At 36.7% G+C, this 243,571-nt stretch overlaps 18 protein-coding genes and 3 long non-coding RNA genes across 25 annotated transcripts in view; 11 read left to right on the top strand and 10 right to left on the bottom strand.

The window, feature by feature from the left end:
* Positions 1 to 1,168, top strand: part of LOC119084612 (E3 ubiquitin-protein ligase NRDP1-like) — a 1,410-nt gene extending 242 nt beyond the window's left edge. The window contains exons 1-2 of the mRNA XM_037194678.1: positions 1 to 33; positions 101 to 1,168. The exon at positions 1 to 33 is cut by the window's left edge and continues 242 nt beyond it. Coding sequence (XP_037050573.1) covers positions 1 to 33; positions 101 to 840 — 773 coding nt within the window. The 3' untranslated portion in view covers positions 841 to 1,168. The remainder of the gene's footprint in view (positions 34 to 100) is intronic.
* Positions 1,169 to 4,073: 2,905 nt separating this feature from the next.
* On the top strand, positions 4,074 to 4,607 carry LOC119084614. The gene is made up of 2 exons (XM_037194681.1): positions 4,074 to 4,401; positions 4,465 to 4,607. Exons 1-2 carry the CDS (start codon positions 4,113 to 4,115, stop codon positions 4,599 to 4,601), a joined length of 426 nt encoding a protein of 141 aa, XP_037050576.1. The 5' UTR covers positions 4,074 to 4,112; the 3' UTR covers positions 4,602 to 4,607.
* A 3,965-nt stretch (positions 4,608 to 8,572) lies between these two features.
* On the bottom strand, positions 8,573 to 11,678 carry LOC119084613 (zinc finger protein OZF-like). Of its 2 annotated transcripts, none has more exons than XM_037194680.1 (10): positions 11,431 to 11,678; positions 11,147 to 11,224; positions 10,831 to 10,926; positions 10,692 to 10,774; positions 9,629 to 9,860; positions 9,465 to 9,548; positions 9,300 to 9,383; positions 9,133 to 9,216; positions 8,904 to 8,993; positions 8,573 to 8,803 (listed from the first exon to the last, which is right to left on the bottom strand). In XM_037194680.1, the coding sequence occupies exons 1-10, from the start codon at positions 11,450 to 11,452 to the stop codon at positions 8,739 to 8,741; spliced, it is 918 nt and encodes a 305-aa protein (XP_037050575.1). In that variant the 5' UTR covers positions 11,453 to 11,678; the 3' UTR covers positions 8,573 to 8,738. The 2 variants fall into 2 exon arrangements, with proteins under 2 accessions (XP_037050575.1, XP_037050574.1); XM_037194679.1 differs by having other exon boundaries at positions 8,574 to 8,803; positions 11,147 to 11,240; positions 11,429 to 11,675.
* Positions 11,679 to 16,174: 4,496 nt separating this feature from the next.
* Positions 16,175 to 30,827, top strand: LOC119084620 (serine protease inhibitor 28Dc). Of its 2 annotated transcripts, none has more exons than XM_037194685.1 (7): positions 16,175 to 16,483; positions 28,433 to 28,543; positions 28,613 to 28,923; positions 28,999 to 29,095; positions 29,172 to 29,396; positions 29,456 to 29,593; positions 29,664 to 30,827. In XM_037194685.1, exons 2-7 carry the CDS (start codon positions 28,443 to 28,445, stop codon positions 30,778 to 30,780), a joined length of 1,989 nt encoding a protein of 662 aa, XP_037050580.1. In that variant the 5' UTR covers positions 16,175 to 16,483; positions 28,433 to 28,442; the 3' UTR covers positions 30,781 to 30,827. The 2 variants fall into 2 exon arrangements, with proteins under 2 accessions (XP_037050580.1, XP_037050581.1); XM_037194686.1 differs by lacking the exon at positions 16,175 to 16,483 and adding an exon at positions 21,062 to 21,198.
* A 73-nt stretch (positions 30,828 to 30,900) lies between these two features.
* On the bottom strand, positions 30,901 to 32,074 carry LOC119084621 (derlin-1). The gene is made up of 4 exons (XM_037194687.1): positions 31,823 to 32,074; positions 31,558 to 31,761; positions 31,235 to 31,491; positions 30,901 to 31,172 (listed from the first exon to the last, which is right to left on the bottom strand). Exons 1-4 carry the CDS (start codon positions 31,973 to 31,975, stop codon positions 31,025 to 31,027), a joined length of 762 nt encoding a protein of 253 aa, XP_037050582.1. The 5' UTR covers positions 31,976 to 32,074; the 3' UTR covers positions 30,901 to 31,024.
* Positions 32,075 to 35,539: 3,465 nt separating this feature from the next.
* LOC119084622 (Fanconi anemia group I protein) lies at positions 35,540 to 40,841 on the top strand. 2 transcript variants are annotated; one of them, XM_037194688.1, is made up of 16 exons: positions 35,540 to 35,723; positions 35,819 to 35,932; positions 35,991 to 36,129; positions 36,188 to 36,389; positions 36,451 to 36,689; positions 36,762 to 36,877; positions 36,936 to 37,392; positions 37,452 to 37,540; positions 37,602 to 37,714; positions 37,768 to 38,338; positions 38,403 to 38,486; positions 38,548 to 38,628; positions 38,690 to 38,835; positions 38,898 to 39,232; positions 39,286 to 39,467; positions 39,686 to 40,841. In XM_037194688.1, exons 1-16 carry the CDS (start codon positions 35,634 to 35,636, stop codon positions 40,796 to 40,798), a joined length of 4,071 nt encoding a protein of 1,356 aa, XP_037050583.1. In that variant the 5' UTR covers positions 35,540 to 35,633; the 3' UTR covers positions 40,799 to 40,841. The 2 variants fall into 2 exon arrangements, with proteins under 2 accessions (XP_037050583.1, XP_037050585.1); XM_037194690.1 differs by having other exon boundaries at positions 38,898 to 39,229.
* A 7,454-nt stretch (positions 40,842 to 48,295) lies between these two features.
* On the bottom strand, positions 48,296 to 53,246 carry LOC119084623 (heparin sulfate O-sulfotransferase). Its single transcript, XM_037194691.1, has 6 exons — positions 52,914 to 53,246; positions 52,553 to 52,847; positions 52,346 to 52,484; positions 52,180 to 52,277; positions 48,875 to 48,997; positions 48,296 to 48,818 (listed from the first exon to the last, which is right to left on the bottom strand). Exons 1-6 carry the CDS (start codon positions 53,029 to 53,031, stop codon positions 48,566 to 48,568), a joined length of 1,026 nt encoding a protein of 341 aa, XP_037050586.1. The 5' UTR covers positions 53,032 to 53,246; the 3' UTR covers positions 48,296 to 48,565.
* A 3,419-nt stretch (positions 53,247 to 56,665) lies between these two features.
* LOC119084624 (neutral alpha-glucosidase C-like) lies at positions 56,666 to 59,601 on the bottom strand. The gene is given in 2 exon segments (XM_037194692.1): positions 56,666 to 59,176; positions 59,242 to 59,601. Coding segments are annotated over 2 exon segments (2,784 nt in total). The 5' UTR covers positions 59,538 to 59,601; the 3' UTR covers positions 56,666 to 56,688.
* Positions 59,602 to 63,671: 4,070 nt separating this feature from the next.
* On the top strand, positions 63,672 to 65,568 carry LOC119084625 (lysosomal acid glucosylceramidase-like). Its single transcript, XM_037194693.1, has 3 exons — positions 63,672 to 64,305; positions 64,368 to 64,540; positions 64,601 to 65,568. The coding sequence occupies exons 1-3, from the start codon at positions 63,760 to 63,762 to the stop codon at positions 65,535 to 65,537; spliced, it is 1,656 nt and encodes a 551-aa protein (XP_037050588.1). The 5' UTR covers positions 63,672 to 63,759; the 3' UTR covers positions 65,538 to 65,568.
* A 5,392-nt stretch (positions 65,569 to 70,960) lies between these two features.
* On the top strand, positions 70,961 to 73,351 carry LOC119084626 (pescadillo homolog). The gene is made up of 5 exons (XM_037194694.1): positions 70,961 to 71,150; positions 71,284 to 71,517; positions 71,600 to 72,701; positions 72,766 to 72,965; positions 73,029 to 73,351. Exons 1-5 carry the CDS (start codon positions 71,133 to 71,135, stop codon positions 73,293 to 73,295), a joined length of 1,821 nt encoding a protein of 606 aa, XP_037050589.1. The 5' UTR covers positions 70,961 to 71,132; the 3' UTR covers positions 73,296 to 73,351.
* A 2,213-nt stretch (positions 73,352 to 75,564) lies between these two features.
* LOC119084627 (protein pelota) lies at positions 75,565 to 88,395 on the bottom strand. The gene is made up of 6 exons (XM_037194695.1): positions 88,160 to 88,395; positions 87,851 to 88,094; positions 87,374 to 87,781; positions 87,051 to 87,313; positions 76,524 to 76,630; positions 75,565 to 75,891 (listed from the first exon to the last, which is right to left on the bottom strand). Exons 1-6 carry the CDS (start codon positions 88,198 to 88,200, stop codon positions 75,794 to 75,796), a joined length of 1,161 nt encoding a protein of 386 aa, XP_037050590.1. The 5' UTR covers positions 88,201 to 88,395; the 3' UTR covers positions 75,565 to 75,793.
* LOC119084628 lies at positions 79,556 to 83,705 on the top strand. Its single transcript, XR_005089101.1, has 2 exons — positions 79,556 to 80,312; positions 83,128 to 83,705. It is a non-coding gene; the product is annotated as an uncharacterized LOC119084628 (long non-coding RNA).
* Positions 88,396 to 90,309: 1,914 nt separating the features above from the next.
* LOC119084629 (probable RNA polymerase II nuclear localization protein SLC7A6OS) lies at positions 90,310 to 94,004 on the top strand. Its single transcript, XM_037194697.1, has 5 exons — positions 90,310 to 90,467; positions 90,541 to 90,718; positions 90,833 to 91,242; positions 93,475 to 93,674; positions 93,731 to 94,004. Exons 2-5 carry the CDS (start codon positions 90,545 to 90,547, stop codon positions 93,910 to 93,912), a joined length of 966 nt encoding a protein of 321 aa, XP_037050592.1. The 5' UTR covers positions 90,310 to 90,467; positions 90,541 to 90,544; the 3' UTR covers positions 93,913 to 94,004.
* A 2,738-nt stretch (positions 94,005 to 96,742) lies between these two features.
* On the bottom strand, positions 96,743 to 113,016 carry LOC119084630 (peroxisomal acyl-coenzyme A oxidase 3). Its single transcript, XM_037194698.1, has 10 exons — positions 112,118 to 113,016; positions 104,349 to 104,487; positions 104,148 to 104,285; positions 103,756 to 104,071; positions 103,517 to 103,691; positions 102,941 to 103,461; positions 102,651 to 102,884; positions 102,441 to 102,595; positions 97,416 to 97,547; positions 96,743 to 97,284 (listed from the first exon to the last, which is right to left on the bottom strand). The coding sequence occupies exons 1-10, from the start codon at positions 112,138 to 112,140 to the stop codon at positions 97,018 to 97,020; spliced, it is 2,100 nt and encodes a 699-aa protein (XP_037050593.1). The 5' UTR covers positions 112,141 to 113,016; the 3' UTR covers positions 96,743 to 97,017.
* Positions 113,017 to 122,321: 9,305 nt separating this feature from the next.
* LOC119084631 (lachesin-like) lies at positions 122,322 to 172,334 on the bottom strand. The gene is made up of 10 exons (XM_037194699.1): positions 171,640 to 172,334; positions 143,786 to 143,851; positions 142,891 to 143,015; positions 142,557 to 142,620; positions 140,652 to 140,704; positions 140,448 to 140,495; positions 140,332 to 140,377; positions 132,225 to 132,352; positions 123,245 to 123,413; positions 122,322 to 122,470 (listed from the first exon to the last, which is right to left on the bottom strand). Exons 1-10 carry the CDS (start codon positions 171,662 to 171,664, stop codon positions 122,370 to 122,372), a joined length of 825 nt encoding a protein of 274 aa, XP_037050594.1. The 5' UTR covers positions 171,665 to 172,334; the 3' UTR covers positions 122,322 to 122,369.
* Positions 135,753 to 136,612, top strand: LOC119084633. The gene is made up of 2 exons (XM_037194702.1): positions 135,753 to 136,241; positions 136,319 to 136,612. Exons 1-2 carry the CDS (start codon positions 135,834 to 135,836, stop codon positions 136,532 to 136,534), a joined length of 624 nt encoding a protein of 207 aa, XP_037050597.1. The 5' UTR covers positions 135,753 to 135,833; the 3' UTR covers positions 136,535 to 136,612.
* Positions 172,335 to 173,026: 692 nt separating the features above from the next.
* LOC119084632 (phospholipid phosphatase 3-like) lies at positions 173,027 to 174,282 on the bottom strand. 2 transcript variants are annotated; one of them, XM_037194700.1, is made up of 4 exons: positions 174,063 to 174,282; positions 173,857 to 174,005; positions 173,275 to 173,796; positions 173,027 to 173,220 (listed from the first exon to the last, which is right to left on the bottom strand). In XM_037194700.1, exons 1-4 carry the CDS (start codon positions 174,115 to 174,117, stop codon positions 173,152 to 173,154), a joined length of 795 nt encoding a protein of 264 aa, XP_037050595.1. In that variant the 5' UTR covers positions 174,118 to 174,282; the 3' UTR covers positions 173,027 to 173,151. The 2 variants fall into 2 exon arrangements, with proteins under 2 accessions (XP_037050595.1, XP_037050596.1); XM_037194701.1 differs by having other exon boundaries at positions 174,067 to 174,281.
* A 14,840-nt stretch (positions 174,283 to 189,122) lies between these two features.
* LOC119084634 (protein croquemort-like) lies at positions 189,123 to 191,335 on the bottom strand. Its single transcript, XM_037194703.1, has 5 exons — positions 191,211 to 191,335; positions 190,956 to 191,001; positions 190,251 to 190,486; positions 189,384 to 190,195; positions 189,123 to 189,330 (listed from the first exon to the last, which is right to left on the bottom strand). The coding sequence occupies exons 2-5, from the start codon at positions 190,957 to 190,959 to the stop codon at positions 189,267 to 189,269; spliced, it is 1,116 nt and encodes a 371-aa protein (XP_037050598.1). The 5' UTR covers positions 190,960 to 191,001; positions 191,211 to 191,335; the 3' UTR covers positions 189,123 to 189,266.
* A 1,680-nt stretch (positions 191,336 to 193,015) lies between these two features.
* LOC119084635 lies at positions 193,016 to 194,594 on the bottom strand. Its single transcript, XM_037194705.1, has 4 exons — positions 194,533 to 194,594; positions 194,313 to 194,379; positions 193,848 to 194,194; positions 193,016 to 193,754 (listed from the first exon to the last, which is right to left on the bottom strand). Exons 1-4 carry the CDS (start codon positions 194,569 to 194,571, stop codon positions 193,605 to 193,607), a joined length of 603 nt encoding a protein of 200 aa, XP_037050600.1. The 5' UTR covers positions 194,572 to 194,594; the 3' UTR covers positions 193,016 to 193,604.
* Positions 194,595 to 196,306: 1,712 nt separating this feature from the next.
* LOC119084636 lies at positions 196,307 to 212,214 on the top strand. Its single transcript, XR_005089102.1, has 3 exons — positions 196,307 to 196,317; positions 211,804 to 211,927; positions 212,201 to 212,214. It is a non-coding gene; the product is annotated as an uncharacterized LOC119084636 (long non-coding RNA).
* A 15,932-nt stretch (positions 212,215 to 228,146) lies between these two features.
* Positions 228,147 to 241,113, top strand: LOC119084637. The gene is made up of 3 exons (XR_005089103.1): positions 228,147 to 228,157; positions 229,580 to 229,583; positions 241,078 to 241,113. It is a non-coding gene; the product is annotated as an uncharacterized LOC119084637 (long non-coding RNA).
* Positions 241,114 to 243,571: the final 2,458 nt, after the last annotated feature.

Consider the following 243,571-nt stretch of genomic DNA (forward strand, 5'->3'; position numbering starts at 1 on the left):
TGCTAAATAAACTGGAGATTAAATGTGATTTCGGTAAGGAGAGCAAATCAAAACCATTTTCACAGCAGTAAAATTTTCTTTCTTTCTTTCTATCGCACAGAATCGAGAGGATGTCAAAGTGTTCTACAATTGGAAAATTTGAAGGATCACGTCAGTAATCAGTGCGCGTACAATCCAAATACAGAAATTATCTGTGACAAGGGATGTAATATTGCAATTAGTCGACATGAATATGAAGCGAACAATTGCTTTTCACATTTATCGAATGCATTAAAAAAACTCCAAGAGAAGCTAGACGATCAGACGAAAATCGTAAACACACTCCGTTGGCAGATATGCTACAACATGAATATTTCCATAAGTGAACCAAATATTTTAGAGTATGGACAATACGTCGAAGGAGAATTAGCACTTGTTCAATCTATTCGTCCTTTGACACCAGACAATACATCGTTCAAAATTGAAATCTTGCATGTTGGTGAAAACAATAATATTGCAATTGGACTCGCTCCTAAGGGTTATTTAATTAATCAGCAACCTGGATGTCGTCTTGGATCTATTGGGTATCACGGAGATAATGGAAAATTTTTTAATGGCAATGGCATTGGCGAAGTATTCGGACCGATATGGAAAAGTGGTGACATCATCGAATGTGCGGTACAGCTTGAAGTGTACACCAGCATTTTATTTCGTGGTAGTAGTAGCGTGACAGTAGAAGTGAGTTTTTCCATAAATGAGCAATTAATTGGGAAAAAAACGGTGAAAATGCCAGAATTAGGATTTTTTCCTACAGTTAGTATTCGAAGTAAAGGCGGCAAGGTTAGATATTTCGACGGTTAAAAATATGGTTGAATGTGTGTCAATAAATTATCAAAGGAAAATAAAATTATTCGAATTGAATTTATGGCGGAAAGCTTTGGGAAAACCCTGAAACACGTCTTGGGTGAAATCGAAAACTCTATAACTTTGCCTTTGAACCGAACTTTCTAGTAATCAATGAACGACTGAATTAAAAAAAAAACAATTTCAACGCACTTTGATATGAGAATATCGCAAATTATCCTTTCACAACGCTGCGTTTGGTTAGGACCTGACACTTTTAATTTTGAATTTTTGGCTCTGTTTGTTTGAAAACCATTCAATATTGCGCAATAGCGCTTATTTTTAAAAGGCAAAAAATGGACTAATAAATGTTTCTTTTTATCTTATTCATTTTCTTAATTTTTTCACTAAATTATTTCTAGTTCTTGCTGTAATGTCCAAACGACACGTATGCTTACCTTACCTTACCTTTTGTGGCCTTTGCTTGAGCGTTATTCCGCACGAAATGTGAAGAGAATTTGAGAATTTGAAACACTATAGAGATGTTGCTCGTATGAATGTTCCGTTTATTCTGACTATTTTGTAGGAAAAACATTGTATTTATACCCCTATTCAAGGGTTACTAAATCTATTTTAATTCAATTGCATCCTTTGATTTACTTTAGTTTGTAGAGTGAAAAACACTTGTCCGAGATTCAACATACTCCCACTATTTTTATAAAAATACACTTATCTCGAACTGTAACTCTTCCACAATTCTGGTAATGCCAATGACTATAGTCGAGGGGTCACGCACTTCCTCAAATTTAATCCATTTAATCCATTTAATCCAAGAAATACATGGGATTAAATGGATTTAAATCCATTTAATCCCGAGTGCGTCACCCCTCGACTATAGTTCGATTCTGAGGCCAATGACTAATGCTTGATGTCCATTACTAATTTTATTGTAGTGAGCCATTTTCGCTCCTTCTCCAAATTTTGATTGATATCGAAGACCACTTAATTTTTTCGCCACAGACCTATTGATGTCGATGACGAATTTTGAGTGTGAATTTCAACTACCAATTCGTGATGACGACTTTGATATGAATGCCAGCGACCAATTTTCTCCGACATTGCCGACTAATTTGGAATGAATGTCAAGAACCAATTTATTTCTGATGTCGATGACCAGTTTATTCATATGCCAACGACCAATTCTTGATGCAGATAACGAATTTGATTATCTTGAGGTGATTAACCCTCCCACAATTTTCATGAGGGTAATGATTGACCAACGAATTCTTGATTTGTGTAGTAATGTCTTGAGTTACGCTTGATCAACGATTGTTTGATTCGCGTTTGACCAACGACTTCTTTAATTACGATTGACCAACGACTGCTTGAGTTACGCTTGACCAACGATTTCTTGAGCTGCGTTTTAGCTACTATTTCTTGAGTTACGTTTGACCAACGACTGCTTGAGTTATGCTTGACCAACGACTTCTTGAGTTACGCTTGACCAACGACTGCTTGAGTTACAATCGATTCTTGAGTCGATTCGGAACTGGCGTAACAAGTTCTTGATCAGCAGAGATACTGGAAAGTGATTTTACGTCGTATTGCATCTGCTATTCGATTTTTGGCTGGTCTGGTTTGCCTTCTAGAGGAAAAAATGAACGCGTGGGAGACCCTGGTCATGATATGGCAACAAAGGACGGAGAAGCACTTCATCAACTATTTGTGGTTTCAAACATTTGGGCAAATATTTGTCAAATCTTTGAAACAAATTTATTTCAAATTTGAGACAAATATTTTTCAAAACGCAAATTTGCCAGTTTTTAAGTAACTTATCGAAACATGATTCCACATAATAGAACATATGGACTAAAAATTGCTTAGTTTTGCAGAAAACTTAAAAGTAATGATGAAATTAGTACGTGAATTTGTTAAATAAACCAGCCAAATTTACCACCACATAAAATTTTATTTCTTCACTCTATAGTACGATTAAAAACTTACATTCAATAATGTATCCGATTTGTGGAAGCATATTTCCCAAGTTTCTTAAATAGGCAGAAACTGCCTTCCGAAAATTATTTGAAAAACAAATTTGGAAATTTGGCCGTAAATATTTGATAAGCCTTTGAAACAAAGTTTCAAGTTTCAAAGGTAACTAGTTGCCAATTTAAATATTCAATTGGCGTTTTGACTACTCAATGTAGTACATATAGCCAACTTGTTAATTTAGTGATGATAGAGGTAACGTAGATTAGCCGCAAATAATTTGATTTTTTTATGTTGAAATGAAAACATTTGAAATTGTTTTTCCAGTTATGTCATTTTCCGCAATTCCATGGCGTTTTATTTACAAAGAGCATCGAAGACAATTTGCAATTGAAATAAGTCGACTTTTAATTCTTAGTCGAGGTTCCAATAATTCTATTATTTATTTCGTTAATTGATTATTTTCAAACTTCATGCGAGTTCCATTTCACAAAAATGCAAAGAAAAGGTGATGATGAACGCGATTTTTTTTGTTCTAAACAGGGTTAGCGAACTATGTGGCTTAAATTTAGAATAAACAAAAAAAAAATAGAATACAAAAAACGATGCAGAATTTAAAAATAGAAAGAAAAAATTGCATAAATTAACATATTTAGTAAAAAACTAAGAAGCAATTTGATGTTTTGGTGCCGTTTTCAGAGAGAGCAGCCGAATAATTGATTGAGTCAAAGCGCGATCGATATCCACACAGACCTAAGACATAATCGATAAACGATAGTCTCAATTATGGGTGAATCAGTGGATGGAACAAATTAATTTAAAAAATAAATTTCAACGCACTTTGATATCAGAGGATCGTCAATTTAACCATACACAGCGCTGCGTTTTGTTTGGCTTTGGCATTTTTCATTTTGAATTTCTAGCGGACTTGCGTCGTCAATTCAAAAAAGCTTTCAAAGCTTTTGCAGTCTCTGAAATTCTACTGCTAAATTACCTTTTCGCATTCGCTCATAACATCACCGAACAAGTCACTAAGGTTAATTTTAACTCAATTTAAAATCACTTTTTTGGCTCGTTAAGCAAACACTGGCCCTTGCACACCAAATTTTTGCGGCTGTGAGGTTGTGCAAATTATAATGCAAAAAATATAAAATGGCAAAACGGTATATTCTTCACTAATTTTAGCACGCTTTCAGTTTTGTTGAAATCGTATAAATACAATCGACACTGCGGTTATTCCATCAGGTATTTGAAGTGATCTCTACGGAAAGAACGCAAAAAGTGTTTTCAAAGCAACCAAAATGAAGTTTTTCGTCACCACATTGTCAATTGTTTTACTGTCGGTTGTATGGACGGTGGTGGCTGATGTTTCCGTGATCAATGTTCCGGCCAAAGTTCTTGAAGATGAAACTGTTTCGTCCAAAGTTCCCACTGAAGTAAGTGCCGACCAACTACCAACTGAAGTTTCTTCCGAAAATCCTGACACGGTTTCCAGTAAATTACCTGAAGTTTCTTCCGAAACTGTTGAGACAGATTCTACTGAATTACCATCTGAAATTTCGGACGAAAACGCTATATTATGCGGAGCAGGTGAGACATTTTATTTACATTGATTTTTGTCATTTTATCTTCTTCTTTTTTCGTTCAAAATAGCTGGTTCTTGTCAAGGAATAGGTGGAGGTGCATTGTGCCACGATCGATGCAGACAATGTTCAGGACCTAGTGGTCCTTACACACGAGGTGCATGCTGCGGTACGCTATGGTTAACGTGCTGCTGTTATTACAACTAAACGATCTGTCCGTTACTATCATTTGTACCGTTAATTTATTTCATTTGGAAATGTATAAAAGAAACGAATCGTTGAAATGAATTTCTTTTTATTTTTCACACGTCCATACAACCCAGCGTCTATTGTTAATGGTTTATTGTGCATAAAATCGGATCTGGTTGAGTGAACTCTTAATCTTTTCACGATTCAATCATCAGAACAACTTCTCTTGTTTCCGAAAGACTCGCCCTCTGCTGATGGAATGGGTGGCATGTGTGGCATAAAATATTAAGGAAAACTTTGAATCCACCCTAACGATGTCCATTCGCGGCTTGTTTTTAATTACAACATTTTGTTTACGAATATAATTTCTTCTTGGCGTTTGATGAATTACAACAATGTGGCGCCTTTTTTTATAACAAGCGTTTTTCGTTGATTTTATTGTTGTCAACCAATCCGCTTTATACAAAAATCTTACTTCTAATTAATAGAATTAGAATTTGAATAAAAAGGAAACCGAAAATTCGCGATACAAAGCCGGACTGGTCGATCGTTCGATGTGCATTATAATACAGAAAGTAAGCTCCGCCCTCGTTTTCATTTAAAATTAAATTTCTCTATTTGGCGAATAACGTAACCACAGGAAATGCCAATATTAAGTAAAATGTCGTTCCCATAGACCTGTTTACAAGGTCTGCTGAGAGAGAACCAAAAAGGTATGGTTTCCCATAGCTTTTGGCGCGTGATATTCAGTGTTTTCATGATGAGGCGAGTGTAAATATTTTAGCACACGCTCTCCTATTAGCACTTGAGGTGTAAGCTGGCAACACCATTGAGTAAAGATCACGCTACGTCAAAAATATATAGAAAAATGAGAGACATGACAGGTCGTGATCTTTGCTCATGCTCTTTTGATACATAGAAAAATCACGTTCTCTTCAGTACCGACAATATATGCATAGCATAATACCAAAAAATAATAGCATTGTTAGACGTTTTTAGTCCATCTGAACATAAAAACTTTTTTGTTCTAGTTTTTGGTAGCGAAATGGTTTCCTTTTGAATGTTTGGATATGGGAAGACTAGTTCAAATGGACTTCGGCGGCGTCGTCTTGCTTATAGCTCACCCTTTCATTACAGTTGAAAAAATTAATATTTGCTCAATACTATCGTTAACATCGTCCACTTTATTCCACAAAGTGGACTCTCTATAACGACAGTTTTGGGCAAATATTAATTTTTTGGCTGTAACGTTTACGTAAAAAAATCCGATTCTGAAAAGTGGAAACAGAAGTGCGTTCGTCCAGGTATTATGTTAAAATAAGTTTGAAATTAATTTTCTGATTTTTTTTTATTCATAAAATGAAAGCAAAATAAAATGATCGAGTCTGGTTTTTGACAATTGAATTTCATTTGTCAAAAACCAGACTCGATCATTTTATTTTGCTTTTACCTTAAATCATGAACCGAAGCGGTAGCGGAGGTTCGTGACGCTAGTCGACTCCCTAAGAAAAGAAAACAACCAACTAAGGAACCTATATATAGGCGAACATTTTAACTTTTCCATACTGAACCAAATCAAAAAAAAAAATATGTTCAAACGAAAGTGCTCGTCAATACGAGTTCAAGGAGCTATAGATCATTAAAAACGGTGGTCCACATCCGGAGAAAACACCACTTGAAAACCACTTGAAATGAAGCATCTTCACACATTTTCAGCACATTCTCCATATTCGAGTTAATAGAAATGTTTCATGTGGGTTTGATATACGTATCGAACCACTACATCTGTTTGCGAAAACTGCGCTCGCACTTTTGCTAAAACTTATATTAATTCAATCTTAGCACTTTTTCATCGGCAAATCAATAAATTTTATTGAAGTTCTTTACTTAATTTCTGTAAATTTAATTAAAACATTTTCATGCACATTTCCAAAAAACACACTTAAAACACACTTATATGAAAGCCATTATTTCATTCATATGACAAAAATATGACAGCTACATTTCTATTATAATGATTGTGTAGTAGATCAGTGTTGCCGTGCTTCATATGAAATGTGAGCGAAATTATGAATTTGAAAAATTTGTTTGTTCGCAAATTTTTTTAGATCATTTTGGAATTTCAGGTTTCAGGTTTCAATGTGGAATTTGTTTTAGGGTTAGAATGTCCAACAAAATGGTGGAAAGCAGCCATCTTGGAAATTCTTTGAATTTTTTGTATTTATTGTATTTAGGCCTATATGGCACATACATAGTTGCAGTAAATTGGTAATCATAGAGTTTCGTTGACGGATAACTTTTTCCGGCATTTCGAGAAAATAGCGGCCATCTTGAAATTTCGTATTTTTTAGATATTTTCGGCTATAGAGAGTTGGGAAAAGTATCGCTTGTACAGTTTCGTTGACGGAAGAATTTTTTCGATATTTCAAGATCATTTCAAGAAAATGACGGCCATTTTGAAATTTCGTATTTTTGAGATATTTTCGGCTATAGGTTTGTTCCAAGTAACTGTAAACACGAACTTTGACAACCCGAAAAACGACAATTTCATCCATAGCAACGTCGCTTACGTGATATTTCATACAAATCGACCAACGTCGCCTACGCGATTTACACAGAGGTATTATTGAGGTTATGGTTATATGGATGAAATTTGACAATTCATATGGCCTTGGAACAAACCTATATGGCATGTAGATAGTTGGGACAAAGTGTCACTTGTACAGTTTCGATTGCGAAACTTTTTTTTCTAGATTTCAAGAAAATGGCGGCCATTTTGAAATTTCGTATTTTTTAGATATTTTCGGCTGTACGGCATGTAGAGAGTTGGGATAAAGTATCGTTTGTACAGTTTCGATTGCGAAAAACTTTTTTTTTTCTAGATTTAAAGAAAATTGCGGCCATCTTGTGAAATTTCGTATTTCTGAGATATTTTCGGCTATACGGCATGTAAAGAGTTGGGATAAAGTGTCGCTTGTACAGTTTCGTTGGTGAAAAACTTTTATCGATATTTCAAGAAAATGGCGGCCATCTTGAAATTTCGTATTTTCGAGATATTTTCAGCTATACGGCATGTAGAGAGTTGGTATAAAGTGTCGTTTGTACAGTTTCGTTGGTGGAAAACTTCTATCGATATTTCCAGAAAATGGCGGCCATCTTGAAATTTAATATTTTTGAAATATTTTTGGCGATACTGCATGTTCAACTTAAGAAAACACAATTTTTGATCATTTATCAGAGTTTTAATGTCCATCGACGCACCCAGTGCATTAAGTGATTTTCAGTGTTTGATAACTTGGCGCAAAATATCATAAGTGGAAACAACTTAATTGACTGGGAACATCGATGACTGTTAAAATTCGAAAATGTCTCAAAATGTTCCGAGCCAAAAAAAACCCACTGCAATTGTACGGTATGTAGACTTGGGATAAATTGTCACTTGTAGAGCTTGCTTAACTCTATGTATTACCCAAAACTTCCAAAACAACTGATATCCCACAAAAACCTCAAAGAGGAAAAGGTGACGCTAGTGTAGTAAAAATTAAACTTCCAAAACGTTTGATATCGGTTTTGGTGACGCATTCTGCGCCTCAACGTAATCAATTTTTACCAAGAAAATTTTAACAAGAAAATATGTCAACGAGAAGTTTACCGATGAGATTTTACAACGAAAGTTTAAAAAAAAAATGCGTCACAAGTGGCAGATGCTGAGGAAACCCCTCATACGACAATAATCATCTGCCACTTTGTGACGCATTTTTTTTTTGTAAAACTTTCGTTGTAAAATCTCATTGGCGCTTTTTTTTGGAACGATTTATGGCGCCTTTCGGAACGACTTTTAGCGCCTTTTCTTTATTTCAAACTATTTCTTCTTCATTTAACAAGAGCGCCTTTCAGTACCCAGTCCGGTATTGCTCAGACGAAATTCGATTAATTTTCGATGTATCATTGACGCGTAAATCAGACTCCGAAAGATTTTCTACTTCAAAAATTTAATTGAAAACAGAAATCCAATCATCGTTCTTACAGACGTCGTTAAAACATTAGAAATAAAAATTTAAAAACCTAAAACCGAACACTCAATCATAAATGAATAATCTCGAAATAGTCGCGAAGTCCCTCCGACGTCTTGATCAATTTTCTTCTTCATGGTCTTTACGATGCTCGGACAGAATGTGTCGTTGGTGGAACACTTTTTTGCACTTGTAATTTTTTTTTACCTAGGGAAATAAAAGAAATTTGACGTTTGAAACATCGAAACATTTTAGCGACCCTTTCAGAGCATGTCAGAGTATCAGTGCCACGACTCAACTAACTCACCGTTGGGAATGTGAACATTCATGTGTTGACGTATGTGCACCTTTTGTCGAAATGTTTTTTTGCAAATGTCGCATGCAAATGGTTTTTCACCTGAAATGGAAATTCTCTTGGTTTGTGCTCGGAAATTGTTACGAGTAAAATGTGTCCAGGCTTTAGTGTGGATCAGTAAATGGTCACCGAAAGTAATCTTTCGCGCGAATTAAAAATCAATTTCACTTTTTTCTCTTACCAGTATGAATCTTGAGATGGCGAGTCAAATCGCCCCGTTGGCTGAAAGCTTTGTCACAAACCCCGCACACGAACGGCTTTTCACCTGAAAACATTCCGAAATTTCAAATTTCGTGCATAAATTCCTCTCTGAGGAGCAGAACAAAATTTTCCCGTTTTTTCTCTTACTATTATGCATCCCAAGATGGCGGGTCAAAGTGCTGGATTGACTGAAAGCTTTCATACAATGTTTGCACTCGTACGGCTTTTCACCTGAAAACATTTCGAAATTTCAAATTTTGAGCAGAATTCCTTTCTTAGCAGTAGAACAAAGTTTTCTCTGTTTTCTCTTACCAGTATGAATCCGAAGATGGCGAGTCAAATCGTTACGACGACTGAATGTTTTTTTACAAACTCCGCACTCGAACGGCTTTTTACCTGAAAATATTCCGAAATTGTTAATTTTGGGCAGAATTCCTCTGTAAGAAGCGGAACAAATTTTCACTTTTTAATCTTACCAGTATGAATTGTACGATGGTTGGTCAAACCGCTAGAGTACCTGAAAATCTTCTTACAAACCCCGCACTCATACGGCTTCATTTGGATCCTTAATTGCTTGGTCAAATTGCTCTTGTCCCTGAATTCTGTGTAATACTCCGAACAGGAGCTCTTTGATGAAGCGGTGCTGCTTTTTACGAGATGAGTACAATCCTTTCCGTCATCTTGCTTATCCCGCTTTGAATCGCCCACCTGCATTGTGAAATCGAGGGATAATCAAACAATGAGCTAAATTGAGCATCTTCATCGTTGCGAATTTTGATTTCAGAAATTGGTAAGATTCATACAACTGAAACGGGCACAGACACAACAGATGGATAAATTTTGGGATGAGAGATGATTCCTCTGGCACTTCCTAACTTCCATCGGATTTTTCGATGGATCTGGGCTGTTTTTCATATAAGTGAGGTGTTACGAAGTTGGTTCCTAAATTTTGGGATGAGAGACGATTCCTCTGGCACTTCATAGCTTCCATCGAATTTTTCGTTATATTTGGGTTGTTTTCGATATAAGTGAGGTGTTCCGAGGTTGGTTCCTAAATTTTGGGATGAGAGACGATTCCTCTGGCACTTTCTAACTTCCATGAGTTTTTTCGATGGATCTGGGCTGTTTTCCATATAAGTGAGGTGTTACGAGGTTGGTTCCTAAATTTTGGGATGAGAGACGATTCCTCTGGCACTTCATAGCTTCCATCGAATTTTTCGTTATATTTGGGTTGTTTTCGATATAAGTGAGGTGTTCCGAGGTTGGTTCCTAAATTTTGGGATGAGAGACGATTCCTCTGGCACTTCCTAACTTCCATGAGTTTTTTCGATGGATCTAGGCTGTTTTCCATAAAAGTGAGGTGTTCCGATGTTGGTTCCTAAATTTTGGGATGAGAGATGATTCCTCTGGCACTTGCGTCACACTTTCACCCTTTAGGGTTTTTGGCGGTTCATACAACTGAAACAGGCACAGACACAACAGTTGGATCTGTCGGGACTTAACGAATCAACATAATTTTACGACGAACCACCACGTAACCTTTTTCGTTCGCGCTGTACTTCCAGACTCCTCTGCGTTCGGTTTTTTCCGATGTGGTGATATTTCATGCACAGGTGAAACATCTGAAAATCACAATTTGTGAACATGATGGCGGCTCCAGTCCTCGAAATGAACAAACCTCTGTTGCAACGAGTATTCATGTGCTTGTGCCTGAATAGATCGCGTTTCAGCCAAAATGATTGCTTGCAAATGTAACACCTGTATTGCTGTTCATCTGCAAATACAAATCGAAAATGTCTTGAAATTTTTACGGTTTCTGCTGAGAGTGAGAAAAGCATCGGGTAACAGTTATGAATGTTCATCTGAGCGATCAAAAAGTACTTTTGAACGCTTGCCACACACTGGACAGACGTAAGGTCTCGACTCTTAACGAGTAAAGCATTTAGATCAATTTCATCAACATTTCGATCAAATTGTTCGGAATTAAAGCTTACCCGGTGGAAGATTCTCCACGTATGTTGTTATGCCATCATCACCACTATTTTTCTCCTCATCATCAACATGCTCATTCCGATTGGATGAGTGAATCTGAATTAAGAGACTTGAGTTAATCAAATGTTCCGAGACCGTGATCTTATCGTAAAAATCGAAATGTTTTCGGTCCCATGTTTGAGCACAAACTCTTTTGCTAGCGCATCCACATTTGCAAAGGTCATGGAATCGAACTTTTCATTTTTAAGCAAGCAAAACAGAATGTGTCCACCATGCAACCTTACTCCTTTTTCTATATCCAAAACCATTTTAGCACGGCCGGTCGTCAAAACACATAAAATAAAACGATTTTTTATATTGCAGGCCAAATGCACCTGCAGCTTCTCACAAAAAAACGATTTTGTACTGTTAATGCATGTGTCAAATAGTTATTGGTCGGTCATGTCATCAAATGGCGTATATTGCGTTCGTACCAGATTTCTAACCCATCGCAGTGCGATAAATCGAAAAACTTTGGAGACTCAAAGCTTGTACAGAAACTGGTCAGACGTTTCAATTCCAAAAGAATGTCGATTTGTGAGAGACGACGCAGAACTGCTGTCTGATTCAACTACTAAAAAGGTCTAACTCGCCTAGTAAAAGGATTGATCAAGGCAGCTCTCAAGCTCTCTAGCTACAATGTTGCTGACAGGGCAACATTATTGGTAATTATATTTCCTGACATTACTGAAAAATTGTCGAAACTCATAAACATTTTCGGTAAATTTTTGGTGAATTCAGTAAACATGCCCTGGTTCTGGTTCCTGATATGTAGTGATGGTGATAGAAAGAACGTAAGACTGCAAGTCAAGTGTGCGAACGAATCGATACAATAAGCACTGCGAATGAGTAGAGCGTCCTTATGTTTTACTGAAAACTTCAAATTTTCTGCGTCATCGACATTTTTAAAAAGCGTCAACTTAATTCGTAGCGCAAAATTAAATCCACGCCATTAGTCGTATAAATTTATACGTCAGAGAGAGCTTTTTTTCCTTTGTTATGATCTGTCAGTTTTTCTATTTCGCGATTTAGTATGGAAATGAGAACTAAAATTGAGATATCTCTGCTGTTTTAAGTGGTTTTCCATTTTTTTTGGACCAAAATTTTTTAAAATGTGTTTAGAATCGATTGGCATTAACAGATTGTGTGAAAATATTTTTTTCTATTTTGTTATTTTGTTAATGCTAATCGATTCCAAGCACATTTTAAAACATTTTGGACCAAAAAAATATGAAGAACCGCTTAAAACAGCAAAGGTATCTCAATTTTAGTTTTCATTTCCATACAAAATCACCAAATGAAAAAACTGAGAGATCATACAAAGGAGAAAAAAGCTCTCTCTGACGTATAAATTTATACGACTATGTAATGGTGTGGATTAGCGGTTAGTCATTACAGTACAGAGTAAAGTTAACCAGGCAGGAGCGCTACTTTGACTAACTACCTGAATAATCTAGTAGCCCTACATTTCTTGCGAATAGGTCCCTTATTTGACGTTTCGAAAATGAACCGCTACTGCCTTCATACAGTGTATCAGTGGAGCCGACTTAAATTTTGGAAGGGAGGTGCCCAAAAAAATATAAGAATAAGAAAATATTGTTGAAAAAGGATTTTAGACAAGATCTACACATACACAATACAAGTTTACTGTATTTTGATGAACGTACATAAGGTTCCCAGAGGAAAATTTAAAAAAGAGGAAATTTGACAGGGAAAAAGAGGATAAAAAGAGCAAGTCATAGCTGATGGCTCTGGCGTATTATTACTTAGCAGTACTTCTCAGGTATTTTTTTTTCACAATTTTTAGCGTGCGTTTTGACGTCTGGATAGTTTCTAAAAATACATTTTAAGAAAGCACTAGAGCTGAACCTTGAAAATTTCCAAGAAAGTATACAATTTCGTGTGAAGTGGATGCTGATGATTCACTTGAATCATTTTATTATTTCATAAAAGTATCGACAAACATATGGCCTCGCAGCGATTTTTTTTTTTAATTATACCGAACGTGTAAAGATTGTACCGAATGTGACGAATGTGTTCCTTATTTGACATTTCGAAAATGAACCCCGCTACTGCCTGGTTTATTTTACTCTGCCGTGATTCTATGTGCTGAAATTTGCAGCTCAAATTGGCGATTCAAAATGAAATTGTAAGTTCGGCCATCAGCACTACACGTGTAGTGTTGTCTGAATTCCAGCAAATGTTGATTTTAAAAGAGCAGTTGGTTTTCATATCTATTCAATCTATTACAATGGCTTTCATGGCTGCACCTTTGCAATATATGTTTTGTGGTTACACAGAAAAAATAGTTTGCTTTATTTTGACGAGCTTATTGTGTTGAGGATATTAATAGTGTTAAAATTCTAATAAATGATGAAAAAGCATGACTCAGATTGTGTATTACGTACTTTCGTTTAATACACGTATGTGCATACGTGATATTTAGATATGCTAAGTGTATGTATACTTACGTACCATACATAACGAGTGACATTACGTGCAATTTACATATGAATAATTATTTTTTACCTTTCCAACATAACTTAGGAAATACCCGAAACAAAAATGGAACGAATTAAAATCACAAAAATTATCCAAGAATCTAAGAGAGGAAGGTCAGACAAACAAAATCATTTTTGATAAATAATTTTAGTTCGAAGAACATTAGTCACTGTGTGTGACGCTTTCAGATTTTCGGTAAAATTGACAGGATGTGAGTTATATGGTATTAACTTTGTAACGTACGTTCAAAGGTAAAATTTCTATTTGTCGCTATGTTTTAAATTACCATCTGTAGGAATCACAGTGTATAAGAAGGATGACAAATTGGAATGTAGCAATTACAGAGGAATTAATCTATTGAACACAGCGTACAAAATATTTGTGGATATTTTACGGCAGCGTCTCATGGCGTATTCGGAACCAACAACTGGTGAATATCAGGGTGGATTCCGCAACGATCGCTCAACCACGGACCAGTTGTTTAGCATTAGGCAGATCATGGAGAAATGCAGAGAGTTCAATGTTGCTCTACACCATTTGTTTGTTGATTTTGAAACGGCATATGACAGGGTTTTTCAGAGGAAACTATGGAATGCGATGGTGGAACTTGATTACCCCAAAAAACTTATTCATTTGGCTCTGAATGACTCTGTCACACGTGAGAGACAAGGTCAGAATTCGAAACAATCTATCTGATACCTTTGAAGCCTTGGAAGGACTTAGACTAGGCGTTGGACTGGCAGCTCCTTTCTTCAATATTGTTCTTGAGAAGGTGATAAGAGAGAGCGACGTGGAAACCAGCGGTACAATCTTCAGAAAGTTGAGTCAGTTGTTAGGATATGCTGGATGACCTAGACTTAATTGGACGGAACATTGACATCGTTAAAGAGAATTTCACGAAAATTGAATATAGGGGTGCTGAGTTCGGTCTCAAGGTCAGTGAGAGAAAAACCAACTACATGACACCTTTATTTACCTTGGGTCGCTGGTCAATAGTGATAATAGCAACGGAGAGGAAATACGTAGAAGGGTAACGCTTGGTAACAGGAGTTACTACAGTCTTCAAAAACTCATCCGGTCAAAAACACTCAACCGCAACCTTAAGTGCGAATGGTTGATTCGACCAGTTGTAGCATATGGATCGGAAGCTTGGTGCATGACACAAAGTGACGAACAGACACTTTTGGTTTTTGAAAGGAGAATTCTTCGATCAATTTTTGGAGGTGTCATTGTGAACGGCAGCTGGAGAAGAAGACACAACCATGAAAAATCAAAAATCAATCAATCAATCAAAATCAATGAAAATCGATTAAGATGGCTCGGTCATGTACAAAGAATGAACGAGGAACGTGTACCAGTGAAACTGCTAAATACAAATCCCGATGGAAGCCGCAGACCAGGAAGACCGAGATTGAGATGGAAAGATGCAATCTAAAAGTACTAAGAGTGAGCGACTGGAGAACGTTGGCGCGGAATAGGTCCGATTGGAGAATATTGCTGGAAGAGGCCAAAACCAATAGTAGGTTGTAGTGCCCGCCTAAGTAAGTAAGTTTGTATCTGTAGACACCACATATATAATATTTTGTGTTCACTACTATGATGTATGGATAACTTCTTACTGGAAACTTGAAAACTTCCCTGAAGAAGGAAACGAGGCGACAAGGTATTGGAAACAAAGGATCTGGGTTTCCTGCTTCTCTTTAGAAACCTCCTATAACTCTAATCTAATCCATACAAGTTTAAGTTTCCTAGATGGCATCATTTCGAATATTAGAACGTATTGAGGACAATAATCACGCATTTGATGGTGCTTGTACATACATTGTAATTTGTCAGTCGTTGATATTTATCTTTCGAATATTCCAACCGTCTAGCGTGTTCAGACTATGTATATGATTACTTACCAAAGTACATATTTCATAAGCTGTCCCACAACGCATAAAAATCGTAGCGCAAAAGAGGTTCAAGATTTTGTGAGAGATTTTCATTTACTCCCCCATTATCTTACGTCTCTTGTACACTAAGTTTTTTATTCGTTGTTGATAGTCATTCGTTGATTTGGCTCAATTTGCATTCAATGTTAGCATAAAAGAACAGAAATAATGAAGTAATAGACTTTATAGCAAACAATAGAAAAGATGTAGTACAACTAACAGAAGTAGTAGATTTAACATTTTTGCCGTGAAACGCCTCCTACTTCTAATTGGATTGGATTTGAGTCAATTAACTAAAAAGCAAACCAGGAAATGTGTCCAAATTAGGTACAGCCGTTATGCTTTTGAATTTTTCCACCGTATCACAATAGGTCATTATTTCACCTCTATCAATGAGCGAACTTCACCAAATGACCAAATCATTTCATGTATGAAAAATTGTGAGAAACCAATATTAACTGAAATTTCGTTCTCATCAAATTACACACATTAATACCCATTTGCTTATACAAACATTCACAGCTTTTTCGCACACGCCGATTCAATCATTATAAATCGCGCAAACATCCAACAACAACACACAGCCTATAAGTTAACATTTTGGTTTGGCCTTTTTTTTTCATTGAAATATAAAATTGTTGGGTTTTTCTGCTGAGAATATCAGTTTGAACGAAGTTTCTGAACCATTAAGATGTGGAAATAGTTTTGGTTTTTTTTTTGCTTGTTGAATTTTGGTTCGATCTTTTTATATTTAGTTGAACTTCGATAAGTGATTCTAGTGACGATATAGTTTAGTGAATTCAGTGTGTAAAAGACCAGATTTCAATTGCTCTGAAATCAATTGTTTATTGTGATAATTTAAAGGTACGACAGTGATCTCTCTTGTTGTTAATTTAAAACGTTGAGTGGATGACCTTTGCCTTGTATTTCACGCAAAATCTCACGAATTAGAATACGATGAATGCTAATAAGTTGACTGTGTGTTCATTTCATCAATTTAATTGTGGATAAACAAAAAAAAAAGTCAGAGAAAAAAACTGACTTGGAAATTTCGATGATTTTATCCAAATCCTGGATGAGATACTGTATATAGAAATGATTAGATCGCCACTTAATAGATAGGTGGTATAGTCTACGAAAAAAAATTCTTTGCTTTTTCGATACTTATATTTAGTCTGACATTCTATGTTATATGGCTATCTCTTAAAGGTCGTCATAACATAAATTTCTTGGTAAATAAAAAAAAAAATTGTTAGAAACGGCGAGAGACGTAAATAAGTTGATTTTGAGAAAAATATTGTTTGGGAAAGACGAATGTTGTTGGTTATTTTGCGAAATATTTACATCAAAATACTTATTCCGTCTTGGATTTTATGAAGATGCGAAGTAGCGTACCAAGCATATCTCAAGTCCACTTGCATAGAAAAGGAGTGATGCTAATGCAACTGTTTATCGAGGGGAAAACAATTCTCAATCTTTCAACTGATGAGGCACCTTGATTTTGTCGTCAATTTGTATTTTCTACGATGTGTGGTTGCCGATAAATATACACTCGGGTCACTCAAAATAAACTTCTAGCCAATGAAAAAGCAAAACAGGTATGGTCTATTGTCCGCCCGGAGGACAAAAAATTTGATTTTCGTACTTAAACGCACTCATTTTCATATTATTTTGACATAAAATGTGAGTGCGTTTAAGACGAATTCGCCGATCGACCATACCTGTTCTAGACTTTCATTGCTTCTAGCGCTAGATAACAAAAGTCGTAAAAACAAATGTTTTTCGTATATCGGGTAATGTAACAATTTGGCATAGATTTCAAACACGGCACAGTAAAGTAAACCAGGCAGGAGCAGAGGACACAAAGGCATTTAAAAAAGGGACCTAAATCCCGTTAGAATCGTTTACGTATTCGATTCATGCATTTGTGTTATTAGTAAGCTCTTTGCACCGAAATTTAAGGCCGACTATGGATTTAGGTCTCTCGTCAAATCGACTGTTCTAGCCTGGTTAACTTTACACTGCCGTGGTTTTAAACCGTCACCTTATGATGGACTCAAAGTGCCGTGGATAACTGGTGTATTGTGTTAAAGTAAGGGCTGTTCTACTTCGACTTGACAATAACCAGCGAGCGATAGTCGCTATGCTTCCTAGGCCGACCAGGTAATTGGTAAGGACAAACACACAAAGAACTAAATCTCGGCTGTCACACAGTCTCATTAAGTATGATATGCATACATGGTCAAACTACACATTCAAAAGATCTACGTATGGGAGACTCACCATTTTTGGTTCATATGCCTTATCCGATCTCCTGAGAGATTCGCCTGCTATGTATTCGTTCACCTGCTATTAACTACCCATTAATAAGATCACTTTGTGAGATTCTCTTTCCATGGAATGTATGGGTTAGATGGAAGTTGACATCAGGGCTATCACACTCGCAAACAGCTGCGAGACTTTAGAATACATCGATCAGAGAAACTTAGAAATTCAAAAATTTTCTACACGAACAATTTTGCGTTGATGGAATCGACAATTATACTGCATCGTTCATTGTAATCCTATATTTGCCACTGGCAAGACCAAGACAATGGAAAACGCAGCATAAATGTCGATTCCATCAACGCAAAATTATTCGCTTGTTTTCGGCCTTGAGATCTTCACGATATTTGTCATTGTACTCCGCTTAGTTTTAGCTGACAAACAGTCGACATGAATTTTTTTGGAATGTAGTTAGCATTACATTGGGTACCTATACATACCCCTATAATACATCATTCGGATGACAAGACGACAATACTTCCTATGCTCTACTTTCGATTTTAACAAACAGTAGTGCTGAAGCTGAATCGTTCGAGTTTTCGCATAATAAACATGGTGGTGACGAATACCTACTGCAAATATTTGCCTTTTCCCACATTATCATCGAAACAAAAGCATGAGCAACAGAAAAATTGATATACCGGTCTACCCTTGAACTGCGAACAAATCGCAATGTTAGGCCGAGTACTGCGTTTCGCATATCACTTATTCTGCCACACAACAAAGAAATTAGCATTTCATCAAAATAGTCATCACATACAATACATGACGGTAGCTGTAATCTATTTCAATGGAAAATACGTGTTTTAAGGTCTTTGCGAACGCTGATGGATATAATGTATAATTGAGTCATGGTCTATGAGCGTGCCTCCAACACTGGAACAAAATTCAATGAATTTTTGGTTTCAATTAAAAAAATAATTTTTTAAAATTACAGTAAAATGTTGAGCATAAAATACGGTGTGGCTGAGTGTTCTAGACCAAGTATTACACAGACAAATTCATCTGGTGTTAGCCAACATGTCTTAAGTGGTAGGGCAACGCACTTCAAGCAAAAGTGCTTCTAATGACAGCTGTCAAATAGAGTAAACACTTTGTATAAAACGAGCCATCAGAACAGTCGGAGCGTTTGCTGCGACTGAGCCCCGTACAAACCCGTATATCTATTGCGTACGTGACCCTAGTGCGTCTGTCACCCTACTTTGACCGTAAGCCTATGCGCCGGTTAAAGTAGTTAAAGTAAAATTATTATGGAATGTGTACATCTTAGAAATTGCGCATAGCGCAATTACGAAGCCCCGTACGACGTTCCTTTCAAATAAAACAAAAATTTCAAATAGCCCTAAAATTTTAATTTATTGAGTATAAATACACATAGGGCCTAGTATCGGCCTCAGTCCGAGGATCCAAATTTATTTATTTTTTTTCAACTACATTCCATTCGGCCTTTGATTACCTTCCAATTGAAACAAAAAATACGGAAAACGGATGAAATTTACTCGAGTTGTATGTAAAATACGCATAGGGCCCTAGTAGCGGCCTTAGTCCGAGGACCCAAATTTAATTTTTTTCAACAACATTCTATTCGGCCTTTGATTACCTTCCAAATGAAACAAAAATTACGGAAAACGGATGAAATTTACTCGAGTTGTATGTAAAATACGCATAGGGCCCTAGTAGCGGCCTTAGTCCGAGGACCCAAATTTTTTTTTTTTCAACAACATTCTATTCGGCCTTTGATTACCTTCCAAATGACACAAAAATTACGAAAAACGAATGAAATTTACTCGAGTTCAATGTAAAATACACATAGGGCCCTAGTAGTGGCCTTAGTCCAAGGACCCAAATTTAATTTTTTTTTCAACAACATTCTATTCGGCCTTTGATTACCTTCCAAATGAAACAAAAATTACGAAAAACGGATGAAATTTGCTCGAGTTATATGTAAAATACACATAGGGCCCTAGTAGTGGCCTAAGTCCAAGGACCCAAATTTAATTTTTTTTCAACAACATTCTATTCGGCCTTTGATTACCTTCCAAATGAAACAAAAATTACGAAAAACGGATGAAATTTGCTCGAGTTATATGTAAAATACACATAGGGCCCTAGTAGTGGCCTAAGTCCAAGGACCCAAATTTAATTTTTTTTCAACAACATTCTATTCGGCCTTTGATTACCTTCCAAATGAAACAAAAATTACGAAAAACGGATGAAATTTGCTCGAGTTATATGTAAAATACACATAGGGCCCTAGTAGCTTTTCACTTCTAAGGCCCTAACTCACGGTCCACTCACCCGATTTTACTCATTTACATTTCCATCGTTTATTTTGCCATAAATATCACCAAAAGACCTTAAATCACTTAGGTGGCCCTAACTCACGAAGGGCCGACCCGAATATGCCCATCTTCGAACTTAGCCTCACTATTTTGACTATCTTTCAGGGAAAAAAAAAATTTTGAAATCGGATTTGATTTACTCAAGATATCGACGTGACAGACAGACGGACAGACGGACCAAATTTTTATTGCGGATTCGTCATCTATGAACATAGGCAAACACTTTGCCCTTACCGTCTGCTTCGAATTCCATCAATTACACACGGCATCGTAATCCTATAAGCCCCTTCGTACTTCGTACGGGGCTAAAAAGTGACCAAATTTTTTAAGAGTGCCAAAATTTGTTCAGTTTTAGTACCCTATTTAGAGTTCCACTCATGCTTGAAGCGTGTTGGTTAGGGTATATTTTGATTGATTTTTGTCGAACAATGCTAGCATATGGCTAGGACTCAAATCTAATGTTCGGATTCAGAATCAAGTGTTCTGATGCCGGTTAATATAGCAGATTTTTACAGAGGAAATAATGTTCCGACGTGTAGGCAATATTTTTTTTTAATGTCTTTCCGGCATTCCGATCAACAATAAACATTTGTTTTGATAGTGCTATTCCAATGCAAGACTTTTGCAACAGTCAACACGATACCCACATTTTAGCTCGATCGGGTATTTATACGATTTATTGATGAATGTCGCTGCAAGCGAATTGTGGCGGGGAGACTTTGTGAATTATATTTTTGCAAAATAAAGTTATTGAATGTTAAATTGAATTCAGTTACGCGCTAGTATTTAATGTATATCATCCGTGTTGCTCTCGTCGTAACCGCATTCATCAAACAATACTTTATATATCGCGTGTACTCATTGATAAATGTTAAATCATAATTTTTCAATTATATAAGTAAAAGAAAACAGGTTTGTACGACCGACGTCTCTGAACTCTCACTTATGGCGAAAACTATAATTTGTTTGTTTTACCTTAATTGATCAAAATATGTTATTTCGTGTAAGTGCGTTGAAGAACACTCGACTCGACAATGCCAATTTCTTACCAGTCAATTTTTTTTGCTTAAGACACTCGGAGAAATTCAACGGAAATATTTACCTTTCATCAATGTGAATTTAATTGACATTGATTCGTGAATTCGATAAGAAAAAATTATTTACCAGAAAACGGTCTGATATGGAAGACAAAATTCCATACACACATGTATCGAAGGTAATGGTGCAGACCTTCGCTGATTACAAAAATTTGACCTGAAAATGTTGAGAATTTATCAATTTATATTTCACTTGTTTGTCGTCAGAGTTGGTTGTATGGTAAATCTGTAACACAGAGCAAATATTTCGATAGTTTTGCTTTTTAATCGAAAAGTCGGCATATGCAGTATCGAAGACCAATTAATCTAACTTGAATACGACAACAACAAAAAATGGAGATTGTATCTGACCTAAATAATTACTTTCTTAGTGCCGGACATTTCACTGACTTTGACTTGACTTGAGTAACCAAAACGTGCTCCTGTGAGCGATCCCATGAGAACATTGGACGTGAGGATTTTGGTTTGATTTGATTGTAAGTCAGACCCTAATCCTCCCTTTTCGTTCTCCTTGATTACATTCAAAGCACACATTAAAACGTCTTCACTCTCCCTGCTCAACTTCCACCTTTCGAGCCTTATGTGTGTTCTGATTGATATCAGTGTAGGGCACACCATTCTGGTCTACTATTTTCTTATATACCACAGAGTACTTTCTGTGGTAACTAACTCAACCACCGTCGCACGATCTATGTGGTCGGACTAACTACACGGCAGTGGGGGAGATGAACCAACCACCTGAGCTCTTTCATTGCTCGGAAATATTTTTGTATAGAATTGGTATCGTGAAGAAAATTACCTGTAGCAGGAGACTTACCAAACCACACGTCATACAAACCATTCATTCAGATTCATCGATATTTCATCGTAAGGCCATTATCAAGCGTTGGTGCGTAATCATTCAAAAAAGCGTTCTCCAATAAGCCATTAGCGCGTGAAACGAGAGAGATAACATTAAGATCAGATATCTGTAGCAGAAGATAACACAGCCAAATTATTACATAAAACCGTTTACACTATCGCTAGTCAAAGAAACGAGAATGCTCCCATCAACAAACGTCCGAGAAAAACTGGAAGCAAATGAAATACTCGCTGTTCCGACAGACCGCGCAAGGGGAATGCTCTTCTCAACGATTCGTAAAACGCTCCACATGTGTTGGCCACACCACGTAAACAACGACACCTACATGTAGAGGATACGCTCCTCTTAGGAAACGAGCAAGAAACGCTCAAACTCAGAGGCTGCTAAGCCCTTAAACATTACGGAAAGAACAGTTCCTCCAAGCAAGGCAAACGTTCCCTTCAAGCAACGCTAAAGAAAAACTGAAGGTTAACGAATCACAACTTTGAATTGACAGACGTCGACAGCAATTAAAACCAACAACAGACCGAAACTCGAAGCGCTCAACATCACGGAAAGTCTAGAGCAACAACGAACAATTGCAAACCCATTGTACTTGTGTACGTACGAAGAGCGAAAACAAGAATAAGGCTTCTAATCGTACAGGACCATCCGTTAAGCATCTGTTTGCCAAAACTGGTATAACGGCACATCGAAATCAAAAGTGTAAATGCACAAAGAAAAACCGTGAGATACGACACATTCAGAGAATGGTAACTGGAAAGCATCAACCATTCATTCTTCAAGTTACATCGCACGTACCGAAAACCGTTAACATATACAAACCGTATCTGCGTCAACTGGAGTCAGAGTTTTCTCCAAACCGCGCTGCACTGTGTCCTGAGCGAATCAGTTCAGTATCATTTACGCGGTACAAACCGTATTTGCAACACGTTGACACCAGGACCAGAGCCTTCGTTCATCATCGAGTTTCACTGCTTCACCTGGATACAGCTCCGTTCGATATCCCTCCTGTTAGTTTCCGCATTGGTATTCGGCTTCTATTTCTCGGCATTTCCTTCAAATTCATGAGTTCCATGAATTCCATTGAACAACGTGTCGAGCAAAAATGTTGGTAACTGTCCCGTTTCACCGCCTAAGTCTCCGTCCGTCGAAATTTCATTCGGGAAAAACAACAATCGCTCGCGAAAACAGTCGTACACAATTGTAAACAACTTTAACATCAACCAAACCACAAAAACCAAGAAATAACTTGAAAAACTAAGACAAATTCGACGAGCAAAATTTTTTACGCCCAGCCATTTTCACACCGCCTACTATCTACCATCTACTATCTACTATCTTAGTGCCAGACATTTCAGCTGAGAAATAAATTGTTGAAGCGGTGAAGCGATGACAAAAAAAGAGAAAACTTTGGCTAGTGCGATCTGAATGGTTATTTGTTTGCAAAGGGGCGAAAATAGTAAATTCCAACAAGAGACAACGTTTTCACCCTCGCTTCGCTCTGGTCATGAATTGTCATGCGAGTTGGAATTTCCTATTTCCCTCTATTGATGTTCTTATTTCCTACTTCCACTATTGATCAAGGTGAACACATGATTATTCATCCGTTTATGGTGTGAATACTCGTGCTTTTCCACGAAACAAACACATCAATTTGTTTCACCCCATGGGAGAAACAAGAAACTGAACTGTCATCAGAGAGAACGGCAACAAAACGCCTTCTTCTCACTGCATTCGAGTAAAGAAAATAAGGTTATTCACACCGCACGGATGAAAAAAATGTTCGTAATCTAGGCCCTCAACATGAAAAGTTGTATACGCATCTGTCGTGGACGGTTTATTTTAGGCACTTTCGATTGTCGCCCTCACTTCGTTCGGGCTACAACCCGCATAAATTGCCTAAGAGGGATTCCTTTGAAAAACAGCCTACCGAAATCGGACGCATTTTCCAGTGGACTTTTTTATATGTGCCTAGAAAGGTATTCGACCCTAGAAGCCAAAACCACGTTCAAAAAAATTCTTCGAAGTTTGTGTGGCTGGTGAAAGGTGATCGAAAACCGAAAACTTGCACTTTTCTTACAAAAATTTCTCCAGTTACACGAGCCGTACACGGTCGAGTGGGGTGTCATTAGAAAGGTAATCACACGTACTATTGAGCCGAATAGGGACTTATTGGGTTTAAAATTCACCGACACTGAAATATGTGCGGATGAAGTTTTCAACCTAAGACTTCCACTGATCTTACTAAAATTTCTCGAGGTACACAAAACGTACATGGTCGTGTAGGGTATCATTTGAAAGGTAATTTAATGTGCTTTCGGACCAAATAGGGTCCTATGACGTTTGGATGCATCTATGATGAAATATGTACACCTAAACAATTCAACTTCTATTTCATCATAGATCCAAACCACATAAGACCCTATTTGACCCAAAAGCACATTAAATTACTTGTCAAATGACACCCTACACGACCATGTACGTTTTGTGTACCTCGAGAAATTTCTCGTAAGAACAGTGTAAGTCTTGGGTTGAAAACTTCAACTGCACGTATTTCAGTGTGGATGAGTTTTAAAACCAATAGGTCTCTATTTGGCTCAATAGTACGTGTGACTACCTTTCTAATGACACCCCACACGACCCTGTACGGCTCGTGTAACTGTAGAAATTTTTGTAAGAAAAGTGCAAGTTTTCGGTTTTCGATCACCTTTCACCAGCCACACAAACTTCGAAGAATTTTTTTTTGAAAAAGGGTTTTGGATTCTAGGGTCGAAGTCCTTTCTAGGTACATATAAAAAATTCCAATAGAAAATGCGTTCGATTTCGGTAGACTGATTTTCAAATGAATCCCTCTAAAACATACCGTCCACAACAGATGCGTAAATAACTATATGTTAAAACAATTGAAGTAAAAGATTTTCCTTAAAACAGTTTTAAAGGCTTAAAACAGTGGAAGTAACAGAGTCGCTAATTAGACTCGCACGATACGAAGTAAATCGTGAGAGTCTTTATGTTTTGCCCACCATCGTGTAAGTAAGTGAAATAATCGAAAACGGCCTATATCGTAGTGGGCAATTATTATCAGTATGATATTATAAGACGATTGAGCCATGTCCGTCCGTCCGTCCGTCCGTCCGTCCGTCCGTCCGTCCGTCTGTCTGTCTGTGTGTCGTAACTTTAGAAAAATATGAAAGGACGGTTGAAGCGACACGCTCAAACTATCCAAACTTTTGATCCCGATCTTTTTGACTCTGCCCATCTACAATTATCACTTGAGTCTGGTATATTGATGAAGGGTGAGCCTTTTCGATCAGACCTCAAAAATTTATAGGTCACAGCGTCTCGCGCAACGACACACATCACTCCATTAAGATTTTTAGTCCCAATCGAATTCACTCTGCCCAACTACCATTCTCACGTATGTCTGATATGTGATAGAGGGTGAGCCTTTTCGATGAGAACTCAAATATTAGTATCTGAAAGTGGCCAGCAGTATGCTTCAACGAAGATGTTCACCAGACGAGGGCTGCGTAAATTGCTGTAAATTTCTGTAATAAATTCAATTACGCAATGTGTGGAAATATTGCGAAATCATGCGAAATATTGCGAAATTGGTGTGATAGTTAACTTTCAATAGTTGACCATGAAATGTCGAACAATCTAGTAGCTAGCGGATCATACATTTTAATCAGTCAATTCATGACGCTCGTCCAGTTAACATCTCCGCTAAAACATTCTCCCTCAAATTGATAGTCAACTATCAATAGTTGATAGTTGAGAGAGAATGATTTAACGGTGATGTTAACTAGACAAGAGTCACGACTTGACTGATTAAAATGTGTGATCCGCTCGTCCAGTTAACATCTCCACTAAAACATTCTCCCTCAACTATTGATAGTCAACTATCAATAGTTGATAGTTGAGAGAGAATGTTTTAGCGGAGATGTTAACTAGACGAGCGTCACGACTTGACTGATTAAAATGTATGATCCGCTAACCCTACATTGTTCGACATTTGACAGTTGACTATTATGTGATTTCACAATTTTACCATAAATTTCGTAATTGAATTTATGTAATAAGGACTACTGCGATTGTGGCAATTGTAATAGCAATTACACTCAACTAAGAAATGAGTGGAAATATTGCGAAAAATGTAGTTTAGGAACGTGCGAGTCTATTGCTAACGCGCCTGCCGCGTAAATCTCCTCTTGTTTTGTTTGTGACATATAAGCCAGCTGTTCATTAAATCAATCAATAAAAAAAGCGAATGACACCGCACAATCATCTCTTTAACAAAAAGGTCTATAAACCAAAATCGCTGCGCGTGTAACTAATTTGTCAGGCTGATAAGATCAGTCGATTTTTTTTACATTTTTTTTTTTTTTTGCAAAAGTCTGTAAACACCGGTCAAATTAAATGTTTTTAGACCCCCGTACGAAGTACTGGGGTCTTATAGGTCTACGCATACGTTTGTAACACGTCGAATTGGACTCCCTGAGTAAGGGGAAACCTATTGTGGTTGTATAGAGATGCCAAATCCGCGAGAAAAAAAAAATGTCCGTCCGTCTGTCCGTCCGTCTGTCCGTCTGTCTGTGGGTTCTCTAACTTGAGTAAAACGCATCCGATTTTAAAAATTCTTTTTTTCCTCGTTTGGTAATGTCAAAAGACAGGCTAAGTTCGAAGATGGGTGATTTCGGATCGACCTCTCCGGAGCTGGGGCCCAATAAGTGCCTAAGTGTTTTTCGACGATATCTCCAGACATTTAAGCACTACACTTGTCAGTGATACGTCAAATAAAAGGTACTTACAATACCGATCGACAAAAAAAAAGTTTATGGAAATCGGATGACCGACTCGTGAGTTAGACCCCTTGGTGTGGAACAGGCACAGGGCGGCAAGCAGTTTTTGCTTGTAGGTCGGCCACATTTCAACATATTTCGTCTGTTTTAGCTTTATTAGATAGGTATTGATCGTACCAATCAGGGAAAAAAAATTTATGAAATTATGTTCTCCGGAGCGTGAGCTAGGTCTCTTGGAGTGAGCTCTTATCTGGCTACTCGGAAGTACAGTGAACGTGGTGTATTTTGACAATATCTCGAGTAAATTTTGACCGAATTTCATGAATTTTTTTTTGTTTGAAAGGTATTAACGAATGTAAAGCATCGGTACTATTTCCGGTCTCCTAACAAAATGGCTGCCGGCGGCCATATTGGATTTTATTAAAAGTGATATATCTTGGGGAAAAATGGTACTTAGAGAGTTTCTGTTAACATGTAAATAATTTGTTATGTGTGTGGGGTGTTTCAGGCATTCCATATATGGACATCTATATATACCTATATACAGCTATATTGAGCTATATACAGGCATATAGAGCTATATAATAGCATATTCTTCTGTGAAATGTTTATTTATAGGAAAATATAGTTAAATATAGCGGTATATAGCTGTTTAAATAGGAATTTATGAAAGTTGACTTCGTACAGGGCTGTCTATATTGCCTCCGGCAATTTATTTGTATATGCTAACAAGGCAAAGAGTGGATAATGTAAGTGATTTTAAAGGCTTTTGACACGAATAGGTGTTTCGTACGGGTCGGCGTTAGCTATGTTTTTTTTGGAAGAGTGTAAGAGGTACCATTTAATCAGATGACAATTGTTACAGGTTTCACAATAGGTTATTTATGCCACTGAGTGATATAATAAATGGCACTAGATGTATAGATTGTCACTCAAGGCCGAGTGTGACAACTAGACATAAAGTTCCCAAATTAGATATTTATGTCACGGAGTGATATATGCTGTTTTAGGTACTAGATGTGTAAATTGTCACTCGAAGCCTGCGTTGTATGCAATTCGGTGATAATTGCTTTTATAGGCATGCGATGCACATTTTGTCAAACCGGCCTACGGCCTCGAGTAACAATATAGTGCCTAAAAAAGGGCTTATCACTCGGTGTCATAAATAACTTTTTTAGGCACACAAGTCACTTAACACTCGTTGCACCGCGGTGGTAGAAATAACTGTTGTGTGTCCGTAATGATGTTTTTGGCGTGAGGTTTATTCGCTAATTTTTCCAATTTTGATTAAAGATTTCTCTGAAAGCTTTTGTGAAATGTTTGACAATGGTTAACCAAACTCTGCGCAGACACTCAAATTTATCAATTTTGTTAACTTTCAGATAAGACAAGATGAATGTACCACAAAGAAACCCGATTGTGCTAGTTCTATGCTTAGCTGTCCAATTCCATTATTCTGCCGGTCAAGGACTGTCATTGCAGGAAATGTTGGAGTAAGTAAACCATCGCATTCCTAACAGCTCTAAAGTACTAAATTTGAGACTCTCTTCTCGCCGCACCAGCCAATATAAAATCGATAATCCCACGTTCGATCATATCGCTCAACCAACACAAAGTATTGGTGTACAGGCACCAGCCTATCCATACGCTCCCGCTTCGAGTGATCCGAGATTCGATCCCCAAATATCGAATTTACTGGCAACGAATGTATTACAAATGGCCCATGACGTTGGCGAAACATTACTGAATACCAGGAGCGAAAGAACCGAGGTGTTTTCGCCAATTAGCATTTATGGCGCGCTGAGTTTACTTCTACTTGGATCCAGTGGTAATACGTACCATGAACTGTTGAGCATAATGGGATTGAGTAAAGGTGAAGAGCTTCATTGCTTCCGCGCACACGAAGCAGGAATGTTTGTAATCGAAAAATTTCTATTCTTCTCACCAGATCAGTACCTAATCAACAACTCCTGGAAAATCCATGAGGAATTCGGACTACTCATCGATGATATCGCACAGAATATTCGGAATGATGCTCATCCCAGGTAAGTAATCCACTCTCCACCTTTCGTCATATTTGCCAGATCGATTAAATGAACCCCGAAAATTCGTAATAACAAGACCACAACCGAACTGGAAGGTGTATGGTGGCCAACGATCAAATAGACTGAGAAATACAAACGATGGTGATGAGTACAAAGTATCGGTCGCTAACGGAGTCTTCGTACAGCAAGGTTTCTCCATTCGTCCGGACTACCAAAGTGCCGTGCTCAATGTCTACAAAAGCAATATGAAAAGTCTGGACTTTACTAGGGACAGCCTCTATGCAACGAAATACATCAACGAGTGAGTTACCCTTCGTCTTGGTGAAACTCTGACAATAATCTCCGCTCTCTATTCGCCAGTTGGGTTAACGAGAAAACAAACGGAAGAATTCCAGAAATCGTTAACTTCTTCCAACCGGATACTAAAGTGGTTCTTGCTAGTGCACTGTACTTTAAAGCTATGTGGGAGACAACGTTCATTGAAGGAGCTACTGGACTGTAAGTCGTTTTATATTCTATTCCACACGTTTCCATTCGACCAACTCACCGAATCACTTAATGATTACAGCAAAGACTTTTACCCAGATGGTCTCGGCACCACACCGATCAAAGTACAGATGATGGCTCACGGCGGCACTTTTCCATTCTACGACGCTGTCGAATACGACTGTCGAATCTTAGCGTTGCCATATCGCCGAAATCTGTCCACAATGTACATTATCTTGCCAAACAATTCCAGCCGGAGTCGATTGCGTCAATTGCAGTCCTATCTAACCGCTGACAAGATTGAAGACATGATCTCAAAAATGGAATGGAAAACGTCGATCATTCTGTTCCCGAAGATGCACATCAGTAACAAGGTTGACTTGAAGAAAACGTTCGAGAAAATGGGGCTGCATTCGCTGTTCGACGAACGACGCAGTGATCTATCGCTGATATCGAATGGGCAGGACTATGGGAATGGTAACTACTACAACGAACAGAAGCCTATTCAACCGGTATTCGCACCAGTGGCACCAGTGGCCCCACTATCGTCTGGCTTTACAACGGCAGGTAATGGCTTTTCAGGGCATGACTACACGGCAAGTCTATTCGAGCACAATAAATTCGCTGCTGGCGGTTATTCGCCGGTTCGAGACGATGACGATGAACCATTCTTATTTTCGCGACATGGTGAAGACGAAGAAGCTGATAACGCCACGTCCACCGAGCCACCGAAAAGTGATGCCGTAACGAAAGCCGATGAGGAGAAAAAATCAGAACGACGAAAACGGAACGTCGTCAGCTACAAAGTTCCAAGCGGACTGAAGAATGAGCCCACGTTAACATTCAAAGACTACATTCTCTCCAAGCGCATCGTAAAGGGAAATGCGGATAAGAAACGTTTGCGACAGCGTCGTCAAATCGATCCGTCCGCGAGCCTGAAGAATTTGGACCGATTGCGGACGGAATTGTCACAAGCACCTGGTCAGAATCCGGGTCTATTTGCTACCGAAATATTGCATAAAGTCGATCTGACAGTAAATGAGAAAGGAACGGAAGGCGGAGCGGCGACCATCACCACTTTATACCGTACTGGTACGGATGTGATATTCCGTGTCGAAACACCATTCATATTCATCGTGCGTCACGATGACACTAAGTTACCATTGTTCTATGGAACCGTTGTGGAACCAACCAATTGAAATTGAAATTAAAAATAAATTTTTCTCTCGAATGGGAATGTTCGGGCTGCCGTTGTGTTTCGATTAGTTATATCATCCTGTTGGCGGTCTCGATCGGAAGATTCAATAAAAATTTTGAAATTTCGTTTTTCTATTGTCCTTGTTTAGTGACATGATAGTAGAACATGTAAATTACAATAGTTTAGAGACAACCTTCTCTCAGCCAGGAGACGTTGTGTTTGTATAGCCACAACATTTAATCAAATCAACGACCAAGCACATGCCCTCGACCCCAGCCCTGAGCTCCGAAATATCGATTTCCCATTTCGTTGTTCTCTTGCACATTCCGTTGATTCTCCGGCGCTACACCGAATCCATGGACACCACCGCGAACATCCGGAAAATATTGTTTTCTGAAAGGAATGTCACAGAATGAGCGATCGGATGGTCAAAAGCGTCACAACGAGCAACTTACAGTATTCCCGGCGTTTCCAAATACGATGCTCCGCCCAACTCTTGTGGATACTTAAACTTCAAGAAGAAGTACAGATGGCCGACAACGATTCCGACCAATGAGAACATGGCTCCGCTTAGAATGAAATTGAAGGCCAGCAACACCCACGGCAGATACATCGCTTTGAAACGTGTCCCGAACCAGAAGTTCACAATCACATCTTTGTTCAGTTGACACCAAACGTACAAAACTGACAGGATCATCGGATCCATTAGGAGCTGTGAGGGGAGGTGATTGATGAGTATTCAAACAGTCAATCGAACGACAATCGAATTGTCTCTTACCGGGAATGATGCAATTACACCAACAATTACACAACAAAGCCAATTAAATACCAGCATGAACAGGTAGTCGGCCGGACTACCCTTGAAATGTTCCTGTTCCAAGCGTAGTGAGTAATTGTACAGGAAAAAGCAATTCAGCATGAAATGAAAGCCCGTATTGGGATTCAGCGGGTAATAGAATACCGCTGTGATGGGTCGCCATATCTTTGAAAATAAATTTGTCAAAAATTGAATTCTACCGATAAAACGAACAGCTGGAGCTTACATGCAATTTCCTCCAAACGAAATCCCAAAACAAGACGAGGTAGTAATCGGGCAGAATTCCTATTTTGGCCAACAGACTGATACCGACAGTCAGCGACAGCCAATATTTGGTGAATCTTGGTAGCTGTTTGTACCAATCGGCTATGTCAGTCATTTTTTATGTGTGAGATTGTCTCCGTACTTTACGATGTTAAATGCAACAACTTCTAGAATGACTTGTTTTGATGGCCTGACATTTCACTCTGACGATGCATCTGACAATTGAAACGTTTTGGTATGACGTGTCCCTACTTTATCGACAGTTCAAAATCAGTGATCGCACTGCTCTTAACCCACATTGAAACAAGGTTCTGAAAGAACAGGTTAAGACACTTACGAAGGCGGACGAAACACTAATTTTGACAATATACACATTTTGTTAAGAGTCCGTACAAAAATTCTATTTTTTTCGTCGCTCAGTGAACGCGCTCCAAAACTAATTGACATCTTTATTGACACTTGTCACTGACGAGTTTATTCTTCACGATCAAAATCGGCCGTGAAGAATAGGTCTGTTCCGAGGCCATACAAATTGTCAAATTACTGTCAAATTTCATCCAGAGACATAACCTCATCAAAATTTATGTGAAAACCGATATCTGTGGATGAAATAGTGTTCGCTCGGCCAGCAAAATTCGTGTTTACTGTTACTTGGAACAAACCTGTACTTATTAGAAATTGTATGAAAGGTAAACTTGAAGAAAATTAACATTTTTATCAAGTTGACATTTCACACAATCTGCAATCAGAGAAATGTTAAGTTGGTACGCCTGTGGCGCGATAGAAGAAACATGTGAATGACAGTTGGCTCCAATGGCTATGGGATAGAATGTGACAGAATTGCATACAAATTCTCTCCCATAGAGTGTTATGATGAAAGAGAAGAAGATATTTTGACAAGTACCCAAGGCAAGTTAAAATAATCTAGTCTTCGGTTTTCGCGCTCTGATCATAACAGTCTATAGGAGCCAACTGTCATTCATATGTTCCTTCTATCTCGTCACAGATATACCAACTTATCATTTCTCTGTCTGCAATGAGTTTGTTTAACAAAATCCGTCTAAATAGTCAAAATTTGTGTTTCACCGTCTTCGTAATCAGTAATGTCTTAACCTGTTCCCTCAGAACCTTGCAGTTAGGCATGGATCCTTACTTTCAGATCAATTTGGCTTCTTTAAATTGCATACAGGTGATACAAGTTGAAATCCTTTGCTTCAAGTTGCAGCTTGTGCATTTGTATGGAATCGAATTCACCTTACCATGGTGCAACAACTTAGTCACAAGAAAATATTATGACGGCAACATTACAAAAATGAATTCACCTGAAAGTCGGGATCCGTAATTTCTCTCTGATCCGTTGAGGGTTTGCATTACCTTTAATACTTTGACTGAAACCAAGGTTTGTACATAATATAGTAGAGTTAGCTCAGTAGGCTAGAGTTTCAAAGATCTCAAATGTTCGTGCCACCGTAATTCTCATTCGGTTATGTATAACATCACCTCCAGACTATGTCCCTTGACTAAAACCAAAAACCACCAAAACCCAAGGTTCTGAAAGAACAGGTTAAGACACCCACGAGGGCGGCTGACACACAAATTTTGACAAATAGATGCTATTTATTGAACATACTCATTACAGATTGTTTGAAATGTCAACTTGAAGGAAAAAAATAGTTTTTATCAGGTTGACATTTCAAACAATCTGTATTCAGTATGTTCAATAAATAGCATCCCAACAAAAATCTCTTCGAGAAAAGTGTGACGCAGTCTTTGAAATACAATTTCTAAAATGAATGATATCGCTAGAGTTGACGCTTTCAGCTTCGTTACGCAAAAATTAAATTTTACACCCAATTTTAGTTCAAACAAGCTGGCTTAGTTTCTCATCATCTGCCAATTAATTTTTACCAAAAAAAATTTGACTGGAAACAACCAAAATTTTACCAAAAAAATCTGCGTCGCATGTAGCAGATAAATTTTCTTGCTGGTCTGTTCCTGAACATCTGTTCCACTTTGCGACGCAGATTTTTTTGGTAAAATTTTGGTTGTTTCCAGTCAATTTTTTTTGGTAAAAATTATTTGGCAGATGATGAGAAAAACTAAGCCAGCTTGTTTGAACTAAAATTGGGTGTAAAATTTAATTTTTGCGTAACGAAGCTGAAAGCGTCAACTCTAGCGATATCATTCATTTTAGAAATTGTACTTCAAAGACTGCGTCTCGAAGAGATTTTTGTTGGGATATCAGTCGTTTTAGAAGTTTTAGAACACTGCTTTTTATAACAGTTTATAACAGAAATTCGAAAATTTGACGAAAATTAAAAATTTGACGAAAATCGAAAATTTGACGAAAATCGAAAATTTGACGAAAATCGAAAATTTGACGAAAATCGAAAATTTGACGAAATTCGAAAATTTGACGAAAATCGAAAATTTGACGAAAATCAAAAATTTGACGAAATTCGAAAATTTGATGAAATTCGAAAATTTGACGAAATTCGAAGAAATTCGAAAATTTGACGAAAATCGAAAATTTGACGAAAATCGAAAATTTGACGAAGAAAGTAATTCTCTATCTGCCACCATTCAAGAAATACCTCTAAAAACATAATTGACCCACCCATTTCCAACTTTCGACATTTTTCACATATGCCCCTCTGTTCTACTCGTAAAACTCTGAGACTTTGCCGAAGAAAGTAAATCTCTATCTCTCATAAGCCAAAAAATATTAGTCCTTTCATCCTACGCTCGAGTAGCTCAAAATTTGGTCACTCTAATCACTCTAGCTCAAACGAATCTGCCCCGATTTTTTAATTATTTTTTTGTTCGAATCGTGTTACGAATACCTTTCATTTGATGGGTCGCACGCCTCTGTAGGTTTCAATACAGCTAAGCTACAGCCGAAAACGCGTTCCCGACCCTCGAAAACCACACTCAGAAACCACTTCGAGGCCAATAAAACAAAATTCTGGTTTTTCCTGGGGTAATGGCGTATCACATTTTCATTTTTATGCCCACCCTGAGGTTCCTGCAAAATTTCATGGAGATTGGCTGACTAGTTTCCGAGATCGACCGTCGATAGATAGACAGATAGACAGATAGATAGACAGATAGATAGACAGATAGATAGACAGATAGATAGACAGATAGATAGACAGATAGATAGACAGATAGATAGACAGATAGACAGATAGAAACATACAGAGTAAGTTGAAAGATTTTGATTGTTTGGAAAACGTTAATTTGGTGCATTTTCTATCAAAATGACCAACTTCAAAACGATGTATCTCCGGCAATTTTAAAGTTACATAGTCGAGTGATAGCTCGTTTTGCTCGTATTTGAAGTGCGAATAAGATAGAATAGGATTTGTGTTGATACAGGACAAAGGAAAGAAACTTAAATTCTCGCCTATATATAGTTGCCGCGTCTCAAAAAAATTTCTTCGTTCTTTTTTTGGAAGTTAGACTGCGTCAAGTCCTCCGCTAACGCTCCGGACATGATCTATTTGTCAAAATTTGTGTGTCACCGCCTTCGTGATCAACTCAGATGTGTCTGAACGGTCTGAACCTGTTCTTTCAGAACCTTGCCAAAACCAAGGTTGAAACTTTGCATTTGATCGAAGTATTTAATTTATCTACTGGGTCCACCGACGGTAATGTAGGGCTATTGTTTATCGTTGCGAAATCGGATGAAATATGGGTACAAATGTGTGCGTGTGCGCAAAGTGTCACACTGAATTCAAAATCGACAAACATCAACCGCTCTGTGACATAAAATGGATTTAGAAACGCAAATAATCCATTTGAATCACCAAAAGAAGTACGAAGAATTGTCGCATCTAGTCGACAACACAAGCACCAAAGAGGTAAACACAACGAAACTGCTAAACAAACAAAATGACAACACCGAAACTACCCAAACACTGTCCCTCATCGCCAAATTCCATTTCATTTCGTTTAGCTAATCGAAGTGGCGACAAGGATAGGTCAATCGAATGATACATTCATATCCTATTGGGACGCTATTCTGATAGGAACGGACAGTCTGTCTGAAGGCGATGATAAACGATTCAAGGTTTGTTACGTCAACGGTTCGACTGATGATCCCAATATTTTCAAACCTTAAACCGTAGATCGTATCCACCGTTCTCGATCAACTGAACAAGGTGGTTGTAACGCAGAAACATGCATACGACATAATCTCTCGCTTATTCATTGATCTGCCCAAATTTACACCAGCTCAACTGATCGAATTCACCGAATACTGTACAGGTACTGGGTCTATGAGTTCGTAAGAGGCACTTCGATCAAATTTCGTAAATTGTTGCAGAGTCTATGAGATGTGGCGAAGCAAAATGTGTTGGTTGGAAGGATCTGTTTCCGCCAGTCTTGAAATTGGTCAGTGATTACCAAAAGGTCATGGTGAATGGCATTGTGACGACCGGAGCACAGTTTCGCCAGCAATGCATTCAATCGTTGATAATGATGAAATGGCCGGTTCAAATTCTGACACCGATCGCAATGATGTTCAGGTATGGTTGGGAAACCGATCCGACCGAACAGCCCGCCACAAATCAATTTCCCATTTCACAGAGAAATGCCAATCACCAAAGAGGAGCGCTCCAAGATATTGGGCAAATTCGCCGACAGTCTACAAGAGCTGGAACCAACCGAACTGCCTCCATTGGCCAATCAGTTGTTCGCGCTTACAACTAGTGTACCGCTGGTGTTGATGGTGTTGTTCAGCTTTCAAAAGTTTTTCCACAAATTTTATTATCGGAAATTGTTTACCGATCTGGATGCCGATTCCATGACTGAAACGGACAGTATCGGTAGGTGATGGTGTAAGTTTCTCTGGCCGTACATCTGACTAATGGCGAGCAATTTTCGTTTGTTTGATTCAGATCCGTACCCCTATTCCGACAAGGACATGCGCGAGGCAGAAGAGACGATTTTGTATCACTTGAGCAAAAGTACGCAGTATCAACTAACTGAAGACCAGGTTGTGGCTAACTGTCGGGTAAGTAAGACGTCCAACAACTTGTTACGCAATCAAAATACAATGCAACACTTTCCAGGCCCTATCAGCCGTCTCCAAATACATTCTCACGCCATTCATGCTCAATGCACTGTTCTCAATGTGTAACATTAACCGTGACCCCTCATCCACAACCACCCTGTCAAACTCACCGATTCTGTTGTTCATTCGCAATGTCATCCGAAACAACGAAACGGAAAAGAAAATGTGCGCACAGTCGGCCTGGTGTAAGGATGCCTCGGACACATACGCCGTCGATTTGGATAAAATATTCGCGATACTCATCGATCAGAGCAGAGAAGGAATGGATTCAGTTACGCCGGGCATTGTGAGTTTGGCTTTCGTCTTGCTGAAGACGAAAGACTGTCCGGAACTGAATGCCATCGGAATCGGTTTCTTGGAAAAGTTCGTCAAAAAGAGATTCATTTTCGGCCAGGGGATCGTTAAGGAAATCGTCCACTTGATGATTGTGAATCAGGATTGTAGTCAGTATGTTGGTAAGACTCATGACTAGCTTCTGCGTATCATCAAACTCTATTTTCTGTGATTTTACTAGAATGCCTGACACGACTGAGTCTTAACTGCACGTTAACTGTTTCTGAATGCATCGGACCGATCAGTCATGTGTTGGAAAATATGTTACTGGTAAGCTGGCACTAGCGACTGGTGATACATATTCATCTGTTAAACCCATTTTCCCCCCCAGATTCCCGGCCAAAATGCGATTGATATGATGATGGCCATCAGTCCTCTGATGAAAATATCGGAGAAGATTCGGGATTTATTTATCGACGTCCTTCGCAAAGCCATTTATGACCGGTAAGGATGTTGAATGCAATTTAAATCAAATTGTAACGAGACATCGATTGCAGCAATGTCTCCACCATCCAGATGGGAGTACACGGATTTTGCGTCGTCCTAAAGTTGATTCGCGACAACAATTCACGTCGAACTCGAACCGGCAACATACTCTCTCAACCGACTCTTTCCGGATTGTCGCTAGCTTCACAAATCATCCAATCGAACCGGATGCACAAAAGTCGACACTTTGATATGTTGGCCCTGGAAATACTCGGAGTGCTGAAGAGATGTTTCAATCAGACCAGTGACGTCAAAGTGACGCTGTACGAGGGATTGGCCAGAGCCATCGAATTCAATCCGAAATTGATTCCGCACCTGTTGCCGTTTTTCACGCATCATTTTGTGCAGTACTTCGATGTATCGGATCTGGGATTCGAGATTAAATTTGAGAAAATTGTGCGCGAACGAAGCGAAAATGTGTTCGACATTTGGGATAGTCTGGGACACTTGGTCTTTCTGATGAGCCGCATTGTGGTTCTAGCACGGTCGAACGATCTACACTGTGAGACAGAGTCGACGATCAAAATGCTGGACAATTTGGTGAATAAGATCGATGTGTTGACCGTGGAGCAACTGGGTCTGGTAAGTAGTCGGTCTTGGAAACCTAGTCTAGCAAATGGTAACGAGATTCAACTGAAAATTGTAGGTCGACAAATTGAACGAAAGGACTAGTCATGTTGCCGTTCAATACTTGAATACCATTGAGGCACTGATGGCCTTTGCTTTACACGTAAGTTATGAATGATCATCTTTTCAAAGTTAAGTCGTTGAGATCTTGCGCTTAAATTTAGTCAGCATCGACGGAGAACAATTACCTGATAAAACTGTTGCGACTGTACAAACACCATGCCGCCATATTCAAGAAACTTACGGTAAGAACAGAGCTCCTATTTCCTCGTCTAACGATCCAACTCAAATCCTTTCCATCTACAGGCAGCGAATGTCACTAAGAAAGCCAGAAAGGGTCGTAACGCAGACACTACTGCCAACACATCCGCTGCTGTCAAAGCAGTCCATTTTCAACCCGAAAACATTTGGGATCTACCTACGATACACATGTTCTTGCAGATCATTTACGAGTAATTTCTCTCACGAATGACCACTTGTTGTATGCGCGAGCTAACAATTTCCATATTCACAGAGACGATGTCCCGTTCGCTACAGCAAATCAATTGAATCCCCTTCGCACCAGTCTGGATTTCGTTTGTTTCATTGTCCAGACAGCTTCGCAAAAAATCACGAAACTCTACAAGGACCCGCAGAATCGCCAGTTGAAGCACAGCAAGTCAGCGTTCAGTCACTTGTGTGCTGTGGCACGGTTAAATTTTGGAAAATGTGTCACCAATTTGACGGACATCATTCAACGATTCGATTTAACATTTGCCGAGCTGAGCATCGAATTGTTTCATCATTGTTTGACCGCTGGGGATGTGCTTTTCAAGCGAAAGTTGAACGAATTCCTGAATTTTCTAAGTAAGTTCCGGTGCTGATCCGACAATTCACTTTGCTAATTCGCAACGTTTCCACAGCCAATCAACCGGCGGAGAAGGTGTCACAGAGTATAATCACAGTTTCGAAGGTGATTCAAGACCATGTCGAAACTTTGGTGATAAATGACAGCGAGGCGGAGAATCGGATCATCAACTTGATGTTACAATGCTTGGATCTGCTTTACAGCAATTTCCCCGAACATGATTCAAATACGTTGGAGGTGAGTGCTTGTTAAGCATGGTGGTCTGGTAGATTGGGCTATGTGCTTTCGATATGGAAGGCACTTCCACCTTGGGCAACTGTCTTCCTTCGAGTGACGAGGTTCGGTGAAAATGTGCTTCGTTCCCCGGACACCGCCCGATCTTATAAACATTTCGAATTTCTGCCTACTGACCAGATCTGCCGCACCCAAACAATTTACCATCCCATTCCTTGCAGGCTTTCCAATGGGTCCACAAAATTTCCTTGGACTATGACATCAGCAGCAAGTCCATGAATCGCATTCACAAGCTCCTATTCGACCTTCGGATGCAAAATGAATTCGGTTCGTACTACGATTGTGTGGCATTGCAAATATCCCAGATGCTGCATCAGCACGAAGAAGTATCGCTGGAGTGTCGCTTTGAATTGAATTCACTAACACCGTACACCGTCAGTTCCTGCATCACATACTTGTGCACATGCCTGCGGCAACAGATCGAGTTCGTCGAATATTTCACAACGAAGGCGAAAAGTTTGCTGGCCAAATTAAAAATTACCGGCCAGTGTCCCAGTGTCATCCAGTCAATGAGATCTTTAGAGCGCAAGATCTGTTGCCAGCTAATACATATTTGCAATGCCGCCACACATCTGGCCAATTCGGCGATTCCGATGGGAATGTGTATCGATCAAGTGAAACGATTGCTGATTCAATTGTACGTCTGTCTGACAAACATAACAAAATATCTGATTTTGCGTCACGCTATGGTCCCGGTCGACTGCCACTCTGTCCTGTTTGACCAACTCATCCGAGCTGGTGGTCGTTCTTTATCCCACAAAGTGTACTGTATGATCAGTTACGTTGAAGAGAAACAATTGCCCGACAAAGTGCTCCGTGAAACGAAATTCCTGCCGAAGCTCGTTTTACGCATCGAAACGTTCAACAAGTATGTCATTTATCTGGGTAAAAAGACCAAGTCCGATCTGGCGAGTTATCTTCACATCGGTCGCGTCCGATATTTTAAGATCAAAGATCTGCAAGACGTTCTGGACCAGACCATGGAAAATGGCATCGAAGTGAGCGAATCGAATTTGGACGAACAGGAAGAGGATGTTGACTTACTATCCGATGCAGAAGCGACGTCAGTCGACGATGGAAATTCGTCGCAAATTTCTTCGACGACAGCCAGTTCGAATCTGACCAAGGATTCCGATGTGGGACTGACGAAAGCGAAAATTTTGCGGAACATGGAACGCATTAACAAAAAGGCTAAGAGATCGAATAAGGCCGCTGCGAAGGAGAAAGACGCACCGCCGTCGAAACGACGAAAAACGAAATCGAAAAATGTTTAGAGCTGAGGTGATTTGAGTGAAAATAAAGTTTTGTTGCATCTGACCATCAATTTCATTTCATCCAAATCGACTCCGTCAACCACGACCATAAGCCATGACTCCCATAACTTCTCAATACAGTATTCTTATCTCAAATGGATTCCTGTTGGACTGCAGAATAATGTTGTGATCATCCATAGCAGAAAGGTAGCGAATTTAATGAAGAAATTCCTGCTTAGACCATGCCTAGAATTCTATGTTTATGTCAAGGGACTAATTTGTTCACTTTACCTGCAGCACCTCGCGGAAATGATTCATTACCTGATAGCGCGGTAGGTTTCATTTCAGTGGATCAAAAAACTAACACAATTAGGCAACCAGTGAGATATTGTTGTACTGGTCCTTGTGTCGCTCACTTTCGAAACCGAAAGTCAAACTTACATAATTGTTTGGCCTATTTTGACTACAGAGTGTTAATAATATCGGTATACACATCGATCAACAGCAGGCTGTTATGCTGAAAACAGACGAAGCGTTGAGAATCTATTTCGATCAAGTTTTCATTAAATTTCATTAAGAGTCGAAGTGGCAGAAGAACAAATTTGATCGAAACACATTCTCAACGCTTCAGAACGCGTATTCAGATCGTCATCGGCTCTTCTAGGCTAACTTCACTTTTGAGTTTGGGTTCTAGAGACTCAGACATTCTTTTAAGAGCTTGTGTTGCTCCTCCCAGATGATTCTAATGAAAGTCAGCATTGCTCATCGCTAAATCGCAGACAAAGGTTCAGTTGTATGAACGTTATCAAGAAGCGCCGTTCCTAATGCAAAATGGAACTGTTAACGACCTCTGTCGCACATAAGGCTCGGAACGGGTCGGGTTCGGTCAGACCGGAACCCGAACTTGATTTAACCCGAACCTGAAAAATTATTTCGGGTCCAACCCGAACTTGACCCGAACTTGAATTTTCGATTTCGGGTTTAACCCGAACCTGACCTGAACCCGAAAATGTTCAACCCGAATTTGATCTGAACCTGAATTTTCAATTTCGGATTCGACCCGAACCTGAACTGAACCCAAAATTTTAAATTTAATCAGGTCGGGTTCGGTTAACCCGAAATTTTGAGCGTTTATTACACTAAAAAAAGTCAAAAATTTCGGGTTACCCAAACCCGACCTGATTAAATTTAAAATTTCGGGCTCAGTTCAGGTTCGGGTCGAAGTTCGAGTCAAGTTCGGGTTGAACCCGAAATAATTTTTCAGGTTCAGGTCATGAATCCGGTTGAGGTCAACCTGAACTAAAACAGGTCAACCCGAACCCGTTCCGAGCATTAGCTCGCACATGAGCAGAGTATCACCAGATCGGGCATTTCATGCTGATTTAAATGGAAAAATTCAATTTCACCGGCCCACACCAAACGGAAGAGTTTTGATCCGTTCAAGTCTCACCGACATGGTAGAAAAAAGTGAAAAAAAAAAAATATTTTTCAACATTTTCCTACTGAAAAATACATTTAATCAGAAAGTACTTTTTGTCCACTAATAGTGTACCTTATACAGCCAGTCTGGCCCTGGGTTACACTGTAACGTAATTTTTTTTAATATGTACATTTTAGTTAAAAGTGCACCCCAGTCGAAAGTCCTTACTGTAGGCTCTGCGAGAAAACAAACAAAACAGCGTGTTTGTTTGTTTTTCGCTAGCTTTTCCACCATATCTGTCAAAAATACCAGCGTTACAATAGTTTCACTCTTTTAGTCCACTTTTTTTGTGGAACTAGAAAAAGCAGAGAGATGCTAATATGACGACTGGGTCGTTTCGACGGATAGAGGGAATATGTCGAATGATTTTGAAATTGGTTGAGCGAAAATGTATTGAATTCTCTCTCAAAAACCCAACTGTCATTCGACATGTTCCCTCTATCCGTCGAAACGACCCAGTCGTCATATTAGCAGCTCTCTGAGAAAAAGTGAAACTATTGTAACGCTGTATATATGCAGCGTTACAATAGTACCACTTTTTCAGTTTCACAAGCTAGCTAGATTTGAAAACGGCTAGCTTGTGCAACTAAAAAAGTGGTACTATTGTAACGCTCCATATATGCAGCGTTACAATAGTACCACTTTTTTTAGTTCCACCTTCCAAGTTTGTCTAAATGCATGAAGGTATGAATAGCTAAACACAGTAACTAATTAAGAAGTCCTGAGTAGATCTTAGTTATTTGTTTTGATTTTTGTTTTTTAAAATGATTGTCTTAAAGCGTCACAGGGTCATTAAATTTGGTTCATTCATTATTTGGTGATATTTTAAATTTAACAGGAAGATGATTGAGTTTCATTGTTAAAGGAGGAATGAATTGTGTACCAAAAAAAGCTGTTAAACCAAAATTTTACAGCGAAAGCTGTATAGAAACGTTGTAGAGATCGTTTTTTTTTGTAAATATGTCGTTCAAAAGTGGTTTGCGACCCTTCTTATAGTTACAAATTTTTAGGATCAGCTTGTACATCTGCGTTGATATCCAAATTCTCTTTATATTTCGATCAAAATTTATCGTTTATTAATTACTGACGTGATTCGTTCTCATCGAGTAATATTTTTCTTAGAAAATCTGTTGATAAATGGATGAATCGTCTCGCGATAAAGAAAATGTTGTTTCTAATTTAAGTTATTTAGCGAGCTCGATTCCAGGACTTGTGTCCAACCCGAGCTGGAAGCTGAAAACCTCTTTTTTCGGTATTAAGCAACGAGGGAATAAGCAAGAAATGATTCACGAAATAAGTCCCATGTCGTCACACCAATGTCATCCATCTAAGGACTCAACGTCAAGCACTTAACCTGTCATACAACTATAATATCCATATGTTATCGATAACGACGACAAAAATAGTGACAAACTCTGAGTAATATGGTCCTTTATATGGTAAAATGCATGTTGAAAAAATTGAAGTACAAGATTTTAAATCAACAGACTAAAAATACTTTGATCCAGGGCCGTAGCTACTAATGGGCTTAGGCGGGCTGAGCCCGCCTTGGAATCTTGCGAGCCCGCCCTGGAACTTCTAGAGTTCATCTGGAAATTCTGTTAACTTAAAGACATATCGATTGAAGTTGATGTCTCTCATATGCCTTATGTATTTATCAACCTAATTCTGTTTGTTCATTTGCTGTGTATATCTTCTAAGTTCATAAAAAAAAGTCTCGCTGCGCGGCTATTTACATAGTAGAGACTTAAAACAATTTTGAGTTTTAATGCAGGACGTTGTATGAAAAACATTCAAGATGCTCAAAACGTTTTTTGCTTCAACCTTTGGCTATCCTAATCCCAAATTACCTTTGATGGACGTGTTGAGACAAAAACTTGCTTAGTTGCTTAAACACGAAATTTTTGAAATTTTTCCTTTTTGAGTCATCAAGTACTTTTGTTCATCTAAATCCTGATCAAGGTTTGAGGGCTCGGAATCGGGTAAATTCAGGTCAAAAATGAATGCTTTAGGTCTGATCTACGCTGAAAGCTGAAGGTCATAAAAGATGTTCAGCGTTCACTTGGCTCAGTAGCTACATTTTTCGCATTTTGAATTTTAAATGGTCGTAAACAAGTAACTTCCAGTGTAGCTACATGACTTTGTTAATGACATTGAACAGCTTTTCTGTACGATTTGCTTTCTCATAAAAAAAGCATTCGTTCTTGAACTACTAAAACATGATAAGCTTCTAAAGATATCGGATCATGGCAGCGGTTTTCATAGACGAGTTGAGACGGCTGTTGTACCGCTAGAAAATTTTTGGAAGTTTTTTCTCAAAAATTTCATGTTTTTGATTTAAAATATTTCCTCAGCTTTCTGACTTCAAGATCACTGACAAAAAGTTAAAATTTTAGATCAATTTGGAACAAATTGAAGCTATTCAGAGAATTTTGTGTTTCCTTAGTTTCTTCAATCCTTAACAAAGTTCAAGAGTACAATTTTTGGCTGGAAGTAAATTTTTTTACTTCAAAAGTTATACTAAAAGACATCACTCTTCTTATTTATAATTTTGAACTACATTTAACATACAAGCATGGATTTTAAAAAGGCAGTACGTTTTCGAAATCTAATTTTTTTTTGTAGTCAATTCTCAATTCTTTGAGTCTTTCTTGAGGTGATGGCCATTTCTTTAAGTTTTCAATAATGAAAGGGCGTTGTTGCAATAGTGAAGTCTCGGCATCAAATGGCCATCCTGACTACCGATGTTATGTTCAAAAGAAATCAAATAAAAATTGAAATTGTCGCTATCATTATTACTGAAAAAATTTCGCTCGCTCCGCTCGCGTTGTCACAACTGACTAATACTTCACACAATCTAGTTTTAGTAAACATAAACAAAAATAGTAAATAGTATAATAAATTACGACAATCGTTTTAACATCTGCACAATAAACGTAAAGCTTTTTATAAAGTTTCAATCTAAGGGCTTGAGCCCGGCCTGAAAATCTTGTCTAGCTACGGCCCTGCTTTGATCGATAATAGACCCGATTTTAATACTGGTCATTTGCTTGCCGTCTGTAGAAGGTAAGCCTTAGTCAACTCCAGCAAACATTTTGAAAAACGGATAAAAATTCTTTAAGCTACAGTTTGTTCAAAAATGAAATGCTCAGTTTTTAGTATTTCGAGACATTTCAAAATTGCAATCTGTCAGATAGTAAAGGATGCGTTTAATTACCCGGCGCATTAACAGATTTGAAATTTGAATGGTTTTTTCCACAGCTACATATTTTTGCATGTTAAGTTTCTTACATTTTTTGCAAATAGTATTTTAATAGTAGGAAACTTAGATTTCGTCAGAAGAATTCGCGGACGGAAAAATGTAAATTTATTTTGAGTCTGAGTATTGTTCTACATCTATGATTTCTCTTAGATCGTGTTTCTATTCAAACAAATCGATGGTCTTTGAATACTCAAATCTGTAGAAAGACCGTCTGCTTCATACATTTAGCAAATTTTTTACAAGAAGTTTTATTAGCACTTGAAGTGACGATATTGGAAACACGAATAAGCATCAGGGAAAAAAAATTTGTCAACAATTATAAAAAATGTGGCTCCCCTACAGTCCAACCGACTAGGCGAATAGATCAATTTTTGCATTTATCAATTAGTTTCAGTGATCATTCTAGTAATTATTACGCACTACATGGGAATAGAGTTGAATTAAATTCTACTTTACACACATTTAATAGTTGATTTTGTTATTCAATGCACAAAACTTATTCTACAAAACCAGTTCACTCGGCCAACATACATTTCTATTGAAATGGCAATTGTCAAAATGACATCGAAGCCATTGATTTATGATGCCGAGAAGGAACATTCATCTCGCAGAAATTTTACTTTTTCATTACTTTTTATGTTTTTGTATTTACTTTGAGTTATCATGAATAATGAAAAGGATTTCGTAAAAACACAAAAAAATAAACAAAACAATAAAAGAAATGAAAAAGTAAAATTTCTGAGAGATGAATGTACCTTCTCGTCATCATAAATCAATGGCTTCAATATTATTTTGACAATTGAAATTTCAATAGAACATGTATGTTGGCTCAGTGGACTGGTTTTGTAGAATAAGTTTTGTGCATTGAATATTTAACAAAAGCAACTATTAAATGTGTGTTAATTATAGGTTAATTCAACTCTATGATTCCCATGTAGTGCGTAATAATTACTAGAAAGATCACCAAAACTAGTTGATCAATGCAAAAATTGAACTTGACTTGAAGCAAATTTATTCGGTATTTGAAAAAGAGTCGCTAATATATGCAGCTATAGTATTTTTGACAGCTGTTAAAAGTTATGGAATGTATTGTGGATTGGATTGTTTCGATTTATTTAAAATTCTCAATAGTGGCTGGGTTCTAACAGTTAGCCGCTGTACAACACCATCGATTTCTTTGAATAAAGACACGATCTAAGAGAAATTATAGATGTAGAACAATACTCAGACTAAAAATAAATTTACATTTTTCCGTTCGCAAATTCTTCTGACGAAATCTAAGTTTCCTACTATTAAAATGCTATTTGCAAAAAATGTAAGAAACTTAACACGCAAAAATCTGTAGCTGTGGAAAAAAACCATTCAAATTTCAAATCTGTTAATGCGCCGGTTAATTAAACGCATCCTTTACTATCTGACAGATTGAAATTGTCAACTGTCTCGAAATACTAAAAACTGTGCATTTCATTTTTGAACAAACTGTAATATAAGAGGAGAGCTTTGGGAGAGTGTTATGCTATGTCATGTTTTGTTATAGACATTGGAAAGGAGGAGAAAAGAGAGGTTGAAAATTTAAAGAAAATCACGGACGTAATATTGAAAAATGGTTTTCTCAAAATAGCCCTGGATCAGATCTGAATATAAACGTTTCAGTCTCTTCATTTTTCGATTTTTCATATTCAGATCGGGTAGAATCCGATCTGATCTATCTATCTGAAAATTGTGTATGAACATTTCAGATTAATTTGGATCTGAAACTCTTCTGAATGAAAAAATTCAAATTATCGAATTTCAGTTTGACATAGTGCCCAGATTCAAATCAGATTAAGATTACTTGGAAGACTTATCTGAAGTAGAATCACAAGAACCTGGTGTTGCTTGTTAAGTCTCTACATCTTTTAAAAAATCGTTTTAGGTTGACGAGGTATTATACTTTTCGAAAATACCAAAAATGTCAGAATTATGAATCAATTGACTATCTAAAGCCACAAAATAGAAACATTTGAATACGTATTTAAACCTGTTATACTTAGTGCTGTTGCGTAAATTATTATCGCACCATGCACGACGCGTCATGACAAATTTTCAGCGTCGCGGTAAGTGAACGGTGTGTATATAATGCAGACCTGTTGTGTGTATATTACTGCGAGTTGTGAAATAAACAGAGTTTGATATTTCCAGTTGAATAGAACCTGCTGTACGAAAATTATCAATTTGACCATACATTCACTGTAGTGCAGTAGTTCTCAGAAGAAAAAACCGATTCATTGAAATGGCACCAAAAATTCGTGCAAATTCTAACAACAAGAAAACCAGTGTGAAAGAAACCAAAACCGCTCAGTGTGTTGAAGTGAAAACTGGTCGAAAATGCCGTGACTGCAATCGAATATTCGGAAATGCGTTCCTATATGCCAGACATACACTAATGGTGCACCAGAAACAAGTCCAGTGTCCCGTGCTCGAATGCTGTCGAAAGCTAAAAAGTACTTCCGGCTTAATGAACCATTTCCGAACCACTCACAAAAATGCTTGTAGCTTGTGCGGACATTCAACCAAAAATAGGAAAGGGCTTCTCGTGCACCTGGCACTCGTTCATGATCTGAAACGCTGTGTCTGTGGCGTGTCCCGACGTGAGCGAATGAACGAGAATTTTGTTTAGATAGAGACTGTGCATGTCCACTAAAATTAAGACTTCTCCATTTTGTGAACACGAATTCAGATTTGTGACGAAGAGCACCCCGACTTCCATTAAGGAACCTAAATTAAACATTTCTTCGGTACACAACATGTATATTTATTGCGAACACTATACAAATCTGATGTAATTAAGCTGGAAGACAAATAAACTTACGGGTCGTACGTTTCTTAATTTACAGGATTTTATTCACATTTTGTACACTACACAATTCGCTTGCGATCAACAATTGTGCATTGGAACTACATCAAATTACGTTCACTGCTTCATTATATCCAGCAAACATTTTCTTGTTCGACTTTTTTGTCGTCCGTCCACTATCATCACTTCAACGGTCAAATCCAATCGACTTTACTTTGGTCGAATTTTCTCATAAAAATATTTCTGCGTCAAATTCTTCCCTTGTAATCGGATGTTGTTGCGCAATTTGTACAAAAAATGAAATTGCTGCAACGCAAATTCGTAGAGTTCGTTTTCCATTTTCCAAATGGGAGACTTTGTTATATCACTTATTGTTTTGCTAGTCGGTTGCAGTTTCGATGCCGTCTGTCGCAGATGCGACTTGCTCGAATTCAGATAGTGGTCCAACGTTCCGTTGAATATTCTGCATATTGAGAGTAATGAATCGACTATCAATTGGCACTAACTAAATATATTTACCTCGGCAGTGAAAGTTCCAATAAATTGATGAAATCTTCCATTTGTTCCGTTACACCGACTAAGAAATAATTATTTACTAAATTTTGTTTTGCTTGGTTGAGCGCCCATTCATTGCCTGGGATCCTGGAATCAATATAGATATTTTATGGCATGATGTTGAACAGTAATAATCTTACAAAAGGGGTACAGAGGTTGACAAAAATTGTTTTGTCGTAAAGGCATACCTCCCAATTATATCCTCTGACTTAGTTGTAAAAGTATTTGTAAAAAAAGGGAGTCTGGCAACACTGCAGTCAAGGCTAGATATGTCTTTATGCAATTAATTTTACATCAGTATTTTTGCTAAAGAGCTGAAGTAGTCGCAAAACCAGCTTCAAAGCTTTGCAACTACTTTTACAGCTACTTTTTGATGAAAGATAATTTGTTGTCTGATGAAAACCACTGACGAAATCGCAAAATTTCCTATCGTTCCCTATTGTATGGTCGAACAATTTATATCTTCTCAGTATTTCGTAAGGAATGAATACCCTATGGTTGAAAAAATTGCAAAAGAAGTTGCTAAACTACTTTTACAACTACTTCAGCAACCACTTAGTTGGTATTTAGCCTACAATCTAGCCTTACAGTGTTGCCAGTAGGGATTGCAAACCGAACTCGAATTCAAAAACCGCGGTTCCGGTTTTTCTTCCACTGAAAACTGCAATTAACCGGTTCACCGCGGTTTTTTCAACCCTAAGATCAAAAAAAAAATCTCTGAATTTCATAGTTTTAATACTTTTTTCGCGTTTATGACGCGGTATTTCATATTTAATTCAATGAAATTAAATGAATTTGTTTGGAGAGGGAATTTGGGTTTATCTTTGCATCGACACATAAAATATCTTAAGTTTCTGCAGAAAAACTGGTTTATAATTTCGGAGGATTGCATCTCTTGACTTCGGCGGAGGATACAACCCTCCTCATCGAAGATAAACCAATTTTCGTATCACTTAATCTAGAACGTAATTTTGTACATATAAAAGTCCAGCATTCGAACATGTTCTCTCAGTGTCAACACTGTCAATATTTAAGTAAATGCTGATAAACGGTCCCTAGATTCGGTCCTCAAACACAGCCGTCTTGTGTTTAATAACGTTTTCGATGTTGCGACTACCATTTGTCTACCATGAATGAGTACTGTCGCTAACTTCTGTTTTCTGCCTTATTCGTGCCTTCGGTGCTTCTATTTATCAACTACACATTCCACATGTCATGAGGAGTTTTTGTGCAAGGAACACAACGCCGGCTTCGATTTTTTGAAGTTTTTTATGTTTATTTTGAAATCATTAAAAATGTCAAAATTCCGAGACCAATGTTTTGCACCTCACATAGAGTTACACTATATGGCACCTCATATCACACATTGCTCATGTCATAATTATGAAACAAGGATAACTCCAATAATACGACATAGGCAGAAAATACAAGCTTGCCACAGAACTTTTTAAATAAATTTAGGACTTTCGGAGCGACTTTAAAAACCGAACACCCCGGTTTTTATGCCTAAAAACCGCGGTTTCGATTGGGCTAAAATTGCCCGGTTAACCGGTTCGGTTTAAACCGGTTTGCAATCCCTAGTTGCCAGACACCGTTTTTTTACAACTAATTTCAAGAAGCTAACAATTGTCGGCTAAGAGATATGTTTTTGGAAAGTTTTCTAAAATTTGAGCAAATTTACCAAATCAATTTTCCAAGAGGAACTAGGGAATGCAACCGGTAAATTTTGTCATACAAAAAAAACCCGGCTTTTTGTACGACAAAATTTGACTGTTGCAGTTCTTATGAGGAACTCTACCATTACGGAATCGATTTTCACAGAACGTTTTTTTGGGTCGAGCCTTAACTCGTATTGTAATAATATTCCACTAAGCCAACTGACCATTTTGCTGGTTTTGGAATTTGTTGTGCATTGAAAGCTACTGGGAAATAAATAAATGTGACAAACGAAACAAAACCGTCGATGTTTGCTTAGTCCTTACTTTAATCGTTCCCAAGCTAGTAGATATGCTCCTTGATGGTACAGGGAGGTGAATGGGATTAGAAACAATTGTCTCAAGGCCTGTGTTTAAAAGTGATATCGCCAAATCTTCAGGTGACTGGGGAACAAGCGGTCTCCGATTTTAATGAGTGATAGCTCGTTGGATTCGTCTTTCAATTCTAGGAAATACGTGTCTTTCACTTTTTCTTTAAAAAAATTTGTTTTCTGTGAAAAGCGCTCAAAAGTGAAGACATGCCAGAGGGTACCGAAAACAGTTTTTCGGCAATAACTCAAGAAAAAATTATTTTAAATTGTTGTAATGTTGTACGATTGTCGGCCTTGGAAAGACCTACAGGTAGAGTATACGCAAGGCTTGGTGCGAGTAGACCCACGAGAGTTATGACTAAAAATGTAATGAATATTCGGAGAGTCCGCCTTTTCTGCAGCTTCGATGTTCCACGAATCTGAGTATGGGGTGTTGTAGCTGGCCTCACCCACTATCGTTCCACATATAAATGAGCCCAGTAATTTTGTGCTGCAAGCCCACAGAAGTGTTGGAAAAAAAGTTGGTGCCAAAATGTAGATTTTTTCCTTCTTTATTCCGGGGGCTCTACAGCTGGAACAGCATCTGGAACGGTACTATGGCAGTCATTTTTTATCGTCAACTATTCTTTTACGTTATCAATACAAAAACGCGTCGCTATGCCACGAATATATCAGATCCACTATTAGTAATATCAAGAGAAAAATCATTAAATTTTTCTCGGAGGATTTTAGTCAAATAAAGTGTTAGCGTATAGCAAATGACCTCAGGACTACGGAACAGTAATTAGTTTTTCAATTGGACCAATATTTGCTACGTGACAGGAGTTTGGAAAAACGATATGATCAAGTTGGAGCGAAGTACATTTTCAGTCGTAACTCTCGTGGATCTACTCGCACCAAGCGGTGCGTATACTCTACCTGTAGGTCTTTCCAAGGCCGACATTCGTACAACATTACAACAATTTTTTCTTGAGTTATTGTCGAAAAACTGTTTACGGTACCCTCTGACATGTCTTCACTTTTGAACGCTTTTCACAGAAATCAAATTTTTTTAGAAAAAGTGAAAGATACGTGTTTCCTAGAATTGAAAGACGAATCCAACGAGCTATCACTCATCAAAATCGGAGACCGCTTGTTCCCAAAGTTAAAATAATGACCTGAAGATTTGGCGATATCACTCTTAAATGGTTTGAAAATGGACCATCGCAACTTGACGAATGTAAATCTAAAAATAATTCCTTACCAGCACTCAGCAGCATGGCCACAGAAAAATGGAATTTGTAACCACATATTTTTAGGATCACAGTCTGGTTGCTTCTTTTCCACACATTCGTCGAACGTCTGGAAATAGAATGGAATTTGAACAATTGTTTGTTGCCATCACACCGAAAAATCCATTGAACACAAACCATTTTATCACCAGCCTTTTTTCTCACTAAATTTGGGCGAAAATTGTCGCCGAAACGTAGAAAGTAGTAGTATGACACTAATCGGTCGAGCGGCTTACGAACTAAATTTATATAAATCGGTTTTGATGGCATGCTGAACCTGTGAACCGAAAAAAGGAAATCGAATATTAACAGCCAATCGATTTCTCTGACTTTTTTTTTCTTTACTTGGAAAAGTCCAAGTACGCCATGTGTCCATGATACAGGGCTGGTTTCATTTCATTCCACATAGTGATATTCTTAGCGAAATCCAATTGATTCTGCAGCGACAGTACATGCATGTTGGCTGTGATGTTTATGTGCAAAACGTGGAATTTATTCTTTTTACAGAGATCATAAGCTAAATTGATGAAGCTGGTCGATCCGGTCTTTGGAATTCGATTGTAGATGACCACCAAATTCTCGTCAAAGTTGACGTCGGAATTTTGTTTTCCGATGGAATTGTTCTTGGACGTCAATTTTGCTGTTGGAATGGTGAAAATGTTCGTTAGCGAAAGACTAGCAAAAGTTGTGGGGTGTCTCGACATACCGAAATTGGAATTTTTGTTGCTGAACCATGGAAAAGTGGACCAATACAAAAATAAACTGAAGCAACCAATTGCCGATAAAATGAGGAAAATAAATCTATTTTTACAGATCATTTTCATTATTTTATTTTTGGAATCTATTTGGTGATGAATCACTGTGACACACACTCGATAGCACGGAAAGAAATTCACATTTTGAACATACAATCCAATTTTCCACTGGATAATGCACAAACTGGATCGCGATTTTTATTGCATAGCACCCAAATCAAAACAATCGAGGCAAAAAATTTCACTTTCGTGAAAATTGTTTCGTTTTTGTGTTCTGTCGTTCGACAGATCGAACTGAGTAAAGTTAACACCGAGACGTTTGTTTTGCAAAATGAAAAGTTATCGTTACGTTAGGCGGGAAAATTTGAATATCGTGTTATGAACATAAACCAGGCCTGAATTTCATTTTAATTACTGCGAAATTTGAGTTTCGTTTTACATTGAAGTGAATACTGAGTTTTGTGTCAGAAGAGTCGGCCCGAGGGGTGACGCACTTCCATTTAATCCAATAAATCCATTAAATCCATTTAATCCAAAAATTTTTTTTTAATTTTTCCGAAATAATTAGGCTACCCACCTGAAAAATTTGTAAAGTAATTGCGAAAAATAGATTTGCACGATCCCCAGCTCGTTTAAGTACTCGTGAGGTATAGGAAATTTTTTTTTGTTAAAAATGGTATTAAATTTATTTAATCCTTTTAATCCACTTTACACCAAAAACTCCTAAAAGTGGATTTTTTCGCTTTTCAACATTGTAGTATAAGTTGTAGTACGTGGTTCGATCAAAATCAACAATTTTTAAGACTTTTACAGTATTTGGTAAAATGAACTTTTTTCCTATTTAATCCATTTAATCCAATTTTTATTCCATTTAATCCATTAAATCCATTAAATCCATTTAATCCATTTAATCCATTTAATCCATTTAATCCATTAAATCCATTTAATACCATTTAATCCATTTAATCCATTTAATCCATTTAATCTAGAAGTGAGTCACCCCTCGAGTCGGCCTATAGATCATCTTCAAGATGCGGTACTTTCAGACGTAACCTCACTTTAGTTTCGTTAAATGTTTCGTTTATTCATTCATTTGTATGAGATTTTTTTTAACGTGGATGGCATTTCAAACGGCCGTGAATATGATCTATAGGTTTGTTCCAAGGCCATATGAATTGTCAAATTTCATCCACAGAGCCATAACCTCAATAATATTTCTGTGTAAATCACGTAGGCGACGTTGGTCGATTTGTATGAAATATCAAGGCTCTGAGAGAACAGGTTAGGACACTTACGAAGGCGGATGAAACACAAATCTTGACAATTCAGACATGCATATTGTTTGAAAAGTCATGAAAACAAAATTGTTTTTTGTTCGGGTTGTCAAAGTTCGTGTTTACAGTTACTTGGAACAAACCTATTATCTTCACGCTTATACAAAAGTAGTCTGGATTGGTATGTCGTTTTGACGATTGGATATGATTGAGGGGTCAAAGTTTCCGAACTATTTTGTTTTTGTATATAGACCTTCTGGAGTGATGGAATTCCGGGAACTGACCTTTAGACACCTTAATGTTTTCCCAAGTCCAGAAGAGAGTTCAAGAAAACTGATTGAAATGCTTGCTATACTTGAGTTCTAGAGCTGAGAAGAAGGTGGATCTTCTGGAGTGATGGAATTCTAGGAACTGACCTTAATGCTTAATCTTTCCCCAAATCCAAAGGAAACTACCAAAAAAATGATTAAATTCATGTTATCGTTGAGTTCTAGCATTGGGATGCGTGTGGGAAGGCTCAGGATTAGTCATACAGTTGCAGATCATTTCAAGACATCATGGTCTTGTAATTTTTAGGGTAAAAATAGTTAGTCAATTCTGACATTTTCCTAAAGTAAAATGTTTGAGAGAAGTATGCCTCCTATAGCTGAGGCTCCCGATCCTTTAACATGTCAGAGCTCGACCAGATATCGTTGATAGGGTTTGAGGTCAGCTTTTGAAAACGCCACCAATAGTCAAAATTATTTAATGACCAGAGAAGTTAGTCTCAAAGTTTGTGGTTTTTAGCCCCGTACGAAGTACGAAGGGGCTTATAGGATTACGATGCCGTGTGTAATTGATGGAATTCGAAGCAGACGGTAAGGGCAAAGTGTTTGCCTATGTTCATAGATGACGAATCCGCAATAAAAATTTGGGCCGTCTGTCCGTCTGTCCGTCTGTCACGTCGATATCTTGAGTAAATCAAAACCGATTTCAAAATTATTTTTTTCCCTGAAAGATAGTCGAAATAGTGAGGCTAAGTTCGAAGATGAGCATATTCGGGTCGGCCCTTCGTGAGTTAGGGCCACCTAAGTGATTTAAGGTCTTTTGGTGATATTTATGGCAAAATAAACGATGGAAATGTAAATAACACGGCAAATGATAGGTATTGTCAATACCAATCCAGGAAAAAAAAGTTTTTTAAAATCGGGTGAGTGGACCGTGAGTTAGGGCCTTAGAAGTGAAAACCTACTAGGGCCCTATGTGTATTTTACATAGAACTCGAGTAAATTTCATTCGTTTTTCGTAATTTTTGTGTCATTTGGAAGGTAATCAAAGGCCGAATAGAATATTGTTGAAAAAAAAAATTAAATTTGGGTCCTCGGACTAAGGCCGCTACTAGGGCCCTATGCGTATTTTACATACAACTCGAGTAAATTTCATCCGTTTTTCGTAATTTTTGTTTCATTTGAAAGATAATCGAACACCGAATAGAATGTTGTTGAAAAAAATTACATTTTTGTCCTCGGACTAAGGCCGCTACTAGGGCCCTATGCGTATTTTACATACAACTCGAGTAAATTTCATCCGTTTTTCGTAATTTTTGTTTCATTTGGAAGGTAATCAAAGACCGAATAGAATGTTGTTGAAAAAAATTACATTTTTGTCCTCGGACTAAGGCCGCTACTAGGGCCCTATGCGTATTTTACATATAACTCGAGCAAATTTCATCCGTTTTTCGTATTTTTTGTTTCATTTGGAAGGTAATCAAAGGCCGAATAGAATGTAGTTGAAAAAAAAATTAAATTTGGATCCTCGGACTGAGGCCGATACTAGGCCCTATGTGTATTTATACTCAATAAATTAAAATTTTAGGGCTATTTGAAATTTTGGTTTTATTTGAAAGGAACGTCGTACGGGGCTTCGTAGTTGCGCTATGCGCAACTTGTAAGATGCACACATTACATAATAATTTTACTTTAACTACTTTAACCGGCGCAATAGGCTTACGGTCAAAGTAGGGTGACAGACGCACTAGGGTCACGTACGCAATAGATATACGGGTTTGTACGGGGCTCAGTCGCAGCAAACGCTCCGACTGTTCTGATGGCTCGTTTTTATACTTTATCGGGAATCCTCCATAGCCCGGTTTGTTCCAAACACTCGACAAAAAAGTTGTTCTACGAGTTTTAGTTATCGAACTAATCTTTCAGAATCCTTTGAGATTAAAAATTGGTTTTTACCGGTTCAAGAGACCAACAAAAAATTTGGAATAGCAGCCCGGACTATATACCGAAAATCTAAACCTGGCTTCATCCTGGATTCTAGGAACATCATTTTGTAGATTTTATTTCCACTTTCTATCAGCGGTTACGGTTTCTAAGCTTCCGTAAATGTTTTTTTCGCATTTCTAAATTGAAAATGTCTAATTTTGCGTGGCAAAAACAGTGAATGCTCTAAATGTATTCCTTTATCAACAAAGTAATGAATTAATAAATTTAATGCTAACAATTAGCAGTGCTAACGAACTCGAAATAACTGCCTTCGATACGCCACTCGACGGTGGTGTGGTTGTCGTCGGACTTGGTGTCGGACTCGTTGTTGGGTCTGTAGTCTGCGCAAAACTTAGCTCAATTTCCCATTCGTTCATCATTTTAGCTCCGCCTCCACTGACTGCAAAAGAGTTTGCAGTAACGTTTACTACGTCCAATCTGGATGTGATTCCATTGGCTGATTTCAATGTGGCAAACAGCGGTACTCTTGAAAGGCCAGCTATGACTACTCTTTGCAGTTCAACTGGCGTAGTGAACGATGCCAAGCTATCCATAAATTTGTTACTTAACGTGTCATCGGAGAAGCTACTGTTCAAATAAAGATACTTTCCACTGCGGTAGTCGTAGCTTTCTTCGTCATCGATGAACAATGTTCCGGTAGCCTTTTTGTTACTATCGACCGCTACAAACAGGGTAATTGGATCATTTTTCATGAATGCTGACGATTTTCGAATCGTTTCTTTTCTCGGAAGAATGGTGCCGCCTCGTTGATAAACGGGGGTCTTCTTCGCATCGACCGGAATGGATTTTGTTTGACTGGTCGAAGCTATGATGCTGTAATCATCGATGTCTTACCATATGTCGCTGAGGCTGCCTGATGACTTTGATGGAAAATGAACATCAACTGATGTTGCACCAGCTGCCATTACTGGAGCGATTAAAAGAACATCGCTCAGCATGTATTGGCTGTCTAGGTGAAAACTGTTAACGTCTGTTGGATAATTCGCCAGCATTGGTCTCATCACGGGCAATCCATTCAATTCGTGTTCATAAAACATCGTGTACCAAAGTGGCAGTAAGCTGTACCGAGCTCGAATAGCATCTCGGAAAATGTCTACCGAGTTTTCAAACAAGTAGGGCTCGCGTCTTCTACTGCCTGAAGTGGCGTGATTCCTGAAGAATGGTTGGTACGCTGCGGCCTGATACCATCTTTCCATTAGTTCTTCAGAGAAGCCACCAATATCTGATCCACAAAAGGAGAAGCCCACAACCGCCAAGGATAAGCAAGTTTTAATGGACACTTGCAAGTATGACCAACCGGCTGTGTTGTCTCCAGTCCAAACTGCCGCATAACGTTGACTTCCAGCAAAAAATGATCGCGTCAAAATGAACGGTCTCAGCTGACTGTTGGATCTACGTAGAACACCATCGAAAGTCCCCTTGGTGTGCATGAAACCATACATGTTATGCAGATTGCGATGCTCCCATCCCCCGTAATGTAGATTTGCTCGTGGCATCGTTTTTTCGTTATCGTCATCAAAGACTGCCGGTTCATTCATATCGTTCCAGATACCGGTGTAAATGGACTGATCAACAAATTTCTCCATCAAATACTGATCTGCGTAATGTTTCCTAGCGTCTGGATTGAAAAAGTCAATGTAGCTGGATGCACCTGGCCAACAATCACCTTCATAATCCATTCCTGTCTCGTTCTTAACATAGTAGTTTCGGGCGGTGCACTCCTGATGAAGAAAATAGTTTTCGTCGCGTTTGATGTGCGGATCGATGATGAAAGTAAGGCGACGTCCGGTTGAATTTAGAGTATCAATAAGTCCAAGAGGATCCGGAAAATTGGTTCTGTCCCACGTAAAGTATTTCTTGTCATCAGTATAGTCGATGTCCAGCCACATTGTGTCCAACGGTATATCGAAGATATCGTAATTTTCCACCACGGTCAGAACGTCCGTTGTATTTACATAGTTCCAGCGACATTGGTGGTATGCAATTGAGAACATTTGCGGCAAATTTACATGACCTGTTAGCTTTGTATACTGACTGAAAGCCTCAGATGGCGTAGGTCCCAGAAACACAAAAACGTCGATTATTCCTGCCTCCGACATGAAATGTGCTGTGCTCGAGTTGTGGATATCCACCCAAGTTTCAGCTGAATTCTGCCAATAAATTCCAGTGGTTCTAGCAGCGCTGTGAGAGTAGAGTACCGGTACTGCACCGTACAATGCCATCGGACTGTCAACCAAAAAATTGGGAACATCCAACGTGTATAAGCGATAAGGTTCTTCGTTGAGTGTTGTCCGTAAAGCAAAATTGTCAGCATGTTCTGGGATTCCAAAGAGAACGTCCGCACCATTGAACACAAAATCCATTGAGATCGCCTCGGGTCCATTTCGTTTCACATCTGTAATACCGTTGAATGTTTCTTCCCATGAGTCTGGATCCTCAGTAGGATCGAGAACAGCGGGTTTCTCGCGCAAATGTTCGTATCGCATCAGACCCAATCCGTTCACCGTCAATGCAAGCTGATCGCCCTGATAGAATTCCATTTTGAATGGTGCATTGTGGATGATGACTGTGCCCGATTTTGATGTGACTAGTATTTGCGAGGCAGTTGTAGTCACTTGAATTGGAATTATTGTTGGATTTTGCAGGAGAGCTTCTGTAACACGATACCTTAAATCGGAAGTTTCGAGTAGTAATCAGAGGTCTGAGGATTCAATTTCGTTTTAATGGTTTACCTGGGCTTCAGTGGTGCCTTTTCGTCGATTTCATAATGAAAAGAGTTATCAGGAAGAGCCTTCAGCGAAAGCACAAACGTCTTGCTATTTTCATTATTTATCAGATCGACTTTCATGTGACCGTCAATTGACAAAGTTGCAGGTAGAACTTCGTATGGTGATTCATTCTGATTCATATAACGGCATCTCCGGCAAAAACTGCTTTGATTACACTTCTTGAATTTCCATTCGTCTACAGCCGTTACGAGACTGATAGCAAGAATTATGATCCCCAACGTTGCAAACACTAATCTCATTTTCTTCGCGATTAATTTGAACAAGTTACTTGTTCGTCCACTGGAAAGATACTAACAGACTGTGTGCTCACTCAAGATGTTTTTAATGTTCGACAATATATTTGTTTAAGCTTATCGAACATGAATTCAGTCGATTGGACTGCCTTTTGAAATTAATGAATTTGTAAACAGACGTAATGGCTATTTTATCAGCAATTGATGTAATAAGCTCTTGATTCCATAAATTATTATTTATAAGTCGCCATCCATATCCGCCATGCATATATTTTAAAAATTATGAGCACACGACCCCACCCACATATACTGCATTTTTTCACGTTAAAGCAAACGAGGCACCTGATCTTGGTGACATCATCATACAAAATATTTGTGTTGAAACTGGAACACACTCAGTATCCAATGTTATTGGAAATTTCCTGAAACGGCTGATCGAGCGATATGTGCATGTAATCATCTAGATTAGGTTGATTTGTAATAGTAGATTACGCTGGATGATGCGAAAGTAATTAATTTCATGATATGAGGTCTAACAACTTTTTTATTCAAAGTAAACCCATAAGAGTGTTTTTTGAGCATCAAGCTTCGCTAACTGGCCTTTGCGACAAGCGTAGAGTTTGCATGTCCGAGACGAAGCCGATGTATACAACTACGCTCGTCGAAAGTACAGAAGCAAGTTGCTAAAAAAAACGCACAAGTGAGTTTGTGATCTTAGATTAAAATGAAGGGTCAGTCTATTACTATTTAGTCTAAGTTTGCGAGTATCATAAACTGGTTTCCGGGTCAATGAATTTCGTACCAACATTCAATCTATTCTGGTTTGCAAAAGTTGATTACCCGAGCGAAAAAAAATTATCGAAGAAGCGCATACAAGTATATAGTGTTCAAAGAGAATGTCAAAAAGAGTGTTCACCCATCGAGCTCAGTTAAATTAACTGGTTTTTTCCTAGTTAACTGGACTTTTACATACAAATTTTGACGTATCACCCAACGGAACCAGTTAATTTTTCTCTCTTTTACGCTCTTTGAACACTGTATAAGGGCATGTCGTATACGTATTTTCAATATATACAGTGTTCAAAGAGCGTAAAAGAGAGAAAAATTAACTGGTTCCGTTGGGTGATACGTCAAAATTTGTATGTAAAAGTCCAGTTAACTAGGAAAAAACCAGTTAATTTAACTGAGCTCGATGGGTGAACACTCTTTTTGACATTCTCTTTGAACACTATATACCTTTTTCGACTTTCTTCCATAAAAAACACGTAAATGACAGTATATGAACAATTCCAGTATTTCCATATGCTGGGCGTATACGTACTTTCGATATATGGACGCATTGTCACCATATACGTTTATATACTGGTTTCTAGTAGTATATAAAAGTGGGTAATTCCAGCTAATTTGTGACTGTTCGAAATATTTTCACAAAATGAAACTTTTTTTCCCTTGAAAGCTCTTGACCAGACGCGTCGTTTAAGCCCCATATTAGGTCGGTGGCCGAAAATCTCGGGGAGATACCACCATTTTTATGGTGTGGTTGTTTTTAGCAAATTTTTAGCAAACTTTATGTCGCGAAACCTGAACCGATTTCATTAAACATTTTTTTTGCTGAAAGCTATTGACAAGACGCGTAGTTTGACACCAATATGAGGTCATTGTAAAATGAGGTCTCGGGGAGATATGACAAAAAGTGTTTTTTTGTATTCGACATTTCGAGATATTCTCAATAAATCTCAAATGATTTTTGTAAATTTGTTTTCCTGTAGATCTGATCTATATAATTCCACAATTGCTCCAAATGACACGAAATTAATTTTTTTTTGAAGTTTTTTGGTTCATTCTGCTTTGAAATAAGGTAAAATCACTTCGACCCAAACGTTGCCGAAATTACATTTTTTCAAATAAAAACTGAAGATCGGTGCCATTCGAAAGCTACAGCATGCGACTTCACCAGAAAAATAACTTTGGGTCAATCAGGTTAGTTGGATGAGTGTAATAGGCGAAAACAGCTTCCCAGTGGTGATAAGTGTCATCCTCGAATTTTCTAGCCAATTTTTAAACGGTTTTGAGTCAAAGAAACATTTTCTGTTAACCACCAATTTTGCGAAAAAAAAATCCTGGCTGTTAATGACCTCCGAAAAATATTACTTTTACAGACATATCTCTCCCAAATTTTGGGCTACCAACGTCATAATGAGCTTAAACTGCGCGTCTTGGCCATTGCTTTCAGGGAAAAAAAAGCTTACCGAAATCAGTTTTTATTTGGTGAAAATATTTCGATATGTCACAAACGTGTAGCGCAACTAACCGCTGACTTCTGCAATCACACAAGTCACACTTGGCAGGCTAAAAATTTAGAGTATTAAGTATAGTTTCCACTTAAAAAGAGCACTCCGCTTAGCCTCCGTTTACATGACAGTTGTAAAATAGAACAAAGGAACTGTCACGTAAACGGAGTAAAAATTGAAATAAATTCAATCTCCACTCCGTTTGCGTGACAGTTCTTTTGTTCTATTTTACAACTGTCATGTAAACGGAGGCTAAACGGAGTGCTCTTTTTAAGTGGAAACTATACTTTAGAGTATTAGAAAATTTATAGACTGATTTGTTACCGCAAAACATAGCCAGCACAATTAACTTTATGACTCACAGTTAACGAAATTTGTAACGCAACTAACCATGGAATTACCCGAATATATACTGGCATTGGCAAATATTGTTCATGTAATGGATCATTTTCGCAGGAGGCAAACTGTTTTGTAATGGTCAACTTTCGCATGGGACAGTCATTAAAAAGTTTACGTGCACAAAACTCATTGGTCTTCTGTTCTCATTTTTGTCTTTTCTATATAGTGTCATCCAAATCATCTGGATCACAACTGAATTTCCAAATGTTCGTTTCCTCATGTTACTAAAACTATTTTCCAGAGTATATTTAACCGACTGGAAGATAAGGTCATCAGCTGATGGCAAATCTAGTAACTAAGGCAGGTTCGTGAATAAATACCTCGGTATCATTTGAGTAAAAATACATTTTCGAAATGTTGTCCACATAGAGTATATTAGTTTTGGTGAGTCATTTATTCAACCTCAAGAATTACGTCTGTAGTGCAGTAAAATTCAAAAGATTTCTGTCTTCTTTTTTAACATTTATGGAGCCACTTCTGATAATCTTCATAAAAAAACTCACATACGAACGTATCATGCCCTCAAGAAAGCATTATAAACGAGAACATCAGCTACGATAAGACGTAGCAGTAAATTTATAATCAAGACTTTTTCAAGTGGCTTGATATTTATGGTTGCTACACGTATAAAATTAGTTCGGAGAAGTTATTGGAGAAATTCTTGTAATTCATTGAAAGTCTTGGCACAAAGTCTTTAAATTGAATCTGAAAGATGAAAAGTAGAGTTTTCGTGTGAATTTTGTTGATCAGATGCGAAGACCAGGTCAATAAACACACGAAAAGGAGACTCTTTGTTCTACTTATGTAGTGAACATGCTGAGAGCTTCGAAAGTAGTGCTTAGAACATGAAAAATACGGTTTTCGACGCATGCAGTATGTAATAGTACATTACTTACCAATGGAAACTTCAGAAAACCAACGACAATTTGTACAATGGAACAGGTATCCCTTTATCTGAACTCAAGTCGACCTGCTTGAACTGACCTGAATTTATCTGAAAACCGAAAATCAATAAAAGTTCAAGCAAATCAAGTCAGGACTTAGGTATACCTGAAAAATCCCAGATATACCTGAAATCTGACCTGATTTATGCGAACTTTTGCTGATTTTCAGGTTTCAGGTAAATTCAGGTCAGATTAGCCTGAATTTCAGGTTTCAGGTCAACTTGACCTGTTCCGAGCCTTAAATTTGATCTTGAAATATCAGTTTTCATGTAATATAACATGTTACGCACACGACATGTTATGGTGTCAAGTTCGTCTGCGGCTCGTACTGGTAATATCACACCTAGTACGTAAAACAACAACATTCTGCTATCGAAAGTACCTAGCTGTTTCGGATCCTGATAGCCCAACATTGCTCGACCGATTATCAGTTAGACCTAATCTTCTAGATAAAGCACACCATCTCTTGCTTCAATGGGTTCCTATTCAAACTGCTTCGTCAGTGCTCAGATTGGAGTTTCATTTTCAATTCTTACTTAAACGCTGGTCGAAATAATCTTACTGCATTCTACAGAGCGGTTAGTCGTTGTCATAATGACCACTTTTGTGTTTGTACTATGCTCTGTGCTATTAATATCAATAAATACGCAACATTCGGTTGAAGCAGCCAATCCTTGTCAATCGCGACGTTTTCAGCATGACTCCGTCGTATGCGTTTGCACTGAGAGCTACTGTGACACTCTAGATCCTATAACTCCAACCAAATGTGGAATTCTTCATGTGTACGAAAGTGATCGAGCTGGTAAACGTTTAGAGAGAAGAGACGTACAGTTTGGCAACGATTTGACTGGAGTTTCGTTTCGCAATGTAACAATCAACCGAAATCTGAAGTATCAAGAAATCATAGGATTTGGTGGTTCTTGGAGCGATGCTGCCGCCATCGGATTGAATCGTCTTTCATCGAATCTTAGAACCAAAGTGCTACACTCTTATTTCTCAGATGAAGGCATCGAATATTCGACTGCCAGAGTTGTCATCTCTGGTTGTGATTTCTCTAATAGACCATATACGTACGATGACGTTGCTGACGACTGGGAGTTGAATAACTGGGCTCTTGTTGAGGAGGATTTGCAAATGAAGGTTTGAGAGTGTTACCTTGTAACCGATTCGACTTTGGATTACTAATTTTTCCCCTCCGTTAGTTTCCTCAAATGAAGGAAGCATTGCAGCACGCAGACAAATCGATTAAGTTTATTGGCTCGTCATGGAGTCCCCCAGCATGGATGAAAACAAATGGAAAACTTAACAATGGAGGACAGCTCATTTCTGAAGCAGGTTCATACCAATGGAAACAATACGCCAAATATCTCCTAAAGTAAAATGTTGTGATGTTCCGACGATCTGACCACTTTCTGACCTAATGTCTTTCATTCAGATTCTTTGAATCGTACAAAGCCAATGGACTTCCTTTCTGGGGCATGACAATTCAGAATGAACCAATGACTGGATGGGATGCATCCTTTCCATGGAACACTTGTGGATTTAACGCTGAGATGGAACGCGACTTTGCTAAACTCGATCTGGGACCCATTTTCGAAGCCGCTGGATTTCCGCCCGAATCTTTTCACATTCTGGCACTTGACCACAATCGCCCTCTGGCCAAAGACTGGGCTGACGTCGTCTTTAATGACACAGTCGCTTCACGCTATTTGGCTGGTCTTGCTTTGCATTGGTATTTTTACGGTACTGCTGGTCCATATTCAGTCTATGACGACATTCACGACAAGTTTGCCGATAAAATTCTTCTCGCTACCGAAGCATGCAATCGAAATGATGATGACAATGATCCCATCGGATTAGGTCTATGGGTACTAGCTGAAGACTATGCTCATGATATTCTACTGAATTTACTACATCGAGTTCAAGGATGGATTGACTGGAATCTGGTTTTAGATATGGAGGGTGGACCGAATTGGGTGGGAAATACGCATTCGGCGCCAATCATTGTCAATCCAGAGGCTGGAGAATTTTACAAAAACACTCAGTACTACAGCATGGCTCATTTTTCGAAATTTCTTCCACCTGGTACAGTTCGCATTGGTGGAATGGTAGAGGAGGAAGGTAAACTGGAACTGGGAGTCTTTGAAAGACCTGACGGTGGAACAGTTGTTATTGTAATTAATACATACGATCAGGAGCAGTACTTCAATTTGAATGATCCTGATGTGGGTGATGTACGAGTGAAAGTTGAACCACATTCATTCAACTCAATGGTATATTATGGCGAGGAGTGTGTTAGTGGTAGTGCAAAGGTGTTTCATCCGATAATGATAATGATTTTAATATTGCCAGCGCTGCTTTCGTTAGTCTAAGTAGAACTTTCTGAATAAAAGAGAAGAAAACATAAATTGAGATTTCCTTTCGAGTAGGCATCATAGAGGCGGAAACCCAAATCTAAGATTCCTTGTTTCCCTTTCCCAAGTACTTCTCCTTCAAGCACTTTCCATGATGCCAAATATTCTCATCGTGGAGAATCGATGGACCGATCACCGATCTATTCTATGGAGATGAATATTAAGCTTGCAGTGGTTCGTGACTACTCGCCGTCGTTCCGATATAGTCACTTTCAGAATCTCATCGTTACTTGATTTTGTGCTTCTCTCTCAGACAAGCCTGATAATTGAATGTTAATTCCCTTGACTGTAAGTCAGGGTCTTATGCCGGAAAATACCCTAGAATGTTTGTATACCAAAGGTTGTATGAAATGTTATGAAAAACGGAATTGTTTGTCCCAATATTTTGCTTGTATACACGATAACTTGAGTAATTATCAACCAATTACCAATTTTATTTTTTTAATCGACGCAGAATTGAATTCCTGAGGTTAAGTTCGAAGATGGGATATGTGGGATTAAGGATCTGAAAGTTATTCCAGAAAAACAGTATTTTCCACTGTTGGAAAATTCAATCGAAAAAGATTACTTTGATGAAATTTGATTTTGTTGGTTATATTAGTTATCGCGCATGTTAGTTGGCTATCACGGTGATAGTCAGCTATCACGGTGATAGTCAGCTATCACGGTGATAGTCAGCTATCACGGTGATAGTCAGCTATCACGGTGATAGTCAGCTATCACGGTGATAGTCAGCTATCACGGTGATAGTCAGCTATCACGGTGATAGTCAGCTATCACGGTGATAGTCAGCTATCACGGTGACAGTCAGCTAACACGGTGATAGTCAGCTATCACGGTGACAGTCAGCTAACACGGTGATAGTCAGCTATCACGGTGATAGTCAGCTATCACGGTGATAGTCAGCTATCACGGTGATAGTCAGCTATCACGGTGATAGTCAGCTATCACGGTGACAGTCAGCTAACACGGTGATAGTCAGCTATCACGGTGATAGTCAGCTATCACGGTGACAGTCAGCTATCACGGTGATAGTCAGCTATCACGGTGATAGTCAGCTATCACGGTGATAGTCAGCTATCACGGTGATAGTCAGCTATCACGGTGATAGTCAGCTATCACGGTGATAGTCAGCTATCACGGTGATAGTCAGCTATCACGGTGATAGTCAGCTATCACGGTGATAGTCAGCTATCACGGTTATAGTCAGCTATCACGGTTATAGTCAGCTATCACTCATGATAGTTTTCTACAACGGTGATAGTCAGCTATTACAGGCAAAATTAGCATATTTCACGCCATGACATAAAATATTTATAAAATTTTATGAAAAACCAATTTCTGAATCGTTACTCAAATGTATGGAATGACACTAAAAAAACAATCAAACAATCATGATTAAAGGTTTTGTGAATGTAGAAAGTACCGGGGGGTACATAAGTGTAAGGGAAGAACGACTGCTAGGAATTTCGCGCCGCGCCTTATATTTTGTATAAGGAAAATGTCACTTTGTGGGTTATTGTGAATGACACGGCGCGAAATTCCTCAACACCGGAAGAACGTCTACCGTCCTATTTTATATTGTACCAAAGTGAAAGAGTCCTCTAATCGTTCCAAATTCGCATCTTTAGACCCGTACGAAGTACTGGGGTCTTATAGGTTTACGCATACGTTTGTAACACGTCGAATTAGACTCCCTGAGTAAGGGGAAACCTATTGTGGTTGTCTAGAGATGCCAAATCCGCGAAAAAAAAATGTCCGTCTGTCCGTCTGTCTGTCTGCACGATAACTTGAGTAAAACGCATCCGATTTTGAAAATTCTTTTTTTTTGCCGTTTGGTAATGTCAAAAGACAGGCTAAGTTCGAAGATGAGTGATTTTGGATCGACCCCTCCCGAGCTGTGGCCCAATAAGTGCTTTACGGTTTTTCGAAGATATCTCCGGACATTCAAACGTTACACTTGTAACTGATACGTCAAATAAAAGGTATTTACAATACCGATCGACAAAAAAAAAGTTTATGGAAATCGGATGACCGACTCGTGAGTTAGACCCCTTGGTGTGGAACAGGCACAGGGCGGCAAGCAGTTTTTGCTTGTAGGTCGGCCACATTTGAACATATTTCGTCTGTTTTAGCTTTATTAGATAGGTATTGACCGTACCAATCAGGGAAAAAAATTATTATGAAATTATGTTCTCCGGAGCGTGAGCTAGGTCTCTTGGAGTGAGCTCTTATCTGGCTACTCGGAAGTACAGTGAACGTGGTGTATTTTGACAATATCTCGAGTAAATTTTGACCGAATTTCATGATTTTTTTTGTTTGAAAGGTATTAACGAATGTAAAGCGTCGGTACTATTTCCGGTCTCCTAACAAAATGGCTGCCGGCGGCCATATTGGATTTTAGTAAAATTGAAGTATCTTGGGGAAAATGGTACTTAGAGAGTTTCTGTTAACATGGAAATAATGTGTTAAGTGTGAGGGGTTTCAGGGATTCCATATATGGACATCTATATATACCTATATACAGCTATATTGAGCTATATACAGGCATATAGAGCTATATAATAGCATATTCCTCTGTGAAATGTTTATTTACAGTGAAATATAGGTAAATATAGCGGTATACAGCTGTTTAAATAGGAATTTATGAAATTTGACTTCGTACGGGGCTGTCTATATTGACTCCGGCAATTTAGTTGTATATGATAACAAGGCAAAGAGTGGATAATGTAAGTGATTTAAAAGGAAGAATAGTTTTTCAGCAGAGAAGAAAATGAAGTAAGAGAAATGAGGAGTTACACATTAAAGGCTTTTGATACGAATAGGTGTTTCGTACGGGTCGGCGTTAGCTATGTTTTACTTTTGTTTAACAATAAGACTAAAACTGAATAATAGACGACTTATACGAGTGGGAAGTTTGCGGGCAGAGCGGAGCGAGGGCCGTAATTCACACGAGTCTCTGTCTATTTATATATTGTTGATTAAAAATCTGGCCGCAAATTTACAAGAAAATAGAGAACAGAAAAAGTGGTTTTCCAAAAAACTTGTACTCAAGCGAAGGTTTTATATCAGTTATTTGTGATGTTTCGGAAGATTAACAATGGAAAATAAAATGAAATTGATTAAAAATATATTGAAAAAATTGTCAGTCAAGGGACCTGACCCGCCCAAAAGGTGGGGCCTAGTTTTTCGATCAGAAAAAATGTTAAATTCGAGTCTGATTAGTTGATCATAGTTGCTAATGGTGTCGGTGAAGCCATCGGTCTACCAGCTGCTTTCTCGTCTCTTTTGAAGTTCGTCAGATCCGGTATACCGAGCTTGTTAACAAATTCTTCACTATCCGTCTAAATATACAGGATTCAGACTTATTGAGACTATTACCTTATCTTAAGAGCACCACTCAAGAATCGCCGAAACCTCTTCCTAGAAAAATCTTGAAAATTCCTATATGGTGGGAATGCGGAAAATCGGTTCCATATCCGCCACCGTTAAAGATAGGAAAGACTGCCATACCTTATTTCTGATAATTTCATGGAGAAGAAATCTTCTGAACATCATTTCCTTGCAAAAATTAAATTTAACTCGCATTTTGAAACTCAACTTTTTTTCTGACAAAAAAGTCCAGTGAAAATGGAAAATTCGGAAAACCAAAGTATGTCAAAAAAAAAAACTTTGGACTTTACTCTTTCATTTGAGCTACGGCAGGAGGCATGGCGACAGGGACTAAACTAAGGAACATCGCAGGTGGGAATTTTCCCACCTGCGCCCCTCTAATTCCCACCTGCGAATCCAGATCTGCCCACAAGAAAAATTACAATTATCTGACTTGAAATAGTCAAATGAATGTAATTTTAATACAAATTTTGCCTGCGGCGCATTGAACCTAATTGAAAAATGATAATGGCATTGTCGATATCAGTTTTCTATAATCTTTTATCATCATTTAGATGGAGATACAGAATCAAAGTATTTCACATTTGTAGCTTTCACTTTCCTAAAAACTAAAAAAAATGGAAAGAAAACAGGCATGTAAAAAGTGACACTAAAGGAACTAAATCATTCGAAAGGTTTTGGCCTAGAACTATTTTCAGTGAAGTGGCGTATGAAACTCTAAAATGGAGTTATTAACAAAAATGTGAATTTTGTTTCTCATTTATTTCTCTCTGGTGTGTTAACGTAAAAATCGGTAGAAATTCTCAAAAAATGTCTGTATGGAGGGTAAACATCCGAGATTTTTTTAGATTTTTTGGACGCCTATTTAACGATGAAAAAATTCAATAATTTTTTTCCATATGCTAGACAAAATGTGTTACTACCGTTTTTGGTCACTTGATTTGTCTTCATGGAATGTGCCTTACAGTCAAAGGCAGTCAATTTTCAGCATAAATTTGCTTCAGCTGTTTTTCAGCTGATCCACACATACAATCAAAACTGGTTTTCCTTGTTCATACGGTTGAAGCTGCTACACGCACGCGCATGATAGTGGTAAAACCGTATAAAGACGTATAAACGGTTGTTATTGTTTGTATGGATCAGCTGAAAAACAACTGAAGCTAATTTATGCTGAAAATTGACTGCCTTTGACTGTATGTAATTTACTCAGATTTTTTAAAATGGCGGAACACAGCCTAATTTAACGAAGAATATTTGAATAAATATTTTTACCTATAAGTAGGGGTCCAAAAATTCATCAAAAATCACAAATGTTATAGACGTTACTTGAGAATTTTTTCAGTTACATCCATTGAGATATATAAATTATAGACAAAACTCATCCTCATACCCAAAAACTCACCACTATTGTGATTTTTAGGGCTGATATTCTACCAAAAATACCTTTTAGTCCAGTAAACCGATAATTATCTGTAATTTTCTGGAATTTGATTTTTAGGTCATATTGTTCATTTTCTCCATCAGGTATGATCGGCAACTTGACGAGACTTTACATTTTGACATTTTGAATGATTTTTTGGATGCAAGACCCTAGACTTACGGTCAGGGGAATAATTCCATTTAAATCGTAAAATATATTTACGTCAACGTCCTGAACACATGATATTATTTTTGGATAAAAAATTGTTACTTTGGCGCCCAAGATTTTGTGTTTAGGCGCCCCTTCGAAAAATTTCCCACCTGCACAGAAATCCTTATTTTAGTCCCTGCATGGCGACTTGATAATAATTCTTCAAACCTACACATCGCATTAAACTCTGAAAGTCTATAATTACTGATGGTCATATTTTCAGACCTTTGTCACAAAATGCAGTATGCAAACTTCACAGGTGTAGTGTCTACACCTGTTGAGCCAAAAATACTATTTATCGTGAATTCGAACACAGCTGGTACGTTTAATTCTGCCGCCATTAGATCACGGTCAGTGCGTTTAATGCATTTATTGTGATTGTCGAAATCGAATTCTCTCGCGTGTCGCAACTGTCAAAGTTAATGTTTTTCTTTTACATTTTGATACATGTGCACATCGGTCGACTAGTTTAGTTAACCAAACGATTTAAGTGCACAATTTAACATAGTATCCAATAACAAACAGTAACAATGAGGCGTCTAAAGAAGGTAAGAACTAGCTACATTCCCATCCCAACTAAATTCATTTCCACCGAAATATTGTAATTGTTGAGGTTATGTTTACAACTACCGAAGAATCCCTTCACGTGTACAGGCTCATTTATTTCCTTGAATGTTTCAGTATGAATCGGGTGAAGGATCCCAATACATCAGCAGACGACAAGCGTTGAGAAAACTTCAACTGTCCTTGAATGACTTCCGTCGTCTATGTATTTTGAAAGGAATTTATCCACGCGAACCAAAACACCGACGTAGAGCACAACGAGGTTCTTCAGACATCAAAATCTTGTACCATTCAAAAGACATCAAGTTTTTGTTGCACGAACCGATTGTCTGGACATTGCGAGACTACAAGGTAATAGCACGGTGCTGATAGTACATGACATGACATGACGTTTGTGTACATCTGGTCGTAAACGAAATTTTGTGATTTTTAGATTTTCAATCGCCGAACGAATCGCGATCGGGCTGTGCGTGACTTCCGAAACCTGAAACGTCGATTGGACGCTTTTCCCGACCTGAAGCTTGATCACATTGTCAAAGAACGTTATCCAACGTTCATCGATGCCATCAAGGATCTGGACGATTGTCTTACGTTGCTGTTCTTGTTTAGTACATTCCCGTCGCTGAAGTTCGTTCCTCGTGAACAGTCAGCCATGTGCCGACGATTAACAATCGAATTTCTGCACGCCATGATCGCATCGAAATCGCTGCGCAAGGTGTTCATTTCGATCAAAGGATATTACTTCCAGGCCGACATCAAAGGGCAAAAGGTTACATGGATCGTGCCGCATTACTATCCGTTCCAACCGCAATCCAAATCCGACGTTGATTTCAAAGTTATGTCCATTTTCGTGGAATTCTACACGATTATGTTGGGCTTCGTGAATTTCCGGTTGTACCATTCGTTGAATCTGACGTATCCGCCTCAATTCCCGAAACAAATTGGCCAAGACGACAATGCCGATCTTTCCAATGAACACGAATTTGTATCGGAAAGGATAGCTGCGCTCAACATCGATCTACTGAAAACCGATCCGACGGCTCAGGATGAAGAAGAAGAGGAGCTGGACATTGACCTACTTGCGTCCGATGCCGATTCCGAAAAAATCAAAAAACTCAAACAGGAAGCCGTCGAAGTGAAAAAACTCAAAACTCTGTTCAAAGGACTAAAATTCTTCATCAATCGAGAAGTGCCCCGTGAACCATTGGTGCTGATTATTCGTTCGTTCGGCGGTAAAGTATCTTGGGACAAGGGTTTATTCGCTGGAGCTACTTTCGACGAGACCGACGAGACAATCACTCATCAGATCGTCGACCGACCACAGGTTTCCAAGCAGTATATGTCCAGGGATTACATTCAACCGCAGTATGTCTTCGATTGTGTGAATCAGATGACGTTGTTGCCGGTAAACAAATATTTCATCGGAGCCGTACTACCAGCACATTTGTCACCGTTCGTCGATCCGAATCGTGAAGAGATTTATATTCCACCAGAGGAAAAGGCGTTGCGCGATCCATCGTTGATTGAGACCCATGGTAAGGTTTTGGTTCAAATTCATTTTTCTTTCGATTCAATTCTAACGTTCTACTCGTTCCGCAGAACAAAGCGATGATACAGATGACGAAAAAGAGCCTCAACCAAAATCCGATGATGAAGAAGACATCCCCGAACCGGAACGTGATGCACAGTTGGAAGAAGCTTTCAAATTGGAACGACAAGATGACTCCGATGAAAGTGATGACGAGGACGAAGATGACGACGAAGAAACCAGAGAAAAGAAGAAAAAGCGTCGAGAAGAGGTAAACTAAAATCACAAATTTCAACAGCCAGAAACGCTCAAAAATGATTTTTCAATTTTTCAGAAAAAGAAAATGGCCGTCACGGCTGGAAAGTTGCATAAGGAGAACACCCGGGCGTTGAAAAAAGTAGAAACAGAGGAGCACCGATTGAAGGCGCGAATGGTGAAGCCACGACACAGAAATCTGTTCCGGAAATTAATCAAAGAGAAGCAGGAAAAGCAGAAGGAACATTGGTTGTTGGACAAGAAACGAAAGCGATTCAATGCTGCGGAAAAAGAGACGAAGAAGAAGCGCAAAATCGAGGAACGGCAAAAGAATTTAAAGTCGTAAATGTTTTGTCTGCAGCTTCTCCCTTTACGATTAAAATTTGTTAAGACTCTAAACGATTCGCAGCGTTTTTCTTCACTTCCGAGCTTCTAAAGGCTACGGTTATTGCCCAAGTCAACCCTAAATTTAGAATCACTGTCTTGGATGACTGAATCCATATGTCTTCAGCTAAATCCAATAAACGAAGAAATACAAACAAGTTATTGAATCCCAACAAAAATCTCTTCGAGAAAAGTGTGACGCAGTCTTTGAAGTACAATTTCTAAAATGAATGATATCGCTAGAGTTGACGCTTTCAGCTTCGTTAGGCAAAAATTAAATTTTACACCCAATTAGTTCAAACAAGCTGGCTTAGGTTTTCTCATCATCTGCCAAATAATTTTTACCAAAAAAAATTTGACTGGAAACAACCAAAATTTTACCAAAAAAATCTGCGTCGCATGTGGCAGATAAATTTTCTTGCTGGTCTGTTCCTGAACATTTGCCACTTTGCGACGCAGATTTTTTTGGTAAAATTTTGGTTGTTTCCAGCCAAATTTTTTTTTGGTAAAAATTATTTGGCAGATGATGAGAAAAACTAAGCCAGACTGCGTCACACTTTTCTCGAAGAGATTTTTGTTGGGATATCAGTCGTTTTAGAACACTGCTTTTTATAACAGTTTATAACAGAAATTCGGAAATTTCGCGAAATTTGAAAATTTGACGAAATTCGAAAATTTAACGAAAATCGAAAATTTAACGAAATTTGAAAATTTGACGAAATTCGAAAATTTGACGAAAATCGAAAATTTGACGAAATTTGAAAATTTGACGAAAATCAAAAATTTGACGAAAATCAAACATTTGACGAAATTCGAAAATTTGACGAAAATCGAAAATTTGACGAAATTCGAAAATTTGACGAAATTCGACGAAATTCGAAAATTTGACGAAATTTGAAAATTTGACGAAGAAAGTAATTCTCTATCTGCCACCATTCAAGAAATATCTTTAAAACCCCAATTGACCCACCCATTTCCAACTTTCGACATTTTTCACAAATGCCCTTCTTTTCTACTCGTAAAACTCTGAGACTTTGCCGAAGAAAGTAATTCTCTATCTCTCATAACCCAAAAAAATATTAGTCCTTTCATCCTACGCTCGAGTAGCTCAAAATTTGGTCACTCTAATCACTCTAGCTCAAACGAATCTGCCCCGATTTTTTTATTTATTTTTTTGTTCGAATCGTGTTACGAATACCTTTCATTTGATGGGTCGCACGCCTCTGTAGGTTTCAATACAGCTAAGCTACAGCCGAAAACTCGTTCCCGACCCTCGAAAACCACACTCAGAAACCACTTCGAGGCCAATAAAACAAAATTCTGGTTTTTCCTGGGGTAATGGCGTATCACAATTTCATTTTTATGCCCACCCTGAGGTTCCTGCAAAATTTCAAGGAGATTGGCTGACTAGTTTCCGAGATCGACCGTCGATAGATAGACAGATAGACAGATAGATAGACAGATAGATAGAAACATACAGAGTAAGTTGAAAGATTTTGATTGTTTGGAAAACGTTAATTTGGTGTATTTTCTATCAAAATGACCAACTTGAAAACGATGTATCTCCGGCAATTTTAAACCTACATAGTCGAGTGATAGCTCGTTTTGCTCGTATTTAAAGCGCGAATAAGATAGAATAGGATTTGTGGTGATACAGGCCAAAGGAAAGAAACTTAAATTCTCGCCTATATATAGTTGCCGCGTCTCAAAAAATTTTCTTCGTTCTTTTTTTGGAAGTTAGACTGCATCAAGTCCTCCGCTAACGCTCCGGACATGATCGGAACGACCATCGGAACTGCTAACCTGCCTAGTAGTGTCCAATCGGCCCAACTCAGCAAATTCTCTCGAAAATAATTCTTCGACGTTGGTGTGACTAGGAGGAATTAATAAATTCGAAAACATGCACTTTTCCAATGGAGTTTCTTCCAGAAACACGAACATTACTTGCGAGTACTTTCGAGGCAGATAGGGTCTTACTGGTTAAAAACTCACCTACAGTCAGAGGCAGTGAAATTTCATCATGAATTTGCTTCAGCTGTTTTTCAGCTGACCCACACATACAAACAACACTTTCATGCTGAAATTAATGAACGAGAAGCAGGAAAAGGAGAAGAAACAGTGCTTTGTATTCAAGCGAAGCTCAGCATCAACAGTACTTGACCAGCTCATACTGAGGACCATCACAAAACTGAAACGCCTATGAAGCTGGCCCAATAGTTAACACCACAAGCCGTGTACAGTTTATCGATTTATTTACATTGGACACATTACGAACATCTGCGCTTTCTCAACATGAACAGTAGTAGAATTTTGTTCGAAATCTGTAATCAAATAAATAACAAAACAAAAGGATGGGTTAACAAAATCAAAATGTACAAAATGTCGCGAATGGTGAAGATGGTTCATGAAAAAAATCATCATTTTGCGATTAAACAATGACACACTCGAACAGCATCCCAGTCACTTATCATCAGCGTCGTCGTCGTCATCATCGTCATCTTCTAATTCGGGCATTGGAAATCTCAGAATGGCTGCGACACCAGTAAGATGGGACAGCTCTGAAATGAAATGTAGAAATTAGACAAAGAATGCGGTGTCGGTAAATGGGTCAAGACTCAAGCCAAAGCATCACACACAGCGGAGGTTAGTTAAAATTCTGCTGAAACGAGTTATAATCGTCGAAAATTCTGATTTTTAAAAGCAAATTCCACGAATGTTGTGAGTGCTTCTAGTCTATTGGCTCTAAGATTAGCTCTCTCTCCAATTCACAAAATTGTTGGTTTTTAAACTTGAACGGACGTAATTCATAGTCCAAAGCCAATCCGGATAGCCAAAACTATTCCTACATAGAAAGTAAACCGAAATTTAGCGTAACGCTTCGTCTGACCCTACTACACTCCCTGATCCGTTGGCACGCATTTCAAATCTACACATTTTATGAACGACTGTTGTTATATAAATAACCATCTCGTAATCTTGGCTTCCGTATAAATCATTTTCCTCCGAAAATAGATTCTGTGAACGGCGTTCCCTTTGATTTTATTTTAGGTCTCACACAACTCATTCATGTTGCAATATGTGCGAGCTAACTGCACCAATAATTCAGAGACAATATTTTGTAGAGAGATTGAGTTGAAGACAAGAAAAGAAAGAAAAAAAATGAAAAAGAAAAACAAAAGAAAATACTTACGTTCACCGGATATGTGCATGCTAGAAAATATTTTCGCTTCTCCACCGCTATCCCTCACAGATTCGACCAGGTTTACGTACTCTTTACGAAGGGCCACATTTTGACATCTGGAATTGAGAAACAGATTTGTCATTCCTATATGATACCATCCATGATTGTATGGAATTTTGAGTGAAAGCAGTCACGAAATATTGGGCCTACAGAAGGTTACACAAGTATGAATGCAGTTGTTCCGCTGTTAGCAAATCAGGTTAGTAAGGGAGTTCACGCGCATAAAGGAAAGTTGATAAAGGATGTGAAATTTTCACATTCCAATCGACAGTAAACTAAACGGTGAGTTTTAGTGAATTATAGCTGTTGATAGAACGCTAACTATTATCTGTTATCCACAGCATCTATAAAATTAGTCGATTACCTCCAGTCATTGTGGTCTAATTTAGTAAAATGCAGGTCAAAACAAATGAAGTAAAAGATTTTGTATCAAACACTAGACTCATTAAACATGATAGAATTACCAGATTTAGTGATTAGCACACTGTTCGACACATTGCCGAAGTATTCAATATCGCAACTAATTTAATGGATAGAATCAACGCAGACAGCGCTTTGATAGAATCGTTTCAGTGTCATCTCCAAGTCAATACCTATAAGATTTTCGTTACCTTTTTTTGTATCACGAGGCAAGCAGGGCCTATTATTTATGAAATTGGAGCTTCGCGAAATTTGTCAAAATTTCACAAATCCAGCAAAATTTCGTTAAAATTCTGAAATTTTGCAGAAAATTCGTTAAATTCGTTTGACGGAAACTTCACAAATATCGTTAAATTTTACAAATAATATTCCCTTCGAGGCAGAGTCTAATATTTGAGAATTAATTCTCTAAATTCCCAAAATTCCCAAAAATTCCCAAAAATTCCCTAAATTCCCAAAAATTCCCAAAAATTTCCAAAAATTCCCAAAAATTCACAAAAATTCCCTAAATTCCCAAAATTCCCTAAAATTCCCAAAAATTCCCTAAATTCCCAAAAATTCCCTAAATTCCCAAAAATTCCCAAAATTCCCTAAAATTTCAAAAATTCCCAAAAATTCCCAAAAAACACAACAAATATTTCAGAACATATTGAATATAATATATTCAGTAAATTGAGCTTAAGCGGCATATCGCCAAAACTGGAGGTGATGGTGATAGTGGAACAAGTGGTCTCCGATTTTAAGGAGTGATAGATTCGTCTTCAATTCTAGAGAATCGTATCTTTCATTTTTTTCGAACATTTTTTTAAATTTTCGGTTAAAGTGTTCAAAGGTGAAAGCATGTCAGAGGGTACCGAAAACCTTTTTGCGGCTATAACTCAAAAACAATTATTTTAAGAGCAGTCTACACTCCGACCTTCTATGAAAAACATTTTCGATGATAACTTCTTATTAGAATATTTTTTGAAAAAAGTGGTTTCATCGTTTGGTGCCAAAACATATAAAGTTTCGATAGCCACCAGAATAAACCGCGAGCCTTTTTTAATAAAAGTTTAGTTTTGTTATAAAAACTTTTTATATTTTTTTATAGAAATTAATTAAAAAAATCACTGCCATGATGAACTCACGTACGGAACCTCTAAAGAATCGAAATGTGATATGTGATATTAGGTATCTGTCAGCTGATAGGAATATTTTGTTTGTTAGTGTTGGTTTTTTGGTTATCTCGGTGATCACAATTAAAACAAACTGTCAACAAATAAAACATCTCAATTTGTTAAGTCACGAAATTGTTTTTTTTTTCAAGCGCGAGATTTTTTGAAAATTGGAGCGGCTTTTTAAACTGAAATTAAGAATTTCAAATTCCACTTTTCCAATATCAATATACATTTTCAGTGTGTTTTTGATGTGTTCATTGAAATAAAAATAATATGGACTAACGCTCGCGGTTTATTGTCAAGATTGATGCAGTCTACGCCGAGAAAACTCAAAAGTCCAAAAAATATCACAAAATTACAAATTTTAGGAGTTTTGAGTTTTTTCGCATCAATCTGGACAATTCCAGTGGCTATCGAAACCTTATATGTTCTGGCACCAAACGATGAGGCCACTTTTTTCAAAAATAATTCGAATAAAAAGTTATCATTAAAAATGTATTTCATAGGGGGTCGGAGTGTAGATTGCTCTTAAATTATTGTGGTGTTGTACTAATGTCGGCTTTGGAGAGACCTACAATTAGAGTATACGCCCTGGCTGGTGCGAGTACATCGACGAGAATTATATCCTTCAGAGCATAATATTTAAGAACCAATTATCAAAAGTTCACTAAAATTCCAAAAAAAATCCAATTTTTTTTTGCTTGTTCATAGTTTTTAAAGCTTTTTGAACTTTTCCTGATCTTTTACGAGCATTTAATTATAAAAATGCAAAGAAAAGAAATTTCTTGGGAATTTTTGGGAATTAATTCCCAAAATTCCCAAAATTCCCAAAAATTCCCTAAATTCCCAAAAATTTCCTAAATTCCCAAAAATTCCCTAAATTCCCAAAAATTCTCAAAAACGATTCCCAAATATTAGGCTCTGCTTCGAGGCAGACACGCAGAATTCGAGTGGTGTGTGACGTTCTGCCTTATGTAAAATGGAATCCATAAAGTCCGTATTGCACTTTTTCTACTCTACACCACTTCTATTTCCCAGTACCTGCCTCATTACATATCTACTATATACAGACACTGTTGCTTGACCTTTTCTTTAAAAAAAAAATCCTCCTCCAACCTTCACGAAACGCTCTTTAAAATTGTCTTCAATCGAATTCCATCGCTCTACAACGATATGAGATCCGTAACAATAAAAATTACGACAAGTTATGTAGGTGGAGCATCTTACATGGAAACCAATCCAGCAATAAAATTTGACAATAAAACTATTTTTCTACCTTTCAATTTTCTCATATCTTACATCTCACATCATTCGACTACAGGAAAAAAAAACCAATTCCAACCAAACCAACAACGCTGTACCTAAAATATCAAAGAGAACGGCGACTAGAGAACATAACAGAACATCAAGAGACTAAAGTCTTATTCCAAATATAACCGGCATTCGACTAGGAAGGTTTCGTTGTTGTGTGTTCTTGTTTTTGTTTGGATATTTGTTTTTCTTCGTCTTCTTGTTGTTCTTTTTGGTTTCGGTTGTAGATAAAATTCAAATTAATTTTATATTTATTTAATGCGCATTTAGATGTGAATGAATGAATATGCTTGTGTCATGATCTAGTTAATATTTTAAAAGTTTTTTTTTTACATTTATTCTTCTTGCATAAATTTACATTCAATCAATGGACTATTTTTAATGGAAATTTGTTTGTACAAAAAAAAAACTCGATTAAGAAATGTTATATTCGTATGTATCGTTGATGAAATCAACGCAATTTTACTTGGCATTCGCCGTCTACATATTGTTATGGCATACAAGCGTTGATTAAAATTCTTGCGCGCATAATTGTGTGTTCATTCAGGTTTCGAAAAATATTAAATTTATCAGTCAAGTCCATTGTTATTCAGGAAATACAAGCGCAAGAACGTTAAAGCATCGTCTCTTTTAATTCTACAACAAAATATTTAACTCAAGGTACCTCAAATAGGAGTCACAAGTAAATTTAAAAAAATTTAGTTTATTTGAACAAAATAATAAAATAAAATTCCGGGCAACAACGAAACAAGTAGCAGTATTGTTACCCACTTTATACTCTCAACTCATCAAAAAGAAAAAGTGTACGAAAACAACGTATATCTTTCATGCCGTGCAATAAATAAAGAATGTACGAATATTTAAATATTTAATTAACCGCAAAATATGTCAGTGAACCATCGTTTATAGTGAGAGAGTTTTGATGTGTGTGAATTAAACGTGTATGGCCTGGGGCGATTAAACAAAGTTTTACCGATTTAACGAAAAAATTAAGCAATTCACGACGATGGATGCCTCAATTTTATTGGCATTCATTTACAGTTAAATTCAAAATTTAGGTTACACTTTTGTGTCTTTTGCTTCAGTTGGTCTTTGGTGGTCGTTGGTTGGTAGTGTAAAGAGAAAATTGCGTTTACATAGTGTATTAGAATGACGTTTCCGCAACTGAGCTTCGAACAGTGAACTTCTGCAACTGCGCTGCGAAACCTGAACTTTTTCATGTGTGTCTTTTTTTCATTGCATTTCTATACTTTTCGCCACTAGTGGTGAAACGGATTTACTTTTCACCACTCCTTCTGAACCATTAAACGTAAATGAAAATTCTACCCTAACCAAATTTTGAACCCCGACACCAAAAATCAAAATGCTTATCGAGCAACACCCTCTAACCATTTGGCTATTGAGATATATAATCGCAGTGAACCAATTTGTGAAGCGAACAAAATTCAGTCAATTTGATCGTTCATACAGTGGAATGTATTTTAAAGGCAGAGTTATCGTTTGTTCATTTTTCACAGCTGGTTGCAGAAAACGTTGAATGCAACACGTTGCGAAAGTGGTAGTTTTTGTCACACAATGTGGTTGTCAAACTCGCTTCGCTCGTTTGATAACATCACATCTATAGAGTGACAAAAATTACCACTTTTCGCAACTAGTTGCATAAATTACTATTTTCATGCTTTTCACTAGTGACAAAAAGTAACTGGTGGTTACAGGCAGAAACCAATAAATTGATCGATAAAAAGAGAAATTTATGAATTGCGGTACAATCGAAAGCCGGAATTGTAGACACAAAACCATGACAGTGAATGATTAATTGGAAAGGGTTTCTAGGGAAATTGAAAGTTCTTTTTTGATGTATTTGCATTTCGATAGTTCACTTCTCGCAGCTTGCGTTGTGTGCAATTAGGTGTTTTTGTCACACGATATGATTGTCAAACGAGCGAAGCGACATCTAGTGACAAAAACAACTGCATTCCGCAATTTTTTTTGCATAAATAACTATTGCTACACTATGTAAACGCACTTATTTCTCTTTACACGTACGATTGAATGAGAATACGCGTCTATTCACTGATGTATGAAAAAAGAGAAACGATCAGCTGAAACCGAAACAAAATGTGTAACCTTAATGTAGCCCTTCTACACTACTATTTACTATACGGAGCAAGTTCTCTACTTGTCGAATAATTGATCAAATTTTATGTGCAAAAGTAGTTAGGTAGTTAACATTGAAACTACAGTAACACTCATCTCATTTTGAACTGAAATTGCATTGCCAGTATTCCTTAAAATTGAATGTGATTTACGTTCAACATCCTAGTACTTTGTGTCAATCGATGCCTACAAGAGAATGAGTTTCTTTTAATTGACAGCGACACCTCACAAATCGTGAATCCAATGTTTGGATTGAATTAAGCCTAAGACTCTAACGTTTGGTTAAAACTAACCAAAATATTGGCAAATGTTGGGAAAAATGGTTGTTTAAGGGTTCATTGACTGTAGAAGACTTTAAAAATGAATTAGAGGCTAATGAAAGTTTGCCAAATCCATTTTCATTTAAAATTGCAAGTTCTGAATGAATTTTCCTTTCAGCCCTTCATATAACTGAGGACGTGCTTCATCTACAGAACTTCGATTTTTGCGTAGGCATCACCTATCGTGAAACGATTTTATCAGGGTGGGACGATCACCTAGGTGATCTTGAAACACAGATCTTGTGATCCTTTGTTTCCTTCCCGGTCATCATTTAAATCAAGACAACCTTCCGGTCGCCGACAGGAATCTGTCCAAAGTGGCAGGTCCCAGGGCGACAACTTCGGAGGGATGTACGACGTAATCTCCAAGGAGCCTGCGTCTTAGTTGAAGATATTTAGGACATTCACAAATGACGTGTATGCCCGTTTCTTCTTCTAATCCGCAGGAGCACCAAGGAGTCGCCGAGAGCCTTAGCTTATTGAGGTGCCGATTCAGCCCACAGTGTCCAGTAATTGCACCAACCACCCTCCTTATGCATTTCCGGTCCATACTGAGCAAATCTTTGGCCCATCTAGCGTTCGGCCTCGGGACGAATCGCTTCGTGTGAGCGCCTCCCTCGTACGCATTCCAGCGCTCCAAGTGTTTACCCTCCACCCATTTCGATCTCGCTTTTGCGCATATCGAATCGGGTATAGGTAGGTACGGTTCAAGCCCGTCTATCGTGAAACGATTGCTTTCAAAGTGCCTTTACAGATCCCCTCGCATACGCGAGAGTATTATTAGCCACTTGATCAGAAAGCATATTTTATCGATGGGATAATCCCTTCAACGCAAGAACTGTGTCGGGAAGGCAATATCCCTATCCCATATTTTCTCTCGAATTTGTCAACATTTTCTTAGATGCGAGATTCCTCAATTTTCCCAAACATTATTTTTGGGAAAATTGAGAAAAACGTGTGAAAATGTTTTCCCACAAACAGTCACTCCTCCAAAATAGTCCCAAGACTCGCAAGAGTGATTTATCCCCTCCTATTCCAAACAATCAAATCACGACTCAAAAATTTGCTGATATAACATATCAGTCCACATGCATTACACTTCACACATGAAAACCCTCGACTATAAATTTGAACTTGAAACGAAATTTTCATTAATTGTGTGTTCGTTTATTTTATATATTTCACCAGACCAGAGATAATAAATGTATATTCAACGCTTCGATTGGAATACGTAACGTACACAACACATTGGATGAATTGAACTTAAATATAAATGAAATGCAACTGTTCTAATATCGCATCGTGAATTCAATGTTATTTTAAATATTGGTGTCGTTGGTGTCATTACAATTTTCGATTATTATTTCTCCGTTCGGTGAGTGAGATCATGACGTCGGATTACATACAACCGGATTACACCATTGGCAGTAACGGTCTTCCGAATATTTTGAATAAAAAGTGTGACAAGGCAATGCCTCGCGAATTGGCATTTAAAACGATTGCCGATAACGTAGATAGCAACAGAAAATTGCTGAAAAACCGAAACAACCAACTGAACAATCAAATGAATAATCAACTGTTTGCAATCACCGTCAATCAACGGAATGTGAGCAGTTGTACGAGTGAATTGGAACACCATGGCGGAGTAGATAAGAAACTGAAAGACAAATACAATCGGCGAATACGAGACTGTCGTGTCGATGGTACATAATTTTAGCAAATTAGAATTAAATTTTTGTATTTTTTGTGATAACAAGCTTTGTAAAGAGAAAAAAGACGAAAAAAAAAATTAAAAAAAAAAATTAGAAAAAAATGTAGAACGAAACGTGTGTCGAATTAAAATCATTCACAGCATCTAGACAGAAATGCCTATAAAATAATTAGTAACACATTGAGAGTGGCGCGCTGTTGATGCTATAATGTTATCATCGTCTGCTAAAGATAAAATTCACATCACAAGAGTATATGGCATCAAAAGTAACAGCAAAGCTATAATCAATGCGTAGACCCAAATGCCGAGTGTGATAAATTGAGTTGCGTAAAAATGTAAGTCTCGCACGGAGCATTGATCAAGCACACGTGGTTTGTATATGCGGCCAGAATTATAGAGAATTGTGTATGCGCATGGTTCGTTGAGCTTATTTATTTTTAGTTCGTTGGTTTAACAGTCGACCGTATTGTGGTAGTTGACACAATTTTGAAGTGCGATTTGTCTAATTTTATTGGCGAAATGTAAATATTTTGCCTTCGACAGTTACGACTAAAGAAGCATCCAAAATGAATGCGAAATCTCGCAGAGTGAGCTCACTACTATGAAAAGTTGAATCAAAATCTCACAGTCAATACTCCAACGCTACACGCACGGTGGGGTTGAACAAAACTTAAAAAGAGTCGCGACACCACCTCTGATTTTTTTTTTCGAGGGACTCGAGTACTATAGAGAACCACATTCAGTTCGCGGATCCATCCAGCCGTTTCGGAGAACCGGCACTCATGGCCGTGCGGGACCGATGAGTCAATTTGAATAGAGATTGTTATCGCAACGGATAGAGGGACTAATTCTAAGCTAATTCGTGTTGAAATGGCTTCCCTCAACAACTTGACCACGTAGCTACAGCCAGCTAAAGTCGAAAATTCGACATCTTTGAATGGTGATATGTCCAAGACGAAGAAAGTTTGAAACTCTTTGAATGGCTATATCGGTAGAGGATTCCATGCTCTATTAAACGCCGAAAATGGATTTTACAAAATTTGTCTGAATTGTACAATATTTGAAAAATTTTATTTTCACCATCCTCGGCGAAACTAGGACTCATCTGCAATACACAGATTGATCATGTCTGCAACAAAACAATAATGGCTGATCAGCCAGCAGTATTAGCTTTCCAACGATACCACACTTGGCATACCAGCCTCACAACAAGTATCTGTTACGACATTTTGTTTGTAGCAAGGCCACTCTACGACGAAATTTTCAATTTATTATCTCCATCTTCAAGTTCCCGTTACTTTAAGATGAGTGGAATTGATGTCCATTCTTCATAAATAAGTGGTTTAAGTTATTTGAAGCAATTCTGACATTAATTAAGTGTATCAGGAGTCGGTTAAAGCTGATTTCGCTACATGTTAGAGGAAATTTACCCCGAAGATATGTGGAAATCAGCTTTAACCGACTCCAGATGCACGTAATCATTGTAAAAAATAACTCGAACCACTTATTTATGAAGAATGGATAACAATTCCACTCATCCGAAAGGAACGGGCACTTGAAGAAAGATGAGAAATCATGTCCGGAGCGATAGCGGGGGACTTGACGCAGTCTAACTTCCAAAAAAAGAACGAAGAAAATTTTTTGAGACGCGGCAACTATATATAGCCGAACATTTCAGTTTCTACCCTTTGGTTTATATCACCACACAACACATATTCTATTTTATTCTCGCTTCAAATACGAGCAAAACGAGCTATCACTCGACTATGTAGGTTTAAAATTGCCGGAGATACATCGTTTTGAAATTGGTCACTTTTCATACAAAATACACCAAATTGACTTTTCCCAAACAATCAAAATCTTTCAACTTACTCTGTAGTCTGTATGTTTCTATCTATCTATCTATCTATCGACGGTCGATCTCGGAAACCAGTCAGCCAATCTCCATGAAATTTTGCAGGAACCTCAGGGTGGGCATAATAATGAATATGTGGTACGTCATTACCCCAGGAAAAACCAAAATTTTGTTTTATTGGCCTCGAAGTGGTTTCTGAGTGTGGTTTTCGAGGGTCGGGAACGCGCTTTCGGCTGTAGCTTAGCTGTATTGAAACCTTTAGAGGCGTGCGACCCATCAAATGAAAGGTATTCGTAACACGATTCGAATAAAAAAATAATTTAAAAAATCGGGGCAGATTCGTTTGAGCTAGAGTGATTAGAGTGACCAAATTTTGAGCTACTCGAGCGTAGGATGAAAGGACTAATATTTTTGCGATTATGAGAGATAGAGAGTTACTTTCTTCGGCAAAGTCTCAGAGTTTTACGAGCAGAACAGAGGGGCATATGTGAAAAATGTCGAAAGTTGTAAATTGGGGTTTTGGAGATATTTCTTGAATGGTGGCAGATAGAGAATTACTTTCTTCGGCAAAGTCTCAGAGTTTTACGAGTAGAAAAGAAGGGCATTTGTGAAAAATGTCGAAAGTTGGAAATGGGTGGGTCAATTGGGGTTTTAGAGATATTTCTTGAATGGTGGCAGATTTTCGTCAAATTTCGAATTTCGTCAAATTTCGAATTTCGTCAAATTTTCGATTTTCGTCAAATTTTCAAATTTCGTCAAATTTTCGAATTTCGTCAAATTTTCAAATTTCGTCAAATTTTTGATTTTCGTCAAATTTCGTCAAATTTTCGATTTTAGTCAAATTTTCAAATTTCGTCAAATTTTCGAATTTCGTCAAATTTTCAAATTTCGTCAAATTTTCGAATTTCGTCAAATTTTGTCAAATTTTCGAATTTCGTCAAATTTCGTCAAATTTTCAAATTTCTTCAAATTTTCGAATTTCGTCAAATTTCGTCAAATTTTCGAATTTCGATTTTCGTCAAATTTTCGATTTTCCTCGAATTTTCGTCGAATTTTCGATTTTCAAATTTTCGATTTTCGTCAAATTTTCGAATTTCGTCAAAATTTTCGATTTTCGTCGAATTTTCGATTTTCGTCGAATTTTCGATTTTCGTCAAATTTTCAAACTGTTATAAAAAGCAGTGTTCTAAAACTTCTAAAACGAGTGATATCCCAACAAAAATCTCTTCGAGAAAAGTGTGACGCAGTCTTTGAAATACAATTTCTAAAATGAATTTTACACCCAATTAGTTCAAACAAGCTGGCTTAGTTTTTCTCATCATCTGCCAAATAATTTTTACCAAAAAAAAAATTTGACTGGAAACAACCAAAATTTTACCAAAAAAATCTGCGTTTACAGGAAAATATGCTTAGCAGACAAATCACCCCGGAACCCACACACTGTCTACGTTTACTTGCTATGACAATTTCCATTGAATTCGTTTTTGTAGACGTGCACCTGCTCGTACTGCAATAACGCGAGCAAATAGGAACAAAGCAACTCACCGAAAAAGGCTGTCCGAAATGAGAAGAGTTTCTATGGCTTGCGACTCAGCAGCTTTCATCACATGTTTTTTACCATAAAAAGCTTTTGCCGGTTCCGACTGAAGGATGGAGTAAAATGTTTCCAGCGACTTGACCTCACCGGCAGCCTTTGTGTCGGACATCTTCGACACAACCGACGGATCTTGAAGGATTTCTTTCAACGAATGCTTGAATCCGGACGACGAATGCACCAGCATGAATTTACTTCGGTTTTCTAGGAGCACCTGAAATCAGATGTTTGAACATCCGGTGCTAATCAACGTGCGCCGACATCACCAATTTACCTTATTGTCCGATTTGACAGCCTGCTGGATCATAAATTCGAAGAACTGGTCCTTGACGAATCCGGGCGATGCGACCAGAACGCATTTAACGACAACAAAATTGATGTGACGCATAATGCCTTGCATTACGGCCTCGTAGAATTTGTTTAAACCCTTTTCGTGCTGGGACACATTTCCTTTACGCTTCCGTGGAATATTTACGTCAATTTTGCTGCGCACTATTGTCATACTGGATTGAATCAAGCAGATGTGGGCCAAACCTTCTTGCATTATTACAGCGCCCAAATCGGCATGCTGCGTAACGTCACACGCCATTTCTATTCGTTCCAGCGATATCGAATCCCATTCCGGTTTGAATAATTCAAATTTCCTATTGAGTTCCAGATCGAGCGTATGATATGCACCCATCTGTACACCGCAAGAACAAAACATTCGTTAACATCGAGTGCTGGCTTGCGAACCGAATTGGCTACTCACTTTAACATATTGATTTTCCTCAACGTTTCGACCTTTGAGGCGCAGCACACAGGCCTGAGTATCGAAATCAATGTTTTCCACGGATATCTTGAGTGTTGTCCGGATCCTATTACTACTCGATGATCCAGTGGCAGTTTCATTTTGTACTTTTCGAATTGTCGTGGAACGGACATTGTCTCCTTCGGATATTAAATTGTATGCGTGCCACATGTCTTCAGACTCTTCCGGAATCAGTATAACAGATCTGTAAAGTAACGAACAAAAACGTTAGCAACGAATCGTCAACATAGTTTTGACAATCAGTCTTACCCCGCACCACCCTTATCGACTCTATTGCTAACTAACTTCATGTTTTGATTCTGAATTTCTGTGTGTTCGAAACGACAATTTGTTATAGTATCACTTTAGATAACGGCACCGATGGCATTTAAATAGTAGAACCGAGGATAACATTTCCCTTTTTTCATTTAATTTCTTATTTACTATTTTACCACGTTACGTTCACGTCATGTCATGACATTTGTTTTTGTGCATGAAATGCACTCATCGCCGTTTTCGAATATGGAGAATGAAAACGATGAAAACCACCGATTTCAGGATGTTTCGGACAGCGGTCAAGATTCAAACGAACGGCTGTGTATGATTTTTGTATTTGTATAGTTGCAGAATGTCAAAGTTCTGAAAGAACAGGTTAAGACAACCACAGAGGGTGACACTAAATTTCATAAACGCACTCACTACAGATAGTGTGAGAAATCAACTAAAAATAAAATATTTTTGACGCAAATTGTGTCTCACCGCCTTCGTGATCAACTCAGAGTTGTCTTAACCTGTTCTTCAAGAACCTTGGCAAAATGTACATTTTGCTTTAATTAGATCATCTTTATTGGTTGCTTCATTGGTCTATCTTCAAACGTTGGAAATTAAACGTAATTTTACTTAATACACGCGAGATATGAAGAAAGACGCTCATATAATTACTCGTTTTTCTATTTTTCTTTATCCTTCTTCAAAATTTGTGTATATTTAAAGAACGGATTGAGGAATCCGTATAATTGTGTGCGACTTTCACGCGTATACAGATTGTTTAAAGAGGTGAAAAAAATGTCACCCATCGAACTCATTTAAATTTCCATGCAAATTTTGACATATCACCCATCGAAACCAATTGTTCAATTTTCTTTTTGCTCTCTTCTTTCGCGCTTCTAACACTCTATATTATAGAAAATCACAAATAAACAACTGTAACGATTCTTTTGTTATTTCCAGCGTTTGAAAATAGAGAAATGAAGCAACGAATAAAGATGCTCTCATTACGCAAAAAATCGAGCAAAAATTATTGCAATCTCCACAGTTCCGTTACATATTCAGTGAAACTCTGAAATGCAAAAGAATAAAGATTACCATGCGATGGGGCCGAAAATTAAGATTGATTTTAGGTAATTTTTGTTTAATCACCATTCAATGAAAATAAATTTTTCCTTGACCGTAAAGTTAAAGGTCTTAAGTATATAGTTTCCACTTAAAAAGAGAACTCCGTTTAGCCTCCGTTTACATGACAGTTGTAAAATAGAACAAAAGAACTGTCACGCAAACGGAGTGGAAATTGAATTTATTTCAATTTTTTACTCCGTTTACTTGACATTTCCTTTGTTCTATTTTACAACTGTCATGTAAACGGAGGCTAAACGGAGTGCTCTTTTTAAGTGGAAACTATACTTTACTGTTCTTCATCCAAATTTTTCTTTCGTATTTCAGTCAAACTCGGCTGGAATACAAAAGAATTGGATTAGGTCTCTTTCGCGTCGCTATGTGTAGAAAGTACGAACAGTTAAACGCACGGAATTTTTGGTAGTTTTCTCGTTTTTTTTTGAATTTTACTAGGGTGACACTACGCTAGCAAATCTTGTCCCACCTACTTCCATTGGGAACTATTGGCGTCTATTGTTGACAATATTGCCGTTTATTGGTAACTATCGGTGTCTATTGACTGATATTGGTGTCTATTGACGGCTATTGGTGTGTATTGACGACCATTGGCATCAAAAACCACCTGACACAGTATTTTCCCGCGTAATCCACCTGACACAGTATTTTCCCGCGTGATTCTTTATCGGAACAGTCACAAATAGTCGCCAATAGCCACCAATAGACGCCAAAATCGCACTTTTTTGGTCATAGGTATGAAAACTTTGTTCTACTCGACTAATTCAGTACGTCAAGTTCATGCATAACATGTTTTGGCTTATACATTTTATTTAAGCCATCAAATTCACGTCAGTCGGCACAATGCACACATTTTCTGTTTTATAAAAGAGGTCTAAGAATGTAAAAAGAGGGGTCTGAGTGCAAATGGTTAAGACTGATTCTTGTTTTATTTATCGAAGTGTTTGAATACTTACCACCCTTTACCATCAGGGCATGCATCAAACTCATTGCTCGAGTGCAATTTGATTCGAATTTCGAAAACTTATCGACAAGGTGAAAGAAATCAAGTTCGCAAATCAAATCAGTTTGACTTTAGCGAGAAAAAAGAAACGATTAAAATTAAAGTCGTTTCTGCAGGAGACTATTGTGAAATTCTAGCTTTACTAATCAAACAAATTAACAAAAAACTGTAAGTCTTCATGTCGAGTGTACTAGTTTTGTCGGATTGATATTAAAAAAATTTATTTTATTCTCTACACAAGCGATATGGCTGCTGTTATTCGTGTTAAACGTCGTATCGATGAACAACCACAAAATGCATTTGTTCTCAAGAAACGCAAGACTGATGACCTTTCAAACAATCACCAACATTCGAGTTTGCTATCAACCAGCTGCGAAACGAATACAATCTTGAAATTTGCTGGAACCGTTGATAGCCAGGTAAATAACTACAACATGGTGTACACACGAAAACCATTTCTTTTTCTTCGTTCCCACAATCACCATTGTTCAATGGTCGCTCATGTCAAACAATTTTTTTTTTCTTTATTCAAGGACGATTGCATTACAAGTCACATTTCCAAATTAACCAAAGATGAAGCGAAATCATTAGCAACTAAGACAAGAGTGCCAACAAATCCAACCGACCGTTGTCGTGACGAGACAAAACAAAATTCACAGGAAAATCGCTTCAAAATCGTAAACTGCTATCGAGCTGCGGACGAAGGGCATGGCGAAGAGTCGAAAGGTATTACTGTCGTCGATGTTGAGAGTAATACACCAGCTAAAGATGATAGCGCACAATCACTGCCAACATTATCTCCGTCGTCGTCCACGGCCGTTACATCAAGCCAACAACAGGATGCACAACAATCGACATCCAACGATTTCGTTTACGATATTTATCTAACCGACACAAACGATCTGACTGAAATGGACACCAATTTGGTGAACGACTTATTAAGGTTTGTTTATGGTGGTCATGTGGTTATTACATCGACTGTTATTTAAATTCCGTTTTTCTTTTCTCTCGGAAAATCATCTTTTTCGTTGAATTTTTTTTTATTACAATAACGTCGTCAAGTACTAAGAATTTAAGTATTTTTTTATAATAATAATCGGCATACCAGTGGAGACAATAAAATGTCCGCTTCTCTATATTTTATTGTCTCTTTTGTTGTGCTGCGATCAACCCCAAATTTTTTTTTTCTCTCTACCGCCTAAGTTTTTCTCTTTTTCTACAAGTTTTTTTTTGTGACTCATTGGCTCAATATATGATGTTCTTTGAATAAAATATTTTGAAAATAAAAACGTGTGTTGGCTATCATTTTTTTTGTACACTTGTAAGTCTCTCAATTCAATTTAGATGGGTCTGGCCGCCGGTTGCCTTTGTTCTCACTGATTCATTTTTGCAGTTTAGCACATTTTTATTTTCAAAATATTTTTGTGTTCAACGTGCCACTCGAATGTCAATTAATTGGACGAATTTCTGATCGTGTTTCGTTATCTGTGTAGCTCTGTCGACTATCCTGATTGATTCAATACAGTGTTCAAAGAGCGTAATGCTTAGTTTCCTCTTACCAAAAAAAGTACTCCGTGTGAGAGACAAAATTGAATTTTTTCGATTTTTCTTTGTTTATTTGACAGTTTGCTCTCTCACGGCGCTCTAACGGCTCTCTCACGGCGTACTTTTTTTAAGTGGAATGGGCACTTAAAAGAGAGAAAAATTAACTGGTTCCGTTGGGTGATACGTCAAAATTTGTATGTAAAAGTCCAGTTAACTAGGAAAAAACCAGTTAATTTAACTGAGCTCGATGGGTGAACACTCTTTTTGACATTCTCTTTGAACACTATATACAGTGTTTAAGGAGAGCGAAAACCAGTTAAATTTAATTGGTCTCCGGGTCAGCTGTCAATTATTCATCAATGAAAAAAGAAATTGAGAATTGAGCCCAGTTTAAATTTGTATGTGATTTCTCTCATTTTGACGTGTGACCCCGAGACCAGTGTAAACAAAGTGGTCAAAAATCGCTCTCCTTAAACACTGTATTATGAAATTGGATCAGAAAATTGTCGTTAAACGCTCCCAGCAGAAATATCTGTAACGATTTACTTGAGGAATTCTTTTGAAAAACAGCCTACCAAAATCGGACATTTTTTTTCCGGCCACTGGCGATACAGTGAGAGGAAATCTGAAAATTGTAATTTGCTTACCTGTTTTTCTACCACAGTCGACGAGGCACATGACCGACCATGGTATCATCGGGTATCATTGGATAGCTGAGGTCATGTAGTTACTGGCCACCATGGGTTATATGGGTGGTCGACGCCATCTATAGTGAGCAACATCACTTTGAAAAAATTAGGATTTCATACTGAAATAAGTGAACTTTGAAGGGTGCTGTAGCTTTGCTAAAATACCTTTCGATATAAAGAAACGTTTGCTTTTAGAGTACTCTGTCTGAGCACATGCATTAGTAGTAGCAATTACACTGATATGTCGAGAACCAGGAACTGCAACTACTCACGCATGTGAGATATCATTTGAAAGTTGAGACAGAGTGCTGTGTGACAGATGGTATTTTAGCAAAGCTACTGCACCCTCCAAAGATCATCTATTTCAGTATGAAATGCTCATTTTTTTCAGAGAGATGTTGATCACGGTAGATGTCATCGACAACCACCCATTTTGCCCATGTTGGCCCATATATGACTTTAGCTATCAAATGATACTTTGGTCGGTCATGTGCCTCATCACCTTTGTCAGAAAAACATTGCAATTTTCAGATTTTGGTCACCTCCCACTTGCGACACAGTCACATAAAAAAGCTTCTTTCCTCTACAAAATCGCTCCGATTTCGGTAGGCTGTCCAAGAACAGAATCCATCCTTACATTCTGCATCATTCAATAAGGGATTAGATTAGATAAGACTCGAGTGTCAGGAGGCGTTTATTGATTAAGAAGCGAAAACACAGATGAAGTATCTATTTCTCACATAAAACACGAATGATCAGTGTGGTTGTATGAGTAGATCAACTGTTAAAACTCACATTTTCAAATAAAAGCGACGTCACAGTAGTAGGGCTCGATTTTATGACTATTTGAGGCTACTAAACATAATAAGGAATCTTCGACTAAATCCTTTCTTTCTCAAAAAAAAAAGTTACAAAAAATTCAAAGTCCAAACATTCTACAGTGTCTACCCGTTGAACGATGACCTATACGCCGGAAGATATGGCGGCAATGGCTACAACGATGAATCAGACACATACTCCGAAGATTCGAATAGCGAAAGTCATTGGCGCAATGAATATCCCGACGAAGACGACGAAGGCGATGACAATGAAAGTGTCGGCGAAAGAGAAATGATGCGAGCTGTAAACAACCTCGATATCGGTAAGTGTACTTAAGAAATTGTGTCGTAGACTCGTAAACTAAACTGAACTCCTTAGACGACGATCTATCTGATGATGACAGCATCGGTTCAGCATCAGCTGATGATGTTAATCGATTTGGCACTGCCTATGCTAAATATAAAAAGCGCGTTCTGAATCGACATAACTATTTCGATGGCGTTGTCGACGACGATGGTGATTATATGAGTGAGTTAAGTTGTAGTGATGATTCAGATTAGCGGATTGACTGTCGTCGGTGTCGTATAACTGTTACCTCAACTTTTATAAATTGTTTAAGAGCCAATATTATTAATAAAAAAAGCTTTGAATACGTTTGCGTGGTGTGTGTACTGACTCCAGAATTACTGAAGTTGTTTCGAATGAACACATTCTATGCACTGCATTCTCTTAACTGCATACTTCATTCCTGATCCTAGAACAAACATAACTTGAGAATTTCAATCACTTCCTCTTCCAACCAAGTTTTTTTCGACTATTCATTGAAGTTTTGACGTCTTTGAGGTGACTAGGGGACCTCATATCTAGTGTCATCTAGTGTCAACACTATATAATATCGCTGAGGGTGACGCATTGTGCGTCGTACGCAAAAGTTTCATAAACTAAAAATTGACTCAAAAAATTTGTGAAAGGGTGGCAGATGATTCGGTTTTCTTCCGTTTAAATTCTTTCAATACATTTTTCAACCATTTTCCTACCAACATCTGCCACTTGTGACGCTAATTTCTTTTTGTAAAATTTTCTTTCACAAATTTTTTGAGTCAATTTTTTGTTTACAAAACTTTTGCGTACGAGATATCAGTTCTTTTGTAAGTAAGATAAAGGACTTGCGTCACATTTACCCTTTAAGGGTTTTTTTCACTGATATCACAACTTTTGTAAGTATGTCATTTCGACAACATCAAAAAACCTAATGGAAATTAAAAAAATTCTAGAGAAATCAGTCTGAATCCCAAAATTTAGGAACCAACCTTGAAACACTTCACTAATGTTGAATATAACTCAAATCCATCAAAAAATCCGATGGAAGTTAGGAAGTGCCAGAGGAATCATCTGTCATCCCAAAATTTAGGAACCAACTTTGGAACATCGAACATAACTCAAATCCATCAAAAAATCCAATGGAAGTTAGGTAGTGCCAGAGGAATCATCTGTCATCCCAAAATTTAGGAACCAACTTTGGAATACCGAACATAACTCAAATCCATCAAAAAATACGTTGGAAGTTAGGAAGTGCCAGAGGAATCATCTGTCATCCCAAAATTTAGGAACCAACTTTGAAACATCGAACATAACTCAAATCCATCAAAAAATCCGATGGAAGATAGGTAGTGCCAGAGGAATCATCTGTCATCCCAAAATTTAGGAACCAACTTTGGAACACCGAACATAACTCAAATCCATCAAAAAATTCGTTGGAAGTTAGGAAGTGCCAGAGGAATCATCTGTCATCCCAAAATTTAGGAACCAACTTTGGAACACCGAACATAACTCAAATCCATCAAAAAATTCGTTGGAAGTTAGGAAGTGCCAGAGGAAGCATCTGTCATCCCAAAATTTAGGAACCAACTTTGGAACACCGAACATAACTCAAATCCATCAAAAAATTCGTTGGAAGTTAGGAAGTGCCAGAGGAAGCATCTGTCATCCCAAAATTTAGGAACCAACTTTGGAACACCGAACATAACTCAAATCCATCAAAAAATCCGTTGGAAGTTAGGAAGTGCCAGAGGAATCATCTGTCATCCCAAAATTTAGGAACCAACTTTAAAACATCGAACATAACTCAAATCCATCAAAAAATACGTTGGAAGTTAGGAAGTGCCAGAGGAATCATCTGTCATCCCAAAATTTAGGAACCAACTTTGAAACATCGAACATAACTCAAATCCATCAAAAAATCCGATGGAAGATAGGTAGTGCCAGAGGAATCATCTGTCATCCCAAAATTTAGGAACCAACTTTGGAACACCGAACATAATGCAAATCCATCAAAAAATTCGTTGGAAGTTAGGAAGTGCCAGAGGAATCATCTGTCATCCCAAAATTTAGGAACCAACTTTGGAACATCGAACATAACTCAAATCCATCAAAAAATTCGTTGGAAGTTAGGAAGTGCCAGAGGAATCATCTGTCATCCCAAAATTTAGGAACCAACTTTGGAACACCGAACATAACTCAAATCCATCAAAAAATCCGTTGGAAGTTAGGAAGTGCCAGAGGAATCATCTGTCATCCCAAAATTTAGGAACCAACCTTGGAACACCTCACCCATGTCGAAAATAATCCAAATCCATCAAAAAATCCGATGGAAGTTAGGTAGTGCCAGAGGAATCACCTGTCATCCCAAAATTTAGGAACCGACCTAGTGTAAGTTAATACTTAAGGATCCCAACAATTCCCTACAAGAAATACATCCCACAACAACACACACCATTCACCACATTACCATCCATATCATACAACAAAATATACAACAAACACACACACATACAAATTGGCTTTTATATGGCATCTGTATGAAGACTTTGGAGAGCTGGAGTCCCAAGATATGGGTTTTTTCCAACTGTTGAAAATTCCTTTCTTATTTTTGGGCCATTATTAGCCTATAACCAAAATTTCAGGAAAATCTATAGAAACGTTTAGGAGTTGCTGGATCCACTTTTCCATAGGAACTAACTAACTAACGTAGGCGATTTACTAACGTGCGGGCATGATCAAATTAAACTACAGTTAACACAATTCAGAGCTCATCTTCAGAGTATCAGAATAGTTACTGTAAATCGTATCATAAAGTGTCAGTATTACTTCTCTGATCTTTGCTCTAAGTTCGCACCTGAGACAAATCTGTCCAGTCTATTCTCTGCCCGGCAAAACTATAGGAACAAGCAAGAAAGTTTTTTTATTTCTCATTCTGTATAGCAATGCAAGGTGAATATAAAGTCAGATGTTGTAGACAACTCCCATCGGATATAATGTTACAATGGTAATCAACCGATATAAAACGTACCAGTCACTGTACGTTATTAGACGGCAAATGAAACAAATGTCTTTATTGCTTGAGTTGGACTTTTCGTCCCCCCGAAAAAAAACTTCCCTTTAATATCCAAATAACTTCCACACACATATCACAAATGAAACCATTAACATTATGACCATGTCAGCAGAAAACCCTCATTAGAAATATATATACCAACGACACCTTTTACCTTATACAATACTCTTATCTATGTATAGATACATGCATCATACATCCGATACGTGTAATTATCATCACCGAACCCCATTTACGGCACAAAGCCAAAAGTTATGAAATTCGAAAATTATTAAAGTTTCGCTTTAACATAACTTTCCCAATGTATCATATCCTTCCACCAATGTGGCCGTTGAAAAACGTCCGGACTTTGCATTAATGTCGACTCCAAATGCCGATATGCCATGCCATCGCTCATACCCAGCGGTGAATCGATAATGAAATCTGTAGGTGCTATGCTATCAACCAAACTAACTGCATCGTCTTTCAGCGTAGATAAAACGTCCAAAATGCCATGTTTGTAAAGTGTAGCTGGTAATGATCCGCTGATGAAATCGCCCTATGAATTCGGAATCGATAAATTTATTTTTCATTGTATGGCTGGTACACCCAGTGTGGACTGAGTAGGTAGTTAATAACGATCATTAAGGACGAAAGTTTTCGGTAAATTAACCAATACATTATTATTACCTCGTAAAGCATTCCCAAATATCCAATTAATAAATTGCCACCGTAAAGTGTCAAAACTGATGTTAAAACTGCCCGTTCGTTGCTGTACTCCAAATCCAAAATATGTTTATGAAAGACGTTGAAAATGGTTCTCTGCAAGATTGTGCTCATGTAAAGAAATGGGATATATATTCGGTGCCAGCCGAAATTATCGGAATTGGTTCGTTCAATCAAAAAATTTATTTTATTTTAGTCAGCTGATTCAATATTTCAATCTGGAAATTAAGTTTCTCTACCACCAGATTTTTTGGGAATAAAATTTTAACCCTTAGACCTTAGGGTGTATGGAGAAAATTGATAGCTCGAAATTGCCATGTCTCCATATGGTTCTCTTAGACGAAAAAAAAATCTTTTTGTTCATTTTGCGAACCCTTTCGGAGTCGATTTAAGGTGGACGGAAATTCGTCGAAGCGTGGAATCACGAGTTTTCGGACTAATCACTACTCCAAGCCACAAAACCGAGAATATCAACAGAGGGCTCAAAATTTGCAAGAAGGATAGTACCTCGAACATATATTAAATTGGAGTGGAGTAAAAGCGAAATTGGATGTTTTGACTGTCTTAAAGTTCGCATTGTTCGATTTTTCGAAAACTCGCTATTTTACGCTTCTACGCATTTCCGGCCACACTATGTCAATTCCTATAGGGATCACATCAGGGCCTATTTTTGGTAAATTTTTTTGGAAAACTTTACCAAAATTTACCAATTTTTTGGAAAAGTTTACCAAAGCTTTTCTAAATTTACCAAATTTTCCAAAATTTACCAAAAATTTTACCAAAAAAAATTACCAAAAATAGGCCATGGATCACATAGAACAAAAACCTTATTAAGCATAGAGTAACACCATCTGTGACGAACTCTCTTTATTTCTACAAGGAGCCGCCGTTTTGTTTCTCTCACGCACAGAGTTCTACCGGTTCTACCATTCGGTTTTCTCTTTCAGGGCTCATACCTCATACGTCAGAAAGCCACCAAATATTGATACAAGTCTGCGTGTACACTTGCAGGCTGGCTAAGAGCTGTTCAAGCTATGTTTTAAGTCGTCATTACTCTTATTCTCAGCCGGCAATTCGAATTTTAAAACGAAAAATGATACGAGGCAAAGTACCATTCGACCAAGCCATCAACTGATTTGACATTAAATTAGCTGATCAAAAGAAGAAAATTTTGCTGGCCGAACAATACGCGGCTCATAAGAAAAGCAACCGTATTTGTATGTACACACAATACAAATGCTCGTCTCAATAATTAATGAATCGGTTCGGATGGGTATAATAGGGTTGTTGATGGTTTCAAAATAATAAAAGCATAAGAGTAGACGGTTATTAGAGGACACACGAAAGAGTTTTTGATGAAACTTTTTGATATTTGCTTGTAAAGACTTTTCGGTAGCTTTATAAGTACGTCTCCTGGGATAAATAAAATGTTTTTATGGCATTTTAGACGACGACAAGTTCATTTTATATTCTAGCAAAGTTTTTGACAAAAGCACTTTATTTCAATGAAATATTTGAAATTAGTGTACCGGTCCCAATTTGATACAAAAGTGCTTGGAACGTATAAAGAGTGCGTAGTGCGTACACAGCCCCAGTAAATGGAAGGCAATAAAGGAAAATGTGTGGGAACGAATTGAAAGAATTGAAACAATTTGTTTGATGATCTCGGTCGCATAGTAATGACTAGCGGCCCCGGGCCAAGCAGTCACAAATCTATCTCTTCATCGATTTACGAAAAACTTACCCGGAACTAGGTCATTACAATCTTTGTTTGTTTCTCCGTTTGTTTGATTGATTTTCCAATCATGACAATGAATGAAAACCTAACGATTTGGAGAGCTAATTGAAATTGAATGTGCTGTTGTTACTGAATAACTGAACATCAGATAGAATTTCATGGTTCATTGGACTTGGCGGACAGAGGCGCCGACTTTGAATTCGTTCATGGGGGGCTCATGGGGGGCAAAGAGCACAAAATGATAAAAAAATTGTGAAAAACCCTAGGAATTTAAAGAAGTTTTGCATTGTCATGGGGGGCAATCGCCCCCCTCGCCCCCCTATAGTCGGCGCCACTGTTGGCGGTATTAAAGCATAATTTTGTTGTCGATCAAGCATGTGATTTCGTTACAATAAGTATATGGAAAAAGTAAATGAATTCAATACCACCAGTAGATATGAATTGACAGGCGAGTGGAAAAAAACGAGGGGCGCGTGCAACCTCAAAAATACAAATTATAATCAGCTAAAATGCCAGCTTTCTTCGAAATATTCCATTCATTTAAGCATGATTTTTAGATGCAGGGACTCGTATAACGTGCCTAGTACATACGATGCGTATTATGCTAATCAGGTTGTGTCTTTACACTGTTCATACATATTGTCGTTAAACATAGTAGATTACGTCCTCGCTTTATTTTGCCAAGTGTGAAGGTCTGAGCTGAAGGCTTACCCTTGAACCCTTGGGATGCATTCACACGAGGCAAATTATGAAGTTGAACAAAATGTCAGAAGGAGCAGGGTTAGTGAAAATGTTTTCTCAATTTTCGACGTTTTCAATTCTCAATTCTCGCGATCTCAAAAAATTTTCACGAATTTTTGCAATAATTGTAAAACATTTTCACGACCCTGGAAAGGTCCAATAGGGTGGTTCAAAAAGCACCTTGTTCGACCTTTTTGGGTTAACCAATGGTTAATAAACCATAGGAATTCCATAGGAAAGGCCATGGCCAGAAACGAAGATTGACACAAAAAATGGAAAATCGACCGCTGTTTTTCAGCTGGTCCACTCATACAAACAAATCTTCTCATACGTCTTATCCTCTATATCACCCATCCAAGCACTTTTGTATGTGAATGGATCAGCTGAAAAACAGCTGAAGCAACGTCCTGTCTAAATTTCACTGACGTCGACAGTACTTTGTCGGTCAAAATATTTGTTAAAAATCTGTAGGAAACAGAGCCTAATATTTGGGAATTAATTCTCTAAATTCCCAAAATTCCCAAAAATTCCCAAAAATTCCCTAAAATTCTCAAAAATTCCCAAAAACTCGCTAAAATTCCCAAAAATTCCCAAAAAAAGAAACAAATATTTCAGAACATATTGAATATTATATATTCAGTAAATTGAGCTTAAGCGGCATGTCGCCAAAACTGGAGGTGATGGTGATAGGGGAACAAGTGGTCTCCGATTTTAATGAGTGATAGATTCGTCTTCAATTCTAGAGAATCGGATCTTTCATTTTTTTCGAAATTTTTTTTAAATTTTCGGTTAAAGTGTTCAAAGGTGAAAGCCCTTTTTGCGGCTATAACTCAATAATAATTATTTTAAGAGCAGTCTACACTCCGACCTTCTATGAAAAACATTTTCGATGATAACTTCTTATTAGAATATTTTTTGAAAAAAGTGGTTTCATCGTTTGGTGCCACAACATATAAAGTTTCGACAGCCACCAGAATAAACCGCGAGCCTTTTTTAATAAAAGTTTAGTTTTGTTATAAACACTTTTTATATTTTTTTATACAATTTAATTAAAAAAATCACTGCCATGATGAACTCACGTACGGAAACTCTAAAGAATCGAAATGGGATATTAGGTATCTGTCAGCTGATAGGAATATTTTGTTTGTTAGTGTTGGTTTTTTGGTTATCTCGGTGATCACAATTAAAACAAACTGTCAACAAATGAAACATCCCAATTTGCTAAGTCACGAAATTGTTTTTTTTTTTCAAGCGCGAGATTTTTTGAAAATTGGAGCGGCTTTTTAAACTGAAATTAAGAATTTCAAATTCCACTTTTCCAATATCAATATACATTTTCAGTGTGTTTTTGATGTGTTCATTGAAATAACAATAATATGGGCTAACGCTCGCGGTTTATTGTCAAAATTGATGCAGTCTACGCCGAGAAAACTCAAAAGTCCAAAAAATATCACAAAAAACACAAATTTTAAGAGTTTAGGAGTCAATCTGGACAATTCCAGTGGCTATCGAAACCTTATATGTTCTCTGGCACCAAACGATGAGGCCACTTTTTTCAAAAATAATTCGAATAAAAAGTTATCATCAAAAATGTATTTCATAGGGGGTCGGAGTGTAGATTGCTCTTAAATTATTGTGTTGTACTAATGTCGGCTTTGGAGAGACCTACAAGTAGAGTATACGCCCTGGCTGGTGCGAGTACATCGACGAGAATTATATCCTTCAGAGCATAATAATTGGGAACCAATTCTCAAAAGTTCACTAAAATTCAAAAAAAAATCACAATTTTTTTCTTTGCTTGTTCATAGTTTTTAAAGCTTTTTGAACGTTTCCTGATCTTTTACGAGCATTTTAATAACAGTATTTTACTTGCCACCCGAAGATTTTAATAACAGTATTTTACTTGCCACCCGAAGGTGACAAGAACACTCTTTTGAGAGACAAAAGATTGAATTTGCGTTCCTGATGCCATAAAACTGAATTTGCGTTCTTGATACCATTTTCAGCAGATCAGTACAAAAAGTTTGCTAAAGTCATTCTGACCATTCGCGTGGTTAACGCATGTCTAAAATTGAAAATAAACTCTCGAAACAACAAGGCCAAATCTTTGTCCATAGTCTAGTTAAAACGCGTAACCGTTAATAACGCAAATTCAATCTTTTGTCTCTCAAAAGAGTGTTCTTGTCACCTTCGGGTGGCAAGTAAAATACTGTTATTAAAAAAAAAATTATAAAAATGCAAAGAAAAGAAATTTTTTGGGAATTTTTGGGAATTAATTCCCAAAATTCCCAAAAATTCCCAAAAATTCCCAAAAATCCCAAAAATTCCCTAAATTTCCAAAAAATTCTCAAAAACGATCCCCAAATATTAGGCTCTGGTAGGAAACCTCTCGTTCGATCAAATGAAAACTGGATTTTGTTCTATGAAAGGGTTGCAAAGACTCAATAACCAGATGGTTCCCCTATCCGCTCGGATATTCCGTGCGTGTAAAGGAAAATCGAAACACTAACCTGAGCAAATACAACGGAAAGCGTTTTTGCATAGAACACCTGTCTCTCGTTTCTCGTCTCAAAGGATGATTTGCCGGCAGTCTGTAAACTATCTGAACGTTTTGCTGTTTCTTCCAACAGCCAGGCGCACAACCAGTTGAGTGCGATTTGAATGTCTGTAAGAAAATTGGTTTTTCTAACCTTTTCACATCGCCTGATTCATTGTCTTACTTTCGGGTCGTAGGGCCTCCTCACTGGTCTTAAATGTAAATTTGCTGTTGATTACTTGATCGAAATTGGATAGAAATTCGGCAGAGCCGAGTGGTGAAACACGTCGAAACGATTGATAGCCAGTTTTGCGTACACTCAGCAACCAATTCGATGTTTGTTGAATCAGAACATTGTTCTCGCCTTCGTACGAGCAACTGGCGTCATTGTTGTTACGCAATTCGCCGAGACCAGCCACTAAGAACGATAGAGCGCTTAGTAATTTGAACTCAGTCTACATCAAAGACACTTACCCTTCAGATAGCCATGACCACCACAAGCCTCCCTACAGTCCTGAATAGCGCTCTGAACAGCCCAAGTGCAATACGGTTTCGTCGCCGACGATAGCGCATGAATTTCCATTCCGATTTCATTTAAATTTCCTTCTCCCATCAACTGGTTAATCACAGTTTTGTTCAAGTTCGTAGACAACCATTGCGTGAACACTTTGAATACAATTGCCATGGCCAAATGGGGCAGCACTCGGTATTGTTGGGATTGATATTCCAGAACGGAGTATTCTTCAGTGCTATCCGGAGGACCGAATTGTTTTCGACTCGCTGAATATCTAACAGCAATTGTTACTGCCTTCACCAAGTAGGTCGAAACCATTCCGCAAATGTTTACTCGCCCGTTGGACAGAGCTCCAAACGAAGCACCCATACGTTTCCGTTGATCTTTGATTTTCGACACGAATTTTCCTTCAGGTGTAACGTCTCCATTTTTAGCCAGTAGATTTTCGCGGGGTATTCGGTATTGGTTGAAGATTACGAATCTGAGAAGACAAAGGTTCAGCTACTGGAAACATAATTGAATTTTCGTTACCATACCCATTGTCTACTCCATTCAGTCCTATTTTCTCTCCTAAGTCACCCACCAGCACTCCTGGGAAAGCGTTTAAGGTTTTTGCGCATCTAATTGGTACGACAAAAGCATTCAGTCCGTGGTGTGTACCGTCGTGCGTGTACAGTTGAGCATAAACGATACTATGAGTACATGTTTTGCCTGTGTCATTGTTCGTGTATTAAATCAGTCCGAGGCGCATAATGTCCTAATCACAAAATGTTACCTAGATTACCAACCCAGCATTTAGCTGCTTCGAAATCAGGCGTATGCAAAATGAATTCTTCTGTATTCGGATCATACGTTGCTGTTGTCCTCATACCCATTGAATTTGTGCCGTGCGAAATCTCAGTCAACGCAAAAGAGCCGAAGATTTCCATTCGCTCGCATGCGTCCACATACTTTTGCAGTCTCTCCGTACCATTTGCCCGAATAACGTACGTAAACATGCTGTACCCAAGACCAGCTTTTATGTGAAAATTCGGATCGTATGCCAAGTTGCATTGAAGATAAATCAGAGATAAATGAGGATTTTGGATGAACTGAAAGTAATGTATGGTTGGCATATATGAATGACTCCCGTTCCAGTCGTATAATTAATAGCTCTGATAATATTACATCGAATGCTGTAAAAGGATTTTCGGCAAACGAGACATTTTGTCGACGTGTTGCTATGTGTCTCATTTCGTCGAGTGTCTGAGCTTTGTTTGATTTGGTAAATTCCGGATGATTTTCGAGATATTTCCATACTTTGTGCTGAAATCCATTGTTTTCTTGTTAACAGAGCAGTGAAATGGACAGAAAAATTGATTACTGTACCCTAAGTCGATGAGCATCTTCTGGTTCGAGAATGAGTGCCAGTTTTTTGTAATCGAATGACGCTTTTTTCCGGTAGACCGTCAATGGGCCGTGTGGTAAGTCGGGAAAAATATTTTTATCTTCCAAAATTGGAATTTCCCTGAAAGATCGAAATTACTTACATTGGCTTCCGGGGAACATTTGGTGAAAACGATGATGCAATTCAGTTTTTTCATTCGTTAAATTGCGAAAGAAAGATTCAATTGCGCCTTTCGGGAAGATAAGAGAAATAATATCACCTGATATGTTTGCTATCATTGCGTTATAATTTAAACAGTTAGAAGTGATGGAATCAATGTTGCATTGAATTTCTACTTAAATAAGTTTCGATCATGTAGTCCAAAATTCTTTGTAATATTTTTCTTGTCATTCCGGATATACATCTGATTCAATAAAGACGTGTTAAATCGAATCTATACTCTGCTAACAGGTTATGGGCATATCAGCAATCACTAGTGAATTCAGAGAAATTCTGCGTGTAATTCAGAGAAATTTACAACGATCGAATCAGAGAACTTCGTGGTCAGTTAGAATCACGAGACAATCCAAGAAAGTAGACAGTCAGAATCACTGAAAATTTCCTAAAAGAATAATTTGGGCAGCAGAATGGATACAAGTAAGATATCAATCGAAAAACTGAATGGCTCAAATTATCAGATCTGGAAATATAAAATCGAATTGGTGCTAATAAAGGAGCAAGTATGGGATGTGGTAAATGAAAACCCACCTGCAAACCTTACGGCAGCCTGGAAGCGAAAAGACGACAAAGCTAGAGCACTAATTGGTTTGCAAGTCGAGGACACGGAGTTCGTTCATGTTAAAAAGTCGAAAACATCGAAGGAATCATGGACAATTTTGAAAGATCGTCATGAAAAACCATCGTTGACGAACAAGATTTCCATACTGAAACGAATTTGTGGTCTGCAAATGTACGAAGGAGATGACATGGAAGAACATTTAACCAAAATGACTTCTTTAGTCGAACAGTTGACAAGTTTGGGTCAAGAGTTGGCTGAGAATTTGGTAGTTGCCATGATCCTACGTAGTCTTCCAGAAGCGTACGACTCGTTGATCAATGCACTCGAAACCAAACCTGAAGAAGACCTTACTGTCGTTTATGTTGTTGGAAAGTTGACGGACGAATTTAAACGAAAAATGGAACTGAAATCTATGAAATCGCTTGATCACAAGTATTCCGAACCTGAAAGTTCAATTCTGCAAGTTTCGAATGGTAGACGGCAATTCCAAAGAAGTTGCAGTTATTGTCATAAACCTGGTCACTTGAGAGTAAATTGTTTTACGTACAAGAAAGATGTCGAAGATGCAAAGAATAATTCTACGAAGACGACAGAAGCCGCAAATGCAATTGTATCCGAAGAAGACGACGGATTTGAATATTTATTCTAAACATTGTCATCATTGAGGGGTTGGATACGAATTCAATGATAACATTGAGGGGTTGTGATAGAATCAATGTTGCATTGAATTTCTACTTAAATAAGTTTCGATCATGTAGTCCAAAATTCTTTGTAATATTTTTCTTGTCATTCATCTGATATACATCTGATTCAATAAAGACGTGTTAAATCGAATCTATACTCTGCTAACAAGAAGGTCCGTATCAGCTGTCCAAACCACAAGCATATCATATCAACAGTAATTATCTCATCTGAAGCCATGACCATGAACAAAGTTAGAAAACACCAGCGTCGAAAATGAGAGTTTTTAGACTAGTAATGAAATACGAAGGTCTTTTCGACACTAATGTAATAAATCAAGAGGGATTCTTTTGAAAAACAGCCTACCGAAATCGGACGCATTTTTCAGTGGACTTTTTTATATGTGCCTAGAAAGGTATTCGACCCTAGAAGCCAAAACAACTTTCAAAAAAATTCGTCGAAGTTTGTGTGGCTGAAAGGTGATCAAAAACTGAAAACTTGCACTTTTCTTACAAAAATTTCTCTAGTTACGGGAGCCGTACAGGCTCGTGTGGGGTGTCATTAGAAAGGTAATCACATGTACTATTGAGCCGAGTAGGGACTTATTGGGTTTAAAATTCATCGACACTGAAATATGTGATGTTGAAGTTTTAAACCGAAGACTTACACTGTTCTTACTGAAATTTCTCGAGGTACACAAAACGTACGAGGTCGTGTGGGGTATCATTTGAAAGGTAATTTAATGTGCTTTTGGGCCAAATAGGGTCTTATAAAGCTTGGATGCATCTATGATGAAAGGGGTACACCTAAACATTCCAACTTCTATTTCATCGTAGATGCATCCAAACCACATAAGACCCTATTTGCCCCAAAAGCACATTAAATTACCTTTCAAATGACACCCTACACGACCATGTACTTTTTGTGTACCTCGAGAAATTTCAGTAAGAACAGTGTAACTCTTCGGTTGAAAACTTTAACTGCACATATTTCAGTGTCGATGAATTTTAAACACAATAAGTCCCTATTCGGCGCAATAGTACGTGTGATTACCTTTCTAATGACACCCCACACGACCCTGTACGGCTCGCGTAACTGGAGAAATTGTTGTAAGAAAAACGCAAGTTTTCGGTTTTTAATCACCTTTCACCAGCCACACAAACTTCGAAGAATTTTTTTGAATGTGGTTTCGGCTTTTAGGGTCGAATACCTTTCTAGGCTGTTTCGGTAGGCTGTTTTTCAAAAGAATCCCTCCAAATTTGTTTGTTTGTTTTAGATATTTCGCCTAAATGTAGGCTAATGTACATAAATCACGACAGAGTAAACTTAAGGTTTATTTTACTCTGCCGTGACACAAATTCTTCGTTTCACCGTATTTAGACTACGTCAAACGAGTCATTCGGTGTGGACATCGTTACACCCTCCAAACACACTGAAACTATCCAAATTATGATGCTTCAGTAAACATTAGGACATTACCAATGCGATGTAGTCGCTAGATGTGGAATTTTGGAATCGAGCCCGTATCATTTTGGTGGAAGGCTAGGACGTAGCCACTGCGCTATCCAGCCGTGTTACATAGATAGTACACATTTTACAAATGCCTGTTTTTGCGCAGAAGATGTGAGAATTGGCAGCTAGAGCCGAAGACGAGTGTTTCAACACATAGTGTGTACAAATGACTAGTGTAGTTGCATACCTCGCCTTCGGTTCGGATATGCAAACTAGTCAAAATAACCGTTTCCAAAGCTGGTTGCTTAAAACCATACTTGTGAGTTCGGCTCTGATCACAAAATTGATGCCTCATGTAATGAACTACCTCCGCAGCATTCAATGTAATCTAATATTTCCTCACGCTGAGTTACTTTAGCAGTATACTCTTGCCTATTACAGTGAAATATATTTTTGTGCCTTACGATCATAATTCGACATTTTTTGTCACTGCACCTGCGATCAAAAAGTTCGACCAAAGTACTGCTTATACAGCGACTGCGACATATGTGCGTCCGAAAATGTAACTTTTTCGGCCGATAAACAAAGCCAACAATGGAATTTCATTTTTTTTTTCGGCCGCAATATAGTGTGCCAAGTAAAAGTGAAATTGTTGTAGAGTGATTTCTTTGTTATTGTTTGTGTGTTTCGTCTCATTATCAGGCATGAGCGCCGCCGAAAATAAGCCGCCGATCAAGCCGCCGCCGGCCATTTTTGAGCAAGCCGCGCCGCAGCCGAGCTGGTGCCAAAAACACGGCTCAAGCCGGCTTGAAACGGCTGGAAAATGAAATAAAGATTTCGAAAGGTGAATGGGTGAAATAATTTTGAAAACCGAGATTCCTGTTGATCCTAAGCAGCTCAAGTACTTTTTGATTTTTTTTTTTTTCAAAATTAAGAAAATTTTGAAAATTTTCTTGAATTTTCATGAATTTTCCAGAATGGTATATTACGTCCTCGCTTCTAAGTTTGCTGTTTTGGCAAGTATGACCTTTGCGGAACGAGCCGAAGGCGCACAATCAGTTAATTCACAAATTTGAGAAAACTTTATCGATCTTTGCGAATTTTCTCGATTTTTTTTTCTTTTCAATTTTTACTTGATTTTCGTGAGCTTTCGATTTCTTCTCGAAAACCATTTTCTTAATGAGTTAAATGAGTGTACCGGAGCATGATTTTCCATTTAGTTCACGTTTTGAGGCAATAAAACTTGACGTGTTAGTGAACCTTAGACTTAGAAACTTGCTTGTAACCAGACCAGTCCCACTTGCACTTTGAACAACCTAATCTACCTACATTTTCGCTTTCCGTACAATTTCATTTTCATGCTTACTAGTTCATTTTCCATGAATTTATCTAAACGTTTTTATTTTGAAAAAAAGTTAAAAGGAACCACCAGCCGAGCCGTTTTAAGCCGGCTCAAGCCGACTTTTTCGCCGCCGCCGAGAAATTTTTTTCGGCTAGCCGCCGCCGAGGTTTCTCCGTCGGCGCTCATGCCTGCTCATTATGATCTTTACGGCACAAAAAACGTAGTTCGTAACTCGTGATGAAAGCAGAATGTTTCAGGACACTACGTAAGTTTGTCCTACTCGGCTTCGCCTCGTTTCATCACTCGTAACGAAAAATACTATTAGTTTATATGTGCTTGTGCTGTGCACACTGTATACGTACGTATGTATATTTTTCGTTTGAAAACAGTTGAACTCAATCTGTTGATATTTTTCTCGCGCTTATCTTTCTAGTCTAATATAAGTACTGTAGATACATCGTTTATAAAGATAATACTTTGACTTTGTACATTGATTCGTACAAGTTGATTTGATTTTTTATAAACTTTGCCGAGTAGGAGGATGAAAATCTCTTCACACGAAAATTTGGCAAAACATTGCACTATACACTATTGTCTACCGCAAGTAGCTATTTTCCTAACAAGTGCCTAAGTACAAAATGTTTCACAAAGAAAATGTGAAAATTGTCAAACCGAGGCGAAGCCCAGGTTAATCGTTTACGCAAAATTCCAGTTTAGGCACAAGGTATGAACAAGACTTTATGTACAGTAGTGGAATCCTCATTGTTACGTCACTTTAACGCACTGGTGCGTAAACACATACTTTTGAAAATCCATATACGCACTACTTACCATAAAAATACATTTTCTATTTCCATCATAATAAATTCAGTTCGCATGGGTGCCTAACGTAACGCTGACACAGCAATTATTCATTTATAACTTTCTGGATTAAATAGCTTTTTAAGTCAAATTTAATAAATCCCATAAAAGCGAAAAAACCGATCATGAAATTGTATACATTTTCCTTTAGCTGGTAACCTCGTTAAAATACCAAATTTAAACATTTATAATTCCAAATCCATTCCGGCAAAGGCGTGTGTATGTACGTACATGGTTATATAGTATAAGTCGACGATATTCCAGTAAATGCTTCGTATTATTTCTATAAGTAAAAGATACGAACTGCATAACATATATCTTACGATGGCATATGATATATCCTGGGCTAAAAATTATACAAACTTTTCACATAAACTCAATTCAAAGAAAAATATGAAAGATTCTGTGCAAAGTATAAAACTTGAGCAACATGAGCAAAGTTCATTTCAATTTATAATTTTCGTTTTTCTTTCAGTTTGATTGAAACATGCTCCATTCATATAAATTGTGTGTAGTACTTATATATATGAGGGATGGTGGATGGGGGTTATTCATATTTTGTTGCATTGTTTTAGCCGTAATTCTAATTGTAATTCATCTTAGAAGTTGTTCATTTCATTCCGTTTCTTGTCTTTGGTTAATTATTTCGAGGGGAAAATCACATACACGGTTTCAGCGGACAAAAAAGGTTATTTTACAGAAATCTTTCAGCGAATAAGTGTTAAGTGTTTTAGGTGAACTAGAGATCAGAGTTCAGTAAAATCATTTTACTTTTATTTGCACTCTTTGGGCAGACTCACCGGTACTAATGTCAATACAAAAAACTGATTGAAATGACGGAGTCTATAAAGGTGTAAAGTTGACATTTCTGACGTCTCTCTTTGAATGTTTTATTTTTTTTTATCACATACGCGCGGTGTTCGGATTTCTTCGTATGTCAAAATAACTCATCTAGGAGAACAATGTAAAAATTGCTGTTCTGGTCTATTTTGTTGTCTCGTTTTCGCTTATGTGATAAAATAGAGTACACACTTGTCACGAATGGCTCGGGTTCCCCTCGCTCAGTTCGTGACAAGTATGTAATATATATTAACAACGCGTTTCAAGCCACTCTAAATATGGTACTGAAATTGACAGTGTATCACACAACTGTAGAACACTACATCATAATTTCATACGAAAAGGAGTATTATTTGGCAGCTGTCGACTCTATGACCACTTTTACTTGAAGTGCATTTTTATAAGCAGAAAAATGATACAAACAGCGATGTAGCAATTGGCACTTCCGAATCCGATACACTGTAGACGCGACTGTTGGAATTAAAAGACGGTCTATATCATCTGTCAAAGTGACGTTCAAAACAGTTACGTGAGAAAATAGTCCAAATTCTTGTTTTACTTATTGAAAAAAAATAAAGACATTTTCTGATAATTTCGTTGATTATTTTCGTTTTATAAACGTCAGTTTGACAGATGGAATAGACAAACGTTTGATACCAAATGTCACAGATAACGTCAATTTTCTATATAAAAAAGCAAAGATCACTAGTTGTCATCTCATTTTTCTGGTATTCGTGTTGCTCTGTCTCGTGTTGCTCATAGTGATCAACGATACGTAAAAAATGAGATGACAAGTCGTGTAAAGATAAATGCTTTTTTAGTCACTGTAGAAGTGCAGATTGTCACTTTAAACTGGAGGCAATACACATCGTGTTCTTAAAAAAGAATTTAAAAGCTGTTTTTCATGCTTCGGGGCCGAAAATGAGGGCAATTTTTCGAATTTTCTCGGGTTTCCGGCCCTCTGCATGAAAGTTTACATGTGCACCTGTTTGGGACGGTTGATTTAAGGCACTTTCGCTTCCGCGAAATTGCCTAAAATCAATCGTCCAAAACAGGTACACAAATAACCATTTCTCAACAAGGTCGAAGAAAGCTTTCCATTTCGTCACTGAGTTGAGAAATGGCATATTATGTCACTAGGATCAAAAAGGTGTCGTTTTGACTCAGGTGGTGAAAACGTGGTTGTCGAAAAAGTGGTAAATAAAAGTGAGAGAGAAAGTTCCTGTTTTGGGTGAGAGAATGTGACGTTTTTGGTCTGCCTGAATAAAAAAAATCATTTGCGGTCTCTTTTAGTCATACCGTTTAAACTCATATAAGATAGTGATACTGTAACTTATAAGGAATCTGATGGATGCCTACAAATGAAATGAACGTTTTGTTTCCATTAGCTTATCGATTTTCGAAGTACAGTCAGAGGCAGCGAAATTTCAACATGAATTTGCTTCAGCTGTTATTCAGCTTATCCACACACACAATGACAACTGTTGGTACTGTTGGAGCTGCTGCAATCGCGAGCGTGGTAGTGGTAAAACCGTATAAAAAGTTTTGATTATATCTGTGGTTCAGGTGTACTAAGCAATACTTTCTTTGGAGGTTTTATAGTGTGGAATGTGATTTTGCAATTAAATTTTGTTGCACAGATTTTTGCGTAAAAGCTTTCCCCTCGCATCATTAACTTTTGAATGCATCATCGTTTCTTTATTATATAATTTATGCGCGGTAAAATTGCAAGGTTTCAGCCAGACAATTCACCACATATTCAGCAAACAATAACAAAAATGTAAAGTGAAAATTACTCATTTATGACTTCAGACGTCATTGTTTCTCTCTGCGAATTTTTTTTCCTCTTGTTTGTTGCACCGCGTTCTAATGAACTTTTCGTATAATACGCCAAACTTTTGTTTCGTTCACTAAACAAATTTAGCCTTTTGCACAAACACAAAATATTATTTGTTTCACGTTTTAACTTTCGAAAATTGTTAATTTGTCGAGTTTGAGAGATGTACAAAAAACATTTATTTCACTTGCACCAAACTATGCATGCATAGCTCTTGTTATTAACTGTTTCGCCGTCGTTATGGGTAGAGGAAAATATAATTTCTTAGATAAACGAAAACTGTCGAGAGTTGTGTATGGAGGTATAGGTATAAACAAACACTTTTGTTATTTTGACTCCGCATAAGCCGTACATACAGTTTATCTTTGATGTGTCAAAAAGTTTTCACTCAAAAAATACAATATTCCTCTCATATGCTGAAAAGCTTCGGCAATGTATTATTGTACACGAACAAAGTCGGCAAACATTTTGAAATTAATTTTGCTTGATGAACTGAAAAGCTAAAAAGTCTACACAAAGGTTACGATATGCATAGTAACGACTATTATAATAACACAATACACATGCAATCAGATGTCTAGCACTTCTGCAGCATTCACCATTCAATTAATGTTGTTGAGCATGAACGTATGTTCGGTATTTTTGCTTTTTATAGATACTTTATTATCATTTAGTATAAGAGTAATTCATGTACTACACATTGAATAGCCACACATCACAATGACATGAATTCACCAGTATCAATTACGACCTTTTTCACTTCATTCGCACAAAATGTTATCGGCCTTTTCGCTCTTAACATTATCAAGTTATACCTACTACGTATATATATATATAAACTGCGTTGTGTTGACTAAATGAATGAATATTGTGTTGAGTTGTTGTTGGCACAATACAGACAAGTTTATACAACATCGTTGTAGTGACAATAAAAATGTTGGCTCGGTATTGCATGTCATTTTGAATATTGAATTAATGCGTATTCAATTTCTGTATTCAATGAAAATGCATCCGCTTTGTTAACTGTACATAATATCAATCTGCAATCTTAACGACTACGACTTATCGAAAGGGTATGACTTTAACAGTTGAGACGGAAAAACCATTTCTGGCGTAATTCGCAAGCTTATTGCATGTACTAATTGTATAGCGTTACTACTCTGGCGTTATATAAATAGCAAAACATGATATGTTGAGGCTAATGAAGTAGTAGATTTCATGCGATTTTTTTTTTGAATGTGGAACAGGCTTCGTCGAAGCTAGTTTTTTGCGACACTTTCTTATATGCCCAGATAGCCCTTGGCTCCAATAAGTCTAAAAGCGCAGTCGTTAAATTTTAATATTCTTTTATTGGCTAGTGGTGGAAGTTTACTGTCTTTTTTACTGCCGCTACATACTATGTATATTCATTTATGGCGGTTCATTGGATAAATACTGTCCAGGAAATTCGCGGAAATACAGATATCTTACATGTCCTCAACCATTGTTCGAAAATAACAGAAATGACGTGAATATTCGCAACTCTTGGGGATTTTACAACGTTCGAGCATATCTGGACCGAATTTTCTTAAATTCACTTCAAATTATAATTGTAAGTAGCCAGGGGCCTTCGTCATTGACGAAACGACGTGAATAAATAAGGACTCATGGATTCTTGGTACTTCAGACTGAAACTGCAGACGATTTGTGTTGAACAATCATAATTGTTAAAGAGGTGAAACTCTACCATTACTATGAAAACGGTGCACATACAGACGCACACCAACCGTTTCCATAAAATAGCTACCATTACTCAATAAATTAAAAACAAAAATTTCCAGAAAATGGTTGACAACATTTTATCTGAATCTCCAAACTGAACAATTTTCGTAAGCTTTACCCAATGGATGTACTTTCCAGAAGATTTTGCTAATTCAATTTGATTCGATAAAACGAAAAATAAATTTAACTTGAAAATAGTAATCTGAACGTTAAACGAATGCACATAAATTATTACACTCAAACGGTATTATGGGTATAAGCTATTTCATTGCAGCAAATTTGCAAATATACTTAAACCGCAATGCTATGTTGCACTTTGAACATTAACCATTTATGGATATATTCAAAATATTTGTTGTTTTCAGGGCTTCGTTGTTAAGGGTTTTTTCTTCTTTCGCATTTTCTTGTCTTTTTCAAATTTCGTTTGTTTTCTTTGATTTTTGCAAAGTTCTTAACGATTCTTTCGAAAATAAATCGCATATCGTGAGACAAGTTCAAAGCCGCGTTGGTAGACTCAAATTTCGCCAAAAATATGCCCTGACTGCTGTGTAAATGTGAGATTTTAAGTATATGCGAAATGCATACGTAAATTATTTATTTAACCGCTTTTAGGCTTTGCGAATGTTGTAATTTCGAATTCACTATGCAGAAACGGACCAATGCAACTTACTCTTACAATTATTTGGAATATCAACCATTTTAGACTTCCATTAGAAATTTAACAGCGTCGCATACCAAAATAAAATCAACGACTTTTCCCAGTAGAGACTATAACGATCTCTATGCAAAAGCACTGAGTGTAAAGTTGTCGAAAGGACAGAAATTGTGCAGAATTGTTGAAATGAAAATCAATCTCAAAAATGGTGGTTAGTATTGAGCACTCAAACAATAGAGGACATCTCCCTGCAAGGATTGCATTTGTAATTTAAAAAAAACGAAGTCGGTTTGTTCATCTATGCCTCTGGGTATTACTTAACATTTACGAGAACTTTAATCTGCCACATGCGACGCAGAATTTTTTTGGTAAATTTTTTGTTAAAAATTTTTCAGTCACAAGTTCAAATTTTTTCTGAAAAAATTGATTGTCGAATGGGTTGGAAAACTAGGCCAGCTAATTTCAATTAATTGGCTGTGAAATTCAAGTTTGCGTAACGACGCTGACAGCGTCACCTCTAGCGATATCACTTGTTTTAGAAGTCATCACACAAACAGAATGTAGACTGCGTCCAACTTTGCTCTGAGAGTTTTTGCCGGGATATCAGTTGTTTTAGAAGCTAAGTCTGAAAGTGGGTTTTGACCCTGCTTGCGGTCCAAAAAGATTTTGGTTAAAAAAATTGTTGATGAAAAAAATTGTCCATACAGCTATATAATGACTATATATAGGTCCATATAGCTATTAACTAACCATATAGCTGTATACGAACTATATATAGGTCCATATAGCTTAGCTATATAGAAACTATATATAGGTTCATATAGCTATATACGAACTATATATAGGTTCATATAGCTATATCAACTATTTATAGGTCCATATAGCCGTATAAGAACTATATATAGGTCCAAATAGCTATATACTAACAATATATAGGTCCATATAGCTATATACTAACTATATATAGGTCCATATAGCTATATACTAACTATACATAGGTCTATATAGCTATATACTAACTAAATATAGCTATATCCTACATATATATATTGAAGAATGTGAATTTGAATTGTTCACGATCAAGAAAAAATCAAGATTACATTAGGTACTCTAACCCATAATTTTAATATTCGTCAATATAGTTATATACTATATATATGTCAATATAGCTATATACTAACTATATATAGGTATATGTACTAACTATACAAATGGCCGTTATATAAACCCCAAAAGTGAAAAATTTTAATAATTACTTTAATTTCAACGCAACATTTCACTCCATTAAGTGTAAATAATAAATGCAATTTTATTATAAAAGTGAATGGAATCGAACGCTTCATAATATCTGATTAAGTAATTTAAGGATCTGTTCATGAAACGTTTTTGTGTTTTTGATGAATGAAAGGGATAGAATAGTGTTTGAAGAATACGAAGAAATAAGGTGTGAATTAGACATAGAGAGCTGAGAGTGTCGTTGCTAGATAGAGTATTGGAATTGCTTTTAAATATCCGAGTTGTTAAATGTTCCTGGATTGTCATTTTGACATCCCCTTAAGTTTTTCTTTAAAATTAACCAATAGTAATCCCCCAAGTGTTATGGAATCGATTACAAAACTAATAAAATCGAAAGAACTTGAAAATAAAAGAAAATTATTTGTAAATTTGTTTTCTGCGATGTCGAACATTTCCACAATTGTAAGTTTGCTGTCATTGATGAGTAGTGTATGTGAAGAGTCGGACCTTATACGCCATTTGAATATCTTCTTCAACTTCGATCATAATGTGTTTTTGTTGGACTCGTCTACAGAAATAAATCGTTTCGTAGAAACAACGAAACCATTGGATTTCACCCCACTCAGTTTATATGTTTTCCGTGACGATAGCAACTTTATCGGATCTAACAATATCAAACTTTCCAAAAATACATTTTTGATCGTCGCTGCAGAGAACTGTTCATTGGAAAGCAATTCGAGATTACTTGCTCAACTACGGAAAATTCAACGACTAAAACCAAATATGAAAATTGGAATTTTCTTTTCGCAAACCGTTTCCAGTGATGATTTACGACAGCTTTTTGAATGGTTTTGGAAAAAATTATTTATCAACATTTTCGCAGCATTCTGCTCATCACCTAGAGAATGTCAACACAACTCAGAACATAAAAATTCTTTGAGCATTTTCACTTACAGTCCATTTGGTTCGTTTCATGTGATTAACCTAACCGGAACCGAGAAATTAGATAATTTTTTTCTTAAACAAAATACAAATTTTCAACGACACCCGATTCATTTTGGTAAACGAACCTATGATGCTGTTTGGACTATTGTATGTCAAATTATGAATGCTACTAAAAAAGTAATTGACTCAGATCAATATGACATCTCGCAAGAACAAATATTTGACGAAGGAATCATTGATATACTGAAAACCGTCCAACTTGATGAAACAACACCCGTATGTATTTACAAATTTTATTATGGAAAATACGTTATCGTAGTGCCTGAATCGTTGCCGTATAGTACATTTGAAAGCTACCTGTTGAACGTTTCGTCAAACAGTATTTTCGTAATAACTTTAGGAGCAATTGCAGCAATAGGTTCTTTCTTGAGTATCTTTCGGTACATACAACAAAAAAAGAATCTTCTTTTCCAAAGCATTTTGGACGTTGTTAAACTTCTAATATATGAACACAGTTCAATTAACTACCAAAATTTGCAAAGCGTCGAGATCGTTGCGATCGTTCCATTAACATTTGCAGGGTTTTTTATAGCCAGTGGATTTCTATCAACTTTACAAAGTCATCTCACTCGACCATATATGCAGCCACAAATCCATTCACTTGAAGATCTTCATGCGTCATCTTTACCCATATATACATTATCACCGGAAATAGTTGTTGAGATGCTAGAGAATATTACGCCACATAGAGATTGGAAGGATAAAGTGCTTTTGCAGATAGATGATTTGCAATACCAGATCGAAAAACTAAACAAATCCTTCTCATATTTGACAATCTTGGAGGAAGCGAATGCATTAATAAAAGCACAAAAAGTGTTGAATATCAGAGGATTCTACATTATTCCGACACTTTTGGATACAGGTGTGGTGTCTTTCGTAGCGAATCCCAATTTTCCATTCACCGAGCGCTTGAATGAAATTATTAGCTGGTATGATAGTGCCGGATTCCCTACCATTCGCATCAAGTACGAAGAAAAAGAATATTTCGATTATTATTTGACGAAGAACTTCGATTCCGAAGAAGATGTGGAATCATTTACAATACCAACGATTGTAATATGTGGATGGGTTGCCAGTACAGTAATATTTTTCATAGAAATTATGTGGATGCGGCTTAAATCTGGATGTAGATTTGTAACAGCAACGTGTTCACAATTTCGCAGTCATTTTGGAACAAAAATTAAACAATTTCGTATTGTTTCTTTGTTTTATCGAAAAAAGTAGATCATCATTTTATTACTGTTATCACATTAGCGCGCGGTAAGTTGATTTTCCCGTGTATGATACCGCCTTCTGCAAGAGTCAAACCACATCGAAATTTTCTGTCGTGAAGTGACAGTTTTGACATTGATATTTTTGACGTTGTCATTTTTCACATCTGAAAAATTTTGTCATAACCTCAATTGAAAACGTGAACAAAACTTGTCTTAAAACAATTAATTTTGAATAATATTACACACTTGTCACGAAGAAGTCGAGGCTTGCGGAGACTGATAGTGACAAGTGTGTACTCTATTTTATCACATAAGCGAAAACGAGACAACAACAACATAGACCTGAAGTGTAATTTTCGAATTAAACTTCTAGTGAAGTAATTTTGACATCCGAACACCGCACGTATGTGATAATATATATTATGCACCTGTTGCCAAGATTGTTATTTTGACATGTAAGACATTGTTGTCCTACCTGAAGGCGTGGGCCATAATGCCAACACGTCAAAATAACAGTCTTGCAATAGGTGCATATCATATTTTATCTGTCGAGAACAGATATATCGAGATAGGCAAAAACTCCCTAAAGGGATAAGCTCGAGATTATCGTTCTAGACAGATAAAATGTGTTACATACTTGGTCAAGCAAGTGAGTCATATGCACTTGTTTGAATGTGTGCGCTCGTATATTATCCTCGTGTGAATCATTCCACTCGTTCCGCCGCCTTCGCAACACTCTCGCACACATTCAAACTCGTGTAATCATGGCTCACTTACTTTTTTTTTTATTTTTTTTTATTTTTTTTTATTTTTTTTTATTTTCACTTACTTATATTAGTATGTAACATACTATTATCATAGCATTTATCAAAGATGTCTGCAGCTCTAGTTAGTAATTCATTAAATTCATTATGAAACATCAAACAGTATTGAAGTTTTTTTTGTAGTTTGAGAGATTTTTATTGTCAATTCACTTTTTAAAATGGAATATTTATTCAATAAAAACTATTCACTAGCTAAAAGAGATGAATCATGTTTTTATTAACAAAAGCGTTATTTAATAGATTCGAGAGGAGAAAACTTCAGTCACATTTCTCAGCGAATTTGTAAAGAATTTTTTAAGTTAATTTTTTGTTGATAAAAGTTTTGCGTACGACGCACAATGCGTCACCCTCAGCGATATCCTTTTATATTCAGGCCGACCAAAAACGTCACATATTCTTTTTGGTCCTTGTGACCTAATATATTATTACTTACCAGAAGTGATTTGAACCCAGGACCTTCAGCACTCCTGTAGAGATTGCCAATGTTACAATTCGACCACAATGCAGTTATGTTGAAACGCAAATTACAAGATGGAAAATCGTCAATTCGTAGCATCCTACTTTTCATGATTTTTTTTTCGTAATTTTTTTGTGCCGGTCTTAGACTAAACATACCTAGACTGGAAAATACGAACACAATTTTTGGTCCCGACATGAAATAAGTAATATTTGTTAGTGTGAGTTCTACTCTACTAAATTGATGGGCAAATTAGCGCAAACAATTTAAATGTGCCTAGTAGATCCAAATTTTCAACGCCTTCATGTGAAAAACCTTACGTAAAATTGTACGAAATGTGAATCTTATACAAACTGGACTTATACGAAACACCAGTCTATGTATGATTATTCGAAGGTGAGTGCAGAGTTTCTCGAAGATATTTTATTTTGTCCTCAAATGTGCTCTTGAAATTTTTAAAATTATTTATGAATTCCATGGGATTCGTCTCGATTTTATGAAGAATTTTATGAGGATTTAGAGTTGACATTATCTTCTAAAAAATTTCAGAAAATCTTACTTTTTCTAGAAGCATATAGTGAAACGGGTGTTTTAACCAATTAATTTCGAAAATCTCTGATTTCCTTTGGTAATATGGATAATTGAACTGAACGGCAAGCGCAAATATAATTGACTAATTGAATGAATAATATTTTTTCAATTCCTAGTTGTAATTAAAAGTGTAATCCCAGCAGAATTAATATTTGGAAATTATTCCCCTGGACCCTCAAATTTTAAACTTATTTCTTTATCTATGTAGCCGGGACAGTTACGCGGTAACAATTTACAACTCTAAAGCGTGAATGAGCTATTAGTCACTAATATCTGTGACCCCTTGTCCCAAAATGTCTGATTTTGTTCGATGTTTTGGCGATATCACTCTTAAACCTGATCGTACAGATATGTCCTCAAGCATCTATTTCCAGAACGTCCATTAAATGATTCTCCATTGAGTATAAAAACTGCATCACATATTATATGTATAGAGTCCGGTAATTTAGTTATATTAACGACCAACTGCTGGAAACACCACTTTTATGAACGATGAGTGAACTACTCTTCCACGAAAGCTGATTACAGTTTTCCGATAAAAAAAGCTCATAAGTTCCGAGAAATGGTTTCCCAGTTAGTCGTTTAAAGTTTAAAAATGTATAAAACAAAACTTTTTTATTCTGGACGAAGTTTATATTTTATTATTGAATGCAATGTAAAATAGTCTACGTACATATAATATACGACGATACATTACACAAAATGTTTTAATGATTACATGAAACGATTTTTTTTTTATATTTCTATTATCATACAATAGGTATATCCACCCCGGCACCTACCTCCATCAAAAATGCATGCTCATCTAAATAGTCAAAAGTTTTTTTTTTTTCATTTTCATTTACATTTAATTTAAACGCATTTTTTTGTAGTTTTTTTGTTGTTGTCATAATACATTTCGTTCACTTGACTTCCATCACAACAAATTGATTTGTTAAAATAATACATTTCACATTTTCAATCAGAATGAATCGATAGTTAATGGGTTCGGTTTCCATTTGGTATGCAAATTCAATTGAATCCTAAAAACGAGTTTTCAACAACAAAATAAAAACGTTGTTGGAATACCCTTTACCGATAATGATACATTAGGTACGTTTAACGAGTAAATGTTAAATAAACATCCAGTCATTTTGATTTTGTTCGGATCAGAAGAAAAAAAAACCTTTTTTTGGTATTTTATTAGATATAAAACATGGGTTCAAGACTGAAAACGGTTAAATGGGTAACCACATAATATGCCAATGTATTTAACCACAACGTGTTCAAATAGGGGCCGTACAAAAATAACGTCCTTCACTGTGCAACTTAGCTTCTTCACGTTATAAGTTTACTCACATTCATTCAAGTAATTTAAAGGAGACGCCTGGTAAGGGGCAATATGCTTTCTGATTTTGAGGAGACATAAAACTTGACTCGTTGCTTTGCGGGATTTTCTCGATTTTCATGAAAATTCTCGAAAAAAAATCGAAAAAATTCGAGGAAACATTTTAACTTTTCTAGATATTCTCGACTTTTCTAAATTTTCTCGATTTTCAATCAGAGGAATTCTATTGAAAGACAGCCGACGGAAATCGGATGTATTTCCTAACAGACTTTTCTGGAGAAGCCAAAACCACTTTCAAAAATATTCTTCGAAGCTTGTGCGGTCCAAGGTGGTGAAAAACTGAAAACACGCACTTTTCTTACGAAATTTCTCCAGTTACACGAGCCGTACAGGGTCGTGTGGGGTGTCATTAGAAAAGTAATTGCATGTTCTTCCGTGGCAAATAGGGTCTTATTGGGTTTAAAATTCATCCACACTAAGATATCTGCAGTTGAATTTTCAACTGAAAAATACTGAAAACTTACACTTTTCTTACCGAAGTTTCTCGAGGTACACGAAAGGTACATGGTCGTGTGTTGCATCAATAGAAAGGTAATTGCATGCACTTTCGGAGCAAATAGGGTCTTATGGGGGCTTGAAACAATCCACGATGAAATATGAGCACTGAAACATTTCAACTTCAAAATGCGTCCGATTTCGTTCGGCTGCTTTTCAAAAGGATCCCTCTTAAGACAATCGAAAAACGTTCGCGAAAATTTTCTTGATTTTCCCAAAATTTTCTCAATTTCTTAAATTAAAAAAAAGCTCTCAAAGTCAGGCGGTGATTTCATTGAAGGTTTCGTCAGTTCCAGGCCCTCGTAATTGATTTGAGTTCAAATTTGAGAATGACATGGAAAGATAGTATCTTTAACAGTGATTCTCCCAGGCATCATAAAGGTTAATTCAGCGCCAAGCAACATTCGTGAATGCTATTTATAGACTCATCATGGTAAAACTGTCATCAACACCATTATATCATTGTACGTCCCCCACCACTCACAGAACCGTTTTCTCAATATTTGATTAAATTTCGTTGAACGTTGTGTGATTATAATTGACGGGCTTTACATGCGGGGCTTACCGATTATAATCTAAAGTTCACTTAAAATATTAAGACGAATAGCAAAATTATGGCAATATTAATTCGATGATATTTCCTCTGCTGTCCATTTGAAATCTGATGGATTGCGGCCGACTGTTCTCCTGCAATAAAAATAAATTCATGAATGGAATGCAGTAAAACGATGATTTATGCATTAACGCCAACATGTACTTGTGAAAACACATTTGACCGCAAGCGTGCACTTGCTGGTGGAAACCAATATGAACTTTCAATTTTACAATGTTATTTACCCCTTCAGTGGCTAGAGGAAAGAAACCAATAAACAACCAAATAAAAACCCCATAAAATTGTTAAATTTATCTATGGTTTTAAAGATTGTTCACATGTGAACTGGTGAACGTCTGAGTCAGCTTTACTTTTATTGCATTCGTATATAGCGCGCGGTTCTGATAATTGCTGCTCCCCGCACTCAACTGTATTTTCCAAGCAATAAAAACCATCGAAAGGGACCTTGAAACTTACACAGTTCATTGCAAGACGTTTCACGATTTATATACACATTCGTTCAAAGGGAATTCATTGCAGCTCTATAATTACAATCAGCTCTTTCATTCGATTTTGTATAAAGTAATTTGAAAGGGACACTAAATTCCGTACTTTTAAGCAAAGAAACGAAAAATATTGACCTCATTGTACCTTCGAGAAAAGCATTTGATGGTACCGGGCGACCAACTTTCTACCATTCGTTGAAGCTCAATCAAAGAAAGTTTAAATTCGATTTGCTCGAGAACAAATGCAATCAACCCTCAGCTAAACACATTTTGTCAATGGAACGGCAAAGAGTAAAATTGAAACCAAATATTCATTACCAGAGTCTACAGTTCGGCTATCCTGGATGGAAATAAACATCTTACCTTTGAGTATGTGCACCTTAACGGTTACATTGTTTGCATTGGATGGACTACATTTGTATTCACCAATGTCCGAATGCTTGGCTCGTTGTATGTACAAATACGAGGTGGTTATATCGCCCTTCTCCGTTATAACAGAAACGCCGCCTCTCGGTGAATCAAAGTTAACTTCCTGCAACAGAAAAAAAAACGATTTTTTTGCTGAATAAATTCGTTCGGTAAGACCAATGACCAAAATGCTGCACAAAAGCGTTGGAGTGTTTGAATATATATTTTCGTTCGCACATTATATGTCACTCACAAGCAGCGTTTCGGTTGAAGAGGGATTATTTTGTATAAAGCGACCAAGGATTTATGCGCGACATTAATTTTGCTGCATTAATTGGAAATATTTCATCACGCATATCTGCATAAATCAGCCGAAACGAAAAAAGGAAACAAATCAAATAAATTGCATGGATAAAATTCTGAGCTAAGCTCCCATTTCGCATTTTGAACCGTTGTTGCAAAGTAAATGATTTGATTGAATGGACGACAGTCGTGTCCATTTTGGCTCTAATTAATCGATCGAAATGATGTAAAGGAAGATTTTCAAATCGCTTTAAATGGAATTTTGCTAACAGTTGATGGAAAATATTGAATGCATTTTACTAGGCCCCACCACTAGGCTAGGGTGGCTTGACTGTAAAAATTTTCAATAAATTTTTGAATTTTTTTATCCTTATAGTAACGTGACCGTGGATCAAGTTATAAATTCAAAAGTTCCTTATCCGATCTCCTGGGAGACTCACCTACTACTTGAGAAATTTATAACTCTGTGGCATACCAACCAGTTGAGGTATTAGTTGTTCTTCGGTACTTCTGGTACTTCAAGTACTTAAGAATGAATTTGCCAAGTACATATACATATATATAGTTAGTATATAGCTATATGACATATATGTAGTATATGACTATATTGACGTATATTAAAATTATGGATGAAAGTACCTAATGTAATCTCAATTTTTTCTTGATCGTGAACAATTCAAATCCAATTTCTTCAATTGACGTAACTATATGTAGGATATAGCTATATTTAGTTAGTATATAGCTATATGGTTCTATATATTGTTTGTTTATAGCTATATGGACCTATACATAGTTCTTATATAGCTGTATGGTTAGTTAATAGCTTTATGGACCTATATATACTCAGTATGTAGCTATATGGACAATTTCTTTTCGTGACAATTATTTTCATCAACAATTTTTTTAACCAAAATCTTTTTGGACCGCAAGCAGGGTCAAAACCCTCTTTCAGACTTACATTCTAAAACGACTGATATCCCGGCAAAAACTCTTTCAGAGCAAATTTGGACGCAGTCTACAGTCTATATGTGTGATAACTTCTAAAACAAGTGATATCGTTAGAGGTGACGCTGTCAGCGTCGTTACGCAAAATTGAATTTCACAGCCAATTAATTGAAATTAATTGCGACGCAGATTTTTTTTTGGTAAATTTTTTGTTGAAAATTTTTCAGTCAAAATTCTGTTCGTTCAAATTTTTTCTGAAAAAATTGATTGTCGAATGGTTTGGAAAACTAGGCCAGCTAATTTCAATTAATTGGCTATGAAATTCAATTTTGCGTAACAACGCTGGCAGCGTCACCTCTAGCGATATCACTTGTTTTAGAAGTTTTCACACATATAGACTGTAGACTGCGTCCAACTTTGCTCTGAAAGAGTTTTTGCCGGGATGATAATTAACGATTCAAGCGAGTTTTCAGACAGTAAAACGCAATAGCAAGTGTTTTTGAACTCAAACTTAGTGATAACTAGTATTTTCCGTATCAATTTATGATTTTCATATTTTGCTTTAAAACCTCTAGGATGTCATGTGTCGATCCGCGATTTTCGCCATGCTAACGAACCGCGCGATCCAAAACGTTGAAGCCGGAATTCGACTAAAACCTTAATAATTAACTGACATTAACATAATTAGGCTAGTTTCGTAGAAAATTAATTGTCCCTTTGGTCCAAAACAATTTCCGCATACATATCTTCCAAGAAACTGAAACAATCGAGTCAGATTTTCAAAATTCAGTCGAACCACGATATTTTACCTTATTGAAAAAAGAATCATAGCGCACTTATCGTTACGGATATTTTAAGTGATATTCTGTCGTAAGACCCTTTCAATTGTCGATGAGAACAATCCGTTTGCGGTTAGTTCTCCATGGTGTTTTTGCATGCGTGACCCACGGTTCTTTCTGGCTACCAAAAGTTATTCTGATTATGAGATGAACGCTTGTATCCCAAGCTGAAGGTGAGAAATATGATTGCCCGAGTGTTTAGAGGCGAAAGTTATTTCACTTGAAAAAACAACAATACAAAATTTCAAGTGTTGTACACTAGATGTGTCTTTCTCTCTAAGATGGTTCTCTTAGACAATAAAGTAAGTCTTTGATTCTAGGGGAACCATTTAGAAGTCGATTTGGGGTGGCCGGAAATTCGTGGAAGTGTATTTAATTTTATTTGCCTAAATCGACTCCAAAAGGGTTTCCATAAAAACAAAAATTGATTTTTCCGTCTAAGAGAACCATCTGAGAGGGTTAGGACCTAACATTTTCGAGCACTTCATTTTCACTATACATTTCCTAGTGCAGAGGGACAAAAACACGAGAGAAAAAAAAAGTTAAAGTATCCGCTTATCGTTCCCGTTGCATGTAAAATGCTACATTCATGTTACCTAACCAAAAGTGTCTACTTCTATTGTTTGGTATAATTTCAATTTCCTGATTATAAAACATATTGTTAAAATGCTGGCCACATCACCGCAGAACTGAATTCAATTATAATGGATTTATTCTTTGAACCCATATTTAGCTCCACTTTTTTTTGGGGAGAGTTTGTCCATTTCAAAATGCTTAAAATCCAATTAAAAATGTGGCGACTTAATAATTCAGTAAACATTTAATCTGTCCAATATCGAACCACCAAACATAAATATCTAAAAATGTATGCCAGTAGTAATATCGATATGGAGCACCGGAGAACTGTATAATGCGGTACAGTATATCCGAGAAATCACACATGATATTAACTTGATTGGATTTATCTCAAAAATGTATTAGTCTGAGTCTGATTTTTTTTTTGTGTGAACTAAATGCTCGATTTAGCTCTAAATGCTACTGCATCGGAAAAAAGATGCATTCTGCATTACACGTATAGTTTTATACGGAGATAGATACACACAAGTGGAATATAAATGCACTTTTTTTTCGCCCAACTTGCATTTTATGGAGATTTACAAAATAAATAGGGAGAAAAAAACCCAATAAAAATGGACTGGAATTCTATTACGGTATTTCGTTCAAGATTTTGTTTTGAAATTGAAAAAGTCAATAAAATGGAAAATGGTTTCCAATGATTTAAATACCCGAAGGAATTGGAAAGGATATATTTTTGGATTGCAACCGTACACATGGCAAGTACAGTACTGTATACAAATGTATGTGTATCACACAAATATCCTTGTGTATACAGTACACAATGTGTGGATATTTAAGAGTAAATTTGCGAAAACTTCGAACAACTTATATGGAATCGAGTTTCGATAGATTCTGAGACAGTCGTGAAACCATTTTTTCTCGAAACACTCTTTATTGCAGTTCATAAGGACCATTTTTGTGAAAACGTTTACAACCAAAAAATCATTTAATATTCCTCCCTTGAATATTTTACTTCCAGTGAAACTATCCTAAAATCATTCCTGAGACTTTTACCAAAAGTCTTGGAAAAAAGATGAATAAACTTTAGGGAGGTATCCAAACGTTGTTATGCCGCTATATGGCTCTGTTAATACTGTAAATTGTTTTTTTATCAATACAAATTGTTCATCTTAAGAAAACACAATTTTAGATTTATCAAAGCTTTACAAGTCATCGATGTTCCCAGTCAATCAGGTGATTCTTCTTTTATGAAAATTGGGCGCAAAAGCTGAATTAGCTAAGGCGTTTTCAAATTTTGCGCCAAAATATAATAAACCGGAAACACTTAATTGACGAGTTAATTGATCGTCCCAAACTGATAAATCTGATAAAGAAAGTTTTTCCCATCCATTTCGCTTCACCAACTCACTTTTTGATCAGAAAGATTCGAGAAAAAAGTCGTTCCACGAAAATGATCGAAGATTTTCCGGATTCACTCTTAAGAAGGAATTGAATTGTCCCGAAAAATAAAACATCCAAAACCCGATTTAATTAAACTAAACGAATCCAAATTACTTCAGTCATTGGAATCGTTTCGCAGTTTGCCGGACAATCGAAAAAAAAAAACAAATAACGACAACTGTACCTCCATCCAAAAATATACAGCCGACCCATGTACATGATGGCTTATTGGCATATTGATAACCAAAAAAATCCGGTTACGATATCGACCTACAAATTTGTTTCAAATCAATTCAGTGCATTAATATGTAATCGTCGACGGGTGTTTTCTCTGGATTTTCTTGTGGTATGTAAGGCAAGCCTGAGATGGTTAAACGCCCATCGTCATTTCGCCCTCCATTATTCTAAATAATTAATGAAACAAAGTGTTCAATCATCTATCACATTGTGAAAATGGCTGTGTTACATCGTTCAAGTTTATGTAGCATATCTGCTGGATATACTGTAATGTATTAGCTAAAACATGCATACATATATATCTAATGTACGACGACGGTTCATGCTGCCGCCTGTAAGCTCTACATATGTATATAGATATATTGATAAAAGCTTCATAAATTATTGAGTGCCAGCAACACCACAATCATTTATATTATTTATATCCAATATATTCAGAAATGATTTCTTCTCTCATTTTAAGTGTGTATCAAAACCAAAAATAGGAGGAAGAACAACACCGCACCATGCCACATCAACTTTGGTTTATATTTTAGTTGGGATTAGAGGTGAGCGCCGGCGCCAGTCTCGCCGATCGCCGCCGAAAATTTCAGTAAAAAGTCAGCCGTCGCCGGTCGAAATTTTAAATTGTTCAGCCGATTGCGCCGCCGCCGGTTAAAATAAAACACTGCGCCGCCGCTGCGCCGCCGGTTTATTTTTTCCTCATTTTTCGGCGCAAAGTAGAGATAATTGGGAATGAATTTGTTTCACTAAGAACGAGAAAAAATAAATTTGTATCAAAAAACACAATTGAGTGAGGAAAACGAACATATTGCATGTGTCCAAAATGAGAACGCATGGTAGACAACTAATACTTGACTAATGATTCGAAAAATCTGTATAACTTATACAGTATAAGTGATGGTATCTTGTGAAAAATGGACTCGCGTGTAAAGTCAACTCCTTCGCTGCGCTCGTATACGTTGATGTTGACAAAAAGAGAAAATAATATTTTGGTAATTCTATATCACCAATTAATAACTGTCAGATTTTTCAACTTTCTTCTTTATTGACCATGGAAAAGTTTGGAACTAGTGAAGATTTCGAAAAATCTGGCAAAATAAGTTTGAGTTTCGGCTGGTATGTAGCTGATTGGAAAATCGAGACTTTTTCGGATACTTTATGTACATTTTGGATTTTGAGAACTTGTAACTAGTGGAACATTGGTAGTCTTTTTACATAAAGTTTAATAGAAATTCAATTACTTATTCTTCCGTTTGTATGTCCAATTTTTCCAATTTGAAATTTGAGTAACAACAAGATGAATTAAAAAATGGTTTCTGAGGTATTAGTTTCACTGAGAATGTCTTGAACCGCTTTTCGTCTAAACAAGAAATTGAATATTTAGGAATGGTCTTCAAATGAAATGTTATAAATTTAGAGTGAAGCGAAAAAACTTTTCCGAAAAGTAATAACAATTCGCCATGTAGCGCCGATTTTTGCGCCGCCGCCCCCTGTTAAAAATTGTATTACGCCGAAGCTAGCCGCCGAAAAAAAACTTCAGTCGATTCACGCCGCCGCCGATACTTTGAAAAATGTTTACAGCCGCCGCCGAACCAAAGTTGACCGGCGCACACCTCTAGTTGGGATCTGTATAAATAGATCAACGAGTATGATACACTCCTTTCCCACATATATATAAATTCAACATATTTATTTATTTATACGTTTTTCTAAACCCCCGACTCTCCCTCTCTCACTCTCTGTCTCTCTATCCATATCGCCGTAAAATGGGGAACCTCAAATTTCGCCATGCCATAGACCATTGTCGGAAAAATCTAAATTTATTATATGCCTCGTATATGATTGTGTGTGTGTATGGTGTGCATACAGTATACCTAACGAAAATCTAGATATAGATTTGGTATAGACAAATGTTGTGTACCCTTTTTTGGCTTGCGTTATGATTTATATTGGCAACGGTTGGGTACACTCATTTATGGAAAGCCTACATCAAATTGGATATTTCTTTGTAAACAAAAATCGAACATTTGAACTCGGCAAAACTGGTGAAATGTCAATCACAGATTCCGGTTGCTCTCCGCATCTTCTATGGTTGCGAATATAATATTTCTTAGTTTTAAATCTATATGTATGGGCTGGGATGATGGTGAATTTATATGCTATGATATATTATCGTCATTATTAGAGCTTATTAGAGCAACCATTTGTTATATTCCTAGTAGTGAAGAGGTGTATAAGATGAGCTTTTGTTGGCATTGTTATTTTTTTTTGATAAGATGTTGATCTTGTGTCTGAATGTTTTATGAGTAAAGAATTTGAAATCAGTTGGCGGTTTGCAAATCAGAAAATGAATGTAGGTTAAGATTACGCCTCATGTGGTGATGTCCATTTAATTTGTATACTGTCGTATCACTGTCGATTGTCTACACAGAATAACAAACGTAACCAAAACTTTTGTACGAAACGTAATTCCTTGTTGACACAAATAACTGTATTTGGGTCATCGGATGGAATTAAAACTCATTTTCGGTGAAATGTAACTTTTTCCGTTTTTCAAAGAGTACAGGAAGTAACTTTACTAAAACTGGAACATCAGAGTCTTACCTTTGGTGCAAAAGAAGTTTATAACATTCGACAAATGAGAAATGAATTTCCATATTTCCGTGACGACATTCCACTCAACCAAGAAAAGTATTCTCAGAATAAAAAATTGATAGACAAGTTGTTAAGCGCATTATTGAAAGGGTAAACTCTCTTTCCATATTGGTCTATTTTGGGGTATTTATTCAACTTTTCTATTCATCTCCAAAATTAAAAAAAAAAAATATTTAAACAAGTCGTCAGAACAGTCGGAGCGTTTGCTGCCCAAATACATCTATAGCCCTTATGCGTCCGTTACCATAACGCAATAACGCATCCATAATTTCTTATAAAGACTTATAGATAATTTTTGTAACAGAAATGCGTTGCTTGGCATTGTTTGAGATGTGCTTAGTCCGCTGGAAGATGCGTCCGATTTCGGCAGATCCTTTTTCAAAAGAATCTCTTTGAGAAATAGATAAAAATGTCCAAAATATAACGCCAGAGAGCGATGGAAAACTTTAGGATTTTTTATTAATTAAATTTCGTTAAGATAGGCCTTGGTCTCGACTTGGACAAACATGTTTTTATGAAAGATGGAAGTGAAACTTGGGTAAATAAAACTGTATTCAGAATCGTTTTTTCCATATGTAAAACAATTCCTTTTTCTCAGGAATCAGAAAATTTCAGAAAATCTTTTTTCAAAAATAGTATCTATGGTGCAAATGCACCACTGATTCTGTTGCTAGTGTGGACATTTTTTATGGTTCACCTGCTTGTGATACTTTGTGAGTACGTAAGAATACGTAAAATTGTGTATGTGGTTTCTCTGTCCATCATTTATTTCGAGGTAAAACAAACTGACCTGGATTTATGTACCGCAACCGCAATGAGTCAGCATTCAATCTTTATTTACATAACAAAAAAGCTTTTCAACAAGTGAAACATGGGCATTATATATCTAGCAATCGACAACCTCTTTCGAAAGCCTTTATATTTGTTGAGCCGGTATGAATATTAGGGTGGGTCGTATTTTGCTTTTGTTTTTATTTTAAAAAGCCTAGGTTGTACTTAGAATTGAACAAGGAATCTAAAACCGCAAAAAAATATCATCTGATTTTTGGGGTCGCGGCGTGAGGTGAGATTACATCTGACTGATATATCTGGCATTTGGGAACAGAAGACATTACTGATAACTATGGTAAATGGCTTAGGAATCCAGCTACAAAATAGCGTAAGAGTGTTGACGATCTACGTCTCCAGAGTGGCTCCCGACTAAGACTTTTCGACCAACTTTATTTACAGAAACAGGAGCGCTAGTATTTTTAACGCGCAATCAAAAAACTTTTCTGCTCTTTCTGCTCACATTTTACGTCATGATTTGTTGATTTTATCTGCAAATAAAGTTGCATTTTTAGGTCGAAAAACCTTAGTCTGTAACACTGTCAGAGCTACTCTGTCCGAGTAAAGGCGTAGATTATCAATGATTTCATGCTATTTTGTAGCTGGAATCCTCAGCTATTTTCTACAGTTAACAGTAATGTCTCCTATTCCCGAATGCCAGAGAGATTATGCAGCAATGAGTACAACCTTACGCTACGACCCTTAAAGTCTGGGTCAGGCTTTTTAAAATAAAAACATAAGTAAAATATGACCAACCCTAAAGAATATGTTAGAACAGACGAATATAATGACCATTATGAACGTATGTTAACCGAATCTACGGATGCATTGCATATAATATATAACGCCTGAAGCGATGGCCGAATTTCTTTGTCTATAAAATACAAAATTTTACTGTAATTATTTTCGAATCCCCTTCGCCGCCTAAACTATCAAATTTTCATTATAATTTTATAATGCCGAACGAAAATTATCGATGTAATTACTTCTGTTTTATTCAATTTTCTCGTATAACCCATTTTCTGTTGGATAAAGTGTTAATGTAATGTGTTTGTTTACCCCGTTCCAATATTTACTGTTCAAATAGGGAATTGATTTTAACTAACCTCATTATTGTGTGTCCATATAACGTAGCTGGGAGGCATTGGTAAATTTCGCACAATGCATGTGAGATTTATTGTTGAATGTTCGTGTATATATAGATCAGGTCCACCCAGAACGGTTGTTATCGGTTCTGAAAAGAAAGTTTTTTTTTTCGATTTATTTTTTTAATAGTTGAAAATAAGTTAAATAAAATTAATTTAAAAATATAAGAATTCACGGCTTAATTGCGATAAATACTCAAACAAAGTGTGAAGATCTAATCGCAGCGTTTGAATCGGCATCGGGGTTTCTGGCACACGCGATCAAAGTATGCGCCCTTTTACTTCATATAACGAAAAATCATTACAGCGCCAGAATCGCCCCTTAGAGGAAAATCGGGCACACCATCAATTTGTATGGTGTGCCAGATTACCCCACACCGTTGAATCGCCTATTCTCAAACTTAAGGAATCGTTGAAACTATTAAAAGAGACGAGGAAAGAGAGTTGCAAAACAGTTTTTCCTCAACTTAGTGACGAAAAGTAAAAATTTCTTCTTCTTTAGACGCTCGATGCATATTGTCCCACTCGGCACTGATAATTGACTTGATTGATAATTTACACACCTAGGGCTCGTGCTGGAAACCTCTCATTTGCTAAAAAAAAACCTTTAAGCGTTAGAAAAATAACTATTATCACTCGGTTGCATCAAAGAAAAAATACCGCGTCGACTCTGTGAGGTAGATTCGATTCAATCAATTTTTTACGTAAATAAATTGAAATTACAAAAGAAACAAAACGTGGCAGCCACCTTCGTATATCGCAATGTTATATATGAATCACTCTTTGTTTTAGATGATTACTATGCATAAGATTCAAATTTTTCAGAAGGTACCATCTGATGTAAACTGAATAATGATTGTATTATTTACTTAAAATGACGTTCAAAAGCTCAGCACCTGTTTTTGTGTCTCTATAGCTGGCACGTTGTGTTTCGATTAAAACGAAATTCCTGAGCAGTAAGACAATTTGGTTTTTTGTAGAGGTGTGCGGGTCGCCCGTTCGGGCAGCCGGAATTTTAAACCCGAACCGAACTGGTCTGGCAGGTTTCTTATTCAGTCGGGTCGGGTCGGGTTTCAACTAAAAATTTGTGGCAGACCCGAATGAGTTAAATGACATATGAGAAAGACATTAGACAGTAGTAATTCAAAAATTAAAAGTTCGTGCGAAATTTTTTCTGATGGATCAAGGTTCTGAAAGAACAGGTTAAAACACATCTGAGGTAATCACGAAGGTGGTGGCATGAAAACTTCTCTGTGGTACCGTCTAGATTTACGAAAGTCTATATGAGAATTTTAACTTAACGAAAAAAAAAATATTCAAGTTCAAGTTCAAGTTTTTTCAAGTTGACTTTTCACACAATCTGTAATGTGTTCGTTTATAAATTTTCATGCCACCCGCCTTCGTAAGTGTCTTAAACCTGTTCTTTCAGAACCTTAAGATGGATCTGTCTATCAAAAACGAGCCATCAGAACAGTCGAAGCGTTTGCTGCGACTGAGCCCCGTACAAACCCGTATATCTATTGCGTACGTGACCCTAGTGCGTCTGTCACCCTACTTTGACCGTAAGCCTATGCGCCGGTTAAAGTAGTTAAAGTAAAATTATTATGTAATGTGTACATCTTCCCTAGTAGCGGCCTTAGTCCAAGGACCCAAATTAATTTTTTTTTCAACAACATTCTATTCGGTGTTCGATTATCTTTCAAATGAAACAAAAATCACGGAAAACGGGTGAAATTTACTCGAGTTGTATGTAAAATACGCATAGGGCCCTAGTAGCGGCCTTAGTCCGAGGACCCAAATTTAATTTTTTTTTCAACAACATTCTATTCGGCCTTTGATTACCTTCCAAATGAAACAAAAATCACGGAAAACGGGTGAAATTTGCTCGAGTTATATGTAAAATACACATAGGGCCCTAGTAGCGGCCTTCGTCCAAGGACCCAAATTTAATTTTTTTTTCAACAACATTCTATTCGGCCTTTGATTACCTTCCAAATGAAACAAAAATTACGAAAAACGGATGAAATTTGCTCGAGTTATATGTAAAATACACATAGGGCCCTAGTAGTGGCCTTAGTCCAAGGACCCAAATTTAATTTTTTTTTCAACAACTTTCTATTCGGCGCTCGATTACCTTCCAAATGAAACAAAAATTACGAAAAACGGATTAAATTTACTTGAGTTCTATGTAAAATACACATAGGGCCCTAGTAGCTTTTCACTTCTAAGGCCCTAACTCACGTTCCACTCACACGATTTTAAAAAACTTTTCTGGATTGGTATTGACAATACCTATCATTTGCCGTGTCATTTACATTTCCATCGATTATTTTGCCATAAATATCACAAAAAGACCTTAAATCACTTAGGTGACCCTTACTCACGAAGGGCCGACCCAAATATGCCCATCTTCGAACTTAGCCTCACTATTTCGACTATCTTTCAGGGAAAAAAAAAAATTGAAATCGGATTTGATTTACTCAAGATAGTGACGGACAGACGGACAGACGGCCCAAATTTTTATTGCGGATTCGTCATCTATGAACATAGGCAAACACTTTGCCCTTACCGTCTGCTTCGAATTCCATCAATTACACACGGCATCGTAATCCTATAAGCCCCTTCGTACTTCGTACGGGGCTAAAAACGTGAACATTTAGTTGAGTAGTTGAGCGAGCTCACTCATTTGTTATTGAGTTAAAACATTTTGTAGTAGTCCAGTCCAAAAGAAATTGAAAGGCAACAATAAATTTAGATTTTTCGTTTGTGTGAAATCATTGTACTGAAGACTGAAGATTGAATAACAATAGAATCAACGCACTCCAAGCATGAGTGGGCCTCTAAATAGATTACTAAAACTTTACTTATAGTACTCTATTTGGCAGCGTTACTTCGATCACTTATATTCATTGAACTTATGCTTGGAGTGCGCTGATAGAAACCATTTTTATTTTTCATGCAATTTTCAATTTTTTTTGGGGGTTTCGGGTTCTGGCGGGTTTTCAATGGCTTCGGGCCTAACTACCTCTAGTTTTTTGTCGTACATTTGAAAAGATGGTGCATGCCTCTCGAACAATATTAACTTATTTAAATATACGAAAAATACAACGGAATATTTTGATCGGTAGATTCACCGCCTTAAACTGGGAATGTCTGCGTTTTTTTTCAATGCCACCAACAATAAGGCGTTTGGGCTTACGATCCATAAATATTTTCAATGAAGTTTGGGCATTCTGGAAAATTAATTTTTAATCGACGTAAAACATGATTCGAAGCAAAAAAATGTTCTACGGTGCGCCGCCAAAGTGCACCGATTTTTTATGAATGCTAATAAACGAACATTATTAGTTTTAGAGAAAATTAAAATATTTGTAACAGGAAAAATTCCAGTGTTCGTCTCCCAAAAAATAATGTCAACACCCAAACTCGCTATAATACACGAGTGTCGTTCATATTTGATCAGATGCACAAAAGTCTATAAAAGCGCAGTGAAAACCGTAAGCACCTGCCATTATTTTGTTAGATTTGTGAAACAGTTGAAGTGTTTGTCAATTCGGCTCGAATAGCACAATGAAATTTATTTTTATCTGTTTTGCTGTTATTGCTGCATTGACGGTAGTTATCTGTTCATCACCAGATAAATCATGGTGTAATGATTGTAACAAGTTTTGTGTTACGCCTAACTTGAACAGGCAAGACCCACTTGTTAGAGTAGCCTTGAGGAAGTTCCAACGGAAGGCTAATAACGTATGCAAAAAACTCTGCAATTATATAACCGAACCGAATGCTAATCCGGATGTACAGCAGAGTGCACTAAATATTAACAACAACATGTACGAATTGTGCGGTGTTGCAAATACGGTCGCATCAGAGATTGTCGATAACTGCAATAACGAACGCCAGAAGACTTGGGCTTCTTTTTTCGTGACTACCGATTTAGCAGGGAGAGTCGATTGCTTTGAATTGGCGATTAAAGAGGTGATTGAGAGCCTTCAGTATTGAATTCAGTGCTTTGAATAAAAACATAAATTTAATTCCTTGAACACAATTCCTAGGCTGACCCAATTCGTGCTTTGACTAATTTGAGTACTTGTGTTAACGCTCGTGAGGCTGAAGATAATCAACAATTAGCCGCATATTCACCAGATTGCCAGTCTATCGCCACAGACATCTTGAGGACAATCTTAGAACCGGTTCAGGGATACTATGCTGATCGAAATCGATTTCCTGTGGATATATCAACGATCGTCCAGTATAATTCTTTAAAATGAAAAGAAAAAAATCCCAAATAAAATCAGATTTTTTGGTTTTTGCGAAGCATCGAAACGAAATCTTGTACTTCATTAATTTTCAACTAAATCTAGGCGCACCCTGAAGAAATTTTCCGTTTCACAGAGCGATCAACAATTCAGACTATTTTTTCCACTCCCTGCTAATCTTTGACTTCGATTACATTGCTTTTAACAGTCGTTTTTGTCGCATTGCAGCACATTTTGGTTTATGCATTTAAGGCCAGAAAAACCTTATCAGTGGGCTTTCTCCTGTAATCTCCTGAGCTATGCTTTGTATTGTTTTACTGTCGTTTTTCGCTCATTGTATCGTGTCTGGGCTTCTACATTCAAGCCAATTTAGCATCGGTATCAGTGCCAACAATCAATGTAAAGTTTCCCATGTCACAGATAGGGTAAAAATCCGATCTGACGAAAAGAGACATGCCAAAACGTAGGACATGGGTGGAGTTTTATACTGGTCTGGACATTTTTATAGACGATCCCTTTACCCATTAAGGTGAAAGTAATTGGTACTAAAATTTAAAAATAAAAATATTTGATTGTTTCGCTCATTAATGCCCCTTTCATTATTTCGGACATTTATTCCTATCTAAATTGTTCTGTTCACACAGCAACAGCAAAAAAGTTTCATCAGATCATTAAGTAACGTTTTTTAATCCGAAGAAAAATTTATTTGTTTTTATGAAACTTTTCGGATTTTAATGACTGCAATGTTTTATCACACCAAGTTCCGCTGTAAAACTTTTGTTGATTTGCAAAGTCTCGGAACGAAATATTTTCAAAGAATTTCACATTTGAGTTAAATGTATCGTATAGATGCGAAAGAGGGATACGGCCACATTCCTAATAATTATTTACTTAATTTATTTGTTCGTGAAAGCACGGATAATGGGATATCTGGGGGTGTCACTCTATAATATTTTATTTGTTTCTCTTCTTGGGTTAATTAGATGGAATAATGGAAGTGGCATGGCGGAGGCACCAATATATTCGCAAATAAAATACTGGCAAGGGGACAGTTTTGGTAAAAATAATAGTCGTAAGATTAGATTACGTTTTATTTAAAAAAACGGTGGACGATTTAATAATCAACGTGTTTATAGAGACCTAAACATATTTTTGTATAATATGACAGACATAAACTTTCTTCGAAATGTGCTTCTAATGTCACATAATATAAGAACTCTGAGATTTGCGAACAAAACTTTATCTGGGCTGTGAGGAGCTTTTGTACCACGGCATAACTATCCCTTGGGCCATTTTGAATGGGATGAGTTGATATTGTCCCGCGATCGTGTCAGTGTCGAGTAACTCGTAGAAAGTACGTTCAAAATGTACAATTTACGGATGAGTAAACCATTGGTCTTATCGTGTTTTTGGAGTTTTATTCGTACATCGATGTACACTTGATCCGTACACAACTGTACGACCAATCCGTACGTATCAGGTGACAGTTGTCATTTCTATATTTGACACGTGAGACACCTACGACACTGTATATCCTCATAGAAGTTAATTTTGATGTGCTTAGTCAATGCTTAGATTTGTTAAGAGGGCATACTACTTACTGAACAAGCCATCTGTTGGAAGCTTCATGTAAACAGCGTCCTTTGTATAAAATAAACCTCAATTTGTGTGATCATTATTGAACGGAATTCACATTAAGACATGTGTTGTACTGCAAAATATTAAAGTTTGGACCTTTCATCACCAAATTGCAAAAAAAAAGTTTAAAATAATTTATGAAACGAATGATAATAACGTTTATCTCCTGCAAGCTGATATTTCCTACATTACGCGTTTCTGCATATAAACACAAACACATACATAACCACAGCCTATACGATTGGATAATTCACACATAACCCACCTAGGGTAAATTTACTTTCCATCTACATATTTGAAAAAAAAAATCGCCGAACGGCGGAAGCGAACACGGGACCAGCAGCATATCAACCAAACATGCTGACCACTACGCCAACAAATCACATAACGCGATGCAATTGGTGTCGGTAGTGGTTCGTTAGTCACTTCTACATCGATCAAATAATCAGAGTAGTCGGAATGATGTGATTTGAACGAAATGTTAAGGTGGACAGTATATGTGTGTCAGTAAGTAAATAAAGGATTCTCTGTATGATGTTTTTTTTGTTGTGAATGCGTTTTAAAACAACATGCTTAATTAATTAGTTTTAAATCCAAATTTTTGTGGTTGTTTCGCTAATGAATGAAATATCAGCTTGCAGGAGATAAAACATTGTTCTACCTTGGTGTATATTTCTCGAATCACTTCTTATGTACAATTGTATATACACTCGCTGGCGCTCGTTATATACAATTGTACATACGAAGTTATTCTCGAAATATACACCAAGGTAGAAAATGTACTATTTAAAACAGCTCTACACTGAGCACAAAAGATGTAGAATTTCACATTACTCACACATATAGATGCTTTGGGACCATTATTTTATTATTGAAATCGATATTGCCAAGTGGAATTTGATTCAAAACACTTCTAATTAATTAAAAATAGTAAAGAAAACCCGAAATGATTGAAGAACCACCCTTTTTCTCATTTCTGGAGCTTTCATTTTGAATTTTATACAAAGGACGCCGTTTACGTGAAGCTTTTTAACAGATGGCTCTCAATAAGTAGTATGCCATCTTATCTTAAGTAAAAGCTATTTGCTGGCGGAAAACTGCCAAAACGATTCATAGTGTCGTGTCAGTTATCAATATATCCTCCTTTTTGTAGATTTGACCGACCTCGATCGGTTATTATATGTTTGATTAGTTGGTAAAAATTCAGTTGCAGAATAAAACTTTAAAAAATGTAAAAAAATCGACGAACATTTTGATAATTAGAAACTGAAACCTAAAAAACACAACCATGTTGCTGGCCCAATCAATGTTTAACTTTACTTTTCAACCGAATATTATAAGCTGTTCGAAATTACATTCACTCTTCGCAGCAGCCCGTTAGTTCAGCTAGTACGTCTGAGCCTGGCAAGTAAGAGGTGCCGGGTTCAAATGCAGTGTAAACTTTTAAATTTTTTTTAAACGTCATTGTCTGTCAGACATTTACTGTACGTTTTAAATGTACATAGTGTACGGATAAAAGTAAACCATTGGTCTTATCGTGTTTTTGGGCGATTGAAACGTAGAACTTTTTTTGGGTGTGACAGTGTGTAAAATTGTAAAAAATAATTTAAACGAAATAGTACTCTACTTGGCAGCTGTCGACTGTGATCACTTTTGCTTGAAGTGCGTTGGTTGATGGGATCGACAAAACGCAGAATAATTGTCGATGCCATCAATGTAAAATGGCTCGTGTGTCTTAACTGCTAAATGAATTGAGAGATTTAATATTTGTTTGTTTATAAATGAAGTAACATATTCTACAGCTATGAGCTGTGCTGATGCTTATTAGTATACTTGACGAAGAAGGTTAATGAAGTTAGCTTCACAAAATTGTCCCAAAAAAGCGATGTCCTTTCATCTTCTTTCAGTTAATGTGAAAGTTTTAATTGATAAAGCCATTTACAAGAAGAAGTAAAAGAATCCGCAATTAGACGAACAACTGCGACCAATAATATATATCAGAAATTATGCGACAATTTTTTTTCACAGAACCGCACGAAACAATGGGCTCTTAACTTTATTCGGAAACTTTTCATACATTTCCCATTCTTTTCGAGAGAAAAAAAAACTTGGTAAGGAAGTTAACAGAAACAAAAGCAAAAGCATAAGTATGCTAATTCACAAATCCTTACCTACAACCGTCAAATATATTGGAATTCCCACGGCTGGAGTTGTCCCCTGAAATTGTATATTATGTGTATTGTAAAAACAATGTCTTTTAAGAGTAATGCAATGCAATGGTACTTGCCACTTGACATTCATAGATTCCGCTATCACTCGTTCGTACATTTTTTATCTGCGGAAAAAAGAAGAGAAATTCAAGACGAAATTTAAATACTATAAATCAAAATGGCATTGTTTGTGTGTATGGTTTCTTTCCCGCATAAATTGGTGTAAAAACCGAACGATGATGTTGCGAAAAAGCCGATACAAAGAAAATATTATGTGTTACCTGTAACGACCAAACATCTGTATCTGGATTGTGTATGCTGCTAAATCTTTCATCTATTGATTTGAAATTGTTTTAGCAGACCCATAAATCATCGATGAAGAATATTCTAGATTCACATTTGTCTACTTTGCATTTTTTTCCGTTTTATTTTTTGTTATTGCTGCCCCTCAAGGCTAAAATTATGAGAAGGATATGGACGAAATAATTCAAATTTATTTTGGTTCGATGCACATAACGATTCGGCAGTAATAATTTATTGGTCAATGGTTTTACCATCTATACGAATCTGAACTAAAACCGTACAGCCGAAGCCAGAACCTACATGAGTGGAACGACCCTCATAATTTATTAATCTTATGGAAACATTGGCTACAAAAATATATCAATTGGCCTCTTTTGGAAAAGTCACACTAAATGAAAATGAACTGAAGCAAATTTATAAATCGTAAAACAGATTTGGTCCCTGGTCCAATTCCACTCTAATTCGATGAGCCGAGTATTAAATTTTACGATTTTTTTTACTCCACAGCAGACCTTTTCTCTGAGAGAGAAGGTGCGGGAAAATGAACATTGCGCTGAATTCTTAATTAAGAAGTCGATTAAGGTAGTGAAATCAAAAATTCGAGACTAAAGAATCTGCTTGAAAATGTGTCTGGTAGCAGTATCGCCTATAAATGGACGTATTTTACACTTTCTCTCGAGTACAAAACGGGCCCGATATTTATCGCATTGACGGATTCAAAATTGTCTCAATACCTTTCATTTGATAAATCGACAATCCAAAGATTTATATAAAAAGCTGGTAAAACAAGAAGATTCTGATACGTCTCGTCTCGACCTTTCATTTGACATATTGTATCTGGCCAAAGAAGATTATCGATATCTCAAATTTCCGTTAAATCCGTTAAAAGTCAATAAAAATCGGGTCCGTTTATTATTCTTCTTCTTCTTCTTCCTCGCTTTATTTTTGCTTACGACTAATATATTCAAAAATTTATCACTGTTGTCATTGTCGCATTTAACCAACTCAACTATGTTTAGGTCTTCCGCTTGTATGTACCTGGGCGCCGATTCTCGTGGCAACTGTCAAGTTACGAATTCTTAAATTCACGAGAATCGGCGCTCTGGGGGATGTGTATCGAAAGGGTTTTTCTTGCAACATTCTTTTCATTATTTAGCGAATCAGTCGTTTCTCTTATTTTTGACGTTGTCGACGATGGCTTCTTTTATGTGCACCGTGCCGCGAATATGTTCACTCTTGATGTGATCTTATTTTGTGATCGTTTATTATGAATTTCTACTAAGCTCTAGAAAAACTCGTACATACGCGACAAATTTTCATGCCGATTATTTAGTGTAGTATTTTACATGTTTTTGTTTTCTCTAGGGTCGAAAGTGGCTTATTAAATCCTACGGAAAACAAGAAACTTGGTCTAGGTTACAAAAGCATGTAATAGATTAGATTACTATACCAGGGAAGTACCAGTGCTGAAATCATCGGATACTTTTACTCATCGTGATATGAGATATCAAATTATTTCCCGTGTGCAGCATGATATTTTACTTTGCGAACGAGGCAAAGTGTTTTCCCTAGGGAGGAATGGTCCTACTACCTTCCTAGTAAAGTAAATACATACGTTACATATCTAGGGATAAAGGATGGAAGTCTAATTGTCGTGTGTTTATTGATCTCGGCTTCGACTCAGATCAACAACATTTACATGAAATCCCTAGTTATGTGAATAACTATTGATTTCACTACTTTAAATCTATGTCTTCATTAAGAAATTGGCGCAATGTCTATTTTCCCCCATCTCACTTGTATGTGCCCGATCGAATTTTTTTTAGTTAAACCGCAAAGTAAATCTAGAATTTAATTCTTTCGACTAATAAATCTGCTAAAACCTGATGTGTAAGTCAGTTGGTTGACGGTAAGCAGGTGGATGTCTCTGTGTCGAACCCAGACAACCTAATGTAATAAAATGAAATAAATAAAAAAATATTCAATCGATGAAGGTTAAAAATCTGAACGTCGTCATTGAATGAAAAAAATGTATAAAAAAATCAACTGGACTGGAAAATGAGCTTTCAGTCTTGCATATAAAATAATGACAAAAAAAAAATTCAGCGTAGACACAGACATACAATTTTCACCAAAAGAAGAAAAAAAAGAGTAAAAATTGTGATTGGAACCAGTTGGAAATCAGTTTCTAATAAGTTGAAATAAGTTCATAATTACGGTTCGGTCTCCTAAATTCGAAATTCTACAGTTTAATTCAGCTGTATTGTCTATGATGATGGTAACGTTCGGCGAGGCTGTTTTATCGAAATATGGCGCTGAGCTACCCAAGTAGGAATCAGCATCTGAAAAATTATAATTGAAAAAGTTTTATCAAAATTTAATTTTCGACGGCATCCTTTCATCCGATTAATTCAATTAAACAAAAAAAAGGCGAACTGAACGTTTTTCGGATATAAACTGATGGAATACAATTAGAAGAATAATATTTATGGCCACAATGAATTGAATGATTTTTTATTTAATTGCTGCCATATACTGCAATTTAGGACACATTTTTGGGAAAGATTATGGTCTATATATATCGATATATCGATATACAATGAGTCAACAAGTAGGTATAATATTCGTATACTACTTGTTCAAACGGAAGTTCTATAAGCATATTTAACGTTGTATAATACAAATTTGATTTTTTTTTGTAAAAGAAATTGTTTTGCCAAATTTTATTCTTTTGAAGTCGTTGCCCTTTTGTATGTAAAACTAAAGCGAACGTGCGCAGTATATGGAATTCGTTGAACATTAGGTCAAATGTTATAGTGTAGCTTTTCTGTTGCAATATTTCTCCAATTTAAATTTTCTCATGGAAAAGTAGTTCAGACCGTTTCAAAGAATTGTATTATTATTCCACTTTTATGCTCTTTTGATTCAATCCAATTCATTCCCAATGTTTCAATGTACTATGATGAGATGTGTGGTTTATAAAAGAATCACATTTATAATTCATAAAATAGCTTTGCATCTCGAGACTGGGTAATGCAACTAATTTATCAACTAACATAAACTACTGTGTACTGGAACTTATGACAGTTTGTCAACTTCATTCATAACTTACCTGTGACAAATAGTAGACATTGTAACCACATAACTAACACCGAAATGTACTTGGTCATGATGCATTCTGAAAGGAAAAGAAGAGGATAGATGATCATGTATCTTGTAAATTTGATGTGACGCCAAAAACAAACTTTTTGGCATATATTCATAACGAACGTACGACGAGACCTTCCAGACATTATGGTAAATTATGAAATTACGCCAGGCTGAATGAGAAACAGTTGTAGAATTCGCAACATTTGGGTGATGTTATCGTTGAAACATTTCCGTGGTGTAGCGGAATTATAACGGGAGTGGGAAGTGAATTCAAGTGAATTGACATTCGATTCGTGTGCCTGACAATGGTGCATGTTCCGAAAATCTATTTCGTCAAGCCAATAACGAAATAAAATAAATTGAGCAATGCTACTAGCAATGCAAATGAGGCGCATTCGGCTCATATAATTAAAACTAGGATCCACCTTTTGGGTGAGTCAGGTCCCTTGACTGATAATTTTTGCAATGTAATTTTGATCACCTTATTTTTCATTCTTAAACTTCCTAAGCATCTTAAATCAGTATCACCGATACAATAATTGAGTTTTTGATATGCTATAAACTAACTTCAATCTGTGATAAGCTGTCAAAGAGTAAACGTATCTGCCAAAACAATGGTATACTTCAGTCGATGATTGGCTGTCAAAGAGTAAACATCTCTGCCAAAACAATGGTATACTTCAGTCGATGATTGGCTGTCAAAGAGTAAACATCTCTGCCAAAACAATGGTATACTTCAGTCGATGATTGGCTGTCAAAGAGCAAACATCTCTGCCAAAACAATGGTATACTTCAGTCGCTGATTGGCTGTCAAAGAGTAAACATCTCTGCCAAAACAATGGTATACTTCAGTCGATGATTGGCTGTCAAAGAGTAAACATCTCTGCCAAAACAATGGTATACTTCAGTCGATGATTGGCTGTCAAAGTATAAACACCTCTGAAAAAACAAGGACATACTTCAGTCAATGATCAGCTGTCAAAGAGTAAACCAATCAAAGCAAAGTACTGCTGTTTTTGTTATCCGGAGAGGCACTAATGTATAATAAGGACACATAAGAGAATTGTTGTACTGTGTGGTATGTTTGGTTGTGCTGATATCGTTTGCTATGCTAGTTGATATTTGATGTGTACATCAATGACAGCAAAATATACTAATGCGGCTAAATAGCACGCTTCACATGCTATTTAACGGTCCCAAGCCCGTGAAAACGCAGAGGGGCAGAATAGGGTATTAGTAGGGTTTAGTTAGTTATGAATAATTTAGCAATAGATAGGACATCACGTTTGGGAAATTGTCACCCATCGATGTGTAACAGCTAATTTTACAAAGAAATTCGATTCTAATGTGAACTCTCCACTGGTAAGATAGGTGTCCTTACTTGATCCATTTGCATAGCACAAACATGTGTAGCAAATGTGTCTTGTTCCCGTTTCTCGTCAGAGAAACGGGTCTTCAAAAAAAAATTGAGTCTGTCTGTCCGCAACCCAACATCAGTAGATAATACAGAAATATAGCAGTACTGTCTATATAAATATCTAGATCTATCTATCTATCTATCTAGAACTATCTATCTAGATCTATCTATCTAAATGTTTATTTATTTGTTTATCTATTTATCTACATGTATCAGTTATTATTACTAATAAGTTATGTCTAGGGCTGGTCCAAAAAAAATTTTGAGTCTGTCTGTCCGCAGGCCTCCTGGAGGTCCCCGCGTATGACCTCCGAGGCCGTTTTTCAAAAATGGCCTCTCAGGAATAAAGCGATAAGACCTTCGAGGCCGTTTTTCAAAAACGGCCTCCGAGGAATCAGCCGCTGCGACCTACGAGGCTGTTTTTCAAAAACGGTCTCCTAGGGATCAGCCGCTACGACCTCCGATGCCATTTTTCAGAAACGGTCTCCAAGTGGTCAGCCAGTAGGATCAACGAGGTCGTTTTTCAAAAATGGCCTCCCAGCGGTCAGCCAGAAGTACCTCGAAGGCCATTTTTGAAAAACGGCGTCGCAGGGGCTTGGAAATACGACGTCCGAGACCGTTTTTTTTAAAAGCCTGTCAGATAACTCACTCGGTTTGTTCTACAAGGGTAATTCCCAACAAACTGACTTGGACGGTCCAGCATGTGGGTTTTCTCTAGATAATTTTATTTTTTATTCCCTTGACTGAAAGTCATGGGTCTTACGAATGATAAACACTCTAAAATTGTTTGTCACACAATGTTCAGTACTATGTTCACATGGAATGTATGACCAAAAACCTTAAATACAGAAAATGTTTGTCACACTTTGTTCATTCTTTGATGACACGATAACTTGAGTAATTCTAAGCGGATTTCCAAAAACTTTTTTTAATCGACGGGGAATTCAATTCATCAGGTTAAGTTCGAAGATGGTCTATAACGGACCGATGATTTAAAAGATATTCCCAAAAGAATTTTTGGCTCGTCGCTTGATGCCAGGATAAGTTGAGTAATCCTAAACGGATTTCCAAAAACTTTTTTTTAATCGACGGGGAATTCAGTTCCTCAGGTTAAGTTCGAAGATGGTCTATAACGGACCGATGATCTTAAAGATATTCCCAAAAGAATTTTCGTCTCGTCGGTCACTTGAATAATCCTCAAAAGATCTCAAAAAAAATTTATTCAACTAAGAATGAAATTTATCATACGGAGTAATTTTCGACAGTACTGAAGTTAACGTTAATGGAAAATGATGGATCAATAATCTATGATTTTTTCTGAAAAGACTTTTATGCGTGATTTCTTGCTGTCTATGCTAGAAAAAAAATGAACGAGTGTGAACTTTGCGGCCGTAATCACACGAGGTGCATACCTTATTCATGAGCAAATCGGGTCAATTCAGTAGATTTATTTGCTAAAAAAGTGTTTCAATCTAGAAAATTGAGTGTGAGCTTTGCGGCCGTATTTACACGAGTTTAATTTTTGTTCAAGAGGGAGGCAAGAAATACCTCCTCTTCAAAGAATCTCTCAGCAGACTGCATAACCCTGAAGCAAATGAAAATTTATTTTCAATCAAATAAAAGGAGTGAACCATTTATGACACACAAAAATTCGCAAATGGTGTTTGCACATTCAAAGAGTGTACAGACAATAACAAAATTATAATGAACAAAGCCAATTTTGTATATAATCTTCCGAATGGACCAATGTAATCAAAATGTCTACAAACAACTGCGATGTCCGAAGCAACCGTCCAAACGATTCGAGTACTGTCTTCTGCAGACACTGTGGAGAGTATGAAACTCTTTCTCACGTACTCGGAAAGTGTAAAAAAGGCGAACTGCTCCGCACAAATCGTCACCATCGAGCTTGTGACATCCTTGCCAATGCATTGAAACCAGATTGGAAAACAATACGTGAAGATCGAGTGACAACAGTGGACGGCGATTCAAGATTCACAGACATCGTAGCAATTTCAAAGAACGGATACATTCTCGATCCTACAATTAAATGGGAAAAAACATTATCACAAGCAGAAGAGATAAATGCAGAAAAGCGTGAGCATTTCTTGAAAACGATACCGAAATACAAAGAACGATTCCCGAATGTCAAACATTCTAAAATGAAAATTCAAAATTCAAAAACAAACTTTGGACGAAATTTTAATTTCAATTTTAAAAGATTCATTGCGAATTTTACATCACCACCTTTACAACTAATGGAGAACAAATGGAGACATTTTGGAGAACAAAACCACCAAGCGAAATATTTTCAATAAGTTTTGAATGATATTAGTATTCTGTGTAAATAGCAACTCAGATAGGAGCAGAACGTCTTTTAAATAAAGATTTTATCTATCTATCAAAGATCCACACTGACTTAAAATGGATCTGCTTTGAGCAAATATCAATCTATGATATTTTTGTTACAATTACAAAAATCTATTGAGAAAATCCCAGTCAGTCAAGGGACCTGACCCACCCAAAAGGTGGGGCCTAGTAAATAAATGAGAGGGCAAAATCAACGAACATACATTAAATACAGACGATTTTTTGAAAAAGGGTTTTTCTGGTTAGTCTAAAATGTGAATTTTTAGTAAAACTGTCATAATATTAAGTTTTAGATCTCTATTCTAATAAACGAACCCAAAGGATAAATCCTTTTAGTTAGAAAAATATTTTTTTGTGATAAAAGTTTCACAGGTGTCTGATATTTATCTTTTAATAGAGTCTTTTTTTGTAGATTTTGTTGCACAATATCTTATTTCAAAGATACTTTGATGGGGTACCCCTTTTAAGAAAAATTTAAAACGTCCTCGAGTAGAGTAGAGACGTTAGCTTTTATTAAATTCTAGGTTTCCAGATCTAAAATGGCTAACTTTTAGTTCGTCTTAAGGCAATAACACCAGTGTAAAACTATTCTCATAGTCTTTTTAGTTCTAAGTTTCCCATCAAAATTACTTTAGAATCAGATATTGTGTGACTAATTTATACGCATTTTGCAGGGACATCTTTAAAAAAGACTCTTTTAGATGGTAATTGATAAATGTACTGAAGCATCGCTTCATATTTTTCAAAAATCGAGGAACCCTAGCAATTAGTGTTGTGCTGGAATATTTTCCAGAATTTGTCTATAATATCTGTAGTATATCTTGAATTGAGCTCAATTACTCTTGAGAATTTTATCAAGAAACTAAAAAAATGGAGAAACGGGTAAGCCTTACTTGTTTTACCACTCATTGCCGCTGGTATACGTTGTAGTATATAGTTCGCATTAGTTTTGAATTTCTTTCGGGTTAGCGATCATTTGATTGAAAAGATCGTTTTTTTATTGACTGCGCCGTATGCGAGCAGTCTTTTTTTTCGCTTTGAATAAATAAATTAAGCTTAGTGGATGATTCTACCAGAAAAAAAAAAAAAAAAAAAATTTGACAGGTGATCAATTAACCTAACTTCTCGTAAGGCAATGAGAAATCGTTTATACGATCATTGTGTATCCGTTATAAGCAAACTCTCCTTGAAATTGCCGCATTAGGTTGGGGATGGATGCGACGCCACGTTAGGGAAATTGTCAACCATCAGAGAAATGATAACAGATGGGGCTGGGCCGGTGCCACGTCATCTGTTATAATTTCTCTGTCACCCATCGATGTGTAACAGCTAATTTTGCAAAGAAATTCGATTCTAATGTGAACTCTCCACTGGTAAGATAGGTGTCCTTACTTGATCCATTTGCATAGCACAAACATGTGTAGCAAATGTGTCTTGTTTTACCACTCATTGCCGCCGGTATACGTTGTAGTATATAGTTCGCATTAGTTTTGAATTTCTTTCGGGTTAGCGATCATTTGACAGGTGATCAATTAACCTAACTCCTTGTGAGGCAATGAGAAACCGTTTATACGATCATTGTGTATCCGTTATAAGCAAACTCTCCTTGAAATTGCCACATTATGTTGAAAAATTGTATTACGTCGGAGCTTTATTGACTCACTAAAATTAGTGCATTTTTCTGAAAAGTTCAACGACATTTCGACAAGCCGTTCACCTCCTATCCACTGCAACTTCATACGAAATTTCTTAATAAATCGAAAGCCAGACTTTCGAAGACGTTTTGCCTTGTGTTTTTCTAACGAAATTCCACTATTAAATAAACGCTTCTTATAATGATACCAACTGAAGTATTTCAGCTATTTTTTGAGTGAAATATTTGTAGATACATACCACACCACACACACAGAGTATAGAATTTTCCTTTCACATTTCCACATAATTCTAATAATAATAGATTCTTAGATAATTTTTTTGTCGTCTCGCTGGAAGAAAAGCATTTAAAGCGTAAAATAATTGAGATTGTAATGAAATAAATTTCGGATTATAATTAAGGGCTTCGGTTGTTTTTTTTTTTATTCACTTCATATTTATGTATCTACCAACAGCAATATAATGAGTGAACGATTCTCGATTCGAAACGAGCGTGAAATCCAATGATACGAGCGAAAAAAAGCGACTAAAATGTGGAAATCATAGATAACAGAATTAACTTTGCTGCACAGTGTCATTAATAATAATTATTTCTCAGCCATTTTTATTATTTAGCCAGTTACGTAATAGGTAGGTACAACACGCACATGTTGTGAAATATTAAAAAAAAACATTTTATTACATTTTTCTTTTAGTCAATAACTGGCAATTCATCATTACCGCAAAATTCTCCTTTAAAATATGAAAATTTCGTTATGTGCACATCGCATGACATGGCGACAAATTAGAGAAATGTCCTGTTGAGATAATTCCCTTGACTGTAAGTCAGGGTCTTATGCCGGAAAATACCCTACAATATCCGAAGGTTGTATGAAAATGTTATGAAAAACGGAATTGTTTGTCCCAATATTTTGCTTGTAAACACGATAACTTGAGTAATTATCACCCAATTACCAATTTTATTTTTTTAATCGACGCAGAATTGAATTCCTGAGGTTAAGTTCGAAGATGGGCTATATGGGATTAAGGATCTGGAAGTTATTCCAGAAAAACAGTATTTTCCACTGTTGGAAATTTAATCAATCGAAAAAGATTACTTTGATGGAATTTGATTATGTCGGTTAGTATATCCATCTATCATCAAGCATAATAGTCAGCTATCACGGCGATAGTTGGTTATAGTCAGGGATAGTCAGGTGAAAGTCAGCAATCACAGTGATAGTTGGATATAGTCAGTGATAGTCACGTGAAAGTCAGCTATCACGCATGAAAGTTGTCTTTAACGGTGATAGTCAGCTATCACGGGCAAAAGTAGCAGATTTCACACCATGACATAAAATATTTATAAAATCTTATGAAAAACCATTTTCTGAATCGTCCTCTAAAAGTCCTCTAATCGTTCCACATTCGCATCTTTTACTTTTGATTAGCGTTAGCAATAAGACTATGAAACTGAATAATATACAACTTGCACGAGTGGGAAGTTTGCGGGCAGAGCGCAGCGAGGGCCATAATTCACACGAGTCCTTGTCTATTTTTGATTTATTGTTGATTAAAATCTGGCCGCAAATTTACAAGAAAATAGTGAACAGAAAAGTACTTTTCCAAAGAATTTGTTCTCAAGCGAAGGTTTTTATATCAGTTATTTGTGATGTTTCGGAAGTTTAACAACGGAAAAAAAAAAGAAATTGATTAAAAATATATTGAAAAAATTGTCAGTCAAGGGACCTGACCCGCCCAAAAGGTGAGGACTAGTATTTTTTTGTAAAAATTGCTTCATATTCCGTTGTCTGTAAGACGGGGTTGTTCGACAAGTTTGTAAGACAAAAGTGGAAGATAATTGGCAAGGTAACTTTGCGAGACAAGTTTGTAAGGCGGTTTACAAAATTTTTAATTTGGGTCCTTGGCTTAGCGGCCTCACTACTGTATTTATAATCAATAAATTAAAATCTTAGGTCAATTTATGTTACATTTGAAAGGAACGTCGTACGGGGCTCCGTAATTGCGCTACTCTGACAAAAAAGAGTTGAAAATCTTACATGTAGCAGATAACTCTGTCTTCAGGTAATATACAATAGCTGCCACATCCGTAGTGCCTCATACAAAGAATACATTTGCACGAAAAAAATTGTGATCAATAGTCGTGGGTATTTATTAGAAATGTTTACCTTGGCGGAATCTGTTCTCAAGCGAACATTCATGAAGTACTTCTCTAAGAACCGAAAAAATAAACAAACAAAATCCGTGTGACCATGCACCAATATTTGTGAAGGAAATTCAATCCTTCTTTATAAAAGAGCTCAGATTAGGGTCGGCTGTCCCGTTTAACGTACTTTTATTGAATGCGAATTTCCTTACAACCGTATTTATAGGCCTTTTCCCAGTATCTACGACTAAGATTCAATTAATCAGCCTTCTCGACTGAACGCATTTCACAGTTTTCTCGCAGTGATTTTCATCAATTTGAAATTTATGTTACAATTGAAAGAAACGTCGTACGGGACTTTATAATTGCGCTGTACGCAATTTCTAAGATCAAAAATCTCAAAATAATTTTACTTTAACTACGTTTACGGGCAAATGTTCTGATGGCTCGTTTTCTTGCTAATTTGGACAAGCACAATGAGTTTTTTGTTACTCGGGTATTCGAACTCGACGTATTCGTCAAAAATCAAAAATTAGAAAACATGTCGAATTTCTCTGCTCCTACTTCAAGGGATGTACTTTCAGTAACGGCACCCTCTGTTTTAATATTACAAGAAAACATACATAATAATTAGCGAAGATCTGCGGTAACAACACACTTAAAGTTGCCGCAAATTGTAATAGCTTAAATTTTTTGCTTCGCTAGGTGTGGCTCGCACTCACAACTATTTCATTCAGAGTCATTTTTTTTTCTATTCATCAAACAATCATTCAGTGAGACTCAACATTAATTCAATAAGTCGGCTTATGCAAACCGGGAAACCAGAAAAGAGTTCGTAGCTCTTGTTTTCATTTGTTAAATGACTACAATAACTTCCATTCAGTGCATAAAATTGTATACACCTGTTCCATTGTACAGAACGCCCTTATCTACTTCCAAACAGAGTATAAACAATGTTAGGGGGTGAAAGTTGTTTGTAGTTCGGGAATTTCACAAACAGTAAAACAATAAAGTAAACTATAAACAAACTGTTTACGACATTTTATATGGAATACTACCGAACTTACATCCTATATATAACGTGCAATAATGTCGCACATCCATTTCAGTATAATACAGCAGAAATGCCTATATAGGTAACCTAAAAAAACATTTAGTTTTCGTCACGTAACAGAGGTAGCTGTAAGTTTAAACGTGCATAAACACAATATGAATACAAAACGCTTTTGCGAAATAGTCGATTCAAGGAAGGAAACAGTAAATTGACTGACGTGGCAGATATCTTTAGGTTGACCGAATAATGATAAATTAAATGTTAACTGGTTAGACTTCGCACATCAACGTATAGTTTGTGTGAATTATTGACTCGAAATTCAAATTGCAATACAAACCAAAATCTATGGAAACAAATGGATATCCTGGAAAGGGAATTGGCATTTCAGTTAAGTCGATCTGAGGTCTGTAATCTGTAACAAAGCACACAGTAGCGTCATGGTTGAATCTCCTATAAATTACCTTTGGAGTTTATATTCGGGCTACCAGATACACATGCACAATAATCGTTAGTTCTCGTGAGAAAACACTACGAACACTTTACAATGCGGTAATTTGGACCAGTATGTTCAATTTGTTCATCTACATTTATCATCATACTCAACGAGTAGAGACTGTGTAGTATGCTGTTTTAAATTGCAATCTAATTTTTTTGTTTATAGGTACGCTCGCTGTTTTGCAAATAAGAAATTGATTAGAACTGCAAAGGAAAGTTTTTAATTTTTTATAGTTTCAGACAACAGCTGCATTACGTTTATTATCATGCCCAAATCCAGACAATATTTTTGTTAATTTTCAATCTTTTAGCTGCTCGTTAAAGAAGTTAACAAGTGAGCAAACCAGCAGTTTTTTTTTATTGTAATAAACTTAACTCAAATAAGGTTTTGTTTTTTTGCGGCTAGAAAACGACTCATTACCGTCTCACTCAAAACCGGTTTTTTTTGCATTTTCTGGACGACCTTTGGGATGCATTCCTCGTCTTTGGCTCGAAATACGACCTTTCCACATGTCTCAACAAAAAATGTCCCAGGAAGACAGTAATGTACTATACTATTACGTGTTTAACGTTCTGTAGTTTTATTTGTTTCACATCTATGCTTTCAACAGGAGAAACGTAAATAGTCGTTGCACTCATTGGTATGAGTATGGAATGGAATAATGAAAATAGAAACATTATGTGGAACGAACAAAATGTTGGAAACTAACAAAACCAACGAAAAAGTAGAAACTTATGTTTACTTTAGTAAAAGAATTAACTTTTAACTTTTAACTTTCTCTCATAAAATGTTTAGAGATAGTGCAACTAACTTTAGCTAAGTCTCTTTCGCGTTGCTTTGCGTAGCTTCAGTAGTAGATATTTTGGCATCACATTTTTACAGTTTAAGTTTAATTCATTTCGGTAATATTTTCCGAATAGTTTAAGGCTTGAAACCTATGCCGGAGGAAAACACTTGCGTCCTAGCTAAGGAAACCAACACTCTTAAATGTAAAGACATGCATATAACGAGAACAATCTATTCCAAACAAAAAATATTCATCGAATTTCCGATTTGTTGTACGATAACATTGAAGAAGGAAACAAAAATTCGTTCGGTCTTTAAACTCGTTCTTGAACACCAGACCCAACCACTTCGGTGGGTCAGGTCCCTTGACTAAAACCTATTTCAATAGATTTTCAAAAATTATGTTATGAGCATGAGCGTGAAAGGACCACAAAGCGTGAAGTTTGTCCGTTGCATTCTCTCCATTCGTCCCACTCCATTTTGCCGACACACAACCAATAAAATATAGTTAACTTACGCTAGAACGCTTTTTAGCGAATTTGATTCCCCCAATTTGCCTTCAACTCACGACTCGTGTTGGAAATCTCTTTTTCTTCGTTAAGACTCGTTGCGTAGCAAGGAAAAAACATTCATAAAATATTCTCAACAAACTACTCGAATATGACATATATATGTGCGAACTACGAACTCAACCTCAAGAGTTTCAATTTTTGTCAATAAAAGTTTTGAAAATCGCTAAAGAATTGCTCGAGTTATCGTGGTAGCAAAGAAAAATTTCGGTGTAAGTTCCTTATTCCCACCTCGCGCTTCTAATATTCATTCTTCGTCGATTAAAACCAAAATTTTGAAAATCGCTTCAGATTTACTCGAGTTATTGTAGTGACCAGCGTTCATTTGAAGTGATTTTCTGTCATAAGATCCTGACTTTCAGTCAAAGAAATAAGTTTTCTTTTCGAATTTTACAACTTTTTACAGCCTTTGTCGATGTTCCATGCATTCTTTAGGATTTTTATTATAGAAAGGTGAATTAGAGAGATTAAAAGTCATTAAAAATTCTTTGATTCAAGTGCAATTTACATTTAGTGGTTTGCTTTTATAGCTTAAAAGCATTTGTCTGAACTTTGAAGAACTTTTTTTTCGTTTTTTTTTTTAAACTGTTGGTTGATGCTTACATCCATTTCAACTATCTTATGAGTGGAAATACAACTTCCGTAATTGCTTTTATTCGACTTGAATCATTACTGCTGCATTATGACTCTGATGATTTATCACATTAACACCCCGTTAATAATCTCGTGCACCATAACGATTTTTATTATCATTCCGAAATGTTCTGACGTTAAAAATGAGAACGGGGGAAAAATAAAAATAGAAAAAAAAATATTGAAAAAGAATAATCGAAATTGAATTCTTAATTTATCCGGAATGTAATTACGGCATTATTTTTATTTATTTATGCAGAACTTTAACGTGCCAGACACAGTAGAGCAAAAAATCAGAAATCCCCAAACCAATTAATTTTTAATCGAAAGGATCAACAGAGTGTATAATTCATGAAATACTCGATTGTAATGCGAATAGACGTAGACCTCAATATTATGCTGGGTGTTTCACATTTTAATCAAATATTTAATTTAGAGAGAATTAACTTTGAGTTTTTTTTTAGAAATGTGTACACATTTATAGAAAACGTTTTTGTTTGCAGTAGGTAATTTAATCTAGTCGATAAGTAAATCGATTTCTTTATATTTCTTTACCGAGGCTAAGGACCTGACATGGAATGTAAAAGCTTTGTAAAGGATTCAAAACGTAACGAAGTTTATATAGCTGGATTGAAGATGGTTGGTAAACATACGTATATTCCTTTGTATATACCTATATAGTAGGCATACACAGAGCACATAAATAGATAAATCTACCACATATTGTATCAAGATAATGTGTCATAGTGTGCAAGCATAGCTGCTATTGACATGGAAAATTTTTCTTTTTTTTTCGTCAAGAAAAAAGATATCTCACACATAATCCACTTGTGACAACCATGAAATCTCCTTCTTCCCTTCGACGGGCATGTTCATTTCGGCAAAGGACTTTCGGAAAAATCACGTCATAATAAATCGATAAAAATTTATGATATTTTTGTGTGTTTATAGCCCACTTGATTCTTTTTTTTTCATTCGACTGTTGATGTAAGTGATTGATATGCGAATAAAGATGTACGGAGACAGGCCCGTAGCCAGATGTATGATGTCAGTAGCAGCAGCATAGTCGTTCAGATTGAGAACCAAATTGTAAAGAAAGTCATGTCAAATTTTTTGATTGCTAAACAAGGCAGTGATTCAGCGATAAAATAATATAGAAGATGGTCCTTCGAAGAAGTGGGGAGATATCTTGTTGAATCAGTAAATATTAACTCTTTGAATCAAGAATTTAACGCAAAGTTTGGGTAGGTTTGTTTGTTGTAAGTACATTAGATTTCACAAAGTTGATAAAGTTCATTGCTTTTGACTCCATGCAATTTCATCTTATTTTTTGACGTTTAAGTCTATATTATTGCATGTAGTGCGTTGACAGAAAACAATCCTGGCGATAGATCATTTTCATGACCTTGTAAACGTCAGATCCCAACTGTCAGACATGTCGAAAAATATCGAATGAATTAAACGAACGATTTTCATATAAAAATCAGTAAATTGAACGCAGTTAACATCAATTGATTTAGGTTAAGAACTACTTGACGAAAAATTAAGTGGGGTTACGTTGACAAGTACCGTATAATGAAAATGATCTATAGATCATCTTCAAGTTACGGTACTTTCAAACGTAACCTCAGATTATTTTCGTTGTGTTTGATTTAACCCAAACTTTTATGTCAAAAAAGAGCTGCCATTTGAGCACTAAATTTAAAATCCTGTGTAAAAAAAGAACGAACAATAGGCAACTGTTCAAAATCTTTTGTTCAAATGACATTATTTTTAACGTGGATGGCAGTTCTTATCGTTGATGGCATTTCAGACGGCCTTGAAGTTGATCTATAGGTTATGATTTAGGATCAGAGAATATTTTTTAATTTGGGTGATCGTGAAATTTCATCTATCTAATCTCTCTATCTTATCTCTGCTCACTTTGACTTACCAAAAATTAAAATAGTGATTTACCATGATTTACAAAGATTTACCAAAGTAAATGAATATATTTCATTGCTTTATCACTATTGTGGTGCCTCTGAACACCAGACCCGATTGGATTCTAAAGATTATAGAGCTCGACGTGCCAAATGAATGAAACCAAATTCGGTCTTTGCTTGATTACAATTCAGTTTAATGACTGTACGGCTTAAAATTACTTTGGTAATCCGTTCCCGGGTCTTAGATCCGACAATTGTACAACGAATTATCCGTCTAACCTAAATGCGCGAGACTTGATACAATGTTGTACCCTGTTTACAGGATCCGCCTCTTTTGCGCACAATTACTCGGTCAGGTGACAATGACGTTCGGTTATTATCTTCGGACAAAAATATCGTTGCACGATTAGATCGGACACTTTACGTTAATTTTAGACTAAGTTTTACACTAGATTAATCAAGATGACTGAGAACTATTCTAATTTACTTTGATGATTTTCTGAATGCTTCACGCTTTATGATACTTTCAATGAATGAGAACAAGATATGCAGCTGTCATGTAGATGATTAACTAATTGTTTGCGTAATCCGGTAGAGCGTGCAATTCGCGGGTGGAGTTCTTATCGACTATTTGATTTGAAGCGCCAACATTTCTCCCCCCAGTTTTGAGCTCTGGAGGTCCAAACTTCTCGTCGGTTGGTGCTGGTGGACGAATGTCAAGAACACCGAGTCTCACCGCCGGACGCCACAGTGCGCTTCCATCGGAAAATTGAATCTTTGCTCGTCGTGTCTGATCTCTGCTGCCGATGATGGTTTCGACAATTCTAGCCTTGCGATACGTGTTTCTCGGCTGGTTCTCATCGAAATCAATGACGATATCGCCAACTTCCAATGGTTTAACCTGCTCAAACCATTTTGACCGTCTGGTTAAGGTTGGAACGTATTCGTTGATGAAGCGTTTCCAGAAAATGTTCGTGCAGCGTTGAATTTCCTTCCACGATGATTGAAGATATGCACCGTCACCTTTGAACTGTCCCGGTGGCTTTAATCCGTTCGATTCGCCAAGTATAAAATGATTCGGCGTTAATGCTTCGCTTTCACATGAGTCAAGTGGCACGAACGTTAGCGGTCTTGAGTTGACTACATTCATGATCTCCTTTAGTAAACTGTCGAGAACTTCCTCTCTCGGTGTGCGACTTGTCATTGCGTCCTCTAAGCATTCTTTTACCGTTCTGATCATGCGTTCCCAAAGTCCTCCCATGTGAGGAGCAGCAGGTGGATTAAAATTCCATTTTGAGTAACAGCTGGTGAACGATGTGGCGAGTTCCTCCAAATTTAATTTTTCCAGTTCCTTGAGCAGTTCCTTGTTGGCTCCTTTAAAGTTTGTACCGTTGTCGGAATAAATTTCAACTGGCCTTCCCCGGATGTTGATGAAGTTTCTTAATTTCATGATGCATGTCTGTGTGTTGAGACTACTGGCTAGTTCCATGTGGATTGCACGAGTTGTTAAGCATGTGAAAAGTACGCCCCATCGCTTTTCCGGACGTCTTCCAATCATAACGTTTAACGGACCAAAAAAATCGACGCCAGTAAACGTAAATGCACGAATTCCCGGTACGAAACGAATAGCTGGTAAGTCAGCCATCATCGGTGGGCGCGGTCGACATCTGCGCACTTTACATTTCATACAGTTCCATCTAACTGATTTGTATACCACTCGAATACGAGGTATGTAGAATCGTTGCCTCAGTTCGTTAATGACAGCTTCATGATTTCGATGAAACATTTTTTCATGTTGACTGAGTATTACCAATCTTGTTATTCGGTGATCTCGTGGCAGAATGATTGGTCTTTTGGTGTCAATGGTTAATGCCTTTGCATTATCAATTCGACCGTCCAGTCGGATAAGGCCACTCTCATCCAAATATGGCGCACAATCGTATATCGGGCTGCTTTTGTCGATTTGTGCTGGCTTGGATTTTTTCGAATTTCTAATCAGCGTGATCATTTCTTCCGTAAATCCGTCCCATTGAGCTTGTCGATATAGCAATGTTTCTGCTTTTACTAACTCTTCCATGGTAAGTGGTCCGTTGACAGCAGGCAACTTTCGAATTTTAGCCAGCAATCTTCTTCCCCATCGAATCGCATAACCGACCGCTCTTATGGCCCGTCCAATTTTGGAAAAACGATTAATGTCCAGCAAAGTTGGCACCACAAGTCGTGAATGAGAGCAGGATAATTTCATTTCTTCCATCGTACCATTTGGAGTGATTTTTTGTGGCAATTTTGGCCACTCAGCTTCTGGTAACTTTAGAAATTGCGGTCCTGTGAACCATCTGCCATCCATGTCGAAAGATGGAATTTTGTCCCATTTTGTCGCCTCGTCAGCAACGTTTTGTTTCGATGGAACCCATCGCCATTCATATAGCTCAGTCGCCTCCGAAATTTCTCCGATTCTGTGAGCCACGAATTGGTGATACTTTAGATGTTCGGATTGTAACCATGTGAGAACCGTGATCGAGTCTGACCAAATTATTCTTCGGTCAATTTTTGAGTACAGTCCCTCTCGAATGCTTTGTGAAAATCTTGTACCAAGGACGCTGGCCAGTAATTCCTTTCGTGTGGTTGATAAGTATTTTAGTGGTGTTACCCTGGCTTTTGAGCCTACCAACGAGACTGATACACCATCTTGATCTTCTATGCGGAGGTAGGCTGCTGTTGCATATGCATGGTCGCCAGCATCGACAAAAACGTGTAATTCGATATTTTTCGTTGATGTTGGACTCAATTTATCGGAGTACCAGCGTGGTATTTTCACTCGTTCGACGTTAGGCAGCAGATTAAGCCAACGAATCCAGTTTGATCTCAAATTTTCTGGTATCTGCTCGTCCCACTTAAGCTTTGTTCTCCACAGCCCTTGAAGAAGGATTTTGACGTGGATCAGATAGTGCGATAATAAACCAAGTGGATCGTAGATCGACATTATGAGACTGAGTAATTCTCTTTTCGTTGGCAATCGATTCCTCTTCAATACGTCCGGAGCGATCTTGGTGTACTTTAAGGAGAACGTGAAGCAGTCGGATTTTGTGTCCCAAAACATGCCAAGAACTCGTTCCGTTTTGTCGATGACCATTGGAATTTGTTCTTCGATTTTGCACTTTTCGCCTATTCCGTCTAACACTTCCAATGAATTCGATTTAAATTTTCGAATTTCAAAGCCACCCATTTTGTGGACATATTTGACATCTTTGAGTAACTGGATTGCTTCTTCTACTGAATCTGCCCCATCCAAAAGGTCGTCGATGTAATGATTCCGGATAATTGCCTCTGCAGCTCGTGGGTATTGATTCTGGTGCTCGGTTGCGTTGAGGTTTTTAACGAATTGAGCCAGACTAGGGGAGCAAGTGGCACCAAAGGTCATTACATTCATCACATAAACGTCCGGTTTTCTTGATTTGTCTCCATTTCGCCAAATAAATCTTTGAGAATTTCTGTCTTCTTTGTTGATCATAACTTGGTGGTACATTTCGGCTATGTCACCGTTGATGCCAATTCGATGCTCTCGGAATCGTCTCAGAATGTCAACAATCGACATTGACAGGTCTGGTCCCGTGAATAAGACTGAGTTCAGTGACACTCCTTTCACCCGAGCTGCAGCGTCGAAAACTGTTCTTAATTTCTCCGGTTTCTTCGGATGCACAACTGTAAAAACTGGTAGGTACCACGTTCGATTGGTTTTATATGTAGCTTCGGACTCTGATAACTTTGAAACGTAGCCCTTTTCCATGTAGTCTTTGATTGATTCGTCGATGGTTTGAATAACTTTCGGACCCTTATTCTCGAGGCATGACAAACGTTTCATGGCCATTGGGTAGCTGTCTGGCAATGAATATGCGTCGTTCTTCCATAACAATCTTGTCTCAAATCGGTCACCTTTTCGAATTGTATGTTGTTTCATTAGCTTCAGTGCCTTCTCGTTCTCTTTCGAATCCATACTCGCTGAACTTGGAACGACTCCGAAATTCTCTAACGTAAAGTGTTCCTTGACCATCTTATGTAGGTCTTCATCTCTATCCTGGCATGGACATTTTACGACTCTATGAACTTGCACGAAACCACTCGAGTCTTCTTTTGACGCACCGTAGACTTGCCATCCCAGTCGTGAGCGTGTGGCGATTGGATCGTCCACATTTCCTTCGATCGTTTCAATAGGCACTGCTAATCGAGCATTTCTGATACCAATTAAAATCGTTGGTTTGGCATTTTCGTATCCAATTATTGGTAGGTCTGAGAGATGATTGTATTTTCGCTGAAGATCGTGAATTGGTAACGATTGTTCGGGTAAATCGAGTCTTTTCACGATGTTAACCCCGTTCAGTGGGTATTTTTCGGTAGGAATGATTTTGCCGTCGACCATCAACTTTCCGGAAATTTCTAAATTTACCATCTCCGATTGCTCTTGTCGATGCATTCCCTTTGTCCATACCATACAAATTGTTTCTGGTTTTCCGGTTAAATTGAGTTTTTCTGCTGTCTCTTTTTCCATGAGGGTAAACGACGATGCCTCATCCAAGAGAGCGAATGTTGTAACCTTTCGGTTTTTGTGATGCAGCTCCACTAGTGCTGTTCGGAATAATTCTTTGTCATTTTGGAAGTGGGTATTGTTACTTCCGGTTTTGACGTTCCCTGACTGGTTAGCATTTTTTGCATCGGGTTTTTGATTTTTCGATGACGTTTTGGCTTTCTTGTCCTTGTGTAACATCGAATTGTGTTTGAAATTGCAGCCGTTGATTCCGCACTCTTTTGACAACGCACAGTCTCCTGAATGTGGTTTTAGACAACGTCGACATAAATTGTGTTGTTTTAGTGAATCCCATCTTTGATTTACGCTCAATTGTTTGAATTGAGAACAATCCTCTAGCCGTTTGCAATTGTTGTCGCACATAACGCATTCCGATTTCGTATTGGAATCCGTAGATTTTGTTCCATCATGGACGTTTAAGTAACCACCTTTCGACCTTGAATTGTCGTTTCTGCGATCCTGATTTTTGCTCGAATCACCTTTTCCCTTGTCGTCTGAATTGCTTGAAAACACTGAATCTATTGGTGATAAACGGTTGATCATCCTTGATAAAGCTCGCAGCCACTCGGCAAGTGTTCGTAACGTCACAACTTCAATGTTTTCGGAATATACAGCAAAGTCGATTTTGGTTTGATGTGGTAACTTCCGTAGGATTTCCTGGACGAGTTCCGGGTTGTATAAATAATACGACAGTCCCAATTTGTCAATGACATTGCACGCACTATGAACTTTGTAGCCAAAATCTGACAAATGTTCTAATTGGTTTGGTTTGATTATTGCTTCGTTTCTGATGGCGTCTAGAGTCGCTTTCATCACTAATTCTGGGCGACCAAATCGTTCAAAAAGGATTTGAATAATTTCCGGGACACACTCGGGCATCATGAGTTGACTTTTTACGAGACCCTTTGCTGGCTCCTCCAGACATTTTTCCAAACGCTCAAGATTTTCGTCGAGACAGTAACCACACAACGCAGTTGTGTTCTCATATCGTGTAATAAAGTTTGGCCAATCGACCGGATTACCATTGAATTTTGGTAACCATTTTGGCAGCGCTTGTCTTGCAGCAATCTGTCTTGGTGTTAAAACTGGCAGATTTGACGGCTTGCTATACATTGGAAACGTTCGTTCGTTCAACGTTTGCGGTACATGTTCCACTGGCTTCGACACATTGGAACTCACGATCGGATTCATTGTTGCCGCTGTCGTATAAATCGATTGTCTTGGATTAGCAGCTTCTGATTTTTTCGATTCAGTGTATGGTGGATACATGCTTCTGTACGTTTGACTTATCCTCGGCTGAAACATGTCTCCTTTGACGGTGTACTGATTGTGCAAGTCTTTGTCGACAACTTGATTTCTACCGGAAGACTGTGGCATTTCGGATAGACTTGGTGGAATTTCCAAGTTTTGACCTGTTCCATCGGGCTGGAATGTGTTGTAAGTTGGTCGTTCATTTTTGAACTGACGATGTGGTAGAATCGTGCTACGACTTCTTGGGACTTCAATTTGTTCAGATTCATGAGCTTCTGTGTTCGGATGATTTTGGTTTACAGTTGCTTTTCCAGCTATAGGATCTGATTGGATTGTCATTTTGTCGATTCGGTCAAGATCCAATTGTCGGCCGGAAGCTCCAATTCGTTTCTGAATGATGTTTTCGATTTCTGTTTTGTTCATCGAAATTGACGCATCAAAACCCAGTTGGTTATTTGTATCCGGCAAATTTGTATTAATTTTGTCGGTTGCCGATGCTCGATTTTGTTGATCTTCTACCCAACTTGCTACGTGCGATTTGCTTGTTCTCGCTGATCCTTTCGAAGACGAACTGCCTCTCTGACTTTTGGATTTATAAACTTCCTCCAAGAATTTTCTTGATCGAATCTCCTTCGCTTTGATGGCCTCGAGTTTTGCTTTCAGAATTTCGTTATCAATTCTTTCCTGTAGCTCGTACTGGACTTTAGCATGCTGAAGACGTAACTCCTTGCTGGATGAAATTGACGAAGTGGATTTTGCCGATCGAATCGACCCATCGATTAGTGATTTTATCGATTTAGATTTACTTGCTGGACTGCTTGCCTTCGCATTTTTCATCGAATCTTGTGCGTCACGACGGATTGGCTGAGTTGAATTTAAATTCACATCATCGATGGACTCTTGTGGGTTACGATAGTTGATTTGAGTTGACTGACGATTGTTGCATTGAGACTGCTGCCTGTCAGCTTGTTCCCCGATGATCACTTCATTTTGACTTGTTTGACGGATGTCGTCAGAAGCTTCAACATTACTGTTCGACGAACCGTTCCGAATGCGTGGGTGAGTCGATTGTCGGGTTTCATGGTAAGACGGAGTCTGAAGTCTTTCAAGATCTTCCTCGTCGATAATATCTTCTAACATTGGCTGGTGAACGTCGACCGAAACTTCAACTTTGTGGCCACTTCCATTTGCTACCGACGATTGACTTTTGTTGTCCGAAGTATCATTCGGAATTTTCATAGTCGACTGATCACAGAGGTTGACGAAACTTATTTTATCTTCTTCAGACGGACTTGCATTCTTCTTGCAGCAATTGACGCATCGCCATTCTTCGTCGACACCGATATTCGTAATGCCAACACATATGAAATGAAAGTCCAAATTACATCCATCGCATTGTACGAAATTTTCGCCGGGTTGGGATGGAGAGTTGCACAAACTGCATGTCACTTGACTAATGTTGACTTGTTGATGTTTCTCCTGCCGGCTTTGATTGAATTGTTGACCTTGACGTTTATCACGATTGTTCTTGCCTTTGCCCTTTTTCCAGGTCATTGTTTTGGCCAATCCAGTCAGGTCAACGTAAACAAAGTAATTTTAAGAATGTGGTGCCTCTGAACACCAGACCCGATTGGATTCTAAAGATTATAGAGCTCGACGTGCCAAATGAATGAAACCAAATTCGGTCTTTGCTTGATTACAATTCAGTTTAATGACTGTACGGCTTAAAATTACTTTGGTAATCCGTTCCCGGGTCTTAGATCCGACAATTGTACAACGAATTATCCGTCTAACCTAAATGCGCGAGACTTGATACAATGTTGTACCCTGTTTACAGGATCCGCCTCTTTTGCGCACAATTACTCGGTCAGGTGACAATGACGTTCGGTTATTATCTTCGGACAAAAATATCGTTGCACGATTAGATCGGACACTTTACGTTAATTTTAGACTAAGTTTTACACTAGATTAATCAAGATGACTGAGAACTATTCTAATTTACTTTGATGATTTTCTGAATGCTTCACGCTTTATGATACTTTCAATGAATGAGAACAAGATATGCAGCTGTCATGTAGATGATTAACTAATTGTTTGCGTAATCCGGTAGAGCGTGCAATTCGCGGGTGGAGTTCTTATCGACTATTTGATTTGAAGCGCCAACAACTATTTCTGGCGTAGTTACTTGGTTTGACCTGGTTAATCAATTGTAAATCAATGTGAAGTCAGGTTAATCACCCCTCGCCTCTGTTGCTGTAATTTGATGTCTATTTGAATTATAGTGCCTAAAATAACTTATTTTAAATAAGTCGATTTCATACCCTTCTTTCGGATAGAAAAGCTGGCGGACCACTTGGACACAAAAACAGGTACGTCGCGTTTCGAATCACGTTAACATCGAAAATGTTACACCTTTTATCGATTGAAATCACTGAAATAAACCATTAATTTGATTTATTTATATATACCTGTGTGTACCAGCGGTGCGAGCAAACATCGAATCAATTTAAATTTATAGCCTAAGTCGAAACATTTAAATGTAGAGTGTCGATTGTGTTTTATGTATTACCCGACCCCCAGCATGTTTAAATTCATGTTTCGAAAGTATATTTCATTCGATTAAGGAAAGTGTGTTGTGAACACATAAGAGCGAAGCTGCAAATTAGATGAAAATGTCGTTTATCTGTAGGTAAATTAAATTGATATAATCATGAAAAGATTAAGAAAGAAAAAATCCAATTTATTTTAAGTTAGTAACAAGGACGATTTAAAGTATAATTTCGAAATGAGAAACAGAGATCATGATCATGCGTGAGAATTTTAATTTGAGGAGGTCAAGCAAATAATTAGCTCTTCTATTGTAAGCCTTAGATAGACAAAATTACCCAGCAAAATGGGAATCACATTTTGTGATTCAGTCCAAGAAGCAGTAAATTTGACCGGATCACAAAATATATCCACATTTCGCTAAATCGCTAATGACGACGGATGAACATACAACTGTGGTGCCGTCAATGCAGCTCTCTAAAGTGGTGCCGTCCGTCAACGCTTCTTCCGGCGACTTCAATATCATTTTCATGTCGTAGACACAAAAATAGCTGTTGACATGACACCTCTTGCAAGCTCGAAGTAGCCACTTATCTACAATTTATGAATGTATTTTATCAGACTAACTCTCAGATCGCCTGTGCAATACTATGCCATCGCACGACACGTGGTTGATTCACTGCAGTTGGAGACTTTCATGCATACAGAAAGTTTACCATACAGCATGCATCGAAAACTGTACTTTTCATGTTTCAAGCTTCAGCATGTGACGTCACATTCATTACATGGCTCAGGATAACGATGAAAAGTCACGTTTTCGTGTGTTTTTTGACATTGGGTCCGTCTCGAGACCAATAAAATCCACACGAAAACTCCTCTTTTCATCGTTTTATATAAAAGATTGTGAATGAGTACTGTTCATGCCGAATGATGTTGTGTTACAAGGAAAGGTGATTATTATTTTTGCCCTTCTTATTTGCGCAAATAACACTGAGAATAAAAAGTAAAATCCGGATTTTCAAGTGACTTTGATATCACTCTGGATAAATCCACCCGAAACCTGACTATCTTATAATGACATCTGTTAAGAGTAGTCTGTATCGATTTCGTACGCTATTCAAAAGCTTCTACTTTAGTGAAATATCTCATGTATGGAGTCAGTAAAACATTTTTGATTTCATTATAACCTTATTATTTTTTCGTATAAAAACAGATGGCGCTCCTTATGGTCAACGGAGTACACCGAGTACACTCATACAATCCATATTATGTACATCTCATGTAAGAAATTTTTGCAGATATTTCAATTACCTGTTATGCGACAGTGGATTTTGTGAGTTGGCAATATGTGATATCTAAGGGAAGCAGAGCTTCGAAGCTAATTTCGTTTACACGAAATTTTAAATGTTGCGGATTTATTTCATTTCCGAGAAACATCCCTCTTGATTTGTAAGTCAGACTTTATCCCACAAAAACCTCAAAAGAGGAAGAGGTGACGCTAGTACTGTAAAAGTCATAAAATCTATTGCAGCATTAGTACAAAATCCTGTAAAAGTTAAACTTCCAAAACATTTGATATCAGTTTTGGTGACGCATTCTGCGCCTCAACGTAATCAATTTTGACCAAGAAAATTTTAACAAGAAAATATGTCAACGAGAAGTTTACCGGTGAGATTTTACAACGAAAGTTTTACAAAAAAAATCACCATTAAAACCAGCACACCAAATGTATAAATGCATAAAATTCCGAAATTATCCAAAAATTTTATCAAATTTTTCAATTTCATAATCTTCGCGCACATTTTATATGAAGCATGGCAACACTGATCTACTACATACACCATCATTATAGCTGAACTAATTTATGATTTGCCAGTGAAAAAGTCTTAGGATTGAATTAATGTAAGTTTTAGCAAAAGTGCGCAGGCAGTTTTCGCAAACAAATGTACTGGTACAATATGTATGTATATCAAACCCACATGAAACATTTCTATTAACTCGAGTATGGAGAAGTTAAAATGTTCGCCTATAGGTTCCTTAGTTCTCCCATTGGAAAGTCGAACTAGCGTCACAAAACTCCGCTATCGTAGTGTTTTATCCGGATGTAGGTAACAGTTTGTAATGTTCGCCTATATATAGGCTCCGTTGGTTGTTCTTTTTTCTTTTTTAGGAAAGTCGAACTAGCGTCACAAACCTCCGCTATCGCTTCGGTTTATGGTTATTAAACTTTCATATAGCGAAGAGCGACCCCTAAGTACGGCTCAATCTCAATCTTCTATTTGATACATACATATCCTTTGCAGATTTCGCATAAAAAAAAACGAACAAAAATTTATGAATCCACCATTCTTGTTTATTTATATTTATATGGAACATCTATGAATACACGAATACAATTTGATAGAAAACAAAATGAACAAATAAATAAAAAAACAATTTCCTTTTCACCGACGACGCTCGTTATTTATTTTCTTGGAATCGAAAGTAAAACTAAACAGAACAGGCTCTAGGTCTAGATTTTATACAACGAGTAAAATACAAATGAATTTATCGTACGTAGTGCTGGTTTTTAGCCCTGTACGAAGTACTGGAAGCTTATAAGAACACCCTGCCGTTTGTAACATGTGGAATTCGAAGCAGACGGTACAGGGCGCGAAGCGGCTTTTGCTTGTAGATCGGCAAGGTTTGAACGGAATTCGACTGTTCTTGCTTTAAATAATAATAATAGGTATTAACCGTATAAATCAGGGAAAAAGAAGTTTATGAAATTTGGTTCACCGGTACGTGAGCTAGGTCACTTGGAGCCAACTCATATTCGGCTACTCGGCCGTACAGTGAAAGTGGTGTTTTTTGCCAATATCTCGAGTAAATTTGGACCGAATTTCATGAAATTTCTTTTGTTTGAAAGGTATTGATTGGTACTCGCTGTTCCAGTCATAAATTTATTAAAAAAAAGAAAGTTATTAACGAATTAAAGCGTCAATACTATTTCCGGTCTCCTTGCAAAATAACTACCGGCTGTCATGTTGGATCTTAGTAAAACTGATATATCTTGGGGAAAATGGTACATAGAGAGTTTCTGTTAACAGGGAAGTGGTTTTGTTAATAATGAGAAGTAATTATTTATGTGTGTGGTGTGTTTCAGGCATTCCAAATATCACGCATATGGACATGGTGATAAAAAAGTATCAAATTTGGTTTCCTAAAATTACAGCTTACATTCAGGCATGAGCGCCGACGGAGAAACCTCGGCGGCGGCTAGCCGAAAAAAATTTCTCGAAGGCGGCGAAAAAATCGGCTTGAGCCGGCTTAAAACGGCTCGGCTGGAGGTTCCTTTAACTTTTTTTCAAAATAAAAACGTTTTGATAAATTCATGGAAAATGAACTAGTAAGCATGAAAATGAAATTGTACGGAAAGCGAAAATGTAGGTAGATTAGGTTGTTCAAAGTGCAAGTGTAACTAGTCTTGTTACAAGCAAGTCTCTAAGTCTAAGGTTCACTAACACGTCAAGTTTTATTGCCTCAAAACTTGAACTAAATGGAAAATCATGCTCCGGTACACTCATTTAACTCATTAAGAAAATGGTTTTCGAGAAGAAATCGAAAGCTCACGAAAATCAAGTAAAAATTGAAAAGAAAAAAAATCGAGAAAATTCGCAAAGATCGATAAAGTTTTCTCAAATTTGTGAATTAACTGATTGTGCGCCTTCGGCTCGTTCCGCAAAGGTCATACTTGCCAAAACAACAAACTTAGAAGCGAGGACGTAATATACCATTCTGGAAAATTCATGAAAATTCAAGAAAATTTTCAAAATTTTCTTAATTTTGAAAAAAAAAATTATAAATGTACTTGAGCTGCTTAGGATCAACAGGAATCTCGGTTTTCAAAATTATTTCACCCATTCACCTTTCGAAATCTTTATTTCATTTTCCAGCCGTTTTTGGCACCGGCTCGGCTGCGGCGCGGCTGCTCAAAAATGGCCGGCGGCGGCTTAATCGGCGGCTTATTTTCGGCGGCGCTCATGCCTGCTTACATTTCTGTTTTATTAGAGAAGTATACGGACTTTCGTAATTGCGCTAGTGCAATTTTTAGGATGAATATGAATACTTTCATCAAAGTTGCATATGTCACACATAGCCGATAATGTCAAGTGTGCAATAGAGTTATGGAAGCATTATGGTAACTGACGCATTAGGGAAATAGTCATAGTCGTACGGGGCTCAGTCGTAGCAAACGCTCTGACTGTTCTGACGGCTTGTTTTTATTACATTTTTAACGTTTGTTTGTAGCAAACAGATTGATGTAGGTACCTATTACAACCTTTTGAGTAGTTTTTTTTTTCTTTTGTAAAAATAGAGAAAAACATTTCAATTTGTCAAATAGAAGGAAATTCAATTTTAAAGTTCAAAATTTCACTGCATTTCATTCATAACATTTATAGACGGTTTCAGTCGTTTCGTAACAAAACTACTGAGGTTTTATTTGTACCTACTTTTGTATCTGATTCAAAAGACAACAAAATGAAATGCTTGTACATTCAATGAATTTCACATGAATTCATGTCAATGGGTTTTTTTTTCATCAAGTAGCAGACAACATTTCGAAAGCTCTAATGAACAAATTATTTTGAACCAGACATTCTGCTGGGGAGACGAGACATAAATTCGCTCTGGCTGTATTTTGAAGTGTAATTTGTACAAACGCACTTCTCTTCACATTAAAATATGAAAGTGCGATAAAATGAAGTTAATATGACACTCACCGATAAATGATTCCATACTTTCGATACGAGTAACGAAAAGAAGATGCTCTTCGCTCCGCACCAGATATAAGATGAATTAATGCTGTATGCGTTGCGGAGTGACTCTATTTAATGAATACAATTGTAGTATGGGGTGGTTGCTGACTTTTGGAGGCAATCTACATTGTCCATTTTTGACTAATTAACTTCAAAACCACTACCTAAGAGTAATACCTAGAGAGGAAATTTCGAACATAATTACGTAACATGTGTGGTCCCTACATGAAATACGAATAGTTAGGTGGCAAATTGAACTATCGAAAGCGTCAACCTGTACATGCATTAATGTAAAAAGTGATGTTGTGAAGTTGACACCAGTCATTTTGTCTTTTTTTTAATTTCACTTATTTATCATTCTATTATTTCTGCGTGGAACACTGTCTAAGGTACACTCTGCTTTGCACACGTAAATACTACCACTTTCGTATTTAAGCTGTGCTTCTCTACTTCACTGATCTCTCTCATATACCATTTGAAATAACAAACAAAACGGATAATAACAGCAATACAAGAACAGCATTAAGTAAAAACAGGCAGAAACGGTTCACTTTTCGAAAGTAAAATTAGGGACCTTGTAAAGTGGACTTTTAAAATAGGTTTGTTCCATCTACCTGCAAACACCGAATGAGATGTGAGGGAAAATATTGCGCAACTTCAGCTTTTGCACTGTTTAAATTCAGGTGCTTGCCGATCCTATTAAATAAATTGTCATTTGTGTTTGTGTATCACCTCCTATGTTTACTATTACTAATCTCACAACTGAGTTTAGTTGATTCTGAAAGTAAAATGATTCCTCAGGAGAAGATATTGGAATGCCATCCACGGTAAGAAATTCCATTAACGTTAAAAATGAATGAACGAAACATTGAACGAAACTAAAGTGAGGGTACGTTTGAAATTACCGTAACTTGCAGATGATCTACAACTAAAATTTAAGGGTAATTGTAAATGATCCCCATTAAATACGAGAAAGGAATCGAATTTAGTTTCATTCGCAGTGTTAGTCAATTTATAATTTTCAAGTTTTTCATTTAGTGCATCGCAATTTACATTATGTATTAGGAGTTCACTTATAAATGATGGCAAATTTCTCTCCCGTGAGACAAATACTATCATCTGATTGGCTCAAACTCTCTGCTGTGAGGCAAATGGCGTTGTTTTATTGGTCTGTTTATTCTATTTTTCTCTCTTCTGCAATTGAATTTTATAAATCATAAGTTTTACGTCGACTCACGGACTCATAATAATAAAACGTAAATCGTAATCCCTCTAAAATGTCGATGAGTAACGACATATTTTCGTGCAATGTAGCTTATAAAGCTAGATTCCGTTCTTATAAGGATTATGAAAGTGTCTCTCTCTCTCTATCTCTATATTCAACATTATGTTACGGTTTAAAGCTTTTTCTCATAAAGATATAAAATTGTGTGCCGTAAATTTTAGGATACAAAATAAACAAACGTTGAAAATTGTAACATATAAAAGTCTAGCTTGAATTTTCTTATATTAAAGCAAAATTTGTTTACTACAGCGCAGTACACTGTCAACAATATTTATATTGCAAAACAATTTTTTAAAAAAATACCTTTTCCATATGACTGCACATTCATTAAATGCCCTATTCCCCGACTAATTGAAATACCAAAGAAAGTATTCTCTGAATACCTCTGACGTTGTTTTTATTATCGAAAAGTTAAGATGTTTCCTTTCACTTTATTAACAATATAAACCAAAGTTTCCTGAGTTTCGTCGATGATGAACTATTGTCAGTTGCACACATCAAATATATAACTTTAAAAGCAGCTTAACTTTGATCAATACATAATAACGTACATTACCGCAAACTTTCCTTTAAAAGATTTTAATTAAATTGTTTTCAGTTTAAAATCAAACGGAACGTTCATATTATTCCGCACAAAAGGCAAGTTAATTGACTAAATAATTGTTCAAAATAAGCTTCCATCAAAGAACCTTTCTCTCCCTTTTTTTAATAAACACATACGACCATTCATTAGAAGGTGGTAAATTTTTCGCGCGCGATCAATTCACTTTATGACGAATATATACACATTTTACGACGAACGTATAAATTCAGTCGGGCATCATAACAATAACCTAACTTACAAACAAGACCGGCAAATTTACACTAAAGAAACATTTAGATGTTGAATGCTTCATTACCACAAAATGTAAAAAAAAACGCAAAGCTCTGCGATGTCTCCACATATCGTGATATAGCGTTTAGTTGGCTTTTCCTTCTTCCCTATATATTCCGTATGCTTTCTGTATACCAACAAAATTTACTTGCGTCCGCTGGTTTTACTTGAGTATGTATATAATACGTGGAAATATTTCGGTATTAGTCGTGAACTATTCGTATTATGTCCCTGGATGTAAATTGTATCGTAGCGAAGCATAAATCTGAAAAGGAAAAAATGCCACCGGACCGATTATATATGCGCATTGAATCGACGAAATGAATAAAAAATGAGACATCCAGTTAATGATTGCTTACACTCGACACACCATGAAAACACTGAATTTCACGCGTCAAAAGTTATCGGAAACCACACTTTTTTAGTTCTCTATCAGCAGACCTTGTAAACATGATTGTCTAGGGATGGCAACGAAGTTTTGCTTAATAATGGACATTCCCTGTGTTTGTATATGTTATTCGCAACAAGAGAATTTGACGAAGCGGATATAAATCTTCGCATTGTCGATTAGTGTGTTGCAATTGGACGAGAGATTCGTATGCAGTTAACGTCAATTGATTGAGGTTAATGACAACTTAACGAAAACTAAAGTGGGGTTACGTTGACGAGTACTGTGTAATGAAAATGATCTAGAGAAATGATTTGCACTTGTTTTTGTTGTTTGTGTATTTCATGGTGTGGCAGGTCTGAAACCAAGTGAATCAAATAATTATTTCGGCTAAAAAATCACCAATGAATTGAAAACGTTGTACGTTGATGAATCGTACGTTTTATTTGTGATCTACAAATAGTTTTACATTTCAATTGACTCTATCAGTGCACCACTTTTGTCTCCACTGCTGGTAAGTGTATTTCGTTCGGTATAATGCCCTCTCGTTACCTTATTGTAGACTCAGCGGCTCCTCTATTTTATACTTTGTTGAGCGAAATCCCTTGCATTGTATCTGACTCTAAAATAACGTTCAAAGTGATTCAGAACAGGAATAAACAGATTTCCAACTCACAGAATAAAAGACAAACGGCAGGGCTAAGATGATTCCAGCTATAACATCCCCGACATGATGATAGTGCTCGGTAATCCTAGAAACGCAAGATACTACAATCCAAATGCTACATGTAAAATGAACAGCAGTCAGAGTAACACGAAATTTTGCAAATTTTGCTTCTAAATAGCGCATAAAGAAAACGGTAATGTATACAGAGGCCATTGCGTGACCACTGGGAAAGCTTCGTCTAATTTCGAATAGAAGAAATTCAGTTGCAACAGGATTCGTACATTCGTAGTCAGAGTCTATAAATTGGCCCACCGTACAGTTGACTGCCAAATCCGGTTGACAAAGTTGCAGGAACATGGGTCGCAGTCCTCCAACTAAGTTCTTTATCAAGGTCATGAAGATTGTTAGAATCATTAACGTGGTGTAGTAATATATGAACCATTGTAGACATCTGAGGGTAGTGCTCAAAAATCTCTTTTTTATATCGGTTCGTCCGTTTAAAGACTCAAGTCCCAATTCAATGATCCAAATCTGAAATCAAATTTTATTGAGACCAATAGCTCGCATTAGGAACGGTGCATTATTATTTACCAACGCAGGACAAACGTATACACTTATATTCAACCATTCTTGTGGAATAGACGCCGTTTTATAGGGATACGACAATGAAGGATCTCCACAGAAGAAGCCAATTTTCGTGTGCGGTATTATCCAATCTTTCATTCGCCAAAACACAAAAACTAAACAGAAACAAAAGTTAATGCAGGGAACGCACTGTGTTTCACTTGCAAACTAACTGACTATCAGCGCTGAGGCCTCTAACACAAAATAGGCAATTCTTTGCACATTCATATTTGCTGACGATTAATTAAAGTGTCAGGCGATTAACGAATCGACAGAACCATTCCAACTGGCGACAATAAAATTGTCGATTTCAATTAGACGAGCTATTAAAATGGTCTTTTGACTTTGCAGCTTCTTTTGTACTTTGTAGAATAGAATTTGAGGTTGAAACTTTGAGCTATGCGGCAATTTTGTAAAAAGCAAAGACGACGAAATATGATGTCTCGTAAGTATCCGTATCCTGAAAGGATAACTACCGCGAAAATTATGGTCTTTTCAACGAATTAAGATTAGTTCTCTTATGGTATTGCTTTAGGTATTGTTTAAGTTGTTGGCTTTTTATACCTACGTCGTTGAGATGATCATTTATTTGAGGAACATTAATCTTTATTGGCTGAAAGAAGTCTTTGAACTAGATAAGATATGACATTGTAAACTGTTTCAGCGCTGTATGTGAGTGTTTATTGTTTGATGTTAAAGAAATGGTTGTGTAAAGGTACAATACAAAGTATTTCCAGTATTTCATTATCAATTTAGTGATTAAATTTCAAATTTAATTCACTAATTCATCAGGTCGTGTGCCAGTAAACAGTTAGGGGCAGTCAGATGTTCGCATGAATTTGCTTCAGCTGATCCACACATACAATCAAAACTGTTTATAATTTTTACCACGAGCAGGCGTGAACAGCCTCAACCGTATACACAAGTCCAAGCAGTTTTGATTGTATGTGTGGATCAGCTGAAAAACAGCTGAAGCAAATTCATGCGGAAATTTCACTGCATCTGACTGTAATTCAAAAGTGGAAATGAATGAAGGATGGAAACATACAGAAATTCAATTATGTTTTGCTGGACCATTTCATTCTACCCCTTTGTTCGTTTCGGCAAATTTAAACGATTCCCGCAACTCATTGGTTTACATTTACTATTTCCAAATTTTCATACAATAACTGTCTTCAATCCAGCCAAACTGGTAACTGGGTTGCTTTGCAGAGCCAAAATACTACCACAAAGACATATGACAGCTACCACAGTTGGTTCATTCTAAACGAATTTGATTTTTTTATGAGTCATCATAATGTTCCCAGTCAATTAAGTGTTCCCAGTCAATGATATTTTGGCGCAAATTTTGAAAATGTCTTAGCGACTGGGAAGCACTTTACTTCGATGGCTCTTAAAACTCAGATGAATGTAAAATTGTGTTTTTTAAAGATGAACACACTGTAGCAACGGAAACACGATAAGTACCCGATACCAGAAATATAAACAGCAACCCTCGTATCTCCAAATTGCCGTGACTGACACCACGAAACGTTCTGGCAACAAATAACATCCGAAAATTACTTATTCCGTTCTATCGACCACAATTTCGGTTCCATCCATTTTATAATACAACATTCGGTAAAGACACACAACCATGTCCCAAAATACCAATAAACTGGAACAGTCATGCGTTGTAAATTTCACCATAAATAGATGTATGGTATGCAACATAAAATGTATGTGGATTTCAGTAGTTACATGGAAATACACGAATCAACATAATTTAAATTGTTCAGCGAGATATGCTTATTATCACACGCTGTGTGGCACTTGAATATGGTAGCACTCGCGTTTTAGAAATGCGCATTGATTAAAATTGCGTTGTTTTTCTTGCAACATGTTCTTTGTATATCTAAATGGAGTATTCGGAATGTTTGAAGTATATTCAAGAATTCATTGATAATCCATTTTAACTCCATGCAGTCATGCGTTTCACACAAAACTAAGCTATATCCAACTATCAATAAATTCAATCCTCTGAACTCATCATTCTGGTGTAACGGAAGCAAAGAGACATCCATGTATTTTATATGCCGTTTGAGGTTTTAATTGAGGATTTCGAAATTGAGTTGCTTACTCTATTAAATCAACAAAACAAATCAATTAAAGCCGAAAGGTTTATGGGCTTGATTTGGTTGAAAGCCTCCTTCTTTCACATAGGAATGTAACTGAAATGTTGAAAGTATAAATCGGCAGATGTAAAATGTTTTCCTAGTGATGGAAGATTATTTGAAACTACGTCGAATTAGAATAATATGGAAACAGATATAGACGCGAGATAGTCAAAAATAACGAATTTGAATGAACCGAATAGATATGTGAAAGATAATTTGGTTATAATGGTTATCTAATCGTAAATAATTTCATTCTGGAAATAACTGTAAGAACGCACAAGGTGACGGATAATAGATACATAAAGCATATGTTTGTTCACAATTCCATCAGAAGCTTAAGAGGCAATTCGCGAATTTCTAATACAATCGCGAAACTAACACACTCCGATATTCTAGCTAACACGTTTATTGTATTTGTTCGATATTCGATCTACGTGGGGCGTAATATGCCTAAAAGTAAGGGGATGTCAGAGGGTGATCAAAACTCTATTTCAGATGATTATTGATTAAGTAAAACTCTATTTTAGAAATAATGTGAGCAAGAAGCATTTTTGAAAGCTGAAACCTTGTAGGAATGTTAGCATTTTCACAGCCAAGATTTTGGTAGAAGTAACATTTCAAACGTCAACACGATCCACAGGACGAGATTATCGTTTTCTAACTTTAAATTCGTTTTTTCGCCGATAATATCGTTTTATGACAGATAAAATCGTTTTTTAGATGATAATCGTTTTTTTAGACGATAATATCGTTCAAAAAACGATATTATCATTTGAAAATTTTCACCCCGGATCGTTTAAACTGTAAACTGTAAACTGTAGAAAATTGTCTGGACACCATTATAGCTTTCTGGACGATATGATCGTCCTGGGTGAATTTTATCGCTCTTGACGATATTGACCATATAGAAAGGTTACCTCTCCCAAAATGTAGGCTACGGATTGGCCAACATTCCTACAAGGTTTCAACTTTTCGAACTCCTTGCTGAAGTTATTGCTAAAAAGTGTTTTAACCACTTTTAGACACATTAGACACATATAAACGCAACGTCGTGAATAAAACTCCATAAAAGCACGACAAAATTCAGAATTGATAGAGAGAATTCTGTAGAGTATTTTTAAGAAATTAGACTGGAGTAAAATGGGCATCAACATAAATGGAGAATACCTGAGTAATATCCGTTTCGCACATGACAAGTGACTGACGGTAGCTGATCGAGATCAGGCGCAGATCATGTTAAAACGGTTGAATGAAGAGTCAAGCAAAGTCGGCCTAGAGATGAATTTGTCGAAAACGAAAATCATGAAAAAAAGCATTGACAGATAGCGACATTAAAATTACAACGAATCGAACGAGCTTTAGCTCAACAATATCGGGAAGACCTTGTTTCAAAAATTTAAAATCTGTCTGACGAATCGACTCTTAAGCGAGAATATAAAGATTTGAAAATATTTTTTCCCCAATACGAGTAAATACATACAAAAAACGGGATGATATGCTTCGTGATGTGTAAAACTAAAACGATTTTACGGAATCAATTTTCACAATATACTTTCCAGCAGACTGTAAAATCCAGCCTATAGATTATAAATTCTTAAACTCTGAAATAGATCAGAGTTATACCTTGTACGGTATATTTATATCGAAAAACGATAAATAGATAATAATAGTATGGCGCTAACACAATACGTTATGTAATGTACATGGCTTATGTCCATTACGGCTTGGTTCCACTTCGTTACAATTGAGTTTCAAACAAATGGGAGTAGGTAACGCTAATAGGCCATTCACAAAATTACACACACACTGAGTGGAAAAAATGAAGTTTGAAAATAGTACATTTTGTACTAAGATAAGAGAGACAATTTCTTTAGCACTAGTCGCGTACTGAAATATCTATTTTCTTAACATTTGCCTAAATGGAAATTTTGCGCAATATATGTGACAACCTGAGGCGAAGCCGAGCAAAAATCGTAAAATTTTAGTTTAAGCACAAATACTTTATGTACAGGAGTGGGATTCTCATTTTTATCGGAAATTGGCTTATAAGTATAATAAAACTCGGTATAAGAATGTAAAGTCGTATTTTCATCGGCTTCGTCTCGGATCAACAAACTTCACACGAACTTTTCAACTTTTTATCCCTTGTCATGTAATATTTATTAATAAAACCGAGTGATAAATGCTTTTTTAGGCACTAGATGTGTAGATTGTCAATCGAGGCCGCAAGCCGAGTGTGACAATACACATCGTGTGCCTAAAAAAGCATTTAACAACGAGTTGTATACAACGTATTTCGCAATGAAGGCAATGGAGAGCCCTACTTTTCGTTACTTGTTGCGAAAACACCTATTATCTAGAAATGCAGGGATGAAGGTTTTTCTTCGCATTAGATGTCGGTTGTCAAACAAAACATCGTATGCAACCGAACAAATGGTTTTTAAACTCTAGACTCGAGGCGGTTCAAAAATCATGTCGAAACTGATCGTATTGCAGATGGCCGTTGCAGAATTCTGTTTAATTCCTTCTCACGCGATAATACGGCTTTTTAAACAATTTTAAAGTATCGTGACATATCCGTTGAAAAACTAAATTAAAAGTAATTCTTCTTCTACAAAGCGAATGCTTTTAATTAATGAACATTACTCTGTAAGTATAGTTCATGACATCGTCAATTATATCCAAGCCTCCCGGTTTACATAACCCTGTTTCGTTACAAGAGCTGATCCACATATGTTGACCGAACCAAAATATTGTAGAACGTTATTAGAACTGAATAAACGAAATAGATTATTTGACTGAATTCCATTACGATCAGAGAGCGAAGGGTAGTAATTTCGTAACATTAAGTAACAACCGACGAATGAATAACCTCTTAACGTACGTACGGGTCGTTAATTCCTCTTTAACTCCTAATCCTTATACCATATATTTTGTATACACATAGCAAGTGGTGAAACCGCCGTATTTGAATGCATTTTAATTTTTGTTGTTGCCGCATAATAATGGATTTGAATTTAAACCAACATTCCAATTCCTTTAATTATAAATGTTAAATTTTCATTCTAAAAAGTTTTTTTTTTGTTAGGGTGAATCAGCACACACGTTTTATCACTCAAACTCAGCCATTAATTGAATTTTACTTTCTGCAACTTTTGAAAATATTTTACGAATTATACAACATTGTGTTACTAGTATCTAAAACTCTACAAAATATCTGAAACTTTCAATGGTCCACGGGAGTTCCTGCCGAGATATCATAACATTTAAAATTTGACCCTTCAGAATTTTATCTATATTTTTCCTGACACGCAAATAATCATGTTTAGCTTGTGGTATCAGTGTGTAGATGAGATCGCACGCTTCCAGTAGACCCAAGTTGCACGGGCTCTAGACGTCTTTTTCGAAGTTACGTATATGGTCCATTTACGGCGGTTATATCGCATTACAGCGCCGCACTTACAAACTCCGCAATACAAGTTGATTGACCACGTTCACTTTTATTTGTCATTTAATTTGCGGAGATATTTTGCGAAGATCGCAAAAGTAGAATTTTGAAGTGAAATGACATCTGGGTCATCAGGGATGTTGGTGCTGGTGGTTCGACTACACCTTGGTCAGTAAGTGTCCACAACATTCGAGAGCCTTACAATTCTAATTACGTAATACGTATAGTGTGACAAAAACAGATAAAGTCTAGTTCACTGACACTCCATAAAATCGATGTTTGAATGTTCCTTTTAATGCAAAATTGGGCAAAAAAAACTATTTCAATTAAAAATCATAGTACAGCATCTATCTGCGACATAAATGAAGAAAATGGTGGTACTGGTGGAAATTTATTCCTTGTCAATAATCACGCCAAATAGAAATATTTCACGGTCAAGTTGAAACGTTATTTAATGCGCAGAGTTGATTATTTATTGATTTGTCTTCCACATAAAAATTTTCCAAATATTTGTCTAAAAACCGACATGTCCTGAAGCACACATATAATTCTATTTCCGTAAAACGAGAAACCCGAGAAAAGTGGTTTCAGTTCGCGTTCATTATATAAATTCCATTCACCCACTCACTTCGACCGAATATATTGTTTAACGTATTCATTAGCCAAATGTTTTCGTATACAAATTTGAATTCATTACCACACGTGCATTGGATTTGCAAAGAGTTGCACATCATCCGTTAAATAAATAAATCCGTCCCACCCTAAAAAAAATGGTTAAATAGGAGTAAAATGCTTAAATGAGAATAGACCGCATAAATATTAAATATGTGAACGGTGTACTACTTGGTATAAGCATAACAAATTAATTAATTATAGCAGCGCCAATGACCCTTGAAAACAAAGTGTAACGACACCCAACACTAATAAATGTGCTATTTACAAACTTATTATACGATTTAGTGCCTAAAAGTGTTTAACGCTTAATGATTGCGGTTTGTCACCATTATGTTTACATTCAAGCCGTTCATCTGAAGATTTCGAATCTCTCACGAATGTTTTCGTCGTCTATTTTCAGAAAAACATATGCCACAAAGAAAAAAAAAGACAGAAAAAAAATCAACAAGAAATGTACGTAATACATAAAACTGGGAAAAATGTTATTTCATTCCATCCAGAGAGAGAGAGAGGGGTCACATTCACATAAATTTCATTGTATAAAAGAAAACAATTTGTCACCAAACCATTAAAGAGGTTTAATGTCGGGAGTCGGGTGGGTATATGAACATTTAACAAGAGGAACGGGCTATGCAGAAAAACTATGAAATGTACAGAATAAATACGACGTACAGCCCGAAAGAATGCGCAATTTAAAAATAGAACGATGATTATCAAAATGATTAAATGTTTGTAAAAATGTAAATATTTTTCAATGAGTTTTCTGTTAAAATTATTTTTTATTTTTATTTTCAGGGAAAATAAATGTTAAGAAAGATATTCTAATTTCATTTGTTATTTTTATGGATGATTTGGGGATTACTTACTATACATTGCCTTTTGGAATATGAAGTGATTTACGTGGCGCGGTGGAAAATATGAATCCAACAAAAATTTCTGAAATAGAAGGGAAAAACATTTCTTGAATGAGGGCATCGAAATAGAAATTTCGGGAAATATGTTAAGTCGAGTACACTGATCGTGAAAAATGCTTGCAAAATCAGAGTTTACTTCAAGCGTGAACAATATTGACAGATGATGCATGAGACAAATGCCAAATATTTCTCACGCTTAATGTAAACTATGATTTTACAAGCATTTTTCATGTCTTTTCGATCTGTTTACTCATCTTTATCTTCAACACTTGGATTTATATTAACGAACATTTTCTGGTTTCTTTCTTTACAAGAGAAATGGGTCCGTTTACAAATTTTTAGTTCTTCCGAAGACAGGGCCTGTTTTTGGGAAATTGATTTTCTATATTGGCTAAGCTCTTCAAAACTACCTAAATTTTCCAAAAATTTCTAAGTTGTCCAAAAGTTTCCTATAATTTTCTATATTTTTTAATGGAATTTCGCAAAAATAGGCCTGGCCTAACTTTCCTTACTTACTGGTTTAGAGCTGACTTTTACTTAAACGGTTTCACTCACTCAGATCTACCCTTCAAGGGTAAATGTGACGCAAGTCCTTTATATTACTTATAAAATAAATGATATCGCTAAGGGTGTGTATTCCGCACGCAAAAGTTTTATCAACAAAAAATTGACTCAAAAAAATTGTGAAAGAATATTTTACAAAAAGAAATTTGCGTGTCACAAGTGGCAGATGTTGAGGAACCTATAAGAATAGGAAAATGGTTAATAAAGAATTTAAACTGAAGAAAGCTTGTGACAAAAATTTGTTTTTGTAAAATTTTCTTTCAAAAATTTTGATAATAAATTTTTTGTTTATAAAACTTATGCATGCGGCCCACAATGTGTCACCCTCAGCGATATCAGTTATTTTGGAAGTAAGATAAAGGACTTACGTCACATTTACCCTTTAAGGTTTTTAGACCCGTACGAAGTACTGGGGTCTTATGGGTTTACGCATACGTTTGTAACACGTCGAATTGGACTCCCTGAGTAAGGGGAAACCTATTGTGGTTGTCTAGAGATGCCAAATCCGCGAAAAAAAAATGTCCGTCTGTCCGTCTGTCCGTCTGTCCGTCTGTCTGCACGATAACTTGAGTAAAACGCATCCGATTTTGAAAATTCTTTTTTTTTCCGTTTGGTAATGTCAAAAGACAGGCTAAGTTCGAAGATGAGTGATTTTGGATCGACCCCTCCCGAGCTGTGGCCCAATAAGTGCTTTACGGTTTTTCGAAGATATCTCCGGACATTTAAACGTTAAACTTGTAGGTGATACGTCAAATAAAAGGTATTTACAATACCGATCGACAAAAAAAAAGTTTATGGAAATCGGATGACCGACTCGTGAGTTAGACCCCTTGGTGTGGAACAGGCACAGGGCGGCAAGCAGTTTTTGCTTGTAGGTCGGCCACATTTGAACATATTTCGTCTGTTTTAGCTTTATTAGATAGGCATTGACCGTACCAATCAGGGAAAAAAAAAATTATGAAATTATGTTCTCCGGAGCGTGAGCTAGGTCTCTTGGAGTGAGCTCTTATCTGGCTACTCGGAAGTACAGTGAACGTGGTGTATTTTGACAATATCTCGAGTAAATTTTGACCGAATTTCATGAATTTTTTTTTGTTTGAAAGGTATTAACGAATGTCAAGCGTCGGTACTATTTCCGGTCTCCTAACAAAATGGCTGCCGGCGGCCATATTGGATTTTAGTAAAATAGAAATATCTTGGGAAAAATGATACTTAGAGAGTTTCTGTTAACATGGAAATAATTTGTTATGTGTGTGGGGTTTCAGGGATTCCATATACGGACATCTATATATACCTATATACAGCTATATTGAGCTATATACAGGCATATAGAGCTATATAATAGCATATATTTATCTGTGAAATGTTTATTTATAGTGAAATATAGTTAAATATAGCGGTATATAGCTGTTTAAATAGGAATTTATGAAATTTGTCTTCGTACGGGGCTGTCTATATTGCCTCCGGCAATTTAGTTGTATATGATAACAAGACAAAGAGTGGATAATGTAAGTGATTTTAAAGGGAGAATAGTTTTTCAGCAGAGAAGAAAATGAAGTAAGAGAAATGAAGAGTTTCACATTAAAGGCTTTTGATACGAATAGGTGTTTCGTACGGGTCGGCGTTAGCTATGTTTTTGATTGTAAGTTATGTCCTTGTTTGGACATTATAATTTTGACGAGTAGAAAATTTGTAGTAGGTGTCGACGAGAGGTGCTATAATCACACTAGTCAAAATAACAGTGTCCAAAAAGGACCTAATCAACTATTTTTAAATTGAGATGACGTTCATTTGTTGGTAGTTTTGAATCGTGCAGACCTTGTTGCAGCATAAAGGAAAAGGTAAACTATGACCATTCGATTTGACTGACTCACGTGGAACGTTTTAAGAATCGATGTGGCGCGTTGTGACGTCTTGTTCTGTACTGCTGAATTAAATTGAAACGAACGAATGGCTCACTAAAAGTCTTAAAAATTCTTTAATTTGTACATTCAGAAATTTAGGGATTTTTTAAAACTAGGTATCACCTTTTAGGGGGGTCATGTCCCTTGACTGACTGACTGACTGATATTTTCTCAAAAGATTTTTGCAACAAAAACATCATAGATTGATCAAAGATGCTTCAGTATTATTGTCTGCTAAAGGAGGGACACGCTTCGCTCTGGGCGCAAAGTTCACACTCGTTAAAATTTTCTAGATTATTAGACTTTTAGCAAATAAATCTACTGAAAATTGGCCCTTGCTCTTGATTAAAAGGTATTCAACTCGTGTGATTACGGCACTCGCTTCGCTCTGGCTGGAAAGTTTACACTCGTTGATTTTTGTTTCTAGCATAGACAGCAAGAAATCACACAAAGAAAGCTATTCGTAATGAATCACAGATTATTACTCCAGTATTTCCCATTAACAAACTTAACCCGAGTAATTTCAGTATTGATCGAAAAAAAACGTCTTTGGAAAGCTGTCGAAAATTACTCCGTATGATAAGGGGACTATTTTACAGACAGATAATCTGTTTTTAGACCCGTACGAAGTACTGGGGTCTTATCCGTTTACGCATACATTCGTAACACGTCGAATTGGACTCCCTGAGGCACAGGGCGGCAAGCAGTTTTTGCTTGTAGGTCGGCCACATTTCAACAAATTTCGTCTGTGTTAGCTTTATTAGATAGGTATTGACTGTACCAATCAGGGAAAAAATTATGTTCTCCGAAGCGTGAGCTAGGTCTCTTGGAGTGAGCTCTTATCTGGCTACTCGGCCGTACAGTGAACGTGGAGTATTTTGTCAATATCTCGAGTAAATTTTGACCGAATTTCATGAATTTTTTTTTGTTTGAAGGGTATTAACGAATGTAAAGCGTCGGTAAAATTTCCGGTCTCCTAACAAAATGGCTGCCGGTGGCCATATTGGATTTTAATAAAAGTGATATATATTGGGAAAAATGGTACTTAGAGTGTTTCTGTTAACATGGAAATAATTTGTTATGTGTGTAGGGTGTTTCAGGCATTCCATATATGGACATCTATATATATCTATATTTACCTATATTGAGCTATATACAGGCATATAGAGCTATATAATAGCATATATTTATCTGTGAAATGTTTATTTATAGTGAAATATAGTTAAATATAGCGGTATATAGCTGTTTAAATAGGAATTTATGAAAGTTGACTTCGTACGGGGCTGTCTATATTGCCTCCGGCAATTTATTTGTATATGCTAACAAGGCAAAGAAAGATAATGTAAGTGATTTTAAAGGGAGAATAGTTTTTCAGCAGAGAAGAAAATGAAGTAAGAGAAATGAAAAGTTTCACAGTAAAGGCCTTTGATACGAATAGGTGTTTCGTACGGGTCGGCGTTAGCTATGTTTTTTTTGGAATTCCGTTAAGAATTACTTGAGTTATCGTGTTATCAAGCGACAAGACAAAAATTCTTTTAGGCATATTTCAGAAATCTTCTGTCCGTTATAACCCATCTTCTTACTTGACCTGAGGAATTTAATTCCCCGTCCAATAAAAAAACGTTTTTGGAAATCCGTTGAGGATAACTCATGTCATCGTGTCATCAGGGACTGAATACAGTGTGACAAACATTTTATTTTTAAGGTTTTTGGTCATACATTCATGTATTTTCAATCATAGTAGTGAACATTTTGTAGTGTTTGTCATCCGTAAGACCCGTGATTTTCAGTCAAGGGAATAACATTCTTAAATATAGGTTCTGTCTGAAGTCCGAAGCTGTGCTGGAAAATAGTTGCTTTGAATGAAGTGACAAGATCAAATATATTTGTGTGTCGTATAATATGTGATATCTTTTCACCAGAAAATACGACCTCAATAACGACCATGAATGTGTTAGTTTTCCATTTGGCTTTAACAGTTTTCTCAGAACAGGTCCAACCAAATCTCATTTTTCTGTGTATTTAATTAAAAAAAATATAAAAGTGGCAAGGTAAAGAGGAAATTGCTTAAACTAACAGAAATCGTTAAACATTAAAAATAAACTCAACCCTTCACAAACGGAGAACTTATTTAAATAAATTAACGAGATTCACATGTAAACCAGACTGACTTCGACCTAATGAATTTAACGATCTCGTTTGACCATTTTCTTTCGATATCCATCACTCAGCTAGTGAAGTAATGAATAATAACGTGAATCAATCATCGATAAAGTGTAATGCGAAATGCTTACACCAATTGATAAACTTTCGTACTAAAACGAAACATTATTTCAATAGTATGTCATAAGTGCAATACATCGTCATGTTAAAACCCATCGACGATTATGAAATATTGCTGTGAATACACTCCAAAATCCAGGAATAATATTCGATAACTTCAAGTTGCTGAGTTTATGGTTTTGTGGTCATTAAGATTTTAGAAACATCAAATTTCCAGCATAAGTTCATAAACTATTAAGTGCAATGTAAGATATCTTGTGCCATTCAGTATAACACAACTTAACTCTATTAAATTCGCCTCGAAATTTGTGCATAAAGTTACTGTGTTTAGTGACGACAAAACTGAAACTTTCAATTCATAGCATGAATAAGCTTATGCACAAGCACATAAGCATTTATATTGAGACGAAAGTTTTGCGTTCTATGGTCCTGAATATTATTTGCTTGTTTCAAATATCGAGAAGCGTCGAGCACAGCATATCTTGTCATATTATAAGTCCGTATGTGTGTAATGAAACTGGTTCTAATTCTAATTTATTTATTGGCACTCAAGCAGATTTATGAAATTTCTACCCAGATTTCTGTTGTAAATTTATGATGATCATTTGAAACACTGTAATTGAGGCCAACCATCTTCAAGCGATAAGCTATGCACCAACTTAAATTGGAAAGCGATAACTATATTATGAAAAACTAATGTAAGAGGCACACCTTACGTGTGTATAGAAAGCTACCATTGGTTTTGCATAATTTGAGACACAATAGGGAACGTAAGATTGTTCAAACAGAAATGGAATGACCAACACAAACGGAAACACAAACAATTCTTTTTTTGGGACAATGGAGCTTTGCCAAAGAAAAATCGTTTGTGTTGGACATTCCGTTTCTGTTTGAACAATCTGACGTTCCTTAATTATTGGATTCTAGACGAACCGTTCGATATTTGGTCACAACCGTTAAAACATCAAGTGAAATGAAAACAAAAGTCCAGATATTGAACTTGGTTACCTCACATTGCAAATGCGATTGAAAATGCTCCAATTTTACCAGTTGTTTAGCATCAGGCAGATCATGGAGAAATGCAGAGAGATCAATGTTGCTCTACACCATTTGTTTGTTGATTTTGAAACGGCATATGACAGGGTTTTTCGGAGGAAACTATGGAATGCGATGGTGGAACTTGGTTACCCCAAAAAACTTATTCATTTGGCTAGAATGACTCTGTCACATGTGAGAGCCAAGATCAGAATTCGGAACAATCTATCTGATACCTTTGAAGCCTTGGAAGGACTTAGACAAGGCGGTGGACTGGCAGCTCTATTCTTCAACATTGTTCTTGAGAAGGTGATAAGAGAGAGCGACGTGGAAACCAGAGGTACAATATTTAGAAAGTTGAGTCAGTTGTTAGGATATGCTGATGACCTAGACTTAATTGGACGGAACATTGACATCGTTAAAGAGAATTTCACGAAAATTGAAGATAGGGGTGCTGAGTTCGGTCTCAAGGTCAGTGAGAGAAAAACCAAGTACATGACAACTTCATTGTCTGATGGCAGACCAACGGACCATACGCTGGAGGTGAATGGAAAATACTTCGAGACTGTCGATAGCTTTATTTACCTGGGGTCGCTGGTCAATAGTGATAATAGTATCGGAGAGGAAATACGTAGAAGGGTAACGCTTGGTGACAGTAGTTACTACAATCTTCAAAAACTCATCCGGTCAAAAACACTCAACCGCAACCTTAAGTGCGAATTGTACAGATCGCTGATTCGACCAGTTGTAGCATATGGATCGGAAGCTTGGTGCATGACACAAAGTGACGAACAGACACTTTTGGTTTTTGAAAGGAGAATTCTTCGATCAATTTTTTTGGAGGTGTCAATGTGAACGGTAACTGGAGAAGAAGATACAACCATGAGCTGTATCAGCTTTACAAGGAGGCTGATATAGTCAACTTCATCAAAATCAATCGATTAAGATGGCTCGGGAAGCCCAAGAGCGAGATGGAACGATGCAATTGAGTCTGATCTGAAAGTACTAAGAGTGAGCGAACGTTGGCGCGGAAAAGGTCCGATTGGAGAAGATTGCTGGAAGAGGCCAAAACCAATAGTAGGTTGTAGTGCCCGCCTAAGTAAGCAAGTAAGCTCCAATTTTACAAGATTTAACATTAACTAAAATTCGGGAATTTTAAGGAATAGACTGGATTAAGTATAAATAAATTATTTTTAATTGACGTAAATTACTAGGTCCCACCTTTTGGGCGGGCCAGATCCCTTGACTGACAGTTTTCTCAATATATTTTTGATCAATTTCATTGTATTTAATACAAAAGCCTACTTATTCCAGCGATGGAGCGATGGATGGCCAGTTGCTGATTTTTTACAAGTCTTTTAAGTTGTTTCCCCCTTGATTAAATATGTTCACTCAACGTCAGATTGGTCAAATATGATTTTGAGGAAATTCAATTTTTAAATTACAGAAACCCATGTTTAGGATTGATTGAAAAAATGCCTCTGAGAGAAAAATAATAAAAAACAAAAGAATTGGAACCAAGGAGTAAGAGTAAGTTTGGTGAGTAGGGATGGGAGACGTTCAAAATTATCGATAATATCAATCGAAAGAAATTATCGATAATCGATAAATCATATCGTTATCGATATTTTAATATTTATCGATAATTATCAAAATATCGAAATTCAATAATTACAGTGAGTAAATCTCTAAAATGTTTGATTTCAGTATATTTAGCTAATCCTTCTGTCACATCTTTTGACAGCTTATAACGTTTTAGTACGTTTTCTCTCCCAGTAGCAAAAACCCAATCCCAGAAAAAAAAGAAACTGTATCGAATGCCGCAAATGCATTTAAAAACGAACATTCGGTGAAATAACTTTTTTATCACACCAAATGTTTATCATTTTATACAAATATGTTCATCTTAGAGATTTACTCACTGTATCAAAATATCGATATTTTGATATTTATCTGAAAGTTCATGATAATATATTGGAATATATCGATAAATATAGGATTTTCGGACCGAAATATCAATATATCGAATCATTGATATCTTGATAATTATCAAAATATCAATAATTATCGATTATCGATATTTTTTTGATAATTTTCGATTAAAAAAAGTCGATAATTATCGATTATCGATAATCGATAAATATCGATAATCATTATCATTATCGCCCATGCATGCCTATTGGTGAGATGTTTGAGTCTAGTCAACCTGAATTGTCAAGCGAATAAGCAATAGTAGAAGTCCTGCAACTTCCTCACATTGATTTTATTCTTAATCAAAACTGATTTATTGTTTTTTTTTTAAACATCAGAAAGAACTTTACCATCCCATTAATATGAATAATCCGTTATATGGGACGCCGTACATTCGCTTATTCTAGAGATGGTGAAGCACAGCAGCCTATCCGGTTTTTTGAGTAAACCAAAACATTGGTACCATAACATGTGGAACGTTTTCATATATCCTGAAAAGATAATTAGTTAATTGTCCACTCTGAATGGAAGTTGTAAAACTTACGTTAATCCATTGATTGGTTGCAACAAAACATTCATTTGTAACCTTGCATTTATTTCCACTGGTACTCCTTTATTCGCATCCAATTTGATCGAAAATGCATGTTTATCCTTACTAGGACTCATACCGTCAACATGATCAGTATAACTTCGATCAGCTAAATAAAAATGTGGATATGACACGAACGCGGGCCAGTTGAAATGACAATCAGTAACATTTAATACACCGGATTTTAGATCGGGACAACTTGGTTCCGATCCCGTACAGAAGCATGTGTTGGGCGAATAGTTTTCACCGTTGTCGAAAACTCTTCCGTCACCAATCCAGTTCGCTTCTTCTGCTTCACCGTTTCGAGTTGTAAGATTTTCCGGTGCGAGGGTTATTGATCGACACATGTCGGGCATGAAAAGTGTAATGTCATCGTCAGAATTTAAATTGGGCGGCCATAGTTTTCCAAATGTTCCATTGATTTGTGAGCAACCATTCGAAAAAGAATCGGTGGTCGTTGCACCATTCCACATATGCAAAGTACCCATTTTGGATATGTCATATTCTCCGATATTCACGTTAAATGTTCCGTCATAGCTCCATGAGTTATTGCGGTTTGAAAGCCATCCGAATTTGGAAAATCTTCTTGCAGGAAAAGCTGTTGAGTTCGTCGAATTCAAGTAATCAAGTAGACTATCATTGTAACCGTCAAATAATAATTCGCGGACCGTTTTTGTAATGAAAAGACTTCCACCCAAAGTATTCAGCATAACGTTTACTCCCATCTTTATTAAAGGACCATCATATCGAACAGTATAGCCTACCATCTGTAAGAAAAATGATTAAATTCCAACATGGTTAAAAATCGAATTAAATCTGTACAGCTGATGGAACATTTAAATTGGTTATGTTGTCATCCAACGAACCATTCGACATATGGGACATAAATTCCCACGTTCGCAATTGATTAAATGAAATCGTTCCATTATTTCGGTTCCAAGTAACATTTGTAGGATTGTTGCGTTCGAGAAACACATACGGTCCCAATTCAGCGAACATGGGCTTTACATTGGGATTGTGCACTTCATCAGAATTGGTCCAATTAAACAGCGTAAACTCTTAAAATGAAAATGATGTTTAGGAACAGGTCAGGTCAACATGAAAAATTAGGTATTTTCAGGGCCTGACTGGCCATATGGTTCAAATCGGACAGGCCTCATTGGCGCCTTTCATTTTTTTAGTTGCCTTTCATTAGTTAAAATTCCTTTCGATTAAATCTTGCGCCTCTTGCCTTTCGACGCAGCCAGTTCGGTAGCAGCCAGTTCGGCCCTGAACATTTGATTATCTTGTCATTTCAGGTTATTCCAAACAAAGGCCTTAAAGCGTCTTTTCTTCTAATTCTTTCTTCTGAAAGCGTCACTTTGCTCAGTTCTGACCTGACCTCTATGTAGAGCTTATTTCAGAGAATTTTAATTCTCAAAAATTTCGGAAAAATTCTGAATTTCAGATTTTTCTCCGAATTTTTCGGAATTCTCTAAGACAAGCCCTGCCAGTAAGCGCTTTTTACAAAAGGCACTAGTATCTCACCCATATATGTAGGAAGTGATGTTGACCTTTGTCCAGATGGTATCTCCTAGTTGGTTGCAATAGATCAGTGTCAAATAACTGTTCTTCTCTCAAAATAGTGTCAAATGAGTTGTCAATTTCACAAAGCTAGCCTCAAACAATGACAGCTCCATATAAATTTTTGTAACATTTTGGTTAGCTTTGTGAAAATGACAGCTCATTTGACATCTCAAACGACATTGACAATGATTCTTTAAAATGTCTAATCAAAATTACCGATTCAAACGAATTCAATGCACTTGTTGGACTCAAAAATCCCAATATAATACCGAACAGTAATAAAAAATGTCCATCGCAATGCGTTTTGGTTTTTCGAGCACAGCAGTAATACAAGTAGAACATCTTGTGATGTAGGTATTAATGAAGCAAGACGCCGATTGAGATTTAATTTATATGAGTCGACGAATGATGACCTTATCTCTTCAATCTATTGTTATGGATTAGATAAACCAGACTGTCTTCGATAATTTTTCGAAATGGAATTTACAAGATTATTTGCAACTCTAACTACTTTAGATAAAAGTGGTACACATTATCGCACCTAGTCAATGACTAGTAGTCATATCCGTTTTTTTTAAGAAAATTGAAGACGTAAATGAATGTATGTACCACTTAAACGTACATAACGACGACAAGAGCAATGGTTGACTCATTCGTATATTCTATAACCAAAGCGTACATTGGAAATGGTGTATAAATAAGATTAATAAAAATTAATGAGATCAAACCAAAATTCTACGATTGGCCCCATGCGACCAAACCCCCAGTGAGTACATAACCAGTGGTGGATTACCCTATGGGAAATTCGGTACCGTGCCCATGGCGCTGGAAACATTTGGCGCTGAGTTCAGTCACAGAATGGACAATTATTGTCTGAAGAGAAATTGTTTATTAGTTTCAAACTGAAATTTAAAAAAAATTTGCTTGCGGCGCTCGTAATCTGTCACAAACCTATAGAGAGTTTGCGGATGCCCAATCTCGTAAAGCACAGTACGCACGTAGTTTTTAAATTTGTATTTTGACGAGTGCAGGAGTCCACGGGTTAAAAGTGAAAATTTCAATTCGCATTTATTCAGTCCAAACATTTACAAAAAGGAATTATTTTGCGAGGAAACATGAATGGTGAAGTCTAAAATGAAACATTTAGAACTATAGTTCTTCACATCATGGAAAGTGTCAAAAAACGAGGAAACAGCGCCTCTTCGATCACTCGAACTAGTTCAGAATGGAGTGCTGAGCTGATGTTCATTTGCCTTTTACACACAAGAGCGTAAATCAGGTTAAAAAAGGAAATCTGATGCCTCGAAAAAGAAAAAGCTCGGCCATTGAATTAGCGTAAAAACTACGAATTGTGATGTGGTCTTCATAAACTAAAATTTTTAACTTTTAACTCATACCAGTCAGTGCTATGCCAATAATCAAAAAAGCATTTTCTTATGGTATCAGAATTTATGTAATGATACCTTATTTTTCCAAATTTTCTTGCTCGCTGCGCTCGCAATTACATTTCTTCCACTTCTGTCGTAACACTATCATTCTTTCAATAGTCTCCGGAATGCACGTCTTGAACAAGGAGTAATTTTCGTTATTACCACCTTGTTTATATGAATTTCATATAGAAAAATTGGCGCTTAAATTGCGTTTGCCAGTGGCGCTGAAAACCTTAATCCGCCCCTGTACATAACCTTAATACATAACCATAGTCCTAGCATGTATAACGGTTACATCATGAACGTAGCCGTAGCCAAGTTCGTGACGCAGTTACGTCTATAAAAAAAGTCTAACAAAGGAATACCCACCAAAAGTACCAAAACAGCAGCATTCTTCACCACTTTTTCTCTCAGTTTTCTTTTTTTTTAATCTGTTTATTATCATTCCAAATGCCATTTTCCAACCGATCTTTATTCTTTTTCAGACATGACATTAAATGTTTCTTTCAAGTTGGGTCAACTAGATAATCTTACAGATGTTACACCAGTTACTACACATGTAACAGCACCTGTTACGACACCTGCAACAGCACCTGTTACTACGCCTGTAACAGCACCTGTTACTACACCTGTAACAGCAGCAACCGTGTCACTGTGTGACTGTTTTATTGGTATGTTTTGTTCCAAATGTGACTTTAGTACCTTTAGTACTACAGGATCAAAAAGGTGTGTTTTAGACCCAGGTGATGAAAACGTCCAGAGATGGAGCGATTAGAAAAATAGTTAAAAAATTATTGTAACGAGGTTTTGGTATGGCAGCAAAAGTCATCTCGTCTGGGTAAGTGTTTTTCAAATTTTCTCTGTTGCGGCTTTAATTTTACGTATTTCAATAGTGCTTAAATAAAGAATATTTTTGACAAGTAAACTCTAAATATTTTGAGGCATCGACCGCAATGCCAAAGGTTCAACTGTGGGGCATTTTTCGACGATTTTGGTAAATTGATTGATTGATTTCGATTTCTCAATTTCCTTAACTCGCTCTATTCAAAAAGTTATTTTTCTCCATACTCGAAAAAATGCCATATTTTTGGGCCGGAAGTAATTTGTAGCATCCAATAAAAGCAAATTATAAAAATGTAGTTAATTTCTTCACATATGATCAATTGACAGATAGAACGGCTCAGCCACCAAATGGCGCATTTTTTAGAACATCGATGTAACTTTGTATAAGGTCAACGTTGACGATTCGAGCCATTATTTTCTTACAAACAATCACTGGATTGCCAGGTTCATCAGATGTAAGTTGTGCCACAAAATGTGCGATTAATGTCTAAAACGAAAGTTGTACAATTGGAGGCACGGTTCAATTGGATTAGAAATTGAAACTGTCTTCTTTTCGAATAATATTTCCATGTCTCATTACCATTGTTGTTACAGCTGTAGTTGGAACGGTAAACATACCGTCGAATCTATATGTATTTCCAACCGCCTGAGGGCACGTCGTATAGCGACAGGAATCGTAATCATACGTCACAACTGCATTTGGTACTTGGATATTCTCTACTGGAACAAAAACTTGATTCTCAGCAGATCCAGCTGCAAGTCCGACTAAAAACCCATGTGTAGTGGCAGTGGTAGATGCAATGGATGCGATATAGGTCAGTGAAATGTTCGTTAATTTGCCGCTGATTATGCCACAGCAATTCGGCATTTTGCAACCCCAATTATCGAAACATGGACCAATTGTTATGTCAGTCACAACAGTTGGGGCTTTTTTTTCGAAAAGATTTCTTTTTTACATTATCTTCTTATAAAACAGCGTTCAATTTTCAAATAATGAAAAACCGGTGAAGCTTATCTTTTTAGTAAAATTGAATGTGAAACTTACATGCCGGATCACATTCATAGCTGACGATTGGCCTGTTCTCATTCCATATGTCTTGCGAATTAGCAAACTGTTGAAAGACATTTTTTATCGAAAATTTTAGATTAATTCTATAAAGTCAATTAGCGCCAATTACGCCAGTTTTATCGACACACATACGCCAGTTTTAATAGAATATAGCAGGTTTGAACTTGTAAACAATTACAAAATAAAAGTAAGATACCTTGGCAACAATAGCGACGATATAAAAAATTGTAAACATCTTCTTCCACTTCCAGTAGTTTAATGTTGAAAAATGAAATAACACGTCCGAATATAAGAGAATTTATAATACGTGTCGCTTACCTACCTCAGTGAGGATAACACGCATGTCTATTATTTTACATGCTCCTAGCGTTGAAAACCGTTCTTTTCAAATTCCATGCACTTTCGACTTCTTCAGCATGTAAAATCCATTACACGACTAGGAGATAGAAATGAAACGTCACGATTTCATGAGTTTATTGACCTCTGCTTCGCCTCGTATCAACAAAATTCACACGAAACTTGGACTTTCAACTTTTTATCCCATCTTATGTAAATGACTATTAAGTTTATCACCGAATGCCGATAGAGAACTAGAGCGAAATTATGTTGAGTTTACGAAAAATCTCATCATTTGAACTCTTTCGAATCGAACTTCTCGAGCAATAAATCCTTGGTACTGGGTCGTATATACTGTAAAGAAATCTTCCAGACAAAGAATTCAGTTGACAAATGGCATTGCAGGGTTGGTAGAATATCAGCCCTAAAAAACACGCTAGGGGTGAGTTTTGTCCAGAATGAATATCTCTCGATGGCTGTAACTGAAAATTCTGATTGTCTGTACGTAGAGTAACAACTGTGATTTTTTGCAGAATTTTTGGACCCCTCCTTAAGGGTGAAAAAATTCACTCAATAAATGTTTTAAAAAATTGGATGTTTGCTATCATTTTTTTAGATCTGAAAAAATTATGTGAAATACATGTCCATAAGACCAATCAATGGTCAAAATACCGAGTTAGTTCTGTACCTCTAACGTATAAAAAAAAAATCGCAAAAAATGTGATGAAAATCTCAGATGTTACCCTCCCCCTGTTACCCCAGGTTACACAGACATTTTTCGAGAATTAGTACAGATTTTTGCGTCAACACACTAGAGAGAAATAAATGAAAAACGAAATTCTCATTTTTGCCAATAACTCCACTATAACTCCAATTTTGGAGTGTCATGCTAAACTAAAAGTAGTTTTAGGCCAAAACCTTTCGGTTGATGTATCTTAATGCTTTAGTTCCTTTGGTGGCACTTTTTACATGCTAACCCTGCAATGCCCTCTATTATTTTGACACAGTTGCGTTTATGTTTTATTATGTTATTTCGACCACAAAAATGCAAAAACTTATCGAACATTTTTGACTTCATCACGTTTTGGTATGGTGGAAAGTCTGCTGACGGCACATAGCCAGATATATGTTTGAACAAACGAAGTAAAAGACTTATTAAAATTATTAGATGGAGAGAAGTGCGAACAGTTCTTGTCATTGTTCTTGCAAAGGGTTGATCCATTTTGTTCGGTTGATTTACGTTTTCGCCTATGACGAAATGACCATTTTATTTACGGCAAATGAATACTGTTTGCTTAGCACAAATAATTTAGCGCCAATTTCCTTATACATTTGCAACAGTTTCTACGTTTCCGTGAACCGAAAATTCAAACAACATCTGAACAAACAATTTAGTAACTGACGCAAATTCTTGTGATTCCGTAGAAATAAAGAGAAAATAAGTGATTGTATGAACTCTGAAATGCAATTTGAACAAGAGCATTATTTAAGTTTTGAGTCGAACGTCGTTTGATCTGTATAACGTTATTAACGTGAATCACACGTCGTGAATCAACAACAGCAATGACTGAGATCTGTCTAACGTGACACATAACTGAACATAATTTCTATAAGCTCGTCATGAATCAAAAACAAAAAATAGCGAGTTTTATTAATGTTTCACCCCAAAATATTCTGCGGGTTGTTATATAACAGTTAGTAATCCATTTCATGAAATTTAAGACCAATAAGTAATTATCGGCATAATAGGTATATGGCGACTTTCACTTATAATTAGAAGTTGCTGTTAAAGTGCAAAATTTTAGTAAACTTTTCCCGATGGACAAATATTCAATTGAAAATTCTTTGTCTGTCAATCCTTCAAAATTTTACAAAAGAAAATCTGCAAATAGTTAGAAAATCCGCAAAAACATAGAAAATCATTTTACACCAGTGGCTTTTAAAACGCTTGGTCCAATGGGTTCAGACACGAAATGTTTTCCAATGAAAGTGTAAAACAGGTATGGTCTATTGTCCGCCCGGAGGACATAAACATTTGATTTTCGTACTTAAACGCACTCATTTTCATATTATTTGACATAAAATATGAGTGTGTTTAAGACGAATTCGCCGACCAACCATATCTGTTCTAGACTTTCATTGATGTTTTCTAACAAAGTTGGGCAGAATGATAAGGAAGGAAACTGGTGAGAAAAGGTCTTTGGATTTCTTGTTGCAAAAACTGTTAATCTCGATCCAAAGAGGCACTTTTGGAAAAAAGTTGACAGATGATTTTATTTTGTAGTTAACTACATTTTGTAAATAAAAGCTTGAATAAAAAAAATCAGAAAAATCCAATCAAAACAAGAAAATCCTTGAAAATGGAAAAAAATTCATTTGAAAATCCAACAAGATTCAGTAGAAAAATCATTGAAAATCCTCAGATAATTGTGTTTTTGGAAATCTTTGTTAACTAAATTTACAATTACTTGTCCCTTGACTATTCCATACTGCTATGTCTAACCGAACTTTCGTAATTTTGTTCAAGAAGAACTACATATATCCCAAAGTGGGATTTTTTACGTGTGCGAAACAGTATATGTCGAGTCAGCGTAGAATTCACAATATCAATACCTATTTTTCGAAAGTTGATTTGCTAGAATAGATTAAGATTGGCTCACCTAGTATGTGTATATTACGTAGATGGAAGCACGGGGTTTCAGTGGGTTTCGAACATTTAGTTTTTTCATGTTGCAGATATTGCAGTGTCAAATTCTGTCCAAGATGTGACATATTTGCAAGGTATTGGCCTTTTTCACAAAGTATAATCAGCGTAACCTTCGTAAAAACAATCTTGAATCTGACAAGAGCATGTGTGCCAACGTGTAAAAAACAAATGTTCAAAACCCACTGCTGAACCGTGGCGATCCGTTTGTCAAACGGACAGTACATAAACAAATTCCATCACCTATTTCCCAAAATTTTCCCATGTTTTCCAGATTTACAATTTTGTTTTGAAAATCTCATCAAACTTTTTGTAAAAATTTACAAAAATCAATTTTCCAAAGATAGGTCCTGAATTAACCTATACTTATACAAGTGAAACTCGCAATCTCTCTAATAACCGTAATGCAAATATTGTTCTATTGAAACATAAATTCAAACTTATTATGATTTTTGGAACATCTTCCCCATTTCTATACAAAATTGTTCTGCATTAAAAATGTAAAACAATTTCATTTCAAAACGCAACACATTGGCGATGAATATTTTCGGCGGATAGATCCCTTTATTCGCCGGTTCCATATGCCGCTTTTCATAAACTCATTCGGTGGAAAATTTATAGCAAAATTATAAATTCAATGATTTATGTTACTGTTAAAAACAATTTTTTTTTTCTTCTGTATAATAACTAACAACATCCAGCGAACACACTGAATATACAGTTTTATCGGCAAAACTGAAAAACATTTTCCGGAAATATTAATATAGAAATTTGGATATGAACAAATATATAATCTTTTGTTGTGTTTTTTGTGTGTAAACTTTAATATAACGCTTAAAGAAGATCATCTTTTGGACCATTATTTCGTAGTCCTAAATACCATTATTCACATTAAGTGTGGTGAAACTAAAGGCAATATAGCAAAGCACATCGTGTAACAACAGATTCCATATTATAAAGTGAAGAAACTTGTTCGTCGTTGTTATGGTAAACTAATGTTATAAAATATATGTATACGTTCATACCATAATAGTGTGACTGGGTATGACTACAGGGATGTTTATAATATAATCTCACCTCCCGCGTATTTATAATTCTGTCATAGATATCCTTTGAAAAGATGTATGTCAGATTCCAAAATAAGATCCCAATTTCCCCAACACGTATATATATTACAGTTAACCGAAAAGCAATGGTGTTGAAAACATGGAAAGATAAAAATTTTGTGCTGAAAAGTTTCGGTTATAAAATACCTTTTTGTGGATGCCTCTCGGTGGAGAAAATTTGAATATTTAAGGCGATGAAATGTAAATATTAATTATAAAATAACACAAAAGCTTTGTAAGTTTTCATTAGATAATGATTACCGGAGGATCAGGTTGACAGATAGGCACACATCTGTGGGGAAAAATATTGGAAAGACTGAATATACATACGACAGTCGTTATAAGTCATTGGCCCGTATAGCAGAGCGTAGTTAGATATTTTGTCGGTTATTTCCCGGGAGTTAAGTTTTATTAAACATTTACATAACTTTTTGTTTTGATGGGTCGCTGTACTCTCCAGTTATTCGAACAGTACAGTACCAACGATCTTTGGAGTAAATTAGAAACTTATTTTCGAAAAGTTTTTTTTTTTTTGAATTTATGATTTAGCGTTGTGATACTCACTACTTGTTCAGCGTGAGCATACCGTCTACTGTCTTGTGGGAACCGGTGGAACAACTTAAGATGGACTGGTCTGTACTGTCCTAGGGCCATCATCCAGTTCTGAGGCCGAACCAGCTCTCTATTCGATAACCTATCTATCAACGTTCACTCGACGTGATAACGAATTGGGCAAGGAGAAGAGTGGTTTTAACTCCAAAATGTGGTTTTAGTTCCAGCTTTCACGTTGACCTGATTAAAAAATTCAGGTTTTAGTATATTTTTGATCACAAATCCAGACTTCATAATCTGCTTAAGGGTACCTGACCTAAACCCAACCAGCGTTCATATTTTGGGATTGCTTAATTAAATCGGTTGGGTAACAGTGCTTATTGTTTCTTCACAAACCTAGTCTAGTCTTGTCCTAGTCTAGTTCGGTCCCATACTTTAACCTGTTACAGACGGCAAGTAATGACCGGTATTATTATCGGGTCTATTACTTCCATCGATCAAAGTATTTTTAGTCTGTTGATTTGAAATCTTCTACTTTAATTTTTGTAACATGCATTTTACCATATAACGGACCATATTACCCAGAGTTTGCCACTATTTTTGTCGTCGTTATCGATAACAGATGAATAGCTGTATGTGACAGGTTAAGCAGGTTGTCCTCTCCGATAGTCATCACTGTGTCTGAGGAGTAGTTATAGTTACAGTTCATCCATTCTTCGCAACTTCCGGAGAATAGAAGTCGCTACGTAATCAGTAATGAGTTCTGTTTAATGTGGGCGTACTGTTTTGCACATGTAAAAAATCCTACTTTTGTATCTAAGATGTTCTTCTTGGTTTCTCCGATTTTTCTAATTTGCCATTCGGAATAGGATACGAAATGAGAGAAATCAGGATTAGCAATAGAGGGATTCTCTTGAAAAACAGCCTACCGAAATCGGACGCATTTTCTAGTGGAATTTTCTGTATGTAACCTAGAAAGGACTTTTTTTTTATAAATAGTTCTTTATTATCACTTCTTTTTACACTAGTGTGAAGTACAAAATAGGGGTCAGCTTAACAAATTTTCTTACAATAGAAGGATTACGTAAAGGTAGATAAAAAGTACAACAAAAAATAAGAGAACACGCTCATTTGATGATAATATCACAGGTCATATAGGATTAATTAGGTTTAACAAAAACAAAAAAGAAAGAGGTATCGTGACTGGGGTCACATCACAGTTAGACATCACAGTTTAAGTCATCATTCTCAGTTTATAAAATAATAAGGTGACACCGGTCCAAACTCATCACTTTCACTTATCACTTTAAGCTTCACCTTCGATCGAAAAATTTCAATGTTATTGCACTGTCGCAGATCGGAGTTAGGTCTATTGTACTCGTTGATTGACTGTCGGAGAGAAGGATGAAGTTGCGAATCATAGACTTGGCTCATTCTTCTCGATGAGCGTTGATAAACGGTACGGTTGAGCCTAATGTCGAAAACCGAAGTGAGCATATTTCACCTCAACAATCAACAGGCTGGCCGGCAACTGGACGTTTCTATCGATGGAGTTCGTCTCAAACATAACTATCTACCGTGCTATCTGGGCATCCCGTTAGACAGGTCGTTAACGTACAAAGATCATCTGGAGAGACTCTCTCAAAAAGTTAGGACTCGAAACAATTTGATCCAAAAGTTGTCCGGAACCAACTGGGGAGCGAACGGCAATGTACTTCGAACCGCTGTAATGTCGCTCGTCTACTCTTGTGCTGAATACTGTGCTCCAGCGTGGTACAGGAGCTGCCATGTAGACAAACTGGATGCTCAACTAAACTCTGCTATGCGCACAATAACTGGAACTGTCAATTCCACACCGATTCCATGGCTGCACGTTCTGTCAAACATTGCACCACCGGCGCTGAGACGGAAAATGGCTGCTCAAAAGGAATGGATAAAATGTTTCGATGACAGTAGAGGATATGACCTTCCGATCAAAAACGATCTTGCTGAGCCCCCTCCACGCCGACTAGCAACACGCTCTCCGATCTGGTCAGATGCCGATATACGTGATGAAAGTTTCGACATTGCAGCTGCATGGAAATCTTACTGGAACCGTAGCCCATATTTCACTAACAAGCATCTTATCGACGATCCAGACCAGAAACTCGCAGGTTTCGACCTACAGAGGCGGGAGTGGAAAATGCTCAATCGTTTTCGTTCAGGACATGGATGCTGCAATGAACAAATGCATCGATGGAATTTCGTGGAATCGCCTCTTTGTGACTGCGATAACAATGTGAATCAATCGATGAATCACATTCTCAACTATTGCCCAAATCGCCGTTTCGAACATGGTTTGGAAGCACTGCATGAAGTCTCGACAGAATCCATAGAGTGGCTAAAAAATTTGGACATTGAAATTTGAAGTGAATGAGTGAATTGACTTTTAACTAAATTATTTTATAATGAAAAACCGAATTGTGAAAGAAAAATGTAGACAAAAACCATACGATTAATAAAAATGTCGAAGCTATGCTTTGTCATCATCTTAATCATTTTGTGGAGATGCGTAACTCGATCAACAACAGCTAGATGCCCGAGTGGAAGTATGCTGGTGCTGTAGCGATAGGTCATTGAGGTTCTCTTGGGAAGTCGAAATAGCGCCTTGATGCAGCCGTTCTGGAGAGTTCGCAGTTCATTGAGCTTAGTCTTGTGGCCTAGACTGTATATTGGCAGCATGTACGACAAATGGCTTTGAACATAGGAGAAGTACAGTTGTTTACGTTTGTCAGCCGGAATGAACTTGCCTTTCCTCCACATAAGCGGGATAAAGGGCCGAATCATTTTCTTAACGTGATCGACATGTTTATCGAAGGTCAGATTTTCGTCGAGAACTAGTCCAAGATATTTGTACGACCGCACTCGTTTAATCTCCTCGTTGTCGACAGCAATGCTGAAGTCAGGAAGGTTACTTGCTCGTCCGAATGTCATGTAACACGTTTTACCTGTGTTCATTGTCAATACATTACGGTTCAGCCACTTATATAGTAACGTAATGTCGTACTGCATAATCCGTTGGAGTTCAACAGCAGAGTCAGCAGCATAATACAAGACAGTGTCGTCCGCGTACAGTAGGATTTTGCCCAGAAATGATAGTCGAAGAATGTCGTTCATATAGATGATGAGGTGCAGTGGTCCCATAATCGATCCTTGTGCGACGCCAACTAAGATTCGCTTGAATATGCTGGAATTCTCACCAACGACTGCGGCCGTGCTACGATTGTGTAAGTAGCTGAGAATGAGCTTAGCGGCATGTGCTGACAATCCGATACGTAACAGTTTACGCTCAAGTCTTATTGGATCTACCGTATTGAATGTCCGTTTCAAATCTACGAAGATGCAGGCACAATATTTCTTTCGTTTCCCAGAACTCTTCCTGAAGTTGAGCTTGAGAAAGTCAACAAGTTGATGGGCAGCGTTGACACAGCCAGATTTCTTGAGGAAGCCGAATTGGTCGGTGACAAAAAAGCCAAAACCAATTTCAAAAAAATTCTTCGAAGTTTGTGTGGCTGGTGAAAAGTGATCAAAAACCGAAAACTTGCACTTTTCTTACAAAAATTTCTCTAGTTACGGGAGCCGTACAGGCTCGTGTGGGGTGTCATTAGAAAGGTAATCATATGTACTATTGAGCCGAATAGGGACTTGATGGCTTTAAAATTCATCCACACTGAGATATGTGCAGTTGAAGTTTTCAACCGAAGACGTACACTGTTCTTACTGAAATTTCTCGAGGTACACAAAACGTACATGGTCGTGTGGGGTATCATTTGAAAGGTAATTTTATGTGCTTTTGGGCCATACTTACATATGAAAGTGGGTTTTTTTACGTGGGCTAAACAGTAATACTGAGCATATATCAAATGAGACAAAATATTTTTAATCGAACGATATTTTTACGCAAAAGCTTTCCAATAGGTTAATGGATTTGTTACTGCTAAAATGCATTTAACATTTAACCCAAATATACAAGTTTACTTTGAATTGTAAAATTAAAATGATTTTTTCCCGTTGCTGTATTCAAATTTAATTGAGACATGTTCTTTCACATCATAGAGTTTCAAATTAAAACTTTCAATTATGGCATGGAACATCCAGTGAAACCAACAAACATTTACGATTAAATAAATTACTGCAACTGTTTGATCTTTTTTTATGAGTACAGCGCGCTTTTATGCAATTTCATATTTTGAAATCAATAATTTTGCCACAATTAATCATTCATTAGGTATTCATATTGAAAAAAGAGGAACATTATTATTTGATGTGAAAACGGTATATGGTTCAATGGAAATTCCGGTTCAAACTGTTAATACGTTTCCACTCAGAACATACAAATTCACCGAAAATCATTTATTTAGTAACTGCGACATTTCACGAAACAGATAGCATAAATCGTCTATTATATAGGTATCTGAAGTACAAAAGTACACGAATGATAGTATAACATGTCTAATATATGTGTTCTGGTAATTTATTGAATCGTTGGACAAACAAAAATTATGTGGAATATCTTTCCATTAAGCTGTATAAGCAGATGTAGGAGGTTATTTCAAGAAAATCGGTTTTTCTACGCCACACCTCTTTCTTGTACTCATACACAACGATGCTGATCTAAATATACAATTTAATTACTTTCCAGTTAGAATCATTTAGAGATACCGCGTCTCGCCATTTATCTATAGTTACAACAACAATGTACAAAACATACTGAAGAATTGTACGTGTTCGGTGCGTGCTGTGTGCGTCTATTTTAGGAAACTAATGTGAATAAGTGAGAGGGAATTTTTGATCGTCAATTTACCTGCCTTCTGTAAGTGGAAGGTGGCACTTAACAAAAATAAATTTTAAGAGTTAACTCTTCCTCAACAACGACACCACACCGTTACTATTCATTGCAGTTAAATTTGGAACTTCATATCGAATGATAAATAGTTCAGGATTGAATAGATTAAGGAATTTGTTCATGTATTGTCCGTTGACAAGTGAGTGCGGCGATCCCAGTTTTTTGCATGTTACCACACACTTAGACTGAATAGACTGGCAATACGTCGACGTAACACTGAAGCTGAAGTAAACCGATAATCCGTATGTATAACATACATAAAATACACCAACACATTCATACGTCGATCGCGCACTATTTGAGTGACTCCTTACTGCTGATCATCCTTATTCGATCTTCTTCTTCTTCGTCTTCTTCCTCGCTTAATTTTTGTCTACGACTAATGTATGCAAAACTACTCCTGATTTCTAGTTGTTTCAACTTTTCGGGTCAGCGCTTAATAATATATCCCAACAAAAATCTCTTCGAGAAAAGTGTGACGCAGTCTTTGAAATACAATTTCTAAAATGAATGATATCGCTAGAGTTGACGCTTTCAGCTTCGTTACGCAAAAATTAAATTTTACACCCAATTTTAGTTCAAACAAGCTGGCTTAGGTTTTCTCATCATCTGCCAAATAATTAAAAAAAAAAATTAGACTGGAAACAACCAAAATGGTTGCGTCGCAAAGTGGCAAATGTTCAGGAACAGACCAGCAAGAAAATTTATCTGCCACATGCGACGCAGATTGTTTTGGTAAAATTTTAGTTGTCACCAGTCTAAATTTTTTTTTGGTAAAAATTATTTGGCAGATGATGAGAAAACCTAAGCCAGCTTGTTTGAACTAATTGGGTGTAAAATTTAATTTTTGCGTAACGAAGCTGGAAGCGTCAACTCTAGCGAAATCATTCATTTTAGAAATTGTATTTCAAAGACTGCGTCACACTTTTCTCGAAGAGATTTTTGTTGGGATATCAGTCGTTTTAGAAGTTTAGTCAACACTGCTTTTTATAACAGTTTACAGTTTTAATTCAAAAATTTTACGAAAATCGAAAATTTGACGAAATTCGAAAATTTGACAAAATTTGACGAAATTTGACGAAATTCGAAAATTTGACGAAATTCGAAAATTTGACGAAAATCGAAAATTTGACGAAATTCCAAAATCTGACGAAATTCAGAAAATTTGACGAAAATCGAAAATTTGACGAAAGTAATTCTCCATCTGCCACCATTCATTAAATATCTCCAAAACCCCAATTGACCCACCCATTTCCAACTTTCGACATTTTTCACATATGCCCCTCTGTTCTACTCGTAAAACTCTGAGACTTTGCCGAAGAAAGTAATTCTCTATCTCTCATAACCCAAAAAAATATTAGTCCTTTCATCCTACGCTCAAGTAGCTCAAAATTTGGTCACTCTAATCACTCTAGCTCAAACGAATCTGCCGATTTTTTTATCTATTTTTTTGTTCGAATCGTGTTACGAATACCTTTCATTTGATGGGTCGCACGCCTCTGTAGGTTTCAATACAGCTAAGCTACAGCCGAAAACGCGTTCCCGACCCTCGAAAACCACACTCAGAAACCACTTTGAGGCCAATAAAACAAAATCCTGTTTTTTCCTGGGGTAATGGCGTATCACATTTTCATTTTTATGCCCACCCTGAGGTTCCTGCAAAATTTCATGGAGATTGGCTGACTAGTTTCCGAGATCGACCGTCGATATATAGATAGACAGATAGAAACATACAGAGTAAGTTGAAAGATTTTGATTGTTTGGAAAACGTTAATTTGGTGCATTTTCTATCAAAATGACCAACTTCAAAACGATGTATCTCCGGCAATTTTAAAGTTACATAGTCGAGTGATAGCTCGTTTTGCTCGTATTTGAAGCGCGAATAAGATAGAATAGGATTTGTGGTGATACAGGCCAAAGGAAAGAATCTTAAATTCTCGCCTATATATAGTTGCCGCGTCTCAAACAAATTTCTTCGTTCTTTTTTTGGAAGGTAGACTGCGTCAAGTCCTCCGCTATCGCTCCGGACATGATGCCGCGTCTCAAAAAATTTTCTTCGTTCTTTTTTTTGGAAGTTAGACTGCGTCAAGTCCTCCGCTAACGCTCCGGACATGATTTTAGGTTATTTGGGTTATGGTCGGAGGGCGTTCCTCATTGATCGTGTTACGGGGCAGAGAAGTGATAAGTTGTTACGCCTATGGAGAGATAGAAGGTACATGTGAATGACAGTTGGCTCCTATGCGAGAGAATATTGGTGTCAACTGTCATTCACATGTTCCTTCTTATCTCGCATCAGGTGTAACAACTTATCATTTCTATGGTTATGGGTCTCGCGCTTCCAATTTCATTCCGTTCGCCTTGCCTTTGACCGAATCGTTTCTGTCGTTGTCGTCCAACTGGTCTTCTCATTTTACCCATGTGCGTATGTCTATCGAAAGGGTTTTTCTTGCTACATTGGTTTCGTCTTGAGAATGGACTTTCGCAAACCATTCGTGTGATGTAATTTTGTGACGCCAACAGATATCTTCATCTTCATCTCTGCTGTTGTACGATCTCGGCTTTAGATCATCCTTATTCGATAGTTTTAGTGAAGCCACAAAGTATATATTTCCCAATTTAATTTGAAGCTTTCCAACTTTACCCGAATTCGAATCCTATTTTTATGCAACTCAGCATCATAATGCTTGAAAATTACGAACTTTAGATGCTTCTGTTGCATAAAACGTTGTATTAATCTCGGTGCAAAGTACTTTATTGGGCTCACGATATGATTATGATAATTACACATCTAGAGCCTAATAAAGTACTTTGCACTCGATGTCATAAATACTTATTTCGTAATTTTGTATTTTGCCCGAAAATTGTTTCATAAATTCATGTCGATTTTTGAAAAAGAAATTCAGCGTTCATGTTACAGTTGCATCCAGTTGCTGTAAGAACTTTTATGGAATATAATATTATTACACTGTGGAAATAGCACAGCGAAGATATACGCGAGAAATATTACAAACTCGCTATTTTGTTTCAACCAAATTTTGCAAAAATAGAAAAAAAAAACCAATTGCGAAACATTGAAACAAACCGCCACCGTTGGCAGCATATTGTGCTATAGTAATATGAATTTTTCGTTGTTGGATTGGTTTTTAAAAGATTTAGTTTCACTCTCTTAAAACCTTACGCGGTGGCTTCACTGAGCGACACAAAAGACTCCTAATCTAAAGTTTTCCTTTGTTCTTTGACAGTAGAACAAAGGAAAAATTTGCATTCGGTCTCGTTTGTGTCGCTCTGTTACAGTTATTTAATATCAATTAACGCTAATTTTGTTCGAAAGTTCCTTTCACACTATTTTATAAATTTAATTATTTCGACACGATTTTGTGAGTGAGAAAAGAGAGAATGCGTACTTCCTATTCACTCTGAATATTTAAACATTTATTTATTGACTGGAAAACAGCAGAGAATGGTAAAGTTGAAAAGAAACGAACAACAAGTTCCAGGGAAGCTTTAATATTACTTAAGGCATGGTAATACAAAGAAAAGAATTCAGAACAATAAAAATAAAATGAAAGAACAGTACAAAGCTCTCGTGCAATCCGTTCTCTTTCGACATTTAAATAAATCATGGCTGCAAAACAGAAAATATGTTGGCCATTGTACCAGTTGTGTTTCACACCCCATTCTTCCGGGAAGAATTTTTTAATTTTCTTTTTTTTTCTTTCTCAAAAATAACTCTCAAAAATAACTCCAAGTAACACTCGTTCATCTATTAGCAACTGTCCTGTTTTGACATCACTTGATATTGCAAAAACAATCAAAATGACGAAAAACAAATAATTCTTTTTTGCAATTTAACAGAAATGTCATTTCGTGACTAACTTATGTTTCTCACTGTCAACTCTCTCTTATATGACATAATGATTAATAGACCAACAGTGGTTGATTTATAATAGTTTTCCGGCTGTATTTATGGTCTCGAAATAGATTCTGTATCTAACTTCATAAAGCTCGGCATTAGTTTATGACATTAGATGCTTGAACAAAGTTGATGAGGTATATGTACAGCATATATACTCAACTCATTCAACGTTTACTGTTCGAGACTCTTTTTTTTCTTCTGATATCTTCGGATGTGAAATATTTTGGTCGAATATAGATAATATTTGCAATTATATTAAATGGAAGACGTATATATGTACCGTCATACCCCAGTCTGACTTAATAGAATAAGTTTTGCGAGTGAAATTTATCCTTTGACCCAATTTCAAATACACTTTTCTTCGGATATATCAGATCGAAGAAATATTTATTTGGTTGAGGAGGAACTACAAGAAAAGAAAATATTTATAAAATGGTGTTAAAAGGACACCCAATGGGTGGGTATGGCTATATACTTTACCAAGATTGTGTAGCATTTATTCACTCGCATGTACCTTATGTATATCTCATTTGGTAAATACAGTCAGATTAACAATAGTCATGCAAATGTCTAGTATCACGTTTTAGATTAGAAATATGTAATAGTCGTTCTGATGGCTTCTTTTGCCTTTTTGTCGGTTCTAACTCCTATATATACATACGGTTATCGTGAAATGATAACATAAACTTAACACACACTATCATTTTCTCTTCTGAATGGCTATAGAGAACCTTTATTCCAAGACATCCTTTCCTGTTCATTATTGGTTTATTCCAGCCTCATTTATAAGGTTGTACGATGCAATAAAAATCTGTTTTCTAACCTCATAGACCCCAAAATGCCTGCCATAATAATTTATTATGTGTTATGTGATGGAATATGTGGATATGTGTTATGTAAATTTTGTTTGTGTAGCTGGGATGCTTGAGTATAGAGAATCCTTGAGGTTTATAATATCGGTTGCTGGGTTGTTATGTGTATGCATTTTGTTAAATCTGATGCGTCGTCTTGTTAGTTTTGTGGGTTCAGTTACATGCATCCATATAAGATGCATATCCATTAATAATTAGTTTGTTGTGTTCTGAATAGATTTGCGAATAAATGTTTGCAGGAGTGGTAAGATCTGTTCATAAATTTCCATCGAAAATCATGGATTTTGTCGGAAGCGTTTCTATAATCTGTTGGAGTTTAATTTCTTGTTATTCGAAACGACAATTGTATTGTTGCTACGGAACACATAACGGAAAATACGCGAAGGAAGCAGAAATTTAATACCTTGATTGAAGCGAATCAATCATACAGTGTATACGAATAGACTATGCCAATCATATTTAACCAATGATGCCATTTTAAAGGTCATCAATAGTGGTGACTTTATCACTATTTTATTTCACCGGAATCATGCACACATTCAAATAAAAGCATTTCCGCCAAAAAAATCATTTTTTAAATTAACGGACAAAAAATTTCAGTTTTGTGGTGTCACTTACGACTATCTTCACAACAGACATGTCAAGAATTTTGTTTATCTGAATGGCAACATATTTTTGCATGTTTTCTTCACATTTTACCGACTGAATTAGCACGAAACGTTTTGCAGGGAATTTCTAGGCACATAAACTTAAGGAATTGAACACTGAATTGCATAATCGACACCAAATTGCTTTAAAAAATGAGATTTTCACAACACCCACAATGTTTGACCAAATTAATTCGTCTTTAAAATTATTTCGGAAAATTTGTCCTACATTCTGTTTAAAACAATAGAAAAAGCACACTCGGAACTATTTTCTGGACGAAATTTAAACTGAATCACTAAGTTTTACGCGAAATACTACAAATTTTCGACACAAACTTGTTTGAGATTAATAAACTGTGGCGATTTGACATTTCATCAAAACAAAATTCAGTGAATCAGTCAAAACTGGGTGAACTGAGTGAACAATACTACTGTAATTGTAAAGTGGCAAACTTAAGACCTTATGTGGAATTTGGGTGGAAAATGGCGCAAATCACATATTTCAGGAATTTATAAAGTGGAAAATCTTTCCGGTTTCAAGTTTTTTCGTCAAAAGACGAGACACGGGTATCTTTATTTTCAATTTCTAGCTACTTTATGCAAAAAAAATTGAGAAAAAAAGTCATTTTGGCATAGTCTATTGTCGGTATAAAACACTGCTTTCAAAGTCACTGCCTAAATCATTACACAAATGCTTATTTCGGAGTAGGGAATTAGAATAATAAACTCCCGGGAAATAATTAATTCAAACAGGGAAATCTTCAGTTTTGTTTCCACTTAAAATGTTCGCCGTGAAGGATTTCTATTGGTTGAAATTCGTATCTATCGAAGCTCTCTTATGACGAACATTTTTAAGTGAAAATCAAACCTTATGATCAGTAGCTCTGTATTATGCGTTTAAAGTTAGATAATGTCGATGAGTCTAATTAGAGAACGTCAGAGAACGGCAAGCTACATTGTCCCAAAGAACAATTGTTTGTGTTTCCGTTTGTGTTGGACATTCAGTTTTTCTTCAAACAATCTGACGTTCCATATTATTTGACTGATGAGGCGACATAACTACACGGTCAATATCGTCAGGAACGATAGTATCGTCGAAAAAAATTTCATCCAGGACGATAATATCGTCTAAAATTATAAATTTTAAAATATTTTCAGGACGATATTATCGTTTTCTGGACGAGCTCGCATTGCGGCCCTCCGCTTCGCTCCTAGGCAATGGGCCGGATCGCTCGGCGTGTTAAAACGCTTTTTATGTACAATCAAAGTTGGTATTCATTTCGTAAAAAGATGAATTATTTAGGGACGAACTAAACGCCTTTTTTAAACACTGATGTGTGATTTCCTCTGACAATTGTTTTTCGATATTTTGGAAGAGAATTCGGTTCTTGCTGCACCTCTGAGTAAAATTGAGTCCTGGACAATATTACCACCCAAAACTAAACGATAATATCGTCCTGGGCGATATTATCGTTTTTTTAAACGATAGTATCGTCCTGGACGATATTATCGTTTAAGAAAACGATAATATCGCCCAGGACGATATTATCGTACAGAAAACGAAAATATCCATTAGATTTTCTAGAACGGTAATATCGTCCAGAAAACGATAATATCGTTTTTTGAACGATAATATCGACAAGAAAACGATACTATCGTCCAGACAATATTTTAGAATTTTACAATTTAGACGATATTATCGTCCTGGATGAAAATTTTTTGGGCGATAATATCGTTTTTTTGGACGATAGTATCGTCTAAAAAACGATAATATCGATTTTGAGACGATACTATCGTCCAAGAAACGATACTATCGTTTTTTTGGACGATGCTATCGTCTAAAAACGATATTATCGTTTTTTAGACGATAGTATCGTTTTTTAGACGATAGTATCGTTTTTTAGACGATAGTATCGTCCAAAAAAACGATAATATCGTTCCTGACGATATTGACGGTGTGGAAATGTCCCGCCACCTATTTGACTGATACAAACAATATGATAGCCTGTGGTAACCGAGGTGTTGTGGTTAGGGTTCCCAGATCGCAAATTTCAAATCGAGTACATTTCCAACTTGAAAAAGAGTACCAAAGAGTACATTAAATGGAAGTGGAAAAGATACGTTACAAATAATTTGGCCGAAAAAGAACTTCCTTCATAAAACTGTAGAATTATTTACGATTGCTGTTCTGAGTTTTTCGCCTGAGGCGCCTTCATTTAATCACATTAAGCTTAAATCGGTAATATTTTTCAAGGATGCTGGCGCCCCTTTCTTTGACCATGAGTGAGGAGTCTTCCAAAGCTCTTTTTGCAAATTTAGTGCTCTGCCATATAAATTAGTGATTTTTACCCGAAACTATGTTTCGAAAAATTTAAGGTTTCCTTGAATTTGCTAAGTATGATTTGTGTACAATCTAATTGGAATGTTGGTAAAACATCTACGCCATCAGCGCTCCATGCACAAACACAAAAAAAGTGACATGACAAGTATCTGAAAGTGACAGATAATGTATGAAGATTTCAATTTTTGTTTTTATCAGTGTAAGTCAATGTATGACACACTGTCCGAGTGTGGTATCAGTCTTAGAGTAATTATACCTAGAGAGGAAATTACGAACAGAATTACGTAAAATTTGTGGTCCCGACATGAAATACGTAATATTTGATAGTGTGGGTTTTTCCCTACTAAATTGGTGGGCAAATTAGCGCAAAAAATTTAAATGTCAACGCCTACATGTGTTAGTAAAAGCTCTACGTAAAATTGTACGAAATGTGAATCTTATACAAACTGATGTCGGGACCACATTCTATCGTACGAAATACCTCTCTAGGTATAATTACTCTAAGGTATCAGTAATCTAAGACTTCGTGCTTCGTACTTCATACATGTTACGCACATTCAAACTGATACTGCTGTCCCTGTCTCGCGCGCATAAGTGTATGTGTGTAATCGAGCTATGTTTCAATGTGATTTCATATGGATTGTATTTTTGGATTGAATAACGTTGAAAACAGAAAAAATTTCTAAATTAAGTTCAATGGTAGGAAAAACTGTGTTGAGTAATGGTGATTTACATGCTTTTGTTTTCCCTAGGGTCGAAAGTAGCTTATTACACACCTAGGGAAAACAAGGAAATTGGTTTAGGTTTCAAATTTATTTACTAAATATTATGCACCTGTCTCCAAATGTTTATTTCGACGAGTTGGTGATAGTAATCCTAAGTAGTAGGCGCGGATCAAAATCCAACTCGTCAAAATAAACATTTGGACATAGGTGCAAATCATTTTTAATGTGTCGATGCGAAGATAAACCCAGACTCCCTCTTCGAGCTGATGCATAATGTTAGTCTTACCACACAGAGACTTATACAATTCACTACATAACTCGGGATTAAAATGAAAAGTCTCGTTCTCGTTTATTTATTGACCTCGGCTATGTCTTGGAAACTCAACTTTTTATCCCTTAATATGTGTCTATCTGTTCAGTAAAGTGGTCTTTCGCGTTTTGTACATGTGAAAATGCCTAAAAACCGCCAGCCAAGGCTGACATTATTCCTTATTATTAGGAGTCAAAAATCCGAGAAAATTCCCGAAGATCTCCGATTTTCGACCCTAACCCTTGAAAAATAATGTTCTTCATCAATTTTGCCATGCAATTTGCTATCCACAGTTACATCAACCAGAACTTATCATTGATTTCGGTAGATTTAGTCGATAACAGATGAAATTGATGTCATTATTAATGATTAGAAATTCGGTAAATATAATTAACAGAATCCATTTTCCTATCCAACTGCTATTCAACTCAAATATTAATAAATACAAAAAAAATACTCGGAAATATGATAATAGCTGCTAAATGAACCCCCGTATCTACTTAATTTGTTGAATAACATTCTAGCTCCTACCACATTTTCGTTCTCAAACAAGTGGGGATAATAACGTACATGCTCCAGATTATATTCCTAAGGAATTAATAATTACAGAAAGTAAACCCGATTATTATGAGGGGGTCCTTCATGTATTTACACAAAATGTTTCGTTGTATTTTCGAAACGAAATGTAGTCTTTAGTCCTTGTCGACAATCCAGATAGTAAGCAAGAACATATACAAAGCCACAACCACTCTATTTGATATCGAACATTAATCTCTGTTGTTTTAGTACACTCGAAACAATTTTCGATTACATCGTTTAACGCGGCTATGGCCTTTGTTATGATGTTCAAATTCAAATAAATTTTAATTATTTTTCCCTTCGAAATCAAATTCCATTTCACTCTTTTGAATTTTATGCTTTTAATGCAGATATAATGCGATGAATTATTATGATTACGCTGGGATTCGTGTGTATATCCGAGGAAATGATTTGCAATGAGTTCAAATTGCTGTTTTATTTTGCTATATAGTTGAACTATGACAAAATTGCTCATTGGAATATTGTACTAGAGATCACTTGTTGAGTACCCACCACTTAAACACTTAAATCCGCTTAGCGATAACGCACACAAATGGACGATGGATTTTATCGCCTACGTTCTGTGTGTATTGCAACGCTGTTTGAATGTATTCCAGAGGAATAGTGAATACATTACCTACCTGCTTCTAAATTTTTATTTTGACCAGTGTGAAAGTTTGGAAGCACTTTACGTCCCACAAACCAGATACGTAATGTCAACATTGTCCTAGCAACATAACGAATTTTCAAGCACTATATAGTGTTCCATTTCGGAAGTTCTTCAGTTCTATTCTGCGGGGACACAATAGAAAAAAATAGTTTCGTGTTCACTTTTGCAATTTTTTATATGTGATGCTGCAGTGACAAAATTGTTCGAAATGTTTTTTTTGAAATTCGAACTGGAACGCTCTATTGTAGACTGTTCGAGTTCGAACTTTGAACAGCTTTCAAAAATGGATGTCGTGGGTACGCAGCTGTCTATTACTCGAAGAAAAAAAATAGCTTTGTCCCTGGCCGACGTACGTATCGAGTTTCTTTTGTTCTAAATGTCATATTTGAAATAAACAAAAGAAATTCGATGCACATGTCGGTTGTTGTGTGAAAGATGTTCAAAAATTCGAACTAGAACACTCACTCTATTTTCGTCTATTACCTACTGCTGCGATAAGATACCTCACCATGCGCCGTAGTCTATACTCGACATTGCAGTAATACTTGATTGAGCAAACACGGTGGCGGGACATTTCCACACCGTCAATATCGTCAGGAACGATATTATCGTTTTTTTGGACGATACTATCGTCTCAAAATCGATATTATCGTTTTTTAGACGATACTATCGTCCAAAAAACCGATATTATCGCCCAAAATAAGATAATATCGTCTAAATTGAAAAATTCTAAAATATTGTCTGGACGATAGTATCGTTTTCTGGACGATATTATCGTTCAAAAAACGATAATATCGCCCAGGACGATATTATCGTTTAGTTTTGGGTGGTAATATTGTCCAGGACTCAATTTTACTCAGAGGTGCAGCAAGAACCGAATTCTCTTCCAAAATATCGAAAAACAATTGTCGGAGGAAATCACCTACACATCAGTGTTTAAAAAAGGCGTTTAGTTCGTCCCTAAATAATTCAACTTTTTACGAAATGAATACCAACTTTGATTGTACATAAAAAGCGTTTTAACACGTCGAGCAATCCGGCCCATTGCCCCGGAGCGAAGCGGAGGGCCGCAATGCGAGCCGGGCGCCGGAACGGTGTCGGAACTTAGGAGTTAATTTTTTTTTCTCGCATCGTCTCATAATTAGTCTGTCTAATTTTTCTGTATAAAATTTAAATTTACGGAACCAAATGAACCAATTTTTAATATATATTTGCCGTCTATAAAAAGGTGTTTATCTACAAGATTTTGTGTTTCGTCTTCAACAACCATCCAGAACGATAATATCGCCCAGGACGATATTATCGTCTAGCATTTTTATTTTAAATAAATTAAAAACGATATTATCGTCCCAAAAATTATCGCCCAGGACGATAATATCGTCCAAAATAACGATAAATTTGTTCAGAAAAAGAAAATAACGATATCGTCCAGCGGATAGTATCATCAAAAAAACGATAGTATCGTCCAAAAAAACGATATTATCGTTTAAAAACGATATTATCGTTTAGAAACGATATTATCGTTTAGAAACGATATTATCGTTTTTTTAAACGATAATATCGTCAAGAAAACGATAATATCGTCCTGAAAATATTTTAAAATTTATTCCCTTGACTGAAAGTCAAGGGTCTTACGCCAGAAAATACCCTAAAATGTTGGTTACCACACAATGTATGAAATGTTATCAAAAACTTAATTGTTTTTTACCATTTTTTTTGTCATCACGATAACTTGAGTAATTCTTAACCGATTTTGATGATTTTCTTTTTAATCGACGAGGAATGAGATTCCTGAGGTTAAGTTCGAAGATGGGCCATCTCGGAATAAGGTTCTGGAAATTATTCCAGAAAAACAGGATTTTACTCTGTTGATAATTGTTCCCAAAATTATCGATTTGACATTTGGAAGGTCAAGTTCGACGATGAACTATGTGTGAACAATTCGTCAAAAGGTTTGCCAGAAAATATAAATGCAACAAAATAATCGATTTGATAATTGATAATTAACAAGCAGCAGATACCTAAAATTACATATACAGGGTAAGCAAATAGAATGCTGTAAATACAGCTAGGTCTTTTTTTGATTTATGTTGTGATTGATTCATGCCACACATTCAAAACTACAACGGAAGCATCATTTCGTCTAAACAACTGCAAGCAGAGATGTGGCTAAACAATGTTTCATGATCAAGAGGTACTTTATGCACGACGAGCAAATAGCAGCGGCCCAGAAGTACAGCACTGGTTGAAAGTTTTAACTTATTTGCTTACGTTTTTGTTCAAAAATCTATTGAGAAAATATCAGTCACTCAAAAGGTGCATTAGACAAAAAAAATAGTTGAAGATCTGCAAATTTGTGTCCACACATCAAATAATTTTCCTTGGTGCTAAATCGCTTAGTTCTCTTCTTTCAATCAACTGTCTTCAATTTGTCCATAATTAGTGATCCTTAATTAGTAATCATCCGTCCATAATTCCTTTCGCCTTCTCGCTCGTCCGTCGCCATGTAAATAAGCATCTAACACACTAACGCTAAATTAAGTTGGAAAGCCGTCCGTTGCTGCAAGTGAAATATTAGATTATATTTGTAATTTGTATTTTTTGAATAATAAAGTTCGTTAAGTTAAGTTAAGTCATCCGTCCATAATTTTTAAATGATTCAAAGTTATTTGTAAGCTAAATTTTGGTAAAATAAAATTTCAAGAAAAAAAGAATAAATAATTTTTAATTATACATAAAATATGTCCTCAATTGTCCTTTCTTTCCGGACCTACTCTTAATTCACGTATTGTTAGTTAAAAATGTTATTTTAGAACAAAAGAAATGGTTAAGCTTAAAGCTTTACATCGCTGTTTCATTCATACATATTGTTGTCTAATGGATTTTTCATTAAACCAAAAATTTGTCCTTTCTAAGTACATTCGACTAAGTATTTTTTTTCTCAAATTATTTATTTCACACGCAGAATGCGTCATTACAAGAGATATCAGATACTTTGTAAGTTATAACACAAAGAGGTGCGTCACCTTCACCCTGATTTCATATAATATTGACAATTATGACGCTTTTTTTATGAGATAAATATTTCATGTACTGATGTTGAAAAAGATTGTTCACAGTTGAGCGCACTTGGGAACTGCCCCCAAGGCCCTGCCTGTGCCCTCTTTTCTTCCCGTAGGAATCGGCGAGGAGTTAGGTCCGAAATGTGGCAACTTTAAGGAGAGTTTGCTTATAACTGATACACAATGATCGTATAAACAGTTTCTCATTGCCTAACAAGGAGTTAGGTTAATTGATCACCTATCGAATGATCGCCAACCCGAAAGAAATTCAAAACTAATGTGAACAATATACAACGTATACCGGCGGCAATGAGTGGTAAAACAAGACACATTCGCTACACATGTATGTGCTGTGCTATGCAAATGGATCAAGTAAGGACACCTATCTTACCAATACCGGCGGCAATGAGTGGTAAAACAAGACACATTCGCTACACACGTATGTGCTATGCAAATGGATCAAGTAAGGACACCTATCTTACCAGTGGAAAGTTCACATTAGATTCGAATTTCTTTGTAAAATTAGCTGTTACACATCGATGGGTGACAGAGAAATGACAACAGATGGTGTTGTCCCGGCCCAGACATCCGTTATCATTTCTCTGATGGCTTACAATTGACCTAACGTTGCGTCCTATCTACCCCACCTAATGTGGCAATTTTAAAGAGAGTTTGCTTATAACTGATACACAATGATCGTATAAACAGTTTCTCATTGCCTAACAAGGAGTTAGGTTAATTGATCACCTATCGAATGATCGCCAACCCGAAAGAAATTCAAAACTAATGTGAACAATATACAACGTATACCGGCGGCAATGAGTGGTAAAACAAGACACATTCGCTACACATGTATGTGCTGTGCTATGCAAATGGATCAAGTAAGGACACCTATCTTACCAATACCGGCGGCAATGAGTGGTAAAACAAGACACATTCGCTACACACGTATGTGCTATGCAAATGGATCAAGTAAGGACACCTATCTTACCAGTGGAAAGTTCACATTAGATTCGAATTTCTTTGTAAAATTAGCTGTTACACATCGATGGGTGACAGAGAAATGACAACAGATGGTGTTGTCCCGGCCCAGACATCCGTTATCATTTCTCTGATGGCTTACAATTGACCTAACGTTGCGTCCTATCTACCCCACCTAATGTGGCAATTTTAAAGAGAGTTTGCTTATAACTGATACACAATGATCGTATAAACAGTTTCTCATTGCCTAACAAGGAGTTAGGTTAATTGATCACCTATCGAATGATCGCTAACCCGAAAGAAATTAAAAACTAATGTGAACTATATACAACGTATACCGGCGGCAATGAGTGGTAAAACAAGACACATTCGCTACACACGTATGTGCTATGCAAATGGATCAAGTAAGGACACCTATCTTACCAGTGGAAAGTTCACATTAGATTCGAATTTCTTTGTAAAATTAGCTGTTACACATCGATGGGTGACAGAGAAATGACAACAGATGGTGTTGTCCCGGCCCAGACATCCGTTATCATTTCTCTGATGGCTTACAATTGACCTAACGTTGCGTCCTATCTACCCCACCTAATGTGGCAATTTTAAAGAGAGTTTGCTTATAACTGATACACAATGATCGTATAAACAGTTTCTCATTGCCTAACAAGGAGTTAGGTTAATTGATCACCTATCGAATGATCGCTAACCCGAAAGAAATTCAAAACTAATGTGAACTATATACAACGTATACCGGCGGCAATGAGTGGTAAAACAAGACACATTCGCTACACATGTATGTGCTATGCAAATGGATCAAGTAAGGACACCTATCTTACCAATACCGGCGGCAATGAGTGGTAAAACAAGACACATTCGCTACACACGTATGTGCTATGCAAATGGATCAAGTAAGGACACCTATCTTACCAGTGGAAAGTTCACATTAGATTTGAATTTCTTTGTAAAATTAGCTGTTACACATCGATGGGTGACAGAGAAATGACAACAGATGGTGTTGTCCCGGCCCAGACATCCGTTATCATTTCTCTGATGGCTTACAATTGACCTAACGTTGCGTCCTATCTACCCCACCTAATGTGGCAATTTTAAAGAGAGTTTGCTTATAACTGATACACAATGATCGTATAAACAGTTTCTCATTGCCTAACAAGGAGTTAGGTTAATTGATCACCTATCGAATGATCGCCAACCCGAAAGAAATTCAAAACTAATGTGAACTATATACAACGTATACCGGCGGCAATGAGTGGTAAAACAAGACACATTCGCTACACATGTATGTGCTATGCAAATGGATCAAGTAAGTACCCCTATCTTACCAATACCGGCGGCAATGAGTGGTAAAACAAGACACATTCGCTACACACGTATGTGCTATGCAAATGGATCAAGTAAGGACACCTATCTTACCAGTGGAAAGTTCACATTAGATTCGAATTTCTTTGTAAAATTAGCTGTTACACATCGATGGGTGACAGAGAAATGACAACAGATGGTGTTGTCCCGGCCCAGACATCCGTTATCATTTCTCTGATGGCTTACAACTGACCTAAAGTTGCGTCCTATCTACCCCACCTAATGTGGCAATTTTAAGGAGAGTTTGCTTATAACTGATACACAATGATCGTATAAACGATTTCTCATTGCCTTACAAGGAGTTAGGTCAATTGATCACTTGTCAAATGATCGCTAACCCGAAAGAAATTCAAAACTAATGCGAACTATATACTACAACGTATACCGGCGGCAATGAGTGGTAAAACAAGACACATTCGCTACAAATGCTATGCAAATGGATCAAGTAAGGACACCTATCTTACCAGTGGAAAGTTCACATTAGAATCGAATTTCTTTGCAAAATTAGCTGTTACACATCGAAGGGTGTAACTAACTAACTAAACCCTACAAATACCCTACTCTACCCCTCTGCGTTTTCACGGGCTTGGGACCGTTAAATAGCATGTGAAGCGTGCTATTTAGCCGCATTAGTAGATTTTGCTGTCATTCAAGCGACCGACATTAAAACCTAGAGCGCAATATACAACACATATCCACTAGCATAGCAAACAATATCAGCACAACCAAACATACCACACAGTGCAACAATTCTCTTCTGTATCTTTATTATACATGAGTGGCTCTCCGGATAACAAAAACAACAGTACTTTGCTTTGATTGGTTTACTCTTTGACAGCTGATCACCGACTAAAGTATGTCCTTGTTTCGGCAGAGATGTTTACTCTTTGACAGCCAATCATCGACTGAAGTATACCATTGTTTTGGTAGAGATGTTTTCTCTTTGACAGAAAATCATCGACTAAAGTATGTCCTTGTTTTTGGCAGAGATATTTACTCTTTGACAGCTAATCATCGAATGAAGTAAACCATTGTTTTTCAGAGATGTTTACTCTTTGACAGACAATCATCGACTAAAGTATGTCCTTGTTTTTGGCAGAGATGTTTACTCTTTGACAGCCAATCATCGACTTAAGTATGTCCTTGTTTTCAGAGATGTTTACTCTTTGACAGCTAATCATCGACTGAAGTAATCATTGTTTTGGCAGAGATGTTTTCTCTTTGACAGAAAATCATCGACTAAAGTATGTCCTTGTTTTGGCAGAGATATTTACTCTTTGACAGCCACTCATCGACTGAAGTATACCATTGTTTTTCAGAGATGTTTACTCTTTGACAGACAATCATCGACTGAAGTATGTCCTTGTTTTGGCAGAGATGTTTACTCTTTGATAGCCAATCATCGACTTAAGTATGTTCTTGTTTTCAGAGATGTTTACTCTTTGACAGCCAATCATCGACTGAAGTAATCATTGTTTTGGCAGAGATGTTTTTTCTTTGACAGAAAATCATCGACTAAAGTATGTCCTTGTTTTGGCAGAGATATTTACTCTTTGACAGCCAATCATCGACTGAAGTATGTCCTTGTTTTGGAAGAGATATTTACTCTTTGACAGCCAATCATCGACTGAAGTAAACCATTGTTTTTCAGAGATGTTTACTCTTTGACAGCCAATCATCGACTGAAGTAAACCATTGTTTTTCAGAGATGTTTACTCTTTGACAGACAATCATCGACTGAAGTATGTCCTTGTTTAGCCGAGTTGTTTTCTCTTTGACAGCCAATCACCGGTTAAAGTATGTCCTTGTTTTGGCAGAGATGTTTACTCTTTGACAGCCAGTCATCGACTGAGGTATACCATTGTTTTGGCAGAGATGTTTACTCTTTGACAGACAATCATCGACTAAAGTATGTCCTTGTTTTGGCAGAGATGTTTACTCTTTGACAGCCAATCATCGACTAAAGTATGTCCTTGTTTTGGCAGAGATGTTTACTCTTTGACAGCTGATTACCGACTAAAGAATGTCCTTGTTTTGGCAGAGATGTTTATTCTTTGACAGCCAATCATCGACTAAAGTATGTCCTTGTTTTGGCAGAGATGTTTACTCTTTGACAGCTGATCACCGACTAAAGTATGTCCTTGTTTTGGCAGAGATGTTTACTCTTTGACAGCTGATCACCGACTAAAGTATGTCCTTGTTTTGGCAGAGATGTTTACTCTTTGACAGCCAATCATCGACTGAAGTATACCATTGTTTTGGCAGAGATGTTTCCTCTTTGACAGCCAATCACCGACTGAAGTATACCATTGTTTTGACAGAGATGTTTACTGTTTGACAGCCAATCATCGACTGAAGTATACCATTGTTTTGGCGGAGATGTCTACTCTTTGAGAGCCAATCATCGACTGAATGTCCTTGATTTCGCAGAGATGTTTACTCTTTGACAGCTCATCACAGATTGAAGTTAGTTTATAGCATATCAAAAACTAAATTATTGTATCGGTGATAGTGATTTAAGATGCTTAGGAAGTTTAAGAATGAAAAATAAGCTGATCAAAATTACATTGCAATAATTGTCAGTCAAGGGACCTGACCCACCCAAAAGGTGGGACCTAGTAATTTTAGACGATATTATCGTCCTGGATGAAATTTTTTTGGCCGATAATATCGTTTTTTAGACGATACTATCGTCTAAAAAACGATAATATCGTTCCTGACGATATTGACCGTGTAGTTATGTCGCCTCATCAGCAAACACGCGTCTATGTGCAATGTCTCTTATAAACTACGGAGCATGGTAATGTACTATTAATGCCATTTCGCCTAACGCGAAACACTGTAAATAGGTTATCACATAATTCGATATATTTCGTAATTTAATTGCATATTATGTACTGTGTGCATGATGCTATACTAAGCTCTGACTGAAATTGGTTTTTTAATAATTCAGTGCAATTCGACTTGAGTCCCGCTTTAATTTGTCTAGGTTCGTCGCACCTTACAGTCTGTATTATATATACACGCCTTATGCTAACGTGGCTATATGCCTCAAACACCCTCGCATTAAACACTTTTTGATTTCACAATATCATAGCTTCATTCGACTTTTATTATAGATGACTCTGCCGTATGTGTAAACAATATCCTTTTATATATTCCTATCATGGGAGTAGGATTTACATCAGAGATTAATGACATTTTTTTCTCTCTCTATATATTTCATAAATGCGTATAAATGAATACATAATATTGTATGGGTATACAGCAAGCCTCCTATAAATGTACTGCTCCAGATCGTAAGATGTTGTGTTTTATTAACATATTTATACCATACATTCAACCCAGCCTCAATTTTGTACAAAATATTCGATGTAGCATGGAAATATGTCGAGCTTAGAGATGGATATGCCAGGAATATATAATGCAAATCCATCTAATTTTACTTCTAATTTTGAGACTTTTTTTGTGTGCCTAAATAAGCGTATACCGGCGCTAGACGTATACAATACAGTAAAAAAATAATCGTGATACATTGGCTGCTGACTTAATTGGTTGAAACGTAAGCCAAATCGTAGGATGGTACTAACGGCAATAGGTATTTCATATGTCTTCGCCACCTTACATTCCTAAAAGGTTGTCAAGTGAAGAATAATAAAAAAAAGAAAATTTACTGAACAGTGGTAATGGGTAAGTCAAATTTTCGCTTACGAATTATGAGTTACCTGAGGTACTAATACTTTCATTTTGGCACCCATTTACTTCCCTTGCGATGGAAGCTGACTGAAATATACACTGGACCTTTCCCATTACAGAAGTTTCACTATATCAATAACTTAGTGTCAGTCAATGTGGCATAGGTTCCAAACCGTTGTCTTATGCTTAGATTTATTTGTTTGGGACAATCGGGTGAATTCGAAACATAGATCTAGTGATTCTTTGTTTCCCTCCCATTCATAGCAGAAATCTAGCGAACCTTCCAACATTTCGGATGGTGTCACGTAGTAAATACGGAGAATTCTGCTTTTCAGTTGAAGAAATTTGGGGTGATCACATAGAAATAGATTAGCTGAATGCAGACCATGTGACGATTGATAGTCATCTAAAAAATGTGTTTTACTTTACTACAGTCGTGAAGCGGCCTTTCCGTCCCTAGGGAAAAGACTTAACATCGCTCATAAAGTAAAACGTTGTACTTCACTTATTTGATATTTCGTATCACGAAGAGTAACCGTACCTCGAACTGATGCCTTTGGACACAATTTCATTTTCCTTATAATTCGCTGACGTGACATGTCCCCTCTCTGCAGTTAACTACTCCTATAACATGAATGCGGATTCAAGTGGAAAGTCTCTTTCACACCAGGTATAAAAGTTCAGAATATGTTGAATGGAGTAAAAGATAAGGAAAACAAAGATCCTGCAGGAATAAACGGTATTCCATCATGGAATTTCCATGTAATTCTTGTGAGGAAATATATATTGGAAAATCAAAAAGAGCATCACAGAGAATAGAAGATAACACATGCAAGGTCAGAAGTTACGAATATAATAAATTGTCCATAACAAGACAAACCATCAGAAACAATGGACACCAGATCGATTGGCAAAATTCGAAAATTAAAGAAGGTATGGCCATTCAAGCGTACTAATGTCCATTGATGAACATCGACACCGGATTTATCCTCAGCAATGCATTGAAGCCAATTAAACGAAACTTTCAGACATCTTACAAACACCAATATAATACAAACAGATAACAGAGTGACACACACAATCACAAAAAAAACTTTAGTTCCCTTATTGTAGTCGAAAGGGCGAAAAATAAAATAAAATTAAAATCAAAAAACTTCCCTGATTCCTTCGTTATCCCTCTTCTGTGTGGTTAACCTTCACCCAAACCTTCAGCGCTCTCACAAATAGATCGCTAGCATTGTACCTTATGATACCTTATGTATTTGGGCTCTTGATCTACAACCTATTACAGACGGCAAGCATATGACCAGTCTTATTATGGGATCATCGATCAAAGTATTTTTAATGTGTTGATTTCAAATCTTGTACTTCAATTTGCTTAGCAAACACTTTATTGTATAAAGGACTAAATTACCTAGAGCTTGTCATTATTTTTGTCATCGTTATCCATAACATATGAATAGCCGTATGTGACAGGTTAACTCTCGAACTCGAATTAACATACTATCATTCCATTACGCTTCTAATTTCACTAGACATCGTTTCTGCTAAATCTGAAACTATAGTTCAAGTGTCTGAATATTTAATGCATAATAGTATTATGTAACTTGTACCGTCTACACTTCACTTAGTAAACACATCCGAAGGTGCAATTTATAAGGTTTTTGCTCGAAAATTGTATCATGAAATACAGATGGTTGTTTTGGACAATTTTCTCACATCCAGAAAACTTTATACTTTCTTGAACTCCATTTAATACTTAATGTTGTGTGTGTTTCATCTTTCTCAAAAGGAAAAACTTTGAGTGGAAACATGCATTCGGGGTACTTCATCGAACACACCAACAACGACGGATCTACTTTCAGTTATTGGGTGAAGCACATAGTAAAGAATAAGTAAACTACAGGAAAAACCTATAGAGAAGATATGAAAAAGATATTAGAAAATACCTAAATATTTCAACCGCAATTTTTTTTATCGCTATGTGAGCTGGTTATGAACGATTATATGTCCGTCAGTTAGACGAAATTGATGGTAACGGATTTTGAGCGTAATATTTCTTCGAGACAACATCCAATTTTGGTCAGCAAAATCATTCAATCGAATAACTTCCGCTACATGGAACATTTTTATGACAGTTTGACAGCTGTCACTGAGCACTTTGACTATTTGCACCCGAGTGGAAATAATCTATAAAAGAGACTATTTCCACAGCTCATTTTCCCTTGTACAAACTGACGTTACGATTAGGTGATTCGAAATAGGTAGCTTGAATCATCCTTGTACAGTCTGGCCTAACAATTTGGTGTTTCGATTATTGAGTGCAAATAGTCTATTTTGGGCAAATAATCCATGAATCACTAATTGCATCCCGTTGCAAATAGTATCTATGTTTATATTTTTTTCAGCTAGTGTAAAGCCAATGTCATCCTTCACTTCACAGCACTTTCAACATCGAGGCGTTTCATGTTGCCTCACTATTTACAGACACTAACGAACTACATGACTTAAAAGGAATTTTCGTTCAAATAAAATCTTCTATCGCTCACATTTGATTTTGGCTGTCTGTGCTTAGCATATACATAAGCCTTATGCCTTTCAGTAATAACGTACATTTTTCGAATGTATTTTGTAATTGAATTGGGAACGATTTAGGTACAGATCGTACTCGGTTCGTTTTCCAGAAATTGGGTCAATAATGTTTGAGCGATAAATAACCGTAGCATGTAGAGGATGTGTGAAACATCTAATGATTTGAGTTCATGTCGTGCCGTTGGACAGATTGCATTTTTTGACACAAAATATTCCGGATAACCCAAGTATCTAAAAAAAAATCTCCAATTTTATGAGAATTTAGAGAATTTTCAACGAGTTAATTGTCCACACTTTGCCACTACATGATAGAGATATAAATTTTCAACTGAACAGGAAATAGATTTGCGCATTTACTAGATAGTTCTTGAGCTCTTGTACTAGGCCCCACCTCTTGGGCCATACACCTCTGTGGGCTGATGTTAAAATTGTTCAACGGGAGAGTCAAAAGAAGAAGAGAGAAGAGCTTGAAATGATTGCCATAAAAGACTAAAAATTGTCTGAATAAACAGACTGATTCGATTATGCTTTCTACGGCTTACAATAATGTTATCGGAATTTGATGCATGTAATTTAGAGTCATCAGTTGCGTGACGTTAAGAGAGAACAATTTTGTTGTTACTATCGATATCATTGTGACTACCTATGTTCTGTGTAAGACGAAGCTTTTAGTTTATTTTTTCTTGATGGGTTTCTAATTCCCTTGACTGTAAGTCATGGGTTTTACAAAAGAAAATACACCGTACGTAACACGTTCACTATGATTAAAAATGTATGGAAATGTGATTAAAAAACGTTAAAAGGCCCGTCATTGGGAAATGACAGGACAGTTTCCCGAAAATGTATGGAAAATTTTATCACAAAAATTCACCGAAAAAATTCAAAGAAACTTACCTCTTATGCTTTCCATTGTATTCGTGCACCATCTCTTTATGTCCCTAAGGCATATTTAAACACTAAAACACTTTTTACTCGATGAAAAAACAAAAAGTTTTTTTTTTGTTTTGTCGCTACAAAAACACAGAAAATATTTCGACACAATTGTGACACTCCGCTATTATAAGGACTAGAATGAATGTTTGCTGTGTTCACTTCGGCGGTAAAAAATTTTCATTCAAAAAAGTGTCCGACCATTCAACGATGGTAGACATTTATTAAAATTGTAACCTCTCCCACTTCTTTAGTAAGCTAACAAGACTTCGCTGAGTCTAATTATGCCATCTCTTCGAACAAAAATATCGGCTGAGCTCTAATAATTCTCCGTTGAGCTTTGACAAACCTCTAATGAGTTCTAATAATTCTCCGCTAGGCTTCAGTAAGAGTCCGTCAGACCTTAGCACGTTGTAGTAAGGCAATGAAGCTAAGCGTAATTAAAACTCCACTTAGCTTTGGCAGATCTCCGCTGAGTGTCCGATTAGCTCCATTAAGCCTTCTTGAAACTTCCTTAGGCCTAACGGACACTTCCTGAAGCCTAGCGGAGAATTATTAGAGCTCAGCGGAGGTTTGTTAAAGCTCAGCGAAGAATTATTAGAGCTCAACGGAGAATTATTCGACCTCAGCCGATATTTTTATTCAAAGAGGTGGCATAATTAGACTTCGCGAAGTCTTCTTAGATTACAAAAGAGAAATGAACATTTATTTACGCTCAGTGCAGTCTTACGAGAGGCTAAATTTTTAATAAATGTTCTCCCATCGTTGAGAGAATGTCCGCTGAGCTCTCGTAAAGCTTTAAAAAATGGTCGATAAGCATTATTAAATGTATACGCTACCCTTTGTCAACCGTTTGATGATTGTTTTTAAATGTCCGACACTTTTTTGAATGAAAATATTTTACCGCCGAAGTGAACACAGCAAACATTCATTCTAGTACTTACAGGTAGCGGAGTGTCACAGTTATGTCGAAATATTTTCTGTGTTTTTGTCGCGACAAAACAAAAAAAAACTTTTGGTTTTTGCATCGAGTAAAAAGTGTTTAGTGTTCAAATATGCCTTGACGACTTAAAGAGACTATGCCCGAATACAATGGAAAGTATCAGAGGTGAGCTTCTTTGAATTTTTTCGGTGAATTTTTGTGATAAAATTTTGCATACATTTTCGGGAAACTGTCCTGTCATTTCCCAATGACGGGCCTTTTAAATGTAACAATTTTCTGCTGTTTTCCCCTGATTCTCCTGAATCAGGCTAGTTTCCATGGTTCTGGATAAAATGATTAGGGTAATTTTGGTTAAGAATAGAAGCCACTCCATGGATGGAATTTGTGTCATTGATAGGTACAAATTTAGGATTAAATAAATTAATCAATTTTCTGCTTCTTGTTAACACGACAACTGGAGTAATTCTCAACCGTCTAAAAAAATTGTTTTTGTGAAGATGGAATTAATTCGGAATTAATAATTCCTGAGGTCAGGTTCGCAGATAGATTATGTTGGTCTAACGAACAAGCTGATTTCAATAGCATTTTTCTTGTTATGTGACTTTGCCTTGTAAACAAAACCGAATAAATGGAACAAAAACTAACGATTGTGAAATTTGTGGCCGTCGCTCCGCTCTAACCGCAATTCACGCGAGTTTAAGTTATTGAAAATTTGCGCCATTTTTTACCGGGGCATTTTATAGACATAGTTTCGAAGTTTCGTGAAACTAAACAAAATTAAATCATCAATGAGAGATTTATTAGACCGTTCTAGTAGTTCTTCTTCTAAATGCGTTTTTGTGGCATTTTTGTTTTTTTTGTTTTTGTGATATAAATCAATAAATCATTGCGAATAAAAATACTATTGAGAAGCTCAGACAAACAGTCAAAGGATCTGGCCCACCCAACAGGTGGGACCTAGTTTTCTGTCATCATACCCTGACTTTCAGTCAAGGGAATTAATAAATGAATGTACATACCAAAGTATATAAACACTGAAGGTAATGCAAATCCACAGTTACACACGGATCCAAAATTTTCAGGTGAATATTAGCTCTGTCATGTTGCACACGTATTGAATTCGTTTGCGTCAAGTTGCATCTAGTGGTAAATTTGGAACTATTTAGCGGCGTTATGTTGCACACATATAAAATTTGTTTGCGTCAAGTTGTATTTAGTGGTGAATTGGAAGGATTTTGACCCGTCATGTTGCACAAGTCTAAGTTAGACAACATACGAAAATGAATTCACCTGAAAGTTTGAATCCGCAATTTCTCTGATCCGCTGAGGGTCTGCATTACCTTCAGTGTTTATATACTTTGTGTACATACCAGGTATGACAGTTTCCTCAAACGTGGTCGATTTATCATTATTCAAGTCAAATTAATATGAAAATGAGTGCGTTTGAATCCGTTTTTGAGCCATACCTGGTATACCTAGAAGTTTATATTCATTGAATTTAATATTATTATTAATCGTATGGGACGTTACATTGTATTACAAAATCAGTTTTTCGTTAAAAAAACACTTAGTCAAAGGTCAAAACGATTACTCATTCACTTCAAATCTCAATGTCTAAATTTCTGATCCATTCGATTCCTTCTGCGGTGGCTTGATGCATTGATTCCAACCCATGCTCGAAACGACGGAGCGGACAGTAGTTGAGGATGTGATTCAGTGATTGGTTGACGTTATTGTCACAGTCACACAACGGAGATTCGCAGAAATTCCACCGATACATTTGTTCGTTGCAGCAGCCGTGTCCTGAACGAAAGCGATTAAGTATTTTCCACTCTCGCCTCGGTAATTCAAAACCTTCGAGCCTCTTTTCTGGTGAATCGATCAAATGTTTGTTCGTGAAAAACGGGCTTTCATTCCATTACCGTTTCCAGGCCACCGCAATGTCGAAGTTATCGTTTTGTATTTCTGCATCCAGCCAGATAGGGGAGCGCGAGCGCAATCGGTAGGGTGGAGGGTCAGTTAGGTCACGTTTAATCGGAAATTCATATCCCCTGCTGTCATCGATGCATTTCATCCACGTCTTATGCGCAGCCATTTTTCGTCGTAGTTCCGGTGGGGCAATGTTTGACAGCACATGCAGCCATGGGATAGGAGTCGAATCAACAGTCCCCGTTATTATGCGCAAAGCAGTGTTGAGTTGAACGTCTAGTTTTTCCACGTGGGTACTGCTGTACCAAGCTGGAGCGCAATATTCAGCGCAGGAGTACACCAGTGACAGTACAGCGGTTCTTAGCACGTTTCCATTCGCACCCCAATTCGTTCCAGAAAGTTTTTGGACCAGATTGATGCGAGTCTTTACTTTCTGTGATGTCTTGTTCAAATGGTATGAATTTAATATTATGGATATTTACTAAAATGATTGTTTGATTATTAATGACCAAATATGTTACATACACCCAAAGAAATTATATTCAGCTCAGCTGATCATTTTTTTTTTTTGAAGCGGGACAAGTACAAATGTGTAACGTATAGACTTACAATTCAAATTCAATAATATTCAGCTGAGCAGGGCATCATACTCATCTATATTGTACATAGTATAGCTCAATAGACAATAGTACTGTTCAACTACCACGAAAAATGTACTGTACAAATTCGGGACAAGTATAATTGTTAACATAGCAGTACAATGTACATCTTAGCTGCACTTAGTGTAGTCAGTATGTAAAATGTACATATATGCGGAACGTAATACTCAGCTGTCTTGTAAAATAGTTCTGCATAGTTAACACCCTCAAAAAATTTGTTCCGTGTATTATACGCTAAACAAAACAACACGAGCACTTAAATTTGCGAAAACTAGTAGAAGATGGCATTATAAATAAAGTCAAGTGAGTTTCTCGAATTTTTAGCGAATTTTGAAGATCTGATTCGCTGATTGTTATAATGCTACAATACGTCAATTAACAAATTAATTCACAGAATGTTACTTCCATTAAAACATGAGAATTTTCTGTAAAACAAAAACTTTAATTTAATTTTCTTATCGAATAAAGCAGTAGACGTTTGTTCCATTTATACCATTCCTGTCCATCCGCAAGAAAGCATAAACTGCATAATATACGTCAGTCTCTTGTGTACAATTTTCGTTTGTTTGAAAAATTAGTGACTAGCTTGTTCGCATTTTATTATTCAAAAAGTTGTGTACTGTAAAATTTAATTATGTTGTAGCTATGTGGGCACGTCCATATCAATATTCAATATGAAGTGCGAAAAGCCATCAAAATTCGCTTTTCGCTCATGTATAATAATACCGTTCACACCAGATTAAATTATAGATGATGTTCGGTATCGTCATCCATAAATTATTAGATTTTAAATTTATAAAAATAAATTTCCGTTTTTATTGTTCATGGATGGTGCGGGTGGGGGATGGTGAACTGACCTCATTACTCATAGCAGTAGCAGATTTTGGTGGGTTTAAAATTGAAATTGAAATTAAATTTCCATTTTATAACATCTCATACTTTCATTAAGATGCAAAAGCTGTGAGAAAATATTAAATAATAATTTTGCAAAACCCGAACAGCCTATTTATTATCCTTAACCGCAACAATATTATAAAAATGACTTTACAAAATGCCATAACAGACCACTCATATCTCTTTAATGTTTTTCAATTTTGTATACTACACAGTTCCGTTTCCTGTTATTTTTTTTATATTTATTCTTTCTTCTATCACGCCATGTAATATATATGTTCTCGAAAACCAATAACAAGTTTTTGACCTTTCCATCATTAATAAATCAAATTTAATGCCATCTGTGGTACATCGTAAAACCCTCTCATGAACGTTTCAACCAGAAATGTATTCTTAAAAGGGATGGTATTATATGAATTGGGTGGAAAATCTCATTATACCTACATTTTGTTTCGTGACCTTTTGGGGTGCCTATGCCTATTGTTTAAGATGAAATTTTGTGTGTAATATATTGAGAGTTTTGGGTGACACAAATTCGGTTCTGCTTTTTAAGAGGTTTCCCGGGGTATGTATCCATCGGAAGGTGTTTATAGGTGTTCGGGAAAATTAGATTATAACTCTGATGTAATTGATTGTGGTGATTATGTATGATAAATTTTTGAGTTGTTAATGATGAGGTATTAACCACTCTACATAATCTTACGTTGTTGCCTCTATTTGTTTATTGAATTTAATTACGTGCCCCAACATTTCCAAGGGACAAAATTAGCTGTTCTCGACAGTAATTACACAAATCATACAAGTTTGCGCATGTGATTTGGTTTGTCGGAGTTATTTTGCACATCTTCGAGTTAGTATATAGCTATATTGACATATATATATATGTAGTATATAACTATATTGACGTATATTAAAATTATGAGTGAGAGTATCTAATGTAATCTCGATTTTTTCTTGATCGTAAACAATTCAAATCCAATTTCTTCAATTGACGTATATAGCTATATGGTTCTATATATTGTTAGTATATAGCTGTATGGACATATATAGTTATTATATAGCTATATGGACATATATATATATATATATAGTTAGTATATAGCTGTATGGACATATATATATAGTTAGTATATAGCTGTATGGACATATATATAGTTCGTATATAGCTATATGTTTAGCTATGTGGACCTATATATAGTCAGTATGTAGCTATATGGGACATTTTTCTTTCTGGACAATTTTTTCATCAACAGTTTTTTTAACCAAAATATTTTTGGACCGCAAGCAGGGTCAAAACCCACTTTCAGACTTAGCTTCTAAAACGACTGATATCCCGGCAAAAACTCTTTCAGAGCAAAGTTTGACGCAGTCTACAGTCTATATGTGTGATAACTTGTAAAACAAGTGATATCGCTAGAGGTGACGCTGTCAGAGTCGTCACGCAAAATTGAATTTCACAGCCAATTAATTGAAATTAGCTGGCCTAGTTTTCCAAGCCATTCGACAATCAATTTTTTCAGAAAAAATTTGAACTTGTGACTGAAAAATTTTCAACAAAAAATTTAACAAAAAAATTCTGTGTCGCAAAGTGGCAGATGCTTTGCTCACGGACAAATTTTGTTGAAAATTTTTCAGTCAAAATTCTGTCGGTTGAAAAAATTGATTGTCGAATGGTTTGGAAAACTAGGCCAGCTAATTTCAATTGACTGGTAGACTGCGTCCAACTTTGTTCTGAAAGAGTTTTTGCCGGGATAGGGTCTTATGTGGTTTTGATGCATCTACGATGAAATAGAAGTTGAAATATTTAGGTGTACATATTTCATCATAGTTGCATCTAAACTTCACAAGACCATATTTGACCCAAAAGCACATTAAATTACCTGTCAAATGACATCATACACGACCATGTATGTTTTGTGTACCTCGAGAAATTTCAGTAAGAACAGTGTAAGTCTTCGGTTGATAAGTTCAACTGCACATATTTCAGTGAGGGATTCTTTTGAATTTCGACTGACCGAAATCGGCGCTATTTATTCCGGGACCCTTTTATACATGCCTAGTTAGGCCTTGGTGTCTAGGCCCCGAAACCAGTCTCAGATATATTTGATCTTCCAAACCTGGCTGGTTGTAAGTGGTCAAAAGTCGAAAAATGTTGTTTCGTAGTCCGGATTTCATTTCCGTAAGGTGGCGATTCCACGGGCGTGTATAGGTTCGTTGGAAAGCTGATGTCGAGTACTACCGGGGCAAATATTACCTTCATAAAATTTGATGATAAACGGCCGAAAATATGACTTCCGGAAAATTTCTCAAAATCTATGGAACCTCGGTGAACTTTGACGAGAGCTGTGACCTTCTTAATGCAATTATTTGATTAAATTATTACTTATTATGAATGTGGAGGACCTCAGCTTTACAGCGATACGCATATTTAGTAGTTTGGCACGTGACTACGTAACAGATAAAACTGTGTGTTTCACTCCGCCAAACTACTAAATATGCGTATCGCTGTAAAGCTGAGGTCCTCCACATTCATAATAAGTAATAATTTAATCAAATAATTGCATTAAGAAGGTCACAGCACTCGTCAAAGTTCACCGAGGTTCCATAGATTTTGAGAAATTTTCCGGAAGTCATATTTTCGGCCGTTTATCATCAAATTTTATGAAGGTAATATTTGCCCCGGTAGTACTTGACATCAGCTTTCCAACGAACCCATACACGCCCGTGGAATCGCCACCTTTCGGCAGCCATGTATGGAAGATCAAAAATATCTGAGACTGGTTTTGGGGCCTAGGCACCAAGGCCTAACTAGGCATGTATAAAAGAGGCCCGGAATAAATAGCGCCGATTTCGGTCAGTCGAAATTCAAAAGAATCCCTCGTGTCAATGAATTTTAAACCCAATAAGTCCTTATCGGCTCAATAGTACATGTGATTACCTTTCCAATGACACCTAACACGACCCTGTATGTCTCGCGTAACTGGAGAAATTTTTGTAAGAAAAGTGCAAGTTTTCGGTTTTTGATCACCTTACACAAACTTCGAAGAATTTTTTTGAAAGTGATTTTGGCTTCTAGGGTCGAATACCTTCCTAGGCACATATGGAAAATGCGTCCGATTTCGGTAGGCTGTTTTTCAAAAGAATCCCTCGTAATACAGCTGACCTGTTATAAGGAATCTACATGGTAGTGCATTGAAGATGTAACTTCTACGTACCGGTTGCTTCACGTTAATAGTACACCGTTAATAGTACATTTTTATCCCTTATTGTGTAAATCTTGCCCTCGGCTCTCCTTGCAAATTTTCGTACTTGGTAATGGCCCATTTTCCATCGGAGTCAACAATATACCAAAAAGCAGGCGAGAAATATTTATTAATGTAACAAGTTGCGAAAGAGGGTGTTTTTGTCACTAGATGTGAAATTTCAGTTTTCGAGCGCAAAAATCGTCGTTTGTAACTCGTGATGAAAGTGGAATTTTTCATCGCCTGTGACAAAATGTACTGTTGATATAAAGGCTGACTGTTAATTGCAATTTCCTCTAAATAGTTTTAGCTTCGGACGAGCTCTCCTAATTAGCTACTCGCAACTTTCAAATTATTACTTTACCGTTCAGTTAGAGTGTGTAGGACGAATGATCCTTTTAGTCATTTTGAAAGGTCTATTCAAGTGGAATAACTTTGAGATGCTTTGGATAAACTGTACAGCACGATATTGTTTTGTAGTGTTTCATCTTATTTAAATTTGCAAACTCTGACCTGCCTATTATGCATTATTTTTCCAGCATGCGAGGTACTAAAATATGTAAAACGTTCTACCGTGTAATTCGATGTTTACGAAGAGGACGAAGGGGTCACGAAAATGCTTCCATTTATTCACATTTTGACTTTAGCCAATGCTAATTTACTTAATAACTTAATTTGAAAATTCGATAAAGTAAAGAATAGCAACAAATTTGCAGTAATTCAGGGCGATGCACGGTTCCATCTTGATTGTATGATGGTAATTTCATGGACGAATAGTACAAGACGACAGTAGTGAAGGCATTGTAATTGCCCTTCATTAAATGTCATTATCTTTTGAGTGAATGTGAATCGATGAATGCTTGACATGGACGACACGGTCTGTGTACACAGTCAATACGCGGGGGTATATTCTAATTATTGTAATCGAAACTAATTTAAATCTCGTTACTTTGGTTGTGATTCGTTCAATATCAAGTGAGTGTGGTGAAGGTTCAGCGTGTGTTCGTTTCAAGGTTGTATTTTTATAAGAATTTTTTTTTGAACTTCTGGGGTCGAATATCTTTTGTAAAAAAGTCCTCTGGAAAATGTGTCCGATTTCGGTAGGCTGTTTTTGAGAATATCTGCTATTCTATTGTCAGCTTCGATTTCCGTTATAAACGGCATATTAATCCTAATAGGATTGATGTAACGCATTCAAAGAAAATTGCACGTCTTGCAAAATCATTTCTACTGATTGACTGAAACTGATGCGAATTTTACAAACAAAAATCGAATTACATTCCTAAACTTTGGAAGTTTCCCATCATCGCTTTAAGCAGCGAATCAATACAACAACTACTACTACGAACTAGTTCCCATTTATTACTATGGCAATTATTTCTTGTCTATTTGCATGCATGCATCAAAGCACATCACATCAAAGAAGTTGACAAATTTCCAATTTTAAAAATTGCTTTGGAGCTTTAAGCTACATTTATACAGATAAATTGATGACTTGAAATAGCTTGAAATATCAATAAAATATTTTGCTATCTTGAGGCGAATAGAACCATTTGAAGTGAAATGAAGTGAGGGATTTAGTTTCGTCATAGTTTTTAGAGGAGTAATACTTAGAAACATTTCAAAAGTTCAATATATCACTGTCCGAAGTAGGAAAACGACAATTTTACTAACATCTGAGCGAAATCATCTCTCATAAATCGTATCAAAATTGAAAAATTCACAGAACATGCATGAACACAAGCGAAAAAGCCTAAAATCAACCATCCACAGCAGATGCGTATACAACTTTTCATGTAAGGGGGCGAAAACTCAAGACAATTTCTACAAAACCCCGTTTTCGGCCCCGACACATGAAAAACTTAATACGTAACTCTTTCGGGCTAACGATTGATTAGGCGCATCATTGCGTAATATTTTATTAGACCCGTACGAAGTACTGGGGTCTTATGCGTTTACGCATACGTCCGTAACACGTCGAATTGGACTCCCTGAGTAAGGGGAAACCTATTGTTGTTGTCTAGAGATGCCAAATCAGTGAAAAAAAATGTCCGCCTGTCCGTCTGTCCGTCTGCACGATAACTTGAGTAAAACGCATCCGATTTTGAAAATTCTTTTTTTCCCATTTGGTAATGTCAAAAGACAGGCTAAGTTCGAAGATGAGTGATTTTGGATCGACCCTTCCCGAGCTGTGGCCCAATAAGTGCTTTACGGTTTTTCGAAGATAACTCCCGACATTTAAACGCTATACTCGTAAATGATACATCGAATGAAAGATATTTACAATACCGATCGACAAAAAAAAAGTTTATGGAAATCGGATGACCGACTCGTGAGTTAGACCCCTTGGTGTGGAACAAGCAGTTTTTGCTTGTAGGTCGGCCACATTTGAACATATTTCGTCTGTTTTAGCTTTATTAGATAGGTATTGACCGTACCAATAAGGGAAAAAAAGTTCTCCGGAGCGTGAGCTAGGTCTCTTGGAGTGAGCTCTTATCTGGTTACTCGGCCGTACAGTGAACGTGGAGTATTTTGTCAATATCTCGAGTAAATTTTGACCGAATTTCATGATTTTTTTGTTTGTTTGAAAGGTATGCACGAATGTAAAGCGTCGGTAAAATTTCCGGTCTTCTAACAAAATGGCTGCCGGTGGCCATATTGGATTTTAATAAAAGTGATATATCTTGGGAAAAATGGTACTCAGAGTGTTTCTGTTAACATGGAAATAATTTGTTATGTGTGTGGGGTGTTTCAGGCATTCCATATATGGACATCTATATATATATATATCTATATTCACCTATATTGAGCTATATACAGGCATATAGAGCTATATAATAGCATATTCCTCTGTGAAATGTTTATTTACAGTGAAATATAGGTAAATATAGCGGTATGTAGCTGTTTAAATAGGAATTTATGAAAGTTGACTTCGTACGGGGCTGTCTTTATTGCCTCCGGCAATTTATTTGTATATGCTAACAAGGCAAAGAGTGGATAATGTAAGTGATTCTAAAGGGCGAATAGCTTTTCAGTAGAGAATGAAGTAAAAGAAATGAAGAGTTTCACAGTAAAGGCTTTTGATACGAATAGGTGTTTCGTACGGGTCGGCGTTAGCTATGTGTGCCTATGGAAATGAGTAATACATGTGTGCGAAATTAGGCGGTTATTTTAATGTGTAGGCGTACAACGTACAGGTTGTATTTACATTTCCTGCGATGAGAATGTAAATAAAATTTTCATGTTAGAATTTTCGATTTTATGTTTACACTTCACACAAACCAAGATATAAATTAGAATTTACTCAGGCAGAACTATTTTTTGGTACATGTGCCATCGATTCAATTAAGGAACCACTAAAATCACGACTGAATTTATATTTGAAACAAAAAAATCAAAAAAATTTCATTGAAACTGAGAATGACAACAACAAAGAAGTCAAATAAATATCGCCGAAATTAGGCTCTCACACCGCAAACATCGCACACATGTATTATTGTATTATTCACTTAACCCGGGCCTGCTGTAATATACTATTATCACATACGCGCGATGTTCGGATGTCAAAATTACTTCTAATTTTCATAAATCTGTCTATTTTTAGTGAGTCATAGGCAGACCCACCAGAATTTATCCAAAATAGACAGATTTTCATCTGTAGTTTTAATTCTTTGGGTTCTGGTGAAGACGTTTCTTTCAGCGCAGCGGGAAGAACTGACCGGGAAATATCTAGATAGATCTGCAAACTTGAAGTTAGAATTTTGGGGTGGTAATCCCAATTAACCAAATTCTACCTCTCCGAAAATTCGGAAAACTTTGGAACCGCTAATGGTGTCGCATTCTGCGTCTGAACTCAAAAAATTTAACGAATGATTCGGTTTTCGTCTTTAAAGTTATTTTATTTTATCCTAAAATTTTCTTGAAAATGCTGTGGTTTCCTCAACAATTGTCATTCGTGACACAAGTTTTGTTGGTAATTTATTGGTTCAAATTGTTGAGTCAAGTAGAAGCATTAATTGCATGGAGGGATTCTTTTGAAAAGCCGCCTACCAAAATCGGACCCATTTCGCCTGGGATTGATATATACATGGTTTGAAAGGTCTTTGCCAGTAGACCTCAAAACAGGCCTCACACGGTCTCTAGCCACACCTGGTTGCTGGTTGAACATCTCCGAAGTTGGTAAAATGGTGATTTTTATCCGAATTTTTTGGCCGTTATAAACGATCGTCCCGGGCGAGAGTGGGCTCGTTGGAAAGCTGAGTTCAAGTAGTTTCGGGTCATGCCTAGTTTAATTTAATTCATTGATATATGTTTGCAAAAATATGCCAGACAAATTTTCAAAATCTGTGTGAACTTTAGACAGGTCTGGGCTGGTACTGATGACGCTTAATGGGAACCTAACATGCTAGTCGTAACATACATTGTCTAAGCTTTCCATTGATACCCCATTTGCAGTGCTGGTGATTGCCGACATAACAGAATTTTATGTTAGCACAACCGCTACTCGTAAAACATGCCAGAAATCACCAGCACTGCAAATGGGGTATCAATCCCAGGCGAAATGGGTCCGATTTTGGTAGGCGGCTTTTCAAAAGAATCCCTCATGGTGATTAGAGCTATAGGTGGAGGTCAAATGCTGTTAATATGCTCCTCAGTTAGAAAAACCGTTTCGCCAATGATACAGTGAAATTTTTGTGGTGGCGCTGTCGCCACTTGGAGGAGCACTGTCGCCAATTGCCTACACACTTGTTGCTTACTTTAGTCCCTGCATGCCTCGTGTCAAACGAAAGCTCTACTTTTCAACCTTTTCAACCTTTTCAACCCAAGACTAGGGAATCTAGTCATGTAAAATACTATTTTTTTCACTCACATCGTGCCATTTCAACTCTCACTAAAACTTTTACTTTTCCCATTCCATTAATTGAGACAATCCTATTGGCAGCACGTTTGGGATGTTAGGTATATAGTATTTATATACACGAAATTATTGTAAAAAGTTCGGCTGAGTTGACAAAAAAAAAATTAAAAGAAAATAAAATGACTGCAAACTTGAAGACATTTGTCTCAAGATTGCTCATAGAGATTTGATTTGGTTGATGCGTACATACGACGCTTTTAGCTGTAATTCATTTTATACTTTTTCACGTGACCATTTTTCTCTCGCATAGAAAAAGAATCGACGAGTTTCAAAACGAGTAGGAACAGTTTAATAAAGACGGAAAAAATATATTCGCAAAGTTACATTCGATAATAAATGCTCTTCGCCCACAAGTGCGACAAGTTTTACACAATATTTCCTGGTTTGAAAATAGTTGAGGTCGTGATTTGTATAGACAATTTGCTGTGATCGCATTTTTTATCGAGTTTGCTATACTTCCTTTGAACCAAATCACCCGAAGCTCATCGCTGAGTTCTGGCGTTGCTGCCGGCAACAGATATAATTTGTTCTCATTTGGATTTAACTCTGTAGTCAGTAGGTAATTGGTTCTTTCTGACGTAACCAACATATGGTAAAGTTGGAAAGACGATGTAGTCAATGAAAACAGTTCCGTATTGGCATTCCACAGAGACTACTGTAGAACTCCCGAAAAGATGATGAAAAAGTGATTTTGATAAAAACTCCTAAAATTCCTAAGTCAGTGGAGCCGTGGAATGAATCAATCAAAGTGTACGAAAGGTTTTAGCGACAATAATAAGCGATGAGCTCTGGGTACTATTTCCCCAATCAGCGAATGCATTTATAAATTTGTGACAAAACCATTGAAGTAGAAGATTTTGAACGTGACTATAACTTCTTAAAATTGGTTACAGTGTAGTTTGAGGTTAAGTGAATTAGGGACAAATACCATGTTCAAAGTCCACTCGAACTTCCATGGCGAATCTATTCACATAAGTCAGTACCATTTCTAATTGGTAATGAAATTGTCCGAAGGCAATTATAACAGTGCCATAATAAAATTAACCATACAAGATACAGAAAGAAGGAAATCAATAAAATGCCTGAAGTCGTTAGCTTAAGCCCTATTGAGTATCAAATGGCACCAATAAAAAATTGCGAGAAAAACAAATTAATTAATCAAATATCTTAAGGCGAACACCAAGAGGCATTAAGCAACTTTAGTTATCATCTTCAAAAAAAGAAGAAGAAGAAGAAAAAGAAAACTTTGATAAGATGGTTTATCACCGAATGACAGTTAAGTTTCTTTCCATTGTTATCTTGTAAAACTTTCCATTATGCTTCCGAATGGTGTGCGTGTGTATATGGTAACATGATCAGTGGTTTTAATGATTTCTGAGAAGTCTAACATAAATACACTCTATTCGAGTAGATTAATATTTGAGGGAAATGTTTCCATCCATTTATATGTCGTACCATAGCACAGTATAAACGGTTATTATGAACACGTTTTCGCTTGTCCTGGAAGTTTTTAAAACATTTTACAATGACAGAGATAGGATACACTCATCCGAGAGTCTGAGATTTCTACGTTTGAAGTTTTGACTATTCATTTGTAATACAGTTGTGTCCGATGTATCCATATTAAGGGTATTCATATTGCAAACACCCGTGAATCTATTCTCAGTGCTGGTATTTTTAACGCTGCAGATTTGCAACGGTCTCAGGAAACAACAAGTCGGAAGTAAAGATAAAATGCATAGAATTGTCATCCGTGTAATTATTAAACATTCGGGCTGTTCATGCAAGGCTGAAAATTCTACAAAACACAAAATTAGATGTAAGTACTTAGCATCGGTATGCAGCGAGCACGTCGTACCGCATTACATTTAATAGTAGAGGTTCCACTCCATACAAAACACAATTGCATAGTGCATTTTGTGACAAAGGTCTTAAAATTTGACCATCGGTAAATAGCCCCTTCCCTTCTCCTCACACCTCTTTAAAGTTTACGGTGCAGAGCAGGGCCTATTTTTGAGAATTTGATTCCTAAAAACTCCTAAAATTCCTAAAATTCCTAAAAAATTCCTAAAAGTCCTAAAAAATTCCTAAAATTCCTAAAAAATTCCAAAAATTCCTAAAATTCCTAAAATTCCTAAAAAATTCCAAAAATTCCTAAAATTCCATAAACACATTCTCAAAAATAGGCCCAGGTGCAAAGGTATGTTTGATGAATTATTGTGAAGCCGCCATGACTCCTACCATAGCTATATATACCTCAAACGAAAGAGGAAAGTCCAAAGTTTTTTTTTTGACACACTTTGGTTTTCCAAATTTTCCATTTTCATTGGAATTTTTCGAACTTTTCCGAAATGTCAGAAAGAAAGTTGAGTTTCAAAATGAGATAACTCGTGACTTTTTTTTACAAAGAAACCATGTTCAGAAGGTTTGTTCGTCATTAATTTCTCTACGGAAATAAGGTATCACACTCTTTCCTATCTTTAACGGTGGCGGATCTGGGCCCGATTTTCTGCTTTCCCACCATATTATGCTAGAAATGAAACGAGCCATCAGAACAGTCGGAGCGTTTGCTGCGACTGAGCCCCGTACAAACCCGTATATCTATTGCGTACGTGACCCTAGTGCGTCTGTCACCCTACTTTGACCGTAAGCCTATTGCGCCGGTTAATGTAGTTAAAGTAAAATTGTTATGTAATGTGTGCATCTTACAAATTGCGCATAGCGCAATTACGAAGCCCCGTACGACGTTCCTTTCAAATGAAACAAAAATTTCAAATCGCCCTAAAAATTTTATTTTTTTGAAGGGCCTAGTATCGGCCTCAGTCCGAGGACCCAAATTTAATTTTTTTTTCAACAACATTCTATTCGGCCTTTGATTACCTTCCAAATGAAAAAAAAATTACGAAAAACGGATGAAATTTACTCGAATTCTATGTAAAATACACTTAGGGCCCTAATAGCGGCCTTAGGCCAAGGACCCAATTTTTTTTTTCAATAACATTCAATTCGGCCTTCGATTACCTTACAAATCAAACAAAAAATACTAAAAACGAATGAAATTTACTCGAGTTCTATGTAAAATACACATAGGGCCCTAGTAGCATTTCACTTCTAAGGCCCTAACTCACGGTCCACTCACCCGATTTAAAAAAAACTTTTTTTTCCTGGATTGGTATTGACAATACCTATCATTTGCCGTGTCATTTACATTTCCATCGTTTATTTTGCCATAAATATCACCAAATGACCTTAAATCACTTAGGTGGCCCTAACTCACGAAGGGCCGACCCGAATATGCTCATCTTCGAACTTAGCCTCACTATTTCGACTATCTTTCAGGGAAAAAAAAATTTTGAAATCGGTTTTGATTTACTCAAGATATCGACGTGACAGACGGACAGACGGACAGACAAAATTTTTATTGCAGATTCGTCATCTTTGAACATAGGCAAACATTTTGCCCTTACCGTCCTGCTTCGAATTCCATCAATTACACACGGCATCGTAATCCTATAAGCCCCTTTGTACTTCGTACGGGGCTAAAAATAATAATTTTCAAGATTTTCACAAAAGTTAAATTTTTATTTTGTTAGGAAACTTGCTGTTATGATACAGAAATTTGTTTCTGTTGTATATGATGTCCCCAGTTTCTCATCCAGAGGGTCCACTAGTCAGAACTCTGGAATTTTGCGACTTTTCAATGTAATTTCTTATTGTGTTCTGGATTTAGAACTTTCAAAAGCTCTCCAGCACGAAGTACTCAGAATTTCATGATTCGTCAATAATCCCTGACATCCTAGCTTATTATCCTGACAGCACATAGCTAGAAACAGTGTTGGAAGTGTCACATGTTTTTGGGTTTTCAGGGATTTCTTGAAAGAATTACATTTGTCAAGTTAAATCAGGAAGAATTACAAACCCGTATAATCCTGGCCTCTTTCTTTCGCTCCCAATTCTAGAACTGAAAGTTTTAAAGTACGTACTTGAATTTTTCCGGGTTCCCTTTGGTACTTTTAGAATTATTGTCCTGGTAGAGTACTAGTTCCTAAAATTCAAACACTCCACATGGTCCAGCATCTTCCCAGTTCTAGAACTCTGGGATTTTAATGGATAACTCAGTTTTTTTGGATTTTCTTCTGACCTAATGGGATGACGAAGGTAGTAGTTGGTTGGTTCCTAAAATTCCATCATTCTCCATGGTTCAGTATCCTCCCGGATCAACAACTTCAGCATTTTCCGGGATCTCAAAAGCCTTTGAGGGTGTTCTTTTAATTTTAGGAAACTTTAGGGTAATAGAAAGTAAGTTCCCACAATTCCATGACACATAGTGAAGTGAAAGGCAAGGACGTACTGATCTGGAATTCATTTT

Source organism: Bradysia coprophila, unplaced genomic scaffold (assembly GCF_014529535.1).
Source record: "Bradysia coprophila strain Holo2 unplaced genomic scaffold, BU_Bcop_v1 contig_87, whole genome shotgun sequence".
NCBI lineage: Eukaryota > Metazoa > Arthropoda > Insecta > Diptera > Sciaridae > Bradysia > Bradysia coprophila.

Coding starts and splice junctions, on each gene's coding strand:
- LOC119084622 (XM_037194688.1), top strand. CDS start 35,634: ATGGATTTAGAAACGCAAATAATCCATTTGAATCACCAAAAGAAGTAC. Junction 37,715..37,767: donor CGCAAAGCCATTTATGACCG/GTAAGGATGTTG, acceptor CATCGATTGCAG/CAATGTCTCCACCATCCAGA. Junction 38,339..38,402: donor CCGTGGAGCAACTGGGTCTG/GTAAGTAGTCGG, acceptor TGAAAATTGTAG/GTCGACAAATTGAACGAAAG.
- LOC119084620 (XM_037194685.1), top strand. CDS start 28,443: ATGAATGTACCACAAAGAAACCCGATTGTGCTAGTTCTATGCTTAGCT. Junction 28,924..28,998: donor CATAATGGGATTGAGTAAAG/GTGAAGAGCTTC, acceptor TCTTCTCACCAG/ATCAGTACCTAATCAACAAC. Junction 29,096..29,171: donor CGGAATGATGCTCATCCCAG/GTAAGTAATCCA, acceptor CGTAATAACAAG/ACCACAACCGAACTGGAAGG.
- LOC119084630 (XM_037194698.1), bottom strand. CDS start 112,140: ATGACGTCTGAAGTCATAAATGA. Junction 103,692..103,755: donor ATGCTGGGTTGGTAATCTAG/GTAACATTTTGT, acceptor ACAATGACACAG/GCAAAACATGTACTCATAGT. Junction 102,596..102,650: donor GGAGGCCCTACGACCCGAAA/GTAAGACAATGA, acceptor ATTTTCTTACAG/ACATTCAAATCGCACTCAAC.
- LOC119084623 (XM_037194691.1), bottom strand. CDS start 53,031: ATGAAAATGATCTGTAAAAATAGATTTATTTTCCTCATTTTATCGGCA. Junction 52,485..52,552: donor GCGTACTTGGACTTTTCCAA/GTAAAGAAAAAA, acceptor TTCGGTTCACAG/GTTCAGCATGCCATCAAAAC. Junction 52,278..52,345: donor AAAAGGCTGGTGATAAAATG/GTTTGTGTTCAA, acceptor TTCTATTTCCAG/ACGTTCGACGAATGTGTGGA.
- LOC119084614 (XM_037194681.1), top strand. CDS start 4,113: ATGAAGTTTTTCGTCACCACATTGTCAATTGTTTTACTGTCGGTTGTA. Junction 4,402..4,464: donor CGCTATATTATGCGGAGCAG/GTGAGACATTTT, acceptor CGTTCAAAATAG/CTGGTTCTTGTCAAGGAATA.
- LOC119084613 (XM_037194679.1), bottom strand. CDS start 11,452: ATGGTTTTGGATATAGAAAAAGGA. Junction 11,241..11,428: donor TTTTGGATATAGAAAAAGGA/GTAAGGTTGCAT, acceptor CTCTTAATTCAG/ATTCACTCATCCAATCGGAA. Junction 9,384..9,464: donor CCATCTTCGGATTCATACTG/GTAAGAGAAAAC, acceptor AAATGTTTTCAG/GTGAAAAGCCGTACGAGTGC.
- LOC119084625 (XM_037194693.1), top strand. CDS start 63,760: ATGACCACTTTTGTGTTTGTACTATGCTCTGTGCTATTAATATCAATA. Junction 64,306..64,367: donor AGGAGGATTTGCAAATGAAG/GTTTGAGAGTGT, acceptor CCCCTCCGTTAG/TTTCCTCAAATGAAGGAAGC. Junction 64,541..64,600: donor TACGCCAAATATCTCCTAAA/GTAAAATGTTGT, acceptor TCTTTCATTCAG/ATTCTTTGAATCGTACAAAG.
- LOC119084633 (XM_037194702.1), top strand. CDS start 135,834: ATGAAATTTATTTTTATCTGTTTTGCTGTTATTGCTGCATTGACGGTA. Junction 136,242..136,318: donor TTGAATTGGCGATTAAAGAG/GTGATTGAGAGC, acceptor CACAATTCCTAG/GCTGACCCAATTCGTGCTTT.
- LOC119084631 (XM_037194699.1), bottom strand. CDS start 171,664: ATGAATGTGCAGTCATATGGAAAAG. Junction 143,852..171,639: donor TGTGCAGTCATATGGAAAAG/GTATTTTTTTAA, acceptor TTTTCCTTTCAG/AATGCATCATGACCAAGTAC. Junction 143,016..143,785: donor ATGTCTACTATTTGTCACAG/GTAAGTTATGAA, acceptor ATAATTTTTCAG/ATGCTGATTCCTACTTGGGT.
- LOC119084629 (XM_037194697.1), top strand. CDS start 90,545: ATGGCTGCTGTTATTCGTGTTAAACGTCGTATCGATGAACAACCACAA. Junction 90,719..90,832: donor CTGGAACCGTTGATAGCCAG/GTAAATAACTAC, acceptor TCTTTATTCAAG/GACGATTGCATTACAAGTCA. Junction 91,243..93,474: donor TTGGTGAACGACTTATTAAG/GTTTGTTTATGG, acceptor AACATTCTACAG/TGTCTACCCGTTGAACGATG.
- LOC119084627 (XM_037194695.1), bottom strand. CDS start 88,200: ATGAAGTTAGTTAGCAATAGAGTCGATAAGGGTGGTGCGGG. Junction 88,095..88,159: donor GTCGATAAGGGTGGTGCGGG/GTAAGACTGATT, acceptor GTTACTTTACAG/ATCTGTTATACTGATTCCGG. Junction 87,782..87,850: donor AGGAAAATCAATATGTTAAA/GTGAGTAGCCAA, acceptor TGCGGTGTACAG/ATGGGTGCATATCATACGCT.
- LOC119084626 (XM_037194694.1), top strand. Junction 71,518..71,599: donor GGACATTGCGAGACTACAAG/GTAATAGCACGG, acceptor TGTGATTTTTAG/ATTTTCAATCGCCGAACGAA. Junction 72,966..73,028: donor AGAAAAAGCGTCGAGAAGAG/GTAAACTAAAAT, acceptor TCAATTTTTCAG/AAAAAGAAAATGGCCGTCAC.
- LOC119084635 (XM_037194705.1), bottom strand. CDS start 194,571: ATGTTTACAATTTTTTATATCGTCGCTATTGTTGCCAAG. Junction 194,195..194,312: donor CTATGAATGTGATCCGGCAT/GTAAGTTTCACA, acceptor TCGAAAAAAAAG/CCCCAACTGTTGTGACTGAC. Junction 193,755..193,847: donor CTACAGCTGTAACAACAATG/GTAATGAGACAT, acceptor CTTTCGTTTTAG/ACATTAATCGCACATTTTGT.
- LOC119084632 (XM_037194700.1), bottom strand. CDS start 174,117: ATGAATGTGCAAAGAATTGCCTATTTTGTGTTAGAGGCCTCAGCGCTG. Junction 174,006..174,062: donor GGCCTCAGCGCTGATAGTCA/GTTAGTTTGCAA, acceptor GTTTCTGTTTAG/TTTTTGTGTTTTGGCGAATG. Junction 173,797..173,856: donor TATACGTTTGTCCTGCGTTG/GTAAATAATAAT, acceptor ATTTGATTTCAG/ATTTGGATCATTGAATTGGG.
- LOC119084634 (XM_037194703.1), bottom strand. Junction 190,196..190,250: donor ATTTAAATGTTCCATCAGCT/GTACAGATTTAA, acceptor TTTTTCTTACAG/ATGGTAGGCTATACTGTTCG. Junction 189,331..189,383: donor CAACCAATCAATGGATTAAC/GTAAGTTTTACA, acceptor TTATCTTTTCAG/GATATATGAAAACGTTCCAC.
- LOC119084621 (XM_037194687.1), bottom strand. CDS start 31,975: ATGACTGACATAGCCGATTGGTACAAACAGCTACCAAGATTCACCAAA. Junction 31,492..31,557: donor GTGTAATTGCATCATTCCCG/GTAAGAGACAAT, acceptor CTCCCCTCACAG/CTCCTAATGGATCCGATGAT. Junction 31,173..31,234: donor TTGGAAACGCCGGGAATACT/GTAAGTTGCTCG, acceptor CATTCCTTTCAG/AAAACAATATTTTCCGGATG.